This window comes from Pongo pygmaeus, chromosome 10, assembly GCF_028885625.2.
Source record: "Pongo pygmaeus isolate AG05252 chromosome 10, NHGRI_mPonPyg2-v2.0_pri, whole genome shotgun sequence".
Lineage (NCBI taxonomy): Eukaryota > Metazoa > Chordata > Mammalia > Primates > Hominidae > Pongo > Pongo pygmaeus.
The window spans coordinates 36,669,404-36,957,761 of record NC_072383.2 but is presented as its reverse complement, the minus strand read 5'-3'; the positions used below and the strand labels follow the sequence as shown (position 1 = coordinate 36,957,761).

General features: G+C 37.1%; 2 protein-coding genes and 2 pseudogenes across 15 annotated transcripts; all 4 read left to right on the top strand.

The window, feature by feature from the left end:
* The first annotated feature begins 18,948 nt into the window (after nt 1-18,948).
* Nucleotides 18,949-19,656, top strand: LOC129009561 (U1 small nuclear ribonucleoprotein C-like; annotated as a pseudogene).
* A 2,884-nt stretch (nt 19,657-22,540) lies between these two features.
* Nucleotides 22,541-23,366, top strand: LOC129010688 (large ribosomal subunit protein eL8-like; annotated as a pseudogene).
* Nucleotides 23,367-46,929: 23,563 nt separating this feature from the next.
* KIF21A (kinesin family member 21A) lies at nt 46,930-202,003 on the top strand. 14 transcript variants are annotated; one of them, XM_054442705.2, is made up of 38 exons: nt 46,930-47,395; nt 119,619-119,841; nt 119,969-120,151; nt 121,854-122,003; nt 122,723-122,857; nt 123,370-123,537; nt 126,666-126,781; nt 131,488-131,683; nt 132,389-132,578; nt 132,928-132,991; nt 137,830-138,033; nt 143,323-143,361; nt 147,701-147,791; nt 148,203-148,320; nt 148,731-148,919; nt 149,460-149,659; nt 158,670-158,777; nt 162,582-162,650; nt 162,753-162,967; nt 163,116-163,269; nt 163,452-163,646; nt 164,074-164,175; nt 164,949-165,114; nt 165,598-165,618; nt 169,610-169,670; nt 170,041-170,095; nt 173,045-173,259; nt 175,904-176,011; nt 177,728-177,856; nt 179,959-179,997; nt 180,685-180,699; nt 184,380-184,516; nt 186,193-186,373; nt 188,246-188,410; nt 191,038-191,155; nt 192,841-193,011; nt 194,295-194,494; nt 200,720-202,003. In XM_054442705.2, the coding sequence occupies exons 1-38, from the start codon at nt 47,352-47,354 to the stop codon at nt 200,811-200,813; spliced, it is 5,028 nt and encodes a 1,675-aa protein (XP_054298680.1). In that variant the 5' UTR covers nt 46,930-47,351; the 3' UTR covers nt 200,814-202,003. The 14 variants fall into 14 exon arrangements, with proteins under 14 accessions (XP_054298680.1, XP_054298682.1, XP_054298681.1 ...); XM_054442708.1 differs by lacking the exon at nt 46,930-47,395 and adding an exon at nt 74,844-74,869; XM_054442707.2 differs by lacking the exon at nt 165,598-165,618.
* Nucleotides 202,004-284,168: 82,165 nt separating this feature from the next.
* On the top strand, nt 284,169-286,594 carry LOC129009558 (mediator of RNA polymerase II transcription subunit 28). Its single transcript, XM_054442704.2, has one exon. It carries the CDS (start codon nt 284,189-284,191, stop codon nt 284,723-284,725), a length of 537 nt encoding a protein of 178 aa, XP_054298679.1. The 5' UTR covers nt 284,169-284,188; the 3' UTR covers nt 284,726-286,594.
* The last annotated feature ends 1,764 nt before the right edge of the window (nt 286,595-288,358 follow it).

Here is a 288,358-nt window from a genome sequence, read left to right as displayed (position 1 = left end):
CCTTAAACCATTGAAAATAATATTCCTGCATTCCCCCACTTCTCAGTAGGTGGTCCTGAGACTTAAAACACTGCCACAAGTAAATTGTCTCCTTCTCACTGAATTCTACTCATTAGAAATGGCTCCTTTCCAGAATTAATGCACAAAACAATTGCCATTTTCTAGCATTGCGGAGTTGAATGATCTACTGCTTGGTACTTGGGCAAAAGTGAGTGAATAAAACCATGAGAGAATTTGTTTGACATACTACTGAGAACACTAATCAAACTCTGGAACAAAGAAATTTTACAAACTTAGGAGCAAAGGCATAAAACATGTTTGACTACCTAAAAATGTTAAATTCCATATTGTATATATAAGGTGCATCTGCAACGATAGGTTATACTGTATATTATGTAAGGAGAAATTTTTAAATCAATTCATAAAAACACTAAATATGCCAGGAACAGTGGCTCATGCCTGTAATCCCAATGCTTTGAGAGGCCAAGGCAGAAGGATCACTTGAAGCCAGAAGTTCAAGACCAGCCTGGGCAGCATAGTGAGACCACATCTCTACAAAAGAAAAATTTAAAAATTAGCCAGGCATGGTGGCAGTAACCTGGTAGTCCTAGCTACTTGAGAGGCTGAGGCAGGAGGATCACTTGAGCCCAGGGGTTCGAGGTTGCAGTGAGGAAAAGAGCAAAAATGTTTTATATTTACATTTATATTTATAAATGTCTTACAAACTGAGCTTTAATCCCACCTAAATATCTGGAAAGCATTTTCACTCTGAGCTGGCCAATTCCCTCTGCAAAGTCTGAACAGACCCATCTCAGGCCTGATTGACTGAGCAAAGTGATTTCCAAAGCAGGAAACAATCTGACTGAGACATATCAACATCTGACACGGAAATTTCCTTTTCTGAATGCATGTATTTGTATTAAACTGGGGAACATTTCTGTACCTGGTTTGTTAGCTAGAAAACTGCTCTTTGGTGGTGTTTTCACAGTTGGATAGCATTAAACGAGTGCAAGTATGAGCTGTACACAGCACTATTTCAACTTGTTCTTTTTTCTCATCTCAGTATTTTTGAATAATCAAAAAATGTTTATGTATAATCAAAATTGAATTTCATCCCAAGGAATAAATAACCACAGAAATTCTTACAGGCTTGTCATTAAACATATACCCAAACAGTGAAATGAAATTGATTATATATTAGAATAGGTAGTTCAGAAACTCCAAACCACTAAGCATGAATGGTGTTATTTTTAGATTAAATTCTCCTTTTTATTCCTAGACTGAAGATAAACATAGTATAGTGTTTGAAGGATTTTGTAAGATAAGTAAGCTGAAGATTAAGATAAGTAATAATAGCAGAACAGCACCATCTCTTCCTTTTTAAAAATACATATTTAACAACTGAGCTTATACCAGAAGCAAAAATATTTTGAATTATTGAAGAGCTCAAATTCAAAGTGCCAAGATAATGATATGTAAACCCTCATAGGTATGATATCTTCATAAGCAACCTAAATCATAGGATTAAATTTTGCCTTAATCCAAAATTTACCTTAACCGTTTATTTTACACATACACACACACACTCACTCATATAACAGTATAGAATAATGCATATGATGTATATATTAAACTTGGTAGATGAGAATTTTTCTTTATTTAAATATTTCTCTCACTCTGATTAATAACTTTCAAATATTAAAACATTACATTGGCCAGGTGTGGTGGCTCACACCTATAATCCCAGCACTTTGGGAGGCCTAGTTTGGAAGATTGCTTGAGCTCAGGAGTTCAACACCAGCCTAAGCAACAAAGTGAGACCTCATCTCTACAAAAACTAAGAAAATTAGATGGGCATGGTGGTGCATACCTGTGGTCCCAGCTACATGGGAGACTGAAGCAGGAGGATCACTTGAGCCTAGGAGGTAGCTGCAGTCGACTGTGATCATGCCACTGCATTCCAGCCTGGGTGACAGAATGAGGCCCTGTCTCAAAAAAAAAAAAAAAAAAGAACTTTAAAACATTATATTTGTAATTTCAGTGAATGATTTATAAGGGATAATTCGTTCTGGACTTTTGCACAAAACTGTATCACTAAAGTAAAAGACAAAATCATTTATTAATAAAAGGATATATTTTATCTCCCTCTCAGCCTCCATGAGGAAACAAAAACAATAAGTCACCGTGTACTGAAGAATATGGAGATATTTTTATTCATATGAGAAAAAGCAAACTGTGAGCCAGATAACTTTTGCTAATGATGTGGGAAAATAGGCAAAATTAGGTCATCTAATGAAGTTAAATTCAGTTGGATAATTATTACCTCGTTTATTTCTGAGCAGGCAACCCACTCCGTAAATATGAAATGGTTAAGCAACATGGACGCAGTGCTGTTTCTGTAGGAAAGCTAGGAGTGAGGGCAGTTGTTGGTTGACTTGCCCTTCTTAAGCAGCATGCCAGGCTTCCCTTTTCTACAGTTAAAGTCAATGGAGAATTGTCTGAGTGTGCGGACGCATCATATCTCAGTACAGGAAGGTGTTCTTGTCTCTGGTCAAATTCTCACTAAGGTATTGTTGAAACCCCAAAGAAGAGGAACTCAATCAATGGAAGTCTTCTTTCAGTGTCACAAAGAGCTGGTAATCTAGCTTGTTGGCTTGCACATCCACATTTGCCAATTATTTGCTCTGTGATAAAACGCTTAGCCCTCATTTCAGCAGTCTAAAATAAGGAAGCTCTGCTGCAAGGATGGTAGTAGGTTTAACTCATCTTAAGGAGCTCTGAAATCCCTGTCTACATGGTTAAAGAAATAATACATTAAGGATTCTGGTCTTCTAGAAAGCGAAAAATAGGCTGGAAAAGTCTTACTGTAATGAACACATGCCACAAATGTGATTAACTAAGGGTTACTTGCAAAAATTAAAAAGGAAGGTAAATTAGCTTAGAAAGTAATCCTGACAAAATATAACCACCTAATGGTCAGCATTGTTTTGGTCATTTGAAATGTGAAAAACTGTCAGTACCTGAAGAATTGGAAGGAGGGAGTAACATGTTGTTTGAAGGGAAATAATGTAAGTAATGCCACTTATTCAGAACTTACTATATTTTAGGCATTTTCTGGGACCAGTGTATACATATTATTTTATGTAATCGTTAACAACACCCTTGAAAGGTAGGTGCTACTTTCTGAACCAATGAGCACTACGAGTTTCCCTAACTTGCCCAAGTTGATGAGCTATTAAGGGGCAGAGTCAGCATTTAAACCCAGGTGTACTGTGACTCTGAACCTATAGTTATCACTCTAGGTTACAGGGGGATGAGCTAGACTGAGTTTCAGTACTATTCCAACAGGAGGACTTGCCTGATAGTGGCTATGCACAAAGAAGATAATTAATTCCCTGGAAGCTTTATCCAGTGAGATTTTGCTTGTCTCTTAGGATAAATTAATAAGAAGCTGTTCATAAGTGGAGAGCCCTAGAAAATTCCAAAAGACAGAGAGTCATTTCGGGGAAAATACTGGACTTTATATGAACAATCCTAAGAAATAAGATGGAACTGATTTGACGGCTAATGTTGCACAAACTGCTTATGAGGAACAAAATTATATTTACCACAGTCACTGGAAGAAGAAGGTTGTTAGTTTACTGTACAATAAAAAAGTTACCAGTGATGATTTAAAAACATATAGGTATTTCTTAGTGTCCATATGTTTCATGCTATGTCCTACTTTACAGTAGGGGTCTTAAGCTATAGTCCCAAAATGAGTAACTGACATTTCATTGAGTGAAATTAATTCCACTTTGTTGTAGTATTTTTAAAAACTTAAGTGCAATAAATTTTTACCAAATGACAATTTTCCTAGAAGAAATTCTGAAAACTTTTTTTACATATTTTTTTAAAATGGATAAATATTATAATATCAAAAAAGAAATATGAAACTGAAGAACTTTCTGGCATGAGAGCAATTGTTTGGAAAGCACATCCTTTATTATATTACAGATGGAGGAGGAAAGTGTTCTTAAATAAAAGTCATTTTTTGATGTTAAATAATTAACAATCAGTGTCAGGCAGCAGAAAGAGCAGGATACCTGGTTTTTAGTTCCAGTTCTTTCACCAACTACATCTTGGATTAGCTGCAAAAACAAAGGGGTTGAACTTAATGATCTCAAGTGTCTTGTGCAGCTCAAAATTCAATATGTCTATATTGCCTAAGAGCAAGATGAATAGCTCACAAAATATTTTCTCAAGCAAGGGTAGAATCATTATGGCTTTGAGTCATTGAAATGTTCCCTGGACAAGCTACTCTGGAGGTACCATATGAGAACATCTTTCGTTGGCTCAGTGTGTAGAGATGATGTAACGTTTTAAAAGGCCCCACCTTGTTTGGTGAAATCACTGTATCAGTGGAGTACTGGCCGGACAGCTCTGAGAAGAGTTGCCAAAGTGGGCTGCAATGTGAGGTTTTAAAGTTCTATTATCATGCTGCATGAGGAATTTGGAAAAATCAACATTCCAATATATTTAGAATGAAAAATATTACTGTCTACCCCCATTTACGGCACTTACTATGGCAGGGTCTGTTCTGTGTAAAACATGCAATCGAGCAGATAAAGTTATATAAGCTTATGAAGGAACTTCATCAAGGAAGAGAGAAGTCCCAACAATCTCACTACCCTTATCATCTGGATTTACACAATGGGTTTCTTTAGGGAAACCATCTTGAAGCTTCTTCCAAGTAATGTGGAAAGGTTGGCACTTAGCCATGGTTAAAGAATCACCAAGTTTTTCTATGTGGGTGGGGGAAATTGCTTTGCTACACAGAAAACAGGAATATTCTCTCAATGTAATAATAGGGTAAACAGAAGTAAATAAGCTTCTCACTTCTCTGGCACTCCCTCTGTTTCTTCCCGATCATCTCTTTTTCTTACTTGTATTCTTTTGAAAACCAAGAGGTATATGAAAGAGCAACAGATCAAAGAGACACATAAGTGTCCTTGCTTAGCTTTTGCTCAAACTTTGATTTTTTCTCTTTGAAGTCATAAGCCAGTTTTTTCCCTTTTAAGGATTTGGGCAGTTAATTTTTAGTTTAGAAATCTAGATCAGGTAATCATCATTTATGGTTCACAGACCAAATATATTGTGTATTTCCTAACTTCACCACCCCCAATAAATCAGAAAAAAAATGAGGCATATTTATCCTTGCAATATCTATCTGTAGATCATAAACACAGTTCATATACAAAGTACTATGCTAGGTACTGGGGGTACAAAGCCTAGAAAAATGATTATGGATCTTATAGTTAAATCAAAATCAATGAATAATGGATGTGGATATAAGGCTGATTTTTCTTCAACAACCCAATCAAAACATAAACATTCAAATATACATTATTCTCTTTCACATGATCACTGTATATCATCAGGCTCAATTACTTAATCTATTGAGGTCACTGCTACAAATAATTTTCAAAAAGCTGTTTTGATAATAGCCTTCAAAATTGGCATTACATTTTAAAATGTTTACGATTCATCAAAACTTCATCCTTTGAATGTAAGTCTAATTTTGGGGGTAAAGCTGAAGCCATTCAGCCAAGTCTTATAAATAAGCACTGCTTGTAATAAGGATTGTAGTAAGTCAAACTGAGCTATGTCTCTAAAGTAATAAGACTAATTCTGATATGAGACTTGTGGAAAGTAGAGGAGTGATGATAGGGGAGGCATGTTGCAACGATAATTTGCTTGGTTAACTATCCTGAAAGGCTGATCAACTAGATTGCTAACTGAGGGTACAGGTGATTTGAGTAATTTGCTCATTGTGAACTCAGTAGAACAAATAGTAGAATCCATAGTACAGCTTTTATGTGAGGATGTACTCACTGAGATGGAGCAATCACAGCTTGTCTAGGCTGAACTAACCAAAATGGCAGGTTTTTAAAAAAAATTTTATTATTATTATACTTTAAGTTTTAGGGTACACGTGCACAACGTGCAGGTTTGTTACATACGTACACATGTGCCATGTTGGTGTGCTGCACCCATTAACTTGTCATTTAGCATTAGGTATATCTCCTAATGGTATCCCTCCCCACTCCCCCCACCACACAACAGTCCCCAGAGTGTGATGTTCCCCTTCCTGTGTCCATGTGTTCTCATTGTTCAATTCCCACCTATGAGTGAGAACATGCGGTGTTTGGTTTTTTGTCCTTGTGATAGTTTGCTGAGAATGATGGTTTCCAGCTTCATCCACGTCCCTACAAAGGACATGAACTCATCATTTTTTATGGCTGCATAGTATTCCATGGTGGATATGTGCCACATTTTCTTTATCCAGTCTATCATTGTTGGACATTTGGGTTGGTTCCAAGTCTTTGCTATTGTGAATAGTGCCGCTATAAACATACGTGTGCATATGTCATTATAGCAGCATGATTTATAATCCTTTGGGTATATACCCAGTAATGGGATTGCTGGGTCAAATGGTATTTCTAGTTCTAGATCCCTGAGGAATCACCACACTGTCTTCCACAATGGTTGAACTAGTTTACAGTCACACCAACAGTGTGAAAGTGTTCCTATTTCTCCACATCCTCTCCAGCATCTGTTGTTTCCTGACTTTTTAATGATCGCCATTCTAACTGGTGTGAGATGGTATCTCATTGTGGTTTTGATTTGCATTTCTCTGATGGCCAGTGATGATAAGCATTTTTTAATGTGTTTTTTGGCTGCATAAATGTCTTATTTTGAGAAGTGTCTGTTCATATCCTTCTCCCACTTTTTGATGGGGTTGTTTGTTTTTTTCTTGTAAATTTGTTTGAGTTCATTGTAGATTCTGGATATTAGCCCTTTGTCAGATGAGTAGGTTGCAAAAATTTTCTCCCATTCTGTAGGTTGCCTGTTCACTCTGATGGTAGTTTTTTTTTTTTGCTGTGCAGAAGCTCTCTAGTTTAATTAGATCCCATTTGTCAATGTTGGCTTTTGTTGCAATTGCTTTTGGTGTTTTAGACATGAAGTCCTTGCCCATGCCTATGTCCTGAATGGTATTGCCTAGGTTTTCTTCTAGGGTTTTTGTGGTTTTAGGTCTAACATGTAAGTCTTTAATCCATCTTGAATTAATTTTTGTATAAGGTGTAAGGAAGGGATCCAGTTTCAGCTTTCTACTTATGGCTAGCCAGTTTTCCCAGCACCATTTATTAAATAGGGAATCTTTTCTCCATTGCTTGTTTTTGTCAGGTTTGTCAAAGATAAGATAGTTGTAGATATGCAGCATTATTTCTGAGGGCTCTGTTCTGTTCCATTGGTCTATATCTCTGTTTTGGTACTAGTACCATGCTGTTTTGGTTACGGTAGCCTTGTAGTATAGTTTGAAGTCAGGTAGCATGATGCCTCCAGCTTTGTTCTTTTGGCTTAGGATTGACTTGGCAATGTGGGCTCTTTTTTGGTTCCATATGAACTTTAAAGTAGTTTTCTCCAATTCTGTGAAGAAAGTCATTGGTAGCTTGATGGGGATGGCATTGAATCTATAAATTACCTTGGGCAGTATGGCCATTTTCACGATATTGATTCTTCCTACCCATGAGCATGGAATGTTCTTCCATTTGTTTGTATCCTCTTTTATTTCATTGAACAGTGGTTTGTAGTTCTCCTTGAAGAGGTCCTTCACAACCCTTGTAAGTTGGATTCCTAAGTATTTTATTGTCTTTGAAGCAATTGTGAATGGGAGTTCACTCACGATTTGGCTCTCTGTTTGTCTGTTATTGGTGTATAAGGATGCTTGTGATTTTTGCACATTGATTTTGTATCCTGAGACTTTGCTGAATTTGCTTATCAGCTTAAGGAGATTTTGGGCTGAGACAATGGGGTTTTCTAGATGTACAATCAAGTCATCTGCAAACCAGGACAATTTGACTTCCTCTTTTCCTAATTGAATTCCCTTTATTTCCTTCTCTTGCCCGATTGCCCTGGCCAGAACTTCCAACACTATGTTGTATAGGAGTGGTGAGAGAGGGCATCCCTGTCTTGTGCCAGTTTTCAAAGGGAATGCTTCCAGTTTTTGCCCATTCAGTATGATATTGGCTGTGGGTTTGTCATAGATAGCTCTTATTATTTTGAGATACATCCCATCAATACCTAATTTATTGAGAGTTTTTAGCATGAAGAGTTGTTGAATTTTGTCAAAGGCCTTTTCTGCATCTATTGAGATAATCATGTGGTTTTGTCTTTGGTTGTGTTTATATGCTGGATTACATTTATTGAACCAGAAAATGGCAGGTTTTATAGTGAAATAAAGATGAAAGACTAAAAGATGGATTATGTTAATGAAGGGGAAGGTTCTGTGTATCGTTAAACGAATATTATACAATTTCAGTTTTACTGAAAGGGTTGACAACAAAAGCATTTTGCTAAAATCAAAATAAGCAATGTATTCTAATTATATTAAATGATAAAGAGAAATAGAGGTTGGCACTATTCTCTTTCACCTCTGTTGCAAAATTAGTATTCATAAAGTAATTAAAAGCAACTGTTCGTAAACATCATTCAACTTTTCCTCACTATCGTCCCTTTTGAAAACTGGCATTTCTGGGCAATGTATTATTTACAGAGTCCTTTTATAAGAAGGATTTTATTAAATTGTGTAATAGATACATTTACACTCATCAATCCAAATTAAATACTTGAGATACTTTTGGGATGATACAACTTAAGTTGGCATGGCATTTTTTCAGTTTTCAAATAACTTTCATAGTAATTTGAAATAGAGACAGGAAGGTGTATTATTCAGGGTTCTCCAGAGAGACAGAAACAATAGGGGAGATATATATATATCTATATATATAGGAATATATATATAATATGGAATATATATATATACATATATATAGAGAGAGAGAGAGATTGAGAGAGAGAGAGAGAGAGAATATTGGCTCATGCAATTGTTGGGGCTGGCAAGTCTGAAGTTTGTAGGGTAGGCTTGCAGGCTGGAAACCCAGGCAGAATTTCTGTGTCTTAAGGCAGAATTCCTTCTTCTCAGGGAAATCTTGGTTTATGCTCTTAAGGCCTTCAATGGATTGGATGAAGCCCGCACATATTATCAATGGTAATCTTTTTTACTTAAAGCCCACTGAAGAAAAATCTTAATCATGTCTATAAAATACCCTCACAGGTTTTTTGCCTCCATTTTTCAAATGAGGAAACAGAGGCTCAGTAAAATTAAGAAATTCGATTAAGTGACCCATCTAGGAATCGACAGAAGCCAGGTTGGAGTTCATATTCTGCCTCCCAGATTAGGATTTCACCAATTCCATTCTATCACCCCTCTTAAATGTTTGCAGTGGGGCCTATGGCTCTTAGTTTTAAATTGGTTAATTATTTCCTTAATTACAATGAATTTTTAAAAAATGTTTTATGATTATTTAGCTAGCATAAATTTTTGTTCTTGATCAAAAAGGTTATCTTCTTCGTTTGTGTCATTTATTCTTTCATTTAGTCATTTCACCTAAGCTATATGAATCCAAATGGTTCAATAGAGCCTATTGCTCTACTTGTCACATAGAGAATTACTTTGGTGCAATGGTATCCTCCAAGTATACTATCAGGCAAGATAGCCCAGAGGTCATAGAACAGAAATGTTCACAGGCACAATAAAGATGCTCAAATTACAGTTTATTAAATCATACAGTGTGACGAAACCCGGGAAAAGAGATGGAGTGGGTTAACACACTTAGAACAGGTTATAAGCGGGGGTACCACACTACCTGAATCCCTTATGCAGAGTTCATATGTCCTGCCTCTCTCTTTGCTGCATCAAGTTTCCCAACTTTTGACGTGACTATGAGAATCATAGTTCAGACTTGAGTAAGCAGCCCGCCAGTGGGAGATGTCCAGGGCCAATACACACTTGCTCTATTAGAAAATGCAGGGGCAAGTACACCAGACCTATTAGCCTGCTGAGCCACTCTGGTTTTTATTTGTATTTCTTGGGTTAAGAGCATGTGGGGCCGGGCGCGGTGGCTCACGCCTGTAATCCTAGCACTTTGGGAGGCCGAGGCAGGTGGATCACGAGGTCAGGAGATCGAGACCATCCTGGCCAACATGGTGAAACCCCGTCTCTACTAAAAATACAAAAATTAGCCAGGTGTGGTGGCACGCACCTGTAACCCAGCTACTCGGGAGGCTGAGGCAGAAGAATCACTTGAACCAGGGAGGCAGAGATTGCAGTGAGCCGAGATTGTGCCACTGCACTCCAGCCTGGGTGACAGACCAAGACTCCATTGCAAAATAAAAAAAAAAGAGCATGTGGGACAAGAATAGGATCATATGTTCTCATGGCCCAGCTCTATCATGATTATGAATTGGTCTTTACATGTCTTTCTATCTTTAAGTAACATTTTCCCACCATATTTTTATTAACTATCTTTGGCAGTTCTTAGGGATTATTAATTTACTCTTAATATTTTCATGTTCTGATTTTTCCTGTCTTTACATGCTACTTGTTTACTCGTTATCTATCCTTAACACATTCTGTGAGCATCACCTCTAAATCATAAGCTCATAGTTTAATTACTGTGTATACTCTGCTTTTTATGAGTTTCACCCATACCACTTGTTCTCTTGTCTTTTATAGCATAATTAAATATTCTCAAATAATAATTTACACATTACAGTATTGGAAGAAATAGTAACAACTTTTATAAAGCTGAAGATCAGTAGAGAGTCTTAAGAATAAATCATAAATTACAATGTCACTATCAAATTTTACTGATAGCATCAAATCAAATTAGATTTTTATAATAAGGAGGGCATGCACCACTAGACTAGCAGAGGACATGAAGGCCTGCCTTTGAGATTTACTTCTAGAGAATCCAAATGATAAATATAGCTTCTCATGGATTAATCCAATTTCTCAGATCCTTAGTTTTTAAAGTGAAGTATTATGACTGTAAATACAGAGACCTTTCTATCATATGACTTGAAACCAAACACAAATATAAATGTGAATTAGATATGGTCTTTGAGTTTGAGTAGCTCCAAGTAGAGAGGGAAGGGGACCCATAAATAAGTAATTACTATCAGAATGAACAATGTCACAAAATCATGGAAGAGGAAATGCCACTCCTAGCCGAATAGCATAAACTTCCTAAGTGGAGTCATTGAAGTTGGATTTGATAAATAGAAGTTTGCAAGGTGGTTAGCTGAGAAGGAGAAAAAGGCAGTACAAACTATGCAAGACAGATATGAAGGAATAAAAGAACATAGCATGGAAAAGGCATTGGGCAAGTTTGGAATGGCTGCAGTGTAGGTTTTCTTAAAATTAGAAGAAGAATATATATGGAAAGGAAACGTGTGTCCGTGACATAGAGGGCCCCACAGGACTTTGTTAAGGGGTTTGTACTTTATCTTAAGATAGTGATGAATTATAAAAGAAGTTTAGGCTTGGGTATGACATAATCAGATTTGTCTCCCCAGATATCATCCAATTTGGGTCAGACAGTTCAGATTCTAATATTGGTTTTGACCTCAAGGCTTTGGGTAACTATTGTTTCCTGTCAGCCTCTCCTGTTCTGTCTAACAAGCACCCATGATTCATCAATAACTTTTTTTTTTTTGAGATGAAGTCTCGCCCTGTCGCCCAGGCTGGAGTGCAATGGCATGATCTCGGCTCAGTGCAATCTCTACCTCCCAGTTTCAAGAGATTCTTCTGCCTCCGCCTCCTGAGTAGCTGGGATTACAGGCACGCACCACCACACCCAGCTAATTCTTGCATTTTTAGTAGAGACAGGGTTTTACCATGTTTGTCAGGATGGTCTCGATCTCCTGACCTCAGAATCTGCCCACCTCGGCCTCCCAAAGTGCTGGGATTACAGGCATGAGCCACTGCCCCCAGCCTAATAACATTTTTTTATAGTTCCCAGCCAGCATTCCTCTTCCTCCTTCAATCACACATAAAGCATCACACTTTGTACTTTTTGGTTATACTCCAGGTTGAAGTTTTCCCTTGTATCTATGTGCACAAATGTCAACTATCCCTTTACATAGACTGAGTCCTATTCTTTCCATGAAGTCCTCTTGAATTGAAAAATATTTTGTAGAGCATCGGCTTAGAAATCATAGTTCCACTTCCTCATTCAGTTCTACACTGATTCCCTATAACAATTTGGAAAATGTCTTTCATTATTTAGTTTTTAGTTATATCTTAGGCACAGTTCCCTTATAGTTTTACTTGTAAGTCTTATTGCCTGGAAGATATTTTTTATAACTACATGCATTTAGTGTATCACTTAATTTTAACAGCAAAACTCAAAGAAATAATATCACTAACTTCTTATGCAGCTGAGAATAGCAAACCACGGATTTTTATAAGAGTAATTGTAGGAATTAAGACATACACTCAAGGGTACAGAAAAAAATGGCTGACTTTAGTTATTGTTGTCAAAATTGTTACGGAATATGGCTTAAAATAGAAAACAAGAAAGAAAGCAGACTTCTGGTAACAGATTAAATTAATTGACCTCCAAATTGTAGGCACTTCTGTTCATTTCTGAAAAGGCTGTTTAATCTCCTGCCTGAACACATTGAAACTCTCCTTTTGTTATGAATGACACGTATTCAGCTGTCATTCAGGGATGGAAAACACCCCTTTTGATTGGTACCTGGAAACTTTAGAGCTTCTGGACTGAACAAAAGAGTTTTTTTCAAGTACAAAGGTTCAAATGTCTGTTGTTATCTCTCAACTTTTCAGGAAGCAACTGCTACTCTACCAGTGACTTATTTTTAATGCTTGAAACCTGCTAATGAAATGTTAAGAATTATATAAAATTTGTTATGATTAAAACTTCATTCTGCATTAGCTTTATTCACTAGTGAGATGCGCCAAAGCAAATTTGATTTTAAGTTTTGAGTTAAAAAAATATTCAGACAACCTCAAATGGAAAAGAGTAAAACTGGAATATGAATTTGAAAGAGTTTTTTTTTCAGTAATACTCAGTGCCTTATGTACATGACACTATTCTAGGCAATATACACAATTAAATTTTCAAAGAATCATGTGCAGTGGTTTTATAATTAAATCAATGAAAAGAACAGCCAACAATTCTAGACTCAACAATTTGAAGTATAAGGGAAAAATGCTTAGAGAAAATAAAGAAAAAAGAGTGGTAAATTCAAGTACATAAACATCATTTTTTTTTTTTCCTTGAGATGGAGTCTTGCACTGTCACCCAGGCTGGAGTGCAGTGGTGTGACCTGTGTTTACTGTAACCTCCACCTCCCGTGTTCAAGCGATTCTCCTGCCTCAGCCTCCCAAAGTGCTGGGATTACAGGCCTGAGCCACCGCGCCTGGCCGTACATAAACATCTTAACTTCTATACAACATAAAGTCCATGAGGAAATTCAAAAACAACAAAATAAGAAAAACATTTACTGACAAAAACTCTGAGTGTATTTTACCATAACATTATATTTTTTAAATTAACATCATTTTTTGAAACTTTTACTCATACCTAAGGCTGTAGCTCATTTTTAAAAATTTCCCTACAACATCCTAGTGTACCGTAATTTATTTATTTGAGTCTCAATTAATATTTAAGATGTTTCCAGATTGATGTTATATAAGACTTACTCATATCTTTTGATCATTTTTCTATGTATAATTTTCTGGCTTTTTCTAGGTAATTTGTAAGAATATGTTTTCTGCATTCTAATCTATTGTCAGTTTTATGTATACAAATAACTTTCTCCAAGGTTTTGCTTATCTTCACTCTTGATATTGTGGGGTTTTTTTTAATTTAACTCAGCAAAACTTTAAACATTTTATTTTGAGATAAAGGTAGATAAACTGATGGTGTGTTTTGATGAACAGAAGTTCATAATTGTAATGTAGCTTAATTTATCAGCCTTTTCCTTTCTGATTACTACTTTTTAGTCTTATTTTAAAAATCTTCTCTATTTGATGTCATGAATACTATCTCTTATCACCTAAAATGTTCATAATTTTGCCTTTTATATTTAGATATTTAATCCACCTGGATTTGTTATTATTTTTTAGTATGATGTGAAATAGGGGTCCAATTTCATGGGTTTTTTTAACGTTTTCTTCTCATTCACAGTTTTTCTAGAGCCATTTATGGGAAAGTTCCTCTGTTCTTCACTTAGCTCCTGGACCATCTCTGTCACAGATAAATGTCTATAAACTGTGAGTCTTTCTTTGAGGCCATATATTTCTTTCTCCTTAGTAAAGATTTTTATCTGTTTTATCATACATGTTGCCAGCATGTAGAAAGGCAATTGACTATTTAACAATTATTTCTAGCTGATAACCTTGTTAATATTAATACTTCGTCTAAAGATTACCTTATGTTTTCAGTATCAACAATCAGCTCCAAGTAATGAGAGTTTTATTTTTTTCTTTCCAATCTTGCTAGGTTTTCTTTCTTTTTATGTCCTGATTACAGTGGCTAGGACCTTCAGAATAATGTTGAAAAGAAATGCCATTCATGGGCATCCTTTCTTATTTCTAACTTTAAAGGGAATGCTTCCAATGTATCACTGTTGAGTATGATACTTGCTGTATTTTGTGTTTGTCTGTGTGAAGATACCTTTAACAAAATTAAGGGAAGTTTCTTTCTATTTCATGGAAAGCATTTCTCAAGAATGTTTGCTAATTGTAATAAAATGCTTTTTCTGCATCTATCATGATAATAGTAAGTTTTCCTACAGATATTTGAATCAAACAAAGCTATTCTTGTCTAAACCAACTTTAACTTGATATATTACCCTTAATTATACATCATAGGGCTCAGTTTGCTATCTCATTTAGGAATTATTCTTTAGTCAGAAGGGAGATTCAGCCTATCAATTCTCTCTCTCTTTTTTTTTTTGGTATTCACATCTGAATTTGCTATCAAGCTCATACCAATTTTATTAAAGAAGTTGGGGAGTGTTCCTCCTTTTTATACTATCTGAAAATATGTATTTGTAAATCAAAATTGTATGTTCCTTAAATGATCGGTAGAACTTATAAAACTGTTTGGGCCTGAAGTTTTCTTTATGGGACTATTTCAATCTAGTGATTTGATTTTTTTTATTGCTACATTGCCATACAGATATTCTATTTCTTGCCATGTAATTTTATAGAGTTCTATTTTAGATTGGTAACTTGTATTTTTCTAAAGATTAATCTGTCTTACCTATATTTCAATATTTCAAATTTCACACCATAAAGTTGTTTACAATATTTTAGAAATATCTGCTATATTTTTTGTTAATTTATTAATTCCCAATTTTTTAAGTTGTGTCCTGTATCTTCTCTATTAGAAGTTATCAATAATATTAATCAAGCCAGGCGCGGTGGCTCACGCCTGTAATCCCAGCACTTTGGGAGGCTGAGGTGGGTGGATCACCTGAGGTCAGGAGTTTGAGACCAGCGTGGCCAACATGGTGAAACTACATCTCTACTAAAAACACAAAAAATTAGCCGGGCATGGTGTTGCACGCCTGTAGTCCCAGGTACTCAGGAGGCTGAGGCAAGAGAATTGCTAGAACCCAGGAGGCAGAGGTTTCAGGGAGCCAAGATCGCACCCCTATACTCCAGCCTGGGTGACAGAGTGAGACTCTATTTCTAAAAAAAAAAAAAAAAATGTTAATCATTCCAATTTTGTCTTTGTTAAAATTCTCCATTTTCTCTTCTATTTTCATCTATGTCTTGTCTTACATTGATCATATTTTTTCTGTTACTTCTTTGAGTTTATTGTGTTGTTCTTTTTCTAATTTGTTAGATGCATATGTCATTAATTTTCAACTTTCCTTCACTATAATAAACATTAAAATTTAAAATAAATTTACTTGTATTAATTCTGATATTATATCAGAATTATACTATAATATAAATATAGTATTTATATTACTTATATTATTATTCTAAGTATAATGTTTTCAAATTTCTATTAGAAGTGTTTTAAAATTTCTCAATATTTGAAAATATTTTAATTATATTTTTAATATTATTTTCTACTTAATTGCATTATAATTAGAGAATGTGGTACAAGAATTTAATTCTATCCTGGCTTTTGAAATTCCAACAATTAGACATTTGATTTTTTTTACTGTAATTATGTTTACTTTTTTCTTTGCTCACCATTCCTCTCACAACACAGAAATTTCTGAGATCACTTTCCTCCCCTGTTTCTTTAGTGAGTTTCTTTTGTAATATCATCACCAAAATATGATATTGAAAGTAGAGGAAAGAAAGCCAAGCTCACCTACAAATGAGTGACACTTAGACTAGCAGCTGCTCCAAAGAGCAATAATGGAAACAAGATACTGGAATGACATCTACAAAATGCTAAGAAGAAATAACTGTTGTATTAATCCATTTTCATACTGCTATGAAGAAATACCTGAGACTGGGTAATTTACAAAAAAAAGATTTAATGAACTCGCAGTTCCACATAGCTGGGGAGGCCTCACAATCATGGCGGAAGGTGAAGGAGGAGCAAAGACATGTCTTACATGGCGGGAGGCAAGAGAGTGTGTGCAGGGAACTGCCCTTTATAAATCCATCAGATCTCATGAGACTTATTCACTATCATAAGAACAGTATGGAAAAACCTGCCTCCATAATTCAATTACCTCCCATGACATGTGGGGATTATGGGAACCACAACTCAACATGAGATTTGGGTGGGGACACAGCCAAACCATATCAACTGTCAAATGTTGAATTTTATATTTCAGTGAAACTGTCTTTCAAGGGAAAGGGAAAAGAAAAAAGAAGAACATATTTCCAAAAAATAAACACCGGAGAAAATTACTACCAACAGAGGCAATATTTGAAAAGACAATGGATGATAATTTCCATGAATTATTGCAAGACATACAATGCTTAGATTCAGGAAGCCAAAAGATCATAAGGAAGATAAATAAAAATCAATCCACAACTTTCTCATTCTCCCTAATCATTCTGGACCCTTGAATGAAACATACACAAGGTCTTCTCACTCTATCCTTCACATCTCTTAAGATCTCTTTAACTATATTTCATGTCTTTGTCTTTTTTGTGCTATATTGTATGTTATTCTTCTAGATCTATTTTCTAGGTCCATCCCTCTTTCCTCAGCTAGGTATAATTTACTATTTAATCCATACACTGGGTTTTTAATATTAATTATTATATCTACATTTCTAAACCTCTATTTGTTTCCTTTCGAAATCTGATTGGCCACTTTCAATTGTCTTTTTTTCTGTCCTCCTATTTTCATTTTCATTCCACCAAGGTGTTGAGAATGGGAAAAACTGGGAGTGTGGCTGTGATTTCCAATAAGAAACTGTCTGTTCTGCCCCGGTAAACCTATTCTATTCCACTGGTAAACCTCTTGCATCATGAAGATATTGAAAGGCACTTTCCATAACAAAATGGAAATCTCTCCACTAATGGCATAGATTTCTGTGATAGCAAAATAAAATTGTCAAGCCTTTCTCTATCATATATGTGCCATACAGATGTCAATATTTGCTTTGTTTTCTGCACATAAGTAATTTCATTCAATACTCTCCACATCAGTAGTTTCACTTACTGCTCTTTGCGATGATATTGATATTAAGTGACATCTCCCTTTTACTATTTATAAAGTGAATTTCCTAAATTTCAGTGTTTTTTGTTTGTTTGTAGTAGCTGGCTACATGGGTTTCTCAACAAAGATGTGATTTACAGATATTTTGCTTCTAAAAATCTAACTTTCTGGACAAGGCAAAACTATAGACAGTTTAAAAAGATGAGTGGTTAACAGGGGTTCAGGGAAAAGTAGGGAAGGATAACGAGATGGAGTACAATGGATTTTTAAGGCAGTAGAACTGTACCATATGACACTGTGAACCCCGAATATCTGAGACAAGTCTTAGTTAATTTAGAAAGTTTATTTTGCCAAGGTTGAGGACGTGCACCTTTGACACCAGCCTCAGGAGGTCCTGAGGACATGTACCCAAGGTGGTCAGAGCACAGTCTGGTTTTATACATTTTAGGGAGACATGAGACGTAAATCAACATATGTAAGATGAACTTGTCTGAGAAAGGCAAGACAACTTGAAGCAAAGGCGGGACAACTCAAAGCCAGGAGGGGACTTCCAGGTCATAGGTAGATAAGAAACAAAAGGTTACATTCTTTTGAGTTTCTGATTAGCCTCTCCAAAGGAGGCAATCAGATATGCATTTATCTCAATGAGCAGAGGGGTGACTTTGAATAGAATGGGAAGCACGTTGGCTCTAAGCAGTTCCCAGCTTGACTTTTCCCTTTAGCTTAGTGATTTTTGGACCCCAAGATTTGTTTTCCTTTCACACACTGTAATGTGGATACATGCAACTGGACATTGTCAAAGCTCATACAAGGTACAGGCATACCTCAGAGATATTGTGGGTTAGGTTCCAGAGCACTACAATAAGGTGAATATTGTAATAAAGTAAGTCACACAAATAGTTTGGTTTTCCAATGCATATAAGTGTTATATTTGGGCTGGGCATGGTGGCTCATACTTGTAATCCCAGAACTTTGGGAGGCCGAGGCGGGCGGACCACTTGAAGCCAGGAGTTTGAGACCAGCCTGGCCAACATGGTGAAACCCTGTCTCTACTAAAAAATACAAAAAATTAGCCAGGTGTGGTGGCATGTGCCTGTAATCCCAGCTACTCGGGAGGCTGAGGCAGGAGAATCACTTGAACCCTGGAGGTGGAGGTTGCAGTGAGCCGAGGTCACGCCATTGCACTCCAGCCTAGGCAACAAGAGTGAGACTCCGTCATAAAAAAAAAAAAAAAAAAAAAAAAAAAAAAAAAAAAAGCTATATTTGGCTGGGTGCAGTGGCTCAAGCCTATAATCTCAGCACTTTGGGAGGCTGAGGTGGGTGTATTACTTGAGCTCAGGAGTTTGAGACCACCCTGGGCAACATGGCAAAAACCCATCTCTAATGGAGTGGCCAATGGCTTGCAGAGCAACATGCCCAAGTTTTATTGTGACTACTGTGATACATACCTCACCCATGACTCTTCATCTGTGAGAAAGACACACTGCAGTGGAAGGAAACACAAAGAGAATGTGAAAGACTATTATCAGAAATGGATGGAAGAGCAGGCTCAGAGCCTGACTGACAAAACAACGGCTGCATTTCAACAAGGAAAGATACCTCCTACTCCATTCTCTGCTCCTCCTCCTGCAGGGGCAATGATACCACCTCCTGCCAGCCTTCCGGGTCCTCCTCGCCCTGGTATGATGCCAGCACCCCATATGGGGGCCCTCCCATGATGCCAATGATGGGCCCTCCTCCTCTGGGATGATGCCAGTGGGACCTGCTCCTGGAATGAGGCACCCATGGGAAGCCACATGCCAATGATGCCTGGGCCCCCAATGATGAGACCTCCTGCCCATCCCATGATGGTGCCCACTCGGCCTGGAATGACTTGACCAGACAGATAAGGATAGAGGGGAGGCCTCATTGTATCAGTTTTATATTACCTATTCTGCTTCACCAGGAGATCATGCTGCTGTGATACTGAGTTTTCTAAACAGCATAAGGAAGACTTGCTCCCCTGTCCTATCAAAGATAATAGTTTTGGAGGGGAGAAGTGGGACAAAAAAGATGCAGTTTTCATTTGTATTGGGAAATGTGAAAATAAAATTATCAACTCTTTCAGTTAAAAAAAAAAACCCATCTCTAAAAAATAAAAATAAAAATTACCAGGGCATGGTGACATATGCCTGCAGTCCCACCTATAGAGGGATGGCTGCAAGGGGCGCTGAAGTGGAAAAACTGCTTGAGCCTGGGAGTTTGAGGCTGCAGTGAGCCATGATCACACCACTCCAACTTGGGTGACAGTAAATCAATGAATAAATAAATAAATAAATAAATTTTATGTTTATCTGGGTGTGGTGGCATGTGTCTGTACTCCCACTCCTACTTGAGAGGCTGAGGCGGGAGGATCACTTGAGTCTAGGGGTTTGAGGTCAACAAAATGAGTTGGTCTCTAAAAAAAATTATTTTTACACTATACTATTGTCGATTAAATGTGTAATAGCATTATGTCTAAAAAATGTACATACCTTACTTTTAAAATATTTTATTGCTGGGCATAGTGATACATACCTGTAATCTCAGTTGCTCCAGAAAATTGCTTGAAGTCAAGGAATTCAAGGATGCAATGTGCTATGATTGCACCTGTGAATAGCCACTGCACCAGCCTGGGCAACATAGTAAGACTTCATCTGTAAAGCAAAAACAATAACAAACAAATAAAGAAATAAAACTCTATTGCTAAAAAATGTCAACAATCCTCTGACCCTTCAGTATGTTATGATCCTTCTGCTGGTGGAGGGTCTTGCCTTCATGTTGAGGGCTGCCAACTGATCACACTGCTGGCTGCTGAAGTTTAGGGTGGCTGTAGCAATTTCTTAAAATAAGACAAAAATGAAGTTTGCCACAATGACTTTTCCTTTCATGAAAGATTTATCTGTACTTTGTAATGCCATTCAATAGTTTTTTATCCACAGTAGAACTTCTTTCAAAATTGAAGTCAATTATCTCAACCCTGCTGCTGCTTTATCAACTAAGTTTATGTAGTATTATAAATCCTTCGTTGTCTTTTCAACAGTACTCACAGCTTCTTCACTGTCTTTACTTATCCATAAGAAGCAACTCTTCATCCATTAAATTTTTATCATGAGATTGCAGCAATTCAGTCACATCTTCAGGCTCCACTTCAAATTTTAGTTCTTTTGCTATTTCCACCTTATCTGCAGTAACCTCCCCCACTGAAAACTTAAACCCCTGAAAATCAACCAAAGTCCTGTCGATGTTAATATTTTGACCTCCTCCCATGAGTCATGAATATCCTTAATGGCATCTAGAATGGTGAATCCTTTCCAGAAGATTTTCAATTTATTTTCCCTAGATTCATCTGAGGAATTACTATCTATGGCAGCTATAGCCTTACAAAATGTATTTCTTAAATAATAAGACTTAAAAGTCAAAATTACTCCTTGATCCAGGGCTTCAGAATGAATCTTGTGTTAACGGGCATAAAAACATTAATCTCCTTGTATATCTTCACCAGTGCTTTTGGGTGATCAGGTGCATTATCAATGAGCAGTAATATTGTGTAAAGAACCTTTCTTCTGACTAGTAGGTCTCAACAGTGGGCTAAAATATTCAGTAAACCGTGCTATAAACCAATGTGCTGTCATCCAGGCTTTCTTGTCCCATTTGCAGAACACAGGCAGAGTCAATTTAGTATAATTTTTAAGGGCCCTAGGATTTTTGAAATGGTAGATGAATGTTGACTCCAACTTAAAGCCACCAGCTGCATTAGTCCCTAACAAGAGAGTCAGCCTGTCCTTTGAAGTCTCGAAGCTAGGGATTGACTTCTCCTCTCTGGCTATGAAAGTCCTAGATGACATCTTCTTCCAATAGAGAGCTGTTTCGTCTACATTGAAAATCTGTTGGCCGGGCGCGGTGGCTCATGCCTGTAATCCCAGCACTTTGGGAGGCTGAGGTGGGTGGATCACGAGGTCAAGAGATCGAGACAATCCTGGCCAACATGGTGAAACCCCATCTCTACTAAATATACAAAAAATTAGCCGGGCGTGGTAGTGGGTGCCTGTAGTCCCAGCTACTCGGGAGGCTGAGGCAGGAGAATGGCATGAACCCAGGAGGCAGAGGTTGCAGTGAGCCAAGATTGCACCACTGCACTCCAGCTTGGGCGACAGAGCGAGACTCCGTCTCAAAAGAAAAAAAAAGAAAGAGAGAAAATCATCCATTGTTTAGTGTAGCCACCTTTATCAATTATCTTAGCTAAATCTGGATAACCTGCTGTGGCTTCTACATCAACACTTGCTGCTTTGCCTTGCACTTTTACATTATAGAGATGGTATCGTTCCTTAAACCTCATGAACCAACCTCTGCCAGCCTCCAGCTTTTCCTCTGCAGCTTCCTCACCTCTCTCAGCCTTCATAGAATTAAAAAGGAATTTGTGTCTTGCTCTGGATTAGGCTTTGGCTTAAGATAGTGTTACGGCTGGTTTGATTTTTTAGCCAGACCATTAAAACTTTCTCTATATAAGCAATAAGGCTTATATGAAGCAATAAGACTGTTTCACTTTCTATTTGTGTGTTCACTGGAGTAGTGCTTTCAATTTCCTTCAGGAACTTTTTCTTTGCATTAATAACTTGGCTAACCATTTGGTGCAGGAGGCTTAACATTTGGCCTGTCTTCGCTTCTAACATGCCTTCCTCACTAAACTTAAGCATTTTTAGCTCTTGATTTAAAATGAGAGATATGTGACTCATTCTTTCACTTGAATGCTTAGAAGCCATTTTAGGGTTATCAACTGGGCTAATTTCAATATTGTTGTGTCTCAGGGAATAGCGAGGTCTGAAGAGAGGGACAGACATGGTGGAATGACCAGTCAGTGGAACTGTCAGAACACACATTTACCGATTGAATCTGCAGTCTTATATTGATGTGGTTTGTGGCAGCCCCCAAACAACAATAATAACATCAAAGATCACTGATCACAGATTGCTGTAACACACATAATAATAATGACTCCTTCCAGTGCTCAAGATGCCGGAATGAAAGATGGCCAAGGGGAGGAAGGTGGCTCCAGACCCTGCTGTTGGGAAGAAGCAGGAGGCCGAGAAAGGTGTGAATCTTTGGACAGGACATCCAGCCTAAAAGGCATTGGACAGGACATCCAGCCTAAAAGGGACCTCACCCCCTTTGTCAAATGGCCCGGCTGTATCAGTTTGCGGTGGCAAAGTGCTATCCTCTATAACCCACTAAAAGTGCCTCCTGTGATTAACCAGTTCACCCAGTCCTTGGACTGCCAAACAGCTACACAACAGCTTAAGCTAGCCCATGGGTACAGACCAGAGGCAAAGCAAGAGAAAAAACAGAGGCTGTTGGCCCAGGCTAAGAAGAAAGCTGCGGCAAAGGGGACGTCCCCACTAAGAGACCACCTGTCCTTTGAGCAGGAGTTAAGACCATCACTACCTTGGTGGAGAACAAGAAGGTTCAGCTGGTGGTGACTGCCAACGACTTGGATCCCATTGAGCTGGTTGTCTTCTGGGGGTCCCTGACTGCATTATCAAGTGGAAGGCAAGACTTGGATGTTTAGTCCATGGGAAGACCTGCACCACTGTCGCCTTCACACATATTAACTCGGAAGACAAAGGAGCTTTGGCTCAGCTGGTGGAAGCTATCAGGACCAATTACAATGACAAATATGATGAGAGTCACCATCGCGGGGAAGGCAATGTGCTGGGTCCCAAATCTGTGGTTCACATTGCCATGCTAGAAAAGGCAAAGGCTAAAGAACTTGCCACCAAACTGGATTAAATGTATGCTGTTGAGTTTTCTGTATGTGAAAATAATTAAAATAATACAAACTCTCAAAAAAAATAATGAAAAAGCTTTAAAATATTGGAAGAATTACCAAAACCTGACACAGAGACATGAAGTGAGCACATGCTATTGGAAAAATGGTTCCAATAGACTTGCTTGACACAGGGTGGCCAGAAACCCTCAATTTGTAAAAAATGCAGTATCTGTGAAGCACAATAAAGCAAAGTACAAAAAATGATGTATGCCTGTACAATACAAAGAATTAACACTAATGTAAATTATGGACTTAAGTTAAAAATAATGTATTAATATTGCTTTATCAGTTGTAACAAATGTACCACTAATGAAAGGTATTAATAATAGGAGGAACTAGAACGTTGAGGGGGTATATGGGAACTTGGTCCTTTCCAATTTTTCTGTAAACCTAAAATTGCTCAAAAAATAAAGTCAATTAGTTTTTTTTAAAAGGCAACTTTGAATTTAAGTTGCTCTGAAGTTCTGCTTGCTGCTTTACCTCTAGATAGAAAATACTTCAATTTAATAGTAGAAAGCATCCATGTTGCCTTTTCTGTGAAAATCTGATTTTTTTTTAAATCAGAGAGGTTATCATTCTTTTTTGAAAGTGTGATGAATTTTATAACATTATGCACTGGTATGTAGATATAAATTGATAGCTGAAACAGTGCAACTTACTTTTCCTATATTCATTATCAAAAATCCTATTCTTTTTAAATTTTGGCTACTGGTGTGGTTACCACACTCTCGGATTAATTTGTCCCAGCATATAAAGACTCCCATGCTAAAAGCAAGTATTTTGGAAAACGTCATTTCTTCTTTTTCTCTTTTAAGGCCTGTGTGAAACATATTTCTTTTAGAAAATGTTTTCTCACACTACACTTTACTAAATTACTGCCTGATGTTCTGAACTGTGCTCACTCTTCTCTCTGACTTCTCTTTGCAGCCAATAATAGCAGAAGCTCTTAACTTTATGGCAGACACTGTATGTGTTAACCATTTTATTTACACTAATTTGATTTTGAGGATAATCCCTCCTGGTAGGTAGTGTAATTTCTAGTTTATGAAACTGAAGAAGCCAGGATTATGAATTAGGTCTTATTGGACACCAAAAGCCTTCTGCTTTCAAGGACTTTGCTGTATGTGTTTTGTTCGCACTGAACCCCCACAGCATCTCTACTATTTTGTAAGTGTTAAGCTCTTGCCTGTGTGCATGTTGTGTAACCACAAGGAAATGGTAAACTCGGAAGGGAAAGCACTATGAGTCCTATTTCTTTGTCATCTGCCACTCCCAGTGCCTGCTGAATTCTTAGTCTAGTATTTCATCCTGAAAATGCTGATGACCAACTCCAAAACTGATTTTTTAATTTTTTTAAATTACAGGCTCATCAAATTAAGAAAGACTGGCTGGGCGCAGTGGCTTACGCCTGTAATCCCAGCACTTTGGGAGGCCAAGGTGGGCAGATCATTTGAGGTCAGGAGTTCAAGAGCAGCCTGGCTAACATGGTGAAATCCCATTTCTACTAAAAATGCAACAAAACAAAACAAAACAAATTAGCTGGGCGTGGCAGCGCATGCCTGTAATCCTAGCTACTCTGGAGGCTAAGGCAGGAGAATTACTTGAACCAGGGAGGCAGAGGTTGCAGTGAGCTGAGATCACACCACTGCACTCCAGCCTCCATAACAGAGCAAGACTTTGTCTCAAAAAAAAAAAAAAAATTCAGAAAGACTACTAGCTTTCCACTGAAATATTTTTATTCAGTAAATTCAAAAACTCAAGCACCAGTGCTTTCTTAAAGTACAAAAATTCAGTAAGATGAGAGAATGTCTTAAAGTGTTTTTGATTTGCAAAGTGTTTCTAATATATAATCTCTTAATTTTCACAATGCAACCATATAGAATTTTCATTTTAAAATGAAAATTATTATGCAAATATCTAAGTAACAAACCTGTACTTGTACTCACTAAATCTGTAAAAATAAATACTATAAAAATTCTGAAACTCAGAGAAGTGAAGTGACTTGTTTGCACTTGGCAGTAATTAGGTGGATTCATACTCCAACCTAAGTCCTCTGATTCCAGAGAGCAGAACTGTCAATTCTTAAGAATTGACAGTTCATGTGTCTGAGTGTGTATTTACTTAAAAGTTTTTATTACAGCCAAATTATCATCCAGAAAGGTTGCTACCAGTTGATACACAATGTAATGAAATGGTTAGAGCATTGACTCTCGAGCCACTTATTAGCTGTGAGACCTCAATATAAGTTACTAAACCATATTGTGCCTCAGTTCAACTGTAAAATGTGGATGACAATATAGCACCTAATCATAGGGTTACTGTGAGGATTAAATGAGTTAATATATTTAAAATGTGGATGACAATATAGCACCTAATCATAGGGTTACTGTGAGGATTAAATGAGTTAATATACGGAAAACACTGAGAAGTGTCAAGCGTTGCCAACATTTGTGATTCTATCAGAAAGCCGTTATTAGTAACAATCTAAAGAGTCAAAAATGCCATTGACTTTTTGCCTTATTTTGCATTTTCCTAATTACTACTAAGGTGAGCACCATTTTGTGTTGTTGTTTGGTATGATCTCTTCTGTGAATGGTCAGCCCATATCTTTTGCTCATTCTGTAAACTTTTTTTGGTCTCTTCATTTTGATTTGTAGGAGCTTTATAACATATTCTGGGACTGGGTGCGGTAGTTTACATCTGTAATCCCAGTACTCTGGGAGGCCAAGGTGAGAGGATCGCTTGAGCCCAGGAATTCAAGACAAGCCTGAGCAATATAGGGAGACCCCTTCTCTACAGAAAATTTAAATATTGGCTGGATGCGTGGTCCTAGTTACTCAGGAGGCTGAGGTTGGAGGATCCCTTGAGCCGGTGAGGTGGAGACTGCAGTGAGCCATGATTGCACCACTGCACTCTAGACTGGACTACAGAGTGAGAGTCTGTCTCAAAAACAAAACAAAACAAAACATATTTTGGATGTGAATCCTTTGTAATACATATATAGCAATCTTTTGCTTTGTCACTTATTTTTAACTTTGTTCAAGTTGTCTTTTTTTGTAGCAGTTTAAAACTTTTATGTACTCAACTTGTCAAGCTTTTCTTTTATAAAACTTTTGATTTGTATCATATATTTTGTATTTACTTCTAACACTTGCATAGTTTTGGTTTTTATATGTGGGTATTTTATACCCTAAAAATTAATTTTTGTGTATGGAGGGAGGGATCTCCCTCTTTCCCTCCCAAATGAGTAGGCATCATCACATGAATAATTTGGAGTTTGATAATCTGTTCAAGCTTTAGCACTTGCAGTCCTCACCCCTCAAATCTGCTCTCTGGTTTCCCCTCTGACCTGTTTCTAAAAGATAGGGATATTTTAATATCCTGATGATATTTTCTATCATCAGAGAGGGAGAGTGAGAGAGAGAGAGAGAGCTGGTCTTTCTTCCTTTTTTTTATAAGGGCACTAATCTCATTATGAGGGCCACATACTCATGACCTCATCTAACGCTAATTATCTCCCAAGGGCCCCATCTTGAAATATTATCATATTGGGGGTTAGGGCATTAACATGTGAATCTGGGGGGGGGGCACAAATATTCAGTCCCTAAATTCCATCCTTGGTCCCCCAAAATACATGTCTTTCTTCCATGCAAAATACATTCATTCCATCCCAGTAGCCTCAAAAGATTTAACTAATTCCAGCATCAACTCTAAAGTCTAAAGTTCAAAGTCTCATCTAAATATCATCTAAATAAAATATGGGTGAAACTGGATGTATGATATATAGTGAGGCAAAATTCATCTCCAGCTGTGAACCTGTAAAATCAAAAAAGTTACATGCTTTCAAAATACCATGGTAGAACAGGCATAAGATAAACATTTCCATTCAAAAAGGGTCATTTCAGAAGAAAGAAAGGAGTGACAGGTCCCAAGCAAATCCAAGTCCTGGTAAGGCCAATTTCATTAGACCTTAAGGCTTGAGGATAATCCTCTTTTGCTTGATGTTCTGCTCTCTGGATACACTGTGGTGGCTGCATTGCTCCTTGGTTCCAGGTCAGGGTCCCACCCCAACAGCTTCAGGCAGAGGCTGTTTGGCTGGTTAAAACTAAGGTGGTGGCCTTGATCACCTTCTTAATCACCTTCAGGGTCATTGTTGCCTCTTAATGAACAGTGCATGTTCTCAGCCAAATGGCACTATCATCCCATCCTATCAAATCCAAGAGATCTAAAAGCCTTCCTTTATTTCATCCCATCTCAATCCCCTTCAGCTCAAACTTGCAGTGTTTCTCGTTGTATAATTCCATAAACTCTTTAACAAGTGACAGTCTAGCAACACCTCTGGTGTGCTTTTCAGAATATGCTCTCTTATTTTTGCAATATGGTCAGCTGAGAACTTCCTAAATCTTCAAGTTTTGGGTTTTTTTGTGTGTAACAATTCCTTCTTTAATTCCTCTCTCTCCATTCACGTTTTACTATAAGCAATCCGGAAGAACTAAGCCACTCGTTCAACACTTTGCTTATATATCTCCTTAGCTAAATACCTAGTTTCATTGCAAGCAAGTTCTACCTTCCACAAAACACTAGTACACAATTTAGTCAAGTGTTTGTCACTTTATAACAAGGATTGCCTCTCCTCTAGTTCTGATAACAGGTTATTCACTTCCATCTTAGACCTCAAAAGAATCACTAATGCCCATATTTCTAATATGTGCCTCAAAACCCTTCCAGCCTCTACCCAGTACGCAGTTCCAAAGCCACTTGCATAAATATGTTTAGATATTTGTTACAGTGGTACCCCACTTTTTGGTACCTAAATCTGTTTTAGTCTGCTTGGGCTGCCATAGCAAATACCTTAGATTGGGTGTTTTAAACAATGGAAATTTGTTTCTCATTATTATGGAGGCTGGAAAATGCAAGATCAAAGTGCTGGCCTATTCATTTCCTGGTGAGGGCTTGCTTTCTGCCTTGCAAATGGCCACCATCTCACTATGTCCTTACATACCTTTTTGTGCATGTGCAGGGAGACAGAGACAGAGAGAGGGAGAGCAAGCTCTCTAGTGTCGCTTTTTACAAAGGCAATAATCCCATCATGAGGGCCTCAACCTCATGACCTCATCTAACCCTAATTATCTCCCAAGGACCCTGTCCCTTCATACTATCACACTGGGTGTTAGGACTTCAACATATTAATTGGGGAGGTGGGGGAGACACAAACATTTAGTCCGTAACAGTTACTATTACAGGGCATCAGGTCACATGTTGCTCGTGCCTTTCCAACTCAGACAGCCTTAGGACTGGTCTGAGTTTCAAAGGAGAGAACAAAGGTCTTCTTGACCCTTCAAAGCAACATTGTGCAGTCTGGAGAATTTGTCATCATCTTCCCCCTTGAAGTTAAGCCTATGAGAAAGCAAAAGCTTTCTCATAGTGTACCTGGTGTAGGCAGTAGCACTTTGTGGATTTGGGAATACCAGTAAGTAGCACTTTGTGGATTTGGGAATACCAGTAACTTGGCTCTACTTTCCAGCAAGAACGGCACATAGTGTAGTACCCATTGTGGCTGGGAGAGTAAGGAACATTGTAACCATTCTTCTTCATGGTTACCAAGTGGATTTCCCTCTCAAAGTCCATCTCCTTCAGTGTCTGATGCATGCCACATTCTAGAGATAGCACCAGAGACCTCATGTACAGGGCCTGGGCACTGCCATCCGGGCCTTGGCCTCTATCTCAGGCTTAGAGTCCCAGGTGGGAGGTGGGAGGCCCCAGCCTGTCAAGACATGACATTTTTAAAGCACTCCACCCACCCACCAGTAAAAACAAAACAAAATAATTAGGTGTTTAGATTAACTAGGAAATTAAAATAATTAGAGAATATCATTATTGATGCATGATGTTGCCAAATAAAAACATCAAATATGCATTAATGAGGAGTATAAGAAGCTGTGACAAGCAATAAAAAATAATAATGCATCATGGTTCACATGTTTGCATACTCTTCTATGTAAATCCATAGAATTTTATTTATAAATTTAGAATTTTATTTATATTATATTTATTTATATTTAGATTTTTCTGAGTCTAATATGTCACTCCAGAATATGATAGATATTTGGTATGGTGAAACTTGCCTTTTTTTTTGTATGTTACTCTGAACTGCTTCACAGGTTTAAAATAAGCAGGAACAAAATAAAACCTATGGGCACGTCTACATACCCTGGATGTGCAGTAAAACGTGCTGCCACTTAATTGATAAAACTGTGTTCCAAGAGTAGCTAGTGTTTCCTTAACTAATATTCATGTTAGTTAATGTTTGGGCTTGAAGATGTTGCCATTTATTCATCCTTTTGTTCAGTAAACAGTTATCGAGCATCCTCTTTGTGCTGCTGCTTTATGGTAAGCACTGGACATGAAGTAGAAAACAGGATGTGGAATCCATACTTTGCTAGAGGTTATAGTCAAGTGAGTGGACTTTACTGCCAAGTAGGACAGAAAAAAATAATACATTGAGGAGACATGAATTTAATAAAGAACAAGAATTATGAAAGTGATCCAAGTAGGGGTAAGTTTAAACAGGAGGCTCAAACTGTTACGAGGATAGGGAAACTGTGAAAATAGCATGGAAATTTCAGGTATGGAGATGGCAAATACAGTGTCTTAGAAACATAGGTAGCAAACTATACTTAAACTATACTTTTTTTTTTTTTTAGAGATGGGGTTTCACCATGTTAGTCAGGCTGGTCTCAAACTTCTGACCTTGTGATCCGCCCGCCTCGGCCTCCCAAAGTGCTGGGATTACAGGCGTGAGCCACTGCGCCCAGCCTTGCAAACTATACTTTCGTTTCAATTTTGAAACTACACTATTCTATGGATTCCTTATCAAGTTAGTAGGAGTAGTAAGGAATGGATATTTGTGGAAGTGTTTTAGGGAAATGCGTGTGTATATAGCAATGACACCATTATAGTAGGTAATCAAGCAGACATGAGCAAGGCAGGAGAGAGCACCACCCGCCCCACCAGGAATGTCAGGCGACCATCAGGTGATGGTCAGGTGGTGGTTAAACTGCCTCTAAAATAATAATTGGTTGCAGCCAGCAACAGGGAAAGGCAGTCTCCCAACAGACAGAAACAACTGAAACTGGTAATCCACAGCTTCCCGATAAGATCTCAGGAGGTGGGTGAGTGACCTCATGCATACACACTAAGAGGCAAAATGGCAGAGTTTAACTAGCATATGACCTTATAGGAACACTCAACTGGTAAGGGAAAAACGCCTCAATGAGCATGTGCACAACGTCAGTAAGCACACTGTGCATGTGGCCCCTCCCAAGAGTTGGCAGCCCACTGCACATGTGGACAGCCACTCCAAAAAAAGAATCAGGGAGAACAGATGAGGGAAGAACCCGAAAGAATACCAATGTATAAAACCCCAAGTCAATGGTCAGACTATTCACATGAATCTCTCAAGTCACTGGTTTGGCCCTCTTCCAAGTGTACTTTATTTTTATTCCTGCTCTGAAACTTTTTTTTTTTTTTGTATTTTAGTAGAAACAGGGTTTCACCATGTTGCCCAGGCTGATCTTGAACTCCTGAGCTCGGGCAATTCACCCACCCTGGCCTCCCAAAGTGCTAGGATTACAGGCGTGAGCCACTGCACCTGGCCCTGCTCTGAAACTTTTTAATAAACTTTCACTCCTGCTCTAAAACTTGCCTTGGTTTCTCACTCTGCCTTATACCCCTCGGTTGAATTCTTTCTTCCAAGGAGACAAGAATTGAGGTCGCTGCAGACTCGTGTGGATTTTTCACTACTAACAACACTACTAGTATTTTGTTTTTTTTGAGACAGAGTCTCGCTCTGTCACCCAGGCTGGAGTGCAACAACACTGCTAGTATTTCGATTTTATACAGTCACTAAATCGTTTTTTTTAAAACCAAATACTCAGATAAATATTTCCAAAATCTTGATGATAGAAAAAGAATTCACAGATAACTTGATAGTTCTTCTGGTATACAGATGCTAATGTGTGGGATGAATTAAGGATAGGACAGGCTGGAGTCAGGCATTTCCTGGGAAGGTAATGCATTAGTTTTGGCAACAGCTTAAGGTTTGAGTTAATAGTTCTTTTTATGTCCTACAAAAATAAAATTTCTATCTTTATATTTTAATATTGAATAACCAAAATATGTAAGTACTATTTAAAAACTTACCATAGTTTTATGTTCTTTCTAAAATTCTAACATATTTTATCATAGTACAATACTTTTCATGAATAGTTTTCTGAGTTTACAATATTACTAGTATGACCTTTGGACCATATTAGTAATATTCTGAGGAAAGACTAGCATTGTCTTTCTTCACTCTCCTTTTCCCTCCTTCTTTGCTTTCTTATTCTTTTCTAATGCCTTATAACCAATAAAACAAATTAATATCCATGAGCCCATACTAATATAAATAAATCATGGAAGAAATAAATAAATGAGGGAGAAAGGGTAGCTATTTCTTCGAATAAGAGTATACCAATTAATAAATATAGAAGGTATGATGGAAATAGAAAATCACTATTAGGTGAACATCCCAGTAATAATTGTTATAGACAAGAAATAATTGACAAATATTACAATTAGTGGATGAAAGTATGATGAGAAAAAAGATTATCATACTGTCAACATATCTTCCCTGAGATGTTTCAATGAGCCCAGATCAAAAAAATAATTTTCCAGTGGAGAAACCTGGCAGACATCTCAGGTATGAGATCAAAGTTAGTATCATTGGTGATGTGATAAGACATATGAGCATCATGTGCCTCTTAATAGGATGCACTTTGAAGGATACAACATCACTTCTCTGATATTCTTGCAAAAAAATGCATAACCTCAAACAAATCTTGAGAAAACATCAGAAAAGCTCAAACTAACAGACCTTCCACAAAATAAATGGTCAGTACTCTTAAAAGTGCCAAGGTCTTGAAAGACAAAGAAACAGCCACAGATAGAAAATTAAGAGGACATGACAGCTAAATGCAAAGGGGGATCCCAGATTGGGTCCCCTGGAACAGAACAAGGACATTTTGTAAACAAATGCTAATATTCTGGTTTGATAATTGTGGTATACTTACATAAACTGTTATATAAGGGATCCTGGGCATATGGAAACTGTGTGTTCTATTTTACAACTTTTTGAAAGTCTTTTTTTTTTTTTTAATAAGTTAAGACTGGGTGCAGTCACTCATGTCTGTAATCCCAGCACTTAGGGAAGATGAGGTAGGAGGATTGTTTGAGGCCAGGAGTTTGAGACCAGCCTGGGCATCATAGGGAGACCCAGGACCCCCGCCCCTCCCGTCCCTCCCTCCCTCCTTCCCTTCCTCCCTTCTCCCTTCCTTCATCTTGCTCTGTCACCCAAGCTAGAGTGCAGTGGCCCAATCTCTGCTCATTGCAGCCTTAACTCCCAGGATCAAGCCATCTTCTCACCTCAGCCTCCAGAGTAGCTGGGACTACAGGCATGTACCACCACATGCAACCATTTTTTTGTTTGTTTGTTTGTTTGGAGAGAAAGGGTTTTGCCATGTTGCCCAGGCTGATCTCGAACTCCTGAGCTTAAGCAATCCACCTGTCTTAACCTCCCAAAGTACTGGGACTACAAGTATAAGCCACTGCACCTAGCCAATACAAAAAATTTATAAAAAATTAACTGGACATGGTGGGGTGCACATGTAGTCCCAACTACATAGGAGGCTGGGGAGGGAAAATTGCTTGAGCCCAAGTATTTGAGGCTGCTATGAGCTGTAACTGTGCCACTGCATTCCACATTCCACCCTAGGTGACAGAGTGAGACTCTGTCTTTAAAACAAACAAAAAAATAATAAACTAATGTACACACCTACACTTGTGTGTGTATGTGTGTGTGTATACACAGTCATGTGTCACTTAATGATGGAGATACATTCTAAAAAATGCATCTTCAGGTGACTTTGTCATTGTACAAACATTACACCATGTACTTACATAAACCTAGACCATACAGCCTACTACACATCTAGGTTGTGTAGTGTAGCCTATTACTCTTAGGCTACAAACTTTTTTAAAAAAATTTTTTAATTTTATTATTATTATACTTTAAGTTTTAGGGTACATGTGCACAATGTGCGGGTTAGTTACATATGTATACATGTGCCATGCTGGTGTGCTGCACCCATTAACTCGTCATTTAGCATTAGGTATATCTTCTAAAGCTATCCCTCCCCACTCCCCCCACCCCACAACAGTCCCCAGAGTGTGATGTTCCCTTTCCTGTGTCCATGTGTTCTCATTGTTCAATTCCCACCTATGAGTGAGAACATGTGGTGTTTGGTTTTTTGTTCTTGCGATAGTTTACTAAGAATGATGATTTCCAATTTCATCCATGTCCCTACAAAGGACATAAACTCATCATTTTTTATGGCTGCATGGTATTCCATGGTGTATATGTGCCACATTTTCTTAATCCAGTCTATCATTATTGGACATTTGGGTTGGTTCCAAGTCTTTGCTATTGTGAATAGTGCCGCAATAAACATACGTGTGCATGTGTCTTTATAGCAGCATGATTTATAGTCCTTTGGGTATATAAGCTACAAACTTGTATAGCATGTTACTATACTGAATGCTGCAGGCAATTGTAACAAAATGGTAAGCATTTGTATATCTAAACACATCTAAACGTAGAAAATATACAGTAAAAATATGGTATAAAAGATAAAAAATGGTACACTTGTGTAGGGCACTTACCATGAATGGAGCTTGCAGGACTATAAGTGAGTTGCTCTGGGTGAGTCAGTGGGTGGTGAGGGAATGTGAAGGCCTAGGACATTACTGCAGAATACTGTAGACTTTATAAACATTGTATTCTTAGGCCACCATAAATAAAATTTTTTCTTCAATAAATTAACATTAGCTTGTTGTAACTTTTAACCTTATAAATGTTTTAATTTTTTAGAACTTTTTGACTCTTTTGTAATAGCATTTAGCTTAAACAACAAACACATTGTACAGCCATACAAAAATATTTTTCTTTCTTTATGTTTTTATTTGAGCAGCTTTCTGTTCTTAAATATTTATTTCTTACTTTTAAGCTTTTTGTTTAAATAGAAATATGAATGACTGGTAACCCCCATACAGACTGAATTTGAGCTATGGGAGAAAATGTAAAAAGGAAAAGAAAGAAAACTTTGGACAAGACCTGGGAGTTTCAAAATTTAGAAACTGGGAAGGGAAGACCTACAAAGAAGTCCAAGATATAGTTATCTAAATTGGTGGTCTAAAACTAGAGAGTATCTTGGGAAAATCAAGCACAGTCAACTCTTTTTGTTCCGTTTTTGTTTTTTTGAGACAGAGTCTTGCTCTGTCACACAGGCTGGAGTGCAATGGCACAATCTTGGCTCACTGCAACCTTCACCTCCCGGGTTCAAACGATTCTTCTGCCTCAGCCTCGGGTGTACCTGGGATTAGAGGCGCACACCACCACATCTGGCTAATTTTTGTATTTTTAGTAGAGATTGGGTTTCACCATGTTGACCAGGCTGGTCTTGAACTCCTGGCCTCAAGTGATCTGCCCGCCTTGGCCTCCCAAAGTGCTGGGATTACAGGTGTGAGCCACTGCGCCAGGCTACAGTCAACTTTTAATAGCTATTTGTACTTCAAAGACAATGTTGCCAGAAGAGGGATTTTTAGGTCATCCATAAAGATTTGATACTGAGTATCAAATGATATGCATTGTATTTGGAATTGTAAGTACAATGTATCAGGCATGGTATCTACTTTAAAAGTTTACAATCTAGCACAGAAGCCATGTTTAAACAAATAAATTTAAAATAAATTAATACTTTAATTATGCCCATATACAATGTGAGTATCCAAAATGTGTCCTTGGTCTAGCATAACAAGAGAGGAGTCTAAGAATACTTTCAAGATTGTGTAGAATTTGCCCAAAGAAACAGGGGGTAGAATGGAGACAAGCCGATGAAAGTAGTTTTAAATATGGGATCGTTTATGCGCTAAAACACTTAAATTGATTTAGTAATTTACAAATGGAAGTGGAATTTAGACTGATACCTTTTGTACATTCATTAGTGAGCTTCCTGAAATTGTGAACTGTCTCCTTGCCTTCCTACTACCAATTCTTAGTTCCCTGGACACCTGGCTTTTCTTTTTCTTCTTTTTTTTTGAGACAAGAGCCTCGCTCTGTCACCCAGGCTGGAGTGCAGTAGTGCAATCTTGGCTCACCGCAACCTCTGCCTCCTGGGTTCAAGCTATTCTCCTGCCTCAGCCTCCCAAGTAGCTGGGACTACAGGCACGCACCACTATGCCCAGCTAATTTTTTTTTGCATTTTTAGTAGAGGCGGGGTTTCACCATGTTGGCCAGGCTGGTCTCGATCTACTGACCTCGTGATCTGCCCGCCTTGGCCTCCCAAAGTGTTGGAATTTCAGGCATGAGCCACCACGCCCGGCCAGACATCTGGCTTTTCTTTCCCCTGTCCTATTTAAACTACTCTCTCACAGTTATAATTAGCTTTGCTGATGTGATAGATCCATTGATTCCTTCCCTGTCTTCATTCCTTTGGGTTCGTCTAGTGCCTTGATGCTCTTGTTCTGCCTTTATTTTTGTCATGTTACTTCCAACCCAAGTGTTCTTTCTACCATGTAGTTTCTGTTTCCTATCAGATGAGCTTTCCTTTCTTCCCACTCAACTTGCCTGTTTCTGCTAATAATATCGTTATTCTCTCAATTGCCTAGATTTAGGAATATTTTTTAAAACCACTCATAAATTCATAATCTCCGATTGGCAGGACTTCAAGAGGCCCTTTAGTTCACATTTCCCCCTCATTCTTCCTAGTTGATGCTTTCATCTTTTTGATGATATCTTCAGGGAGTGTTTTTCTAGCCTATGACTGAGCATTTTCAATGGCAGGAAGTTTAATACCTTAACCTCCTATTATTCTTCTCCTGTGTTGCTAATTCCTGTTCATTTTTCCTTTTAGAATGTCTTTCATTTATAAGTTCTACTTCTCCATTTTTACCATATTCACTATTAAGATGCCTAGTTCAGGCCGAGCGTGGTGGCTCATTTCTGTAATCCCAGGACTTTAGGAGATGGAGGAGGGCAGATCACTTGAGGTCAGGAGTTTGAGACCAGCCTGGCCAACGTGGCGAAACCCCATCTCTATTAAAAATACAAAAATTACCTGGGTATGGTGGCGCACACCTGTAATCCCAGCTACTTGGGAGGCTGAGGCAGGAGAATTGCTTGAACCCGGGAGGTGAAAGTTGCAGTGAGCTGAGACTGTGCCACTGCACTTCAGTCTGGGAGACAGAGTGAGACTCCATCTCAAAAAAAAAAAAAGGAAAGAAAAAGAAAAAGCCTAGTTCAGGCCTTACCATATCATAACTAAAAAAGTATGACAGTATGATCTGGTGACCTGACTGAGTGTCCCCAGTCCATCTCATAGACTTGGACCAGATTCATAATATTTTTAAAAATCTTATTTTACTTTACACAGTTAAAAAATCCTGCCTTTATCTTATCACTCTTCCACTCACAAAGTTTAAAGCATTTCCTGTATTTTCTATTAAATTCCTGTACTATCCTGTACTATGAACACTGTACCTACACCCCTGACTTCTCGTTGACATCAGAAAAAACACCTTTTTGTTGTTGTGGTGGTGGTGGTGGTGCATGCATAAGCAAGTGTGTTCAGGTGCTGCCATGATCTTGTTAATTTATTGTCCATCAACATCTTACTGTGTCCGTATCTTTTTTTAATCCCTATTGTTAACATCAGATTTAGAAACAAGTCCTTTAAAGAGTCATTTGGGCCAAAAAGGGAGTTTAACAACAATTTTTCTATCAGAAATGGTTTTTCACTTTGCACTACTGCAAAAATTAGAGGAGTAGCTTAGCATTATAAAATCAATACAAATGTCATCAGTTTCTCCTGTCTGGGAAGTCTTCCTTGGTAGAGCCTACTGTGAAATAACTGGTCTCTGAACCAATCAAGGAGATTAAAGCAGAGTTTTACTTTGATTTAGGTAAAGCATCTTAGAAAGGTAACATGCATATTTTTGCTTAAAAAGCATCAATTCTACCAAATGAGCATCTGCATAGGGAATACTTAGGTATCTAGATGTTAGGGCTTTGTTACTCTACTGTAGCTTTAAAAAAAATTTTTTTTTTGAGGGGAGGTAAATCTAAGCACATGTTCAGTGAAGAAGTTAGTGAAATATATATTATCCCCAACTTAAAAAGACAACTTCATATTTTTAATTGATAGAGGTTTATGGAAAGAGAATATGGATGAAAAATTCAGGGCTTTATTAATCTTTTGGCTCAGGGTGTCCAGAACCATGAGAATTTGAAAAGTCTCCATGTGGTGGTAACAAGAAAAGAAAATGGTTAGAAAAAAAAAAAAAAGGCAGGAACTCCAATCAACAGATGGGGGAAAAGAATGGTGGCATTGATGAATAAATAAAAGATGAGGGGGTGTTAAATGGTGAAATGTTCTCTCTTAAAAATGGCTAATAAAATTATCTTTCAGTGATTCAGTTCTATAATACTCTAAAATAAAATTTAAAAAAACACACACACACAAAGAATGAGGTTCTAATGAATGACTATCCCAAACTGCCTATCAAGTTTGGTCCTGCACAGTTAGGAAAAAACATACTCCTCTTACAAATTTGGCTCCAGATTTTGGCTCAGAACCAGCATGACTTAATAGCTGTAATTTGCATTTGAATGCAATTAACTGGGCCAGTACTTTGAGGGTAATCAAGCTGTCTGCAATACGCATATGCTGCAAACTCAACAAATGTCCAAAGCACTGGAGGGGAGGCTTTATTCTTTGAATTTCCCTTATGCAGGGAACTCAGGTCCAGGTCCTTAAATTCAGTTAGATTTCAAACTCTGATCTTAAATGTGAACGATGAAATCTAAATTTTATCTAATTGTTTATTCTTAACGAATAAAAGTTGAGCTTCTTGTCTTTTTTTTCTTAGAATTTCACTGCTTTTCAGAAGTGATTTATATCATTTAAAAAATTTCAACTAGTATAAAAAGATACAAAGAAGGAAAATAAATTTCCTCAAACCCTTACTTCCCACCCAGAAATAACTCACACCCTATTCAAAATAAATAAAAATAAAAAGAGAAAATATGCATATAGTTAAAAGTTTGATTTTTCAGTAATGTTATGAGTCATTAAAATGAGTTTATAAACTGTTAAACTGCTTTTATTATAAGATAAATTACTACTATTAGAATTTAAGATCATCTCATTATTTCAGCACATATTCTTCACATGCAAACACTTGTTGTAGCGCAGGCTGAGATTTTTTTCTAAGTCCCAAAAATAAAATGATAGTGAAACTAACAGTGAAGGACTAAGAGCTCAGAAAAGGGAGTCAAGATACCTGAATTTTAATTTATCTCTACCATTAACTTACAGTGGTGGTGGTGGTGGTGGTGGTGGTGGTGTGTGTGTTGGGAAGTAGGTGGAACTGTTGTGGTGGTGAATTCTCCTCTTCACAAAATTAATAAACTTCCTAACCTGCAAAATTAATAGGATGGAGTAGAATTGTAAAATATCTTTTATCTCCAAAATTACAGGAGCATTGCTTACATTTGCTGGTTTACAGAAACTCAAGTGGTGCTCTACTTTTCTTCCTGAGTGTTTGAAAGCCAATTTTAATAGACATTATGGTCTGGAAATAGTCTATCTGAGAACTATAACCAGTAGGCTATACTAGTTATCTACACTGAAAACTTGCTTTGTGTGGAAACCAAAGCATAGCATGCCCTTCTGCTGGTAATCACCAATTTATTTATTCAACAAGTAAGTATTGGCTGCCCTTCTGGGTTTTCCACAAATACTGCCTTTTAGGAATTTGCAGTCTAGTTACTAGAGTCAGAAAGTGATTGTCACCACAACAAAAACATAAGCAAGATGCACTGGAGTTTTGGCAGAAGGAAAAGAAACATTCGGTCCAGGAGAGGAGTAAACTCAGGAAAAGGCTGAAGAAAGAGGTGGTTTTGAATTGGGCTTGAAATGTAGATAACATTTTATCAGAGATTATTGGGAAGGCTTCTAGTTCCTCTTATGTAAAATGGAAATAAAAATCCTACCAATGCTGGGTGCAGAGGCTTCCATCTGTAATCCTAGCACTTCGGGAGGTGAAGGCAGGCAGAACGTTTGAGCCCAGGAGTTTGAGACCAGCCTGGGCAACATGGCAAGACCCGGATCTAAAAACCTTAAAAAATTAGCTGGGCATGGTGGTGCACACCTGTGATTCCAGCTACTAGGAGGCTGAGGCGGGAGGCTCACCAAACCTGGGATGTTGAGGCTGCAGTGAGCTGTGATCATGCCACTGGACTCTAGCCTGGGCAATAAAGCCAGAACCTGTCATAAATAAATAAATAAATAAATAAATAAATAAATGTACCCACCTTCTAGGCTGTTGAGAGAATTAAGTGAAATAACACTTGTTGGGCACATAACTCCATGCACTGGCATGATGAAAGAGCCCTATGCATGTAAATACTTTTCATTATTATTGCGGAAAATGTACACACACACACACACACACACACACTCATAAATAATCACTGCAGGAAAACTGATATTTCTGATTGTGGCATTAAGGGTTAGCTTTCTAAAGATTTTTCCAAAAATATTTCTGAAGGGATGGTTGTCTAGGCATGCTTTTCCAAAGCCAGCTGTTTGCATACAAAATTATAATCAGATCTTTTTCTTTTCATCTTTTTGCTAGCAGCCAAAAGGAAGAGTCAAATAACTTTTAATGACTGATTAGAATGTGGAAACTAGAAAACATAGGGTAGATGGCCTAGAGGGAGAAAACCAGTGAGATAGTTACACTAATGCATGCTGTAACTTCTTTTCGGCTGCCTCTTTTTGGCTGCCTTACAGTAGGTGCTGTAATGAATCTTTCTTCCAAATGTACCTTAGACAGGTGCAGCTGCAGCATCAGTACCTGCTTTAAAAAACAATGTATTTATACAAATATTTATTTATTTATTTATTTATTTTAAGATGGAGTTTTGCTCTTGTTGCCCAGGCTGGAGTGCAATGGCACGATCTCAGCTCACTGCAACCCCTGCCTCCCAGGTTCAAGCAGTTCTCCTGCCTCAGCCTCCGAAGTAGCTGGGATTATAGGCATGCGCCACCATCCCCGGCTATTTTTTTGTATTTTTAGTAGAGATGGGGTTTCTCCATGTTGGTCAGGCTGGTCTCGAACTCCCGACCTCAGGTGATCCACCTGCCTTGGCCTCCCAAACTGCAGGAATTACAGGCATGAGCCACCATGCTGGGAAAAATAATTATTATAAAATTAGTTTTGATGTGCACTTACTGGGAGCTGGTGCTGTGATTTACATACGATAAGCAAAGCTCTTTAAACCCCTAAACAACTCAATCAGCTTGGAAGTACATTACTTACTTATAAAAAACTGAGACTAGAAAGGGCTCATATTTGTCCAAAGACATATAGTCATTCAGCTAATATTTAATGACCCCTAATATGTGTCAGACATTAAATTACATGTCAGACTGTTGAGGGAACTACAGAAATATCTGTGAATAAAGCAGAAATGTTCTCTGCTATCTTGGATCTCATATTCAAATGCAGGGAGGCAGACAATAAACAAAAAATAAGACAATATCAGCTAGTGATAAGGGCTATGAAGAAATAAAATACTGATATGATAGTTCGTAACTGAGTGTACAGGGTCAGAGATCAGTACAGTTACACAGAGCCTTCTGTTCAGAAGGGCCACACTCTTGGTTTAATAATGTTCTGCTGTCATTGTCTTGAAATTCTTAATTTTATCTTCTGACTTGTGTTTTATAAGTGTGGTTTGATAAGGCACTGTGACATATGAATAAGCAGAAGACAGATGTGTGACATATGAATAAGCAGAAGACATATGTGCAACATGCATGTCCTCTGTACCTTGCATGCCATTCTTATGTAGCATTTATGATCTCTCATGAGCATGGAATTCTGGTTGAATCACCACCCTGGAGAATTCAGTGAGATTCAAAGCCAGTGTGAGATAAATGTTCTATGTCTTCCATGGAGGAAGCAGGGATGCTGATATGTTTAGAAGCCATGCTTCTCTCAAACCAGAACTTGCTTCTGATGAAAGAAAAACTTCAGCCGAATTAAATTTAAAGGAGTTTAATTGGGCATTGAACAACTTGCGAATTGAGCAGCCCTCAGAATCACAGCAGATTAACAGAGACTCCAGGGGTGCCTCATGTTCAGAACAAATTTATAGACAAAAAAGGTAAAGTGATGTACAGGAATCAGAAGTGAGGTACAGAAACAGTGAAATGGGTTACTACTCGGTGTTTGCCTTATTTGAATGCAGTTTGCACATTCTGCTGTCTATGAGTGGTTGAAGTATGGCTGCTGGGATTGGCCAACACTCAGCTATTGTTACAGGTACATGCTACTAAGTTAGGTTTTCAATTTTGTCTATTAAGCTAGGTTACAGTTCATCCACAAGGACTCAAATATAGAAGTACAGAGTCCTTCTCAGACCATAGTTTACTTTAACACTTCCAATGCAAAAAGAAGGCAATGACATTCTGAAAGATGACCAAAGAACCCAGTCTTATTCTTTTCTTCTTTCATTACTTCCTGTAGCAGCCAGCCATTAACTCCAAAGTGATGATGTAATGTATTAGTCCCTTATCATGCTGCTATGAAGAAATACCAAAGACTGGGAAGATTACAAAGGAAAGAGGTTTGACTCACAGGTTTGCATGGTTGGTGAGGCCTCAGGAAACTTAAAATCATGGTGGAAGGCACCTCATCACAGGGTAGCAAGAGAGAGAATGAGTGCCAAGTGAAGGGATAAGCCCCTTACAAAACCATCAGATCTCATGAGAACTCACTCACTATCAGAACAGCATGGTGGAAACTGCCCCTGCAATTCAACTATCTCCACCTAGTCCTGTCCTTGATGCATGGGGATTATTATAAACAAGGTGAGATTTGCGTGGGCACACAGAGTCAAACCACGTCAGTAAAAGGAAAGGGAAAGACGGGACAGAGTAGTTTCCTTTCTTTTCAGTTCTTCCTTATTAATCTGTAAGCCAGAGGTAGGAAATGTTATTAGCATATGTGTGTATGAAATAAAAACAGTTGAGTTAGTTTTGTGCAATGTTTCTACCGTTAAGAATAAAATGCATGTATGAACTATGAAATAAGTTGTATAATTTTTATAATCCCATGTAAGAGTTAAATGCTCTTCTATTGATACTTAAAATCAGCGTTGCACACTATAAAGATGAATGGAGAAAGTCATGGAAATAATCTTAAACTTTAACTTTTCTTTCTGGAGAATGACATTAAATAGCAAATAAAAAACACTGTGACACGAGACAGCTTAAAGGAAGGGGAAAAACTTGCTATTTTCATACCTTTCATATCATTTTTATCCTCCTTTTCTTACAAGATCCCTCACATCTTCATTTTGTACCGGGTGGTGCAAATCAGGTAGCTGGTCTTTGTGAGGGTGCTATTTTAGACCTGGGTGATCAGGAGAGGCCTCTTTGAGAAAACAGCATTTAAACTGATAACGTAGAAATTAAAAAAAAAAAAAAAAGCCAACGATGGGAAGGTCTGGGGAAAGAACATTCCAGGGAGACGGTATAGCTAGTGCAAAGACCCGAAGGCAGGAAAGAACTTTATGAGTTCCAGAAATAGAAAGAAGACCAATCTCACCAAAAAGTAGTTGTTAGGGTATAGAGCGGCAAAAGGTGAGGTCAGAGTTGGGGGCAGGGACAGCATGTGAAGGTCTTAAAGTCTAGAATAATTTATTCTATTTGTGTTAGTAGCCATTGGAAGATTTCAGGCAGAGAAATGACATAAATGACTTATGTTTAAAAGGACATTATTCTGGCCAGGCACAGTGGCTCACACCTGTAATCACAGCACTTTGAGAGGCCAAGGCAGGAGCATCACCTGAGGTCAGGAGTTCGAGACCAGCCTGGCCAACATGGCGAAACCCTGTCTCTATTAAAAATACAAAAATTAGCCAGGCATGGTGGTGGGTGCCTGTAATCTCAGCTACTCGGGAGGCTGACACAGGAGAATCATTTGAACCCAGGAGGCAGAGGTTGCAGTGAGCCAAGATTGCCCCACTGTACTTCAGCCTGGGCAACAGTGAGACTGTCTCAAAAAAAAAAAAAAAAATTATTCCTGCAATATGAAGGCAAGAGTGGACTCAGGGAGACCATCCTGTGCAGTTTATATCTGAAGAATTCCTTACCCGTCCAGGTAAAATTCATCATATTTCTCTCGTAATTTCTGTTATTCCATTTATGTATTTTCAAATATATCTTCCTGTGCTAGACAGTAAACTCCTTGTAAGCACTGACATTGTCTTATTCTTCTCTAAATCACTGTTGTCCCTCACTTTGTTTGCATATAATCACTTAAAATATTTATTGAGTCAATGATTGGAATAGGACTTAAACCACTCTTGCAGTAAAAGCTCTGCCCTTGGAACTTTCTTGAAATTAAGATTATTTAGAGGAGTCATGGCCAGGCGCGGTCGCTCACACCTGTAATCCCAGCACTTTGGGAGGCCGAGGTGGGTGGATCGCGAGGTCAAGAGATCGAGACCATCCTGGCCAACATGGTGAAACCCCGTCTCTACTAAAAATACAAAAAATTAGCCAGGCGTGGTAGCGGGCACCTGTAGTCCCAGCTACTCGGGAGGCTGAGGCAGGAGAATGGCATGAACCCAGGAGGCAGAGGTTGCAGTGAGCCAAGATTGCACCACTGCACTCCAGCTTGGGCGACAGAGCGAGACTCCAGAGCGAGACTCAGTCTCAGAAAAAAAAAAAAGAGGAGTCATAAGGAAAGGTGTTATAGCAGCTATAAATGAATTGGAACTAAATACAAAATAGTATGTTAATTTTAAAACTTTAGAGATTTGGGGAAAAATTACTGACTAGGTCATTAATGAGAATTTGAATTAATACACTACCTCTTCCTGAAACTGTGTGCAATATGAACCCAAAGCCACAGCTGTTATTGGTGCTAATATTTTGTCCAGAAGTTCCAGCCTGGTGTCTTGGGACTAAAGTTGGCCTGAGACATATTTTGACTGGTTTGCAGCATATGTAAATATTGTGCTGAATTAGTTGTTGGTGTTTAAAACTAAGGAGTTTTTGCATAAAGATCTGTTTTTCTCTTTTTCTTGAGAAGCAACATACATACAAGAAACAAAAATCTTGGCAGCATTGGATTTGCATTTCATCAAGGCAATATTCAGCCAGAGCTGAGGATGGCCACCGCCTTTGGAAGGGGCCTGTGTCTCTATTTTATCATAGTCCTCACCTTTATCATAGTATTCATCTTGCTCTGCTCTTTTGAGCTACCTGCCTGGCTCCTGTAGGCATTTGTGCTTGTGACTCCCCTTACTGAGACATATATGTATACTATTGTTATTTAAAATGACAACTTTTTTTTGGCCAGGTGAGGTAGCTCATGCCTGTAATCCCAGCACTTTGGGAGGCTGAGTTGGGCAGATCACTTGAGGTCAGGAGTTTGAGACTAGCCCGGTAAACACGATGAAATCCCATCTCTACTAAAAATACAAAAATTACCTGGATGTGTTGGCACATGCCTGAAATCCCAGCTACTCTGGAGGCTGAGGCACGAGAATCCCTTGAACCCCGGAGGAGGATGTCGATGTCGCAGTGAGCTGAGATCACACCATTGCATTCCAGCCTGGACGACAGAGCGAGACGCTGTCTCAAAAAATAAAATAGGCTGGGTGCGGTGGCTCATGCCTGTAATCCCAGCACTTTGGGAGACCGAGGCGGGTGGATCACAAGGTCAGGAGTTCGAGACCAGCCTGGCCAATATGGTGAAACCCTGTCTCTACTAAAAATACAAAAATTAGCTGGGCATGGTGGCGCATGCCTGTAGTCCCAGCTACTCAGGAGGCTGAGGCAGAAGAGTCGCTTCAACCTGGGAGGCAGAGGTTGCAGAGAGCCGAGATCACACCACTGCACTCCAGCCTGGCGACAGAGCAAGACTTTGTCTCAAAATAAAATAAAATAAAAAAGAACTTTTTTTAAAAAAGAGGGTCTTGAATTATACAAATTTCTCTTTAGTTTTCTTGCTAAATGTGCTGGGCCATTCTTGCTTTCCTTGCAGCTTTCATCAACAAAAGAAGCAAGGTGGCCAGCCCAGATCCACCCAGATATGGGCTTGCCAGGGCAGGGTGAAATGCAGCTCTGATTTGTTGATGGATAAATTTTGAGGCTAGGAAAGGCCCTCCAAAGAGTAGCCAGAGGAGAGCTTTCCCACCAATTTGATCTATAGAAGGATACTCAGCATCTCTGCCCTCTTTACCTCCCAGTTACATGTCTGTTAAGATTTAGGGGTAGTGAGATTAAGGGACAGAATAAATTTAAAACTATAATTATATACCCCATCGGCCTTCCCATGGGTTTAAATCATCAAACACTTCTTGTTTTTCCCAAAGTGTTGCAGCCTTCTCTGAGCCACACTGCTGTATCACTGCTGAACAAGATGATTAGGTATGTGATTGTAGATTGCACGCATTTGAGGTAGTGCCTTTATTTGGATAGTGCCATTTAATTTGTGATACTATTTTGTATGAAGCCACATGTTTGTTTATAGAGATGTATGGAGCAGTCCACAAAAGATACTCTGTGGCAAAGCTAATAAAGGCTGTTTCCACAGAGCTATCTGAAGGCATGTGGAAGCACAATAGTGACAAACAGAAACCACAATGGGTCAATGTTGAGACAATCCTGGGATTGGGAGGTGCTTTTTAAAGGCCAGAAGGGAAAGAAAATCAGTTTGGAAGGATTTACTACACAGCAGGTCTTGGTGGCTATATTCAGTTCTGGGAACACTTGGCAGTACCAGGGTGCAGTTCATTTACCAGTGTACAAATGATTGAACAGAAACGCATTCAGGAGTCTCGAGTAAATCATTTCCATATCTCACCCGAGCTGGTAAACGGGCGATGAACTGTAGAACAGCCCAGCTGTCCAGAGACAGTGGACAAACCCGGGAGTCCGTTTAACATGAATGACCGACTCCGGGGAGGGAGGAGAGAGGGCGTTCAGCTGGGGGCTAGGGAAGGGGGTCAAAGTCCAAGCTGCAGAGAGGACAATAAAGCTATGCGTGGGACACAAAGCCGAACCGCAGCAGCAGCTGGCTGGCTCCCGGCGCGCCGCTGAATCAAGCTTCGATTTGAGAAGGGACCTGGCAGCAGCGCGTGCACTGGCTGCTTCCTTCTCCCAGAAGAGCCTGGAAGGGCGCACAGGCTGGTCGCCCTCGGGCGAGGGCAGCCGGCGGCAGGCATCCCTCCCCCTCGCCTCCCTGCCCAGCAGCGCCAGGCAGTGTCCCGACGAGGGCAGGGCGGGGCGCAGGCTGGGGGAGGGCGAAGTGGGGCCGAGCCGCGCGGCCGCGGCTGACGCAGTGCGGGGCGAGGAGCCCGGAGCGCCCTGGCGGGCGTGGAGTCCCCAGCCCGGCCGCTGGGAGGCCGCGTCCCCACCAGAGGGGGCAGGGCGCACTCACCCGGCCGCCCTGAGGCCGCCGGCGGCCTGTTGGCTTCTCCACAGGCGCGCTCGCCGTTCAAGCGCGCTTCGTCCCCGCCCCAGATCCTGGGGGGTGAGCGGGGGAGAAGGGGCGGGCGCCCGTGAGCCGTGAATCACCTCCTCCTCTTGCTGCCTCAGCGCCGCCGCCACCTTTCCATTCAGTCGCCCAACATGGCTGGAGCGCGGCGGAGGTGAGCCGGCCGCCTGCAGACGCCCCAGCCTACTGCGCCCGAGTCCCGCGGCCCCAGCGGCGCCTCAGCTCTGCGGTGCCGAGGCCCAACGGCCCGGTCGCTGCCCGCCGCCAGCATGTTGGGCGCCCCGGACGAGAGCTCCGTGCGGGTGGCTGTCAGGTGAGGACGGTCTGCCGGCGGCGGGTGGCGGGCGGCGGGCTGAGGGCGCGGCAAGGACCTGGCTGTGGCCCGGAGCACCGGCTACCGGAGTGGAGCGAACTGAGGGGCGTCCCGGCCGGGGTCTGCGGCTGAGGAAACTGAGGCAGTGAGTCCCCGCCGGCCTGGCACGCGCGGCCGGGTGCTGGCAGGGCGACTGCGCCGCCCTCACGCCGTCTGTGTTTGCAGGTGGCTGGCGGCTGCGCGGCGCCGGGTCCCTGGGGGGCGTCTTGACTTCCCTGGGGGAAAAGCTCTCGTCACTCCCCTCCGTCCCCTCGCCGGATCTGTCGCCTCAGTTCTGGCAGCCTTGGGCTATCGCCTGTCCGGGAGGAGCTGCCTGTGCGCGGGGCTGTGGTGTTCTTTTTTATTAGTTCTAGAATGTCTGTCATACATGTCCATGCAGCTCCGGCCTTCCCAGGCGGGAGACAAAGCATCTGACTGTCAGCGCCGGCGACCGCAGGGCCCGCCGCGCGCCCACTCGGGTTCTGATGTCTGTGCAAATGGGACATCTTTTTCAGCATCACGGGGAGCTAGACATGCCCCCGCGTGTGGGTAGAGGAGACAGATCTGGCCTCTTGGGTGTTGGAATGGGAGAGGTCCACTGGGGAGAGGTCTACAGAAGGAAGAAAACTCTTTAGCCAGAGGAAGGGTGAAATGGGTGACTGTGTGAAACATACTGACGTTAGGCAGGGTGGATACAATGTAATCGTAACGTTACACAGGCCAGGGTGTGAGTCTGGAAATACTAGGTACATCAAAATTATATTTCGGCCAATGACAGGCACGAGTATTCGATGTAATTTCGGCTGTTTTGATACTTATCAAGAAGGAAAGCTCTGATAGTTGCTCATGGAAAATTGCAACATCATCACACTGTGTGAAAAATTAATGAAGCATTCATCCTAGAGTAAGTGCGTGGCTTTCACAGCTCTGAGAGTCTACTGTTAATTCACTTCTCTTTATTTATGCTTTAAGGATTATAAAAATAATCTACACTCCAAGAAATTAGAAACTATGAACAATCTCCCAGTCTTGTAGTCTTCCCAGAAAATTATTCTAAAAATTCTCCCCTCTAAGCATTTCTATAGTTACTATTTTAGTGACACATCTTGGGTCAGGCATAGTAATGGCTGTTTTGTATACTTTGTATCTTTAATTAACTTAAATAATAAAATGAGTTTTTAAGTTTTTTTTTTTTGTTTCTTTGTTTTTACCACCCAGGGAGGTGACAGTTTTATGACTGGTTAGAATCACCTGTTATAAGGCTTTTGAAGTTTTAATTAGGCCTTCTTCGTTATTCTGGGGCTACTTATCCAATTGTTAGATTAATCTGTTTCTCCTATTCACTGCTACTACCTCTCTTTTGGCCCTTTAATACCAGTTAATGACTGCACCAGGGCGGAGAAAGGGGAAGGAAAAAGACAGAAAACCCAATAAGAGGCAATTTTGTTAGGAGATCTGATCAAGGAAAGTGAAGAAGGTGCATAAAATATTACTGAAAACAGAAAATTTGTCTGTTTTTAGACATTTGAGATTTTTATATGTGAATTCTCTAGACTATCACAAGGCAGTTTGTTGACCATTCTGTTAAATCCTATGCTTCTTTGCCTGTAGAGCCATGGATGACCCTAAAGTGATGTTGACTGATAAATAACTTGTATTTTGTTTTGGTGTGTTAGGACTTTTTAGGTGAATGAATGTGGGTTTGAATTTTGGGGAAAGGCTTTATAAAAACTTCAACATAACTTAGTAAGCCACATTGTAAAGATTCAATTTGTTGAATTCAGGATTCCTTCCTTCCTTCCTTCTTTCCTTCCTTCCTTCCTTTCTCTTTCTCTCTTCTTTCCTTTCTTCTTTCTTTTTTTGAGATAGGGTTTTGCTGTGTCACCCAGGCTAGAGTGTCGTGGTGCCATCATAGCTCATTGCAGCCTCAACCTCTTGGGCTCAAGCAATCCTCTAATCTCAGCCTGCTGAGTAGGTGAGATCACAGCCGTGTGCCACCCTGCTTGGCTAATTTTTATACATTTTTGTAGATATGGGGCCTCCCTATGTTTCCCAGGGTGGTCTTGAACTCCTGGGCTCAAACCGTCCTTCCCAAATTGCTGGGATTACAGGCATTAGCCACTGCGCCTGGATAAATCGGGGATTTCTTTCATTAAATACATTGTTCTCTGAACAGAGCTACCTTGTAAACTTACTTTATATAGGATAAAACTAGCTTATACTCGTATAGCACTTTAGTATTTATAAAGTGTTTGGACTTATATTGTTCATTTATAACCATTATTTATTGAAGATATATCCCCATCTCTGTTATCCTGATTTCTGGGCTAAAAGTAGTGATAATTGTTTGACTTATACTGTGTGCCAGGATTAGTGCTGTGTTAAGATGTTTTATCTCATGTAAAGTCTTATTTATTCCTCATAACAATCTGTGACTTAGGTCCTGTTATTATTATGGCCATTTACAGATGAGGCACAGAAAGATTAAGTAAACCATCCAAAGTTAGATTGGTAACAAATGAGAGAGCCAGGGTTCCAACCCAGATAGCTTGACTCAGTAGCCCAAGTTCTTAACCATTAACCCTGCAGAAGTGAGAGGCAAGAACATGGCTTTGCAAAGTTTCACTTAGCTTTGGGTCAGTTGCCTGTTCTTAATTTTGTATTAGTTCATTTACAAATGAATGGCTTTCACAGGTTATTCATATTTTGATATTGCTAGAAAAGATAGAGCTAAGACAGGACCTGAACTTACTAAAATATTTCCTCAAATTGTTTAATCTTTCCAGTTTCCTGTTACCCTACCCTTCAGTTTGAGAAGGGTTCCTCAGCAGAATAAATAAATCAATACAAAATTGTGTGTCTATATTCAAAATCAACAAAAGCATTTGACCTGCTTTTTTCCTTTAATGAATAATATAATTGTGGAAATGCATCCTAGAGGTGCTTATGTTTTATTAGAGGCTTATCAGTATGTTAAAGCTGATGACTCTATTGTAGATTTCTCAAGATAAGTGAATGGGTCATTTAAGGCTTTGGGAGAAAGATGTTAAACAGAAAGATTCTCATTTAGGGAGAACAATTTTTATTCAATTTCCAAAAATACCTTTTTACAGTATATTTGAGATGTTCTGTGGGGTTTCTTTCATTGAGATAGATATGGATTTGGATAACAGCCCTTGGTATCCAACCCCATGTGGCTGTTAAGCGCTTGAATTATGATTAATGCTACTGAGAAACTAAATTTTTAATTTAATTTAAATGAGTTAAAATTTAAATTTAAAAACTGGTCTTTCATCCAGTTATCATAAACTTTTAAGTATGTTTCGAACAACTTGGATCTACTTTTTCAGCTGTAAAGTTTTGAAATCGAAATAGTGATACAGGTATTTCTGATGAAAATTTAGTGTACGTATTGAGTAGAACTGTAAGTGTAATAGATATACATTGGCTTTCAAAGACTTACTCTGAAGAAACAAATGTAAATATTTCAATTCTTATATTGACTGTATGTTGAAATGATAATACTTTGCTTACATTGAGTTAAATAAAATATAATTAAAATTAATTTTCACATTATATGTGTCCATTGGATAACTTAAAAATGTGAGGAATACATTTAGAATAAAACTTTTCACAGACACCCCATCATGGACTAATCACATCCTTAGATTAAGAAAATACTAAAATATTGGGTATCTGGTTTTAGAGTGGACATGCATGTACGCACACAAGTATATATATACATGTAAGATGTAAGATGTGATTCAACAGCAACACTTTTTTTCCTCTGAGTGTGTGGGTGTAGGAAGGTATGGATTTTGACTCAATAATCAGGTAGCTGATTTCCTAGGAAATGTGGTAAGTTGAATGGATGGCTTAGATAGATGTCGCCAACAAAAATGAACAATAAAGTACAATGTAGAATCTATTCTATCTAAGTATACTGAATTGAACCAAACAGTTAACTCAAAATGATGAAGTCAAACATTTCACATTCTAAATCTAATACATTATGAGAGGATGTGTCCCTTTCTCTTCCCTATCTCTGCTGACACGATAACTTTGAAATGTTTTTCCTTTCCAAGAACTTTAGCTTGCAAAATATGTCAAGAGTTTGGTGAAAATGGGAGATACAGAAAGGACCTTTGTGTTTTTATGTTATTCTCTGTATATAGAAACTAAAATTTCCTTGCCTGGCTTTATCAGAGAACTGTACCTATCCTTGACAGTGAGTTTGGATTAGTGTGTAATGTGGTCTAATTTGTGTTTTGGTTTGCTAAGTTTTCACCTTACCAAAGCACTTTAAGGAGTGGCATTGCTCAGCAGGCTTAGGGGCTATTTGGACATTCAGAAGCTCAGTTTTAGGTCTGTTACTGGCACTTATTTGCAATGTGAGCTCACTATACTTTTCTTTTTCCCAATGCTGGTTTGTCAACCTAAAGATATTAAAAGTTGTAAGAACTTTTCATGTGCAGTCTGTTAAATATGATTTTAGTTGTCGTTAGTCAAACTGCAGGCACTAATGATGCCTCTATATTAACTGGAAGGAACTGTTTTAATATTTCAAACTTGACTTTCCTAATAATATAATTTCTTTAGGTGTCCTTATTACTGAAGAAGAAACATGTAGGCTGTAATGGTCTCTTTGTCCCATTCTGGTTATAATACAAATGAACAATATTTTATTGGCTCTACATTAAAATCCTATGAGATAGCCTGGGCAGCTATTATTATCTCTGTTTTACAGAGGAGAAAAATGTGTCTCAAGGTTTATTCACCACTAAGTAACAGAATTGGAACTCAAACTCAGGTTTCTGATATGTATTGCTGTGCTCTGAAACATATTTCCAAATATTTTAAAAATTTTTACTTAATATTTTCAATGTAATAAGGATCTTTTAAGTTGAAACTCTAGATATACATGTGAGGTAAATTATTTGAAACAGTTTAATGTTAAAAAAATATGGGAGCAAATGAGTAAGACCTCTGAGAAACATTTATTTTATGGAAATAGATGGTTATTTGGTGTTTGGTTATTTATTCCTTTCATCCTTAATACAACAAATCTTTAAGTGCCTATTACATGCCAGACGCTTTCCTACCACAACACACATGACATATGTTGTCCTTGCTTTCATGGAGCTTAGATCTAGCAGTACAATGCTTTTTAAACACAAGAAATGTGTGGGAATGAACACACAACAGAATCAATAGCGCATACCAGAAATGAAAGATAATTGTTAGATTTGAGTTTTTGTTTCTCTCTTATTTTTCTCAATGACATTTTTTAGTTCATACATTTCTCATAGACAATGATACAAAATGCCCATGCATTAGGAGGATATTCCTTATATCATGCCCGACTTATATGTCTTTGTATTTGGATGAGGAGTAATGGAAATGAAAGAGAGTAGACTGAAAAGCCAGCAGATAATGCAAGTAGAAAGTCAATGAAATAATTTCATTTACAAAATGTGGGTTGATAGTCATTCTTCAGATATAGTTTATTAAGTAGTGGACCTGTTTGTTATTTGAGACTCAATGGAACTTCAGGTTTCATGTCTAATTATTACTACCCCTTGAGCTCTTGCCGTCTTACCTGCTAATTGGTTAATATTTTGATGCCTAATTACGGGGTAGTGAATAATGCACTAGAAATTCCAGTTTAGTGAAACCATGAAAGCAGAAATGATCGTAGCAGTTAATACTATAATATGCCCAATCTTCCAATTCTCATCAATTTCTCCTCAAATAAATTGACTTGGAATATGCATTATTTTAAGTGTTTTTCCCCAAGACATGTTATAGCTGAAAGATGAGTCTTGGAGTTATAAATAGTTGCTTTCTGTCAAAATCACATGTGGCCTGACATAATCTGAATTTCAGATTAGGAAGAAAAACATATCAATAAAAATGCATGGCAGATGATAGTATTTGTTTACTGTATATCATTAGAACAATTTTATTCAAAATAAAACAAAGTTGTTTGTTGTTATTTTCACTGCTTCTCTTTGGAAAGGGGATTTGTGGATTCAACTTGGTTTCCCAATGGATTAACTATTTAATCTTCTCAGAGTGTTAAAATAGTTTTCCTGTGGCTCAGGCATTATTTGAAGCAAATGACAGCCAAGCCAAAGGGACAGTTTTCATGATACCATACAATTATTATGAGATCTTTCTGAAGGTTTCAGAATAATTTTTGAGGTTACCTTGTTCTTTTTTTTTTTTTTTTTTGCAATTATTAAAAATGTTTAAAGCTGGCATTGTGGTGTGTGTCTGTAGTCCCTGCCACTTGGGAGGCTGAGGTGGGAAGATTGCTTGGGGCTAGAAATTCAAGGCTGCAGTGTGCTGTGATCACTCCTGTCAATAGCCACAGCACTCCAGCCTGGGTAACAGTGAAACCCTGTCTAAAAATACATATCTATATATATAAAAAATATAGTAAACCCTTATAATTATTGACGAGATAGGTTTTAAAGTTGAAAGGGATCTTGAAGGGATTAATTGGTTGATGCCCCTTCTTTGAGATAATTGAGGTGTTAGAGGCCCAGAAAAGTTAAAAGGAATTGATTGAGGTCACATGACTAGTAGCTCAAGTCTTCTTGATTAGTGCTGTGGATTTTCTAGGACTTCGTGTTTTGCTAACATACATCCAAGAAATAATTTTTATATTAAAATAACCTACAATTTTAATCCCTTAAGCATTCCTTATATAATTTTAGTTTGACATTTAGATAAGGTCGCTCAGTGTCAACCCATTATTTTGACTTTAGAAGCACCTCAGTAGTAGGAACTTGATCAGTGATTCTAACAAAGACCTCTCAGAAGTAAAGGGAGAGGAACCACAGGGGTGGAAACCCAGGTCTAAATTTTGAGGTTTCTGGTATATTAAAATATAAAGAAATGCCAGAACTGAGTTATAAAAAAATGTAAACTGTTTTTAACATTTGCAAGTAGCACATTAATGCTTTCACAACAACCACAGAAATAAAATTCATATGTAGTCTAATTTGAAATAATTTTAAACATGTAAATAGAAATTCTTTTGTGAATTCCAGGCCTGAGACATGTGGCTTCCCTGCTTCCTCCCACTTTGGTTCTTAATACTTTACTCCAACAGACTAAAGGATTATGGCACATTGCAGTAATAACAACCTCACTAAAGGGAAGGTGGCTGGAGTGTGGGGTGGGGGTGGGGTGGGGTGAGGCGTATTTTTTGGCATCTGGAATGGAAGATGGAGGCAGAAATCTGAGGGGTTTAAAAAGACCTCCTTTTGAGTGTTACTTCACTAATTAGGTGGTTCTTAACCAGACCCATTTCAGAAGGAAATACAGAGTACATTTTGATTGTAATGGAGGCCTGTCACCCCAAAAGCATCCTAAACCCCACATCTACACAAAGCTTTTCTAGACTGGTGTCATGCAGAAAAATTTCTGCCATTTGGGGTCTTAGACCTGCCATATATGATTCTTCTTTCTCTCCCTCTGAAATTCCAATAGGAAATGGCTTGAAATGTTCAAAAACTCAAAGAATATTTAAGCACGATTACAATAGAACGTTTGAAGGACATTGGATTATTGACTTGAGACAAGTAGATATCTGAGTTCCCAGACTGTAATAAAGGTCATTCAGGATTTAACCCCAGGGTCAATCTACTTGGGTACATCCATCTGCTTCTTCAGTAAGAGGAAAGAACCAAGAAAAATGTTCAAACTTAGTTGTGGAATGGTGGGGATCATGGACTCACCCAGAGGCTAAAAACATCAAGGACAGCTCAAGGTTTATTCCCCAGTTTTTGGGGTATCTTAGTGTGTAGTAAGATGTTACCTTTTGAGACTGGATTTGAATTACTCTCAACTTTGGAGAGTTGTGTCTGTCACGTAGGCCTGATAATATCATAGATCTCTCAATATGATGAAGGAATTACATTTTTTTCAGAATAGATATCCGCATTATTTGATACAACTACTAAGTCAGCTAGGAGTTGTTCTAAATAAGTCTTTATCTTTCAGCAAATGGGAGCAAGAGACCTTGGAGAGTCATGCTGTAGTTTATTATGATGTGGCATATTGATCACATGGTACTAATGAGGCACAGGGCATCTCTAGCCTCAATTGTATTCCTTCTTATTTACTTTTTTGGATCAAAATTCATTCATATAATATATAATTAATGAGTGTTCATTGTGTACTGGAATCACATAAGCTGGAGACATTAAAGTAATTGAAGGCAATGTGCTGTAATAGAATGAGCATTGCATGGTTAGAAAACTGTTTTGGTTTAGACTCTTAACCCCTGATAAATTTGGTTTTCCCTCAGTAATTCTCCCCTGGATTTGAGAAAGGATCATGAGTCAACCGTGTGAAAGCACTTGAAAAATGGTTTTTATACAAACATAGGTAGTAATATTATTAGATAAAGTTGGTATAACCAACTGTTATGGTTTGAATGTGTCCCTCCGAAAGATCATGTGTCGGAAACTAATCCCCTATGCAGCGATGTTGGGAAGTGGAGCCTAAGAAGGACTGATTAGTTTATGAGGGCTCTGCCTTCATTAATGGATTAATGTCATTATTGAGGGAGTAGTTTCATTTTTTTGAGAGGGGCTTTGTTATAAAAGAGTCTAGTCCCCTCTTGTTCTCTTGTGCATTCTCTCTTTCCTTCTGCCTTCCGCCTTAGGATGAGGCAGCAAGAAAGACCATGCCAGATGCAGGCCTCTTGACCTTGGAGTTGCCAGCCTCCAGAACTGTAAGAAATACATCTCTGTTCATTATAAATAACCCAGTCTGTGGTATTTTGTTATAGCACCACAAAATGGACTAGGTCACCAACAACGATGGGCATGTTGATTATATTCCAAACTCTAGCAATTGGATTAGTTATTCTCTGATGTACAGCCTATAACTTGAATTTGTAAAGTGCTTTAAAGATGTCTGTATCTGGTATCTGTTCTTTTGCTTTTTGAGTATCTCTTACTTACACCACTATAAGTGATATAACAGTATATATAAATACTTCCAAGATCCTTATTCTATCTAGTCTCCCCGTTTTCTTTCACTTTCAATATATAAATTACATGCCATACTGTTCTACTCTATCAAATTCATCCTTTTATAGTTTATTAGAATTCACTACTTTTATTCTTTCTTTTTCCACAAAGCCTTTTAATTAGTATAGTTCTTAGTGTTTGTAAAGTTACTAGCATATACTTAGTGAGATTAACAGTAGTTTTGAGTTATATTTTTTACTAGTTGCTTAACCTAATGTAAGAGAATGGTAACTAAAGTGGATAGTAAAAATGGTTGCACCAGATTTTTGGAAATATTGCTAATACTTCCCTTTTACTTCCTTTCATCAACCTTGGCAAGAAGTTATTACACTAGGCTGTGGATTAAAGAGCACTGTAAGGGGTAAACTGAGTAAAAGGAACAGAAGTAATAATATAAAAATTTTAATTATACATTAACTTTTTTGATAAATATTTTTTTTTCTGGGACCTGGAGCTAATGGGGCAATGTTCTTGCAATACTCATTAATAGAACTTATATAAAGACTTGCCTGAAGGCATTTTAGAACAAGACTGATATTTAGAACCAGAAAGTATATCTTGTAAGCCTGTCTGAAAGTATATCTTGTAAGCCTGTCTAATGATCTCAAAATCAGTTTATAATTCCATAAGAAAGTTTTTTTTATTCAGTTTTTTCCTATTCTTGAAATAGGTTAATCACATTAGAAAAATTATCAGGAAAAGATAAGAAAAACAATCAATCATAATTCCCTAATACAATTACTACTAGCATTTTGCTATATTTCTTTTTAGTCTGTTTTAATATGTGTACCTACAGTTTTTTGAAATTGTTGTAATAATCAGTATGTTGATACCCTTTAGTAGCTTGATATTTACCCCTCTAACACATAGCATAAGAATTTGTCCATCTTGGTCCTGGTGTGGTGGCTCACGCCTGTAATCCCAGCACTTTGGGAGGCTGAGGTGGGCGGATCACTTGAGGTCAGAAGTCTGAGATGAGCCCGGCCAGCATGGTGAAACCCTATCTCTACTGAAAATACAAAAATCAGCTGAGCATAGCAGCAGGCACCTGTAATCCCAGCTACTTGGGAGGCTGGGGGAAGAGAATCACTTGAACCCGGAAGGCCAAGGTTGCAGTGAGCTGAGATGATACCACTGCACTCCAGCCTGTGTGATAGAGCGAAGACTGTTTAAAAAAAAAAACAAAAACAAAGCATTTGTCCATCTTCGTATTAAGGAAGGGCATTTTGAGTAACATGCTAAATAAATATACACCATCTGCTTTATTTCAATAACTCAGTACAATGTGCATTAAATTCAGTATATCAAACAGTGATTTAATTGACATGACTTTATTGTTTAATAAGGGCATTAATTTCATTTTTATAGGAACTATGCTGTCTCCTTTGATTCTTTATAATGTTTCATTTCTACTGATGAACACTGACTTTACCAAAGAGTATTTATTGGAATTGATGAGAGCGAATAGTGCTGCTCACCCAGAATATATGGGTAAGCATTATGGTACTGAGGATGCTTTCCAGAAAAAGATATATTGGTATTTAATTTTAACTTTTCACCTATATCTATGTAAAGACACAATGTATTAGGATGAAGTAGATATTTTCCCAGCACATTATTCCAAGCCAATGATGGTAAATCAAACACAAGACCATAACTAGTTCATATTTCTTGAAAATAAGTGAGTTTCTAAGGTGTTTATTTTGCTTGCTTTCACCTCAGTTCAACACAAAACACTTCTCTCTGAGTAGCCTGTTGGTCTGTTAGTCTTCACCTGTCCTGTCCTAAAGTGGAGGTTGTCAACTGCTAATTAAACATGAGATTGCAGATTTCATTCCTGGTTATTTGACCTGCCATTTGAAGTTCCTTAATTCCAGTGTGACATCTGTGACATTTTCAAGTGTCAATTTAGGCAATACAATATGAGGCTTTTGAATTTTAGTTTGCTAGCTTGCCCTTAGATTGACAACAGATTCCATCTGTCCTTGATAATATTCTTATCTATTTTGTTACATGAGCGGAATTGGATCTTCTGTTGCCTCTGTAGCAGATTTGGTTTTGGTTTCTTTAGTTGGCTTTGGCTCTACATTTTTTATTAACTTTATATAACCTAATCATAATTTTTCACAAGTGTGTGTTCTATGACATCAGGCTTCCTTTGAATTCCTGTCTTGCTTAACTTTTTTCAGATGAAGTTCTTCATGCCCCAAGTGGATAAACTCAGCCTTTCCTGAGTTTCTGGGTCAGTCCTCAATAAAGCCACGAGTAAATCACAGCAGTAGTTTTGTTCCACCAACCCATTAGTGTGAAATTTTTTGGCTGCTACTCCAGACTTATTATTAATTATTACTGTGTTTTTAGGATCATAGCCTTCCCTTTAACCTCCTATTTTACTTGTCCAAACTTGGCTTTTGTCTTGGTTTCCTGATTTAGATCTCTTTCCCCGTATCTTGAATTCAAACCCACTTGACAAAGTGAAATTATTGAAAGCCCCCTCTCTGTGGAGAGGGAAACTTGTCCCCTTTTGTCCCAACTGGGGTCTCCTTCAACTCATGTGGGCTGCACAGAACTGGCAGCTGCCGCCAGAGTTATTCCACTTGTATACATAGGCTGGCACTGATCTGTTCTAGGTCATCTCTGGACATTACTTCACTTCCATGCCATCCAGTTTAGTTGTCCAGCTTTCTACTTTACCCCATTCAACCTGGAGGCCCTAGAATGTTTTGAGACTAAAATCACATGGGATCTAGAAGCTGTGATTTCCGTGTGTGTCTTAGTCCATTTTCTGTTGCTATAACAGAATACCAACAGGGATGACTTATACAGAAAATAAATTTATTTAGCTCCTGGTTCTGGGTGCTGACATCTGATGAGGGCTTTCTTGCAGCATAGTACCATGGTGAAGGACATCACATGGCAAGAGGGAGGGTGCATGTCTGCTCAAGTCTTCTTCTTCTTACAAAGCCACTAGTTTCATCATGGGGGCCCTCCTCTATCACCGTATTTAATCCTTATTATCTCCCAAAGGCCCTACCCTCAAACAACATAATGAATTTGGGGATTAAGTTTCTAATACATGAAATTTGGGGACACATTCAAATCATAGCAGTATGGGATTGACATGAAACACACACACACACCAAAACATAAAATCCACTAAGGAGTTGAATTAATCTGCCCAATATGGTATAAAATATATTAATGTTCAAAAAAAAATAAATTGATATGTTTCTTTCTTTTTTTTTTTTTGAGACGAAGTCTTGCTCTTGTTCCCCAGGCTGGAGTGCAATGGTGCCATCTTGGCTCACTGCAACCTCTGACTCCCAGGTCCAAGTGATTCTCCTGCCTCAGCCTCCCGAGTAGCTGGGATTACAGGCGCCTGCCACCAAGCCCGGCTAATTTTTATATTTTTAGTAGAGACAGGGTTTCACTATGTTGGCCAGGCTGGTTTCGAACTCTTGACCTCAGGTGATCCGCCCACCTTGGCCTCCCAAAGTGTTGGCATGACAGGCATGAGCCACCGCGCCCGGCCCTTAATTTTATTTTCTTTTGCAGCATGACTTATGGAAAAAAGCATGGACTTCATTTATTTACATTTTTATTTTTTTAAGGGTTTTTTTTTTTTTTTCCAGGGTCTTAGGGTTTTGCTATGTTGACCAGGCTGGTCTGAAACTCCTGAGCTCAAGTGATCCTCCTCCCTCAGTTTCCCAAAGTGCTGGGATTGTAAGCATGAGCCACCGTGCCCAGCCAAGCATGGACTTTAGAATCACAAATATTTGCGTTCAGAATTTCGGATGGCCACTTAACTTTTATGAGCCTTAGTTTTCTCATGTATAAAATAGGGTTAATCTCTTAATCCCTATCTCACAGGGTTGTTAAGATTGTTAGAATGTTCTTTAGAAATGTTTGTGAGATGTTAGATTCTTTTTTCTTTTTTAGTTTTATTCATCCTCTTCTTTTTTCTCCTCCTTCTATCTCCTGTTTTCCTCTTCCCCTCTCCATCTACCTGAAACTCTATTTTTCCTCTTCTAGGTAATATCTAATAACTAACCATAATTTCTTTCAAAATCACCTGAAGATAGGGTTAATTTCTTTGGTGAGTTCCTGTTTATAAAACCCCACTTTCATCTTGGTTGGTTTCTTTATCCGTGAAGTGGAAGTAATAAGAGTACTAACATAATAGGATCGTTATGAGAATTATTTGACATAAAGCACTCAGAATAATGTCTGGCACATAGTAATCCTGAAATGTTAGTTGGGATTAACTTGCAAAAATCTATTTCTTTAACAGAGATTCTTTCTAGTCTTCACTTGGGCCCCCTTTTTACAATTTATTATGTCTGTCTTTAATGATGAAGAAAAGGGATGATAATAGTGCATTTATATTTGATAATATGTGGCCATGATAATACCAGTCAAAGCTATCAGCATTGTATTTATATGATAGAATGGATATCTTGATTTATCTTTAATGAATATGTTGAGTTGTGAAAGTTAAGTCTGAGTTGATTAAATCCTCTAGAGCAGTTTGAATAAAATGTTTTCTTAATCTTTGTTCTCTGTTGGTATGTATGTTAATGGAAATTCATTCCTTTTCTGTTTATCTTTGACATGGGGGATACTTATTTATTTCCAGTTGGTTAGCAGGCAAGGTGAGCCCTTTGGCATGTTAATCCTTAAACCTCTTAAATATATTGCTTAGTATATCATTAATCTGAGCACACCTCTAGTTACACCAACAAGGTTTTTACTAAGACCGCATAATTGATCACACACGCATACTTTATATTTAAACTATAAGTGAACATCTCATTTCCATGTGTCATGTCTAATTGAAGTCTTTTTTTTTTTTTTTTTTTTTTTGAGACGGAGTCTCTCTCTGTCGCCAGGCTGGAGTGCAGTGACAACATCCTGGCTTACTGCAACCTCTGACTCCCTGGTTCAAGTGATTCTCCTGCCTCAGCCTCCCGAGTAGCTAGGATTACAGGCATACGCCACCACGTCCAGCTAATTTTTGTATTTTTAGTAGAGCCAGTGTTTCACCATGTTGGCTAGGATGGTTTTGATCTCCTGACCTCGTGATCCGCCCACCTCGGCCTCCCAAAGTGCTGGGATTACAGGTGTGAGCCACGGTAATTTGAAGTCGTTTTTAAAGATTGACTGAAGTGACAGTTCCTTTGCTAACTTAGCAAAGACATTTGATTAATTTTACTTTTCCTCTTTGTAGTTACGAGACAAGTCATATTGCATATTATAAAAATTTTAATTACCGTGGTTAAATAAGAAAAAAATCAATTAACAATTATTTGTGACCCTGTTTTTTCTAAGGACCTTACTCAATAATTGGGTCTTGATTGTTGACACAATAATAGCCACTGAAACCTTTGATTAGATAACTAGTTTTGTTTGGGTTGAAAAACAAGTTTCTAAGAGATAAGGTATCAACAAATGAGATCTGAAACTTAAATGATCCTGAAAACAACCTTCACTTTTTAAGACAAACCTTTTTTAGAAAACAAACTTGATTGAATTGTTAAAACAAACACCTTTTGAGTCCTTCACAAAAGTTGGTTTACTGTGAAATGAAATACTGTGATGACAGATGGACCTAGAATATTTGTGGTAGACAGTTAAGTGGACTATTGAGGATGACTAAGAAAGCCCTATTTGCTGTCTTTGACAAGGAAGAATCATCCACATATAAGCTATTAGGATAATGAACACAATAGTAGGACTAGGCTAAGAATGAATATTCTTCAAAATCATCCCTACCCATACTGCACAACAGAGGCTTATATATTTAAATTGTTTTCTGTACCTTGTGATGAGAACCATGTTCTCTGTTTACCTTTAGAAAGAAAAAGATATGGCTGGGCGCAGGTGGCTCATGCTTGTAATCTCAGCACTTTGGGAGGCCAAGGCAGCTGGATCATCTGAGGTCAGGAGCTTGAGATCAGCCTGGCCAACATGGTGAAACCCCATCTCTATTAACAATACAAAAATTAGCTGGGTGTGGTGGCAGGCACCTGTAATCTCAGCTGCTCGGGAGGCTGAGACAGGAGAATTGCTGGAACCCAGGAAGTAGAGGTTGCAGTGAACCCAGGCTGTGCCACTGCACTCCAGACTGGGCAACAGAGAGAGACTGTCTCAAACAAACAAAAAAGATGCAATAGCAGTCATCTTTGTGGTTTGTGGTTTTCTTTTCTTTTGGACTATCAAATATATTTATTTGCACATTGCATAATTTTCTTTTTACTACTGAATATTTTAAAATGAACTTTGATGATGAAAAGTAATGCTGTTGGACTTTGAGTTCAAATCCCTTCTGTTTCACTGACTCCCTTTGAGGTAGTAGTGGTGTAAAAGTAACCCTGTGAAAAATAACGTTACCCCTCTCTATGAGTCAGGTCCTTTTGTGTGTAAAGTAGATAATACTACTGTTGAGTATATTACAGGCATTTTGGAAAGTACAGCTAGTAAAAATGTAAAAAGAAAGCTATTTGCTCCAAGTTCATTGTAGGCACAGCAGAAGTTACTAAAGTATTCCGATATCTAAAGAAACAAAATTTTTAAGGATAATAAGTAACTTCCATCCCTGACCATTCCAATTTATTTCAGCTCAGATCCATTCCATGTGTTTTAATTTAGTTCAGTTCAGTTTATTAGTTACTGAGCCCCACTAGATCAAGTGCACTCAACATAGTTTGATGCGGAAATGCAAGATGATTCAGTTAGGGGTTTTGCCCTCAGTCCAGTTGGGAGGGCCTTGCATGTCTACACAAGACCTGATGGCTCTCCCATGAAACATGCCAAAAATGAAATATGAACACATTATGTGCAAGCTATTAGTTTGCCCCTCCAGCCACTATAATCACATTAGCTACTTTCTCAGACAGTAAAATGATTTCTTAATTTTCTTTTTTTTTTTTTTTTTTTTTAAACAGAGTCTCACTCTGTCACCCAGGCTGGAATGCAGTGGTGTGATCTCACCTCACTGTAATCTGTGCCTCCTGGGTTCAGGCAATCCTTGTGCCTCAGCCTCCCAAGTAGCTGGGATTACCAGCATCCACCACCATGCCCAGCTAATTTTTTTTTTGTATTTTTAGTAGGGATGGGGTTTCACCATGTTGGCCAGGCTGGTCTCAAACTCCTGGCTTCAAGTGATCTGCCCACCTCAGCCTCACAAAGTGCTGGGATTACAGGTGTGAGCCACCGTGCCCGGCCTTAATTTCCAAAATAGTAATGTAAATGCTTCTTAATAATAATATAAGTCCCATGACATCTGGTCTTTACAATCTCCTTATCTTTGACATAGCCTCCTTGGTTTATTTGCTTTCTCTTCTCTAATGCTTTTTTAATTTCCATGCTCATTCCATTTTTAAAAATACCTCTCCATGAATTTATTCCTATTTTCATCACATATGTTAAATGCAAATATTTATTGACGACTGTTCATCCACACGTACAAGGACATGAGTACACGCATACATGCGTGTACATGTGTGTATACTCACACATATTCGCAACATCCTTTTCTCACACAGTTAGTTAATAACATCCATTTAGAGTGGACAGCTTGGATTTTAGTGAGGTAGAAAGCTTTTATGGAAATTTCTTAAAATATTCCAATTGTAAAAATATTTTGAATACAATTTAAGACTCCTTTGTTAACTGCTTATTTTTTTTCATATGTTTCCATTTCATCAATCTCAGTGTCTTGTGGGTACCAGCCAGTTTTGTCTTGGTAGACCGATTACCTGTTTTATCATTCAAAGACCCAAAGACCCAAGGCAGGGTAAACATTTATTATTGGTGGAGTTTTGCTGTTGAATCTTGCATAGACTTCTAGATGTCCTTGACAGCTCCATTTTTTTTTTTTATTTTTTGTTTTTTTTAGTTTCTAATCTTACTTCTGTTAGATGTATCTTTCAGAGTAGCTAGCTCTTGTTACAAGGAAGTGGCAGAAACATGATTTCCTGAGGAAAATGGGCTCTGACATTAGGAGACTTGCTTGAACCTGACTCCTTTCCTAGTTTTTAACCTTGGGTGGATTCTTTAATCTGCCTAAGCCTCTGTTCCCTCATCTGTAAAAGGATATTGATAATATAAGCCTCAAAAAATTATTCTCTTTTAAGGACGCCTTTCCTAATTCTATCATATTCTCAACACCCTCCATATATATAATTTATATTATATGACAGTAAGTTTATTCATAGATTGCTTTGTAAACAGTTGTCTTTTGTATCTTGGGCTTATGTTGGTTTTTTATTCCTCCTCCAATTCATTGTGAATTACTCGAAAGCAAGGATAGGCTCTTTTATTTCTTGTTTATCCTCTGTCTGGATGCTTAATACATCAGCAGGCACATCAGCTCTGGTCTTTAACACCAGAGGTGAAAAATATAATTTGCTTCGGATTTTTCTTACGGAGACTTTATTCAGTCTGTCAAAAACTATTTGACTACCACTGGTGTGCCTGGAAGGGAGTTCTGGGTATTGTGGGTACAGATGTGAGCAAGACAAGAGCTTTAATTCTCAAGGAGCTAAGCATTGGGTGAGGATAGAGACAATAAATATTTTTTTAAAATCCAGATATTGATATATACTATGGAGAGGATAAAACAATATGCATGATAGTAGTTGTCCTTGGTTGGGAGGAGTCATTTGAGTTGAGACCTGAATATTGGAAAATGAGCCATGAGAAGACCTGAGAGAACGGCATTCCCAGCAAAAGCAAGTGAAAAAGGGCTGAGAAATAAACTGGCCTGTTAGTGGACAGGTGAGAAGGACAGTATAGCCAGATATAGAAAATAGAACCGAGGGTGAAGATAGGTAAGATCGGAGAGGTAGGTAGAGAGGTAAGATCATTAAGGGCCTTATAGTTCAGGGTGGAAATTTTAGACTTCACTTTTAGTGAGAAATCTTTAGAGAGCTTCAAGTAGAGATGTGACATGATCTAATGTGCATTTCAGAAAGATAACTCTTGTCACTCGGTACAAGGTGGACTGTATTATAAGAGGTGAAAATGTAGGAGATGAGTGAGAAAGCAGTTATTATGTTCCAGGAGTGACATAAAGGTGGCTTGGGCTAAAAAAATAACAGTACAAATGATGAAAAGTAGATTTGGGGAGATAGAGCTGTTAGGACTTGCTGGCAAAGGGTGTGATGAAAAGAAAAGGATCAAGTAGATTCTTAGGCTTGGGGCTTTGAGGTGAAATTGATTTTTTGGGGGGTGAGATTAATAGTTTTATATTGTCTATTGAATGTTATGCATATTGGACATTCTAATAAAGATGTCAAGTTAGTTATTTAATATATGAATTTGGATCACAGGGAAGATGTCTGGTCTGAAGATAAACTTTTGAGAGTCAACAGCATTTAGATGTTTGAAGCCATGGCTTTGGATGCATTCATCCATGAAGAGGGAAAATTTAGAGAAGACTTATGGGGAAAGAGCTCTGGAACACTAACATTTAGAGGCCAAGAAGAGAAGATCTAGTCAAGGATACTGGAGAAGAGTGGTTAGTAGTGGTGAGGTAAGAGAAAGCAGTGAGAGTATGTCATCCTAAAAGTTGACTTTAAATGTTGCTGAGAAGTCAAGTAAGATGTGAGCAAAAGTTGGCCATTGCCTTTGGTTGGAGTTAAGTTATTGATGACTCAAATATGAGCTACTTTAGTGGAGTGCTTGATTACAGTAGGTTAATGAGACAATGCTAGGCAAGGAAGCAGAAACAGTAGTATCAAATAATGCATGTAAGTTGTTGGATATGAGAGTGGGAAGATGAAGTAGTTCTCTTCTGACTGCTTTTTTTTTTTTTTTTTTTGAGACAGAGTCTTGCTGTGTCCCCCAGGCTGGAGTGCAGTGGCGCAATCTCGGCTCACTGCAACCTCCGCCCCCCAGGTTCAAGTGATTCTCCTGCCTCAGCCTCCTGAGTAGCCGGGACTACAGGCATGCACCACCACGCCCAGCTAATTTTTGTATTTTTTTTAGTAGAGATGGGGTTTCACTGTGTTGGCCAGGGTGGTCTCGATCTCTTGACATCGTGATCTACCTGCCTTGCCTTCCCAAAGTGCTGGGATTACAGGCATGAGCCACCATGCCCGGCCTAATTTTGTATTTTTAGTAGAGACGGGGTTTCTCCATGTTGGTCAGGCTGGTCTCAAACTTCTGACCTCAGGTGATCCACTCGCCTCGGCCTCCCAAAGTGCTGAGACTACAGCGTGAGCCACCGCGCCCAGCCTGCATTTTTTTTTTAACAAAAATGAGAATGATTTTAAGGAGGGTAAGAAGCTGTGGAATTGTGTTGTTGAATGTAGCACCTATGGGGATTTGAAGTTGCCAAGAATGCTGATAGGACTATCCGTGGCAAGGAGAAGACTGTGGATCTTGAGATCAGTGGATGAGGCAGTGTGTCCAGGTACAGCAATAAAGGGTTTTGAAGGGTAGTAAGGTCTACCCTTACATGTGCTTCAAAGAATATGGGATCTTTGGAGGAAAAAAGAGAAGAGAGATATTGGAAACTACATTAGGGAGCAAGAAAAAAACTCATCTCTGGGCACTGACTTATATGTGGTGTAGAAGAAAAAATAGCCTTACTTGAGAGCCCTTCAGTAGAAGCCATGTCCTCGGCGGATGAGCAGGTGAAATTTTAGGTTGAGGGTATAGATGAGTGTTCTAATAAAAAATAGTTCATTTTAATACATTTGTCAAGCACTTACTATTTGCCAGAAGCAAAACTGTCCCCAACTCTAAACACATATTAACTCATGTGATCCTCACAATAATCCTATAATATTGGTACTATTATTAGTCTCACTTTATGAATGAGGAAATTGAGAAGTTAAGAAACTTGCCCTTGGTCACAGAGTTGGAAGTGGCAGTGCTAGATTTGATTCCCTCTAGTGTTCCAGGCAATAACCACACTATACTGCTGATGGCAGATGATGATTTTCAACACACAGTGGAAGTATTTAGGAAGGAAATGAAAGATAGACGATGGGGCCAAATTAGAGGATATTTAGAGCAGTGTTGAATGAACATTTTTATATTGAAGGATGATCTTGGAAGCTTGCACTTCTGGTGGAGACTTTGGTGAACAGCAGTTTGATGAACTTTTGGCATATTTCAGACCAAAGAACAACTTGAAGGCCTTAGATGGCTAGTTTTGCTAGGGGTGGAGATGTTTTGGTAACTGGGAAAAAGTGGCTAATTAAAGTTTTGAGGTGTCCCATGATACCACGGAGAGGAGGTGGGAGGGTAATTGATGATTTATATTTTCATAGCAGTGGCCTACCGTTTTATTGTCTTGTCTTATTGACAGTCTTGGGTGAATAATATATTGACTAGTTATCTTTCTGGCCCTGAAATTCAAGGATTGTAGTCTTATCATCTGATATTATTAGCACAGCTGCTTTTGGCAGCAAAATTTAGAACAATACTAGTCACACTGAAAAGAAGATGAAAAGACTTTGTAGGAAAAATTTTTCTATTTTTTTCACAAGACTACTTGCAAGGGTTAATTATTTTTCTCTGATTGTAGAAGTACTGTTTGCAGCTGGGCATGGTGGCTCATGCATGTAATTGTAGCACTTTGAGAGGCCACAGTAGGTGGATCACTTGAGCTCAGAAGTTTGAGATCAGCCTGGGCAACATAGTGAAACCTTCTCTATAAAAAAAATACAAAAATTAGCTGGATGTGGTGGTACGTACCTGTAATCCCAGCTACTTGGGAGGCTGAGGTGGGAGAATCGCTTGAGCTAGGGGAGGCTGAGGCTGCAGTGAGCTATGATGGCGCCATGCACGCAGGCCTGGGTGATAAAGTGAGAGTTTGCCCCCCACCCCCCCAAAAAGGTACTATTTGTCCATTTTGGAAAATTTATAACAATTTCACCACTCAGATAAATTTTAAAAATGTTATTTTATTTCTGCCATATATATGTTTATTATTTATATATAAATTATATATATAATTATATAATATATAAAATTATATATATATTTATTTATATATATAAATAAATATATATGTGTATATATATAAATTATATATATATATTTATTTATTTATTTTGAGATGGAGTCTTGCCCTGTCACCCAGGTTGGAGTGCAGTGGCACACCCTGGCTTACTGCAACCTCCACCTCCTGGGTTTAAGCAATTCTCCTGCCTCAGCTTCCTGAGTAGCTGGGACTACAGGCATGCACCATCACACCCAGCTAATTTGTGTATTTTTAGTAGAGAAAGGGTTTTTACCATGTTGGCCAGGCTGGTCTTGAACTCCTGCCCTCAGGTTATCCACCTGCCTTGGCCAACCAAAGTGCTGGGATTACAGGCTTGAGCCCCTGCGCTTGGCCATCTGCCTATCATATTTTTAATATAATCTTATATTACAGTCATGTTTTGCTTAAACAGGGTATGTTCTTAACAACACAGAGAAATGTGTCGTTAGGCAATTTTGTGGTTGTGTGAACATAATAGAGTATACTTATACAAACCTTGATGGTATAGCCTATTACACACTTAGGGTATATGATAGAGCGTATTGCTCCTAAGCTACAAACCTGTGTAGCATGTTATGCTACTGAACATTGTACAGTAGGCAATTGTAACACAATGGTAAGCATTTGTGTATCTAAACAGATCTGAACATAGAAAATGTATGGTAAAAACACAGTATTATAATCTTAAGGGACCATTGTTGTATATGTGGTCAGTCATTGACTAAAATGTCACTATGTGACACGTGTCTTTAACCCTAAATTGAATCCTATTGTATGTACAGTTTTCCTTCATTTTTCACTTCATTTTTTTGTTGTTGTTAAATGAAGAGCGTTTCCCTAGATCATAAAGTTGTTCTTTCAAACCTGATTCCTGAAGACTGTATAACTGGTTTGTTGGGTGGGTTGAATTTGGTGGGTCACAGCTAGGAAATTTGGGTTTATGCTTCATTCAGGATTTGTCTGATTTTTTTTTTTCTTTTCAGCCTCATGGGTAGATCTCATTACTTTCAACTTACTTTTAGCTGTAAGAATGGTGTCATTTTCAGGAATTAGAGTACTGCCTAATCTAAACCAAAAACATCCAATTTGCTGTTCTTTTCTTTCCATCTAGCTCCATCCTGACTGAAGACTCAATGGCCTACAGTGGGAAAGGGGGACTCGCCTTACTGCCTCAACTTGCTCTTTCATTCCTCCTTCCATACTCACTTTGCTGTTTCTGGGTCTTCAAAACAGGGAGTGGAGACACATTTGAGGAAGAAGAGCAGATTTTTTTTTTTTAAACTTAGTGTTCTTTGTAGTTCTTTGCTTGATGTTCTTTATAGTTCTCTTTTGCTTTCATTAGCTGGCCATTACACCCTTAGGTTCTTTGTAAAGCCTCCTGAGGGCAGCTTCCTTGCTACATCTGTGATGAGAGTTCTACTCTCTGTCTGACCTCTTGGGAATCCCCTGGCTCCTGTTACCTCTTTACTCTCCTCATATACCCATAGCCTCTTACAGCAAATGTACCTTTGCCCCTGTAGTCAACTTTCCTTAGCAAAATTCCAGTGAAATGGCATATTCTCGGGCCATTCTCATTTTGTCCAGTTGGGCAATGAGAAGTATCATATATCTATGACTCGTCAAACAGCAAAAGTGCAGCTTGCTTGTTGAGTTACTGCCCTCTCATTTTTTTTTTTTTTTTTTACTTTCTGTCTTCAGACTTTTCCAGGTGAGAAGCAGTTGCCATTTCTCTGTGTTTATATATACATCTGGTCTCCAGAGGACACATCAGATTTTCCCAGAACTCTCACCTCTCCTCTCCGGGTGGACACTCTGAGATGGGCCTGTCTTCTATGAGACGGACATACTGAGATGGGATGTGCTTGAGTTCTGCGGAATGGAGATGCCAGAATTCTCTTCTTTTAGGTCTTCAATTTCTGAAAGTAAAATCTTGGGCCACCCCCTCATTTGTCTTGACACAGGAGAGGTATTCTACTTCCTTATACTTTGGAGAGGAAGAGAGAAAACAATGTTCTCTATAACTTGGAATTTCTTCAAAATATCCCCACCATGAATCTTTAGCCTTATCTTATATAGCCTGAAGATGAATGATAAAGGGCTTATGGTTGAAGGGCCAGTTTGGCTACCTTTTGGTAAGTCATGTGAGACTGTGTCTAGCAACTTTCCTTGAGACTTTCATTTAAATTATGAGGCAGTAAGAAAAATCCTTTCCCTATCTTGATGTAAATGCGAGTATTTTATATATACTGATAGTTCAAGTGATTTCATAGTAAACATTACTGGTCAATATGGTTCCTTCACATAGGAGCTTCAATCAACCCTCAAGGGAGTAGCAAAAAGGAACTGTTTACACTATAGGAATGGAAATTATAGGACCCAGGGCTGAGCCTTGCATCTTACAGTAACTAGATAAGTTAACTTTAGGCAAATCACTTGCTTTCTCTTGGCATCATCTTTAAAATGAGAGAGTTAGACTAAAGGATCTCCTCCAAGATTCCTTGTGGCTCTAAAGTTTATGAATCTGTTTCCAAGGCATTTCTACTGTTAGAAATACACCTAGGAATTTGTCAACAGAGTACTCCTGTAAGTGGAGCTTTCAGAATAGAGCCACTACTAAACCATACCCTTCCATGTCATACCATTTCATGCCATTCATTCATTTCTTCAGCATTTATTCATTCACTTAACAAATACTGTATTTACTTGTATGAATCCAGCCATTGAACCAAATTCACATGCAAGTTAGATACTGTGCCTTTTCCGCTTAAGAGAAAACCAAACCAAACAAAACAAAACCACTGTTTGAGAAATTGTAATTGAACAAATAGCAAATATTAATAAAATAACAAATGTAGATTCTAAGTACAGCTCCTGGCACATAGTAGTTGCTTAGCAAATGTTAATTCCTCCCTGAAACAAAGGGCAATTAAGCCAATGGAACATGTTCTGGGGGCTGCACTAATTGTATCACATAAATGCTACATTTTTGGTAATTTGTGGGTGTTCTTATAACACAATGGTGTAACATCATCATTTGTCATAGTCATTTAGCAACTTTCTCTTATTGTAAAACCAGACCTTCCTTTAACTTATTAATGGTGAATTCTCACTGATGCTACTGTAGAAGCTTGAGTGCTCACCATTCACAGAGGAACATTCTGAATTAAATGGCTTCCGTTCTTGATTTCTGTTGCGTCTATACTTTTCTAGTATTTCCCAAACACTCTGATGTTTATGTGCCCAGGTAAAGTATCATAATCAGATATTAGGAACAACAGATAATGAACTCAGAAAATTCTAGGAAGTCGTATATTGTTTTCATGTATCAGTTACCCAAGTAACAAGAGAGGTGTTTGCATTTTTGGAGGGGATTGAACAATGTTTGCTATGTTTTCATCACTTAACATATTACTTCATGTATGTGGGTCATTCCTACCGAATTACTAACTGGGCAGGTCTCAAAAGTGTTACTAATCACCTCAGTCCAGATATAGATTAGACCTTACAAAATCAATGTTTTCTGGATGTTTTTCTGTCTATAGCTACTCTTTCCTCTTTTTTTTTTTTTGAGTCAGGGTCTTGTTTTGTCGCCCAGGCTGGAATGCAGTGGTGCAATCTCCTCACCTGTTAGGCTCAAGGGATCCTCCTGCCTTAGCACCATGAGTAGCTGAGACTAGAGGCACACACCACCATGCTTGGCTAATTTTTGTATTTTTTGTAGAGATGGGGTTGCACCATGTTGCCTGGGCTGATCTCCAACTCCTGAGCCCAAGAGATCCATCTGCCTTAGCCTTCCAAAGTGCTGGGATTTCAGGCATGAGCCACTGCACCCAGCCAATTCTTTGCTTATTTAAATGACAGAATTAGACATTGCCCAGAAGTTGGACCAAATTGGATTCCCACTAGTAAAATTTAAGTGGTAGAGCTTCTTGTCATACTGTCATACTGTCTTTTATATTAATAATATATATATTTTCCATTCCCTTTGTCGCGCCCTAGTTCAGGTTTTAAATTATTCAATACCTGACTGAATATAATAGTGTCATAATGATGTAGACCAGTAAAGTATGAGCATTCCTTGGAGCAAATCTTTCCAGGGTGATCTGACCACAGATTAAGTGTTATTGGTATTGCTTTGTTGGTTGTATAGCCTTTCTAGAACTCAATAGGTAAGAAGATGAAGGAAGCCATATCTTTTCCTTGTATGCTACATTTGCTAAGTGATACAAAGAAGCCTCACATGACTGTTCCCTTACTGGTTAAAAAGTAGCCGGCTATATATTTTCATTTCTTGTGTGTTTCATAACATGATATAAATAGTGGAAAATTTGGTAAAATCTAAAAGCTATAATTGTCAGTATCATTGATATTGGAAAATATAATCATGACTGAACAAAATTGTATCTACTTGAGAATTTTCTGTTCTCCTCACGTGATTCTGGCATTTTTAGATGTTGTATTCATACTTAATGTTTTTCAAAGTTCTTCCCCACCCCCAATTTAGTACTGCCATATTTTTCTATCATTCTCTCCCGTAACACTGTGTCTTCTGATACATTTTTAAAATTTCTTTTTTTTATGTACCCCTTGTTGTAGCCAAATCCTGTTTCCTTCTCATTAATGTCTTATATACTGCACTTTTCTTCTGGCCCCACTCCTAGCCATTCACACACATGGCCTTCATGCTAGTTCTGGTGTTTACTATTTAATGATTGAGTTAATGCTATAGTCTGTTAATGAATGATAGTAATAGCTAGCATTTGTATGGCTCCTTGCAGATTAGAGAGTGAATCCTCAAGGTTTTTTTTTTTTAATTTATATGTATGTGTATACATATATATATATATATATATATATATATATATATATATTTAAGACGGATCTCACTCTGTCACCCAGGCTGGAGTGCAGTGGTGCTATCTTGGCTCACTGCAACCTCCACCTCCCGGGTTCAAGCGATTCTCCTGCCTCGGCCTCCTGAGTACCTGGGATTACAGTCACCTGCTACTACACCTGGCTAATTTTTGTATTTTTAGTGGAGACGGGGTTTCGCCGTGTTGGCCAAGCTGGTCTTGAACTCCTGACCTCAGGTGATGCGCCCTTCTTGGCCTCCCAAAGTGTTGGGATTACAGGCATGAACCACCACGCCTGGCTGTCAAGTTTTTTTACTTGAGCATTTTAATCAGCTTATTGTTATTCCTGTTTTAAAGATGACAAACCAGAGACTTTGAGAGTATCAGAGAATATTAATTAAAAGAGCAGTGACTAGGGCCGGGTCTTGCCTTTTTGATTTTTTTCATCTCTAGTACTTGGTATAGGTATAAACTTTTTTTTTCTTTCTGAATGAATTAAAACTTTATTATTGGCTCTTCAATAGCTTGATTCCAGGAACTGAATTTTGGCCATGACTTATATCACTATTCCAGTAATTTGTACCCTGGCTTGTTGCTCCCTGCACCTTAGTTACCAGCTTTGTTTACTGGTTACTTCATCATTAAGCTTTCCTTGAACTAATATCAACAACCAAATAACACTTGTACTTGAAAGAAGTGGTCAAAGGATGTGATGCCTGTATTTAGAGGAAGAGCTGTCTAAGCAGAGGGAATCCAAATACAATAGCCCTGGAGTGGGAAATTCCCCAGCATGTTTCAGAAATAGAAAGCAGGCCAACATTGTTGGAATAGAGAGTAGGTGGGGAGAGGGAAAGGTGGGAGGAGTTAAAGTCAAGTCAAAGAGGTAACAAAATGTGAAGCTGAGATGTGAAGCTTGAAATATCTCCTGCAGATTGGGAGGGACACTAATAAAGTGTCTTTTCTAATGACCTGCCAGGTTACAGAAGTGGAAGATGAGGTCATGGAAAGCTTCTCAGATATAAGGGAGCTAAAATCGTTTATGTTTTAAAGAAGCATTCTCAGCCGGGTGCGGTGGCTCATGCCTGTAATCCCAGCACTTTGGGAGGCCGAGGCGGGCGGATCACGAGTTCAGGAGATCGAGACCATCCTGGCTAATGCGGTGAAACCCCGTCTCTATTAAAAATACAAAAAAATTAGCCGGGCATGGTGGCGGGCGTCTGTACTCCCAGCTACTCCGGAGGCTGAGGTAGGAGAATGGCGTGAACCCGGGAGGCGGAGCTTGCAGTGAGCCAAGATCGCGCCACTGCACTCCAGCCTGGGCGACAGAGCAAGACTCCATCTCAAAAAGAAAAAAAAAAAAAGAAAAAGAAAAAAAAAAAGAAGCATTCTCTACCAGACTTTAAAAAAAATTTCCGTCCTGATTTTGAATTTAACTATAGGAACAAAACAAAACAAAAAAAACTGACTTAAGGAAAGGCCAGGAACTCAATTCTGTTGAACAGCCTTCCTAAGAAAGATTTGCAATGTTTCTCAGGTACGTTTAGACTGACTTCATTAGGCTTGTCCACAGTGACCTTTAACAGTTACTTGCCGTGTTTTGATGGTGTTTTCCCAGTCCTAGGCTGATTTTGCTTTGCTTTTTTTTTCTCTCTGATAAACCCATTCCACTAAAAAAAAACCCCAAAAAACAAAACACTTGTAATCACAGAATGTTTAGCACAGAACCTTGTATATAGTAAGTAATCTTCATCATTTTATTAATATCTAGATCTCCAGTATTCAGAACAGTGACTAATTCGTGAGGCCTTCAATAAACATTTGTTGATTGACTCTCTAAATTTTTGTTATAAATCAAAGTAAATCTTTGTGATTGGGTCTCTTATACCTGCTGACATTATTTTCCTGAGGCCGACTGCATATCTGCTTAGACTTCACTGCCTGCTGCTTAACCTTATTTTCCTAATGTTCTCTGCCTACTGCTAGACCTACCTGTTTTTACCAGCCTGCATGCATGGATTTCTTCCCAGAGTTATGGTGCTTCTGGGACTCCCTAATTGTCAACAGCTAGTGTGTCTGTTTGATCTTTAGATCTTACGTTTAACTGGATGAGATGCTTACCAAGACTGTGTAGAATTCTTTAAGAGCCATTTAGAGCTTTAAATTCTTTCTTAAAGATGATTTTCAGACTATGTTTGTAGTACATGGTTGTCAGCCAAGTATCAGCTAGATCTTTTGATAATAAAGTATTAGAGACAGTAATGTAATAGCCATTAATGGTTTCATAGTGAGCATTTTTGGTTTGCTTTCTGCACAGCTGCCCTTTTGTCATTGAATAAATTGTGAGAGAGGAGAGAGTAAAAAGGACAATTGGGTAAAACATAATCTTTATATGACCATTCCTGATAACAGCAAGAATAATTATGCCTAATTCCTTGAGTGAAACATGTTAAGTATATAGAATGATTTTGAATATTTCTGCTAATATATAAAGGAAAAGAAAGAATCAAGTGAGATTTCCAAGCTTTTAAACTAGAGTACATCTGAACCCTTTGTGAAACCGAAACATATGTTTATGCCCATTTTGTGGGTGTTGGTGCAAAACTTTCACTAGCTGCAACAACTAAATTTTTTAAAATGGTATTTTGTTGATCTTATCTGTCAGGACTGTAGGCCTCAAATATTACATTTTTTGTGGGAAAACAACTTTATGAGATAACTATTTACACTTAAAATAGCTTTAATTCCATATGTTAAATTTGATGGTCATCTTATTATGGCAAAAAAAGAGGAGGCTACCTGAATACATTTTTATTTTATTTTTATTTTTAGAGATAAGTTCTTGTTCTGTCACCCTGGCTGGAGTACAGTGGCACAATCATAGTGTACTGCAGCCTCCAACTGCTGGGTTCAAGCGATCTTCCTCAGCTGGGTTACAGACATTAGTCACTGTGCCTGGCCCTGAGTACATTTTTGTATTCTATGATGTGTGTATCATTTTTTAGTTCCTATTTCACAGTTTTGAAGTAATTTGAATTAGTGATTCGTTGTAGAACTTCAAAGTTATTATCTGTCAGAATTAATTTTGTTCTTTTAGAATAAAGAAGTGAGATATGACAGTAGGCATCTATCTGACACACTTTCTTGTTGTCCCCAAGGAACCTCTTTTAAGTATTTCACCTGGTCAAGGAACGCAAAGGAGTAGGTGTTGATGTTTTGTTTAAGTGGAATAGCATTCAATAGGTAGGGGCAGGAGGGAAGAATTGACCAATTGTTTCCAAAATGGATGTAAGAACCTAGGCATGCAATATAAGCTACTAATTTATCTGTTTAAACTGGAAACAAAGATTTTTAGATACTACAGGGTCAAGATAACAAAATTTTAGTTATTCTTAATGGCACCTTCTCCAGTGCTGTATTCTTTTTTTATAAAGAAGAAGTTCAGTTAGGTAATTAAAATTAAGTGGATGTTTGACCTGAAAAAATAGAGGAGGCATTCCTAAAAGATTTGCTGTGTTAATGGTTTCAAAACAAAAAAGAAATACACTAAAACAGGTGCTTTCAAATTCAAATTTCAAAATCACTGGGGTAGGTCCTCCAGAATGATTGAAGGCTGAATTCATATTTGTTTGTTTTAAATGAGATTGTTAAAAATTTCATAAATGCATGAGAGATTTTTGGTACTCTGGAAAACTGTATAACATTTATTAAAATCTAGAAGTAGTTTCAGTGCAGCATTTTGAAGCAAAATTAAGTATCATATCTTTGAGGGCTTGACGTGGGACTCAGGTAGTTCAAAAGTAGGTATTTGTAAAGAGTTATTGCTCTAATTATGGAGATGCATTAATTGTAATAGATATATTGCTAATTAATTTTTTTTCTATTTTTTTGAGACAGGATCTGGCTCTGTCACCCAGGCTGGAGTGCAGTGGTGCAACCTCAGCTCACTGCAACCTCCATTTTCTAGGTTCAAGCAATCCTCCCACCTCAGTCTTCTGAGGAGCTGAGACTACAGACACATGCCCGGGTAATTTTTGTATTTTTGTAGAGACAGGGTTTCACCATGTTGCCCAGGCTGGTCTTGAACTCCTGAGCTCAAGCGATCTGCCCACCTTAGCCTTCTGAAGTGCTGGGATGAAAGGCATGAGCCACCAAACCTGGGCGCTAATTACTTTTCAACAAGTCCTTTCATCCACTTGATGGTAGAGTAGGCATAAACAACCATTCAGTTTGTTATTCATCATGGGTCATTATTCTTAGTGACTAGTCAAACATTTAAATATCTTTTGCATCATAATGTCTAGACAACAGGCAGGAGAAACATCATGTTGCCATGTGCTTGGATTTTACAAGTGTCTATTAAAATACCATTAATCATTGTACTTATTGAGAATATACATTTTTTTTACCTTAAATTTATTATGTGTTCTTTGGATGTTAAAAATATAGCAGCATGCAGGGAACTGGGGCTCACGCCCCCGTGTAATCTCAGCACTTTGGGAGGCTGAGGCGGGTGGATCACCTGAGGTCAGGAGTTCGAGACCAGCATGGCCAATGTGGTAAAAACCCTGTCTCTACAAAAAAAAAATTACAAAAATTAGCTGGGTGCAGTGGCATGCACCTGTAGTCCCAGCTACTCAGCAGGCTGAGGCAGGAGAATCTCTTGAACCCAGGAGGTGGAGGTTGCAGTGAGCTGAGATCGTGGCAGTGCACTCCAGCCTGGGTGACAGAAGGAGACTGTTTAAAAAAAAAAATTAGCAGCAGGCCAGGTACAGTGGCTCATACCTATAATCCCAGCACTTTGAGAAGCTGAAGAGGGAGGATTGCTTGAGGCCAGGAGTTCAAGATCAGCCTGGGCAACATAGCAAAACCCCATCTCTAAAAATAAAAATAAAATACATAAAAATTAGCTGGGCATGGTGGTGCATGCCTGTAGTCCCAGCTTCTTGGGAGGCTGAGGCAGGAGGGCCACTTGAGCCCAGGAGATTGATGCTGCAGTGAGCCATGATCACGCCACTGCACTCTAGCTGGGGTAACAGAGGAAGACCCTGTCTTTAAAAGAATAAAAAATAAATGTATACGTGTTATATTTTTAAAACAATTTGAATGGTATTTATTAAATTGCTTACAATGTGCAATATATTGTGGTGGATTAAAGAGAAGCACTATAAGGCATAACATTTCAAACTTAAATATGTATTCCGGTCACCTATGGATCTTGTTAAAATGCAGATTTTAATTTATTAGGTCTGTGGTGGGGTCTCAGACCACCGTTTCTAACAAACTCCTTGGCTGATGCTCCTGTTTCTGGTCTGTGTATCAAGGCTATAAGGTATAGATTATATCATTAAACAGTTGGCATTCTTATTAAAGAATTAGTGTTTACCCACATAAAATATTTAAATAAGACTTTAGGATAAGAGGTGGTTGAGAGCTAAAAGAGGCATGGACAATATCTAGTTTAAAAGTTGAGGGGAAGCTGAGATCATTATGGACAAAAAGCAATTAGGGCCTGCTTTATGGCAAAGGCAAGGTTTAAGTTAGGCCTTGAAGAGAGGCAGGAATTGGTGGAAGGGCAAAAGGAAAAACTTTACAGAGAAGGCGAGCAGTGGTAAACACCAAGATGAATCTGAATGAGGGTGGTGACATTTTAGGACAGGGAGAATTCTCTCTCTTTCCCTCCCTCCCTCCATTCCTCCAGGGTATGAGAACATTGCAGGGGAGAATTTTGCAGGGGAGGAGGAAGAGAGAGAGAGAGCTGTCTTATTTTCCAGTATATAGAGGTTTTTTGTTGTTGTTTTTTAAAATTTATTATTATTATTATTTAGATGTTTCTATTTTTATTTCTAGTTTAATTCCTCTGTGGGCAGCAAAAAAACTTGGTATAATTTCAGTTCTCTGAATTTGTAAGACTTGCTTTATGGCTCAGCATATGGTCTGTTTCAGTAAATGTTACTTGTGTGCTTGAAAAGAATGTGTGTTCTACAGTGGTTGTGTGTAGTGTCTTATAAAAGTCAAATAGGTCAAGATAGTTAATAGTATTGCTTAAATCTTTCATATCTCTTCTAATTTGTTTTTTGGTCTGCTTTATTAGTTACTAAGAGTAGTGAGTTAACATTATGCAACTATGATAATGGACTTACCAGTTTCTTTTGTTTTGTCAAATTTTGCTTTTTAGATTTGATATTATTAGGTGGAGATAAACTCAGTTTCATTATATTTTCTTCTTTTATTGATCCTTGTATTAGTTTCCTACTGTTGTTGTAACAAGTTACCACAAACTTAGTGACTTAACACAAATTTATCTTATAGTTCTAGAGGTCAGAAGTTCAAAATTGGTTTTACTGGGCCAAAACTAAGGTTCTCCAAGGGCTCTATGGGAGAATTCCTTTCCTTTCCTTTTCTAGCTTCTAGTGCTGCAATTCTTGCATTCCTGGGCTCATGGCCCTTCTTGCATCTTGAAAGTCAGCAGAGGATGAGCGCGGTAGCTCACGCCTGTAATCCCAGCACTTTGGGAGGATAAGGCGGGCAGATCACCTGAGGTCAGGAGTTCAAGACCAGCCTGGCCAACATGGTGAAACCCTGTCTGTATAAAAATACAAAAATTAGCCGGGCATGATGGTAGCCTGTAATCCCAGCTGCTTGGGAGGCTGACGTGGGACAGTCACTTGAACCTGGGAGGCGAAGGTTGCAGTGAGCCAGGACCGCGCCATTGCACTCCAGCCTAGGCAACAGAGCGAGACTCTGTCTAAAAAAAAAAAAAGCCAGCTTCTTCAATTTTTCTCTATTTCCAGATTCACATTGCCTTGTCTTTTATAAGGACTCTTGTGATTAGATCAGGCCTACAGAGATAATGCACGATAATCTCTCCATCTCAAGATCCCTAATGTAGTCATATCTGCAAAGTCGCCTTTGTCATATAAATTAACATATTCACAGGCTCCAAGTATCAAGGCATGGCCATTTTGGGGCTGGGATGAGATGATAGACATTATTATCACAATTCTGTTATCATTATGAAATATTCCTCTCTATCTTTGGTAATATTTAATACTACTTCTTCTTCTTCTTTTTTTTTTTTTTTTCTGAGACATGGTCTCACTTCATCACTCAAGCTGGAGTTCAGTGGTGCAGTCATGGCTCACTGCAGCCTCAGCCTCCCAGGCTCAAACAGTCCTCTCACTTCAGCCTCTTGAGTAGCTATTTTTTTCTGTTTTTTATTTTTATTTATTTATTTATTTATTTATTATTATTTTTGTGTGTAGAAACGAGGTCTCACCATATTGCCTAGGCTGGTCTTGAACTCCTGGGCTCAAGCGATCCTCCCAACTCAGCCTCCTAAGGTGCTGGGATTACAGATGTGAACCACCAAACCTGGATCTTTCTTATTTGCTTAAGGTTCATTGATTCTTACATCTGTAAGCTTGTCTTTCGTTAGTTTTGGAAAATTATTGGCCATTGTACTTTCAAATACCGCTTTTGGGCTGTATTTTGGGCTGTGATTCATACCTGTAATCCTAACACTTTGAGAGGCCAAGGCAGGAGGATTGCTTGAGACCAGGAGTTAGAGACCAGCCTGGGCAACATAGGGAGACCCTTAAGACAACAACAACAACAACAACAAAAAATAAAAATAAAAAAGATTAGCTGGGTGTGGTGGCACACACCTGTAGTCCCAGCTACTCAATAAGTTGAGGTGGGAGGATCACTTGAGCCCAGAAGGTTGAGGCTGCAGTGAGCCATGATCATGCCACTGTACTCCAGCCTGAGTGACAGAGTGGGACCCTGTCTCCAAAAAAAAAAAAAAAAAAAAAAACCAACAAAAGCCCCCACAACTATTGCTTCTGCCACATTCTCTTGTTCTGGGACTCTAATTATACATGTGTTATATGTTGAGAGCATGCCACTTCTTCCTTATGCTCTGTTCTTCTTCTTTCTCTCTGTGCTTCATATTGGATATTTTCTATTGATCTGTTTTTGAGCTAACCAAACACATCTTCTTTGTCCAAGCTGCTATTAAACCTATTCAATGAGTTCCTGATTTCAGATACTTTATTTTTTATTTTGAGAATATGCATTTAACTATTTTTATAGGTTCAAATTTTCTCTTGAAATTCTGTATCTCTTTATCAGGGGTTCCTCAATCCCTGGACCACAGACTGGTAACAGTCTGTGGCCTGCTAGGAACTGTTACCAGTCTGTGGCCTGCTAGGAACCAGGTGCACAGCAGGAAGTGAGCAGCGGTTGAGCCAGCATTGCCCCCTGAGTTCTGCCTCCTGTCAGAACAGTGGTGGCATTAAATTATCATAGGAGTATGAACCTTATTGCAAACTGCACATGTGAGGGATCTAGGTTGTGTGCTCCTTGAGAATCTAATGCCTGATGATCTGAGGTGGAACAGTTTTATCCCAAAACCATCATCCCCCTCCACCCAACCCCCCGACCATCCCTGGAAAAATTGTCTTCCACAAAACCAGTCCTTGGTGCCAAAAGTTCGGGGACTGCTGTTTTAATAAACTTTTTATATTTTTTTCTTCTCCATTCTTTAATGTATTTGTAAGTTTTTTTTAAAATCCTCACTAGCTAACTACAGCATCTTGATCATCTGGAGATTTTTTTTCCATTATCTGTTTTTTTCTCTTGATTATTTGTCATGTTTTCCTTTCTCTATTCATATGCCTTGATGCTACTGATTTTATGCTAAATATAATATGTAAAAGGCCAATTGAGAGAGATTTTTGTTTGTTTTTTGGAATGGGCATGGGTTAAGAGAGATTGAGAGTCATTGTGAATAGGAACATGAGGATAGCACCTTGTTGCTTGTGAAGAAATTGAGTAGGGGAATATTTGTTAAAATGATAATGGGATTTTCTCTAGGACTTTCTGAGAGATTGAGCAAACTATATGATCTTGAGCAAGTTACTTAACCCCTAGAAGCCTTGGTTTTATCTTCTGTAAAATGAGATAATTATAGTATTTATCTCACAGAGTTACTGAAAGGAATAAATGAATATTTCTGGTAGCATAGTAAGGGTTTGATATATTACTTATTGAGGATTGAGAGTAGACTATTGGATTTGGTTATATGATAAGTTGTTAATGTCTTTGACAGTGGGTTTTCAGGGATGGGTAGAGACAAAGGCCTGAGTAAAGGAGGTACAGGAGAGAATGAGGAATTCAAAACAGCAAGAATAAGCCATTGTTTTGAGATTGTCAAAAAGGATATTAGAGAAATCTGGTAGCCAGAGAGAGACATGAAGTTCAAGGATAAGTTTGAAACATTGTAATAATTGTAATTACAATAAACTTCACAGTAATTTTATATAGTAGTACTATTTTGACCCCCACTGTAAAAATGAGAAATCTCTAGCATAAAGAGAGGAATGCAATTCTAAAATGTTTGTGTGCTGAGAATGATCTACTGGGATGGGAAGAATCGACAATGCAGGAGCTGGAAGGAATAATTCTAGGAGCAAAATATCAAATAAGTGGGAAATTATGGAATGCAGTTCACAAGTGGGGAGAGAGTGACCTTTAACAGGAGCAGGGAGTGTGCATTCATTTTAACAATATTGAAAGCAAAGTATATGAGTAGATTTTGGAGTGGGAAGATGAAGTTTTATTCTGGTAGTTTGTATTTGCTCACTGAAGTAAGAAACAAGGGAATGAGCTGAGCATGAGTTTGGAGGTATTGTAGAAGAAGCAGTAAATTAGTTATTTTGGAGAGTGGGTTGATTTGAGATGATGAATGAGTCTTTCGATAGTGCTGAGGGCCCATTCAAGTTTGTGGTCATACACGTAAAGTGGAGATTGTGGAGGCAGGAGAGAAAAGGGAGGCAGGAAGCTTGACATCTTTGAGAAAGAACAAAAGATGAATTAACATGGTGAAGCCAAGAAAGGAAGAAAACAGTCCTTCCCTTGAAAAGGTTAAAGTATACCTGCCAAGTTAGACGATACACAGGGAAAAGGATACATAAGTAAGCAAATGATAAATGCCAAATCACCTAGAACACAGGCTTTGTTCCTTCACAGGAGGGAGTGAACATTTTGGGTGACATGGATGGCTTTAGTGGGAGGTAAGCATTAATTGGACATTAAAGTATGTGCAGATGCCAAAAGAATAGAGAATCATTTACCAACTCCCTGGTTCCAATACTGTGCTTTCTTTTATTTAGAGCCTTTGAATTTCCTATCTGTTGATTCTACTTCTTGTGGCATTGGGCAGATAGAGACACTGATGCGTCCGTTTCTGTCTGAAGATAATACAATGTTATGGTTACCCACAAAGGAGGTATAATCACACTGTAATGACCTTGAAATGTTTTCACTTTTAAATAATGTATCAAATATATTGCTTGAAAATTTGTTAAAACTTGAAAGTATTATTTTGTGTTTGTTTGGCTTTTTTTTGGAGGAAGTGGGGTGCTGTTAGAGAATAGAATAATATTTTTTGGTTTGTTTGTTTTCAGACTCTGTTCTGTTACTTCAAATTTTAGTTGAAATTTACAGATGTGTTTTGAATGTTCTAAGCTTTCTTTGACTTGAACATGAAGGGTGGGAAGGAAGGAAATCTGCAAAGACGTGCTTTATATATAAGCTAAAGGGGAAATTTTCTTCTACACAAAATAAAATGTTAGTCACACATATAATGATGGGTTTGTAACTGTCTTGCTACTATTTTGTCCACTACTGAGTGACTTTATTATTTTTCTTATTGCATTTTTTTTTCTTACGGCCTAGTTAAGAATGACCAACTTCGTGTTTTTAGTCATTTCAGTGAACAGGCAGTCTTCTGTTTCAAACAGAGAAATGTCTGTTAGTAAGAAACTTGCAACAATAATGTAGGGCTTTTTTTAGTGGTTTGTTTTGGAACTTTATATACACTTTTTAAAAGCAGCTGCAAGGAAAAGTGTGTGTAGGTTTTTGTTTCTTAAATGTTAATGTAAGGGATATTTAAAGAACTATATGAAGCTTTTTAACAGTGCTTTATTTGACTTTTACTAGTTAAATATTTCCTGCACTGTAGTTTTACTGTAAGATGGCAACAATTTTACATAAACAAAATTTTTCTTACAAATACTTTTTTTAATGTTGCAATTATTTTGGCAAAGATACATTTTTGAAAAATAAATTGCATTTATTTTTCTAGTTAATCTCTTACTTTAAAAATAGCATTTAATATTAAATTTAAAAAATAAATTCTCTCTTTTTTTTTTTTTTTTTTTTCTGATGGAGTTTTGCTCTTGTCATCCAGGCTGGAGTGTAATGGCGCAGTCTTGGCTCACTGCTACCTCTGCATCCTGGGTCCAAGAGATTCTCCTGCCTCAGCCACCCAAGTAGCTGGGATTACAGGCGCCCGCCACCACGCCCAGCTAATTTTTGTATTTTTAGTAGAGACCTGGTTTCACCATGTTGGCCAGGCTGCTCTCGAACTCCTGACCTCAGGTGATCCATCTGCCTTAGCCTCCCAAAGTGCTAGGATTATATGCATGAGCCAGTGCCTGGCCTTCAAATATATTTTTACCACATGAATAGCTTTAAATTCTCCATTATACACTTTAATGGCTATTCTACTATATATTTTTTTAGTTTGAAAAAAAAAAGCCTTAGGAAAATTTACTTTCCATAGACAGAATTTGTTTAACATTGTGCATTTGAAATTTGTATTAGTTCAGCAAGGAATGTATACTATTTGAAATATTATTGATACTGCTGAAATAGTATGAAGGTATCACTAATTTTATATTTAATTTGCCAAGACAAAGAACTCTTAAAATTCCATTATTTTCTTGATATAGTATTTATATAAAATTCTGTTTTGGAACATGTTAGAAGTCTCATTTACTATTAAGTTGTAGAAAGCATATTTGCATTGATTATGATTACGTGTTTTTACATTGCTACCTATATAATGAAACAGGATGGTAGTATTACATTGCAAGTAGATGGCATTTATGCTAAATAGCGTTATCTCAAGGGAAAAGAGGATTTTTATATTTAATGTCCCCAAATTCTTACTGTATATTTCTCAACTGCTTGTGGATGTGTTTTTTACTTATGAAAAAGAGTAACAACTCAGATTATCTTAAGCACTACTTACAGTAGTGAAATGAATACCCCAAATATGTTACTGTTTCTTATTAAAAAATATTTTGAGAGGAGCTGGAAAATGCAGTAATTATTCCACATTATTTTTATTTCTAATCAAGTTACCATTATTTTCTCATCTTATTTGTTAATAAGGTCAGTTGGAAAAGGTAGTCTTTCACCATATGTCAGTGGCGCCTACATTTTAGTGTGTCTAAGAATCTCCTGGACCTAGGCATGGCAACGCATGCCTCTTACCTCAGCTACTTGGGAGGCTGAGTCAGGACCATTGCTTGAGTCTGGGAGTCAGTAGTGCACTTGGAGGTAGTAGAGTAGCATGATTTTGTCTGTGGATAGCCACTGCACTCTAGCCTGGGCAACATAGTGAGACCCTGTCTATAAAATTAATGAATAAAAATAAAAAAGAATCTCCTGGGTGCTTGATAAATATGTGGATTCCTAAACCCACTAGAAATTCAGAATTACCAGTCTATATGATTAGCAAGCTCGCAGGTGATTAAGATGCATTTGGTCCTTTGAGAAACTTTTGACAGGTAGCAGTTCTTTAACATTAATTCAGTTCTCATTCATATTAACTCAACATTAATTTCAACATTAACTTAATTTTCATTAAGTCTTCAACATAGTCTTAAAGAAGTAAGACTTTGCTACTAAGCTGAGATTGTTTCACTTAAAAACTTACATGAAAGTATTCTAGCTACTTTAATAGCTTTGAAAGTTAAAATAATGAGTTCTCATGTTTTAGATTATAATAACACGTTTGTGTAGAGTTCTACAGTTTAATAGTCACTATTACATCTATTGCCATTTTATCTTCATAAAAAGCCTGTAAGGTAGGTAAAACAGGTATTATTACTTTCATTTCATGTACTGGGAAACAGGCTAATGAAAGTTAAGTAACCTGCCCTAGGTCATGTAGCTAATAAACAGCTGAGATTCACTAGAACATAAGTCTTGACTCCTAGACCCGTGCTCTTTCCATATCAAACCATATTATCTAAAATTGAAGCATTGAAAAAATGTGTGTGCATGTTTAAATATGTATGTGTATATGTATCACACTCACATGTATATACAAATGTATCATCAGAAATGATTAAACTTTTTGTAATTAAAAACTTAGTATGCTGATTAGATTTTGACATTTTTAGACAGTAAACATGCTTTGTCTTACAAACTGTAGACTGTGAGTTCCATAAGGGCATGTACCGTGTATTGTATATCTTGGTATTCTCATTGCCTAGCCTAGTGTCTTGCATAGAGCCCCCAGGTGTTCAACGGTTTGATGAATGAACAAATGGGTAAATGAATGACTGTTAGGTTTTTTTTGTCAAGGGGTGTTTAAAGGTTTTTGATGTGTATTTTTGTCTCAAAGTGGGAAAGGTTCATTACTGAGCTCTTGACTTTTAAAAAGTGGGGATGACACACATTCTTGAATTATGAGGACATGTAGTGCCAGTTCTCACAAGCAGATGCCAAACACTGCTTCATGAACCAGCACAACAATCATATGATGGTAGTAATTTCTTCTCTTGCAATGTGTTATGACATATTTTACAGTTTTTAGTTATATACAGGTACTTTTTTTTTCAGTAAATATAATGCAAGGGTGTCCAGTCTTTTGGCTTCCCTGGGTCACATTGGAAGAAGAAGAATTGTCTTGGGCCACACGTAAAATACACTAACACTAATGATAGTTGATGAGCTAAAAAAAAAATTGCCAAAAAAACTAATAATGTTTTCAGAAAGTTTATGAATTTGTGTTGGGCCACATACAAAGTCATCCTGGGCTGCATGCGGCCTACATGTTGGACAAGTTTGATATAATGTATGTTACTGGGTAAAATTAAATTCTGAGTAGAGGAGAAAGGGGCTCCTCTTATTTTATTATTTTAAAATTATTTATTTATTTGTATAGGTATGTATAATACAGGTGTCTTGCTATGTTGCCTGCCTAGGCTGGTCTCATACTCCTGTCCTCAAGCAATCCTCCCACTTCGGCCTCCTGAGTAGTTGGAATTATAGGCATAAGCCACCAAGGCTAGTGTACTATTTATTGTAGAAATACTTTAGAACCCTTTAGAGGACATCTTAAAAAATGTTTCTAAACCTAACAAACTTTTAAACTACCATTACGGCTTTCTCCTTGCCTTTCTTTCTAGAAATACATTGATCCAACTCCTGTTCTACCCAAGTTGTGGTGGTGGCTCAGAAAGATTTTCATTATTCTGTTATCTGTTTAGAAGATATCCTTTCATGTAACACAAAATAAATTTGTTGGTGTCTCTTCCTAATTGTATAAAATTTCCTAAGAGGCACAGTCACCCTTTTTATCTTAGAGCCAGATTATCCCTTTTTCAATTACCCAGAATGTCCAAATATACAGTTTTGATAGGCCATAGTTTTGTTTGATTTTGTTTTTGTTTTATCAATATATTTAATTTTCCTGTCTGGTAGGAGTAGGAAGAATGCATGAATGCAGTCTAATTTAGTCTATTTCTCTGCATACTTGCAACTTGTAACTAGTTTGGTAAGGAATTATATTGAATCAGTGGTTCAAATGAAGTTTTGGATAAGCTGTGGTTTTCATGTATTTCTACAGTTCTTCTTTTTTAAAAAATATTACATATAGTTGTTAAGTGCATTCATTACCAATCCTGAAATCCCATTTCTAAAAGGCAAATGTCTAGCAAAATACTTTTTCTTGAAAAGATTGGAGAAGAATTTAAGTGGAGGCAACATTAAACACTCCTCATGAAGACATGCCTTTGATAGATGTTCTGGGTACTGGTTTTGATTCAGTTTTTGGTGCTTAGCCAAGCATTCCTCCCATGTACTTTCAAGTTCTTTCTGGCCACACTGTGATTTTGCCTCAGTAAGTATCTGTAGAATCATGGGAACTTGGCCTTTACTGTTGTTGATAACATTTTATTGTGAACACCCTTTAATCTTTGGCATACTAAAATTTCATCTAAAGCATTTTTCAGCCTAGAAATGTTTTTTGTTTTTCCCCCAAATATTGTCTTTTTAAAAGACAAGACAATTGGGTAAAGAATTTACTTTGAGAATTTTGTTTCCTTACTGCTCCATTTTCCCATTCATTATTTTTGTTGCTTTTGACCCGGAAACAAGTTCTTTTTCCTGTATCCTTCTCTAATTGTTTAGCTCTTTTGAAAACTGAAGCTTTCTACTGTTACTATTCCTTATGAATGTCTATTTTTCCCTGCTTACTATATACTGTCTGGCCTTTACCCCATTTCCTTTTGGTTCCTAGAGCACTTATGATTCTCTTTTGTGGTACTTATTTTATCTTGCATTTTTAAAGGAACATGTCTGTATTCTCTGAAATGCAGACTCTGTGAGGGTAAACTCTTAGCTTATTTACATTTGTGTCTTACAATTGTCAAGCATGGGGTTTTTCAATGAGTGGATGCTCAATCAATATTTATTCTCTTGGATTAAATTAATCTTCTAGTTTGGCTTCCATGAGTATAATTATATAAAAATCACTTGTCTCTAGGATCCTTTGTGAAACCTGAGCAGAAGATAGTTTTCTCCTTTGGTATAATTGGTCATTTTCTGCTTTAGGTTTTTTTTGTCCTGATTTCTGATGCATTATCAGAACTACACATCTTGGCAGTACATGTCTCTTTTTTGTGTTGGTTAGAAATAAGATAGTCACGTTCTAGAACTTCAGCCTAAATCAGCCTTTCTCTATTTCTGGACCTAGTGATAGTTCTTGACTCTATCAGCACATTGCTGGAATTAGCAAGAAAGAGCAGCAGTTAAAGACCCTTCGCTTTCTTTTTATGGCTGCATAGTATTCTATGGTGTATGTGTACCACATTTTCTTTATCCAGTCTGTCATTAAGCTGGAAGCCGTTATCCTCAGCAAAGTAATGCAGGAACAGAAAACCAAACACCTTATGTTTTCACTCATAAGTGAGAGTTGAATGACGAGAACAAATGGATACATGGAGGGGAACAACACACACTGGGGCCTGTCGGGGGTTGGGGTGAGGGGAGGGAGAGCATCAGGAAGAATAGCTAATGGATGCTGGGCTTAATACCTAGGTGATGGGTTGATCTGTGCAGCAAACCACCATGGCACATGTTTACCTTGTAATAATCCAGCACATCCTGCACATGTACCCCAGAATGTAAAATAGAAGTTGAAGGAAAAAAAGAGACTCTCCCCTTCTGGTATTTAAAAGATCTTGGACTCTCAGCTCTCCTTCTCATCACCTAAAGTAGAGGCTGAGCATTAATAACTTTCAACCATAAGTAAAGAAAATTGTAAACAGTGGAAAATAGCTTTAAAGCCTTGGGACTAGGGATTTTCACTAAACCAGGAAGAATTTTTTGTGTAGCATTCTCTCGGGTTTGTTTCCGTATTAGTGTTTTCACTTATTAGCAAAGAGCTTTGCGTCAATGTTATACACATGAGGTACATGTGGTAAATGGAATAAATATATAAATGATAAATGATGGCAATTTATCCCCCTTCTTTCCCTTTAATCTCAGTAAGATGTAAAATAAATTAATTGGGGTGGAGTCACATAAAAATATATTTTAATTCCTTCAACTTCTGGTAAATAAATGCTTTCTGCCTCTGGTTGTCAGAAGTGTGAAATCCATCTTTTCAGCAGGGCCAATTATCAGCAGAGAGGATCAGAATTGAGGTGAGTGAGAGGCCCAATCACATGGAAGATGCCTAGGGGCCTATCAGAGAGGCACAGGGGCAAGTATGCCTGGCCTCAGCTGTAGCTTGCCAATTAGCCTGCTGAGCAGCTGTGGGTTTTATTTGTTACTTGGGGAGAGAAGATGTAGGATAACCAAATTAAGACCTCGTGCATACAGAGTGCCTCATATGTCTCATGTTTATATAATGTATTATGAATGTTAAATGCATCAGATACCTCATTATATTTACAACTTCATGAATATTAGGTGCTTTTTGCATATTTAGTGCCTCATCTATGTAGATTTCTCTTGGTCCTTCCATTCTGTCTCTATTTAGGGGTAGATACTAGACTTATTAACTACAAATGTCCCAAGGTATCCCTGAGGAATTGGTTCCAGCCCCACCTCATTGCCCCCTGTGGGTACCAAAATCTGTGGATGCTCAAATCCCTTACATAAAATGGCATAATATTTGCATATATACTCACACATCCTCACATATACTTTAAATCATCTCTAGGTTACTTATAATACAAAATATAATATAAATGCTATGTAAATAATTGTTATACTATATTTTATTTTGATGGAATCTTGCTGTGATCTTGGCTCACTGTAGCCTCAACATCCTTGATTCAAGTGATGCTGCAGCCTCAGCCTCCAGAGTAGCTGGGACTACAGGTGCATGCCACCATGTCCACTTTGTATTTTTTTGTAGAGATGGGGTTTCTCTATGTTGCCTAGGCTGGTCTTGAACTCTTGTGCTTAAGTGATTCTCCTGCCTAAGCCTCCCAAAGTGTGGGGAGTACAGGCATGAGTCACTGCTCTCAGACATTATACTGTATTTTTAAAATTTGTATTTTTATTGTTTTTGTTATTGTGTCATTTTTAATTATTTTGAGTATTTTTGATCCTTGATTGGTTGAATCCGCAGATGTGGAACCTGGGGATATAGAGGGCTGACTGAATTTTCCTTTGTACTCAATGCATCTTACGAATTCTGCCTGTCTCACAAGCTACTTATTTACTGATTACTTTTCTATGGTAAAGTGTTACCTAGGTCTTGTAAACTATATACTTATTCATCTTCTATAGCAGAATTACATATTTTCAAAACCAAATTCACATTATAGGGCCTTTGAAGTTGTGGTTCCCTCTCTTTCTGTAACCCTCTTACTCCAAGGATTACTTCTGTAATCCTCTCACTTGGGCTCTTCACCTACCTTCTATTGATCTCCTTTTTGATTTCCCAGCCTAAAACAATTCTCCCCCCTCACCCTCCTGAGTAGCTGGGACTACAGGCGCATGCCACTATGCCTGTTTAATTTTTAAAATTTTTAGTAGAGAAGAGATCTTGCCGTGTTGCCCAGGCTGGTCTCAAACTCCTGAGCTCAAGCGATCCTCTTGCCTCAGCCTCCCAAAATGCTGGGATTACAGGCATGAACCACCATGTCCGGCCTATTTTTTGTGTGTTTATATCTTTGGCATGAGTTCATGTAAAATAACTTCTTCATGAAGTATCATTCAGTGCGAAAGATGGCCACTTGAAACCAAGATTCAATGACGTTTCTCCCTATGATGGTTTTTAAAATGTAGAGTGTAAATTTCCTAGAACACTCAAGTACATATTTAGCATAGTGTATACAACATTGTTGTACCATAGATAATAAGAGTGTGTCAATTACTTTGAATTTGCAGACAGAATTACAGTTAGAACAATCATTTTTGATGTCAATTTTACTTGTGGTTATAGAAGAGGCCCTGGGGATACAATTTAAAAGTCTGGCTAAGAATATTGTGTCAGATTTGTGTGGCTGGCTGTGGTTGAGGCAAAACTTTGTAAGTCATACTCAAAATCTGAGGAACACAATCTACCATTGTGTTAAGTCTGTAAGCTCTGAATTCAGCTATTTACATGTTTCTGGATAGTGCCTGTCATTAGATTATTTTTGCCACCACTTGAGTTGCTATGACCATGTGTGAAGAGCTAGACTCTTTGTAGGCCAGTGGATCCAAACGTTAGTGTTATTATTTGGGGGAATTGGTGAAGATGTAGATCCTAGGACCCTGCTACTCCAACAGTCTGGCTTCCTTCAGTGAGGCTCAGGAACCTGGATTTCCCTCATTCAGCAAATGCTTGAGTACCTACAGTATGTGCCAGGAACTGTTCTGGGTCATAGGAATATGTCAGTACCACTGTCTTGGAGCCTTGGGAGTCGCTGCTGAGAAAAGGGCAATCACATATTAAATAAGTTAATTACATAATATATTAGAGGGTGATAAGTACTGTGGAAAAAAATAGAGTTGGTTAAGGCGAATCAGCACTATGGGGGGTGGTTTGGATGGGAGCTAAGAATGAACGTGGAAGTGGGAGTGTAGTTTTACCTAGCTCTCAATATTATTCTGATATGTGTTTCACTATATTTTGAAAAACACTGCTGTAGACATTATAATTTAAAATGATAATTTAGTATGATTTCCCATCAATTGTGGTTCTTCAAATAAAAAAAGTATTGAACACAAACATTATGCTATGCATTATGAAGAACCAAAGCAAGTATTTTAGCAGTTTTACTGGGGTATAATTTATAGACCATAAAATTCACCCAATGCAAGTATATAGTTCAGTAATTTAGTACATTGATGCAGTTGTGTGACCATCATCACGATCCAGTTTTAAAACACTTCTCAAGAAGTTCTGTTGTATTTACTAATAAATAGTCGGTCTCAGGCAACTACGGATCCTGTTTTCTATCTATGTAATTTTGCTTTTTCTAGAAATTTTTTAAATAAATAAAATCATACACTATTTATTTAGTCTTTTGAGTTTGGTGTGTTTCACTTAGCATTATGTTTTTGAGGTTTATTCACGTTGTTGCATGTGTCAGTAGTTTATTCCTTTTTATTGCAGAGCAGTGTTGGATTGTATGGTTATACCGCACTTTATTCATTCACCAATTGATAAATATTTGCATTGTGCCTAGTTTTTGGTTATTTTTGAATAATGCTGCAAATATTTACATATTTCTATGTCTACCCAAAGACATTACATATGTCTTCCCCAGTTTTGGGAACTTGGGCAAATTACTTTGTTTCTCCTGGCTTGACTTTTCTTCTCTATAAAATGAGGGAGTTACAGTAAGTATTCTTTCAGACCCCCTCAATTTCTATTATATAATAATTTAGTGCACAAGTATATATACGTGTGTACCCATATAATTATTTCTTAACCATTTTAATTCATTATCTGAGGAAAACATTATGCTTCCTGCTTAGAGATGTAAAAATATAACGTTTTGTTTAGTAAGATCAATTGTTGAATTGTTCATTCATTTACTTTCACATTTATTAAGTTTTGGCTGTTGCTTTGTACTGAAGATAAAAGATGAAAACCCTTGGGGACCTTAGGGATCTCATGGTGTAACTGAATCCAGATTTGACTGCTCACTGCTTAAAAACCAAACACAAGAGGTGAGGGTTGGGAAGAAAAGCAGGTTTTAATTAGAGAGCCAGCAAACCAAAAAGCATTTTAAAGTACAATCTTACATTTTAAAATTTACCATAGGATTTTTAAAGGGCAACTTGGTATGGGATATATGTGGGTGTGGTACAGGGCCGGGGGTCTCTGTGTCTTGTTCTGATGGCTATCTTAGGTAATCACTGGTCTGGAGGTCAGGTTGGCCTTATGTTGACTTTGTCCCGATGATGGTGGACTAATTGTTCGTGACTACCCCTAAGCGGGAGGATTCCACAGGGGCCCTGTGCCTGGTTTATTTCAAGATTAGCCTCTGGAATTTTTTAAGAGCATAATTAGATAAGCATGTATTGCTGGAGTGGGGTGTTTAGAGACAGAAGGAATGAAAAGGAGAGGCGGGGGGAAGGAAGAAAAAGAAAGTGGGTGATTTTTCGTCTTCTTCTTCTTCTTTTTTTTTTTTTTTTTTTTTGAGACGGAGTCTCGCTCTCATCACCCAGGCTGGAGTGCAATGGTGCCATCTTGGGTCACTGCAACCTCCACCTCCCGGTTTCAAGCAATTATCCTGCCTCAGCCTCCCGAGTAGCTGGGACTACAGGCGCCCGCAACCACGCCTGGCTAATTTTTATATTTTTAGTAGAGATGGGGTTTCCCCATGTTGGTTAGGCTGGTCTCCAACTCCTGACCTCAGGAGACCCGCCCGCCTTGGCCTCCCAAAGTGCGGGGATTACAGGCGTCAGCCACTGCCCCCAGCTGAAAGTGGGTGATTTTTATAACTGAGGACATAGGTTATGGTCGTATAACACAGAAAATACACAGCTAGATAGATAAATGAAAATGCTATGGAAATATGGCGGTACGAAAACATGGCAGAAGAAGCCTTAACCTTAGGAGATGAGAATTGGCCTCCTAACGGAAGTAATGTGGTGAAGAAGGGGGTGGGTGGGATGAGCGGGGTGGGGATGGGCATTTCAGGCAGAGGATAGAACAGTTCTAGAGCAATGGAAGGAGAAAGAGCTTGAAGTATTTGAGGGCAGAAATGAGTCAGCCTAGCTCTAAAGGTAATGGGGAGCCACTAAGAGAATTAAATAGGAAAATTAGAATTTTTACTAAATTTGATGTATTTAAAAGGTTGCTCTACAGGTTTACGGAAAACACTTTAAAATATATGTATGGTAGTGGACAGGGAAATGGGCTGAGCGGAGGTAGTGAGAACAGTGAGAAGATTATTGCTATTATCTAGGTGAGACATGGCTTTGAACTGAGCTAATAGTTGGGATTGGGAAGATGGTTTGAGAGATTTTACACGGACTCAACGAGATCTTCATAATGGATTAGGTGTGAGATAGGTAAGAGAGAAGAAGGCTAGGAAGACTGGCATTTCTCGTTAATGGAGCTAGGGATTGGTGTGGGAAGAGCAGAGATGTGTTGTTGTCTTTTGATATATATGGGGGTTTCAGGAACTCCCCCACCCCCCATCCCTTCTTTAGAAAAGAGATTGGGATGGAGATGAAGATTTCAGAGCTGTAACTATATATAAGGTCGCTGTGAGAATCAAATGCAATGACACCTGAAATTGCCATGCCAATATTACATAATCATCTGACAAAAAGTGGTAGATCTGGGTTTTCTGACTCCAGTGCGGGAGCTCTTCTACTCAGTGAAATATATTCTTGTGACGTTATCATGGAGGGGATTTAAGCAGTCACTGGGGTTGTATTCCAAGATCTTTAAGATCTTTTCAAGTCTTGAGATTGTAACTAATTAGTTCCAATCTTGAGATTGTAACTAATTAGTTCCAATCTTGAGATTGGAACTAATGTAAACTATGTAAATCAGTGCCTGGTACATAGCATGTGCTATGTCAGTGTTTGTGATTATTCTGTAAATCTACAGCAAAATTAACAAAAATGCAAGCCAATGTTTTATTTATGTCTAATTATTTATAAAGAAGTTTGCCGAAAGCAGTAAGACGGATTGCTTGGATAGAGCCACATGCAGTTTCTTTAAAGATTTGGTTAATGAAAATGAAGTTTAAATTAGGTGAAGTTCAACAGGTTTTCTGCTTCAAAACGGTAAATAGACAAAGACTGCAGCATTTGATGTGAAGATGACCTATGTATTGCATGCTCTGCAAAGCTTTAAGAAGAATTGGCTTAGAAAAAGCGCTGCCTGGCTGCTGCAGAGCTTTGATTAGCATCTGAATGGAGGAATGAAAAAGAGATGAAACCAAGCATTCAAAATGAGGAGGACTAATGGATTTCCTGCAGATTGGTTTAGTAGTATAGATACTTGAGTTCCGGAATATGCCTGACCTGGTCTGGCTGACTACAACACTGAATCCAAGCTGCAATGCTTGTATTGCTATGCTGAGCTCAGCGTTCCAAGTTAAAAGCCCACCTACTTCTATTTATATTTCCTTGTTCTTCATCAATAAAATTGGATGGTTTATTGTGAGGGTTAAATGACATTACATGAAATTACATGAAAACCCAATTGTGATTTTCATGTTATTTCATGTCATGTTATTACCCTCAGTGCCAGGCACATTGTGAACGTCCAACCTGTGTTAGTTCCCTTTCTCCTCACTCCACTGCAAGCACAGAAATAGTTAAAAATTTATTCCTTTTCTCTTAATACTTTTGGGAAAGCATTAAAAAATTGCCTCAGTTGGTTTAATACTGCCTATCTTAGGCTGGGTTTCCTACACAACAGTGCCTAGAAACTTGTGCTCTACCAAGTGGGGAAATAACAGTGTAACAGGAGTGAGGGAAAAACGAAGCAAGGCAGAGAAGACGGAATGGCAAATACAAGGTGACATATAATGGAGTTGCGAACACAGCCAAGTCACCAGGGGTGTCTCTGGACAACCCATATGGAAACACTCATTAGGGATTAGTCCATTGGAGGGAGGAAACGGAGATAATTTATCTGTGCCTTTTTCTTATCTCTTGCCTTCCATTGGTTAGCATTTGCCTGCTGCCCTGCTGGGTTCTGCTACTCATTCCAGAAGCTACTGCGAAGCCAGATACTACAACCCCATGGAACAGCCTTCATTTGTGTCTAGAAATGGTGGGAAGTGCAAGGGCTTTTGTGAGTCTAGTCAGACCAGGTCTGGTGCTATACTGCTGCAGGTCTTGCACAGTGCCAGGAGCTCAGCCCTCCCTCCAGGCGAGGCTGAGACAGCTGACAAGGTTAGGAGGTGGTGCAGGTGGGGCTGAAGATCTGCAGAAGACCAAAAACTGGGTTCCCTACACAGCAGTTTCCTTAGAATGCTATTTATTTCAGAAACATTTTCTTTTAAAATGTGGATCCTTGTTTTATGTAAACATCTAGTATGGCTCATTGATAGTATATATTTTCCCACAATCTGAATTTTATTTTATTGTCTTTATTTTATTTTATTTATTTATTATCTTTTTATTTTATTTTATTATCTTTTTATTTTATTGTCTTTTTCTTTTAAAAAGACAATAAAAATTTGTAATTGTCTTTTTCTTTTAAAATTTCTTTTAAAATGTTGATCCTTGTTTTATGTAAACATCTAGTATGGCTCATTAATAGTACATATTTTCCCACAATCTGAGTTTTATTTTATTGTCTTACCAGTGACAGCCAGTGTAACACATGGTGCTGAATTCTCTCAGCCCTTGGACATATGAGTGCACAGTGCTGCAAATGCTCTCAGCCAACAAGAGCACCAACTACCTCCTTGTCCTGAACTGAAGAAGTTTTTCTAACTTGCATGCACTTCACTTTGGCCTTTCCATTTATTTTACTGCCATTTATTTCACTTTCTGGCAAACATAAGTGGTTGACAAAAGGTATGCAAGAGCTGGGTTTGCCACAAAGAAACAAAGGAATGACCACTGGATTATAAAAGAAAATGTTCTTGTGAAAGCTCCTTCAAGGAAACGCTGAGCAAACAGAGTAATCTCCCTTATGTGCAGCAAAAAGCACCACACACATCACTGCAGCCTGATAGGACTGGCTGGTGGTTATACAAACAGGTGTTGGGAGAATGATGGTTGAGGCATGCTGTGGCTGCAGGCGGTGTGAAGAGCCAGACATATATTTATGTCACAATCTTCTTGTCACTCTTTCTTTCATTCTTCATGTCACACTCTTCTTGTCACTCTTTCATGAAAAGCCAGGCAGCACTTTTTCTAAGCTCTATTAATTAGCTCTAACTAATGTTGCTCTCTCTTCGCTGGAAATATCCTTTTAATACCCAGGTCCTGCTGATTTTTCCTTCCGCATTTACTGTGTCTTATCCCCTGACTTGTGCTTTTGTGATTATTTCCATCTTTATCAATCGCTTCTTTTAAAAAATTGCAGTTTAAGGCTGGGCGCGGTGGTTCACTCCTGTAATCCCAGCATGTTGGGAGGCCGAGGTGGGTGGATCATGAGATCAGGAGTTCAAGACCAGCTTGGCCAAGATGGTGAAACCCCATCTCTACTAAAAATACAAAAAATTAGCCGGGCATAATGGCGGGTGCCTGTAATCCCAGCTACTCAGGAGGCTGGGGCAGAAAATTGCTTGAACCCAGGAGGCAGAGGTTGCAGTGAGCCGAGATTGTGCCACTGCACTCCAGCCTGGGTGACAGAGCAAGACTCCATCTCAACAACAACAACAACAACAACAACAACAACGACAACAAAAATTGCAGTCTTTAGCATTTGACTTAGCTTTTACTTCATACACTATTGTAGATTTAATATATGTGATTACATATACATAGGTGTGATAGAGTTGTTTCTCCAAGTAGATTGTAACTCTTTGGAACCAAATTCTTTTTTATATTTTTATTTTTTATATTTGAGACAGGGTCTTCCTATGTTGCCCAGGTTGGTCTCAAACTCCTGGGCTGAGGCAATTCTTCCATCTTGGCCTCTCAAAGTTCTGGGATTACAGACGTGAGCCACCATGCCCAGCTATGAACCAAATGTCTTAAACCTCCTCTGTATACACCACTAAATTTAGTTCAGGATGCATAGGGAGCACACTATAAAACCCATTTAGATAGATAGTATCGCTTGTGAACTGAACTCTAGCTATCTGAACTCAGGAAGTGAAAAAAAAATTTTTTTTATTGAATCCTTCAGTATCCAAACTTGCTATTTGCTACCTAAAACTTAAGAACCAAATAGATTTGGAATTTCTTGCTATTAGAGCTTGTTATTGAAACTCTATCTAAGCTCAGGAACCAAATAGATTTGCACAGCATAGGATACTTGTCCTTCCAGATTTATGTTGTGTTTCAGTGATGGAATCAGCATGTGTTACACTGAGACTCTAGCTATGGCTCCTTCTATCCTGACTTCAGTATAATAATTACACTCAATTATTTTAATCATAATTACTCAAGTATAATAATCATACTGTTACCACTATTGTGAGGGCTGTGGCTAGGCAGGAAGTGTGACCTAGAGAATACTCACAGGGTTTGGAATAAGACATGCATTGGCTTGAATTCTGGCTCTCTCTGGCACTTACTTGTCTATGTTTTACTTTTGTCACATGTAAACTTGTAAAATTAATACCTACTTCTTAGGATTATTGTACAGAATAAAAATAATGCATATAAAATGACTGGCATGTATGGTAGGCACTTGTTGAATGACATATATTGTTGTTTTTTTCCAACAGTGCTATTAATCATCTCTTTCAATTCTGACAAATATATATATATATTTTTCCTTCTTTAAAGCAATCAGTCAAGTAGTTTTTGTTGAATATCTTTTGTAGGTTATACATTACAGTGTATATATGACTTTATATATAATACTTTTTTAAATATAGTTTGGTATAACATAAATGAAGTTTATCCCACAATGTTGTGGTGGAGCAAGGTTTAGATCTTAGGTTTTCATTGTTTTTAATTTTTTTTTCTTTTTGAATAAAGTTTAGTCTCCTAAATAAAGAGTACCTTCAAGGAAACAAAATCTAACATCCAGTAATCCTGTTTGTCTCTACTTTTCCTCGTAAACCTGAATCATTCATCTCTTATTAGCATAAATTGAGTGCTATTGTCTTTTTAAACCAGAATTTTCTCCTTCCGTTAAAAATTCTTATTTAAATCATTCACTTCTATGAAAATATAATAGGAATGATCTGAATACTCATACTTTGTAAAGGTTTTACAGTGTGTGGATTGCACAAGTGAGAAAAAACCTAGGTGTTTTTTTGTTGTTGTTGTTGCCATTTTGAATAGTTTCCATAGTCTTACTTCTCTCATTTTCCTAAGAACCTGCCAGATGGGAAGCATAGTGCTATATATAGGAGGTTAGGTGTATAGGAGAAGAGATACAAAGATGAATCAGGATGCAAGTAGTGTCCCTAAAACACAATTTGGTTGAAAGTGTGTGTGGGAGACAGACAAATGTACAGAATGAAGGGAAGGTGTATAGTGTGTGGGGTAGTATGGGGAGAAGAGGAAGATGTGAACATCTCACATCCCACATTGCTTGACATCCCAGCAGATCTGGAGCAGAGGGATAGGCTGTTGGGTTGACACCATTTAAAAATCTTCAAAATATGTAGTCATTAATGGAACCTGAATTAAATTATTGAAACTACTGTGAATTAACATTTTAAAAGATATCCATCTTCATAACAATAGATACCTCAGAAAAAAAATGCCCTGCACTCCAAAAGAGTAATGGATAGGGATATATTGTACTGCTCCTAGAAGAAGGTGGTCATTCTCTCAGTTGGTCCCAAAATCTTGGCATGCCTTGGAGCTTAATGGAAAAGATATCTGATTACGCTAAATGTGTCTTATCTTCCAAAGTTCTTTTATGGTTTAAATTGCTCACAAATTTGATTTGGGTTTTGGGTATTATGGACTGGTGGCAGTGGCAAGCAGACTCCATTGAAAATAGATGCATGGGAGCCTATATTTTAATTGCCAATTAGGGCATCTAGCAACTTCACCATGGTGCACATTATTAGTTTATACCACATGTTGTTCCTTTGAACAAATTTGTATTATGGATGATTCCATATTGCCCTTTATTGATTTCAGACTCTTAAATGAACAAAGCAGGTGTTCGTATATTAGAGGTACATAAAAGCATATGTGAACTGTGAAACATCAAGGATATATACAATATTATTTTATTAACTATTTTTCTTTGTTCTTAGGCTTTCAGGAGACATCATGTATGTATATATATATGTGTGTGTGTGTGTGTGTGTGTGTGTGTGTGTGTGTGTATTTACTGAATAAATATTAAGTAACCAAATACCTGTATTGAGTAAATATTACTCTGTATGACAGGTATTTACATTTAAAGTTTTTTTTTAAATAGTGGAAAATTAACTGATGAAAAGTTTCAGTTCTAACAAACTCTAAAACACATATGTACTAATACAAAATTTACATATTAAGAAGTGCTACATTAAAATTGGACAATTCCCAGATTTTAGAATTCAAGGCATTTTTACCTGTGTTTACAAATTTCTATTAGAGAATGGATTTCTTTCAGTGAGGTTTCAGTATGTTTAGAGCTTTCCTATTTTTTAAAATAAGGGGTAATTTAGCACTGTATCTGGTAGTAAATGGTTTTACAAAACACTGATTTTTGCGTAGTGAGTCACAATCTAAACCAGAAGTTTAGTTGGAATAGGATTTTAAAGCCATTCTAGAGATATATCTTTACAACAAATTTAAAAGTTTCTTGTCATAGTTTTATAAGCATAAGTGAGATTATAGACTTAGCTGCTCTGAGATCCAGAACAACAGATGTGTAAATAAGAGAAATTATTATTGCAGTCCAGGGCTAGTAAGGAATCTGCAGTGTTGGGGACTAAGGCTCCTTCTATCTTGTGGCTTTGTTGTCCCTAGGATATTGATATAATGTGTATGGATGGAGACTGCCATGTTTACAGCCTAGCAGGAAGAGGAACAGAGAGAATGTCTTTGTCCATTTCTGTTGCTATAAACAAATACCTGAAGATGAGTAACGTATGAAGAAAAGAGATTTATTTGGTCATGGTTCTGCACGCTGTAAGAAGCATTGCTTCTGGTGAGGGCTTCAGACTGCTTCCACTTATGATGGAAGGTGAAGGGGAGCAGCATTATGCAGAGATTATAGAGTGAGAGAGGAAGCAAGAAGGGAGGAGATTCCAAGCTCTTTTTAACAATCAGCTCTTATAGGAACAAATAGAGAACTCACTCACACTGCCTCCGGTCCCCGCCACGGAGGGTATTAATCTATTCATGAGGGATCCACCTCCATGACCCAAACATCTCCTATTAAGCCTCACCTCCAACACTGGGGATCAAACTTCAACCAGAAGTTTGTGGGGGACAAACATGCAAATTCCAATAGAGGACATGCTGTTTTCTTCAAAAGAACTGACCTGGAAGTAGCACACATCACTTTTCTTGCAGCCTTTTAGTCAGAACTCACTCATGTCACACATGTTACAACCTATAGCAAAAGAGAGTACCATATACCTAGCTAAGACCCCTATTACTGTGGAGGAAAAAGAATATGCATTTGGGGAGACATCTAGCAGTTACTCCATGTGCACTCTCTTTTCCATCCATGGAGCATCTCTACTCCCTCACCACGTTTCATCCATCTCATAATTTGTTGTATTTAGGAGATGGGAAGTCAGCTCTCTCCCCAAGTTCTGATGTGGATTCTTGTGGTTGGAACATCCAATCTGAAAGCTAATTTGTTTGCCATCTACTAATGGCCCACATACGGATCCAATATACAATGGATACTGTATCCATTGTATAAGTAGGGGTGGGGTAACACATCCAAAAGAGCGGCAGAGGAGAAGCAAGATAGACACTCCATTTGGAAAGGGGAAGATAGGAAACCTAGCAGTTACTTGTCCTTAGCAACTGTCAAATCCTGTATGTGGGAATCATGATGATTTTTATCCTGGCAGTAGAAAAAGGTCTTTGTTAGCCTCCTGGCAAGCTTGCCCCACTGTCTTTGGGGAGGAGAAAATCACTTGTTCTCCATGGTTCTGGTTATGTCCTTTGGGAGGTTCTTTATTGTCTGTTGTTCTCCATGGCCAAATTTAAAGTGGACATTGGAAAGTGTACTGTTTTCTTGGGGTTGGATAGCTTTCAAAGCTGGCCTCCTGCTGATACATGTAAGGGGGCCTGAGAGGTTGTCTTTGAGTTGAACAGTCATAGGCTTTTACAGTCCAAGCTTGTGTGTGTGTGTGTGTAACTACTGCACGCTTTCAAAAACTCATTGAGTTTTCTGCCTATTTGTGCAGATTAACTCCAAATGCAAGTAACCATGGCCAAAGATAGTTTTTTTTCTTCCAAGCTAAAAATTCTGGATTTAAATTGTTGGACTTTGTGTTGTGCAAATTCTCCAGTGTCTTAATCAATGACAGTTACCTCCATGCTTAGGTGAGAAGGTAATACCTTTACCATTTTGATTTCTGGGCAGGCTTCCATTGTCTGGCTAGAAACTGTTAGGGTCCCAGGATTATATCAGTTTAGGCTGTGTCTTCTGAACCTCTTGCTTTAACTGTGTTAGTAAGGAATATAGAAGAACCTGGCTTTTAAACCCTATAATGCCTCACAGTGAAGTCAACCTAGATTTCAAGCTGTATGTGGTGTGGACTTTCCTCAGTAGAGCTGAATTCACTTCTACATCTGCCTAAGACTGCTTTATTTAGGCTGAGGTTATTTCTCTTGAAGGACTTTGTTGAGAACAGCAAGAAGTAGCCAATCCATACTAAGTGTTTTGGTGTGGCTTAGAAAGGGTCAGTAGCTTTTCATCTTACTGTTTGTTTTGTCAGCACCTGCCGTTCAACTTCCAAGTCAATGTCACATATTACAGGTTCTGTTAGGTGGCAACTACTTCTGGCTGTCAAATTTTGTTAGGACATGAGTTGAGCTATTCTAACAAAGACCCAACTTTACAAGGGCTTAATAGAAAAGTTTACATTTCTTCCACATTACAACCAGACTATAAGCAGCCCAGAACTGGTAAGTACCATTGTGTTGGTGTCCCGGGATCTTTCTATCTTATTGATTCACCATCCCTCAGGTATTACCCCCATTCACATGATCCGGAATAGTGCACCCTGACCGCTCTGCATTCCAGCCAGTGAGAAAAGAAGAAAAAAAGAGGAGGCCCATCCTTTCCGTTTAAGGACTCTACTGTTGACATTGACCGGAAGTTGGACACATGACCACATCTAGCTGCAAGGAAGCTTAGAATGTGCAGGGTGTCCAGGCAAAGATTTTGTTAATAAGGAAAAAAGAGAGAATGGATTTTGGAGTACCATTAGCAATTTATTCCACAAAACATAGGATACACATTGGAGCTTAAAGGACAAGAACAAAAACAAAACCCAGAACAAATAAACAGAAAGCCTTTGTCACCACCCTGAAAATTAATTATTGGATGGGATAATTGTAAAGTACAGTAACCTAGGCATCAATACCTGACTGCACATATATGTATATATGTATTTAAACTGCCTTTATAATAATTTAGTCTGCAGTTTGCCTTTCAGAGACTACAGTGAAATGCTTATGTGCATTACATTTGATACAATGTGTTTAAAAATTTATGTCTTCACCTGTGAGTTTTTCCCTCATTAATACTTAATGAGGTATAAAGTACAGAGTAGACTCAAAATAGCATAGTCTCAAGCCTTTCTAGCACAGCTTCCCTAACTACAGTGAGAGAAATGTGTAATGTACTCTCAAACTGGAAATTTCTTTAAGTCTTCAAGTCTTATCTAAAAAATTTGTATAAATGTTGTATTCTTCATTTGTATACACATTCTATAAATATATTTGTTTTTAAAATAAGGATATTTAAATTACTTATTAATTTTACCACATATAAACTTGACACTCCAGGAAGATATACAGTATTTTTTTGTCGTTCTTTCACACTGATGCATACCTCTTTGGGTATGGATGAAATGGTTGAGAAATTTGGGTAATTGGGCTTATAAAACTTATGTGATGTATTTTGTTCATATCCATTAACATCGAGTGATGAATTAAAAGATATCTGATATTGGTCCTGGTGGCAGGCATTTTAAGGGCTACCTCCTTCCCTATTTTCTCTGCCCTTCCTTCTTTCTCAGTGGTTGCTTCCTCAGTCCACTGCCTTCACATAACTGATTCTTCATTCTACCAGTCTCCAATCAAATGTCACAGTTCTTGAGAAAGAAACTGTCTTGACTATGGCAGACGGACCCCAAGGTGACACCCAATGATCCCTGCCTCCTGGTTACTTCCTTTGCTTGAGTTAAATAGTACCTGTGAATTGCTTCTAATTCATAGAAAACAGCAAAGGTGATGGGATATCACTCCTATGATTACATTATATGAGACCAGATTTTAGCAGACTGGAGAAAGAGATTCTCCTGGTAGTTTTCAAATAGTAAGCTGACACACTATGAGAGGGTCACATGGCTAGGCCCTGAGAGTGGCATTTAGGAGCTGAGAGTTAGCATTTTGCCAGCAAGAAAAAAGGGCCTTAGTCCAGAACTGCAAGGAACTGAATTCTTCCAACAACTTAAATGAGCTTGGGTGAGGACCCTGAATTCCAACTGAGAATGCCACCCAGCTCTTGCATTGATTTTAGCCTGGTAAGACTTTGAGTGGAAGCCCTAGCTGTGCCATGCCTGGATTTCTGACTTACAGACACTGTGAGATAGTAAAATGTGTATTATCTAAGGTTCCAAGTTTATAGTAAGTTGTTTCGCAGCAATAGAAAAAATGTAGAGATTAAGAGTTCTTTGCTGCTTAAGGGGGAAAAAAGCCCTATATTCCTATATTCTATGTCCTGCCTCCCTTCATCATGGATGTGGCTGCCAACATTTGGAGCAGCCTTGTCCAAGGATGGGGGAGTAGGAGACATGATCCAGAATCAGGGATATAATCCAGAATCGGGTCTACAAGATTCAGCTTCCGTTGAGCTTTCTTGTCTGAGCTCATGCTGTGAACCACTGATTTAAAAATTGTAGTTGTGTGAAGATATTTGACTTTGCAAAGTCTAGAAACCACCTAAGTTATTAGAAATGGCATATTAATAAAATTCTATTCTCTCTGTACAGATAATGTTAAGATAGCTCTTTTAAAACAATAGACTTAATAATCATTATTAAGATTTACCTTAAGTGAAAAAACACCATGAGTTTAAAAGAAAAAAAGCAAAGCACATTTCTTTGGTTGATTTATTTTACATTTTATTTCCTTTTCCTCAAAAATCCCACCTATTCAAGAGTCCTCTGAAATACCATGTTACCTCTTCTTGTCATGACTATACTTTTCTTCCCTGTTCTTACTTGGGCTGATGTCTTCCATCTATTTTACCTTAAGGCTTTGAAACTCAGAATTCAGCATCAGCATCATCACCTGTAATGTATTAGAAATGTAGAATCTCGGCTCCTAGACCACTCAGACCCTTAATATCAAAATCTATGTTTTTAAAACTGTCTATTTACAGTAATTCATGTACACATTAAAGTTTAAAAAGTACTGCTCTAAGCCTCTTCATGGTGTTTTAATAATATACATTTTTAATTACAGTTATTTATTTTTTATTTTTTTGAGATGTCTCATTCTGTCACCCAGGCTGGAGTGCAGTGGCACCATTCTAGCTCACTGCAGCCTTGAACTGAGCTCAAGCGATCCTCTCGCTTCAGCCTCCGCGGTAGCTGGGACTATAGGTGTGACCCACCAAGGCTGGCTCATACAGCTATTTTTGTATTTGCCTCCTTTTTTATTATTAGATTATAAATTCCCAGTTGTCAGGAGCTTAAGGTTTATTCTTTATTTCTCCTGCAGTGGCTAGCCTGGTTAACTTACATATAGGGGTACAATAAATTATTTGTTAAATTGAATTGACTCTAGAAGGATTTCTTCCTATTTTCTGGAAACAATTTTTATAGTCTCAAATATCTGTCATTTAGGATATCATTTTGTTGATATAGCAGGAGCCTTTATAATCTACTTACAGACATTAGGCCTTTGCCGGAAGGGGAAAGCTAGTGGCTTAGACAACTCATTAAGGTTCAAAAATCTCTAATGACATTTTTATTCAATTCCTAATACTCAAATTGTTCTTTCAGAATGTACAAATGTAGTTCCTAACTCTATTAGTATTCATGCTAATGGATCACATTTATCTATTTCCTTTGACCTTCAATTCAAGAAGAGGATTAAGTGCATTTTGCACATTTGTCAAAGATACTTTGTCCTCTAATGTTTCTCTAGTACATTCATGCATTAAAATGTCTAGAAGAGCAAGCCAAATTTCCTAAATACCTGCTCTTGCCCACTTGCTAAGGATCTTTTCACTTCCCTCTGATTTTGTCCTAAAAGTAATAGACCAAATTAAACTGGCCAGAATTGTATGAGAAATGCTGTTTGTATTCTCCATTTCTGATACTTCATGCAGTAATGTAACGCTCCATGGATGACATTCAGCTAGCTTTCTAAAAGGCAAACAATCTGTAAAAAAAATGTTGAAGCAAATGTATGCAAGTTTATTAGAAAGGTAATTTCATTGACAGGTAAGTTCACTCCACATGCTGTTTTGTGTGCATTTAGGAAAATATGCCTTGTTAATTGTTTATTTGGGAGGGGGGTTTGTTAATTGTTCATTTGGATTTTAAATACAAAAAATCTATTTGTATCCTGAGTCTTATGGAGATTCTTCAGTTTGCCTTAGTAAGCATGACAGTAAGATACCAGAGTTGTTTCATATAGCAAATTCAAATACACTATAAAGATAATTTAAAAAATCTAAGTCTGCTGAAACTATTGGAAATGCCCCATTGGAGTAGATTATTTTTTTCTAAATTAAATTCATGTTGACCTGAGAAATTAAGACACATATGCAACCTTGCCCTTTCAAACATGACTCATGTTTTTATTTTATTGGCAACCAGATTACCTGTAATTGTTCTTAGAATCATCACAATATAAAATTTTCATAATTTTAGAGTTGATGCTTAAGAGAACCTTAGGATCATCTTATTTCATCTTATCATGTGCAGGAATTTTTTCTATGGCAATGGTTTTCAGTCATCTTTTTTGAACACCAAATTATCTTTTCTTAATATAAAATCTTACAAATATATAAGAGCTGAATCTTCTGTGTTTTAAGAGAATGATGAAAGACAGATTGATTCTCTATCTCCCACCTCCTGACCCCACAACTTGAGGTAACTTTTGGCAGAGAAACTGAAAATCAAAGAAAGGTAATTTTTTACAAAGTTGGTTGACAAGGCCAGACATCTATTAATTGAAACAATCTCCAAATACATAATTTTAAAAGATGGTTGCTGCACTGGGTGGAATTCAGTTTCTTGTGCTCATATGACTGAGGTCCCCATTTTCTTGCTTGCTATTGTCTGGGGATTGTACTCAGCTCTTAAACATAGTCTTCTCTGTAAGTAGTTCACAACATCACTTGCCTAATTACATCAGGCCCACCCAGGATGATTTCTCTTTGATTAACTCTAACTGGTTAGTAACTAAATTGGAAGTGGTATCTCCTCATAATTACAGGTTCCACCACACTTATGGGGCAGGAATTGTATGAGGGTGTGGATCATTGGGGATCATCTTCAAATTCTGCCTACCACATTTTCCTTACAAAAATAAAATGTTCCTTATAGTCTAATGTCTTGGCTTTGAGCTGTCACTTGTAGTTATTGGGAGATGACAGAATTATGGCTTATTTTAATGTTTGTGGTAGGAGTTTTTTTTCCTTGATGGTAAAAATTGGTATCAATAACATGTTTGTTACTTTAGGACCAGATTCTTAATCTGCACAATATCATCCGTATTTTTAAAATGTTATTTTGATTTCTAGGAAGCAAGATGAAATAACAAGTATTTTTTTCCTTCCCAGAGTGATTGTAAACAAAAATAATATACATCGGGTCAAGGATGTATTACTATCATTATAGAGTCAGAATGCTAGCTTTCCCCATAATGAAATAGTTTTGTTTGTTTGTTTGTTTGTTTGTTTGTTTTTGAGACAGAGTCTCACTCAATCACCCAGGCTGGAGTACAGTGGCTCGATCTCGCTCACTGCAAGCTCTGCCTCCTGGGTTCACGCCATTCTCCTGCCTCAGCCTCCCGAGTAGCTGAGACTACAGGCACCTGCCACCACGCCCAGCTAATTTTTTTGTATTTTTTTAGTAGAGACGGGGTTTCACCGTGTTAGCCAGGATGGTTGCGATCTCCTGACCTCGTGAACCACCCTCCTTAGCCTCCCAAAGTGCTGGGATTACAGGCGTGAGCCACCACGCCCGGCCATGAAATAGTTTTAATAAAACATATACTATTATGAAGAGTATAATGAGACCCTTCCCTTTCCCCAAAGAACATATGTAAATTTAGAAAGAACTTCACAGGAGAGTTTTGAAAATTCTGTATATAATTGGTATAGGAATGTAATAAGAAAAAAACAGAAGGTGCTAGAAACTAATCTGAGAATGAGAGTTGAAATATCATCTAGTTATTACTTTTATTCTGAGATTACATTTTCCCTTTTACTCCTCCTTTCTTGAATTTTCTCCTGCCCTTCCTTCAACCAACCTTCCTTCCTTCCTTCTTTCTTCTTTCTTCTTTCTTTTCTTTTTTATAAAAGATGGAATCTCAGTATGTTGCCCAAGCTAGCTTCAAACTTCTGGGATCAAGAGGTCCTCTCCTCTCCAGCCTCCTGAGTAGCTGGGGCTACAGGCTTGAGCCACCACACTCAGTTTCCTTTCAGTTTTAAAAATGAAACTGAAGTGTTAAACCTTTTTTATTATAAGAATTTATAAAAGTCATTCGATTGACAACAAAGATGATACTTTATAAACTTTGTATTATCATTTATTACATATTTAACAACGAAAATCTATTGAAAACTCCCGCTGTATCCAGGAAAGAGACTGGGTCAATGACTTGTTTGTGAAAGGCTGGAGAATTGTAGGGACCTATATTCTAGGTCGATATTGACTTCAGGAATAGGAGTGAAAGGAATGATGACACAGTGGTAGTGCTTTAAAAAAGTGTTGTTAGGCCGGGGGCAGTGGCTCACGCCTGTAATCCGAGTATTTTGGGAGGCCTAGGCAGGTGGATTGCCTGAGCAGAGGAGTTCAAGACCAGCCTGGGCAACACAGTGAAACCCTGTCTCTACTAAAATACAAAAAATTAGCCGGGCATGGCGGTGTGCTCCTGTAATCCCAGCTACTCAGGAGGCTGAGGCAGGAGAATTGCCTGAACCTGGGAGGCGGAGGTTGCAGTGAGCAGAGATAGCGCCACTGCACTCCAGCCTGGGCAACAGAGGGAGACTCCGTCTCTTAAAAAACAAAACAAAACAAAACAAAGTGTTGTTACCATTTCCTGAGACTAACCCTGATTTGATCAGGATCTCGATAGGAAACATGATATATCGAAACAACGTAATTTAGGAGAGTTTGGGGGAGAACAGGCAGCCTCAAGGCAGGCAACAAGAGATGAGGCAGTGCTCTGGTGTTAGTAACAGAAGGTGGACTACTATACCACTGGCTATGGTATAAGAAGTGGCTGCCTAATAGGAGCTGTGGCCTTTGGGAGAGGGGCAGAGCCCACCAATGGGACCTGGCAGGGAAGGAATCAGGACAGTAAACTTTCTGACCTTATTCCTCTCCTCCCCTTAATGTCCTGCTGATACCTCCCATTGCTGAGCTTTGTTGGAAGCCTGAGGGCAAGGGAGCCCATTTTTGACGCCCATGAACATCAGTCTCCCAGGGTACAGGGTAAGTTGAAGATGGGTGAAGGATCAATCAGAAGGAAGAAACTAAGAAATATTTGGCAGAGATCTCTAGTATGCCTTTTGTGAGACTTTTGGTAGCATCTTTCATCATGCGGAGACCAGAGTGAGTGTTCATTTTAAAGGATAATGTGTTAGCTGGTATGCCTAATTAGGTGGTGTCATAACATTCACAAAACTTCCCTAAAGTCTAACAAGGTTTTTTTTTTTTGAGACGGAGTCTTGCTTTGTTGCTCAGGCTGGAGTGCAGTGGCATGATCTCGGCTCACTGCAACCTCTGCCTCCTAGGTTCAAGCAATTCTCAAGCGATTGTCCTGAGTAGCTGGGACTACAGGCGCCCACCACTATGCCCGGCTAATTTTTGTATTTTTAGTAGAGATGGGGTTTCACCATATTGGCCAGGCTGGTCTCGAACTCCTGGCCTTGTGATCCGCCTGCCTCAGCCTCCCAAAGCGCTGGGATTACAGGCATGAGTCACCACACCCGGCCAATTCTAACAACTTTTATGCTAGTGCTTCTGCCCCTGAGGACTGTGTCATAACCAGGGAACAAATGCACCTCAAGAAGTTTTGACTTGTTTTCTCCGAACTGACTTTTTCTCCCTTCTCAGTCTCGAAAATTTTAATCACCCTCCAAAACCCAGGTCAGATATAGTTTCCTGTATGCAGTTTTTCCTGTTTCTCCCCCATTACCCTCTGGCTACTCTTTATTCTGTTTATCCTTTGTATACAATATTTCATTGACCATATGTTTAATTTACTTATTGTTCCCCTACCTCTGACTATGGTTACACTCCTCAAGTTTTTGTTTTTATTTAAAACATTTTTTGCCTTACACACTGTTTGACATTTAGTAGGTGCTCCACAGGGCACTGTTGACCAAATGAAATTTTCTGTGGGCCTTGGGTTATCAATAGGCCACCACATACAGCCACCAGCATCAACAGAAATTTTATGAGCACTTTGGAAAATAGGCAGATGGTTCCTGTTGTCATTTAAAGTACTCCCTCCCCTCACTCCCTCAGTTTTGTGGGAGTAGAGGCTTTCTATTTCCGGGAGAAAGGCTAAAAAAGCTCCGGAGTTTCCAGAAGAATTAATTACAGTGAGGCATAGGATTGGACTTTTATAAAAACCCAGAATTTGACTATTTTTTTATTTTGTCAGCCCATGTGCATTATTTCAATGTAGTTCTTTGAACATCTGCTATTCAACAGAGAGAGTGGCACAATGTTACCCCTCTGTGAATGATACTGGTTTCCTCAATTGAGAGAACTTTTATCAGTGTTCTGTGTCCTTAGGTGAACTGTGGGATAAAAAGTAGGAGACGCTAGAGTGGAAGTCAGAGGAAGATGGCCCAATAGCTCATCATCCTATTTTTCCTGCTTTCTTTTTCTGGTTAGCCACTACAGAACTGTACTTGAGGGAAATAAATTTTTATTTTTCCAAGGGGTGTTGTAAACCAGAGACTGAGTAGTGTAGTCTAGAATTGCAGCCAGAAGCATTAGCTATGTATGCTGTATATTAGGGATTTTAATTGAAAATATATAGTTTATGAATATCTGTTTATTAAGAATAAACTTCATAAAGTTTATGAGTCCAGTGGACCACACAGAGATGAGACAGTAGAATACAGAGCTAATTGTATAGATTAGGATAAGATTTCTGGATTGCTTTTAACAGCTGTTCATCATTAATGGATTAAAAACAGGTTCTTTTCTTCATCTTTGTCATTCATAAAAGTGTGTACTCCCTAGTCCCTGGAACATGTTACTGCGCTTTATTGTCTTTAGGCTTTTCACTCAATTAATAATCTCTTTAATGGAGTTACTGAGGTGTGTTTCTTTCTTGAATGTCTTGAAGAAATACCTTTCTTCTCATCACCCATCATTGTAATTAAAGATCCATTTTAGGGAGAGGAATTTCTTTTTATGGACTTGAGTTACTTATTATTTATGCGGTGCCCGATCTCTTAGGAAACAATTCAGCAAGTCCACAAATGGCCTAACAAGTTCTTATGGTGTGTCAGAAACTCTTTTCTAGAACAGAAGGTGGAGAGTTAAAGTAGGGCAGATGCTTCCTTAATGTGGTATCTACTAACTGGAATGAACTAGAGGAGGATTTAAAAAGGGACCAGAAACCCCAGTGGCTCAGTTGTGATGACAAAATGATAGCTGTCCTAATTTTGGGGAAATGGAAGGAAGGAATTTAGTAAGAAATAATTAACATCAAGAAATGAAATTGAACACCAGTAAGTAGCTTCCAACATAATGATCATCCAAAACACCAACAAATGAGATAAAGAAAGGCAAAAGACCTGTACAGAGAATAGATTTATTGGTGTTCTCTAGGAAGAACAAAGGTATTACCAAGGTGCCAAGTGGGCTAGTTACAGATAGGTTTAAGTAAAAGAACTACACAAAGTGGAAATCAGGTCAGATTATTGAATAAATTGGAGAACTACCACAATCTTGTGGGGATGAGATCAGAATAACTCAAGCAAAAGAGGAGAGACAGTTTACAAAGACATTTAGGTAATGGAAAAATTTGTCACATGTATGAAACCATTGATTAAGGACAATAGTACTTTCTAACAGGACAACAAATCAGCAATGGCCAGTGGCAAAAAGGAAGACTTGTTATATGTTATTCCTCTTCTATTTGTAGGAAGAAATAACTTGACCAATAAATGAGCAAAAGAAAGGCTTATCCCTTGTGATGTTTTTAATAAAATGGGGAACAGAGGAATAGGAGTGGGAGTATAAGAGAGAGTCTGAAAAGTACCAAAAAACCACATGCATTTAAAAATTTAAGTTTGATCGTTTGCATCATTGGATTGAGTGATGTTGGTGCTAGTCTTATAATTTTGAAAAAAAAGTATGGGTTCCTGCACACATAAGTTATAGAAAGTTGTAAACTATAATAGCATAGACTTATTTATTTTTCTTAGGTCAGCATTCCTTCAGTAGCTCATTTGTCAACATTCTAGTCACTAGCATTTAATTCAGTTTAATTCAGTATAAGGACAAATTGTACCATAACAATTTACTCCCCAGCTTTGAACAGACTTGTTACTCAGGACCTTAGTTCTATTCCTTTCTGAATGAAATTTCCTTACTGGTTACATGTCTATAAAAAATGATAATAATATTAAATTATAAGAATTCTTATTTTGGCTCCTATTGTATCCTATACTGATAAAAGTAGAAGGATGATTGGGACTTGATTATTTGTTACTGTGAAAAGGCTAATTTTGGGATTATGACTTTTTATGAATGGAGGTGTAAAGATATCCAGCTTTATTGTCTTTGCATAATATATGTATGTATATCTGTAAGTATATGCATACATGTATGCAGGAATGTTAATTGTTGTATTACACTTCTATTGATGATGCAGGGGTTCTATATTTAATTTTCTTTGGGACTCAAGGTATCCAAAGGGCAATTTAAAAAATACAGCAACAGTTTGGGGAGTCAAAGAGTAAATTATGCATTCTTTAACACATTGGAAGGCCCAAGCTGAGATGTTAGGGTGCCTCATGAGGGAAACGACTTAGAGAATTTTCAGGTGGTGTTGTAACAACACTTTATAGCTAGGTAGGCTCTCATTGTCACATATTATCTCCTTTCTGCAAGATGCTATCATGTGGATATGGCAATAATATTATAATATTTAATAGATATTTTATAGATAAGGAAATCAAGGCTGAGAGAGTGACTTGCCAAAGGTCACTAGTATGTATTAAGGCCTGTGAAGGGACTGAGTTTTCACTCTATTTACAAGCTAACAAGCTAACCCATTACTGTATCATGAATAGTGACAGAAGACACAAAACTCCCGATTGGAGACTAAGGACTTTTATTGCTTATGGTACAATAAGTAATGTGAGCTTCATGTTGATTTGACCTGGTGCTCTGTTCCCTTTCAATCCATTGCAGGCAGTGCTGATACCCCTATTATATGGGTGCTGTGCAAGCAGGTGGGCATTGAGAAACATTGAGCTTATGGATTAACCACTTTTATAGTAAGCAGAAGCAAGCCAGGTCTGTCATGAAGACATTACCTTATCCTTAAAGTTTGCTTGTTCCCAACACAACCCTGAGAAATGATCCATGAAAAGAGCAGCCTGGGTCTTGCTTCTTGGCATACCCAGCAAGAATGTGCAGGAACTCTAAGGTTGTGGTGAATTGCCTCTTAATAGCAGTATGTGACAGAACTAATGTATAAACTCAGTTTTGCTAAGTTTCATGACTAAAACTCTAGTTGAAAAGGTAGCAAGTATAAGCCTTTCCCCTAAAATACTTTATTTTAAAATTTTTGTTTTATTTAGGACATCTCAAAACATGTCCTCTTGGCTTATTTAAATATATTCAATCACTAAAACCAGTTTTGGTTATTACAAAGGCAAAGAGCAGAAGGCAGGGCCCACTTTTAAGACATTTCCTGAATTTAGTCTCAGAATCTCCCCTAATCTTCACTAGTTCCTTCCACAGCAATGAGCCCATGATAATGTTTTCATAAATGAAGTAGTCCCTTGCCCTATGTCCACAGCAGCATTTGTTATACAATAGGAATCATGAAGAAATAAGGAACAAACAATAAGAAGTACTGGTGCATAGTGTATGGCAGGGGAAAAAAATTAGTTTATTTCAACCTTTTAAAAGCCAGCATAGGGAAACTTTGTTTTTCCTTGAAGGATTAATTAAAATAGAATTTAAACTTGGAATTAGTAAAGCCAGGCTCCTTATAGATTAGAAAACAGACATGTAGCATGGGTAAATGCTTGTTCAAGAACGAGTTTCCAGTGACAGAGTAAAGTGATGTTATATTATTGTAATTATCATATATCTTGCATTAAAATACTCTTTTTTTTACCTAGTGTAGTTTATAGGGGCAAGTCAGTAAACATTTCTGGATTACTTTGCTTTAGGAATGAATAAGATATATTCTCTGTCTTCAAAGAATCATTTGCTAATGGAGAAATAATAATTCAATTTTTGTCCATAATTGTTTATCTTTAAGAAGCAGTTTTAAATACATCTAGTTGTAGAATAATACATTTTTAAAAATCTACTTGGCTTTGTTATTTATTAGTGTTAGTCAGTTTGATTAACATTAGTTAATCCAAACGTTAAGACTGATGATTTCTTAGTGTTGGGATTAGATGCATGTGTTTAATGATCTTATTTTTTACATAAAAATACTGAGAAAGAAGATATTTCAAAATATCCAAAGTTGTAAATGTTATATTTCTAATTTTCTCTTTTACAGAAGGATAGGTATATTTTATCTATATAGAACCTCAAGTAATAGTTTTGGAAATTGAGGTTTGTAGCTAGGTTTCAAATTCATCAATTATAAGGCAGGTGAATTGGCTTGGGTTGGGTGTTCCTATGAGAATTATTGACTTGAGTATTAATTTAGGGATTTGGAGATTTTAAAATACTAGTTTTTTCAAGAGGAATTAAAATGGTGAACCTATCCCTAGTCTTTGAAGTATAGTCAGCTTCCAATTAATCTGCATGTGTGGGACACCATCCCCTCCTAGGTGTGACTTTCTCAGACCTGCTGGAAAATTGCCATTGCTTGGATCCAGTGGAAAAGTTTTCACCCATCTTGTTGGCTTTTAAAACCACTCTCTCTCCTCCACCCATGCAAATGGATGAAATTGGGTGTCATCCATGTTTCAAACAGAATCCTCCTTGCCATTAGCAAGAATAATAACCAGATGAGTAGAGGTTAAGAGAATAAGTTAAAGACATTCTGAGTGACATTAGCATTCTAAAATTGGCTATCATATCTGCAATTCAAATGGCACCTAGTTTTTCTTTGTTATGTTGAAATGAAATTTAAAGTATCTTAACAGCCAAATAAGTTAGCCTATGGTTATAATCATTTACCTAAAATTAATGGCACACTGATATTAAGTAGTAGCCCAGTACTCATTTTCATTAGAGTGTTGCATTTATTATTTTTATCTTTTTTATTAGATGGGATTTGTTAAGTTTCACAGAGTACTATAGCAGCCATAAAGCTGGTAGAAAAAGCAGAGACTTGGAGTTAATGAGGTAGCTTTCAGGAGAGAGAACAGCCTGAGCGCAGACAGGACTTTATGTTGAAATGCAGAGTTTGTGTGAGCTCCCAAAACAAGTGATACTGAAAGAAAAATGTTCAGGCAGGTAAAGGAGTTGGGAATTGAAAGGGTGGAGAAGAGTGTCTAGGAAAAGGGAATAATGTAAGTTGGAGGCATAGAAACAAGAGAGAGCATAGCTGGTAGTGAAACTGCCTAAAATAAACCATCACCACGGCTACTAGTGAAAATCCTTTAATGCAAAGATGTAGCATGGCAAAACAGAGGGATTTAGAGATGCACTGAAGGGTTTTATGCAGGGTAGTGAGCTGACCAACATCCTGTTTTACAAATTACTCATATTACAGTGTGTGGAACAGGTTGGTGAGGGCAAGAGTTGACACAGGAAGACTGGTTAGAAGACTTTTGCAGTATTCTAAGTAAGAGATAATGATGGCCTTCATTAGGGTGGTGTTGATGGGGGAGGAAATAACTTGGTGGGCTAAAGTATTTCAGAGAGAATAGCTCTTAGATTAGATAGGTGGAATAGGGAAGAGGGAGGAATTGACATGGAATTGAGGTTGTTTCTGACTCTCCTATTTCTGGCATGGCAACAAACAAGATGGTGATTTTTCCTAAAGAGGATTGGGGTTTTTGCTGTGGTAAAAGGTAATGTGGTAGGAGAAGAGGAGTTTGGAAACAAAAAATTATTAATTTAGAGAAACACCACTCATCTAGGTTATGTGGAACCAGAAAGCGAAAGCTGCTACTACCACGGGCTGTTTTTATAGTCTATGTGCATAGCTACAAGAAATTACAAGAAATTCTTTGTTTGTTATAATATCATTTAATATGTATTACAGTATACAATATGATTTCCATCTTTCCCTTTTCTATAATACGGTATCTACAGTTAAGTAGTATTAGATCTAAAAGGAATCTTGGAAATTATAGTTTTCCGCCACAGTTGAGGAAGCTGGTGCTCTGAGAGAAGACCACATAATACTTATGGAGTGACAAGTAGTAAAACTCAGGTCTGCTACTGGCCATTCCATTGCTCTTGCCTCATTACCTGGACAGCTCCACATTGATTAGTACATTCCATTACAGCAAACAAACAAAGCTGAAGACTTTATTAAAGAAAAATACCAGTATCATAGAGGAGAAAAAATAGTTGCGTATTCTTAACTTGACATATTATTTACATGACATATTTTTGAGGCATACAAAATTCTACTTTAGAAAACCACGTTTGCAGAAATTCAATCCTTTCTCTCTATTGTCATTCCTGTTCTTCCTGTTGACCTTTTATTTTAATGAACTGGAAAGAGTTAGACTTGGGGGATCTAGACTTGGGCTTGGCTTTATCTCTAATAAATAGATGAACTTGTTTTACCTCTATTTTACCTCTATTGACCTAAGGTTTTTTTTTTTTAATTTCAGAAAATAAGGCTATGAGACCAGATTCCTTTAAAATCTGTTCCTTGACCTGTCTTGATCATTTTATATTTTTCTCTTTTTTTTTTTTTGAGACGGATTCTCACTCTGTCGCCCAGGCTGGAGTGCAGTGGTGCTGTGTTGGCTCACTGCAACCTTCACCTCCTGGGTTCAAGTGATTCTCCTGCCTCTGCCTCTCGAGTAGCTGGGATTACAGGCTGCACCACCATGTTGGGCTAATTTTTGTATTTTTAGCAGAGACCAGGTTTCACCATGTTGGCCAAGCTGGACTGAAACTCCTGACCTCAAGCTATCGGCTTCCCAAAGTCCTGGAATTACAGGCGTGTCACTGTGCCTGGCCTCATTTTATATTTTTCATCTGTGGTTGTCTTGCCTTTCTTCCTTAAACTGCTTCTCTTTCTCCATGGCAAGTAGGGAATCTCTTTAAAAACTTTGGTACAGTAAGTGAGTGGTGTATATTCCAGAATAGTCTGTCCTGTTTATAGAGCCTATAGAATAGGACTAGATTTTGGGTTGTTCTGTTATGAACATATCTTCTTATTTACTTTTCTTCTTTGAAAATAGGTTTTGGAATTTGAGAGAGAAGACAGATAGGATGGTGCTGGATTCAAGTGGATGTGTGAGGATGTGGGGTGGGTGTAGTGCAGTGGTCTTCTAATGGAGGAAAGGCAACTCATAATAATTCACTAAGTTTTGGAGAGAAGATATTAGAACTTTCACTTATATTTATTTTTAATTTATTTCTTTTTAAAATTCTGCTTTTCTATACACAGTCGACTCTCCATATTCAGGGGTTCCACAACCATAGATTCAACTGACTGTGGATTGAAAATATTCAGAAAAAATAATGGATTGTTACATCTGTACTGGATATGTACAGACTTTCTTTTCTTATTATTCTCTAAATAATGCAGTATAACAACTATTTACATAGCATTAACATTGTATTAGGTATTATAAGTGATCTGGAGATGATTTAAAGTATACAGGAGAATAAGTATGTAAGTTATATGCAAATACTACATAATTTTATGTCAGGGACTTGAACATCTGTGGATTTTGGTATCCATGGGGAGTTGTGAAACCAATCTTTCATGGATACTGAGAGATGACAGTATTTCAATATATGACAAATCAATATAGTAGAACATGAATATTATTTATAAGTGAATATATATATACATATATATTGTGGGAATATGCTTAACATGTTACGCTGATAGAACATAATGGTCAAATAGGTTCAGAAACCACTGGTGAAGAATTAGCAAAAAAGACGAGTCAAGGGCATCAAGACATTAAGATAAATAAATGTCCTTGCTTTTTTATTTTTCCATACTATCATCACTGGAAATAAAGAGAAAAAAATCTAAAACAATAATAATAGCAAATAGCATTTTGGTAGCAGAATTTATTGGACTGAGTGTCTGCCTCTTACAGAGTAGAGGAAAAGTATCCACTTGGGTAAGTATCTAATTTTAAGATGGATTTTACTTTGTTCATGATTTTGGGGGATTGTTAAGTAACTCATTGGGATTAAGAAAGTCATCTCATATGCTGAAATTGATTCATTATAATTCAATTTATTTAAACTTTTCAACTGAATAAGCATTAGGTAATTACATTAGAGTTTTAAAAAAGATTTGGCCAAGAGTTTTTGAGTCCTATTTTTTGAGAGTTTTTTTTTGCCATTTATTTTATTTTTTTCTTTTCTGATTATTTCTCACAGAATAAGACCACAGCTTGCCAAAGAGAAGATTGAAGGATGCCATATTTGTACATCTGTCACACCAGGAGAGCCTCAGGTCTTCCTAGGGAAAGATAAGGCTTTTACTTTTGACTATGTATTTGACATTGACTCTCAGCAAGAGCAGATCTACATTCAATGTATAGAAAAACTAATTGAAGGTTGCTTTGAAGGATACAATGCTACAGTTTTTGCTTATGGACAAGTAAGTGCCATATTATTTTCATAGGAGTTGAAACTTTTCAGAAATGTTAATTCAGTTGCGCTTTCATTTTTGTTTCTTAAGGTTATGTTAAGGTTGAACACTAATCTTTCTCTGTTCTTTTGTTTAGACTGGAGCTGGTAAAACATACACAATGGGAACAGGATTTGATGTTAACATTATTGAGGAAGAACAGGGTATTATTTCTCGAGCTGTTAAACACCTTTTTAAGAGTATTGAAGAAAAAAAACACATAGCAATTAAAAATGGGCTTCCTCCTCCAGATTTTAAAGTGAATGCCCAATTCTTAGAGGTAATAATCCAACTTTGGCATTAATTTCTTTTAAATTTTGTTCTTATAGACCGTGTTTATGATTTTATACCATTGGCTTCAAGTACAGTGCTTTGAAGATAGTACTCAATAAATGTTGTTTGAGTAAATTAACATTAGATAATAGAAATAAGTTTTCCTTACTTGTAGGAAGTGATATTTGAGTTTAAGATTATAAACACTTGACCGATGTCCATAGAATAAAAGAACAATTAATGTTGTTTATTTAAGAACCCCCCTTTTTTTTTTTTTGGAGATAGAGTCTCATTCTGTCACCCAAGTTGGAGTGTAATGGCACCATTTCGGCTCACTGCAGCCTCTGCCTCCTGGGTTCAAGTGATTCTTGTGCCTCAGCCTCCTGAGTACCTGGGACTATAGGCATACATCACCACACCTGGCAAATTTTTTGTAATTTTAGTAGAGATGGGGTTTCGCCATGTTGCCCAGGCTGGTCTCGAACCCCTGGCCTCAAGCTATTCACTCGCCTCTGCCTCCCAAAGTGCTGGGGTTACAGGTATGAGCCCATCCAGGAACTTATTTTTATCAACAGATAAAGGTTAATTTCTGTTGTAATTTAGACAGGCTTACAAAGTGGTGGGAACTTAATGACTAAGTCCAAAAGTAGGGGAAGTATGTGAGAAATAATAGGTCTGAGGTTGTAGCACTTATCTGGCTGAAGAAATTGTTATCCTTGAATAGGTAGACAGATGTTTTGATATAATGTCCAAAGGTTGTGGTGGATTTGGATTAATTTAGGCTGTGTAGCATAGTAGAAGGAAAGTAACACTAAGAGGACATCTAGGATTTGAGCAATATTGCACTTTGGTGGACAGTGGCATAATTCTAGGTTCTTGGTGCAAAGAGAATTTAGTCTAAATTACCTGATCCATGAGCTAATCATTTTCATCATTGATGAAACATTTTCCTCAGCCTTATGTAGCACAACATAGAAAAATTAATATCAGTTTTGTTTTTACTGCTGGTTTTAATGGATATTCTTATTTAGTAAAAACCAAAGAGAATGTAACTATGTATTCCTAAGGAAAGTAAATGATGGTAGAAAAAGAAAAGAAACAGTGTTATTCCATCTTCCCTTTCACCCTCCAAAATGTTGTTAGGCATTGTAACTTTAAAACATATTGATAGAAAAATAGGTGTGTGTATTCTCTTCTATGGAGGTATCTGGATTTTTTCAGCCACTATTGATGCAGGAACACTAGTATTGTTGCTGACCTTGCAAACATGCTAAGTGTTAATTTTTCAACATGTTAAGAAAGGTTTCAGGGCAACAGGAAATATGTTTTTAGCTCAAGTAGTAAAAATTATTTAAATATTCTGAAGCTTAAGATTTGTCTACATTTGGCACATGTTTCTAGGGTTTGCTTGTATTTATTTGTAAATATTTGATTATCTCTTGCAAAGGATTAGTAGATCATTTTAGCTAGTCCTCAACACATTGGTCATGATTAAGTCACTTACTGTTTTTACTTTTGTAAATAAATCTGGCATTTACTTATAATTGTTATAATAATAGCCTCATTCATTTTTATGTGTTATTTTGAAAAAATATGTCATTTTGAAATACTTTAAAAATCTGTATGAAGGAATCATTATGTAATGTGTTGTTATGACAACTACCCAGACAATTTCTGCTAAAATTAGATTTCTAATATTTTTTTGATAGCTCTATAACGAAGAGGTCCTTGACTTATTTGATACCACTCGTGATATTGATGCAAAAAGTAAAAAATCAAATATAAGAATTCATGAAGATTCAACTGGAGGAATTTATACTGTGGGAGTTACAACACGTACTGTGAATACAGAATCAGAGGTAATATTTATATTGTAGTTAAAACAGAGCATGGTTGGCTTTATTTAAATAGTGAGCTTTGCTGATAGTCTGCTTAAGATCAAGATATGAAATTTATATCCTGAAGCATGACATGGAATTAAGATCTTGTCTTCTTTCCTCACATTTTAAGAATCAGAATATTAGTATAAAAATATCAGGATTATTATAAAGTCAGCATATTTGTCATAGCATCAAAAGAATCTAAGGCAATTTATGAATAGTTTTCATTCACAGCTAGAGAAAGAGGGTTAGACGATTGATGGTGAAGAATGATACCACAATCCTTTTGTACTTTTTGCTTTAACCTATATAGAGCTGTATCACGGCTCCTAGAAGGAGATTGTTGAGAAAAATTACAAAAAATAATTTTAATGGAATATAGAGAAGAGTCTGAATAATTCAAGTTATTGCTCAGTTTGTACCAAAGTGTTCTACTATAACAGTTTTGGAATGGAAGTTGCAAATGTCAGCAAATGGCAAACAATGGAATCTCAGTGTTTTCTTCTATTTAAAAAATAATACACTATTATACTGAGAAGTCCATCTCAAAATGTGCCTGTTACTAAACTAATAATGTGAAATTCCACATCTTTTATATCCCTTAACATGGTGGGTTTTAGCCATTACCTCAGACTTTGGATTGTATAGTATCTTGTTTATTGTTCAAGTAAAGTCCTTTGTTTCTTCCCCTTTTTCAGATGATGCAGTGTTTGAAGTTGGGTGCTTTATCCCGGACAACTGCCAGTACCCAGATGAATGTTCAGAGCTCTCGTTCACATGCCATTTTTACCATTCATGTGTGTCAAACCAGAGTGTGTCCCCAAATAGATGCTGTGAGTTATTAATTCTAATTTCTTAAACTTTCAATTTTTGTCTCCCTAAAACCACATGAATTCTGTGAGAATATATTTGAGCCAAATTCAGTTCATTTAGTCATTCCTTTTTCTAATTTCCTCTTCTGATCCTAGTTAAGTTGAAGCTGGTCAGCCGTGTAAGATTTTGAAATAAAAAATTGTATAAATGGCTGAAAAACCAAAAAGCATGCTGTGGCCATATGTTGTTGGATGTCATCCCCTGAGACCCTTTGCTTTTGAGGATTATATGCTGTAGGTTTCCCTTCATTAGCATAAGCAAAGCCTCAGTTGATAATAGTTGAGTTCTGACCATCAAGGCTTTTTCTGACTTTAAATTTCTAATTGCCAGCAGACATTTTTGAATTTATTTGGTTTTATGCCTGTTTCTTTGGTTGTGCCTATATGTGTACATGGGATAAGTGCAAGGTAGGTTAGGAGGATATTTAATGTTACATTAATAAAATATTTTCAATTATTTTTCCTAATTTCAGGACAATGCAACTGATAATAAAATTATTTCTGAATCAGCACAGATGAATGAATTTGAAACCCTGACTGCAAAGTTCCATTTTGTTGATCTCGCAGGATCAGAAAGACTGAAGCGTACTGGAGCTACAGGCGAGAGGGCAAAAGAAGGCATTTCTATCAACTGTGGACTTGTAAGATTAAGTCTTTGTACTGAGAATATATCAGAGCTTTTCTATTGTCCTTTTGTCTTTTGTAATTTATAATATCCATATGGAAATCCTTCAGACACTGAACTGAGAAATGAAAATTATAGAACAGTTATTAGTAATGCACTGAATCTCCAATCTCCTCACGTTGTAGGCTTTTTTCTGTTTTTATATATTACAGATTTTCTTCATGTGTATAAATTTAGTTGTACTAAAATTTATATGTGCAGAAAATTATAGATACACAAACTATTTGAAAAATTCTTTCCACATTTAACAATATACTGTCAAAATCAACTTATTTATTTATTTTTATCTTTTATTTTTTTAAAACAGAGTCTTACTCTGTCACCCACTCTGGAGTACAGTGGTGCGATCATGGCTCACTGCAGCCTTGACCTCATGGGCTCAATTGATCTTCCCACTTCACAGAAGCTGGGACCACAGGCGAATGCCACCACACCCAGATAATTTTTGTATTTTTTGTAGAGATGGGGTTTTGCAACATGGCCCAGGCTAGTCTCAAACTTCTGGGCTCATGCGATTCACTCACCTCAGCCTCCCAAAGTGCTGGGATTACAGGCGTGAGCCACTGCACTTGGCCCAAAATTTAATATTAAGTTATTTAATGGGTGAAGACCTTCAAAGTAGCCTTTTGATAACATTTTGTGACAGTCATTTTATTGACTTTGGAAATTGTAATTTTTTTTGTAATGATTGTTTCAAAATGATAATTTTTCTAGATTATATTAAGAATTAACTTCAATACCATGCCACCTAGTGGCATTTTGATTGGAAAACTCCTTGTGATTTAGTTAGCATAAAGCTTCATTACATGGAAGGAAATATTTTAGAGCAAAGTTTTGTGTATTAAATTTGTTCTTATTATCTTCATTACAAAACTGGGTATTTGTACCTGCACAAATGTAATGACTTCCCTAAATTTCTGTGACACCAATAGCATCAGAGTTGTAACCACCCAAGGGATTCTTTTTGCCTGCTGCCCAGATAGAGCTGATTTATCAAGACAGGGGAATTGCAATAGAGAAAAAGTTTAATGCACACAGAGCCAGCTAAATGGAAGACTGGAATTTTATTACTCAAATTAGTCTCTCCAAAAATTCAGAGACTGCGGTTTTTAAAGTATAATTTGGTGAATGAGGGGGCTAAGGGAGTGGGGAGTGGAGGTGAAATCATGTGGGGTCTAAGTGGATTCTTCTTGCTGTCTTCTGTTCCTGGGTGGGATTACAGAACTGCTTGAGCCAGATTACCAGTCTGCATGGTGCCAGCTGTTGCATCGGAATGCAGGGTCTGAAAAAATATCCAAACACCAATCTTAGGTTTTACAATAATGATCTTATCCATAGGAGCAACTGGGGAGGTTAGGAATCTCGTGGCCTCTGGCTGCATGACTCTTAAATCATAATTTCTAATAATCTTGTGGCTAATTTGTTAGTTTTACGAAGGCATGCTGGTCCCCAGGGAAGAAGAAGGTTTGTTTCAGGAAAAGGTTGTTATCATCTTTTCAAAATTCTTTAAACTATAAATTCCTCCTTTAGTTAGCTCAGCATAGGAATGAACAGGGCAGTTTAGAGATTAAAGGCAAGATGGAGTGGATTAGGTCAGATCTCCCTCACTGTCATGCTTTTCTCACTGATATGAATTTTGCAAAGGCAGTTTCAGAGTGTGTGGTGTCTGCTTTCCTCCCATTAATCACCCCCCAATATTTGCTCCTGTATGGTTATGACCCTTCTATGGGGAAATTATCAACCAAGGCTGATTAGAGAGAGCCAGAGCTTCCAACTCCAATACTCATCTTGATGGTCCAACATGTGGGTGAATGTTGTATAAAACGGCATGCCTGGATTCTGGACTTCTTGTATTGTTTTGAGTTTCTTAAGAGATATAGTCATGGTGGTATTTACATTTATGTTGTCAGGAAAAGACAAAAGCCATTGCTTTGTTTTCCTCTTTAGGCTCTTGAAGCATGTTGAGACATATCTAGTAGAGTTTCAGTATTACCATTGTTTATGACAGCTGCTCTGGAAAGGGGGAATGATGAAAAAGTGTGATCCTGTTGCCACTCCCTGCATGATCTATTTTTCCTAACAAAGTCATGGTTATAGGTGTTTGCATTACTGATGGCTAGTGTGAACAACATTTTGGATAATGTTTATCTTGTAGGTGATAATTCAGTGACAGTAGGAAAAACAGCAGGGTGGCAGGAGTGACTACAGAGTTCTGTAATTTGACTAGTTTTTAAATAATTGGATGCTGACACATATATTATTGTATTTATTTATTTATTTTGAGGCGTGGTCTCACTCTGTTGCCCAGGCTGGAATGCAATGGTGTAATCCCGGCTCACTGCAACCTCCACCTCCCAGGTTCAAGCTATTCTCCTGCCTCAACCTCCCAAGTAGCTGGGACTACAGGCACACACCACCACGCTTAGCTGATTTTTGTATTTTCAGTAGAGATGGGGTTTCCCCATGTTGGTCAGGTTGGTCTCAAACTCCTGACCTCAGGTGATACCCCTGCCTTGGCCTCCCAAAGTGCTGGGATTATAGGAGTGAGCCACCACACCCAGCCCATCTTATTGTATGTCTAAGGAGAGATATACTTGCATAGGAATACCTTGTTCAGAGAAATAATACTGATTTTTTTGTTGTAATTAAAGAAGGTTTTCTTTTCCCGTGGGAACTGTATTGCAAAACGAAAATTTGCATCAAACCGTTAAACTAACTAAACATTTTATTTTTTCATTGAGTTGAGAAGAAGAATGTGTAACATGAATGGACAATTTTCTGGGGCCATAACCTGATGCTCTGATAATTCTAAGGATAACTGAAGTTGTCAATCTTATTTCTGTTTCAAAGAATTAGTACTATTAGTACTATAGTGCTAATACATACATATGGTATTATATATAGTACTAATATATATGTACTAAATTTTCAGTGGCGTTGGTTACAAATGTAAAACAAAACCAAACACAAATATTCTTAATTATATTATGTCTCTATATTATTCTCTGTAAACTTTCTTTATTTAAAATTGTTATAATTAGTAAATTTGTATCATTTTGCTGTCTTTCTTTCTCTTTCTTTTAGTTGGCACTTGGCAATGTAATAAGTGCCTTGGGAGACAAGAGCAAGAGGGCCACACATGTCCCCTATAGAGATTCCAAGCTAACAAGACTACTACAGGATTCCCTCGGGGGTAATAGGTATGCATAGATGATTATCCTCTACTCAGACTTTTGATTATTCATTATTAAGTAAGCTTGTAAGATGATTTATAAGAACTACTTTTATTATAAAGCAAACTAATAGGATGAGGAACTAATCCTTATACTGTTAAGGATCTCAAATGTGTGAATAATTTTGTATGTTATTTCACATAATCCTTCTAGCATCCCTTGAGGTGTAGGTGTTATTATTCTATTTTCTAGATAAGGGAAATGAATCTAGAGAGGTTAAGTATTTTATTCAAGGCCACTTAGCTTGCATATGAAGTCAATAGTATGTGGACTTTCTCTCTTATCGTAGCTTCTGTTTTAAGTACTTAACACAGAGTAGATACCTAATAAAATTTTGTTGAAAAAGTAAATACTGTTTCCTAAGTAATTACAAAGTAATTTAAATATTATTGGTACTTTTTTTTTTTACAAAGTCTTCTAAAAATTCAAATTTTTTTTATATGTGGAAGAATCTTCTTAATGTCCACTGAATGAAATACAGAGTGTTGGCTGGTTATTAACTTTGCCAATATCACTGACATTCTTGCTTTCTCATACTTTGCATCATTCTGATATGTTTTTTCAGCTTTTTTTTTATGGTAATGTATTCCCCTCTGTAAACATGTTGGCTTTACAAATGGAAACATTTTTGGCATTTAAATTCAATCATAGCACAATTCAACAAGTTACCAACAACCACAGTGAATCTATTTTACAGTGTTTGCAATAATGTAACATCATATTTACTGAAAAGATTATTAGATGCTATACAACAAATCTAGTATTTAAACTAACAAGCTTTCTTTTTGAACAACTGTGTTCATTCTTGCACTGCCATAAATACCTGAGACTGGGTAATTTATACAGAAAAGAGGTTTAATTGTCTTACAGTTCTGTAGGCTCTACAGGAAGCATGATTCTGGCAGCTGCTTGGCTTCTAGGGAGGCCACAGGAAACTTACAGTCATGACAGAAGGCAAAGGGGGAGTGAGCACTTTATAGGGCTGGAGCAGGAGGAAGGAGAGGGAGGTGCCAAACACTTTTAAACAACCAGATCCCCTGAGAACTCTATCATGAGAACAGTCCCAAGAGGGAAATTTGCCCCCAACATCTAATCACCTCCCACCAAGGCCCCACCTCCGACATTGGGGATTACAGTTTGACATGAGATTTGTGTGAGGGCACAGATCCAAACCGTATCAACAACTATTATCCAAATAATTTTGGATAATATTAAATCCTTTTAAGTTTATAATCCATTTGGTTTAGAAATAAAGTTCTGTTTTGGCCGGGCGTGGTGGCTCACATCTGTAATGCCAGCACTTTGGGAGGCCAAGGCGGGCAGATCATGAGGTCAGGAGATCAAGACCATCCTGGCTAACATGGTGAAACCCTGTCTCCACTAAAAATACAAAAAACTTAGCCAGGCGTGGTGGCGGGTGCCTGTAGTCCCAGCTACTCGGGAGGCTGAGGCAGGAGAATGGCGTGAACCCGGGAGGCGGAGCTTGCAGTGAGCGGAGATCGTGCCACTGCACTCCAGCCTGGGAGACAGAGCGAGACTCTGTCTGAAAAAAAAAAGAAAGTTCTGTTTTGTAGAATACAACATTGTCATTTTTATGTTTCTTCCTTTTATGTACTATTAGCATTTGTCTTAACTCATGTCTCTTCCAGCACATCCTATGTATGGATGCAGTTTTCCTTCCACTATCATGTATTTCTTGTGTTCTATATTTTCAGTTTGATCTTCAGTATCAAGAGGGGTCTATAACAGAATAAAAATTTTCATTTTTTCAGCCAAGTATAAATTTTTTCAGATTTTCTAAATTGTAGCTTTTTCCTGTATTTATTTCTTAACTATAAAACAAAACAGAGATGATATATGTCCTCCCCTTACAAGTTTAACTCTTGAAAACTTCAATACTTTTGAAAGTTTGCTTACCTTATAAGTGGTCTAAGATATTTTCACTGTGGATCTTGAATTTCTGTTGAGTTTTAGGCTACAGCTAAATAGTCTCATGTTCCTCACCCATTTCCTTAATGGGTGGTAACCCCTCAAAGGAGATGACCCCTTCTAATTCCTTTCTTCGTGTGCCTCAATTTTTGCTTAAAATTTTAGGATTGCATTCCTAGTGCAAAAGCACTGTACTTTGTGTAAGCCTTGGAGAGCAAAATATCTTCATTTTTTGAAGTTTATACAAATTAAACTTAAAAGAAAAATTAGACCAAGGATATTTTTGAAAATAAGCTCCATATGTTTATGTGCATAATTTAGCATCTTTTAAAAAAATCGAGCCGACTTTTTTACATTTACAGTGTTTAATAAATATCGTAACCAGTTTATGGCAAAAATTCTGGAAAATACAGGAAAGTATAAAGCATGAATAAAAATCAGTTATATTTATAGCTGGGCACAGTGGCTCAAACCTGTAATCCCAGTACTTTGAGGCCTAGGTGGGCGGATCACCTGAGGTCACAAGTTCAAGACCAGCCTGGCCAACATGGCAAAACCCCGTTTCTACTAACAGAAACACAAAAATTAGCTGGGCATGGTGGCGGGCACCTGTAATCACAGCTACTTGGGAGGCTGAGGCAGGAGAATCGCTTGAACCCAGGAGGCGAAGGTTGCAGTGAGCTGAGATTGTGCCACTGCACTCCAGTCTGGGTGACAGAGTGAGACTCCATCTCAAAAAAAAAAAAAAAATCATATTTCTAATACCTAGAAGTAACTACTGCTAACATCGTGATACATTTTCTTTAAGATGTGTAGTATAACTTAATTTGTAAGAAATATAATATACAATATAATAAAATATTTAATGATACAGTTCTCTTTAAAACAGAATTGTGGTTTTTGTATGAACTTTTAAAATAAATAGCTTTAATATTTTCTTTGAGTTTTTCATAAATAGAATCATTCTTGAAATTTATATATTTTGGGTTTTGTTTAATATATGATGTTTTCCCTATACAGTTGATCCTTGCCAGTTACTCTTATTCCTGACTTTCACTATTCTTCTTAAGCCCTTGATCCCACCACTTCTCAAAATATTTGTTAAAGGCGAGTCCTTCCCTTCTTTCCAATTTGTGGTGGGTTAATATTGTGCATGACCATACAGAGCTTGCCCCATTTGTGACTCACAATGGGAGTTTGAAAACACTTGAACTGATCTATATTCAGTGAGAGGAGGTCATTGATTACAGGAAGTTCAAGTGTTGTGGAAGTTTCTAAAGTGCTTACTTGCAATTTCTGCATTACTTTAAACATTTTTTGTAAATAAGTAAGAAATGGATGTATGTACCTGTGCTTACTCAAGGTGTTATGGGTCAAAGAAGGCTAATATAAATTTATTTTCCCCAATTTTACGTAAGTAAAAATAATCTGCAGACTGGCGCTAGACTGGGGACCACACTTCAAGTTGCTCTATTCTCTAATCAGCATCCATAATCCTCACACTTACTGAATTACCTTATTTTCTTTATCAAAAGAGAAAACTAAAATGGCATGAATTATTTTAACTTTCTGACCCCCAGTAAATATTATGTACACATGACACACATCACAATTGTTAATGACCTAATATTGGTTCAAATGTTGTGTTATATATTTAGAAGTACGCTGATAAATACAACTTGATAATCCCTGTCCTTTAGGAATCTAAAGTCTAAGAGTTTTGGGGTCTATAAAATTTCAATATAATAATAATATTATGAATGCAAAAGAGATACCCAAAAGGTGTGAGGAGGCAGAAAGGGTACAGACAAACTGAGGATTTGGTTCTTGGATTAGGTGATACCTTAGTTGATTGTTGAATAATAGTAACAGTAAGGGTAAGCAAGAGTTGTAGGAAAAAGGTGTGGAATGGGACAAGGGGTACCTACGAGTACTGTGTTGAGATTATCGTAGAAAGAAAAGATTGGAAGCAGGAGACTAGGAGGCTAAGATTATGATTGATAGGCATTGATTTTTCTACCGGGATAAGTAGACTGCTCCTTAATTGCAGTTCCTGCACATTTTTTAGTTAGTTTGTGAGTGTCTATTAGAATCTCCATGTCTGCTTTGTTTACAAACATAATAATTGGGGCATACTTAGCATTTCACTATCCTAATCTTTGGTGGCTAAATCAATTTATCATGACCGTAAAGTAATGTTTCCCACTTTTCCTATATAATCTGGCCAGAAACTGTAATTCTGATCATTCAATCACAAATGACAGTTTATATGATGAAACACAAGAATATACTAAGTACTCTTCTTGTTTCAATGTGATTGGATTTTGTGTACAATTCTTTGCTGGCATCAAAAGTCAGGATACAGGTGATTAAGAATAAATTTTTAAAATACTGAAAGAAGAAATAATGAAGTGGTTTTTGATTTTCAATGTAATGTATTGTAGTCAGTTTAATTTTAGAATTGCTGTGTGCACTGCTTCAAATCTTTTTAGCAAAGAGGTAAGAAATAAATGTATGTGCTTATGCTTTCTTAAGGTCAAAGGTGAATAATATCAATTTATTTCCCCAAAGTAAACAAAAGCTTTTTCTTAAGATAGTCTTAAAGTACAGGGGCTTTTAAATTTGCTCAATATTTTGGTATCTTGAAGAGAAGATACTATTCAAATGTCAGGAGTTTAAAAATGATTATTTTAGCATTTTAGGTGCTTTTATGTGTAAGCCTAACTATTATTTGTAACTTTCAGCCAAACAATCATGATAGCGTGTGTCAGCCCTTCAGACAGAGACTTTATGGAAACGTTAAACACCCTGAAATATGCCAATCGAGCTAGAAATATCAAGAATAAGGTGATGGTCAATCAGGACAGAGCTAGTCAGCAAATCAATGCACTTCGTAGTGAAATCACACGACTTCAGATGGAGCTCATGGAGTACAAAACAGTAAGCTTATGAGTTTGACTTTGCATTTTGTGATACATCTAAGGCTGGCACTTTCTGAACACAATAATGCCTTACACATACGTGTTTCTGGAATCTCTTGGTTGTCATAATAGTGTCCTCCTTTCTTCTGGAGGTAGGAGTCTCTAGTTTTCCTTGTGGACAGTCTTTAGCTATGTTCAGTCTAACCTAACAACTGTTTGTTCAAAAGCTTTCCTACCCAATTTTTTTTTTTTTGAGATGGAGTCTCCGTCTACCACCCAGGCTGGAGTGCAGTGGCGTGATCTCGGCTCACTGCAATTTCCACCTCCCAGGTTAAATGATTCTCCTGCCTCAGCCTCTGGAGTAACTGAGATTATAGTCACCCGCCACCACACCTGGCTAATTTTTGTATTTTTATTAGAGATGGAGTTTCACCATGTTGGCCAGGCTGGTCTTGAACTCCTGACCTCAGGTGATCTGCCCACCTTGGCATCCCAAAGTGCTGGGATTACAGGTATGAGCCACTGCACCTGGCTAATCAATTTCTTTAGTAACAAATGCATTGTGGAGTGTTCTTCTAGAGGTGAAAGGATTTCTTTTGCCTTGGAGTAGGTAAGATAAAAACACTCTTGGTTAGAGAATTGTATAGTTATAGAGTATCCTTAAGCAAAACTCTTGTGTTTTTAAGGCTCCTCAACCAACAAGGACATTATTTTCCTTTACTAGGGTAAAAGAATAATTGACGAAGAGGGTGTGGAAAGCATCAATGACATGTTTCATGAGAATGCTATGCTACAGACTGAAAATAATAACCTGCGTGTAAGAATTAAAGCCATGCAAGAGACGGTTGATGCATTGAGGTCCAGAATTACACAGCTTGTTAGTGATCAGGCCAACCATGTTCTTGCCAGAGCAGGTATGTGGGTAGGGCGGGATAAGTGAGGGATTAACTTCTGGAGGGGAGGGAACATTCTTTGTGTTCACTAATTACCTAGCATAGTTGAAATAGAAATGCCAGTCTCTGTGTATACAGTCTGTGGTTTTAAGTTAAATACCTAATTTCAAAAAATAAATTCTTATATAAACAAAATATTCCCTTTGTAATCATATTATCTTATGGTCTGCTCATGTAATAAAGGGTAGAAAATTTGCTGTAAGAATTGTGTTTTAAAAAATTATTGTTTTGTTTCCTGACTTTTTTTTTCTCCTGTTTTGTTGAAGTCTTAATTTAAAGGAAAATTTTTATTTCATATTTTGTCTTTCAGGTGAAGGAAATGAGGAGATTAGTAATATGATTCATAGTTATATAAAAGAAATAGAAGATCTCAGGTATAGTTCATGTTCTGTAACATATAATGCACACGTTTGTTTTGGATTTTGCAATGTTATAATATTTCTATTTGTTGGACTTATTGTTCAGCAGTTGTCCATGGTGATATTTCAGCCTTTTGGTTAGGTTAACTTTAGGAGACTGTTTACTCACATTTCCCTTGATGTCATATTCCAAGCTCTTTTCCTCCCTTCTCTTCCCATATTATTCTCCTACTCTTACTGCTATATCCCAATATTGGGTACTTACCTAACTTGACATGTAAAACAGGCAAAATTTATGTTGCTGAAGTTATCTTTGATGCCTTTCCTTCGTATGCCTCTTCCCCCATCACTTGGGAATAGATCAATATCTACACATCATCTCCAATTTTTTGAATCTCCTGTTCTCTTTTATATCTTCAGCTATTCTTACATGTAAATCATGGCATACCTACTAATTTGCCTGCCCCTCTGTGGTACATCCATTCACATTTCATAAAACATGCCACACATACTTGCATATGCCAATACCATGACTGGGGCTGGGGGCAAGCATGACATGAAGAGTTCACACTCTAGGTTGGGCAGCATACATAAATCATCACATGTAGTAAACAGAATGACAAAATTTAGTTAAATGATGCCCATGCCTGGTGTAGGAATGTGGAGGGGACTAGACTTGGGGAATAGGGTTGGGAAAGAAGGGTAAGTCAATAATATTTTCAGGTTCCATGGTTTCCCATGATTACTGAGCTATTTTTTTCTTGAAGGAAAACTCCAGTCAGCTCCATGGGGGAGCATCTAAGTAGTTCAAATCTCACTTCTGCTTACCATTTGCAGAACATAAGCAAACGGGAGGCGATCATCTTTCACAGTTACCCTGACTTGTATTTGTGTTCTCTTTCTCTTTCTCTGGCTATTCTAGAGGTTCTCAAACTGTGGCAAGTACTGTCTCCACTGTTTCTGGCTCCACAAAGCACACTGGATCTCTTAAATGTTTCAAAAAGCAAAAACAAATAAAAACACATCCCGATGTGGCAATATAGTTATTCAAGTATGATTTTATTCTGTGTATGTGTGTGTGTACATATATATTATATATGTTATGCATATAACATATGTGTATATAATTTTTCATGCTTCACGTTTTTGGTAGAGACCTTTGAGGCACTGCATCCTGGTTCTGCTCAGCAACCAACCTGGACTTGCAGTTTCTACCCTGTGTTGACAGTACTGTTCCCTGCCTACTGCTAAAAATTTGTTCTTTGACCAGTCTTTCCTGATTTTGTTGACCCCATCTTTACCACTCCTTGAGACACAACTGATAGCTCTGTTTTTTAATTCTTGAAGTTTCTCTTTCTGCTCTTAGGCTGCTTCTCTTTTCTCTTTTATTTCTTTGGCACTTGCCAATTGTTAAGGCCAATTGCCTATACGAGTTCTTATGCTCTCTTTGCTTTCCTCCACTCTGTATTCTAAGTTTGTACCTCAGCTTTATGTCACTATTAGGCAAATTGCTTGACTAGTGTCCTTATTTCCTAGAAAACTACCAGAATCACTTCCACTCCTTCTGGTGGCTAAAAGCAGCATCTAATGTCTTCCTTCTTCAAAGTCTTGAGTTAAGACTATTCCTTCCTTAAGCCATTTAGAGAACAGAGATGACTCATGGGCCCTGAGTTCAGTCGCTGATCAAATCTTTCCTGGTGTAGGTTAATACCTTGTTCCAGATTCTCAACTTGTCTCTGATGGCTCTTTAATTAGGTGTGTCCCACCCCTGGGGAGTAGCCTTCTAGAATGCCAGGATTATAATTTACATATGGGATAAGGATAAATGAACCTTGAATTCAAATTGGATTACCTGGATTGAAATTTAAGCTTCTTTTTATTAATAAGGTGTATGACCTTGGGCAAGTTACCCAACATCTCTGAGTTTTAGTCTATTCATCTGTAAGAATGAGATAATACCTGCTAATCTCAGAGAGTTATTATGGGGCTCAAATAAAATAATAGTATATATATGCTCTTAAATATAAAGGTATCATAAAGGTATAAAGTGTTACGAATATTTAGGTCCAAATTCTCACGTTCTGTTTTTACCTGCTAAACCCTACTTTGACCTATATTTCTGTCAAAATTAGATCTTAGGAAGACATTTTTTCACAGCTCTTTCAACTTAATGCAAATTTATGTTTGTTTATTGCCATTTGGGAATATTTCTATTTCATCTTATCATTTTATTGTAAATGAATAGTAGTTACCTTTTAATAAATTTACGTGTCACATTACTTGTGAGATAATAATAATCACTAATTAATTAATCCTTGTGTTTTTTGGGGCATGAAAAATTTTGCAGAACATTTTGAAAATATAGGAAAATGTAAGAGAAAATTAAAATCATGTGTATTCCCATTATTCTAAGAACTAATGTTAACATTTTGATCTATCTCTTCAATATTTTTCCAATGAATAACGCAAATGACATCAGAGTGTATATTTTGCTTTGCTATCTATTCTTTGAAAAGCAGTAATATATTATGAACATTTTTCAATGTTAAAAAGTTTCTACAATGATTTTTGCATGGCTTCATATAGTACTGTCTTGTTGTAATTCACTTATTTAACTCTATGCTGTTAATGATTATATTATTTCCAACTTTATGATAAGAATACTTATTATTTTTTAAATACCATCTTAGTCGGGGGACTTTTAAATTCATTTTATCATTGATTCTCAAAACAATCCTAGGGAAGTATATATTTTTATCTCAATTTTACAAAGGGAAGAGTGGGGGCTTTTAGAGACTTGATGGTCCAAGATCCAATGAATGACAGCTGGCATGCAAGCCCTCAGTGTGCTCCTTCCCAAAGAAGTTTGTACACTTCCCCTCATACCTCACTCTTTAGTCTCTTATTAAATGAAATGCAGGAAGTACCAAGTGGGTGGGTGAGTGAACGGGAAGAGAGAGAGAGAGAAAGAGATGGGGAAAGAGAGATGTTCTCCCCGTAGGCCATACAAAAAGTAGATTCTGTTAATGTGGAGTTTGTGGAGGTAATCCCTAAAAGGCCTTTATCAGCACTAGGATCAAAGAATCATTGGATATGCCCCTACCAAATGCAGACTTTTAACATTATGTAAAAAACATAAATTTTAAAATAAAATACCTACATTATTTATTACTTAATAATAAAGGAGACAATTAAAATATAGATCATTATGGTTAGCTGATTTATTATATTTTCATTCATTCTTAGCATTCATTATTAGGTACCTAGGCTTTGTGCTACAAATTAAAAATATTGAAAAGTATAATATATTGTTTGTACTTTTCTATTGTTTGATAATCATGAATTTTAACTTTGAGTTTTTTATGAATTTTCTCTAAAACAATTTTGAAGTCATTTAATTAACCTAGAAGTTTGTACACAGCTATTTAACCATCTAAAAACACTGTAATTGTTCTGCTCACATATGGTATCACATATATAATAAAACAGTTTCATTAAAGAATGTGTAGGACCAGGTGGGGTGGCTCGTTCCTGTAATCCCAACACTTTGGGAGGCTGAGGTGGGAGGATCACTCGAGGCTGGGAGCTTGAGATGAGCCTGGGCAACATAGTGAGACCCCGTCTGTCTCAACTATTTCAAGAGTAGAATGAATAATTTTGGTAGGCAATGGAAAAGCACTGAGCTGACTGTGTCTTCCAGAGCTTAGTGTTGCAAATAATCTAGCATCTTTCTCTGTAATATTTGAACATATGGCAAAGGTGCTTAGTAATATAGTGTTGAGAGAGAGATAGGTTGTGTTATCTTCTTATTTTTCGGTCTCAATCACTGTTGTGCCAAACTAACCTTGAAAATCTATTATATGTAAGTAGATAATTGTATTTTTGATGGTTTAAATCAAATAGAAATAAGGGAATTGGCCTAGAGGACTCTCTGAATCCTTTTAGTCTCAATAGTCTAGGCTCTTTTAGGATTTCATTGTTTGATGTCTTCATGTGTTAGGATCAGTGTGTGCGTTATTCTCCTGTCATTATTAGGACTGCTTGAACAAACAAAAGAATTTTTTCAGTTATCAAACTCAAGTTTCCTTGGAGATACTGTCTTTTCCCACGCTGTATTCAGGAGCCAGATGTCCATCAGCCAGTTTGGGGCAAATTTGACAAATTATTCCTTGCACAGTTTTGGAAATGCTACTATTGTGTGATGAATGAGGAACTGAAACTAAGGGGAGCGTGCTGCTTGTGTATTTTTTAAGTTTAAATAATAGGTTTACAAGCAAGGACAACTGATGTCCACTGGCCAGAATTCAAGTAATCTAATTACCACTGGCATCTGAATATGTAGAATTCTTTTGAGTATTAAGATTATGATTACAAATGTATAATTATTCAATCAGGAAATATGAAAAAATTGTTAAATGTTAATGTGTGTGAGCATTCTTTTATGATTATTTTTATTATTTTGTGAGAATTTTATTTAGTTTAAAAATCCTTATCTTGTAGCCATGTTGAAATGCATTTTGGAAAACTTTTTAGCATGCAGACTAACTCATTTAAAATGTTCCTGCCTTATTGCTAGAGCAGTTAGATTCATAGAGACAGAAAGTAGAATGATGGATGCCAGAGCTGAGGTAGAGGGGCTGAGGGGAAGTTAATATTTCATGGGTATAGAGTCTCAGTATGGGAAGATAAAAAATTTCTGGGGATGGATGGTGGCGACGGTTGCAGAACAATATAGATTTGCTTAGTGCTACAGAGCTGTACACTTAAGAAATGGTAGTGTGGTACACTTTATGTTATGTATTTTTATCCACAGAGAAAAATGCTCCCTATTTAAATATATTTTTAATTGCTAGGGCAAAGTTATTAGAAAGTGAAGCAGTGAATGAGAACCTTCGAAAAAACTTGACAAGAGCCACAGCAAGAGCGCCATATTTCAGCGGATCATCAACTTTTTCTCCTACCATACTGTCCTCAGACAAAGAAACCATTGAAATTATAGACCTAGCAAAAAAAGATTTAGAGAAGTTGAAAAGAAAAGAAAAGAGGAAGAAGAAAAGGTGGGATTATAAAATCACTGCTAAATGAATCTTTATTTCCTTTTCAGGGTATTTTAATTTGCAATTATAAAGAGCATACATAGTCTCATGAGTACCTTAGTATATGAAATAAATCACTATGTTAGCTGAAACTACAACTATCTAGTTTTTAATGGTTTATCTCTACTTATGTGTAAGAAAATAGATTTAATTGTAATAACATGGTAATGAACTTTATTTAGAACATGACAATATAAAATTACTATTGTAAATTATTTTATTATTTCTTCAAATAGCTGCTTTTGCATTCCATTCATTTTGCTTTTCAGCAAAGCTTGCTGTACCGTTACAATTCAGTGTTTTCATATTTTCCCCATTTCCTAATGCAATTAAATAGTCTCATGGATATTTTCATCCCTGTCTAGATTAGTTTAACTAAAGGCTAAACTAATCCATCAGAATGTCATGTAATGTCATTTGGTCTCTTAAATATTTTCTGCAGGGCTTCTAATTTGATTATGTGAAAATTATTTATGCTATTTCAGGCTTTTTGAATCTTCCAACAAGGAGTTACTCAGCTTTTCACCACTGTTCTGGGCTTTTTCTTCCTTGCATCCTGATAGTATGTCCCTCTGAAATCAACTAGGTGCAAAGGAGAGGAAGAAAATGAAAATTTAACCACTTGTAATGTGTAAGTGGTTAAATACTCATAAATTCTTTACATGTTTACACACTGATTCTATGGTGCAGTCAGATTACTTACAAAGACTATATTTTGAGCATGCCAGTCAAATTAAATTTAAACATTTTTGGCTAGATATTCAAAAGGAAGCAAAATCATCTTATTTGCCACCTGGTTTGTTACAGGAGGAATGCTTTGTAGAATTGATGTAGACGTTTAGCCTACCTGCCGCTTTGCTCAGTTTATTTAAAAATGTATTTAGGTAGCCGGGCATTTCTTCCTGGAGCAGCCAGTTGATCAAAGTCATTGGAAGTTTAAATTCTTCAAATTAACTCTGCTTTGTGTTCCTGAGTTTAAAAAGAATAATTAAAGCAAGGAATTATACATTATGGTTAGTAGGCATTGCAATTGAAATTGCATTCTTGAGATATTAATGTCTTAGATGTTTTCATGGATCATTGATTATGGCAGCATTAAGAAATGTATAATGATTAGCTCTCCCCTTATGGAGGGCAATTGAAACTGAAGTAATGATCATAGGATTATCGAAACTAGTGTTACCGAACTTACTGCTTGAATTAGCATGAGACTTTTGCACATGACTTATCACTTACTTGTAAAATCCGCTTCTGTAGTTGGTCAAAATGTCAAATGGTATGACTTGTTTTTAAAGGTCTAGGTCATTTGTATTCATAAATAATAAGTAAGTATAAGCAAAGTTTATTTTTTAAGGTCCCAACTGATACTGCTTTTTCCTTTTGAGGTAAATTTAGAGATATTTCCTTAATCACCTGCTGAATATGACTAATGAAAAATAAATAAGGATCCCAATAGAAATCTAGGCTGTTTTTAACATTTTAATAGCGGTTGTGACTCATTCAGTGATTATGTAGTTGTAATAATTATTACAATAAAAATAATAGATGTTAATACTAATAAGAACTCACCAAACAACTGGATTTAAACATAAAAGCCTAAGTGAAGAAAATAATTTATTTCCTAACAAAAAGACACATAATTAGAGATAAAATATTTGTGAGTAAGCCAGATAAGAAATGAAAGATAGCTTAGAATGAGAAAAACAAATTAATACTTTCTAAAAATTAATACACCTATAGAGTGCTATATACAAACATTTTTTAGAGCATTTTCACACATGCTGTAGTGTACCTTTGTACACTGACACCTATATAATTTTGTAAAACTGACACCTACATAATTTGTGAATCTAAAAAATTTTTCTTGTGTACTATACCATATAACTGTAAACATTTTTAGAGCCAATTTATAAATTTTTATTGCTACATATAAAAATTTATAAAATTTAATAGAATATATCTTACCACACTATAATCAAATGTTTTTTTGAATTAAAAAATGAAAACCAATCCTGTTTTACTTAGTTTGATAAAGCATTTTGTTCATCACACTTGGATCCCAATAACTTTTAACTGTATGTAATGCCAATTTCTGTTTTTAAAATGTAGATAAGCCCTCATTTAGCTAAAGGATTCCCTACAAGTTGGAAAAAAACCAGCATACAATAAACCTAGAGTTCCAGAAATGTTTAGAAAGACAGCAGCTTTACTAAAGTGCTCAGTTTTCCACAGGAGCTCCTTGGAAGTGATAGCTCCTGTTTGGGTGCATTGATTCTGGTTGAGTTGCATTCCATGCTTCATGTTTATCTATTTTATTTGTCAGAGAGGGCATTGCAAAATGTGGGTCTACCTCAACCTTACACGTACAGGAGGTTCAATTAAAAATTAATTGAAACTTTGGACTGATTTTTCTCTAGCAAGTATTGTAAATATATGATGTCCAAATTTCCCAGCTCACTCACATAAAATGATTTCTGCCCATTTTATAGTATGGTAAGAATAATTCAGAAGGAAGCAAGAAAAGGCAAGACAGGGGAAAGAACCTTCTTTCCCTCTCATGGGTGTAGGCCGATCTTTGGGGGAAAAATGGGAATTTCTGCTTTAGCCATTCGTTCTTACTGACCTCCCTGTGTCCCCATGCTACCTTGATCCATGCCTCCCTTATGCGGTCCAGTTCTCACGTAATTCTGCCCTACCCTGAAGTACTCCCAATTTCAAAATTATCTATTTTTTTCTCTGATCTCCTTAAATTCAAACTCAGGAACAAAGCCATTTGACTAAAGGAATTCATACCAGTGGAAATGTCTGATAACCAACAAGCTTCCTTTGTAGGGGTGTTTGGAATTTTTAAAGAGGATACATTAATGCATACAACAAAATATGTTAGGCAGAATAATCTAATGAAAAAAAGAGTAGGAAAGGTTTTTTTTGTTTGTTTGTTTGTTTTTTTTTTTTTATCTTGTTGTGGCTGTGAGTTTCTAAAACCTGTCTGGGGCTTGCTTGACCTTTGGATTCAGCTCTTCTAAGCTGTCCTGGCTTCTATAGCTGCCTGCTTTCCTTGTCACTGAATTCACAAATTCTTTGGAAGCTGTGTGTCTTTTAATTTATTGTTTTGTGTTATATATTTTTGGTTGCAGTGGCTATAGGGCCTGTGACAATGTAAGTGTTGATAGGAAGAGTGGTAACTGGATCATTTTAATGCCAGAAGCTGCATTTGTGTTTAAGAAGGATGCCACAAATGCTGTTTGAAAGTTTCACCTTCTTCTGCGTCAGTCTTTATCAGAACTATAACTAATAGCTAATATGTGAGGTTTTAAGGTTTGCTCTTCTACCTTTTTGTGCTTATTTTCTGTTGAGCTGTAGAATAATCCAGAGGTGTAGATAGTAAGAAAATAACAATTAAACTATGTTGCATATCTTTCAGTTACACAAATGTTAGAATGGTTGGCAAGAATTGTCATTCTCTTTAACTGTAGAAGAAGCATTGTAGGGGAACTAAGTGAAGTAAAAACTAAAGTTTTCCTTTAAGTTATGGAGAGGTGTTAGATTATTAGTTTATTTCTCTGTCCCTTCATTGTCTTTTTGAACTATTGATTGTAATGGTTTTTAAAAAGGCAATTTAGGAGGCATCTAAAGTTTATGTACTTGCTAGCTCATGTCAGCTATATATTTTAATATAGCTTTCTTGTATAAGCTAACAAAAGTCTCTATATTGAAAATAGAAAATCTGGGTTCTTCATGAGGGAACCACATTCTCTGAGCCATTGTAGCTCGTTATCATTAGTATAGGCGTAGAGTAGACATAAAAGTTTTTTGCATTTTTTGTGTATGTGGACAAGGAAAATTTACCATTCACACATTAAATCCCATATTTTTGGATATCTAGCTTAAAATGACTTGCAACATAAAAAACTTCACTCATTGATCAGACTGCACTGATTTGTATTTAGTGGTGTTGGGTTGAAACTCTAGAAACACACAGATTTCTTAGGCAGTGGCTTTACTTTGCTTTTTCTAATCACTATACTGGACCATTTGATTACTGGTATATATTACTTTGTAGACTTTTTCTCAGAAAGATTGCTAGTCTCGTCTTATAATGGCGGCATATGAGTTGATGTGAAAACAAACACAGACCAATAAATAAGAATCACATGGGAGCACTTATGTTATGAAATTAAAATGAAAAGAACTGGCTTGATAAAATAACTCATACCTCTGATTCAATCTCTTCATTTTAAAATATTGATGATTTTGAAAAATATTCTGGGCAGAAGTGTTCTATATCAAAGTTGCCATATGCTTAATCAGAGCCTAGCACATCTGTCTTTTTGTCTACATGACAAATACTGGTATACAGTACATTCCATTGAGTAAAGATCCCCAAGTTTTAATATTGAATATTCTTTATCTTTAAAACCCTTTACACATGATATTTCTTATATGTTTCTGGTTAAAAAACAATCTTACTAATGGAAAGTACTACTTTTCTCCCCACCCTTTTTTTTTTTTTTGCCACTGTTGCTTTATAGATATGCCGTTTCAGTAGTTAGTTTATAATAATTAGTAAACTCTTTAATCCCAGTGTGAAATTTTATTTTCAATTAATAAAATTATAGTTTTTCACAGATATCATAACAACCATATTCATTTGCCTGCAATACCATTTCATGTATAACTTTGAAATCAGATTTTTTTTTTAGATTTAGTGATATTCATATGTAGTATATTAAAACAGAAAGTATGTTTTTAAAAGTAGTATCCTAGAATGTAGTATTAGTGGTATTTTCATATTATGGTATAAAGGCATTACTTGGTGAAATTCTTTTAATGATGCCATTAAAAGGTCTTCTGTAAAGGCTTGAAAGAAAGAGATTATTGAAAGTGGTCTTTTTTGGGGGAAGCTGAGTAAATTGACCCACTTCAGACTAAAAAAAAAGGCATCCAAGCATGCCTAATCCTTATCAACTTTTATAAATTGAGACTGTACATTTTGCTACTGCATAATTTCAACTGATAGTCTATATACTCTTCTTAGATATATTGCTGCTTGATTTTCTACTTACTTTTTATTCATACAAATGTATTGCCTTTTTACTGTGTATTGTCCTTTGATGATATCTTTTAAAATTTATTTTAAAGTCTTCAAGCTCATGTGTCATTTTTACCTTCTTATCACTTTCGCTTTTTACTGTCTGGTTTGTCCTTCATTGGCTTGGCCTTCCAATACTGTGCCTCGTGATTTTGAAGGCTACAGAAACTTGAGGAAAGCAATCGAGAAGAAAGAAGGTTGGAATATTTCCCAGGTTTTTTATTAAAATGTCGTTTAAATACTTAGTTGCCATTCACAAGGAAATGTGTTATAGTATTATAGATTGTTTCAGACTAGATAAGCTGGGGTGCTCCTAAAAGTAATGCTGATTTTATAAAACTAACAAGAACACTGTAATAAATTTTTAAGAAAATACTTTTTAAGAATAAAATCTTCACTAGATACTTGAATTAAAATTCAGGCAGTTTCATGTGATTACAGAATAAACTATGATAATTATGATGATGACTTACCTTTTGTAGGATAAAAATAACCCTAAAACCCCTGCCATTTGATTTATTAAAAAAAGAAAATCAACAGTAATTCTTTGTCTTACAGAAACTTGTGAGCAGAGCAGAAATTGACATTTTGTTGTAGCACATGCTGAGTCATGGGTGGGCCTCTGTCTCTCTCTTCTTTATTTGGTATAGTCTTTACTGGAAAAAAAACCATTAAAATGACAACAAACAAAAGGAAACTGTGGCCTTATTACAAATAAGATTTATAAGACATTCTTAAGGTTGAAATAGAAAAAAAGTTTTTGCTTTTAAAATGTATTTGAAGTGGACATCAAAAACAGGATAGTTGCTTTTTTTTCATTTGAAATGAGCAAAATTTAGAATAATATTCTTGATTGCATTTTACTGATTCAGAATTATGATTATTGAACCAAAGATCAAGTGGTATTTTCCTTCTTATCAGAAGTTTTCTTCATAGATTTTCCTAAAGTCTCTAGATTACATAGTCAAAATGATTAAGCAAATATACTAGTTTCAAGGTAATATTTAACTATTTCGGAAGCCCTACTTTAGACATTCATCTTTTACTTAAGAACTTGAGAACTTATACTATGCAATTAGTTAAATGAATATCTTACTTTAAATATCTTAAAGCTTAAAATGTTTTTCTTTAAATTACCTTATAATTTATATTTTATAATTATATTTAGTATGTTATATAGTATTCTAAAGTTTTTATACTTATATGCCATAAGCCCATAGGTTCTTTAAAGTATTCTGTACTTAGGCTATAATTTTAATTTTTTATTGGTCATACTATAACTCACCTAAGCAATACATATTTAGGACAACATGTTTATTATTGGAATTAAATTAAGGCATTAAAATTGTGAAATTTCTTCTATTCTGAAAGGTCAAAATAAGATGCATCATTAAAGTTGTGTGTGGAAGCATTTAATCACCATAAAATATTCAAGTCCTTTAAATGTACTCAGTGAAAGGAGTTTACTCCCATCTTTACATGATCCCTGAAGGATAGCAAAAGCAGAGTGGTTTGGTGGTTACAGAACAACTTCTCAAACATAGTCGTGTGTACAGATCTCCTAGGGATTTTGATAAAATGCAGATTCTGATTCAGTAGGGCTGAGGTGGAGCCTGAGATTCTGCATAAGTAATAAGCTTCCAGGTGATGCAGATGCTTCCAGTCTGTGAGCTGAACTTTGAGATGTTCTGGGAGTCAGGATAACTGGTTTTAGTCCTCTTGAGGGGATTCACTTCTCCAGGCCATAGTTCCCTTTTTGTTTGTCAAATGAAGGGGTTATTGCTAATGTTCCTTCCAGCTCCCAAGCTTCTGATTCTATATAAAGTACAAATTTAAATATCTTCCATTGCTACTTAGATACTTATTTTAGGTATCAATTTGCCTCAGTTTACTGAGGAAAACTTCAATATTTGAGGTATAAAAATTATAACTATCAACTTGTATTTTAAAATTTAAGGCTTTAAATTAGTAATGTAAAGTTATGACTGCTGATTTTTCCACATCAGAAGTGGCATGAATGACTTATATGAGTTAATGTAGAAGTGAAAGAACATTTGTTTAACTGGATATCAGTGAGTTGGAGCGGGGAGTAGAACGATATGTTGGGTCAAATGTTTGGAATAAGGTGGCTGTATGGCTGTAAACTTAAGTTTAATGTGATTTGGTTGGAACTTGAAGTAATACAAGAACAGAGAATAATGAAAACTGTATTCTGTAGCAGTCACAGGTGAGAAAGGGAGACTGCCCAGGAGAGGGAACAGGAAAACCTGCTGGGAGATGTCTCCCTAACAAATTGTCCTTTCCTAGCCCTACACCTTAGACCTAAACCTCAAGTATTAGCACTGTTTGAGTACATGCTGCTGGCCTTTTAATTGATGATTGGATGAAAGGGGAATTTCTTTCTAGATTTTCAGCTTGAACTGCATGATGGTGGAAAATCAGCAGTCCTAGTATATTATAAGCAACCTAGGAGAGGCATTCAGTATATCACATAAAATTATTTCTTGTTTATCATAAAAGTTCTTTCTAGGTGGTTCCTACTTTTCTTCAAGCACATTTTTCTCCATCCAAATGATTTAACAACACTCATGGAACCCTGTTCCAATTTACTTCATTCGTTTCCAGTTAAGACTGTTGTATTGGTACTCCTACTTGTACTTTCTTCTCTCTCCATATATATGCTGTCTCTCATGCATCTTTATGCATCTTTGAAACTGTACCATTCTGCTCCAATCGAGCTAGTGCATGAGACACATAGGCATGTTCAAACAGAGGTGCTCATGCATAGTCACAGGGATTGGTTTATTTAACAAACACTTACTTCACATTCGTTATGTGCCAGGACCTGGGTACTAGGGATGTAATGTGGAGGCAAACAGACACAATCCCTTCCCTTAGGAAGCTGACTGCCTAGTGAGAAATACAGACACTAAATAAATAATAACATAAACATAAATGACAAACTCTGAAAAGCCCTTACAAGGGAAAAGTATTTATATTCATAGTGCTCAGTACAAAAATATCTCTAAGAATAGAAACCTAGAGTTAATCATTAAAGTTATAGTTATAATAGGGCCTAAATGAGATTAAGTTTTTAGCCTAGAAGCTAAAAACCAATCCATGTATTAGGGAAATTATTTAATATAGAAGAATATATGAAAACATGATAGCTGTTATTAAGCTATTCTGATAAAGTTGTAAAGTTTTTTTTCTAGAGGAATTTTACTTGGAGAATATTGCATTATTTGAGTATTCTATTTATTTATTTTTTAAATTTATTGTAATTAATTAATTAATTAATTTTTGAGACAGAGTCTCGCTCTATTGCCCGGGCTAGAGTGCAGTGGCGCCATCTTGCCTTACTGCAACCTCTACCTCCTGGGTTCAAGCGATTCTCCTGCCCCAGCCTCCTTAGTAGCTGGGATTACAAATGTGCATCACTATGCCAGGCTGTTTTGTATTTTCAGTAGAGACGGTGTTTCACTATGTTGGCCAGGCTGGACTCGAATGCCTGACCTCATGATCTGCCTGCCTCAGCCTCTCAAAGTGCTTTTTAATGATTTTAAAATGCTGCTATAGCACAAAAGGAAATAGTTCATATACAGATTCATTTAAAGTTCACTTAATGTTATTTAGCTTAATTAAATATGTGAGTCTAGTGATCAGTAGTGTAATTTCTGTGCATAGTTGATTGCTAAACCTACAAAGGATTAGAGTTATTTGGGTATACAAAACTTCTCTCTTTTCCTCAGGGCCACCAGGGCTGAATTAATTTAGCTATAATCATTCCCTGGTATGTGTTATGGCTGTAGGTACTAGGTAACTTAAGAGGAGAGCTTCCAATTATAAGGTGAATCTTGTGGCAGACCCTGAAATTTTCTATTCAATCAAAGGGAAGCCTGAACATTAGACAGTTTTTGGTATGCAAAAACACTTTGTGTGAGACCATAATGAGAAGTAGTCTTGTGCTGTACGGGCTGCCTAAGAAAAAAGAGCCTGTGCCACTACCTGAAGGAGACCTGAACATACTGATGGATATAGCTAGTGTAGAGAAGCTTACTGTGGGCAGATTTAAACTGGAACTTTAAATTTACTCTTAAATGTATTAGGACATCAGTGAAAATGTAGTTTTTTATATCTTTGTATTTACATTAGAGAAGTTTTTTTGTATTCAGATGAGAAAACAAAAATGTTTGATTTCTTTTGAATTTAAGTTGCCTTACATTCTAGTTAACTGGCTGCTACTGTGACTAGTTCTTAGGGGTGTCGAGGTCTCGTGCTTTCAGGCATAATCTATTCCTCAGTGTTTTCTGAAAATAAGCTTTTCTCCAGTGATATAAATCATTACACTATTGATTGATTGGCAATTTCCATTTTTCTCTGAAGCATCAGATAGAATAGCTTTGCTCAGTTAAGTGACCAACATTTAAAGTTTGTTTTCACAAATCATTGATGGCTTTTAAAAATCTGAGGGAAAAAAAGTGAATAATTTTCCTTTCTATTTTAACACCATGCCCTTATGTTCCTTTTTTTTAGTGTGGCTGGTAAAGAGGATAATACAGACACTGACCAAGAGAAGAAAGAAGAAAAGGGTGTTTCGGAAAGAGAAAACAATGAATTAGAAGTGGTAAGTATGAAAGAATGAACTTGTCAGTTTTAGTCACCAGGTTTGGTTGTTCTTGGTTGATGATAACTTACTAACTTACTTGTAGAAAAGTGAACTGCTTATGATGCATTCTGTTTAATCTATTTCTTTGAAGATGTTTCTTCAGAAATGCGAGCTATAAAATATTGGCAACTCTCAATCTTATGTTTTGTGAAAGCATTGTGTTGGGGAGTCAGGGGTAGAATACTATGAGAGATGAAATACTTTTTGATTTAAGACAAAATTACTATGTAATAACCTTAACATTTTTATACTGATGAAAAGTGAATTTTTTTATGTTTCTGTACTTTGTACTCCAGCAGCCTCTCTCAATGAAGAAGTCAGTTTGTTTTTCCAATATTGTGCTATTAATTTTCACAAATCACATTTTAGGAAGAAAGTCAAGAAGTGAGTGATCATGAGGAAGAAGAAGAGGAGGAGGAGGAGGAGGAAGATGACATTGAGGGGGGTGAAAGTTCTGATGAATCAGATTCTGAATCAGATGAAAAAGGTACTTGCCCTTTGGTATAAGGGCAAAAATTCATTTTGGGAAGTTGTTTAAACCATGACAGAAAACTCTTAACATTCTCCATTTCATACTTGATGAAAGCAACTTTCGTGACCACTGACCTACATTTGCCTTCCAAGGCTTATGTGCTAAACAAATGAGTTACTTCTCTTACTGGATTTAGTCATTGTGTGATTTCCATTCTTACCTAATACAAATAGCATTGTCCTTGACCAAAATGAACACTCTTTATCTCATTCACCTTTTGGTTTTTGGTTTTTCCAGGAAATTTTTCTAATAACTACTAAGTGAATAAAAATACCTAGTTGATGGTTTTATGGTCTTGCTTGAAAGCTAGAATTCTGATATTTTGGCCTAGTACCAGGATTTTTATTTTCTTCTTTTATAAATAGCCAATTATCAAGCAGACTTGGCAAACATTACTTGTGAAATTGCAATTAAGCAAAAGCTGATTGATGAACTAGAAAACAGCCAGAAAAGACTGCAGACTCTGAAAAAGCAGTATGAAGAGAAGCTAATGATGCTGCAACATAAAATTCGGGATACTCAGCTTGAAAGAGACCAGGTGCTTCAAAACTTAGGTAAGAATTATATTTAATTCAAATGAAAGTTCAAGCTAAATCTTCAAAATGGGTTTTTATCTTTTCCTTTAGAAGAAAAAAAATAGAAGCCATATTAAACCCTTTTTTGTTATTTATTTGTTTTGTTTTTGCAAGTCACAGTTTGTGCCTTTTATTTAAAAGTTATATGTAGCTTGTAAATACTTTTTGGCCACATTATATGTTAATTTGTCTCATAATGTTAAATATTGTTATTTGTTTTGTTTTTTCATACCGATATCTGCCTAGGCTATTTACTTACTTTATACAAATTTATGGTTGTTTTAATGTTTTGATTTATATTGGGGACATTTTAACATAACATATTAATAAATAAGCTTCAATAATCATTAAACAGGTTAAGAGTAGATAATAAAAGAGAGAATGATTGAAAGACACCCTCGTCTTCTGAGATGTGGGTGTTTGGGAAGTAGCTCTTCTCTTAGGATATGGACTGTAAATCTGTGAAATAAAAATCTGTGTCTCACAAAAAACATATAAAAATGTACTCTGGTCATTTAGGCTCGGTAGAATCTTACTCAGAAGAAAAAGCAAAAAAAGTTAGGTCTGAATATGAAAAGAAACTCCAAGCCATGAACAAAGAACTGCAGAGACTTCAAGCAGCTCAAAAAGAACATGCAAGGTTGCTTAAAAATCAGTCTCAGTATGAAAAGCAATTGAAGAAATTGCAGCAGGATGTGATGGAAATGAAAAAAACAAAGGTATTGATTATTTTTTCCATTAACGTTTGATGTTCAGTATGATTTTGTCATTTGGGACAAAAAATAAACAACTATTGTGGTTCTTTCCATATTCGATAAAGGTAACCCAATCTTACAAATGATGTACTTTCCTTTGGCAATTAGAAGTTGTTTCTGATAGTCATTCCTCATCAAAACCTTTCTTCAGAGTAGCTGAAAATCATGTGCTCATCAGGGCTTCTTAGACATTGATAGGTATTTCTTCTCTTAAAACTCTTATGCAAGCTTAACAAAAGTATAAAATATTTCAAATATGCAAGAAAGCATAGATAAAAACACTGTATCCACAGTCTAGTTTAAACTATTAAGCATTACAGATATACAGTAAGCCTTCTGTTTATCTCTTCCTGATCATATTCCCCATTCTCCAATAGCTAATAACTGTCTTAAATTTAGTGTTTATCATTCCTATACTTAGAAAAGCACTAATTTTCTTCACCTGTCCAAAGAGAGTGTGCAAATCCTGATGTGTTATCTGTTTTTGTTGTGGGATTAATTATTCTTTACATCTTTCACGAAAGTCAATGTAGTTTTCTTAAAATAGCAATAAAATAGCAAATATGGAAGCGATTTAGAAAGTATAATCATGCATCGCTTAATGATGGTACATTCTGAGAAATGCATTTTTAGGTGATTTCATTATTGTGCAAACATCATGGAGTGTACTTATACAAACCACGATGGTATAGCCTACTACACACCTAGGCTATGTGGTAAAGCCTGTTGCTCCTAGGCTACAAACCTGTACAGCATGTTACTATGCTGAATACTCTAGGCAATTTTAACACAATGCTAAATATTTGTGTATCTAAACATATCGAAACATAGAAAAGGTATTGTAAAAAATACAGTATAAAAGATAAAAAATGGTACGCTTTTTTTTTTTTTTTTGAGAGGGAGTCTCGCTCTGTTGCCCACCTCCCAGGTCCAAGCAGTTCTCCTTTCTCAGCCTCCCCATTAGCTGGGACTACAGGTGCACACCACCATGCCCAGCTAATTTTTGTATTTTTAGTAGAGACAGGGTTTCACCATATTGGTCAGGCTGGTCTCAAACTCCTGACCTCAGCTGATCCACTTACCTCGACCTCCCAAAGTGCTGGGATTAAAGGCATGAGCCACTGTGCCCAGCCAAAAACTGTACACTTTTACAGGCATTCCTGATTTTACTGTGATTTGCTTTATTGCCCTTTGCAGATATTGCACTTTTTACAAATTGAATGTTTGTGGCAACCCTGCCTTGAGGATGTCTGTTGGCACTATTTTTCCAACAGCATTTGCTCACTTCATGTCTCTGTCAGCATGTTTGTTTGTTTATTTATTTATTTATTATTATTATACTTTAGGTTTTAGGGTACACGTATGCAATGTGCAGGTTAGTTACATATGTATACATGTGCCATGCTGGTGCACTGCACCCACTAACTCGTCATCTAGCATTAGGTATATCCCCCAATGCTATCCCTACCCCCTCCCCGCACCCCACAACAGTCCCCAGAGTGTGAAGTTCCCCTTCATGTGTCCATGTGTTCTCATTGTTCAATTCCCACCTATGAGTGAGAATATGCGGTGTTTGGTTTTTTGTTCTTGCGATAGTTTACTGAGAATGATGATTTCCAATTTCATCCATGTCCCTACAAAGGACATGAACTCATCATTTTTTATGGCTGCATAGTATTCCATGGTGTATATGTGCGACATTTTCTTAATCCAGTCTATCATTGTTGGACATTTGGGTTGGTTCCAAGTCTTTGCTATTGTGAATAATGCCGCAATAAACATACGTGTGCATGTGTCTTTATAGCAGCATGATTTATAATCCTTTGGGTATATACCCAGTAATGGGATGGCTGGGTCAAATGGTATTCTAGATCCCTGAGGAATCGCCACACTGACTTCCACAATGGTTGAACTAGTTTACAGTCCCACCAACAGTGTAAAAGTGTTCCTATTTCTCCACATCCTCTCCAGCACCTGTTTGTTTCCTGACTTTTTAATGATTGCCATTCTAACTGGTGTGAGATGGTATCTCATTGTGGTTTTTGATTTGCATTTCTCTGATGGCCAGTGATGGTGAGCATTTTTTCATGTGTTTTTTGGCTGCATAAATGTCTTCTTTTGAGAAGTGTCTGTTCATATCCTTCACCCACTTTTTGATGGGGTTGTTTGTTTTTTTCTTGTAAATTTGTTGGAGTTCATTGTAGATTCTGGATTATTGTAGATTAGCCCTTTGTCAGATGAGTAGGTTGTGAACATTTTCTCCCATTTTGTAGGTTGCCTGTTCACTCTGATGGTAGTTTCCTTTGCTGTGCAGAAGCTCTTGAGTTTAATTAGATCCCATTTGTCAATTTTGGCTTTTGTTGCCATTGCTTTTGGTGTTTTAGACATGAAGTCCTTGCCCATGCCTATGTCCTGAATGATAATTCCTAGGTTTTCTTCTAGGGTTTTTATGGTTTTAGGTCTAACATTTAAGTCTTTAATCCATCTTGAATTGATTTTTGTATAAGGTGTAAGGAAGGGATCCAGTTTCAGCTTTCTACATATGGCTAGCCAGTTTTCCCAGCACCATTTATTAAATAGGGAATCCTTTCTGCATTGCTTGTTTTTCTCAGGTTTGTCAAAGATCAGATAGTTGTAGATATGCGGCGTTATTTCTGAGGGCCCTTCTCTGTTCCATTGATCTATATCTCTGTTTTGGTACCAGTACCATGCTGTTTTAGTTACTGTAGCCTTGTAGTATAGTTTGAAGTGAGGTAGTGTGATGCCTCCAGCTTTGTTCTTTTGGCTTAGGATTGACTTGGCGATGCGGGCTCTTTTTTGGTTCCATATGAACTTTAAAGTAGTTTTTTCCAATTCTGTGAAGAAAGTCATTGGTAGCTTGATGGGGATGGCATTGAATCTATAAATTACCTTGGGCAGTATGGCCATTTTCACGATATTGATTCTTCCTATCCATGAGCATGGAATGCTCTTCCATTTGTTTGTGTCCTCTTTTATTTCATTGAGCAGTGGTTTGTAGTTCTCCTTGAAGAGGTCCTTCACGTCCCTTGTAAGTTGGATTCCTAGGTATTTTATTCTCTTTGAAGCAATTGTGAATGGGAGTTCACTCATGATTTGGCTCTCTGTTTGCCTGTTGTTGGTGTGTAAGAATGCTTGTGATTTTTGTACATTGATTTTGTATCCTGAGACTTTGCTGAAGTTGCTTATCAGCTTAAGGAGATTTTGGGCTGAGACAATGGGGTTTTCTAGATATACAATCATGTCATCTGCGAACAGGGACAATTTGACTTCCTCTTTTCCTAATTCAATACCCATTATTTCCTTCTCCTGCCTAATTGCCCTGGCCAGAACTTCCAACACTATGTTGAATAGGAGTGGTGAGAGAGGGCATCCCTGTCTTGTGCCAGTTTTCAAAGGGAATGCTTCCAGTTTTTGCCCATTCAGTATGATATTGGCTGTGGGTTTGTCATAGATAGCTCTTATTATTTTGAGATACGTCCCATCAATACCTAATTTATTGAGAGTTTTTAGCATGAAGCATTGTTGAATTTTATCAACGGCCTTTTGTGCATCTATAGAGATAATCATGTGGTTTTTGTCTTTGATTCTGTTTATATGCTGGATTACATTTATTGATTTGTGTATATTGAACCAGCCTTGCATCCCAGGGATGAAGCCCACTTGATCATGGTGGATAAGCTTTTTGATGTGCTGCTGGATTCGGTTTGCCAGTATTTTATTGAGGATTTTTGCATCAATGTTCATCAAGGATATTGGTCTAAAATTCTCTTTTTTGGTTGTGTCTCTGCCAGGCTTTGGTATCAGGATGATGCTGGCCTCATAAAATGAGTTAGGGAGGATTCCCTCTTTTTCTATTGATTGGAATAGTTTCAGAAGGAATGATACCAGTTCTTCCTTGTACCTCTGGTAGAATTCGGCTGTGAATCCCTCTGGTCCTGGACTCTTTTTGGTTGGTAAGCTGTTGATTATTGCCACAATTTCAGCTCCTGTTATTGGTTTATTCAGAGATTCAACTTCTTCGTGTTTTAGTCTTGGGAGGGTGTATGTGTCGAGGAATTTATCCATTTCTTCTAGATTTTCTAGTTTATTTGCGTAGAGGTGTTTGTAGTATTCTCTGATGGTAGTTTGTATTTCTGTGGGATTGGTGGTGATATCCCCTTTATCATTTTTTATTGCATCTATTTGATTCTTCTCTCTTTTTTTCTTCATTAGTCTTGCTAGCGGTCTATCAATTTTGTTGATCCTTTCAAAAATCCAGCTCCTGGGTTCATTAATTTTTTGAAGGGTTTTTTGTGTCTCTATTTCCTTCAGTTCTGCTCTGATTTTAATTATTTCTTGCCTTCTGCTAGCTTTTGAATGTGTTTGCTCTTGCTTTTCTAGTTCTTTTAATTGTGATGTTAGGGTGTCAATTTTGGATCTTTCCTGCTTTCTCTTGTGGGCATTTAGTGCTATAAATTTCCCTCTACACACTGCTTTGAATGCATCCCAGAGATTCTAGTATGTTGTGTCTTGGTTCTTGTTGGTTTCAAAGAACATCTTTATTTCTGCCTTCGTTTCGTTATGTACCCAGTAGTCATTCAGGAGCAGGTTGTTCAGTTTCCATGTAGTTGAGCGGTTTTGAGTGAGATTCTTAATCCTGAGTTCTAGTTTGATTGCACTGTGATCTGAGACATAGTTTGTTATAATTTCTGTTCTTTTACATATGCTGAGGAGAGCTTTACTTACAAGTATGTGGTCAATTTTGGAATAGGTGTGGTGTGGTGCTGAAAAAAATGTATATTCTGTTGATTTGGGGTGGAGAGTTCTGTAGATGTCTATTAGGTCTGCTTGGTGCAGAGCTGAGTTCAATTCCTGTGTACCCATGTTGACTTTCTGTCTCGTTGATCTGTCTAATGTTGACAGTGGGGTGTTAAAGTCTCCCATTATTAATGTGTGGGAGTCTAAGTCTCTTTGTAGGTCACTCAGGACTTGCTTTATGAATCTGGGTGCTCCTGTATTGGGTGCATATATATTTAGGATAGTTAGCTCTTCTTGTTGAATTGACCCCTTTACCATTATGTAATGGCCTTCTTTGTCTCTTTTGATCTTTGTTGGTTTAAAGTCTGTTTTATCAGAGACTAGGATTGCAACCCCTGCTTTTTTTTTGCTTTCCATTTGCTTGGTAGATCTTCCTCCATCCTTTTATTTTGAGCCTATGTGTGTCTCTGAACGTGAGATGGGTTTCCTGAATACAGCACACTGATGGGTCTTGAGTCTTTATCCAATTTGCCAGTCTGTGTCTTTTAATTGGAGCATTTAGTCCATTTACATTTAAAGTTAATATTGTTATGTGTGAATTTGATCCTGTCATTATGATGTTAGCTGGTTATTTTGCTCGTTAGTTGATGCAGTCTCTTCCCAGTCTCGATGGTCTTTACATTTTGGCATGATTTTGCAGTGGCTGGTACCGGTTGTTCCTTTCCATGTTTAGCGCTTCCTTCAGGAGCTCTTTTAGGGCGGGCCTGGTGGTGGCAAAATCTCTCAGCATTTGCTTGTCTGTAAAGTATTTTATTTCTCCTTCACTTATGAAGATTAATTTGGCTGGATATGAAATTCTGGGTTGAAAATTCTTTTCTTTAAGAATGTTGAATATTGGCCCCTACTCTCTTCTGGCTTGTAGAGTTTCTGCCGAGAGATCCGCTGTTAGTCCGATGGGCTTCCCTTTGAGGGTAACCCGACCTTTCTCTCTGGCTGCCCTTAACATTTTTTCCTTCATTTCAACTTTGGTGAATCTGACAATTATGTGTCTTGGAGTTGCTCTTCTCGAGGAGTATATTTGGGGCGTTCTCTGTATTTCCTGAATGTGAATGTTGGCCTGCCTTGCTAGATTGGGGAAGTTCTCCTGGATAATATCCTGCAGAGTGTTTTCCAACTTGGTTCCATTCTCCCCGTCACTTTCAGGTACACAAATCAGACGTAGATTTGGTCTTTTCACATAGTCCCATATTTCTTGGAGGCTTTGCTCGTTTCTTTTTATTCTTTTTTCTCTAAACTTCCCTTCTCGCTTCATTTCATTCATTTCATCTTCCATCGCTGATACCCTTTCTTCCAGTTGATCGCATCGGCTCCTGAGGCTTCTGCATTCTTCATGTAGTTCTCGAGCCTTGGTTTTCAGCTCCATCAGCTCCTTTAAGCACTTCTCTGTATTGGTTATTCTAGTTATACATTCTTCTAAATTTTTTTCAAAGTTTTCAACTTCTTTGCCTTTGGTTTGAATATCCTCCCGTAGCTCGGAGTAATTTGATCGTCTGAAGCCTTCTTCTCTCAGCTCTTCAAAGTCATTTTCCGTCCAGCTTTGTTCCGTTGCTGGTGAGGAACTGCATTCCTTTGGAGGAGGAGAGGCGCTCTGCTTTTTAGAGTTTCCAGTTTTTCTGCTCTGTTTTTTCGCCATCTTTGTGGTTTTATCTACTTTTGGTCTGTGATGATGGTGATGTACAGATGGGTTTTTGGTGTGGATGTCCTTTCTGTTTGTTAGTTTTCCTTCTAACAGACAGGACCCTCAGCTGCAGGTCTGTTGGAGTACCGGGGCCCTGTGAGGTGTCAGTCTGCCCCTACTGGGGGGTGCCTCCCGGGTAGGCTGCTCGGGGATCAGCTGTCAGGGACCCACTTGAGGAGGCAGTCTGCCTGTTCTCAGATCTCCAGCTGCATGCTGGGACAACCACTGCTCTCTTCAAAGCTGTCAGACAGGGACATTTAAGTCTGCAGAGGTTACTGCTGTCTTTTTGTTTGTCTGTGCCCTGCCCCCAGAGGTGGAGCCTACAGAGGCAGGCAGGCCTCCTTGAGCTGTGGTGGGCTCTATGGAGTTCGAGCTTCCCGGCTGCTTTGTTTACCTAAGCAAGCCTGGGCAATGGCGGGCGCCCCTTCCCCAGCCTCGCTGCCGCCTTGCAGTTTGATCTCAGACTGCTGTGCTAGCAATCAGCGAGACTCCGTGGGCGTAGGACCCTCTGAGCCAGGTGCGGGATATAATCTCCTGGTGCGCCATTTTTTAAGCCCGTCGGAAAAGCGCAGTATTCGGGTGGGAGTGACCTGATTTTCCACGTGCCGTCTGTCACCCCTTTCTTTGACTAGGAAAGGGAACTCTCTGACCCCTTGCGCTTCCCGAGTGAGGCAATGCCTCGCCCTTCTTCGGCTCACACAGGGTGCGCGCACCCACTGACCTGCGCCCACTGTCTGGCACTCCCTAGTGAGATGAACTCGGTACCTCAGATGGAAATGCAGAAATCACCTGTCTTCTGCGTCGCTCACGCTGGGAGCTGTAGACTGGAGCTGTTCCTATTCGGCCGTCTTGGCTCCTCCCCAGCATGTTTCTTTTAACAATTAAGTTTTTTGATTAAGGCATGCACATTATTTTTTTAGACATGATGCTATTGCACATCTAATAGACTGCTGTATAGTATAAACATAACTTCATATGCATCGGGAAACCAAATAAATTTGTGTGACTTGCTTTAATGTGATATTCACCTTTTTGCGGTGCTCTGGAACCAAACCTGCAAGGTCTCCAAGGTATGGCTGTAAGGTATGCACTTACCATGAAGGGAGTTTGCAGGACTGTAAGTTGCTCTGTGTGAGTCAGTGAGTGAAAGGTGAATGAACGTGAAGTCCTAGGACATAGCTATACACTGCTGTGGACTTTATCAATACTGTATACACTTAAGCTACACTAAATTGATTTTAAAAACACTCCTCAGTGATAAATTAACCTTGGCTTACTGTAATTTTTTTACTTTATAAATATTTTAAGTTAAAAAACTTTTTGACTCTTTTGAAATGTCACAGTTTAAAACACAAATGCACTGCATAGCCATACAAAAATATTTTTTCTTTATATCGTCATTCTGTAAGCTTTTATCTATTTTAAATTTTTATATTTTTTACTTCTTAAACTTTTTTGTTAAAACTAAAACACAAACACGCACAATAGCCTAGGCCTATGCAGAGTAAGGATCGTCAATATCACCGTCTTCACCTCCCCATCTTGTCTCACTGGAAGGCCTTCCGGAGCATTAACACACATGGAGCAGTCATCTCCTATGATAACAATGCCTTTTTCTTAAATATCTTCTCAAGGGCTTGCCTGAGGCTGCTTTATGGTTAACTATTTTTTCATAAGTCCAAAATATCTATAAAAAGTATAGTGTAGTAAATACATAAACCAATAGCATAGTCATTTATTATCCTTATCAGGTATTATGGACTATACATAATTGTGTGGACTATACTTAATATGACTAGCAGCACAGTAGGGTTGTTTATAGCAGCACTACTGCAAATGGGTGTAGTGCTTTGTAATGTGATGTTATGACATTATTACATCACTAGGCAGTAGGAATTTTTTAGCGCCACTATAATCTTATGAAACCACTGTCTTAAATGTGGTTCATTGTTGAGTTAAATGTTGTTATGAGACACATAACTGTCATTTGATTATTATGTTGTGTAGTTGCTGATAACAACAGTAGCTAAAATTATTAAGTTGTTGAGAATTCAAGTGCCAGGTACTGTTAAAACGCTGTGTGGGTGTTAACTGGTTGAATTCTCACAAAAATCCAGTGCTGTGGAAATATTATTTCCATTTTATAGATGAGCAAACCAAAGCCTAGAGAGGTAAAGTAATTAGATCAAGGTCACACAGCTACTGATAGTAAGCTAAGTATCAAGATTTCAAGTTGCAGAACAACTGAATATTGAATACAAAAAGCATAGAATACGAAGCAATTTAATAAAAATGTATTAGAAATAGAAATATATGAATCCCACAGAAATAAGAATTGCCCATTTTAAATGTGCAGCAAAACTGCATGTTTCCATGTTAAGTATTTGGAATTCTAAGAACTTACTTCCATATATGTGGTTGATTTAATGAATGTTGTGACAGAGTAATTTCAATAGATGTATGTACCTAATTGATTAGGTTCGCCTAATGAAACAAATGAAAGAAGAACAAGAGAAAGCCAGACTGACTGAGTCTAGAAGAAACAGAGAGATTGCTCAGTTGAAAAAGGATCAACGTAAAAGAGATGTAAGTGGATTTTAACTCTCAGTTATATAAGAAAATTGTACATTGAAAAAGATTGTTTAATAAATGGAGCAAAAATTTCTGATAACTGTAACTACTAATTGCAGGTTAAGGACAATAGATAAGCATACATTTTATAAAGTGTCATTTATTACAGTATGTTGATTATGGTAATTCAGTATAAGAGTTCATAAAAAACACTATAATATTATATATTTTATTTGAGGCTTATTTTCCAGATGATGACATAGAAGTAAATGGCAAGAATGACTGGTTATCTCTAGGATGACCAAGGAACTAGTTGCAGTATTATATAAGATAGCAAGTTTAGGATGGTTCTGAAGAATGTTTTATCACTAGAGGTACTTATAAATAATCCTAGAGTAACAACCAGCCTTTATTAGAAGAGGCTTTTCTAAGGACTATCAAAATTTTTGTATCCTTTGACTAAAGATTCTACTTCCATGAATTTAGATGAAGAAAATAATCTAAAATAAGTAAAAATACTATGCATCAAAATCTTCACTGTAGGATTCTTTGTAATTGTGAAAAAAGTAAAAACAACCAAGATCCCTGGCAGTAGGAGGAATGGTTAAAGAAATTATGGTTCATTCCATTTATATTTTGAAACTGTATACTTATCTGAAAAATGACCATGCATTAAGTGTAAATCATGGTCATTTTACAAATAAATGTATGCTTGATTTCAATGCGGGAAAATTCAAAGGATACATCTCAACGTGCTAATTGTAGTTGTGTTAGGGTTATAAGTTATGGTTGATTTTTTTTCTTCTTTCCCAAATTTTGGCAATATGATTATTTCTTTTAGGTGAAAAATTATAGTTATGATTTTTTTTTCTTAAAAGGAGAAGCCGGGTACAGTGGCTCATGCTTATAATCCCAGCCAGCACTTTGAGAGACTGAGGCGGGAGGATTGCTTGAGCCCAGGAGTTCTAGACTAGCCTGAACAACAACACAGCAAGACTCCCTCTTTGAAAAAGAAGAGGCCATCACTTTTTCCCTTATTATTGGTTAGGTTGCAGCCATTATTCCTTTTTACTTGCTCAACTTTTCCTAAATCCTCCCTGGAAAAATATGAGCATAAAGCATATTTTAGAAAATGGAAATCTATTTTGGGTTGTAAAGAGGAAAGGGGATGGAGAAAAGGGGGTAGTGAGGTAGAAAAGTGGATAGTGGATATTTTGTCCAGATGACTCTCCTGTTTTGGTTATGTTTATTTCTTTTGTTCTCCTACAATGTCAGTGTATTTTAATAATCAGTGTATTTGTCACAGTTAATTCCTGGGCATTTAAAATTGTGTTTTTATCAATTTGTTCCTACTGAAATCAAGTAGAAGCACATTCTAACATATTGCCTATTCTTTTTTTTTGTTATTGTTTTAAAAGTTGAGTTATATAATTCACATATCCTAAAATTTACCTTTTAAAGTGTACAATTCATGTTTTTAGTATATTCACAAAAGTGTGCAATGATCACCACTATCTAATTACAGAAAATTTTCATTACTCCAGGAAGATACACTATACCCATTGGTAGTCACTCACCATTGCCCCGGCCCCTGGCAGCCACTAATCTACATTTTGTCCCTGTGGACATTGCAGATAAATGGAATCATACCAGATGTGGCCTTTTGTGTCTTGCTTTTTTTTTTTTTTGAGACAGAGTCTTACTTTATCGCCCAGGCTGGAGTGCAATGCGTGATCTTGGCTCACTCTAACCTCCGCCTCCCAGGTTCAAGCCATTCTCCTGCCTCAGCCTCCTGAGCAGCTGGGACTACAGGCATGCACCACCACACCTGGCTAATTTTTGTATTTTTAGTAGAGATGGGTTTTCACCATGTTGGCCAGGCTGGTGTCAAACTCCTGACCTCAAGTGATCCACCCCGCCTCGGCCTCCCAAAGGGCTGAGATTACAGGTGTGAGCCACTGCACCCAGCTGTGTCTGGCTTCTTTTATTTAACACGATGTTTTCAAGGTTCAGCCATGTTATAACATGTATCAGCACTTCATTCTTTTTTTATGGTTATATAGATAGAATATGTTTTGTTTGTCTGTTCATCAGTTGATAGACGTTTGGGTTCTTTCCATTTTTTGGCTGTTTATTTTATATTTAATGAAAACCTTTGGACAACGGGAATAATTTCTTTACAGTGTATGCTACCTATTTCTTTATTACTAATTCATATAAGATATAGAGAGATCAATACTGAACTCCTGGGAGGAACTTTTTGAATCTTTTCTATAACATATGATGCCTATATTCTATTATAAAGACACAATGCTGGCTAATCACATATAAAGCTAACATTCATACTCCCTCTCCCTTTTATTTGTTGCCTTGTGTACATATTGACCTCCTTTTAAAATTGTTCCTTGTCATATTCATCTTTGAACCCTTAGAAAGTTCAGGGTGATATTTACATACCATATAAAAATACGAATGAGCTTGAGATTTGGTTTTTAATAGTAAGAAATTTAATGTAACAAGTTTCAAACTATATGATAATTTTAATTTTTGATAATTCATTAATTAAAAAAACATATTAATTTTGCTTTTATATCAGTCATTGTGGTAGGCAATTAAGATATGGCTGTGATAAGATAAAGTCATTTTCTCGAGGAATTCCCATCTGATGAGACAGAAATATACATAAACATAAAATGAATGATCTATTTGAATTTGAATGCAAAACACAAGTGATTATTTGTTAAATAACAGAATTTAAGTACTAGAAAGGAAGTTTGTAGTGAACTGTCATTCCTAAACTTTGTCCAAGATCACAGAATTGAATAAATGATAGAACTGGAATTAAGACCTAAGTTCTTTCTTTCTTTTTTTCTTTTGTTTTCTTTCTTTCTTTCTTTTTTTTTTTGGGTTAGAGTCTCACTCTGTCCTCCAGGCTGGTGTGCAGTGGCACAGTCTTGGCTCACTGCAGCCTCTGCCTCCGGGGTTCAAGTGATTCTCCCACCTCAGCCTCCCGAGTAGCTGAGATTGGAGGCACTTGCCACCATGCCTGGCTAATTTTGTATTTTTAGTAGAGACAGGGTTTTGCCATGTTGGCCAGGCTGGTCTCGAACTCCTAACCTGAGGTGATTCTCCCACCTCGGCCTCCCAAAGTCCTTGGATTACAGGCATGAGCCGCCGCTCCTGGCCTCTGAGTTCTTTTTAAGTCCAAAATTTTTTCTTAAATTATATGCCTGTAGAATGGCTCGAAGTAATCCTAATTAGTCATCTTTATTTTGAGAGTACCTAGAAACAAATTAATAGTCAATGCAGACATGTTTTATTGTCCATTTACTTTATCCACCATAAGATCCATAGTTATTATAAGTACTAATCAAATTAATATATATTCCTATGTCTACAACAGTTGATAATTATTGTATATATTATAAGATGACTCTATTGAAAATATTCTAAGCTTTGTTCCTTCCTGTTTGTGCTTCATACAGCAACTAAAACAAAATATCTAACAAAATTAAATAAGATAACATTTGTAAAGCATTTAGAAAAGTACTTGCACATAGTAAGCACCAAATGTATCAAATTAAAGTATGTAACAGAGATAACCTTTCATTTTTTCAAAAAGGGATGGGGTATATCTGTATTTATTTGTGTTTGTTGGAATAAAATAGCTGTACCTGTAATAATATATACAAGGTTGTTGACTCAGATTCTGCTAAGAACTCATAGTTCCCAGGGGTACGGGGAAATATATTCATATAGGAATAGGAAATATTGTATCTTTCACTTTACTATTTCCACTTATTTAATATTATTTTATAGCATCAACTTAGACTTCTGGAAGCCCAAAAAAGAAACCAAGAAGTGGTTCTACGTCGCAAAACTGAAGAGGTACAGTAAGCAAGCTGACCATTTGGAAGAAACATTCTGACTGAGATAAATGATGTATTTCTATAGACTAAGAGAATGAGTCAACCTTTGCTGCAATTTCAGGTTACAGCTCTTCGTCGGCAAGTAAGACCCATGTCAGATAAAGTGGCTGGGAAAGTTACTCGGAAGCTCAGTTCATCTGATGCCGCTGCTCAGGACACGGGTTCCAGTGCAGCTGCTGTTGAAACAGATGCATCAAGGACAGGAACCCAGCAGAAAATGAGAATTCCTGTGGCGAGAGTCCAGGCCTTACCAACGCTGGCAACAAATGGAACCAGGTCTACATAATTCTGTTCCTGCTGATGTAATCTTCTTGGCCGTTAATACTGAATGTTGTACTTAAATGAAAAAATGGCTCATTATTTGGCAGTGCACAATCAAATAAGTGCATAAGTAATTGAGCTTGTCTGTTTTATATGATTATAGGAAAAAATATCAGAGGAAAGGATTGACTGGCCGAGTGTTTATTTCCAAGACAGCTCGCATGAAGTGGCAGCTCCTTGAGCGCAGGGTCACAGACATTATCATGCAGAAGATGACCATTTCCAACATGGAGGCGGATATGAATAGACTTCTCAAGGTGTGGAAAATAGAGAGTAGATATGCTCCCCCTTAGCTGACTGTTAATTTTACTCTTCCAATTTTGTTCCCTGGGTAAATTTAACACTTACCAAGTTTTTTTTTTGGGGGGGGGGGGTTTGATGGTACTGTATATAAATAAATGAACATAATTTCTTAAAATCCAACCTGCTTTCTCAATAGCAACGGGAGGAACTCACAAAAAGACGAGAGAAACTTTCAAAAAGAAGGGAGAAGATAGTCAAGGAGAATGGAGAGGGAGATAAAAATGTGGCTAATATCAGTGAAGAGATGGAGTCACTGACTGCTAATATAGATTACATCAATGACAGTATTTCTGATTGTCAAGCCAACATAATGCAGATGGAAGAAGCAAAGGTTTGTAATTTTTAAAAAAGCGTAATGGTTTAGTGAAAAGTACTTTTGTGTTGTTTATAGTTCAAAGCACTTTCAGTTTTTACATGAAGGTATTTTCTATTTCTTGGTCTAATCTAATGCTTAGGTTTTACATGTATGCCACTTCCTGCTTGCTTTTCAGATTTCTCTGCTGATTGTGTGATAACATTTGTTGTTTATATAACACATGGGTCATCTTTACATCCCACCTTGAATTCTTAACTGCTTAAATGTGTCTTATCTTTTCAACTAAACCCTATGTTTCTTGGGGTAACGATCATATATTGCACTTATCTGAGCATCTCATTAGCTAACCCAATACCAGGAAATAAATATATGAAACAATAGGCTGTTGCCTTCTGTTTTCAGCTCAAAGTAATGGTCATCATATTATGCTGATTTTATACAGGAAGAAGGTGAGACATTGGATGTTACTGCAGTCATTAATGCCTGCACCCTTACAGAAGCCCGATACCTGCTAGATCACTTCCTGTCAATGGGCATCAATAAGGTAAGATACAACCACACTGTTACTGAAAACCTAAGTTTTGACTAATTCATTGTAGTTTTATTTTTCTTTCTGTAGTAACCCTTTGCTTTGTAATAAGGAAGAAGATTATTCATAATTGGAAAGTATTTCTTTTACCTTTCTTTAGAGTCAGGAAGAGTGAGAAATATTTAGATCAATTTCATTAGCATGTCATCCATTATGTTTGTTTATTAGATCAGATAAACAACTTAAAGAAGAAATAATTCCCCTTTTGCTTTAACAAAAGAAAAATTAGAAAAAATTTCTCAGCATGCAAACAAATTTGGTATCATAACTAATTTAACATTGATTCTTTACAGATCAAAAGCAAATCAGAAAAAAAAAATTTAATCATTCGCTTATTTTGAATGTAAATACTCTAATTTATCACCTGTAAGAAAACCCTGCCCAAATGTTGAAGGTGATAATGGTTTCTGACTCACTTTTTTTTTTCCATGTTGGGACTGTTAGACTCTTTCTGTTCTTACGCCATCTCACTTAATTTTCACAATGTGCTAAGAGGTAATTATTATTGATCTCATTTTGCATATGAGGAAACTGAGAATCCAGAAGATAACATCTTGGACAGGTGAACTTGTACATGATCACTAAGCCAGTTACTGGAGGAGCTGGGATGACTCAAGGTCTATCTGATGTCAAAGCCCATATATCATATTCATTTGCTGTTTGCTACAGATCTTTGTGTGGTAGATCCTGTTTCGTATGACCTAAGATAATTTTTTGTTGTGTTTCAGGGTCTTCAGGCTGCCCAGAAAGAGGCTCAAATTAAAGTACTGGAAGGTCGACTCAAGCAAACAGAAATAACCAGTGCTACCCAAAACCAGCTCTTATTCCATATGTTGAAAGAGAAGGCAGAATTAAATCCTGAGCTAGATGCTTTACTAGGCCATGCTTTACAAGGTAATTTGCTCTCGATTTTAGTTAAATGAATTTGCATGGTAGCTTTGCTTTTTGAACATGGTATAGTATATCCCTTTCCCCTATGGCTTGACTGAATAGATGCTATATTTACTCATGCTTTTAATAATTATTCTTTCTTTAATTTGCATGTGTACATTTTGGCGAGGTAATTATTGTCATTCCAAGAAATGGTTACCAACTTAAAATGGCGTACTTAACCTTATTAAGCAATTAGTTTTTATGGGCAAAGAAGACCAATCAAGTTTTCGTATTGGTTATCTAAATTACTTAAAATATTAACCAAGTTTCATTACTTTACTCTGCGTATCTCACTGCCTTAAAAATAAATTTATAAGTGTTTGCTATGGCATCTATTCTACATGTAAATGGTACATAATCTTGTTTTATGTGGGAGTTTTTAACATTGGATCTGTTTTGATTGGAGTATTGCTTTTTGTTTCCTTTTTGCTGTTATTTACACAGATCTAGATAGCGTACCATTAGGTAAGTATGTTTAGCTTTCTGTGTATCCTACAGCTGCATGAATTACTAATTGTTCATGTACACTAATTGTGGTACATCTTATTTTAAAGATTTTTATTGGTGGTCAAGTGGTTTTTGCATGATCTTTTTTGAAATGTATCCATGCCCACAAACACACCAAGTCTTTTATCTTTATTAAACATTCCTGATTTTAAAATCCTTAGATGTTTAAAGAAGTATGCTTTTGTTAGTTGTCTCTTTTATTATCTGAGTTCCGGTTGTGCCTCCAGTTTCATAAACCCCCTATGTTCTTTCTCTTTCTTATAGAAAAACATAATATATATGTTCCGTTAAAATTTTTAAATGTATCTATTAACATGCATCTATGGTTTTAACCTCGTAAATAACTTTCTTCTGTAGAAATCTTTGGTATATATATACATGTACACATGTGTACATGTATATATATTCTTATCTGTTTTGTTTTTGTAAATTTAAGCACATACTTTTAAATATTGTAAACTGAACAAAACTATCCAAAGGATTTTACCTGAACAGGTTGAAACAATATTGGTCAGGCTATTCAAGTACCTGGCATTGTAACTAGCACTTTTCCATTCCACGTGTTATCAAGCATGTTTCTTTGCCTCCTCCTTCCTCTGTCCCTCTCACTCTTCCTCTCCCTCCCTCTCTTGCTTCTCCTCCCCAGTCCATCCTCCTCTTCTTTCCCTCCTCCTCTTCTTTTTTTTTATTGTACTTTAATTTATTGTGCCTCCTCCTCTTCTTTCTCTTCCTCCTTCTTTCTCTCCTCCTCCTCCTCTTCTTTATCTTTCTCCTCCTTCTTCATCTTTCTCCTCCTTCTTGTTCTCCTCCTCCTTCTCTTTGTTCTTCTTAGTGGCTCAATTCATAGAAATATATGCTGTCTTTTAACTCAAAAGATAAATTATTTGATGTCTTTAAGTGCAGAAGAATATTAAATTGCTAATTTGATGAGCAGAGTCACTGTTTTCCAACTTTCAAACAAATTTCAATTTTCTATAGCTTGAAGGGTCAGAAGCAGAGAGTAGGAACTCATTCAGCTAATGTATCCTATGACTCATGGCAGAAATTTGCTCTAGGGACTGGGGCTCTCTCTAGACGAAAGGAGCTAAATAAAAAGCATGAGATGAGAAAACAATGAAATTTAAACCACAGAAGCTAGAAAGTTATAGGTACATTGCTTTAAAAATCATTTAGTTGTTCTCCAGTTTTATCACAATCATTGGGCTGGATGCTGGGATTCAAAGATGAGTGAGATGCTGATCTTGTCCTTATGGACTTGATGCCCTACTGAGGAGGAGAGACTATGATCAGATTATGATATATTGCAGTGAAGGCAATGATTGAGATCTCCAGAGTTATGGGAGCACAGAGTGGGACCACCTAACAAGAATGGAGGAGTTAATGAAGGCTTTCTGAAGGAGATGACATTTAAGCTAAAACACAAGTGAAGAAAAAGAGTTAGCCAGGAAAAAAGACAAGGTTGAATTGGGGCCAGAGAGTCGCAGGTAGCAAAAGCTAAGGCATTGGAATTTAGCCGCACTTTTGTGTGCCTGAGGCCTACAAACAGGTTGATGCTCCAGAGCAGCAAGTTCATGACATGGAATGATGGAACTGAAGGGTAGAGGATGAGCCAGGGCCAGCGCCCCATGCTCACAGGGTTGTACTTTTGTAGCCTTTAAAGAACATCCTTATTTTTCTATATCTGTGTTGGGATCCCCAAGGTCACCACTATCATCAGAGATTTGCTAGAAGACTCACAGGGCTTAGCATATGGTTGTATTCATGACTAAGATTTATGATATCAATGTTCATAAGGGGAAAAGACACAGATGGACTCTGGAGGAATCTGTGTCCAGGCATTTGTATCTCTCTCCCTCCGATAAGAGATCACACAGAGTGCTTTCTTTCTCCAGAACAAAAAACGCAGCAATATTTGTGCAATGTTTATATCCAAGAAAGTCCAGTAGATGCTCAGTGCCCAAGGGTTTTACTGGGGAGGGTGACATATGTACCTTCTGTCAGTCTAGACTTCCAGAAGGAAAGCAAGTGTTCAGCATAAGCCATATTATTTGCACGAAGTTTCTAGTGTACAGTGAGCCACTTTTATTGGCTAACAGTTGACTGGGGACGCTCTGAGAGCTGTTTTCAGCTGTCAGCCAAAGTCCAATTTTCCAACTAGGCCTTTCTAAGGACAGCGGTCTCAGGGACTGCAATGTTAAATTTTTAAATATATAATTTAAATTTTTAAATATATAATTAGTATACAGAAACTATATATATATAAAACTTTTTAGAAGAATAACTTTAAAGGAAGACTTTTAAAAATCCAACTGTTTGGTTAACTTCCAGTGAAGTGAGACTGTGAAACTTTACAATGATATAGATTAACTTTAGGGTATTTGGGAGTTTTGTTTTGTCTTTGGCTTTAAAGCTACTGTGATAAGAAAAGAAGCTAACCTTGGGCTAGAGTTGTGTTCTTAGAGTTGAGAGTACAACAGTGAGTTGTTGGTGTGTCCTGCTGCCCAGATAACCATAATGCTTCAGACCAAACTTGGTCCTGAAGAGGGCCTGAGTTGGTGACCATCTGAGTGGGATCCTCTGGACTCTGGCCAGACTGGTTCTGTCAAGACACCATTATCTCTAACTAAGGCATACAGACATAAGCAGGAGTTAAGAGCTTTTTACGAAGCACTTGCATGATGTTTAACATTTAATTTCATCACACTGTGCAAGAAAAATACTAGCAAATCTTAGCCTGCTGTTAAAACACATGGAAAACGAGGCTAGGTTTGTCATTTCTTTGTAACATAATTTTCTATGTTACTGACTAATTCAGTACCTTAGAACTCAGTTATCTTTTCTGTGAAGCAAGTCCTTGAGCCTTCCTCTAATGAGATACATATTGCCTTCAAAATCACCATTTTTTTCACTTCAGAAAGTAAACCCCTTGGAGTGAGTCCTAGATATGATTCTATTTTAGGTAATAGTACCAAGTATTACTGAACAATGAGAAAGGAAGAGAACATTTGTGGAGAGAAATGAATCAATTGACTAATGGTGCCATAGTCTACCTGTATTATATAAAATTAAAAATTAAAAGGGGATGAACCCTATATATTTTTCTTTAATGTATATGTTGCTCATAATTTTGTCTTTAGATTTATTGAATGATTTTTATAATAAAATGTGTACATTAAAAAAACCTACACCTATGTTAGGGGCTCGCTGGCATTTTAAGTTGTTTACTTTCTGTGGCTGTTTTATTTACTGACTTCCTAACAGTTTTATATGTTTAATTCTTCTCCCTTTTCACTAGTCTGCTACAGTTGTTCTGAAATAGCAGTGGTTTATTTGTATTAGTTTACAGAGCTGTTGCATGCAAGCCTATTGTTTTTGTCTTCTGTGTTCATGTGAATGAGCTGCATGCTTATGTGTGACTTCTGAACACCCTCATACACACCTTCTCTCTTTCTATATGAAGGCAAAAATACAAAAATTAAAAAAGGAAAAATATTTAAGTACATTGGCAAAACTGATAAAGTATAACAACTATATTTACACTTTATGTAGTATTCTTGGTTGACTCAGTACATTAAAGGAGGCTCATGTAGCATTTACTTTATATTTTTAAACAGTGGATTCTTGTATGTTTGGATGGTAAAGGATACGTACATGACTCTGCAGTATTCATATGTACCCATCTCATTCAGAAGGATGTTATTCTTCTACAGTTTACCATTCAAAGTCATGGTTTTCCTATTTGAACATGTTTTACTCATTCTAGAACACACAATCAAAGGAGAGTTTTTAGAAATACTTTTCTACAATTCTGTCTATTTAGATTCAGCTACTAAAACCATTGTGCCCATATTGAGATGTTGAGCTGTTGTTTATTACAGCCTATGGATTGCAGTCACCATTCAAACTGTGACATGGGGATAATGCTTACATTTTAAACATTTTTTTGTAGAAAATGTAGAGGATAGTACCGATGAGGATGCACCTTTAAACAGCCCAGGATCAGAAGGAAGGTAAGAAGGCCTTTAGAAACAATAGAGTTGACTTATTTACATATTTTAAATACTTTTATCTTGTATCAAACAATTACCATAAAACAGAAATAATTTTCAATTTAATGGCCTAGTGAATAGCACTTAGAAACAGTAAATAGAAACCAAGTTAAGTTACGCTTAACCATCATAAATTTTAAAATGAAAATATTGAAATATTGAAGGAACATAAATGAATTATTTTTAAATTAATTCATTTTGACTTTAAATATTGTCTTTCTGTATTTCCCATAGGCATATAAATTTTTTGTAGTCATTGATATAGAGGAGCTATAGTTTTCTATAATAATTTTCTGTTTAATCTTATGCTTAATTATTTATTTGCATATAGCACGCTGTCTTCAGATCTCATGAAGCTTTGTGGTGAAGTGAAACCTAAGAACAAGGTAAGGAGAACTAAAAGTATCAGGTAAATGTGTTTTACACCGTTATTTGTTATCACTATTTAACACATAAGTTCAGATTTGACACTTAATAGATTAGCAAGAGGGCATGGTTTTACTAAAGCTCTTCTTTATTTAGTTTTTTTAATCATATTTCCCTTTAAGTGGTAACTGAAAAAATTTATATTAAAAAATTTCTCTGGCCAGATGCGGTGGCTCATGCCTGTAATTCCAGCACTTTGGGAGGCCAAGGCGGGTGATCACGAGGTCAGGAGATGGAGACCATCCTGACTAACACCGTGAAAACCCATCTCTACTAAAAATACAAAAAAAGAAAAATTAGCTGGGCGTGGTGGTAGGCGCCTGTAGTCCCAGCTACTCGGGAGGCTGAGGCAGGAGAATCTCTTGAACCCGGATGGTGAAGCTTGCAGTGAACCGAGATCGTGCAACTGCACTCCAGCCTGGGCGACGGAGCGAGACTCCGTCTCAAAAAACAAAAAAATTCTCCTTGGTGGAAATTGGGCTTTACTGTATTCTTATATTTTTCCCACTAGATAACACAATTATGGAGGGTGATTCTTAAGCTGCGATTAACTAAATTGTAGACTCTGTAGTGGCATACAATCTCAGTCATTTAGATTGGCAGGAGATTTTTTAAATTTTAGCATTCTAGTGTATTCTTAAGTGTTTCTTATTTGTTTAACTGTGCCTTGAGGTGGTTTTAATAATAATCTAATCTGTAATTATTATGTGTTAAAAATTTATGAAGCTATGATGCATATTTGTAGGGTTTTAAAAAATGATATAAATTATACATGCAGTTAAATGTGTGAGATAGCTGTGGTACATATCAGATTGAATGTGGTAGCATTTGATAGTTTGATGACTAACAATCATACGATGTTTGAAAACAGAATTCTTGCAGTGCTTATTAAATATTGTTGAATGAATGGATTGAATCAGGACCTGAAATAATAATACTGTGCAATGGATAGTATATATTTAAGGCCCACAGTAGTTAATCAGGTAATGCAAATGACTAATTTAGCTGGTATACAATGAACGGTTCATCATTATGATTACCTGGAGAGTACATGCCCTATCTAAAAGGAAATAGCCACCATCAAGTTTTGCTCATTTTTGCTGTGTGGGAATATGGGCCTAAGGCTACCAGATCCTTTGTTTTTTCAAGAGAATTCTTAAATACGTATTTTTACATAGATTTCACAGATTATTAAAACGCTGGTCAAGCCAATCAAAAAACATCTCCAGGCTCTTACACATAGTCTTTGAGCTATTGGCTTGGCAACATGTGGTTTGTGTTTTATTATTCTAAGTGTCTAAACAGAAGTTACCAAAACTCAAATAAAACATCTGCTATGGTTCGGATCTAGTCCTAAGCAAAGAAGAGAATCTTTTAAGATAAATTTTATCTTTCAGGCCCTGAGAAAGCCTATTTAGTTATGCCACTGTGGGACATTAGAGAGAGATGTGAAGTGGTGGCCTAAAGGTCATCTCCTGAAAGAACCACCTGGGTTAAGAATTCCCAAGAAAAATTTCATCTCTGCTCTAGGTTCTTGGCTGTGGAGAGAATTAAGAGTATAAAAAATGGCTACAGGGCTTTCTCTTTTAAAACATTTTCTGAAGTGCTACCTGCTACTCCGTTTGAACTGCTATGATGCCTGAAAAGGATCTTGTATCATTTTTTTTTTTTTTTTTGAGACAGAGTCTTGCTCTGTCGCCCAGGCTGGATTGCAGTGGCGTGATCTCGGCTCACTGCAACCTCCACCTTCCGGGTTCATGCCATTCTCCTGCCTCAGCCTCCTGAGTAGCTGGGACTACAGGCGCCCGCCACCACGCCCAGCTAATTTTTTGTATTTTGGTAGAGATGGGGTTTCACCATGTTAGCCAGGATGGTCTCAATCTCCTGACCTCGTGATCTACCTGCCTCAGCCTCCCAAAGTGCTGGGATTACAGGTGTGAGCCACCGCACCCTGCTGGATCTCATATCATTTCTTTTTCATTTATTGAAAAAAATGAAGTTGATTATATATTTTAAATTTGTGTGTACCAGCACTGTGTTAAGAGCTGGGGCTATACAGCTGAAAAAACAGGTTTGGTCCTTTCTGGAGGCTTATAATCTGGTAAACCACTTGATTATCTGTTAGTACTTTAGTGACATTAACAACTAACTGAGCAATAACCGGATAGTCACTTGGTTGTCAAGAGTAAGGAAAAGAATGCTTATAGTGAGTTTAGATTCTAGGAAAATAACCTTTACTTGCCTCAGCAGGCTGCCCAAAGCTGATACTAGCTGGTGTTGTCCAGTGGGCAAATTAAACATATATTTAAGGCACCATGGGAAGAGGCTTACAATAATTGAAAAAAAATTGTATTAGAAAAAGAAATTAAGCATGGGAAAAACCAGGATTTAGTTGAGCTTCCCTGCAATTATCTTTTGGTTTAATGTCCTTCTTCTTCTTCTTCTTCTTCTTTTTTTTTTTTTTTTTTTAAATTATATGTTGAGGGAGCTGGCCGCAAGTGGCAGAAGAGCACAGTAATGTTGGAGGCAGACAGCCTGGCCTTGAATCTGGCTTTGCCACTTACTAGGTGTATGACCTTGGCCAAATTACTTAGCTTTTTTGCCTCAGTTTCCTCAATTGGGAATTGAGATAATGATATTACCTATCTCCTGCTAATATAATAATGTATTTGGAACAGTGCCTGGCATATAAGTACAATACAAATGTTGGCTATTATTTTGGCATCTAAAGGTTTTATCTAGCTATAGCTCTGGCTTGTCACTATCTCACATGCTATGTTTGGCACACCTTCTAGGAAAAGACATGCTAAATGTTTTACCTATTTCAAACTCATATAAATCTCTGCTCTCTAATCAGCTTCTATGCAAGAGTTTGCTCCTGATTGCTTTTCCTTCCATTCTTTGACTAGGCCCGAAGGAGAACCACCACTCAGATGGAATTGCTGTATGCAGATAGCAGTGAACTAGCTTCAGACACTAGTACAGGAGATGCCTCCTTGCCTGGCCCTCTCACACCTGTTGCAGAAGGGCAAGAGATTGGAATGAATACAGAGACAAGTGGTACTTCTGCTAGGGAAAAAGAGCTCTCTCCCCCACCTGGCTTACCTTCTAAGATAGGCAGCATGTAAGTTTGGCCCAGCTACACTAACTTCTTTTCTTTTGGCTTTTTAAAAAAAGTATGCATGTTGCTGATTTCTTATTTCTGTTATTTAAAATTTATATAAATTTGATCTCTGGTTTTCAAAATAATTTGTTAGGTGTTGTCTCCCCTAAGGTATTGGAGTTGAAATAATTTAAGATGAGATGTCCTTTGTTGAATTGGTTTGTCTTGTCTCCAAGTTTAAGATCATTCTTAAGGTTTATAATTTTTATAAAGGCTGACTTATGAATTACAGAAAATACTTACATAGAAATACCTAAATTAAAGTTATACCTATAAAACCATTATACAACTATTATGTATAAACAGAAAGTTTACACTCTTAAATTTGCTCTAAATTACCTATATCCTAGTTTTAAGAGTCCTGTCAGGATAGTAAATGTTTGCTGACTTTTAAAGAAAAAAGAAAATACCAATTACAAGTTTAATACATTTTGAGCTTTCCTAATTTTTTTACCTTGAAGCATATTGCATATTCTGGGATGAGTGTATGCCCCAAAAATGTTTTTATTGGTATTATTAAAGATTTGAAGGAGGAAATATTCTCTTTCCTATGATAATCTGAACAAAAAACCTTCTATTCAAAATAAATCTTGCATAGACTATTTTTAATTATTATCTTGACAAAGAAGATTTTCCCACATAGTCCTGTGTATGTATGCATATGTGTATGTGTGTGTGTACATATGTGTACCATGTGTGCATGTGTGTGTTTTGATAGTTATATTAATATTAGATTAGTCATTCACTGGTAAAGATTTTTAACATTATTTTTCAAACTAATCTTCACATGTGATCTAGCAGATCATTTATGGAATGAATACATCTCTGCACCGAGGAATGTTGCCCCCACAAAAGTGGCACACACTATATGATCTGTAAATAATACAAAATAACAAACTTTCCAACCTTAATGGCCATTTTTCATAATATTCTTCATTTTATGAGGATATTTCCATTGTTTTCCATTCAGTAATCCCATCTTCTACCTTTTGTTCCAGAATTAATTTTAATGATGACAGAACTTTCTTGCATGTGCTTGAGGTGGCCTATGTAATTAACTGTTGGATCTGCTGTTAGAGATTGCTAACCAGCATAGTTTATGGCTTCATTGCTTTTGTGATAAGATGAGAATAGAAGAAATGCTTTTGGTGAAGGTAGTGATATAGAACTGAGGTCAGATTTTAGGAACTAGCATGTGTTAGGTATTTAGTCTGTCAGATGAGTGAGACTTTTGGAACTTCAAGACTAAATCTGTGGCCTGGAATCCAGATTCAGGTAATCTCTTCTATTTGTCTTTTTACATTTTAAAAATGTATCCTTTATGACAGGTTGTAAAAAATATCTTTTGGGCTCTGCCTCTAAATAACTTACTTTAAAGTTTTCATAAATTCACATGCTTATACTCATATATTTGTAATTCTTTATACATTGTGAGAGTTTGGTCACTCACTTGGTGCAGTAACTCTTATAAGCCATTACTGCATAACTTTTACTCAAGTGATCCTTATAATTTAAATGATACAGAATTGCTAAAATGTGATTTCCTGATTAGAAAAATCAAGCACACAAAATTTAATTACATTTAGTTTTCGCTTTTAAATAGGAATCATGCAAACCCATTCTGGAAGTCTTGCTGTCTAATTCCTTAGTGTTTTTTTTTTCCCCAGATTTTTTTTTTTTTTTTGGCAGAGTCTTTCTCTGTTGCCCAGGCTGGAGTGCAGTGATGTGATCTTGGCTCACTGCAGTCTCTGCCTCCTGGCTTCAAGCTATTCTCCTGCCTCAGCCTCCCCAGTAGCTGGGATTACAGGTGCCTGCCACCACACTCAGCTAATTTTGGTATTTTTAATAGAGACAGAGTTTCACCATGTTGTGCAGGCTGGTTTTGAACTCATGACCTCAAGTAATCCACCCACCTCAGCCTCCCAAAGTGTTGGGATTACAGGTGTGAGCCACCATGCCTGGCCCAGACTTTTTTTTTTTTTCAGTTAAAATTCATTACCACCATATACAAAAATTATTTTCTTAAATTTTTAATTACAAGCAGACATTTGGCATTTAAAATATTTAAGGCAAGAATACTTTTATTACTAAAATATACATAGATACAAATTAAATACTAGCTAAGTAAAATAATTTTGTATTTTTGTGTGTGTATGATTACCTATAGAACTATTTTGTGATTGTGTCTCAATATTAATTCATTAAATCTCATTGTTTCTCATATTCTGATATTCTAATATTTTTGTTCTTACAAAACTATAAAGATAATTTTTCTTCATCTGAAATAATTACCAATGAAATTAAAACACATCTAAAATATTTGTTATAGCTATTTGGCAGTATATCATTGATATTTATATTCAAAGATAGTAAGTTGTTACATATTTAATAAGATCACCAATTTAAAAATTATAGTTGCTGAGCTTCCGTCAACTAAAAATAACTCATGTAATATTTTCCTATGTTAGTTTTATTTTTTGTTCTCAAGTAATAATCTTTCTCAGGTTCCAGTTATTAACCTATTACAAATTTTGGATTGACTATCTACCAAAGTTGTATGTGCAAATTTAGAATTAGGTAATTAAAGAATCTTCTTTTACTTTAGTTCCAGGCAGTCATCTCTATCAGAAAAAAAAATTCCAGAGCCTTCTCCTGTAACAAGGAGAAAGGCATATGAGAAAGCAGAAAAATCAAAGGCCAAGGAACAAAAGCAGTAAGTGACTAATATTTTTTATCTGCTAGACTGTATTAAATGCCTGCTGCACTTAGATGCTAAAGACAATCATGAAATTATTTTCCAGATTTAGGCTGGCGCTGTGGTTATGACTATTTGACTAATCAAGACAGTCAGGTCAGCTTTTGCCTTGGCTCGGTGGTCTAATATTCTTGGTCATACACATACCTGTAAAAATATTTGAGCACTTGTCCCTGATCATGTCCACTTACTTACTTGCCAGTTATTTGTGTATATCATTTTAAGAGTTAATATATACTTGAGGTAAGCTTTATTAAGTCTGTATTTCAGATAGTCTTCTATTAATAGGAAAATTTAGAATTAATTTTGACCATCATTGTCATGTCAGCTAAAACTGATCTTGACCGTACCTCTTTAGAGTGGCTGACAGAAAAACTAATATTAATCATAGGGTGTGTTATTGTGCCATTTTCTTGTTGCTCTCTCTTGTTTACATTGTTGGTATTATCCTCAATGTTTCTTCTGTGTGTTTTATGAGGGTTAGTTTACTTAGCAGTACATAATATAATCTGATTGTCCACTTAACTGGGCATTTACAAATTGCAACGTGACAGCATGCAGAAGTTGATTGGATTAGAACCACTGTTACCCTGCCACCCCTCCCTCAGTTTACCTGTTCTGCGTGTGACAAGCAGATCTCAGACATGTCCTTGAAAGCATTTATGCAAATTTACATTTAAATATTAGTGAAGTGAATTACTTTAATTTCTTTGACATAAAAATAAATGTGAATATATTTAAAAAGAAGTGTTCATTTATTTTCCGTGCCTAAATGGACAATTCTATACCATCCCCTACCCTGTGCCAAGATGCACGTTCTCTTTTTTGACCACGGGTTTAGCTGACTTGAATGTCATAGAAATTATCCTTTTTTTTTTTTTTTTTTTGAGACGGAGTCTTGCTCTGTCGCCCAGGCTGGAGTGCAGTGGCGCTATCTCGGCTCACTGCAAACTCCGCCTCCCGGGGTCACGCCATTCTCCTGCCTCAGCCTCCCAAGTAGCTGGGACTACCGGCGCCCGCCACCACCCTTGGCTAATTTTTTCGTATTTTTAGTAGAGACGGGGTTTCACCATGTTAGCCAGGATGCTCTCGATCTCCTGACGTCATGATCCACCCGCCTCGGCCTCCCAAAGTGCTGTGATTACAGGCGTGAGCCACCGTGCCCAGCCGAAATTATCCTTCTTATCACCCTTGCTTCCTGTACTTAAAGATGTAGTTGGCCTGTTTCTACTGAATTAAATCTCTCGAGAATAATTGGGAAATGGGGATGGAGCACATAAATGATTTAAAAATAGATGAATGAGTCAACTGAATAAGCAAACTTCTCGTAAGCTCTCTGGGTCTCTTTCCTCATCTGTAAAGTGAGCAACTTTCTCTTGATTCTAAAATTGTATAATTTTAAATGTGGCTTGCTTTATTTTTATACTGACTTCTGATTTCAGCAGACAGAATCTTCTCTTTAGTGCCATCTTGTGGCCAATGTAACAAAATCCAGTGAAAGGAAATTTTAAAAATTGTTCAGAATGCATTTTATCTTACAAAAAAGGAAGAAAGGAAAGAAGGAGTTCTCTAATAAAAAGCTTTTTTTTTTTTTAAAGAGCATGTTTCTTACAACTTTTCTAACAAATCATAACCAATTAAAGCCACCTACTTAATGTTCTTTTTTTCTTGTAGCTCAGATTCTGGAACTTCAGAGGCTAGTCTTTCACCTCCTTCTTCCCCACCAAGCCGGCCCCGTAATGAACTGAATGTTTTTAATCGTCTTACTGTTTCTCAGGGAAACACATCAGTTCAGCAGGATAAGTAAGTCATTATGGAAAAGAGCCCCAATTATTTATATAATATTCTGAACCTGTCAATACAGTCTGTAGAAAACATGTAGTCATCTCTGTGTAGGAGATGGAGCCTGACTTGTGAACTCTTGCCATATTTTATGCATCTTTCCAATGGGAAAGGAACCATGCAGCCAAAATTAGAGAAAATTATTTTCCTGCTGAACATTATTCCCTGTTGTAGATTTGTATTGCTATGCCTTCAGCACTTGTCTTGCCTTTTCTTTTACAAGTAAATTAGAACTGAGAAATCTTTGAGACCACTTGATGTTTAAATTTTTGGAGATTCTTCAGCTTCTGTGAGCCCACAAAAGCCTCTAATTTAGATAGCCTGAGTTGGAAAGAGGCAAATTACTTTACTTCTGGGGGATATAACAGTTTACAAAGACCATTGTTACATGTGCAACACGTTATTGTCATCTGATTGTTCTAGAAAAGTTCACCACAAAATTTCAATAATTGTGTTCTTGGAATAAAAAATCACCTTTACGGATGGAGAGAGTAGGACTGGGAGTGGGTTGCAGGGGTGGAGAAGTTGGAGGGATGTGGAAAATGTAAATGTCATCAAATTTGAAATGACAAAGTATCCACACATTGAGCCAGAATCTCTCTTGCAAGAATGCCATACTAACAATACTGCCATAAGGTATTTATTAACTCTGACTTGTCTGCTTGGACTTGGAATGATAATGATTGTTTTCTGCTATTGCCATCCTGTATATATCAATAATCTCTAAAATTTATAGGATGCCATTTAAGATCTGTCTGTCTGGCATGTTTAGATCATTTTAAATGGCTCTATAAACTTAGAGAATCATACCATAATTTTTAAAGAATTATAAATACACTTAATTTATGGATAATTCTTTTATTTATGGATCCTTCATTAGATTTTAATGTGGTTTAATTAGTAGAAGATATGTTCTTTAAATTGATATAGGTAAGTAAATATTTTCATGTGCAATTAAACAGAATACTCTTTAACATTGTCAAACTATTTCTGTCATTGACTGAGAAAAGTTGAACATTAGGAATACTTCTGGGAAGTCAAGTTTCACTAGGTATATGAAGAGTTGCTAAATTTGTGTCTACCTTGCCTTCACAGTCAGAACATTTTCTGTCAATCTTTTGATAATCTTGACAACCTAATCACAGTTCTATATTTTTACTGAAATACTTTATGAGCTACCAATAATTTGAATCTGTTGTCATCTCTATAAACTAAAATGTAGAATAACTGACTGCTCTACACTTTCAAAAACTTGCCTACCCCTTTACATTACTTTCTCTGGGGCTCCTTTTTGAAGCTACCATATGCCACTAGCAAGACGCAGATCCCACACATTGTTTCTGGTTACATTCTATGCCAACACTCACCATATCCTCATTCTCCGCAAGCCTGTTGTACAATCTAAATAGATTTTCATAATAACCAGACTCACTGCAGTCTTGGAGGCCTCAAGGTAGGGCTAACAGGAATCACTTGTCTATTTTAAAAGCCCACTAAAGTACCCCAGCTGTTACTAAGATGCTCCCTAGTCAAAAGAACTCAGTGTTTTTGAGGTAAGTTTAAAGCCAAAAGTTATTAAATTTTGAGTGACTTGCTTTCTATGTGAAAACACAATCTATTTGTGTAACTTCAACATTAGAGTCTATATCTAAAGTAATAATTATCAAGGTGAATAAAATTGATCAACAGTTATTGAAATGGGAAAATTTTTCCAGGACTAGTCAAATGAAATGGAGCAAACCTTGAGGTGCTATATCTCATGTACTTGATACTGTTCTTCTCCAAGGCCTAAATTTTAGAAGTGAGGATAGATTTTGTATATCAGTATTAGAAAATTTTAGCCCCCAAAGTCTTGCTAGAAGACATAAATATCAAACTTTTTACGTGACTTAGCTATACTTTAAACATGCTAATATCCAGTGCAAGTAGAAAAGCAGGGCACTATGAAGGAAATGTTTGCTATATATCTGTTATTCATGCTGTTGATTTTGAGTCCAAAGTCAGTGTCCTTACCTGTTGACATCTGTATTCTTTCTCTCATAATTCTAACTCTTTCACTATAGGTCTGATGAAAGTGACTCCTCTCTCTCGGAGGTACACAGGTACTTTCTTTCCTGCCTTTCCTACATGCTGGAATTTCATTGATGTTCTAAAGTGCCTTCCTAGAAATTCTAAGCAAGTCTCATTTTTGTTGCATGCATCACTTGTTGTAAATCATATAAATGCACTAATATTTCTAAACATGATAATTTTAATACATTTTTGTGGTCATGCCTTTTAGATAAAGTAGTGGTTTTTTTTTGTATAATAGTTTAAAAATTGTGATACCTGTTTTCTGTCTGTAATCTGAATCTTTTCTTTAAAAGAAACCAAGTTTTATGAATATTGATGTCGAGAAGATTTCTTATTCTCAACAATTAGGTATTTCTAAAGCCTCAAAGTATGTGAGGTAGATAAGGTATTTTTTTCTTGTTGGTTTAGCAATTTTAAGTAAAAAGATTATATGATTAAAAATAAAAATATGCTAGAGAAAAAAGGATACTATTATACCAAAAATTAAAAAGAATAAGAAATAAACACTAAAGAAGCATTTTTTAAAATGAATATTTTTAAGAATAGGTGCAGCTTTAAAAATAACTGTTATTTTTTTTCATTTTATGGATTTTTCTGGGGGTCCTTAACTTCTCTTTCTCTTTCTCTCTGTGTCATTCCCTTTCACCATTATCATTTTATGTCCTCCCTCTTTGCACTTGTTTTCCTTGTTTTATGGCCATTTTGCTGATCATCAGCAGATCCTCCAGAAGGTAGGCAGGGGAAGGGAGAGGAAATTAATTTCATTTCCAGTATCAAAAGGCCTTACAGGTTTGCATGGAACAAAAATAAGTGTTTATTTTTTTTTCCTCCTTCAGATCAAGTCTGTTGTACAAATTTGCCATATTTAACCTTAAACTCGTTTAAAGTTGATTTTATATTTCAAAATGTGAATAGATTAATTCAAATAGAGAAATACCATGGCTGTATGTTTCTAATATCTGTAAGTTTCTATTATCTTTGGTAGTTTATATAAAATATTAATCCTAATATTCTGAATATTTAAGAACATTTTAAAGTATCTAATAAAACACTATGTTTAATATTGAGATTTTTTTTTCTCAAAAGACTGAATAACCAATGACATAAAAATACATAAGAATGACAAAAAGGCATCCTGATCTCCTGGAAATAACTGTGCCATACATAAGTCACTGGGGCAAATATTTACGGAGTATTTTATGATACTATAACCTTTGACATGACAGAATTGTGTTGAATATTACATCATCAGGGAAACATTTAATAGATTCTTAGGATAAAGTTTGTAATCTGAAGGAAAGAAACCTTTGGAGACACAGTATTACATCTGAGGGTACTGTTTAGCTTTTTTCTTAAGAAGATTTGTTATTAAATGCACATTGAAAATAACTCTTAGGCTGTTAACATGAATTGTTTTCTTACAATCAGCTTTTTGACCTATATATACATATATATTTTCTGTTTGAGAATTAACAGTAGCAACCTACTATTCTTTAGAATCATACCTTTTCAATATTTGAAGCAATATGTGTAAATTCGATGGCTTCAGTTCATATCTATGAACCTTAAGGCATCAAAATTTCCAAATGGCAGATTCAGACTTTTGAGTGGGTTTTGCTCCAATTTCAATTTTAATCTGGTTAAATCGTTAGATTACAAATTACTGAGCATTAGTTTCAGTAATCTCAAATTGACACACGTATGCAAATCATGGCATCAGATTTCATAATTATATATCCAGAGATAATAATTCCTTATATCATTTATAGGGATAAGAAACTCCTGTTGCTTTTGTGATCATTATAACCAGACCCTAAAAATAAATGTTTTTTTCTCCCCAACTCTAAATTTACCTCCTTTAAATTTCCATTCATTAGTCTTCATCGGCCCTTTTTTCCCTTACCAGAATTAATTTTAAATATCTTTTTGTTTATATATGACAGCTCTTCAAATATTCAGCCCTTTTAAATTATGCTGTTGTATCCTCTCTCCGGTAAATGTTCTTTTATCAGCTCAATAGTTTCATCATCTGTTCCTTATGTAATATAGTCTACAGATCCTTCATTCTGCTTCTACTGTTTTGTAAAAGCTCCAATTTTTCAATGTTCTTCTTAAAATGGGACATCTAAAACTACACCTCATTCCATATATGGCCTACATAGAATGCAGTAAGTCTTTCGCTGTCTTTCTCCTGAAATATTTATTTCTATTAAACAAATCATTGATAGTGAGTAGGCATATAAAATAAATGAATTTTGTTTCAGTGATTTTTTTCAGGCAATATAATGTCCAGTTCTTTAATATATCCATTTAATAAGCATGCCACTTCTCCCTAGGGCTAGGTAAAGATTGACTAGATACTAAAGATCTTCCAGATCAGCAGTGACCTTGACTCGTTAGGTGTGACTCTTCAACTACCTGTGGAAATAATTTACTCTAACAGTTCCATACTTATTCACATTGTCCACAAGGATATCATTTAAAAGCCTTATTGTATGGGCTTTATTAGAGTCAACATATATTGTGAATATGACATTCCCTTAAATTGGTATCTATTAACCCTACAAAAAACTTTCCCCATGAGATGATGAGCCCATGTTATCTTTTGTTGGTGAACATTTATTTTTAAGTGGATAATGATTTGCTTAATGTATTCCTCTTTGAGACTCAACAGGAAGTTGAGTTTCTGAATTCCACATTTTTCCTGCTTTTTGGAAGATCAGGTCTACATGTTTTGTCCCTTTTTTTGATCTTTGTGATTTCTTAGAGTACTGACAAGGATTTTGCCTACACAATGGCATATACTTTCAAAACCCTATGATATAATGATTTAAAAACAGAAATACTTGAATTTATTGAATAAATCTCCATTGTCAGCTCTAACTTATCTTGGGCTCACGTTTCTTAATCATTTCTGCCCTCTTGCATCTCGAAGATTATTCTCTTTCATTAAGAAGATGGAAACAAAACAGTTTTCCTTTATCCCTATATTTGTCCTAATATGCCATTTGTCTTACATAATGGACATAATTCAACATAATTTGAAGCATATAATGCTTTGAGCGAAGGTACATTTGACTGTTTGTCATGTCTTAATTCATTATCATCTTTAGCCTCCCCAACACCATTATTTTAATTCAGACTCTATATTAAACTCTTCTGGGAGAGGGACAATGTTTTGATAATCTTTATATTTCCATAGTACATAGCCCAGTGCCATAAAGCAGAAACTACAAAAATATCAAATTTATGAGAAAGCTCCCTAAAGAGCTTCACTGTTTTTAATTTTTTTATTTTAAATTTTTGCAGGTACATAGTAGATATATATTTATGGATACATGAGATGTTTGGATACAGGCATGCAATGCACAATAATCATTTCATGGAGAGTGGGGTAGCCATCCCCTCAAGCAATTATCCTTTGTGTTACAAACAATCCAATTATACTCTTTTAGTAGTTTTAAAATGTACAATTATTATCAACTATAGTCACCCTGTTGGGCTATCAAATAGTAGGTCTTACTTTATTCTTTCTATTATTTTTGTACCCATTAAACATCCCCACCTCTCCCAACCCCCACTACCCTACCCAGCCTCTGGTAACCGTCCTTCTACTCTCTATGTCCATGAATTCAATTGTTTGATTTTTAGATCCCATAAATAAGTGAGAATATCCAATGTTTCTCTTTCTGTGCCTTTCTTATTTTACTTAACATAATGATCTCCAGTTCTATCTATGTTGTTGCAAATGATAGGGTCTCTTTCTTTTTTTATGGCTAAATAGTACTCCATTGTGTGTATGTACATTTTCTTTATCCATTCACTGTTATTTTAAATTCTCCTTCTTTTAAAATTTTCTTTGAGATTGTCAGTTCTTTAAGTTTTTGATCTTTTTAAGCAATTATCCCTTGTCCCTTTAGAATTTCTGTTCATTCAATTATTCCTATCTCCAATTTTTGTTTGAAATCTTCTTTCTTAGTATTTTAGGTGGCATATATGTTACACTTTCTCCAGCATGTTGCTTTACACCCCAGCTTGACATAGAATTATGTCTTCCTGTTATTTGTCATTTCTGCTTCTTCCTTATTTGTCAGAATTCAGTACACTCAAATAATTCCCATTGTGGCTTCATTAAACCTTGGAGAGATGAAATTATTAATAAGAAAATCTAGATGTATTATAGTCTTTGCTCTTTGCAGAATGCAGCTGTTAGCAGATGGCTGATTAGTTGATATACTCCATCACTATTATTATTTCACACTTTGTCCTTTTGCTTAAAAGAGAGCAGTCTGGATTTTATTACTTATAAAGACTTCTTAAAGTTAGGGAAACAAAAAACAAAACTAGTCTCATGATATAGTCTCATGATATTGAAGTGAGTCTTGGTTTGTTTGTTTTTTCCCCACCTTAGGGGCATAATCAACCCATTTCCTGCTTCAAAAGGAATCAGAGCTTTTCCACTTCAGTGTATTCACATAGCTGAAGGGCATACAAAAGCTGTGCTCTGTGTGGATTCTACTGATGATCTCCTCTTCACTGGATCAAAAGGTGCTAGTAGTTATCTAATGCAGATATTTAATAGCTTTTTTTTTTTTTAAAAAAAATTACATTTTTAACATGCTCTAGAAAACTGTCAAACTATTTAAGACCGGAAAGAATCGGATAATCTGATTAAACCCCTGAATCTAAAATATATAAAATTATTGCACAGTTGAGCAGCAAGTAAAACCTCTGTTGATGTTTTGTGAATACAATGGTGGCAGAATACATCTCTCTACAGTATTTGGGCATGTACTGCATGTAGGGTCCTGAATTTTGAAACGCAGGTTATATAAAAATCTATAAAAGGCTATTTAAATATACAATATGGGAAAGAGAATAAGATGCATAGCAACCACTATTTCTGCAACACTTACTACATATCGGGGCTATGCTAGGCAGTATACTAATATATCTCACCTAATTCTCACAACAATCTCAATGAGATACGTGTTGCATCCTCATTTTGTAAACAAAGAAACTCAGGATTCAAGTGAATAAATACTTTTCTCAGGTAAATTTAGCTAGTAAGCAGAAGAACCAGGATTAGAAACCTAGGTATACCCTTCTCCAATCCTGCACTCTTAACCCCTTTGGTACAATTGCAAGTAACTGGAAACCAGCTATAAATGCTTTGAAGAGTTATAGACTAAGAGTTTTGGGATTCTGGAAAAGGGAGGAATTATGCCCAGCTGTGAGGAACAAGGAAGGCTTTGACAAGGAGTCATTTAGGATGTACCTTATAGGATGGTTTGGATATTTACAGGTAGGAATGAATAATCAAGATTACAGAATAACATAAGCAGAGACATGAAGATAAAAGTAGGGCATGTTTGGAAACTAATTCTACTTGAGTTGAAAAATGGAATATGTATAAGAGAAGTGCTGGTCATTGAGGCTAGAAAGGTGAAAAGCAAGCATGTACAGGAATTCAGGGAGCTAGTGAAAGTTTTTAGCATTTAGGGATAGTCCAAGATTCACTTTAATCAGCAAATATTTATTGTTCATTGTCTATGAGGGAAGTATAAGATCCCGGCTAGAACTTATGAATTGAGAATAAAAGTAAAGAAATTCCCCAATTAAAAAAACATATGTTCTTTGAAAATACTGTATTTTTCTAATGATTCAAATTAAATGTTTCTCTCCAGTATAATTAGATATTTAACATATCAGAAAAAGAAAAAGAATAGTTCTGTGATTATGTTTTTGGGTCAAAAATAAAAATATAATTTATCAATCATTGACCCTTGGGGGGAAAAATGTGTGTATATTTACTAGTGTAGAGAATGTTGTGAGGAGGTAGGAATATGATCAGAGAAGAATGTTTTGAAGAGGCTGATCTGAGACTGCCATTCTAAATTCAGCGGCAATTTGAAGCAAGACTCTTTTGACCATTTCAGAATTTTTCATAAATATTTTTTCAATACCACATGATACGTACACCAGACAATACCACATGATACATACACCAGACATCCCAGACTTTTATCTGATCCTTTACATATACCTTGTCTTTGAGCCTGTTGCAGAGGGTCAAGGATGAAGTTAGGATCTTTGTTGTGTGTTAATTACTATTTTCATTTCCTTCCCATAGAAGATAAATTATTTAAATAATTTTTATTGTTAAGAGAACCTAAAGTAGTTCATATTAACAGTGTTTTCTTTTTTTTATATGTTTGTTTTAGATCGTACTTGTAAAGTATGGAATCTGGTGACTGGGCAGGAAATAATGTCACTGGGGGGTCATCCCAACAATGTCGTGTCTGTAAAATACTGTAATTATACCAGTTTGGTCTTCACTGTATCAACATCTTATATTAAGGTGTGGGATATCAGAGATTCAGCAAAGTGCATTCGAACACTAACGTAAGTAACTTGAAGACATATAGCATAAAGGAGGAATAGCTCTTCTTTTTTTGTTTTTTTACAAAATATAAGAAAAGAGAGGACTATAAATGCATTTTAATTTTTGTATACCTGTCCACTTCCCAGAGGATATTAAAGTGTTCACAAAGAAAAGCACAGATAAAATAAGAGGGGGGAAAATTTGACAAATGAAATATAAGAACCTGGTATTAAACAGAAAGGGATAAGCCGTATTTGATCGGTGACTAAGTATACGTTTCATATTTTATCCCTCCCAAATATAAGGTATTACATTTTCATACTATTTCTTACTTGATAGAGTTCAATGTTTTATATTACTTGCTTCAAATAACTACCATTCCTTGGGAAATGGCTGAAATCACCATGGTAGGCAGTGAAGAAGTACTTATAACTTTTAATTAACAGAGATTGAAAAGCTGAGAGTGTTTTTTAAGGACTGAGACTGCTTTGGTGTGAGTACAAATTTCATAACTGCAGGTTATGTTGGATAATTTGAGGATGAATTTGTTTTTTCTGTGCTCGTTATTGTATTTGTCTTTGAAAGTGTAGAACAAGTGATTCTTTTTGCTGTGATATTGATAATTATTTTAATAATCAAAATTGATGTAAACTCGGTAATCATTTAAATGAGAGAAGGGAGCATAAGAAAGGTTCATTTTTACTGATTTGTAGAGACAGTAGAGACTATTTTTAAGTGCCGTTTTGTAATTTGAGAACTACTTTATTATTCTTTGTACTGAATACAAGTCTTGAAACTCTTGTAGAAAAATAATACTATTATATCATATATTAAGATATAATATATCTTATGTTAGAATTTACCAATTCAATTGAATCACTGAAGTTAAATTTGAAAAGATTGATTATGGCTTAATATTTTTGAAGTTAGCTAAGAAAATGTTTCAAAATTAAAAAAAAATTTCACCTAGAATTTATCTGAAGAAATAGGCATACGTTATGTTTAAGGCCTTAGATACTCCATCTATGATTGGGTTAAAGTAAATGAAAACTGCAAATAATTCAAAAGGTCTCCATTGTCTTTAATCCAGAAAGGCAATTCTTATACACAAAAGAGTGCTGGTAAAGCCTGGCCCTTGGGTGGAGTAGGGTGGTGCTTCTGGAAGCTGTAGGAAAATAAATTACTTTTGTGGCAATGTATCATTTGTTGATTTTTTTTTTTTTTTTTTTTTTTTTGAGACGGAGTCTTGCTCTGTCTTCCAGGGCGGAGTACAGTGGTGCAATCTCGGCTCACTGCCACCCCCACCTCCCAGGTTCAAGTGATTCTCCTGCCTCAGCCTCCTGAGTAGCTGGGATTACAGGCACGCACCACCACCCCCAGCTAATTTTTGTATTTTTAGTAGTATTTTAGTATTTTTAGTAGAGACGGGACTTCACCATGTTGGCCAGGCTGTACTCAAACTCCTGACCTCAGGTGGTCCACCCACCTTGGCCTCCAAAGTGCTGGGATTACAGGCATGAGCCACTACACCCAGCCATTTGTTGATTTTTTTATGTTTAACATTAAAAAAAATCTAATCTTCTCTGCAAGATATTTTAGCCGTTTCTAACTTAGGGCCTGGAATTACTAGTATACCAAGTAAGAGTTTTAAACCATGTAATCTTATTTTATTCATCCATAATCTTATTTTATTTATTCATCTCTTCACTTACCAAATAATTATTTATATGCACCAACTCTGTGTTAGGTGCTGTGCTAGGTAGTATACATATAGTGACAAAAGGACACTGTTCTTGTTGTTGCCTACAGCCAGTTTCCTGGGAATTCAAGGAATTCTAAGCCAAACCCAAGTCCAGAAATGTGACTTTTTTGCTTTGTTTGTATCTCTTAAGGTCTTCAGGTCAAGTTACTCTTGGAGATGCTTGTTCTGCAAGTACCAGTCGAACAGTAGCTATTCCTTCTGGAGAGAACCAGATCAATCAAATTGCCCTAAACCCAACTGGCACCTTCCTCTATGCTGCTTCTGGAAATGCTGTCAGGATGTGGGATCTTAAAAGGTAGATATTTTTAAGAAAACATACCTCTTGCCTATGGCAAATACAACTTCAGACATTAATAACATTAGTGCATGTGAAATCCAATTTTTATGACCCTAGAAGTTAATGTAAAATCATAGGCTTTTTTATTCAGCATAGTACCTCTAAATGTGTCTTGTGTCCTTATTAATAAACTGATAATTTTCTCTTTTTTTTAATCTCCGTTGCTGGGGAAAATAAGTATATGGGGGAAAAATAAAATTGAAAGAGTACAATTTCTTAATATTTGCCTAGAAGTCATGTTGTTTACTAGGAAGAGGCCAAGATTCTCATCCTAGTTTCACCAGCACTCTTGATAGAGTTATTTCTTGCAACATCATTTAAACATCTTATATCTTAAGTTTTTTCATTTATAAAATTAATTTAACAACTTTGGGCATAAAGTCCTCACAGTATTTTTGTGAATATAAAATAAAATATATGTAAACTATGAAGTATTAAGAAGATAAAATAGTTAAAAAGAAAAAAATGATAAATTAAAATTTAAGGCATTACATCTTTCATTCAATTTTTATTTCCTATGAAGTGTGAACTCTTTTCCTTTAGTTGAGTGTTTATGTTAGCTTGTTTTCTAGTTCTTAAAATTTTGGCGGCAAGGAAACATTCACTTATTAGTTAACAAATATTTATTCAACCCAAATATGTCAGGCATTGCACCAACAGTGTGGTGAGTACTAGGAATAAAGACAGAGCAAGACAAATGTTGCTGGTCTTGAACTCCTGGGCTCAAATGCCCTTGCCACCTAAGCCTCCCAAAGTGCTCAGATTATAGGCAGGAGCCACTGTGCCCAACCTAGATCTACCTTCTTAGAGCTCATCTTATAATGGAGAATAAAGGCCATTAAACAGGCTATTACAGGATTCTTAGTAACATTTCCAATTCAGGTAATATGGGGTACCTCTCATCCAGAAGGGATTTGCCAGTGGTAAATCAAATGGATGTTTTTTTGAAAAACATTGAGAAAAACTAGTGTTATAATTTATAACATTTAAAGCATGTTAAAGTATGACTGGCAAAGTATAATAAGCATAATTTATAGATAAATAGATAAGAGAAAAATCAGGGTCCTAACTACTGTATTATAAATAAAATGTAGACAATTAAAAACAGTACTTTTTTAAGAAAATGAGAAAAGAGGTGAGGACTTGGTTTATTCTTGAAGATATTTAATCTGACTCATAGTAAGAGCACCATAGAAGAAATAGTCAAAATCATGACACAAGGCAGAAAAGATACCAGCTTTTGAAAATCTTTTGCACTTTTTCATTTGCTGATAAGTTTGACTCTTGGAAACCTGGTTGATTTCAGCAAGATACTACTAATTAAGTGTAGATCTTAACAAAGGAACTAAGAGAATAGTTTTCAAGAAACTGTAATATCTTAGAAGCTAGACACATGTCTTTATTCCAGCAGCTTGATTTGAGGTAGGACTGTGAAACGATGGTTCATTGTTACTCTCTGACAACTGACATCACACAGTTTTCTACCAGCCGCATAGCTGGTCATTTTCATGTCTTTATAATAATTGATGAAATGGACCACTTATTGTCTGATGTACACATCCACACAGATATGTGTGTACATAGATATATGTATGTATATATGTGCATATATTGTATATATGATGTACTTGCACTTATGTGCATTTGTGAAAATGTGTGTGTAATAAAATAATTTTACTTTCTCAGTATTGTTACTGATTTTGTAATTACATCAGTGATATCGTCATTTTATTTGAAATTCAGATTGGACCTAATCAGTCCTATGCCTATCACATATTCAGACATTTAGCAGATTAATGTTTAGGTGAATTTAGGTTGGAGTTAAAATTAATCATTTTTTGCACTTCTGCTGCTTTTTTGCTTACCTAAATGACATTAGTCAGCTTTGGAATAACTTATTTATGACTCTCCCGTTTGCATCATAGATTATATTAGTTTTGACTAACTTGAACAGAGTTTCGTAGATGTGGAGCTAAAATGAAAAAAGCTGGTGATGCACACCTGTAAGTCCCAGCTACTGGGGAAGTTGAGGTGGGAAGATTGCTTAAGGCCAGGAGATTGAGACTGCAGTGTGCCATGATCATGCCTGTGAATAGCCACCGCACTTCAGCCTGGCAACATAATGGAACCCCATCTCTGTTTTTTTTTTTTTTTTCCTTGAGTTGGATTCTCACTCTGTTGCCCAGGCCGGAGTGCGGTGGCTCGATCTCGGCCCGCTGCAGCCTCCCACTCCCAGGTTCAAGCGATTCTCCTGCCTCAGCCTCCTGAGTAGCTGGGAGTACAGGACCCACCACCACATCCGGCTAATTTTTGTATTTTTAGTAGAGACGGGGTTTCACCATGTTGGCCATGCTGGTCTCAAACTCCTGGCCTCAGGTGATACGTCCACCTCGGCCTCCCAAAGTGCTGGGATTACAGGCATTAGCCACCGCACCTGGCCCAAGATCCCATCTCTAAACATATAAAAAGAAAAAAAAAAGTTAGTGAATTATTTTATGAAAGAACGTAGATTGTTTATGTTTTGGCTTAGTCCCATCATACTAAGAAATAATTTTAAACAAAACTATTTTTCTTTATTTTTAAAGGTTTCAGTCTACAGGAAAGTTAACAGGACACCTAGGCCCTGTTATGTGCCTTACTGTGGATCGGATTTCCAATGGACAAGATCTAATCATCACTGGCTCCAAGGATCATTACATCAAAGTATGTATAAGAGACTTTCTGAATTATATTTGTCTATTAAGTGATAATTTTGAAGTATTCAGATTTATCTAGGACCTCTTTCTCTTATTTTCTTTTTTCCTTTCTAGTCTTTGCTTTTTCTTTTTAATCTTTTCCTCATTCATAGTTAGTGGTTTTGTTGTCTTATTATTCAATCATGCAGTCTCACTTTTCATAGAAGAAAGGTTGGAAACCATTTTAAAGCTCTTTTAACTCAGTCTTCCAACTCATACATGAGTCTTATTGTCATGATCTTTTATCCTGAAAATATTATGATCTTCAGAATTTTATGAAATTAACAGGTAAGGTTAGGAAAGATGCGTAGTTTGATTCTAAAAATGTTAAATTTAAATGTTAAATGAAATACTAATAAAGGACATTCACATGGCCAGAAGGCCATTAGAAATTCAAGTCTAGAGTTTAAAATAAGTTGTGACTAGAGATGTAGGTTTGGGGAGCCATTCAAAGAGAACCAGATGTTCAAAGAGTTAAGAGTTGATGATGTGGCCAAGGTGGAGAGAAGTTGACTGGGAACTCAGCCTTGGGGAATATCTGTGAGAATCAACAGGAAGAAGGTAAGAAAGAGAGGTAGGAAGAATGTAAATACTCACTCTAGAAACTTTGATTAAGAAATGAGAGATGGGTTAATGACTTGAAATTAGAATGGTTAAGAAAAGAGGATTTTATATCCTAGAGACATGAATGTATTTATGTACTTAGGAATTGGACTTAGTGGAGAGGGAATGAGTGAGGAGAAAACTGAAGTGGTGGCAATTGATGAAGGTGGTAGGAGGAGTTAGATCATAGATGTGAACATTGAAAATAGGTAAGTATACTTTAGCCTCTGATAAAGAAGGGAAGGGTAAGAAGAAGTTTGAAGATAAAAAGAAACTTTTAGAATGGAGGAGAGTGTCTAAAAGGTGTATTTTTTATGACACTAGCCTTTTCAGGAAAGCACAAGGTTATGGGCTAAGAGAGATGAGTGCAACTGAGGAAAGTGAAAAGGTTTTGAACAGCAGCTTTGGGGAATTGGAGATGACCTCTGGGACTGCAGAGTTACCTAATAGTCATTAAATAATAACCATATTGTTTATTTGAATTTCAACTGGATTGATATGTAATATTTTTATTATTGAACATATCATTTGTGTACTTATACATGAAAAAAATCTGGTTTCCTTTCTTAAAAGCCTACAGACACAAAGCGTGTAACATGCAAGCAAAAGTAGTGTGAAAAAAAGGGCACAGGTTTATCTTCAGTTGTCAATCATGCCAGGTTAATTTAATTAACTTAGTAAAACATACATATCAACAAATAACAAAACAAAACAATAATTAAGAGCTGGTGCCATGATGCATGCCTGTAATCCCAGCTACTCGGGAGGTTGAGGTAAGAGGATCGCTTGAGCCTGCAGTTAAGGCAGCTGTGCAGTATGATTGCACCTGTGAATAAGCACTGCACTGCAGCCTGGGAAACATAGTGAGACCTCATCTCAAAATAATAAATAAAATAAATAAAAAGAAAACATTTAACAAACCAGAAACAATAGGTAACAAAACAAGTCATGTCTGATTAACATACATGTGTATGTGTTTCTAGGACTGTACAAATATTGGTGTTTATTTGCAAGTTAAATAGGATAACTGCTTTGTTTCTACCTTTTTAGATGTTTGATGTTACAGAAGGAGCTCTTGGGACTGTGAGTCCCACCCACAATTTTGAACCCCCTCATTATGATGGCATAGAAGCACTAACCATTCAAGGGGATAACCTATTTAGTGGGTCTAGAGATAATGGAATCAAGAAATGGGACTTAACTCAAAAAGACCTTCTTCAGGTAATGCAGAACCTTTTCATGGTATAGAGTGGGCATTTCAACACAATCCTGTAGCATGTAGAAGAACTTGAAGAGCTTCTATGTAGATTTTTATCATTTACAGATAATATTAATCAGGCCTTTTTCTTAAAGAATGTTTCATCCTCCCCAGAGTTCTTCACTGGGAGAAGGGAAACAGTCAACATTGAATAATACCCACTAGATAAGAGAAGAAGAGATGCTGATAAGAGTTGAAAGATCTAGGGTTGCTCCATGCATGTGTTTATTAAATAAAATCAGCCTGGAGTAGTGCAGTTGCAGTTTCTCATTTTGTTTTGCTTTTGTTTTATGTACACCTATTCCAAAGAGTTCCAAGTTTAGCTAAAGTCAAGAGTAATATAAATAATTCCTTATCTATAAGAGCATTTTCATGCAGCTAAGAGTGGTGGTTCTCTCATTTCCTACAAAATGATAGTTGGGTTGAAGTGATGTATCAGTAAATTCAAATATTGCTGCCTTTTCCTAATTCCCTGGAAAAGAAATTAGTTAACAGATGAAATTCTTTTCAATTTCAAGTTTTTCCTTATATATATGTGTGGGTATTTATATGTCGTAGTTGCTTCCACTTTCCTGCTTATAATCAGCAGATGAAAACCAAACAAACAAGAAACATAAATATTAATAGAAAAAACTTGGCAATAGATGCATATACAGTGTTGCATTCAAAAGCTTTTTAAAAATAAACATACGTTCATGATTATAATTTTATATTGTGCATACGCTTATGCATGAAGTATAGTCATATAGTCTGATCTTGTAATTACTGTTTACTCATCATGAAATATATAGATTATCTCTGGTCTTCTGCAGAAATCTTCAGGCCTCTATATTCTCTTGAAAGTTTAAACTGGTGGTATTATGAGCCAGTCCTTATAGTCCACATACCAGGCTGCAGTTTTCAAACTTGCTTTATTTAATACATTTTGGAGAAAGGTAAGATATTTACTGCCCATGAAGAGGATGTGATGCTCGAAAGTTCTATATACTTTCAGGGTCTTTTACCTTCTGTAGATTATAGCCCTTAAATGCTGATAACAATGATGAAAATTAGTGAGGCAAGTTGGGAAGCAAATTATCCATTTATTTCTTTAAATCACTAAGAGTGATTGCATAGAAAATAAACTTTCTCCAGGCAATTCCAAATATTAAGTTTTGGCAATAAAATGTTTTTCAGTTTATTTTCATGTGAAAATGTCAGTTTGGAAGCCCTCCTTAAGCTGCTGATTTCACTTTTTTTCTTTTAGCAAGTTCCAAATGCACATAAGGATTGGGTCTGTGCCCTGGGAGTGGTGCCAGACCACCCAGTTTTGCTCAGTGGCTGCAGAGGGGGCATTTTGAAAGTCTGGAACATGGATACTTTTATGCCAGTTGGAGAGATGAAGGGTCATGATAGTCCTATCAATGCCATATGTGTTAATTCCACCCACATTTTTACTGCAGCTGAGTAAGTTTTCTTATATGATTTTTCTCTATATTGGTTGCTTCTGTTCAGATTTAATTAATATGTTGTAAATATCTAGAAACATTAAATATACAAAATCCTTCTTATAATCGTTCTAATGTCTGTTTTAAGATGTCTTTTTTATATTTTCTGATGTACATGTGGGCACTGAATTTAGGCACCCCAGGTTACATGACAATACTGTTACTCCTGTATAGCACTCTGCTTATTTTAGGAAGTGTGCTGTCACATGTTTCCTTGATGATTTTGACTTTTAGAAAATAATGACTAATTTCTAATGATTTTTATTTTCAGAAAGGCAATAAATTTGCCATTCTTCATATTTGGAACAAATTATTTAAAAACTCTCTGTGCTTCCTCCTCCCTTTAAAGTATAAGTACATAGTAATAACATCTGCTTCCTCCCACTTGTGGATGGCTGGATTGATTGACTCATTTGTTCATTCACAGTGAATCTTCTAAGTGCTGGGAATTGTTCCAGGCTCCTGGGAATAGAGCAGTGAGCAAAACAGATTCCAAACCCAGTCTATATTCTTATGAGAAGAAATGGAAAACACATTAAGTAGAATGTATTAGATGGTGACAAGTGCAATGGTGAAAAAGAAAAGAGAGAAAGGGGATGGGATTTTCCTAGGGCAGGGTTACAAAATAGGGTGGTCAGTGAAGGCCTCATGGAGAAAGTGACATTTAAGATACATGAAGGAGGTAGAAAGATGTTGTGACCGTAAAATGACAGTTTTTATATATAAATGACATTATATATAGTACATATATATATGTACTTTGAAAAGGAAAGTGTACGTATTATATAATGTGAAGTGTAGGTCTCATTCAAATAAAATGTAATTTCTTATGAATATCTATCTAAAACACCGCCCAATTTTGTTTGTGTATCATTTATATCTATTTAATTTGAGCACTGCCTTTATTCAGTGTATCTCAAATGCATGAACACCCTGATTTTATTTTGAAGCCTTTACTTTATTTCTGTGTCATTTATTTTTATTTGTGCGGTTTCCATTGAATTTCTCCTTTCATTTAGATTTACTTTCATCTTTAAGTTGCATCAGAGCCGATTTATTTTGTTTTTCTAAGGTGCTTACCTTTGATGCTTCATTGATGCTATTTCCAAGATGCATTACTTTCTGAAAAGTCACCACTTTTGCTTACTTCCTTGGAAACTTGTGTCCTTGAAAATCTACTGGATATATCCCACATTGGCTGTGGGACACCCAATACAAGACTTACTATTATGTATCAGTGAGGCCTGGGGATTGACATGTAATGTAATTGTACTTACTTACCTTCCAGTATATGGTCTCAGTTTTGAAGAGCTAAACTTTTTTTTTTTTTTTTTTTTTACTTTTATTTTAGGTTCAGTGGTACATGTGCTGGTTTTTTATATGGGTAAACTTGTGTCACCAGTGTTTGTTGTTCAGATTATTTCATCACCCATGTACTAAGCCCAGTACCCAATAGTTACTTTTTTCTGCTCTTCTCCTTCCTCCCACCCTCCACCCTCCACCCTCAAATAGGCCCCAGTGTCTGTTGTTCCCTTTTTTGTGTCTATGAGTTCTCATCATTTAGCTCCCATTTATAAGTGAGAACATGTGATATTTGGTTCTCTGTTTCTGCATTTGTTTGCTAAAGATAATAGTCTCAGCTCCATCCATGTTCCCACAAAATACATGATCTCATTTATTTTTATGGCTGCATAGTATTCCATGATGTATATGTACCACATTTTCTTTATCCAATCTGTCATTGATGGGCATTTAGGTTGATTCCATGTCTTTGCTATTGTGAATAGTGCTGTTATGAACATTTGTGTGCATTTGTCTTTATGGTAGAATGATTTATATTCCTCTGCTATACACCCAGTAATGAGATTGCTGAGTCAAATGGTAGTTCTGTTTTTAGCTCTTTGAGGAATTGCCACACTGCTTTCCACAATGGTTGAACTGATTTACACTCCCACTAAACAGTGTATAAGTGTTCCCTTTTTCCACAACCTTGTTGACATCTGTTATTTTTGACTTTTTAATAGTAGCCATTTTGACTGGTGTGAGATGGTATTTCATTGTGGTTTTGATTTGCATTTCTCTAATAATGTTGAGCTTTTTTTCATATTCTAGTTAGCAGCATGTATGTCTTCCTTAGAAAAGTGTCTGTTCATGACCTTTTTCCACTTTTAAATGGGTTGTTTGTTTTTTTCCTTATAAATTTAAGTTCCTAAGATGCTGGATATTAGACCTTTGTCAGATTCATAGTTTGCAAATATTTTCTCCCATTCTGTAGGTTGTCTGTTTACTCTATTGATAGTTTCTTTCCGCTGTGCAGATGAAGAGCTAAACTTTTTCTCAGCTTACTCAGTGTATATCACATGCAAATATATCTACAACATATTTTCAAAATCACAGGAAAATAACCAAGAAAATCAGAAGGAATTTTAAAAAATTAGTTCTACTTATTTATTTAATAAATATTTATATAGTGCTTACTATGTGCGAGGCATTGTTCTAAGTGCTTTGCAGACATTAACTCATTTAGTCCTTAGAATAACTCTAGAAGTTAAGTATTATTATTATAATCTCTATTTTACAAGTAGGAAAACTGAGGCACTTTATAACTTACATAGATAATTTCCTCATACCTGTCATTTCTGGATCTGATATCATTGATTTTTCTCACAATTACTGGTCTCATTTTCTTCTGCTGCTTTTCATGTCAAGTAATATTTTATTAAATGTTAGACATTGTAATATTTTGAGTATCTCAATTTTGTTGTACTTTTTATTCATTTAAAGAATATCAGGCTTTGTTTATCAGGCAATTGGATTACTTGTGGTTCAGTTTTATGTTTTTAACACTTGTTTTTAACCTTTGTTAGGTAGGTCTAGAGTAGCCATTACTCTAGGGTTAGTTGGCTCTCCTACGAAAGTTTAACTCTTCCTGCAGTTCTACTGAATGTCCCAGGTGTTCAGTGGTATCTCTCTACTATACCGGTCAGAAATTGAACATCTCATAGCCCTGTATGAACTCTGGGAGGTTTTCAATACATAGCTCCCTGGTAGCTGTTTGCTGTCTGACCTTATAGTTGCACTCTACTCATGTACAACTTAACATTCAGTCAAAGACTTTAGGGGACCCTATGTAGATTTGTAGAGTTCTTTTCTCTGCATAGATCTCTCCTCTTCTCTACTTTCTGGATTTTGTTTTCTGTCTCTTCAACTAAGCACTCCTGTGATTCTCTGCTTGGGTTCCCTCTCCCTTTGCTGTGGTGTGGAAAATGCTTCCAGGCAGATAGCTGGGGCTATCACACAGTTCATCTTCTTTGTTTCCCTTTTCTCCAGGATCACAGCCTCACACTGCCTGTTGCCTAGTGTCTGAAAACAGCTGCTCCATAAATTTTGTCAAGTTTTCTCTTTGTTTACAATAGGGGGGTTAACCTGGTGTGAGTTACTCTGTCATGGCTAGTACTGGAAATTTAATCATCTCAAACTTAACACATCCAAAATTGAGCTCCTGATCTTTTCAAGAAACCTGCTCATTCTACAACCTTCTCCATCACAGTTGATGGCTTCCTTGACATTTCTGTGCTCGGGACAGAACCTTTCATTCCTCCTCTTCTTTTGTACTCCATATCTAATCCATCATCAAGTCCTGTTAGTTCTACCTTTAAATTATATCTAGAATCTAACCACTTCTTACCACATCGTCTACTTCTTCACCAGACTTAATCACTGTCAACTCTTGGATTACTATAATAGACTTCTAAACAAAGTCCTTTGCTTATATGTAGTCTACACTCAACACAAAATCTAGAATAATCCTTTAAAAGTATAAGTTAGATGATATTCCTTCTCTATTCAAAACCCTACAGTGGTCCTCCATTTCACTTAGAGTTGAGTCCATACTTGATCTTGCCCTCTGAACATCTGTTATCGCCCTTGCCTTATCATCTGGTACCCTCTGGCTTGTCCTTTTCTTGCAACCCCAGTAACCTCTTTGCTGGTCCTTGAACATTCCAAAGCCACTCCTGCCTGAGGGCATTTGCCCTAGCTGCTCTTTTGGCCTGGAATGTTTTTCTCTCAAATGTCCTTATCCTGCAAGTCTTTCTTCCTCAGTAAGAGTATCCTGGCCATTTTATTTAAAATTCTAATCTGTCCTATCACCTAGCACTCTGGGTCCCCTTGGTTGTGCTCTCCTTTCTTTTCACCCCTGTGGCACTAGTCACCTTCTAATATACTCTATAGTTTAATCATTTATGATGGTTTATTGTCTGTCTCCTTTTGCTAGAATATATGATCTACAAAGGCAAAAGATTTGAGCTTTTAAATTTTATTTTTGTTTTTTTAAAACAGCATATCCTGGCCAGGCATGGTGGCTCACGCTTGTAATCCCAGCACTTTGGGAGGCCGAGGCAGGCGGGTCACGAGGTCAGGAGATCAGGACCATCCTGGCTAACACGGTGAAACCCTGTCCCTACTAAAAATACAAAAAAATTAGCCAGCCATGGTGGCAGGCGCCTGTAGTCCCAGCTACTCAGGAGGCTGAGGCAGGAGAATGGCGTGAACCCAGGAGGCGGAGCTTGCAGTGAGCCGAGATCAAGCCACTGCACTCCAGCCTGGGCCACAGAGTGAGACTCTGTTAAAAAAAAAAAAAAAAAAAAAAAAAAAAAAAAAAAGCGTATCCCAAGCACTTAGAATGCTTTTTTTTTTTTTTTTTTTTTTAACAAACAAAAAAAGCATATCCCAGGGTGGGCGCAGTGGCTCACTCCTGTTATCCCAGCACTTTGGGAGGCCGAGGCAGGTGGATCACGAGTTCAAGAGATCGAGACTGGCCAACATGGTGAAACCCCATCTCTACTAAAAACTCAATAAAAATTAGCTAGGCATAGTGGCATGCACCTGTTTTCCCAGCTGCTCGGGAGGCTGAGGCAGGAGAATCTCTTGAACCTGGGAGGCAGAGGTTGCACAGAGGAGCCGAGACCGTGCCACTGCATTCCAGCCTGGCAACAGAGCGAGACTCTGTCAAAAAAAAAAAAAAAAAAAGCATATCCCAAGCATGCTTGGCATGTAGCAGGTTCTCAGTAAACATTTGTTGAGTAAATAGTTGAATGAATAAATGCAATGCTTGAATGGGTGGATAAATGAAAATATTCCATTGCTGTTATCAATGTATGTGTGCTGTGTGGGATGGTGAGAAGATAACTGATTAAAATCTAGAAAGCCTGGGTTCTAGAAAGCCTTTGCTGTGTTACACTGGCACTCCACTAAACCTTTTTTCCCTTGGAATGGAATACATAATCTCTGAAGTGCATTTTAACTATTAAATTCCATGGAAACTCTTATTTATGAAATTGGAAAAAGAAACATTTCTTTAACCATGAGAGATATGTTAAGAAATGTGATTATCTAATGACTGGTCCCCAGTATTCACCTGCGAGGGCAACAGAAATATGTTTTCTCAGAAATACTGTTTCTTTCCTTTTTATAAACAATTTCAATTTCAATGAACAATAACTGTGTATATTTACAGGGCATCAGAATCGCTTTTAATCTTCTACATTCTGTGCTAGGTGGAGTATTAGTTCACTTCTCAATAGCCTCTTGCTTTTTCTGTAGGCTTATTTGCTGAGTTTACCCAGAGATAATTCTTCATGACTTTGCCAGATTCGCTAACTCCCTAGAAACCCTGCCCCAGCTTTCTCCCCTCCTAGAAGCCTCACTGTGACCTGCAGGCTGTTTTGCCTGAAGACTTCTGACACTATGTCAAATCACATACTGTTTTTTGGAATAATGAGTGCAGACCCAGTGTTAAAGAGATAGGGCTCTGGAGCCAGACTGCCTGGATTCACATCTCAGCTGTGTCACTTACATGTGATTTGGGCCTCAATTAGCTCTTCAATAAAAAGAGGATTATAGCAGTAACTATTGCTAATGGTAGTTAAAGGGAATTAAATGTGTGTTAACATATGTAAAGGGCACATGGTAACAATGCCTGGCTCACGGTAAGCCCTTGATAATATAAGCTGTTATCATTATTAAGGTATGTGTTTGCTATATAAATGAGACAATGCATATTTGTACTTGGATTTCTTGAAGACCTATGTAGAAAATATTTCCATGATAAATAATTATAAGAGCTATTTCTTTATCTTTCTGCCCTTGTTCATATATCCATGTTTTGTTTATTTTTTTGTAGTGATCGAACTGTGAGAATTTGGAAGGCTCGCAATTTGCAAGATGGTCAGATCTCTGACACAGGAGATCTGGGGGAAGATATTGCCAGTAATTAAACATGAATGAAGATAAGTTGTAAACTGAATGCTGTGATAATACTCTGTATTCTTTATGGAAAATGTTGTCCTGCACTTATTAGGCAAAACATATGAATCAGATTAACTGGAAAATATATCTGAATTCAACTGCTGACTATAAATGGTATTCTAATAAAATTGTGTACTATCCTGTGTGCTTAGTTTTAAGATCAACCAATAGATATATATCCTACAATTGATATATTGCTTTATTCGCACTTTTATTGTGGCTGAATTTTTGTGGCTATCTATAAAACACACTTTCAAATTATTTGAATTACCCAGACATCTGCTTTTGTGACAGTCAGAAAACACACCTGGAATACGATGCAGCCCACCGTTAACTCATTCATATAGTTTATTCAAGTGATTTATGTATTTAAACATATTGAAAATGTTAGTCAAATTGTGGTTTGCTTGTCAGGTATTTATATCAGTCTGTAGTGGGTTCCCAAATTTCAAAGCTCTTTTAATGTAATGGACAAAAATAAGATATGAGAATATTATTGATGAATTTTCATAAGGTGGAATTGATCTTAATCTACTAACAGAGAAGGGTAGACAGTTTGTGTTAAATTTTGGCATTTACTTGTATTGACCAAAGTTTTGCAGCTCTACTATATTCTGTGCTCAGGACTAAAATGCTGTTAATTTTTTTTTTTCCAGTGCTGTGCATATATTCTGTGATGGGAAACATTGTTGATGTCCTAACAGAAATATATTTTGATCTGTTTTCCTATGGAGTTGTTTCTATTATGACCATTTAATTTTGTTTTTATTTAATAGTAGTATTTCCTTCCCTTTTATCTAATTTTTTATATGCTGCTAAATATATTTTAAATATACTATGTTTGCGAACCTTGGTAGCTATGATGAGAGCTATTATCATCTGTGGTGGGAAAAGCTATGTAAATAGGTAGATTGTATAGAGAGACTATCTTGTGTGGTACCTGTATGAATTTTTAAAAGTTGTTGACTGGATTTTGCAAAAGGATGTATAATATTTCTGTCTGCTCAGAATATTAATTTGTAAATTCTGCAAGTTTAATTTTTATGTAGATGGTATAACATTTGAAAATATTGTCTTATGTGATTTTTTTCCCCTGAAAATATTTGCTTGTAAATGAAAACTTAGCTAGGGCTTAAATAAACATGTTGCTACAAAATTATTTTTACTGTGTTGTTCTTTTTCCAAATTGCAAGAGAATGGCCAGTGTTTGTAAAACTTTGTTTTATCTTTGTGTGATGGAAGAAAAGGCATGTTTTTGGTTATCTGGCAATCCATATGCATTCCTTTCTTTGCTTACTAGACGTGAAATATCTTTGAGAATTTTAAACAGTAACCTCATCTTGATGAACCATGGAAACTCACTATTTAAAGCAATTAAGTTCAACTGTGTAATTTAGGAATTTGAGCATGGATGATGAAACAAAACAAAAAAAATTCCTGTAAACATTAAGATAGTGGTGACCTTGTTTTCTAGAGAAGAGAAGGTGTGGCTGGTGACTGGCAGGTGTCACAGCAGATGAGTTGGGAGGGTTGGGAGGGTTATTCTGGGATCCTAGCAATGTTGTAATTTTTGACCTGGGTCCTAAACTTAAGCATTCACCTTCTACGTACATGTTGAACTGTATGTATATTTCTCTATCCTCTTTTATGTATGTGCATATGTTCTAAGTTTCATAGCAAAATAATTTTTGAAAAAAGTTTTAAGGAAGAGATTTTCCTATAAGGACAAAACTCAACTCCTTTGTAATTTTGCCTCCTTCCCTGAAAGAAGGTACCATGCCAAGATCTGAAAGAGACTTCAAGACTATTTTAATTTCAAGTCTCTTGCAGTGTTTCTTTTTTGCAGGATTATAGCTCAATAATTCATTAGTTTGATAATTGATTTATTCAATAAATGTTTAGTGAGCATACACATTGCCAAGTATTGGGGGTGAAAAAATAACAAAACTGAGATGACAGTTGCCCTCTGAGTAGAGTGAGATAATAAAACCAGCATTTACATAATAGCTTGGTAAGTGTTCAGATAAAGTCCAGGGTGCTTTAGCACCTATTAGAGGTATCCAAACTTAACTGCAAATCCAATGAGAGGTCCTGAGCACTGTGTTTGGTTGTGCAAAATACAAAGCTCAGTGTCTAATTTTACCTTTTAAAATGCTGGAGGCTCAGCTAGTGTGGATCTGATTTAAGAAATTCAAAAGCATATGTAAAGAGGCAGCCTTCTTTAAAAAATTTACATTTTGAAACATGTTAACCCCTAAAGATCCCATTCAGAAATGTTAAAATAACTCTTAAAGCAGTTGAGATAGTGCCTGTAAGATTTAAAATGGATTACTCCACACTATGTATTAAATATATGTTCTGTTCCCCCATACACACAGAATAGCCTTTTCTTTTTTTAGAAGATATGTTTCTGGTTTTAAATCCAAATCTCTAAAAGTTAGCTAAGAAATAATTACAAGATTTTGCATATTAATTCAGCTCTACCTTACAGCTTCACATTTATTATTTAACTCTCAGGTGATGTGGAGTCTTTCATAAAAATTTAAATTAAAATCATCAACAAGCAACAGCTTGTTTCATGCTGCTATTTGCTACTTTTCCCAAGTGTTTCCCATACCTTAACTCAAAATGATTTCAAATTCTGTTTTCAACCTCATAATAGATTATTTTTCTGCTTTGTTATTGGGGATTTTATTTGCCAACTACTGTGCAGATGCTAATGGCTTGGATTTTGTATTTACAAATTATAAATATAAAATGTACAGATTGCTGTGTGTGAGCTTCAGTATACAAAAATAAGAGTTGTCTATCCTTTCAGTTTTTAATCATAGCAAGATGCTTAACCACTTTTAAAATATGTTGCCACTAATCTCTCCTTTTATTTTTTAATATCTTGATGAAGATAATAATTATAATAGCCAACATTCATTGAGCATTTACTTTCCCCTTTTGTTTGACTGGACATCCCCTAAAGTAGGGGAATTTAAAATGCCATCTCCCAAGTTCGGAGATGTTTAATTGTGAATAAATAGTATGCATCCTAGAATTGATTAAATATAGTACTACATATTGCGAGGATTTCTGCCAAACAGATAAAAATAGTGACAAATGTTGTCTATATCATATATGGTAGAGAATATGATTCCAAACCACTTCTAATATGCTTTAGTGTATGTTAGATTTAGGAAAAGCAAAGACCACATTTCCCAGACTTGCTTCCAACTGTGTCCCACATTTAACCTGCCTTCCACCAAACATATAAATCCAGGCAAGAGGTAGAGTGAGGAGGAACCAGTGTTTCTGCAGCGCAATTTTACAGGCTTTTTTTTTTTTTCCCCCAGTGGCAACAGTGACAGTGTCCCAGCTGGTTACTAGCTGTGGGTGCTTTGAGATCAGGCATAAGCGGGTCTTTTTGTTGGCACCCAGCTGAGCTGCTGGTCTTGGAGTCAACAGGGGAGAGGGGCAGTGGCTCCCTAGTTCCCCATCATCCTGACTGTGGTGGGAGCACTAATTTGATAGACTAATTCTGGGAGATAACCTACCACTTGCTCCTCTAGTCCTAAATATTTTGTAAGCACCCACTTTGCTAAATTCCTTCCTGCTTAAACCAACTGCAGTGTTTTCTGTATTTGCAATTGAATTTTAAAAGATATACTATCCCTTTTTATTTGTAACCTGTGTTTTAAGATACATCTTCCATTTATTTTTTCCAGACTCTAAGTTAGTTCTCAAAAATGACCATCCTCTTTTCTCATTAATCTATGTAGTTGTTTTCACTTTGAAATCAATACTTTTCAGTTGTCTGGAGTCTTCTTATGTTGTAATAGAATCTTGTTAAGTACTATGATTCTTTATGAAAGTCATTGTCTTCGCTCTTCTCTGGCAGGTCTGTGTTCCGGAGCCCCCAGGAATTATTCTGCTTTGTCCTTCATCCTCCAGTCACTCAGTTCTTAGGTGTGCTGTGCTGTCTTCCCCCCAACCCCCCACTTATAGTTCTGTTTACCCTGAGTGGTCGGGGCTGGCTGGTGCTGGGAGCATAGTACTCTACTCTGATCGGTCTGCAATTTACAACAAATTGTCAGTCCTCTATTGATGCCCCAGGAGATCCCTTCTGCTCTTTCTTGTCTCCCAATCTGTAGTTGTCAGCCTTCTCCAGTATGTGCAGCTGCCTCAGAGTTCTGCTGGGCCCGCAAGACTTCGCACACCCTCTCAGGACAGCAGGCATTCGGAGATGCCGCTGTTCCTTAAAGGCATCCATAGTGCTGCTGTCTCTGTCTACCCTATTAGACAGGCTCCTCAGGGTTTTGGCCCTGTCCAGTGTTTTATTCAGGAGAGTTGAGTGCAGAGATCATAGATACATTTTCATGCTTCCTCACTCATGGCAACGATTTAACGCCATCACTGAAAAATATGCAACAAATAAAAACTGAGTGATAGGAAACCTAATTTTGGTTAGGACTGCATTCACCTGCATGTACCAGGAACCTGATTAGGATGTGTGTTATCCTCTGACTGGACTATTAGGCAGTTTTTATAATTGGGAGTCTCCACCAGAGGTAGGCAACTAGGGGTGTCTTCAACAAGCCTCCTCAGGAAAGACAGGAAGTGGCTGAGAAAGTTAGTAATTTTCAGCTGCTTTGGCTGTTAACTGAAGGATCCTAAAACAAGGTTGGTGCAAAAGTAATTGTAGTTTTGGACAATGAATTTTAAGTCATGATAACTAAACTCAAACACATTAATTACAAAAAAATAGGAACAATTACAATAGACACATGAGAAGTTCGTTTATTCCTGTAGCATAAAAATCTGTGCTTCAGGATTCTTCAAACTCTTGGAAAGAATTTTCTACATTCTGCTGGTTGTGGAAGGGTTTTCCCTGCAAAAACTTATCGAGATGCTTGAAGAGCGGTAGTTGGTTGGTGAGAGGTCAGGTGAATATGGCAGATGAGGCAAAACTTCATAGCCCAATTTGTTCAACTTTTGAAGCATTGGTTGTGTGATATATGGATGGGCATTGTCTTGGAGAAGAATTGGGCCTTTTCTGTTGACCAATGCCAGCTGCAAGCACTACAGTTTTCGGTGTGTCTCATTGATTTGCTGAGCATATTTACCAGATGGAATGGTTTCACCAGGATTCAGAAAGCTGTAGTGGATCAGACTGGCAGCAGACCACCAAACAGTGACCATGACTTTTTTTGGTGCAAGTTTGGCTTTGGAAAGTGCTTTGGAGCTTCTTCTCAGTCCAATACTGAGCTAGTCATCACTAGTTGTCATATAAAATCCACTTTTCGACGCACATCACAATCTGATTGAGAAATGGTTCATTGTTGTTGTGTAGAATAAGAAGACAGCACTTCAAAACAATGATTTTTTAATTTTTGCTAAGCTCACAAGGCACCCACTTTTTGAGCTTTTTCACCTTTCCAGCGTGCTTCAAATGCCGAACGACCGTAGAATGGTCAATGTTGAGTTCTTCGGCAACTTCTACTGTAGTTATTAGGAGAATGGGCTTCCATGATTGCTCTCAACTGGTCATTGTCAACTTCTGATAGCTGGCCACTACATTCCTCATCTTCAAGGCTCTCATCTCCTTTGCAAAACTTCTTGAACCAGCACTGCACTGTATGTTTGTTAGCAGTTCCTGGGCCAAATGCATTGTTGATGTTGTGAGTTGTCTCTGCTGCTTTACAATCCATTTTGAAATCAAATAAGAAAATCAACTGAATTTACTTTTCGTCTGACATCATTTCCATAGTCTAAAATAAACATAAGGTAAATAGCAAGTAATAAGTCATTAGCAAAAAAAATAAAGTGAGAAATACCCGTTAAAATGATGTGTAACATAACCATATTTATTTAAGAATGTATTCCAATATCAAATGGCACATTCCAACAATACAAAAACCACAATTACTTTTGCACTCACCAAATACTTCACTTCTTATCTGAAGAGAGCCATATCCCAGGCTATTCCTACCTCCTTTTCCCTAGACCTTCCTTTCCTATCTTCTTTTTTCTTTCTTTTACTTTTTGGAAACATTTGTGTTGATTGTTGTCAGGGAATCCCCCACAGACAAAAAACATTCCGTGAGAATTATCCTGCCACATGGATGGAGGAGATTTTAATTGTTTGAGACAGCTCAGCACCAACCAAGGAATCAGGACTCTGTAGTATATGTGGCAAAGATGTCTAATTTCTCCTACCAATCCTCCTTTTCCTTTTAAGTAATAGAAGCCTGGGGATTCTAGCCGAGCACTTGCTGCCCAGCCAGAGATTACATTTCCCACCTGACCTTGTAGTTGACCATGACAGTGTGCTATCGTTCTGTCCATGAGATTTATGTGGAAGTAATTACGCAATCTCTGGTCCTACTTTTTAAACAAAAAAAGAGAAGTGCTTGCCCTTTACTTTCTCTTTCCCCTTTGCACTAACTGGGATATGGAAGTGGTGATGATGAACCAACCATCACAATGCAGATGAGGACAATATCTGGCTGATGTTAGAACAACATGATAGAAGGAACCCAAGACCCTGTGTGGCCTGGTGAAACAGAAATTCCTCCCTGTCCTGGAGGAATCAAACTTGGAAGATCAGCGAAGTTTTTTTTCTGTAAAGGGCCAAATAATAATTCAGGCTTTGTAGGTCACATATTGTCCCTGTCATACATCCTTGTTTTTACAACCATTTCAATATGTAAAAACCATTCTCACCCTGAGGACTGTACAGAAACAGGGTGGCACCAAATTTGGCTCACAGGTTATAATTTTGTTGACTTCTGCTCTGGATAATGTTACATGGGAGAGAGATAACATCTATCTTTTCTGAGCCACTGAATTGTAAGATCCTTTGTTACAGCAGTCTAACAAATATGGCATATAGCCATGTAGTTAATGATTTATAACAAAATATATTCTAGGAAAGATTTTCCGTGGAGAGGGAGTGCATCTCTCCTGCACTGCACAACCCAGACATATAAAGCATCCCTCGTCTTCAGAGCTGTCATGTACTGCACAACTCAACAAGGTACCACTCACCTTTCAGACATTGTACATTTATACTTGTTACAAGTTTAAGGCAGATGGCAGTAAATCATCTTGTGCTAAAAGATATAAAAAATACAATGACAGATTTTCAGCCTATGGAAGTAAACAGTGTATTCAGAAAGGCGATTTTTCTGAACAGTAGTGCCCACGGCTGGTAGAAGCCAGCTCTGATAGTGAACTCTTTGATCTCCATTGCCTAAGGTTAAAACAGTCCCCATTAAGTAAGGTTAGTTTAAAAATAATGTATTTCTTCCCTTAAACACATAAGTTGCTTAGGAAACTCCAGCTTCAGGTAATTTTTTAATTAGAAATTCCAAATTTTAAATACCGCAATATTTTATATCACAGATGCCTCTTTAAAAATAAATTTACACGATGAGACCCTGTCTCTAAAAAATAAAAATAAATAAAAATAAAAATGAGCTATTTTAAAAGCTAGTTATTTAAATAGAAGAATGTGGACAAGATATACCAACAGTTTCTCTAGGACTGATCACCCATTATTCCATGAATAATAGAAATTTCTGATAAGAATGTTGCTTAATAGAGATTTTCCTATGTTATATCTGCAGTTCTAGTGGGTGGCAAAGGCAGCTATCCGGGTAGGGCACTGTAAAGGCATGGCCTTAGTCATTTACACTAGGACAATAAGAGACCCTCCGCAAGTGTGTAACTGGATGATGTGTAATGGCTGCCCTTGATGCCTTCTCCACTCACACTTCATTGCAAAAAATTGAATGAGGCAGGGTGCGGTGCCTCATGCCTGTAATCCCAGCACTTTGGGAGGCCGAGGTGGGCGGATCACGAGGTCAGGAGATCGACACCACAGTGAAACCCCGTCTCTACTAAAAATACAAAAAATTAGCCAGGCGTGGTGGTGAGCGCCTGTAGTCCCAGCTATCCGGGAGGCTGAGGCAGGAGAATGGCATGAACCCGGGAGGCAGAGCTTGCAGTGAGCTGAGTTTGTGCCACTGCACTCCAGCCTGGGCAACAGAGCTAGACTCCGTCTCAAAAAAAAAAAAAAAAAAATTGAATGAAATCCAAGTATAAACACATAAAGGACACAAGTCTGGATCTAGTAGCTATTTGCCAACTTTTTGGATTTCTTAGCACCCTTGAACAACTTTCTGTGTTAGGGGTATGTTCACCTTATGAATTCCACATCTCACTCCAGATGTCTGTTGCTCATTTCCCCACCTTCCCATGTGGCCAGGTTGGCAGGTGACTTAGACTCAGCCCATTAAAACCACAGGCAACAGACTTTGAATTGGAAGCTAGTGACACAAATATTGGCACCTCACTGAATCCCTTTGATAGGGGTGGTAAGAGCTAAGGCCCATTTCTTCATGGAAGCAGTGGCAGTTCCAGTGTCAGGATCCATGCTGCAAACCACGGAGTCTGTGCCTAGTGGAGGAAGACGCAACCAGTTATGAGGTATGATTTTGGGCATTGTTCCTGGCTCTCTACCCCCCAAAGCGTTCTCTGGCCATTCAGGAATTGTACACGTTAACTAACAACCTCCAGTAAATTCCTTTTCTGATTGAACTAGTGGAGTTGGTTACTGTTATTTTCAGCTAAGTCAAAGGATGAGAATCTGCTGGAAACTGAGTTACCACTTCCTAGAAGTGACACAGATATCAGCAACGTAAACAAATGACTATAATAGATCATTTTCCTATTTCTGACACATTCACTTTAAACATCTCCCCAGAATAAAGCAGACTCCTCTATTTCACATTTCTATTAAAGGACCACAGAAAAATCTCTAGAAGGGGTCTGAGATTCCAGGTCCTTACATAATATTCTTTTATCTCATGGATTATTAATATGACTATTTTCCTTAGGCAATGCATGTCAAAGTTATTGTGTTCCTCTTAGATGACCAGCTGCTTGAACTGAAAATAATTGCATCTGCAATCCTTTGCTTAAACTGCCTTTACTTAGTATTGTTGCTTTTTTCCTCTATTTGATATTCAGTTGTCTATAAACAGGTCAGGAAAAACTTGTCCTTTTGTATTCCAAATAAGGCAAAGGTTGTAATTGGATTTCTCTGAGCCCATCATTTCTGCCTTAAGGAAAGTATTATATAGGATGGGAGCACTCCCTCCGTTTACTGGAGTGTGGTCTGTTACAGGGGCTGGCTGCAGGGTGGGGATGAGAAATGGCCAACCGCCCCCATCACCAAGTGATCAATAACATCTTGAATAATTAAAGATTCCCACCTTCAGGCAGAAGGCTGAAAAAAGAGTAGGTAATATCCAGTAATTGTTATGCATTGCATTTGATATGGAATAACCAACATGTAAGAACTGTCCAGCTGGTCTCTTTCTCTTGGTGTCCTGAAAAGTTTCTTATTACAATAAAAAATTAAAGTACAATTTAACCTGAAGAGGAGTAGTCTCAAATTGGGAAGACCCTCAAACACAAACACACACTCTGTTTTTCTCAAACTGCAGTTTAACAGTTCATTCTTCCCTACATAGTCCATGTGATTCAGAGAAACCCCATAACTAGTCCTGATTAGTCTAAGCCAGTGGCTCTCATTTTAGAATGCACCAGTCAGAGTCACCTAGCGGGGTTCTTACATCACAGATCACCTGGTCCTACCTTCAGAGTTTCTGGTTCACAAGAATTTGCATTTCAAGCAAGTTCCCAGATGACAGTGGTGCAACTAGGGCAGCATTTCAGAACACTTTGAGAACCACTGATCTAAGTTGATTCTATTCCCTTTTGTAGTGGTTCAGGAACTGGTTAAGGAACAGAAGTTTTGACCAATTAAAATCCAGCATCTCCCTGGCAATGGTTATTCATCTAGGTATAGACTCCTGACCTAGCTCTTAGCCTGTATGAGAGGAAGTGTTACTATACCATGACTAGGAGAAACCCACTGCACACTCCCACTGGGCCGATTTAGCAAGTGTATGGTTCCAACTGCTACTGGAAGTCATCTTTGACCACAAAGGAATCCATCTTTGGAATGATTGCTGTGGTAGGGATGTCAGAGCAAGCTAACCCCAAGTCTGCCCAAACTTGGGACTCCTCATTATGTGAGATGATAAATACTCTTCTTGGTAAGCATGTCTGGGCTGGGGTTTCTTTCCCAGCCCTCAAAAGCCCTCTATGGACTCAGTGTTACCCAGGAGAGATGTGCCTATATGTGCAGTTCAATAAGAAACAGTTTGAAGAAATTTGAGGGGTGGGTCAAAGAGTAGTTTTCTTGCAAGTACTTTGGTTGAAAATCCTAGACTTGCTTTCATCTACCTTTATCTTAGGTAAACAGAAAACTAAAAGTTATTTTCTTTCTTTCTGTCTGAGGGGTGATGTTTAAATTTCTGTTTAGAGAGGCAGTAGTAAGGAATAAAAATATCCAGGAGAGAGAGAGAGAGACAGAGAATTCCAGACAGAAGAATGAGTAATCAATCAGGGGCTAGATAATAATAAATCTGTCTGCTGAGTTAGGGAATCTGAACTTCGATTCTCCATGGTGAAGCCAAGAAAGGCTTCTAAAGATGGCTGCGACAAGTTACTCTGGTGGTAATGGATTGAAGGAGACAGATATTGTACACAGGAATACTCATAGGAGGCTGTGAGAATAATCTAGGTGGGACGTTCTAGGGGTATGAAGTAGGGCAGCAACCCCAAAAATGAAGAGGAAACCTGTGGATGTGAGACAGAAAGGACTCTTTAAAGGACTGTTGAGATGTGGGAGTAAAGAAGAAGAATCTTGTGGATTTGTGCCTGGTTAATTGGATTCATGTAGTGCCAGGATAGGAAGGAGGAAGAAGAAAAAGTCTAGAATCTCATTTTTCTCAAGCTTCCTTCATCTCTACTGTTACTACATACCATCATCTCTGACCTGGGCTTCTGCCATAAACCACCCTTTGATTTTCTCTCATCTTCTCTAATCCACCTTCCAAACTGTTCCCCAGAGTGACATTTTCCAAGTAAAATTGTATTCCAATCACCTGCTTAGAACAATCCAGAGGATTTTCATGGTTCTCCCAACAAAGACAAATGGCTTTGGGGGATCTCTATGCCCAAGCCCCTCATGCACTTTTGTTCAGATTCACAGAATCTTTGCATATGATATGTCTTCCATTTGTTCAGTTAACTGTAACCTGTTAGATCTTATTTCAAGTATGACTCTTAGGAAATCATGATCCTCCAATAAAAAGTAAATTCCTTTACAACAAAAAAATTTACAACTGATATAAATTGTGTGATCCCTTTGCTTCACACAATTTATATCAGTTTGTAATTCGTTATCGTGTTTATCTGTGTGCCTTTCTCACTTGACTTCCAACATCTTGAGGAAAAAGTCTGTCTGATTTTGTTCACCCTGTATCCCTTGCATCTAACACAGTGCCTGCCATGTAACAGGAGTTCAATAAATATTTGTAGGATGAATTTATTTTAGGGGCAAGATTATGAGGGTTTTTTTTTTTTGTATGTTAGGGACTGACATGCTTGCAGGGAACCCAAAGAAGTAACTAGTAGCCAGTTTTATATGAAGGCAGCTTCAAAATGTCAAAAATGAAGAAAAAGGTTGACAATAGTTAGTTGAATATTTGAAATAGGGTTTCATAACTTTGCTTGAAAATAAGCAGTTATTAATATTAGCTTAATCTGCCAACAAGAGTTTTTTTAAAATGAAGCAAAGAAAATGTCAAGATTAATTGAATACTTTACAAAGAAGCATACTAATAAGCTGGCAGAGATTTTATACTTCTGAAATTTAATAGGAAAGTTTAAACATGGTAATCCTGTCACTGAAATGTTTAAAAAATATGATCTGAAGAGAGATGTCGTGTTTCAAAAAAAGTGCACAAATGATTGCAAAATCTGATGAACTGAACAGTAAGGAAGAAAAAAATTAACCTAATCCTCTATACTGGAAGTTATTAGTGAATAATGTGAAGAATTTCAAATGAATTAATTTCTTTATTCCATTAAGTTATGATATGGTTTGAGAAGAGTAAATCAGATAACAAGAATGTCAAAAATCAAGAGACTGCTTACCACAAGAGGATAAAAGCATCAAGAAATGGACACTTTCCTGTTAACTCATTTAAGTTTTATTTTTTTTAGAAAAGTCCCCCAAACAGGGGAATGATGACAATATAGCAAGAAAGTAGTGTTGATTCAGACATATACTTTATAATCCATTTCCCACAATTAATTAGAAATGTTAACAATATAGAAGGACCTAAGGGAAAAGCTGCAAACCCCACAGCAGTTGGTATAATCCTTTCCTTAAATACTTGGTAGAATTCACCAGTGAACCTATTTTGACCCTGTGTTTTCCGCTTTGGAAGGTTGTTAATTATTGATTCCATTTATTTCATATATATAGGCCTATTCAGATGGTCAGTGTCTTCTTGTGTGAGTTTTGGCATATTGTGCCTTTCAAGGAATTGATCTATTTTTTTCTAGGTTATAAAGTTTGTGGGCATAGGACTGTTCATCGTATTCTTTTATTATCCTTTTAATGTCCATGGAATCTGCAGTGATATTCCTCTTTCATTTCTTATATTAGTAATTTTGTCTTTTCTTTTTTTCCCTTAGTTAGCCTGGCTACAGGCCTACTGTTTCAATAATCTTTTCAAAGAACCAGCTTTTGGTTTTGTGATTTTTTTCCCTATTGATTTCCTGTTTTCAATGTCATTGATTTCTGCTAATATTTTATTCTTTTCTTCTGTTTATTCTGGATTTAATTGCTCTTCTTTTTCTAGTTTTTAAGGTTGGTGCTTATATTATTGACTTTAGATCTTTCTTCTTTTCTAATATATGGATTCAATGCTACAAATTTCCCTCTAACCAGTACTTTTGCTGCATCTTACAAATTTTGATAAGTTGTATTTTTATTTTCATTTAATTAAAAATATTTTAGAACTTCCTTGGAGATTTCTTCTTTGCTCCATATGTTATTAGAAGTGGGTTGTTTAATCTCTAAGTGTTTTGTGATTTTCCAGCTGTCTTTCTGTTATTGATTTCTAGTTTAATTCCACTGTGGTTGGAGAGAAGATACTGTATGTTTTGATTCTTTGAAGTTTGTTAAGTTGTTATGCCCCATGATGTGGTCCATCAAAGTAAATATTCCATGTAAGCTTGAGAAGCATGTGCAACCTGCCCCTGTTTAATAGAGTAGTTTATACATGTAAATTATATCTATTTGATCGATTGTGTTGTTGAGTTCAACAACGCCCTTACTGATTATCTGCTGCTGGATGTGTCCATTTCTGATAGAAGGGTGTTTAAGTCTCCAGCAATAATAATGTATTAATCTGTTTCTTTCTGAAGTGCTATCAGTTTTGCCTTACATATTTTGACACTTTGCTGCTAGGTGCAGTTACATTAAGGATTGCTATGTCTTCTTGGAGTATTAACCTCTTTATCATTAAAGATGTAATGCCTATCTTTATCCTTGATAATTTTCCTTGCTCTGAAGACTTCACTGAAATTAGTGTAGTTACTTACACTTTCTTTTGATGAGTAATAACAAGGTATCTCTTTGTCCATTGTTTTACTTTTATTATATGTTTTACATTTAAAGTAGTTTTTTATAGCAACATGTAAGTAGGTCTTTTGATCCCATTTTAACCATTGATGTTTAATGTGATTATTGATATAGTTGCATTAATATCTACCATATTTGTTACAATTTTCTATTCATTGCCCTTGTTGCTTGTTCTTTCTTTTTTTCTTTTGCCTTTTTCTGTCGTTTTTGGTTTTAATTGAGTATTTTATATGATTTCATTTTTTCTCCTTTATTAGCATATTAATTTTTTTTTTTTTTTTACTTTTTTCAGTGGTTGCCTTAGAGTTTGTAAATATACATTTACAGAGAAGCCAAGTCTGGTTTCAAATGAAATTATACCACAACACCTATAGCGCAAGCACCTTATAATAACAAGGTATTCCTAATTTCTCCCTCCTGTCTTTGTATCATTTCAGTCATTCATTTTACTATACAGAATCTATCATTAGCAATACTTTTTCTTTTTTTTTGAGGCAAGGTCTTGCTCTGTTGCCCAGGCTGGAGTGCAGTGGCACAATCTTGGCTAACTGCAACCTTACAGGCTCAAGTGATTCTTATGCCTCAGCCTTCTGAGTAGCTGGGATTACAGGTGTGAACCACTGTGCCAGGCTAATTTTTTGTAGAGATTGAATTTCGTCATTTTGGCCAGGCTGGTCTTGAACTCCTGGCCTCAAGTGATCCATCCACCTTTGACTCTCAAAGTGCTAGGATTATAGGTGTGAGCCACCATGCCCAGCCTCATCAATACGTCTTTGTTACTATTATTTTGAACAAACTATCATCTGTTAAATGAATTAACCATAAAAAAAAAAGGGATTTTTTTTTTTTGAGACGGAGTCTCACTCTGTCGCCCAGGCTGGAGTTCACTGGCACGATCTTGGCTCACTGCAATCTCCACCTTCCAGGTTCAAGTGATTTTCCTGCCTCAGCTTCCTGAGTAGCTGGGACTACAGGTGCATACCACCATACCCAGCTAATTTTTGTATTTTTAGTAGAGACAGGGTTTCACTACATTGGCCAGGATGGTCCTGATATCTTGACCTTGTGATCTGCTCACCTTGGCCTCCCAAAGTTCTGGGATTACAGGCATGAGCCACCAGGCTCGGACAAAAATAAGAGTTTTTATTTTATATTCACTTATTCCTTCTTTAATGGTCTTCCTTTATGTAAATCCAAGTTTCTAACCTAGTTTATTTTCCTTTTCTCTGAAGAACTTTTAACATTGCTCTCAAGGCAAGTCTACTGGCAAAAAAAAAAAAAAAAAAAAAAAAAAATCCTTCAATTTTTGTTGGAGAAAGTATTTCTCTTTCACTTTTGAAGGACCCTCTTGGAGGATATAGAATATAAGCTTGGTAGCTTTTCTATCAATACTTTAAATATTTCTCTTCACTGTTATTACTCGCATGGTTTCTGAGAAGTTAAGTATAATTCTAATTTTTGTCTTTCTATAAGTAAGCTGTTCTTTTCCTTTGAATTCTTCAAGATTTTTTTTTTCACCTATGATTTTCTTCAGTTTGAGTATGATATGTCTAGGTATAGTGTTGTTTTGGGATTTATCTGACTTGGTGTACTCTGAGCTTTATGGATCTGTGGTTGGGTGTCTGATATTAATTTAGAGAAGATTCTCAGATATTATTGTTTCAAATATTTCTCTCTCTCCTCTCATTCTGATATTCCCATTACATGGATGTTACACCATTTGTAGTTGTTCCATTGTACTTGGATATTTTGTGGGCCTAATTCCAGTCTTTTTTCTCTTTGCATTTCAGTTTTAGAAGTTTCTATTGACATGTCCTCAAACTTAAAGATTCTTTGTCTAATAAGCCTATTAAAAACGTTCTTCATTTCTATGATCATGTTTTCGATCTCTGGTATTTCTTTTTCATTCCTTTTTAGAATTTACATACCTCTGTTCACATTACCCATCTGTTCTTGCATGTAATCTACTTTTTCCATTAGTGCTCTTAGCATATTAATCATAGTTGTCTTAAATTCCCTGTCTGATAATTCCAGCATGCCTGCCATGTCTCACTCTCTTTCTGATGCTTACTTAATTTCTTTAAATTGTGTTTTTTGTCTTTTAGTATGCCCTGCAATTTTAGGACATGTTGTAGTGGGTAAAAGGATCTGCAATAAATACAGCTTTGCTAATGTGGTAGTAAGATGTTTGGGGAAGGGAAGTGTTCTATAGTCCTATGATTAGGTCTCAGTCTTTAGGGAGCCTACTGCCTGGCTCAGGCATGACAGGATGGCCAGAGGAAGCTGGAAGTGGGTATTTCTCTTCCTCCACATGAAATGCACCAGTGGGTTGGAGTTAGGTATTTCCCTTTCTTAAGGTCAGTTGAGTCTGATAAAACCTCAACAGGTTAGGCTCTGGTATCTCTTGAGGGCAAGCCTTGTTAAGAAGAATAGAATGCTCTGGAGTGTTTCAAAATGGCTGCTTTTCTTCTGCCACTGTTGGAAGTCTGAGATCTTTCTCTGATGTTACTGCGAGAGCCTGGTAGAGCTCTTGGAGGTAAAATTCACAAAAGTATGAGGCCCTGAGACTGGGTCCTCTTGGAGTTCTTAGCTCTCTGACTCGTCCACACCTAGCCTCCAGATATTCACCAATTACGGCTTTGGTTTTTCTGCCTTACCACTGGTTCCCAAGGAGGTTTCTGCCTGTGAGTTTCTGCTTTAGTAAGTTGTAATTCTCTGTATTCTCCTGTTGTTTCTCCAGTTTTGGAGGCATCAGTTTGTCCTGCGACCTCATTTCTCTGGCAGATCTAAGAAGAGCTGTTCATTTTCTCCTGACATGCTGTATTGAAAGCCAGAAGCCCCTATTTCTCTATATATAGTAGAACATTTGATATTATATAATAGTATAGAAAATATCAAACAGCATCTTTCTGATTAAGAGTAATTTTTTGAGGCAGGGGTGAAGCATGTGCTTTATGTATGTGTATCTGTATCTGGGTAGAATTGATATGTAAAATGTATATCTCACAGTGGGTCATGGTCAAAACATTATTTAACCCTAAGAGAGGATACAGTGATTTGAGCCAAGGACAGGTGATCAGACCAACTGGGAGAAGAAACCTCAACAGAGAAATTGCTGATGATGTATCTGGGGAAATGAGGAACCACAGCTCTCTGGCTTAGGGCCTTAGAAAACCAGGCGCAAGTCATCTCCATACCCATGGGGTGCTGAACTGATACCACCTTTTCTTCCTGGATTTCCTACTATAAGTCAGACCAATAAGGATATGAGCACAAAATGATGCAATATCTGTACCATTCTGCATAAATGAGAATACTCTCACTAAATCACAGTTTAAAAACAGGTTGTTACTTTACAATCTCATCTTACACAACAGGAACCTATTTGGAATCTAAAGCAATAAAATCTTGATTTATGAAATCATCAAAATGTCAACATGCGAGGAATTATCAGTTATATAATTTGATTAATATTGCTTAAACAATGTACTTGACATTCATTTGTAAAATTCAATACTTTTGAGAGTTGGCCAGCACTAAAAGGAAAACATATATTCCTATCAATTTTTTCTTCTTATTGAAACCAAAATAGACCCATTAGACCCATAGGGACATCTACCAGTTATGCCTATTTTGTAGTCTTTTTGTTTTTGAAGGAAATAAAGAATGCCAGTATTTTGCTATTTAACAAAGATTATGACATAAGATTACTAGAGTGATAAAATGGCACCTCTGTATGTAAGCTACACTCATATTAATTTGGGGTTTTATAGTCTCATATATATATATAGGGTTTTTTGCATAAAATCTTCCAGAAAAGACCTTATTAATATTAACATCTGAGAATACCTATTTTGTCCTGCTGCTAAAACTGATGTAGTCATTGCATTATTGTATCTGTGGGGAAATATAGCAAGAGATACCTTTAGGTTTTGAATTTTGAAAACCTATTATTTTTTTCCTTTATCAGAGCTGGCTGTTTTAATGTAGACATCTTATTTCTTTTCCTCTTGTAGCTCTGATACTTAGATAATTACCTTAACTGTATATGTAAATATGTCTCAAGAAAATCTGATGCTAATGAGGAAACTGAGGCATGAGAAAGCTAAACAGGCTAATTATGGAAGTCAGATAGATCTCTGAATGGCCAGCTCTCCTAAGCTGTTACTTGCTAGGTGGGGTCAGGTAGGGAGGGAGGTGAAGAGAGAGAGATTTGGTTTAACTCATTCACCTGATAGAGATTTCTTCTAAGCCAATACTGTCTAATAGTAATATGATATGAGTCACATAAAAAATTAAAAATTTTTGAGTAGCTACATGGAAAAAGGTAAAACAAAATAGGTAAAATCAATTTTAATACATTTTACTTAACGCAATGTTTCCAAAATATTATTTCAGCATGTAATCAACATAGAAATTATCCATGAGATTTTTTGCATTCTTTTTTGTACTAAGCCTTCTAAATCTAGCATGTATTTATACTGACAGCATATCTCATCTCAATTCAGATGTTAGCTTTTCATTAGATATATTTTTATCTGATTTTAGAGTTCATAAAATTTAAAGTGGAAAAATTCATATGCACAAGTTGATCCAAACATACTTAAAAGTTTTCCATTGATGGAACTGAGTATCAGTTTTACAGCTTAAATTTAGTTTAATTAAAATTAAAAAAAATCTGAAACTAAATTCCTCAGTTGCACTAACCACATTTCAAGTGCTCAGCAGCCACACATGGCTAGAGGCTACTTTCTTGGACAGCACAGTTGTAAGCAGTGGTAATCTTAAATTATCTCCTCCAATTATCTCCTCAATTATAAAGTCAGAATTGAGAATATTCTCTAGAAACTAACCGAAAAAGATGAGAGATAAAACATTACTTTTTTGAAATGAGGAAAGCACTGGAATTAGGGGAATTTAGGTCTGACCTGAGCCCTAAGGGCAATTAGTCAATGGATCTGTGGAGGCCTAGAGTCCCAGCTCCATAGCTGGGACTACCTCACTGGGTAGTTATGCAGATTGACAGAGGATGTGGTCAAGATGGAACAGCTTTTTAAATATTATTTATTTTTTTTAATTAAAAGGATTGCAATTAATTCAAAGTCAGGCAGTTGGGCATCTTTCTTTCCTTCCTTCCCTATTTTCACTTTTCTTTCTTTGTAAACTGAAATTTAGGTCTACTTTTACCAAAGAAGAAAGAAATTATTTGACTTACTGCTTAGGTTATTTTAGGAAGAGAGAGACCAGAGAACTATTCCAAATGTGGATGAAGGACAGTATCGGCATTTCCTGCCTGGCAATCTATTTAGTTTTCATTTTCCTCCTTCGTATTTCTTTATGCAGAGAGAGGACTATGAAACTTTGATTGATACACTTTTCATTTATTGTCGTATACTACACTGCTAAAGACTATCTAAAGGATGAAAACTGAATCTACTTATTTAATAATGATTATACATGCATGCAGTTGCACGTTAATATAGATGCATTATGTTTCCATGGGTTTAAAAACCTGGAAGGGCAATGTTTATTTATTATTATTGTTTTGTATTAAATTGAGTGCTCAAAAACATTTATTTTGTTTTCTTAACTATTTTGTATTAGAGAAGTATAGGCTTACATATCAAGTTGATGTACTCATGCAAGTAAAATCATGATTCAAGTAAAGTAAATGCTGATGATTTATTAAGTAATATAATTAAATATACATTATAGTATGGGCGAATCAAGCTCTTACAGAATCCAGGGGAAAGGGGCAGTGGCTACTCCAGGACCTAGCTCCTTCAATGTGAGCTGATTTCTCCCAGCTGTGCATGGGGATATTGTGACCTGTCAGATGAAACTACTCATTTCACCTTCTGCCTGAGGAAGGGCTCTTGGGTGCTGAGTTTTTAATCATGTCTGCTCAATCATATGAGTTTACACTGTTTTTTTTCTCCATCAGTTTGGCAATGGAGCAATGTAAACTGAGTCAAATATGCTCTTGTGTATGTGTTGGGCATTTTTATTCATTCCTTCACTCATTCATTCAACAGTAATTTGTTCTAGATACAAAAATCATTCAGGCATAATTCTGTCACCCTTATGGCCATTCTAATTATCAGAGGGAGGTGGACTAGCAAATACTGTCAAGTGTTATAAGTACTATGGTAAGTTCTACATGGGAAGAAGAAAGAGGTTAGGAAAGTGCTTTAAAAAGAGGGAAATTGCGAGTCTGGAAACATAAATGTCCTGCAGAAATGGGTAGAAATGGGTAGAGATGGGGAAAAAGCAGTCTAAGCAGGGCTTTAGGCAAAGGTTAAGAGGCTTGAAATGGTATGGTATATTTGGGGGAACTGTAAGTTTTTGGTCATGGTCGAAGCATAGACTTAAAAAACGTTTTTTGATTGATATATTAGTTGTAGGTATTGAAACATAGCTTTTGTATGTCATGCTAAGGAATATGAATTTGATCTTATGTTTAATGAAGAGCCATTGAAAGGTTTTATTTAGGGAAATAACAGGATCTATTTGGTGTCTAAAAATATGACTCTGAAGGTGGTGTTGAGGATGGATGGGAAGACAATCTCTTGTGTGCCATAATATATTATGCCCATTGCAATAGATCATGGATGATGCTGGTGTATAAATGAAAGTGGTGGCAATTGGGAGAGAGAAAAGAATTAATTTGTATAAAGTCAGTTATGAAAGAAATATTGTTCTAAGAAGATTAGGGTTTACTTAGAGACTTCACTCATTCATGAAAACAATTTTGTTCCCCATTCTCTGAAATAACAATTCAGCAATTAGGAATCTGTATCAAACAATAATATAACACAACAGCTGTAAGAAAAAAATGACAAACTTTTCAGATGATTTTGATGAGCATCCAGGATTAGCATCCATGGTTTTAGAAAATAAACTCTTGGAGTTCCAAAGAGTAAACAGGAGTCATTGGGGAGGCTTTTTTTTTTTTTTTTTATGACAGCAGCTCCTACACTGTTTTCTCTGTCTTACACTGGCAGGGGAAAATAAAAGGCCCTGAGGCTCACTCACCTCATTCATTCAATTTTTTCAACAGAAAAAAAACCTAGGCTTTTTTTCCCTAAATTTGGGGAAATCCTCCTCTACCTACAAAAAAAACTGGGGAAGAATTAAGAGGTGATTTGCAAATTTGCCAAGTATACACAGAAGCCAGGTTTTTCAGTAGCTGCATGAACTAGAGCTCTCCTAAATTTAGACAACGTTACGCTACATGAAGACAACCTTTTGATTTGTCTTGAAGTGGTCACTGGTGTTTTGGTAATGCACATCCACTGAGGAGATTTCGTATTCCAGTGTCACTGGGAGACCATCTGATGATGCGTTGTAGATGCCTGAAGCAACTTGAGCTACGAATTGAGAAATTAAGGAGGGGAAAAGAGAGTAGGATAATAACATGGTCACTGGGACGTCATGACCTTTCAATGTGCAGATTACTAACAAGTTAGTTTTTTCTGTAATACACTGAGGGACATTCTGAAGATTTTGATCTTTCTGGGAACATTCCCAGAACAGTTTTTAGTATTTCCACCAGGGGGCAGTGATGTCCTCTACAACGTTGGTGACTGCGGCTAGACAAATTTATCATTCTTTTTTTTTTTTTGGACTTGGAGTGGGTTTGAGTGGGAAGCATTGATTAATTCTAACTGCCTATGGATATTAGGGTGGATTTGGAGTCAAATTCAAGCGGAAGACAGAATCGTTAAATAGCATCTGAAGAAGTGCAGAGCCTTAAACCAGAGTGACTACTTAATTAAATCAGTTGCTACAGTTGGTTAAATTGAAGAGCTATCTTCAGACTCTGAAAACTCATAATTCTTGAAGCTCCTGACCAGCAGCCTTAGGGGGTTCAAGGAATTTGATTTGCCAAGAATTATGTGCCCCATGAAACCACAGGAGCAAATTCGAACAGATGACAAGGGATAGAGTATTGCTTCTGAAGAGCTGAGACCCTTAATGAGTTCAGGCTGTGCCTTCTTGTCGCTAATTCCACCTTAGCTTGTCAGAAGAGATTTGGCTGCTGGAAGAATATAACTGTGTTTCCACTGGGTAAGTTTAATACGCATGGCTCTTAGCAGGACTGGAGGAGCAGGGCTTTATGGTAGAAAAAGGAATGGACCCAGGGTTAGAAGGTATTTGAATCCTGGTGCCCACCTTTTAATTACAGTAGAACCATGGCTTACTGTAATAAGTGTTGATTAGGACCCTTCAATCTGGAGGGTCTGGCAGAACTTTGAGGAATCTTGACTAAATCACTTGGCCCCTCTGGTCTTAAAAGTTCATATCTGTAAAATGAGTCGGTTGATCGAGGCGAGCTTTTGGATCCATCACAACTATGACATTCTAAATTCTAAAAAAATACAGATTCATTACCACTTAGCTGCCATCTAGACAGTGCCAAGTAACTGTGGACAAAAAAAAAGTTTTTCAGCATGACCAACTTTACCTGGTGGCACAGAATTTGAATGTATTTATAAAAGAAGGAGGTTTATTAGTGTATACAGTGGGCAAAAAATTGGGAGAAAGGGATCATATAAGGTTTCATCTAGGAAGGCATTAGCATATCATTTCTACCCCATTATTTTACAAATGAGGAAGAGGCAATAGGCCAAAATTCTTCAAGATTCATTCATCCAGACATTTTTCCGGGTGAATGTGCAGAAGCAAACAAAGCAAAGTTTCTGCTCTCTTGAGCTAATGTTGCAGCCAAAAGACAACTAACTGTGTAGCATTACAGATGATCATATATTGAAGAGAGAAGGTAGGATAAGGGGAAAAGGAAGTGCCAGGGTTCCCTTTCATCTGGGTACTTCAGAGAAGGCCTCTCAATAAGAGAACATTTGAACAGAGACCTAGAGAAGAGGCAGAACTAGGCAAATATCTGGGGAAGATTGTTTTAGGTGGAGAGAGCTGCAATTTCAAGGACTTGGAGACAACCCAGGAATAATGGGCAGGGTCAGGATTTCTCATTCACTTATTAATTTATTCATTCATTCAATAGATACTTATTCAGTACCTATGCTGTGTGACATGCTATTTTGGCTACAGGATTGAAATCTTGTTTAATTCCAAAACCTTTGTTTTCAACCATGGCAAATGATGCTTCCCTGGTACACTGACCTTTTCCCGAATACTCACTTGTTGCTAAGCACTGTGGTAAGCACCTTATGGGCATCTTATTGAAATTAGTTTTCAAAACCATTCCATAAAATTGTTATATAAAAAATAATACAAAAAAGATTCTAAGGAAGGCAGAAAAATGAAACTTAATGTTATTTATTTCAGATCTTATTGAATTAGATGGGAAGATGTACTGCTTTGTCTCATGAATAACTACCATAAGATAGCTACCTGAATGACCCCATTGATATTATTCAGCTAATTCATGTGAACATTTATTGAGCTTTTACTTTGTACCTGGTGTGGTGTTAGAAAGATGAATAAAATATAAACTCACAGGAGGAATTACAATAGAGTTGATAAATCCTTTATGTGTTAGGGCTAATTCTAAGGGAATAAGCAAGGTGCTGAAGTTGGGGGAGGAACAAAGATCTTAGTCTTGCTGGGGAAGTCAGGAAAGGCTCTATAAACCAAGGAAGGCTTAGACAGGAAATCGAAGGCATGACATACACTCTAGCACTGCATGGAGCAGATGTTTTAAAGGGTATATTGGGGGAAGAGTTACAAGCAGAAAATTAATAGAGCAATGCAATCCCCTACTTTCTCATTGTTCTACAGCTTAAGCCAATTTTAGGCTGGATACACAATTGTCAATGTTTTAGTTGAAAGGGGCCCTACATATTTATAGGATCAGAGAAATGAAGGATATATCTGTGACTATATAACAATGAGTGGGGAAATGACATTGTTAGAAAGGGGGAAACTCCAAAGCCTAGCTGTTGGTGTCATCCCATTTGTTCCATTTGTTTTGAGCTAACTCTGACTTGCTATAGAGACTTCTTATAATTTTATGTTGTCTTTGCATCCATTTTGAATATGAATTTAACTTTATCATATCAGAAGCAGGGATCTGTCACCCTTGACACCATTTCCAGTTTACACCAAACACACATGGCTCCAGAAGGGTGGCCAGAGATAAGAAATTCGAGGTATCTCTCCCGCCTAGCAGATGGGGCTCCCAACTTTCCTGCCGTTTAAATGGCCCATTTAGGTATTTGCCCATTAACTCACAGTGACTCACAATCTATTCCCTTATATTTCCTTTATATATGCTGCCTCTCTCTCTCTCTCTCTCTCACTCACTCACTCTCTTTGCCTGACTTCATTTCTGCCTCACATGAACTGGAGAAAGAGAACTGCCCTCCAGACTCACTACGTTCTCTTCACCCAGGATCTGTAAGCGAAATCGTTGAACTTGTCTCCTATTGGGGTGGTGTATTAAATTTGCACCTTCCATCTGAAGAATGAGGGACTGCCCCAGCTAGTTTTTCTCTGGGATGAGGGATGGGGTGTGGATGGGGGAGACGCAGGGTTGGGTTCAGCCTGAGCCATGGTCAGGCAGGGGTCAGACAAGACCCAAAAGGGTGTCTGCTATTATAACTAAGTTTCCCATGGGAAGGAACTCCCTGGTCATGGGTTGGACAACTAGGCATTAGGCCATCCACCAGGTAAAAAAGTATCCCTGTGGAAGGCACACTGTAAATACCCATATCTAGCTACCCATCATTTCCTGTTAGGGCAGGATTGCTAGATGCTCTGCTACTAGAACCCCCGTTTGGCTGAGGGTTGTCAAGACACCTGCTGAGCCAGCTGTCTGCTAGTCTTCCCAAAAGGGAGGAATTGAGCCTGTAGGCCCATCAAGATCTGTCTCTCCTTGGATGCATGAGAGGGAGTTTAAAGGGGCTCGAGGGCATTCCTGATAGAGGGAATACCATGTGTGACCGGAGGAAAACTGGAGATAGTGGTGTGATTGGGAAAGTGCGAATATTTTGACCTGACTAAAGTATACTGTGTGAGGCCAGAGGGGAATGGGTATTGGAAAGTGAGAGTCTGTGTAGAAGGGCAGGATTCCAAAAAGGCTGCCTGGCAGAAGCACGTGCAGAAGGCTTGATATGCCATGTTTTGGTGTTTGCAGCTTTCCCTCCAGGCAAGTGGATCCAGTCATATAGCCCAAATGAAACGCGAGCTGGGTGGCATGTCATAAAATGCAGCTGCAGACATTCCCAGTCCACAGGAACTAGGTGGTGGAAGTAGGTGGTATTCAGCTCCATCTTGTTGCTATGTGGAAATTTGTGTCCAGTGTCACCAGAACTTTGGATTTTTTAGGTGGAGCTAGAAATATGGGTTTATGCACAAAATATTCCAAATTTTAATGTTGGAAACAAATTCAAATTTACTTAACAAATGTATGGGCCAAAGTAAACATAGACTGCCTTGGTTTCCAATCCCCATGGGAGATGAAAGGGACCATATAAGATCTTAAAAGGGTGACTGATGGGGTCAGTTTTGCTTTTTAGAAGGATTATTTTGGAAACAATTTGCTGAATAGATTGGAGGAGATAGGATAGAGTCAAGAAGAGTAATTTGAAGCTTTTGAAATAAAAATTGAGAAGCTGAAAGGCAACAAGGATAAAGCTGAGGGGCACTTAGGAGAAGAATGGACAAGATTTGGTACCACTGGGATATAGATACTGAAGACAAAGGGGTTTCGAGTGACATTTATTTTTCTGATTTGGAAGACTAGGTGAATGATCTTTTCAGTCACTGAAACAGGAAATGAGGAGGCAATGCTGGCTTCCAAACAAATACTGGGAGTTCTTTTTCCATACATTGAGTTTGAGTATCTGTGGGAAATTCAAATTAAAACCTCAGAGCCAGTTTGGTGAATTCGATAGCTCAGAGAAGAAGTCAGATTAGGATTATGTACTGGGGAGTCATCTGCAAATGGCTCCTATACATTCTTTCAACAAACACAAATATTTTTCTTTGGTATGCCAGGCCTTGCGCTTGTTCCTGGGAATACAAATTGTTCTCCAAGCTCATGAAACTTGCAGGCAGATAGTACACAAGAAATAGCTAAGCACTATAGCTAGCACACAAATATAATAAATACAAATTGTGATAACTGCTAGACAGGCATAACTTGGAGATATCATGGGGTTGGTTCCAGACCATTGCAATAAAGCGAATATCACAATAAAGTGAGTCACACAAAGTTTTTGAGTTTTCCCAGTGCATATAAAACTTATGTTTACACTCGCCTATTAATATTATAGTGTAATAGACTAGTTAACACTGGTTTAGTAGGTGTGCAATAGCATTATGCACACTTACAACACTAGTTTATTAAGTGTGCAATAGCATTATGAACTTATTAGCATTACTATTAATAGTATAGTGTAATAGACTACACTAGTCTATTAAGCGTGTAATAGTATTATATCTAAAAAAAGTAAACTGTTAATTTAAAATACTTCATTGCTAAAAATGCTAGCAATCATCTGAGCCTTCAGTGAATTGTAATCTTTTTGGTTGTGGAAGGTCTTGCATCAATGTTGATGGCTGTTGACTGATCAGGGTGGTGATTGCTGAAGGTGGGGGTGACTGTGGCAACTTCTTAAAATAAGACAATAACGAAGTTTTCCTCATCAATTGATTTTTCCTTTAATAAAAGATTTCTCTGTAGCATGTGATGCTGTTTCCTAACATTTTGCCTACAGTAGAACTTCTTTCAAAATCTGAGTCAGTCCTCTCAAAGCCTGCCACTGCTTTATCAACTAAGTTTATGTAATCTAAATCTTTTGTTGTGATTTAAGTGATGTTCAGTGTCTTCACAAGGAGTAGACTCCATGTCAAGAAACCACTTTCTTTGCTCATCCATAAGAAGCAACTCCTCATCTGTTAAAGTTTGATCATGAAATTTCAGCAGTTCAGTCACATCTCCAGGCTCCACTTCTAATTCTAGTTCTCTTGCTATTTCACCACATCTGCAGTTCTTTTCTTTACTGAAGCCTTGAAACCCTCAAAATCATCCATAAGGGTTGGAATGAACTTTTTCCAAGTTTGTGTTCATGTTGCTATTTTGACCTCTTCCCAGGAATCAAGAATATACTTAATGGCATCTAAAGTGGCAAATCTTTTCCAGAAGATTTTCAACTTACTTTTCCAAGATCTATCAGAGGAATCACTACTGATGGCAGCTATAGCCTAATAAAATGTATTTCTAAAATAATAAGACTTGAAAGTAAAAAATGATTCCTTGTCCAGGGGGCCAGTGAAAGAGCAGCTGTTTGAAGGAAAACTCAATTTCAAGGACATAATGTCTAAAAATCTCAAACGAACAAAAATGTCAAGAAAGAGAGGGCTGAAATATGGTTGTTGGATTTGGCCAGCAAGAGGCAGCATAGAAGAGAGAGGGTGGAGGTTGTTAGGGTACAATGATGAACTGAATCTTGAAGAGAAGTGGAGTAGAGATGAAACGTGCAGGTCTTGCTTGTGAATCAAGCTGGGGAATTAGGGCAATAGCTAGAGAGTTGCTGAATAGAACAAGAGAACACTAGAGACTTGCAAAGGCCTTAGTATTTCCTACATGTTACTAAGATGTGATCTTTCAGCTTTAATTGTGTGGAACTTTATAATTGCTCACATTCTCCAAATTTGTGCCTGTAGCAAGCTGCAGTGCTTTCAGTGCACATGTTGGTCCATCCGTTGTCATATATTCCAGAAATATGTTTGCATATCCCAGGAATTTTGAGGTTTGATTATGTTCGATTTAGTATTTTAGTCTTTGATTGTCCTTCACTTGTGTCAGCATATAAGTAACATCTTCTCAATAATGCGTTAGTCCTTTAAACTCTTTCTTATGCTCGTTGGATGTTTTCCTTGCTCAAGATGTTTTTTGTTTGTTTTTTGTTTTTTGAGACGGAGTCTCGCTCTGTCGCCAGGGCTGGAGTGCAATGGGGCAATCTCGGCTCAACTGCAACCTCTGCCTTCTGGGTTCAGGTGATTCTCCTGCCTCAGCCTTCAAAGTGGCTGGGATTACAGGCGCCTGCCACCATGCCTGGCTAATTTTTGTATTTATAGTAGAGATGGGATTTCACTATGCTTGCCAGGCTGGTCTCAAACTCCTGACCTCAAGTGATCCACCTGCCTCGGCCTCCCAAAGTGCTGGGATTACAGGCGTGAGCCACCGCGCCTGGCCTGGTCAAGACTTTTAAGTGAATTTTTTCTTTGTTCAATTGAAGGACTTCACTTGGGTTGATTAAAAACCTAACTCAAAAAAAAATCCATTGCTTACTGATAACTACTCTTTTCAATCTCTTGTGCCAGAGAATACTTTTCTTTTGGCCTATGTTGGTCATTAAAAGTCACTTTCTAAACCCTGAAATATCAAGGTGCATAACAAAAAGACCAGACTGCTTTTGTGATCTATGATATTTTCATTGCAGAGTTTAATTGACTTTTATCTTTTTTGTTTGTTCTTTTACTTTTTTAATGTCTAAAACCCCATCTGTGTGTGCTGTGCTATACTGCTTGATAATATGGCTCTAGATAATAGAAATCCATTACATCCCTCAAAGGAAATAAAAAACCTACTTTCCAAGGAGTAGAGGGGAACACAAGTAGAAATTCAATCTCTGACTAAGAATCAGCATGTGTTTTTTTTTTTTCCCAAAGAAAGAAAGAAGAAAATAAATAAAAGGTAGAAAACTAGACCTCAGAATTGTAGTATCGTGCTGCTGCATAAAATAAAGCCCATATGGTAGAAGAAAGGCTGTCAATAATCCTACGGAGCAGAAGGATTTTGTTCTTACGAGTAAAAAAAGAACTTGCATCCTTGTTCCTAAAATACCTTGAAATTGAAGCAAGCAAGGTTTATTTTCACAGCCATCATTTTCTATTTTAGACTGATATTTCTAACAATCACTAGAAATCAGCAGGAAACTCTTAAAGAAATTATCATTAAAATGCAAAAGCTCTGTGTCATCCACCCCATAGGAAACAATGATTTTTTTTCTTTCTTTTTTTATTATTATTATACTTTGAGTTTTAGGGTACATGTGCACAACATGCAGGTTTGTTACATATGTATACATGTGCCATGTTGGTGTGCTGCACCCATCAACTCATCATTTAGCATTAGGTGTATCTCTTAATGCTATCCCTCTCCCCTCCCCCCACCCCACAACAGTCCCCGGTGTGTGATGTTCCCCTTCCTGTGTCCATGTGTTCTCATTGTTCAATTCCCACCTATGAGTGAGAATATGCGGTGTTTGGTTTTTTGTCCTTGTGATAATTTGCTGAGAATGATGGTTTCCAGCTTCATCCATGTCCCTACAAAGGACATGAACTCATCCTTTTTTATGGCTGCATAGTATTCCATGGTGGATATGTGCCACATTTTCTTAATCCAGTCTATCATTGTTGGACATTTGGGTTGGTTCCAAGTCTTTGCTATTGTGAATAGTGCCGCAATAAACATACGTGTGCATGTGTCTTTATAGCAGCATGATTTATAATCATTTGGGTGTATACCCAGTAATGAGATGGCTGGGTCAAATGGTATTTCTAGTTCTAGATCCCTGAGGAATAGCCACATTGACTTCCACAAGGGTTGAACTAGTTTACAGTCCAACCAACAGTGTAAAAGTGTTCCTATTTCTCCACATCCTCTCCAGCACCTGTTGTTTCCTGACTTTTTAATGATCGCCATTCTAACTGGTGTGAGATGATATCTCATTGTGGTTTTGATTTGCATTTCTGTGATAGCCAGTGACGATGAACATTTTTTCATGTGTTTTTTGGCTGCATAAATGTCTTCTTTTGAGAAGTGTCTGTTCATATCCTTTGTCCACTTTTTGATGGGGTTGTTTGTTTTTTCTTGTAAATTTGTTTGAGTTCATTGTAGATTCTGGATATTAGCCCTTTGTCAGATGAGTAGGTTGCAAAAATTTTCTCCCATTGTGTAGGTTGCCTGTTCACTCTGATGGTAGTTTCTTTTGCTGTGCAGAAGCTCTTTAGTTTAATTAGATCCCATTTGTCAATTTTGGCTTCTGTTGCCATTGCTTTTGGTGTTTTAGACATGAAGCCCTTGCCCATGCCTATGTCCTGAATGGTATTGCCTAGGTTTTCTTCTAGGGTTTTTATGGTTTTAGGTCTAACATTTAAGTCTTTAATCCATCTTGAATTAATTTTTGTATAAGGTGTAAGGAAGGGATCCAGTTTCAGCTTTCTACATATGGCTAGCCAGTTTTCCCAGCACCATTTATTAAATAGGGAATCCTTTCTCCATTGCTTGTTTTTGTCAGGTTTGTCAAAGATCAGATAGTTGTAGATATGTGGAATTATTTCTGAGGGCTCTGTTCTGTTCCATTGGTCTATATCTCTGTTTTGGTACCAGTACCATGATGTTTTGGTTACTGTAGCCTTGTAGTATAGTTTGAAGTCAGGTAGCGTGATGCCTCCAGCTTTGTTCTTTTGGCTTAGGATTGACGTGGTGACGTGGGCTTCTTTTTTGGTTCCATATGAACTTTAAAGTACTTTTTTCCAATTCTGTGAAGAAAGTCATTGGTAGCTTGATGGGGATGGCATTGAATCTATAAATTACCTTGGGCAGTATGGCCATTTTCACGATATTGATTCTTCCTACCCATGAGCATGGAACGTTCTTCCATTTGTTTTTATCCTCTTTTATTTCATTGAGCAGTGGTTTGTACTTCTCCTTGAAGAGGTCCTTCACATCCCTTGTAAGTAGGATTCCTAGGTATTTTGTTGTCTTTGAAGCAATTGTGAATGGGAGTTCACTCATGATTTGGCTCTCTGTTTGTCTGTTATTGGTGTATAAGAATGCTTGTGATTTTTGCACATTGATTTTGTATCCTGAGACTTTACTGAAGTTGCTTATCAGCTTAAGGAGACTTTGGGCTGAGACAATGGGGTTTTCTAGATATACAATCATGTCATCTGCAAACAGGGACAATTTGACATCCTCTTTTCCTACTTGAATACCCTTTATTCCCTTCTCCTGCCTGATTGCCCTGGCCAGAACTTCCAACACTATGTTGAATAGGAGTGGTGAGAGAGGGCATCCCTGTCTTGTGCCAGTTTTCAAAGGGAATGCTTCCAGTTTTTGTCCATTCAGTATGATATTGGCTGTGGGTTTGTCATAGATAGCTCTTATTATCTTGAGATACGTCCCATCAATACCTAATTTTTTGAGAGTTTTTAGCATGAAGGACTGTTGAATTTTGTCAAAGACCTTTTCTGTATCTATTGAGATAATCATGTGGTTTTTGTCTTTGGTTGTATTTATATGCTGGATTACGTTTATTGATTTTTGTATGTTGAACCAGCCTTGCATCCCAGGGATGAAGCCCACTTGATCATGGTGGATAAGCTTTTTGATGTGTTGCTGGATTTGGTTTGCCAGTATTTTATTGAGGATTTTTTCATCAATGTTCATCAAGGATATTGGTCTAAAATTCTCTTTTTTTTTGTTGTGTCTCTGCCCGGCTTTGGTATCAGGATGATGCTGGCCTCATAAAATGAGTTAGGGAGGATTCCTTCTTTTTCTATTGATTGGAATAGTTTCAGAAGGAATGGTAGCAGTTCCTCCTTGTACCTCTGGTAGAATTCAGCTATGAATCCATCTGGTCTCAGACTTTTTTTGGTTGGCAAACTATTAATTATTGCCTCAATTTCAGAGCCTGTCATTGGTCTATTCAGAGATTCAACTTCTTCCTTGTTTAGTCTTGGGAGATTGTATGTGTCGAGGAATTTATCCATTTCTTCTAGATTTTCTAGTTTATTTGCATAGAGGTGTTTGTAGTATTCTCTGATGGTAGTTTGTATTTCTGTGGGATCAGTGGTGATATCCCCTTTGTCATTTTTTATTGTGTCTATTTGATTCTTCTCTCTTTTCTTCTTTATTAGTCTTGCTAGTGGTCTATCAATTTTGTTGATCTTTTCAAAAAACCAGCTCCTGGATTCATTGATTTTTTGAAGGGTTTTTTGTGTCTCTATTTCCTTCAGTTCTGCTCTGATCTTAGTTATTTCCTGCCTTCTGCTAGCTTTTGAATGTGTTTGCTCTTGCTTCTCTAGTTCTTTTAATTGTGGTGTTAGGGTGTCAATTTTAGAACTGTCCTGCTTTCTCTTGTGGGCATTTAGTGCTATAAATTTCCCTCTACACACTGCTTTGAATGTGTCCCAGAGATTCTGGTATGTTGTGTCTTTGTTCTCTTTGGTTTCAAAGAACATCTTTATTTCTGCCTTCATTTCGTTATGTACCCAGTAGTCATTCAGGAGCAGGTTGTTCAGTTTCCGTGTAGTTGAGCCGTTTTGAGTGAGTTTCTTAATCCTGAGTTCTAATTTGATTGCACTGTGGTCTTAGAGACAGTTTGTTGTGATTTCTGTTCTTTTACATTTGCTGAGGAGTGCTTTACTTCCAAGTATGTGGTCAATTTTGGAATAAGTGTGGTGTGGTGCTGATAATAATGTATATTCTGTTGATTTGGGGTGGAGGGTTCTGTAGATGTCTATTAGGTCCGCTTGTTGCATAGCTGAGTTCAATTCCTGGATATCCTTTTTAACTTTCTGTCTTGTTGATCTGTCTAATGTTGACAGTGGGGTGTTAAAGTCTCCCATTATTATTGTGTCAGAGTCTAAGTCTCTTTGTAGGTCACTCAGGACTTGCTTTATGAATCTGGGTGCTCCTGTGTTGGGTGCGTATATATTTAGGATAGTTAGTTCTTCTTGTTGAATTGATCCCTTTACCATTATGTAATGGCCTTCTTTGTCTCTTTTGATCTTTGTTGGTTTAAAGTCTGTTTTATCAGAGACTAGGATTGCAACCCTTGCCTTTTTTTGTTTTCCATTTGCTTGGTAGATCTTCCTCTATCCCTGTATTTTGAGCCTATGTGTGTCTCTGCACATGAGATGGGTTTCCTGAATACAGCACACTGATGGGTCTTGACTCTTTATCCAATTTTCCAGTCTGTGCCTTTTAATTGGAGCATTTAGCCCATTTACATTTAAGATTACTATTGTTATGTGTGAATTTGATCCTGTCATTATGATGTTAGCTGGTTATTTTGCTCGTTAGTTGATGCAGTTTCTTCGTAACCTTGATGGTCTTTACAATTTGGCATGTTTTTGCAGTGGCTGGTACCAGTTGTTCCTTTCCATGTTTAGCGCTTCCTTCAGGAGCTCTTTTAGGGCAGGCCTGGTGGTGACAAAATCTCTCAGCATTTGCTTGTCTGTAAAGTATTTTATTTCTCCTTCACTTATGAAGCTTAGTTTGGCTGGATATGAAATTGTGGGTTGAAAATTCTTTTGTTTAAGAACGTTGAATATTGGCCCCCACTCTCTTCTGGCTTGTAGAGTTTCTGCCGAGAGACCCACTGTTAGTCTGATGGGCTTCCCTTTGAGGGTAACTCGACCTTTCTCTCTGGCTGCCCTTAACATTTTTTCCTTCATTTCAACTTTGGTGAATCTGACAATTATGTGTCTTGGAGTTGCTCTTCTCGAGGAGTATCTTTGTGGCATTCTCTGTATTTCCTGAATTTGAATGTTGGCCTGCCTTGCTAGACTGGGGAAGTTCTCATGGATAATATCCTGCAGAGTGTTTTCCAACTTGGTTCCATTCTCCCCACCACTTTAAGGTACACCAAGTAGATGTAGATTTGGTCTTTTCACATAGTCCCATATTTCTTGAAGGCTTTGTTCCTTTCTTTTTATTCTTTTGTCTGTAAACTTCTCTTCAGCTTCATTTCATTCATTTCATCTTCCATCACTGATACCCTTTCTTCCAGTTGATTGCATCGGTTACTGAGGCTTTGCATTCATCATGTAGTTCTCATGCCATGGTTTTCAGCTCCATCAGGTCCTTTAAGGACTTCTCTGCATTGGTTATTCTATTTATCCATTCATCTAATTTTTTTTCAGTGTTTTTAACTTCTTTGCCATTGGTTCAAGCTTCCTCCTTTAGCTCAGAGTAGTTCGATTTTCTGAAGCCTTCCTCCCTCAACTCATCAGAGTCATTCTCCATTCAGCTTTGTTCCATTGCTGGTGAGGAGTTGCATTCCTTTGGAGGAGGAGAGGTGCTCTGATTTTTAGAGTTTCCGGTTTTTCTGTTCTGTTTTTTTCCCCATCTTTGTGGTTTTATCTGCCTTTGGTCTTTGATGTTGGTGACGTACAGATGGGTTTTTGGTGTGGATGTCCTTTCTGTTTGTTAGTTTTCCTTCTAACAGTCAGGACCCTCAGCTGCAGGTCTGTTGGAGTTTGCTGGAGGTCCACTCCAGACCCTGTTTGGCTGGGTATCAGTAGTGGTGGCTGCAGAACAGCGGATATTGGTGAACCGCAAATGCTGCTGCCTGATCATTCCTCTGGAAGTTTTGTCTCAGAGGAGTACCCGGCCGTGTGAGGTGTCAGTCTGCCCCTACTGGGGTTGCCTCCCAGTTAGGCCACTCGGGGGTCAGGGACCCCCTTGAGGAGGCAGTCTGCCCATTCTCAGATCTCAAGCTGCATGCTGGGAGAACCACTACTCTCTTCAAAGCTGTCAGACAGGGACATTTAAGTCTGCAGAGGTTATTGCTGTCTTTTGTTTGTCTGTGCCCTGCCCCCAGGGGTGAAGCCTACAAAGGCCGGCAGGCCTCCCTGAGCTGTGGTGGGGTCCATCCAGTTTGAGCTTCCCGGCTGCTTTGTTTACCTACTCAAGCCTGAGAAATGGTGGGCGCCCCTCCCCCAGCCTCGCTGCCTCATTGCAGTTTGATCTCAGACTGCTGTGCTAGCAATGAGAGAGGCTCTGTGGGCGTAGGACCCTCTGAGCCAGGTGTGGGATATAATCTCCTGGTGTGCCATTTGTTAAGCCCGTTGGAAAAGTGCAGTATTACAGTGGGAGTGACCCGATTTTCCAGGTGCCATCTATCACCCCTTTCTTTGACTAGGAAAGGGAGTTCCCTGACCCCTTGTGTTTCCTGGGTGAGGAAATGCCTCACCCTGCTTCGGCTCACACACAGGGCACTGCACCCACTGTCCTGCACCCACTGTCTGGCACTCCCCAGTGAGATGAACCCGGTACCTCAGTTGGAAATGCAGAAATCACCCATCTTCTGCGTTGCTCATGCTGGGAGCTGTAGACTGGAGCTGTTGCTCTTCAGCCATCTTGGCTCCACCAGGAAACAATGATTTTTTTAAAAAGTGCATTTACTCTTGGTTTGCTCTTTCATTTCTTCAATTCATTTTCATTTTCTTTTCTCCTCTTGACTGATTTTAAATTTTCAAAAATGTTGATTTCTTATTTAGTTCTTTATATAATGAAAGGCAATAAACTCTTGTCTATTCATGCCTATTCTCCAAACATACACCTTAGAGGAAAACTCTTCTTATAACGTCTACTTTCATCTTGTGACATTTACCTCAGTGAACCAGAAAATATGATGGTCTCTCTATTTTTATGTTCATCAGTAGATAATTATCAACTTAGGTAAAAGTGTAAAATAGATAACATCTACTGGGTTTCTATTAAGAAAGAGGAGGCTTTGGCTTCACTAATCTCATATTTCCTTGCCTCTGTTCTCCCACCCATGTCTGATAGCCGTACTAATTTTAGTTCCTCAATTCCTTAACTTTGTAGTTTGCAAAAGTAACCTTAATTCTTTTTTTTTTTCTTTTTACTTGCAACAGGGTGACTGGACTTGACTGTCCACTATGTGAAATAAAAATATCAGTATTCCTCTTCATTTATCTCTCCAACAAGTAGAGGGGAACACAAGTAGAAATTCAATCTCTGAGTAAGAATCAGCATGTCTTTTTCTTCCAAAGAAAGAGGAAAATAAATAAAAGGTAGAAAACTAGATTTCAGAATTGTAGTTTTGTCCAATTATTACAAAATTTGTAGATCTCCTCTCTTTATGATCTACTTATTTCAATCAGGGTTTTGGTTTTATGTTATCAAGTTTATTAAAACTTGCAGTCTGTTCAGAAACCACACCCAATTCTTTCATATTTTGTCCATGCATTAATTCTAATGCTGGAAAAAGATACATAAAATAATATTATCACAATTTAAATAAAATTCGATTGTGACTAGGGAATGCTAAGATTTCATTTCTTCTCTTCTATTGCAAAGATATTGTATTAACCAGGTTCTCCAGAGGAACAGAACCAACAAGATGTGTGTGTATATATATACACACACACACATATCTATCTCTCTCTGTGTGTGTGGATAGGTATGTGTATATATATACATACATACACATCTTGTGTATGTGTACATATACACACAATATACATATAAATGTGCATATATGTACACACTCATATAATATACATATAAATGTATGTGTGCATATGTTATATATATCTATATATGTGTATTAACTATAAGGAATCGGCTCATATGATTATTGAAGCTGACAAGTTCCAAGATCTGTGGTCAACAAGCTGGAGACCCAGAAGAACAGGTAGTTTAATTTCTGGTCTTAAGGTCTGGCAAGCTCAAGACCCAAGAAGAGCCAATGTTTCAATTCAAGTCTCAGGGCTGGTAAAGACCAATGTCCCAGTTCAGACAGCCAGGTGAGAGGAGTTTCCTCTTATTCATGGGAGGGCCAGACTCCTTGCTCTGATTCAGGCCTTCAACTGATTGAATGCCCACTCCTATGAGGAAGAGAAAACTGCTGTACTCAGTCTTCCTGTTCAAATGTTAATCTCATCCAAAAACACCCTCACAAATATACCCAGAGTGTTTGATCAAATATGTGGGCATTCCATGGCCCAGTCAAGTTGACACATAAAATTAACCATTACAGATATGATCCTAATTATTTAAAATAATGCTGCACTTTAATTTGCTTCACATTTGGACTGTGACTTTTTAGTAGTATCTTTTAAATATTATTTTATTTTTATTTTATCCTGGTGTTTCTAATTGATATGGTTTAGCTCTGTGTCCTCACCCAAATCTCATCTTGTAGCTTCCATCATTCCCACATGTTATGGGAAGAACCTGGTGGGAGATGATTGAATTATGGGGGAGGGTCTTTCCCATGCTGTTCTCATGATAGTGAATAAATCTCATGAGATCTGACGGTATTATAAGGGGGAGTTTTCCTGCACAAGCTCTCTTTGCCTGCCGCCATGCTCGTAAGATGTGACTTGCTCCTCCTTGCCTTTTGCCATGATTCTGAGGCCTTCCCAACCATGTGGAACTGTGAATCCAATTAAACCTCTTTCTTTTTTAAATTGTCCAGTCTCAGGTATGTCTTTATCAGTAGTGTGAAAACAGACTAATACACTAATGTTTGTTTTTTTCCTTGCATTTACCTTTGTTATATGTTTAATTTTTTCCAGGCTCTCAGTCATATTTTATAGCATCCTCTTTTTTTTTTTTTTTTTTTCCTGGAGTCCTCTCTCTCAGAGTCCTCTCACTTCCTCTTCAGAATAGAATGATAGTTCTCTAGGTCTCTTGTCATCTTGGTCTTTCCTTCCTTAGTCTTCCCATTTAATTCCAGTTTCCTTGCATAATATATCTTTTCATTTTCTGCAGTATTTTCTTGTTTGGCTAGAGTAAATTCTCAAATACCTTTTACAAAAATATGGATAGGAAGTAAGCTTTCTGAGTCAATTCTAACAATGGCAATCAAATGCCATGCCACTTGATTAGTGAATTGACTTGCTATAGAATTTAGCTGAACATTTTTTTCTCAGAATTTTGAAAATATTCCGTTACTTTCTTTTTATCATATTTTATTGCTGACAGGAAATATAATGCCTACCTAGTTCTTGTCACTTTGGAATAATTTGTATTTTCTTTTTGAAATATTCACTTTATCCTTGATGCTCTAAAATGTCTTTAAAATGTATCTATAGTCTTCCATTTCTATTCAGAATCTATTTTAATGTGAAAAAGGTGGTATTCTTCAGCTGTGGAGTATTTCTGTCTATTCTTTCTCTGAAAAAAGTATCCCCTCTTCACTTTGCTATATTCTCCCTTTTTAAAATTGTGATAAATAGGGGCTTATCCAGTGCCACCTGGGGACCTGCCCTGCAAGCATGGGAAGGGAGGCTAGGCACAAATCCCAGATGGCAGATCAGGAGGGCTGGGGCCCTCCAGACCCCTTTGGGTTGGGGCCCTGGAAAAAAGAGGAGAGAAGTCTCAATTTTGAGTAGGTGGCCTGTTTTCCACTTAGGAGAAAAGCATGACTGTGTGGAGCCACACCCGCTTATGCTTGCCCCTTCTGAGCTCTGCCTTCAGGGTCCCTGAGACTTGCTGCAGGTACCATGGTCTCTGCTGGGCAGGTTTCTCCTCTGGGGCTTCCCTTAGTCAGTGTTTGGAACTTCTTGCCAAATCCTATATCTGTTTCCTCATATTACCTGTCACTTTCTCATTTTGCTACTTCTTGGAAAATTTTTTGCGCTTAATTTTCCAGTCTTTCTTTTGAATGTTCTATTTTGGCAAAATGGCAATGGTATTTTTCACTGCTAAGAGCTCTTTCTTGTTTTCTCATTGTCCATTTTTTTATAGAAGCATTTTCTTATTTTAGTTATGGAATGACATTTTTGCTCTTTTTCTCCACAATTTTTGGAAGATTTTCTTCTATTCCCTGAATTATCTCTGCTTTATTCAACATCAGTTTTTCTGTTTGTTTTTGTCTTTATTTTTATATGTTGCACATTTTCCTGATTCTCTTGTTGGTTCTATGTAGTAGGATCCTAGAAAAGAACGAAAGACCAAGAAGCTGGTGTGGTTTCCTCTACTGTGTAAATGGAGGGTTTCTGACATGGGTGGGAACGATATATGGAGAGTGAGAAACACATCACCATATAGATTTCACTTTAAGAACAGTAGGTGGGGGAAGAGGGTTTTTAGAATAAAGAGCTCCAAAAATACCAGAATGAAGAGGGCTTTATTATGGGGAATGGGAATCTTTGCTTTCCCCAGAGAGTTCTTTTAATTATTTAAGAAAAGGCTTTCCACACTGCTTGAGTACAAATTATTTAATAAAAGGCTTCCCACACTGCTTGAGTACAAATACCTGTTGTACTTCTGTGAGAAAAGAGAAGGGGATGGAGAAGACTTCTGTTTGTTCAGCTGCTCCAAATGCAGATCACAAAAGCAGTGTGTTAAGTTGCCCTTCTTATCCTTGCCTTCCCTCAAACCTACTAACTCTAAGCCCAGATCCCCTCCAGGTTTCAATGCATAGATTTGTTATTATTCCTGAAGAAACTCTGGGAAAGAGTTTTCACTCCCATAAAGATGCTTATATCTGTTTTCTTTTTTTTCTCAGAAAAGTTGAAATCTGCCTCCTGTTTATTGTTATGGCTTTATTTTATTTATTTTTTTCACTCTGATAATTTTATCTAAGTGGTAGTGTTGAGGAGTAAGGGCCTGTGAACCATAAGTTCACATTTTTGAGCCACAGATTTCTTCACTAGAGCAAGATGGCAGAATAGGAGTTTTCTAACATCTCTCCCCTGTAAAGAATCAATTTTTATCAACTACCCATGGGTGAGAGTAACTTTGTGGGAATCTGAGAGTTCAGCAGAGAAGTTGCTACACATTGTTAGAGCAAAAAGCCCAAGATGCCCAAAGTGGGTAAGAAAAACAGTTTCACTTTACCTGCATCACCCACCCAAGTTGGCGCAGGTTAGTGCCAAGAGAGACCTCCTCAGCCCATGATTTCTCCCCCAAGAGAAAGTGAGAGTGTAATGGGTGAGAACCTAGCTTCTCCAGCCATGCTGGATACTGTCCAAGAGATGTACTTTTTCCTGCCTTTCCTAGAACTCTTAGGTGATCAGCCCAGCTGAATGATGGGGAGATGGAGGCAGTGAAGGGAATCCTCTCTGTGGACTGCATCAGGAGGCTTGCCCATGAGCTTCTCAGGATACCTCATCTGTGGACCTCCTCCCCCTAGCTGACCCATGGGCACCCCAAACACTCTGTGTGCTTCATCCCCCCATAGGACAGCTCTCTGAGCAAGCCGTTATGGATGACAAGTACAAGTGTCTCATGCCGGCAGCTGGCTGAGCTCTGCAGAATTGGGAGAAGGCACAGAATCTTGAGTATTTTAGGGAACTGCTCCCAGAGAAGACAAACAGGAGGTTCTCAGCACCTGGCCTGGCTTTGCAGAATTGAGAGAATACAATATTAAGAATTCCCTGTAAGAGTAAAGAAGAGGTGTGGCATGAGTGCTTTTATTGTAATAGGTATGAATATTTAAGAAAACAATAGCTGAAAACTCCCCAGAAAACTCCCCAGATCTGGAGAGAGATATGAACATCCAGATTCATTAAACTCAAAGATCTTCACACAGGTTCAACTCAAAGGAAGCTACAGGGAGACATATTATAATCACACTGACAAAATCAAACATAAAAATATAATTTTGAAAGCAGCAAGAGAAAAGAGGTTTGTCACCTACAAGGGAAACTTCCTGAGGCTATCAACAGATTTCTCAGCAGAAACCTTGCAAAAAATGGGGGAAAAGGATACTATATTCGAAGTTCTGAAATTAAAAAAAACCTCTTAACCAAGAATATTTTGCTTGGCAAAGCTGACCTGCAGATATGAAAGTAAGATAAAGACTTTCCAAGACAAAGTTGAGGGAGTTCATCACCACTAGATCTGCCTTCCAACAAATGCCAAAGGGAGTTCTTCAATACAAAACCAAAGGACACTAATTAGTAAAATGAAAACATATAAAAGTCTAAAACTCACCAATAAAGGTAATTACCCCCATCAAATTCAGAATATTCTTGTTTTGAGACAGGATCTTACTCTGTCACCCAGACTGGAGTGAAGTGGCACTATCATAGCTCCCTGAAGCCTTGACTTCCTAGACTCAAGAGATCCTCCCATCCCAGCCCCAGAAGTAGCTAGGCCTATAGGGGTGCCACCACGCCTGGCTTAATTTTGTTATTATTATTATTATTATTAGTGTAGAGACAGGGTCTTACCATTGCACAGACTTGTCTCAAACTCCTGGGCTCAAGTGATGCTCCACCCTTGGCTTCCCAAAGTTCTGGGATTCCAAGTATGAACCACCATTCACACCTCAGAATATTCTAATACTATAAGGTGGTGTGTAGATAACTTAAAGTTCTAGTAAAAAGATTGGAAGACAAAAGTATTAAAAATAACTATAGTGACAGTAATTTGTTAGTGTAGACACATTATAAAAAGATGTAAATTGTGACTTCAGAAACAAATTGTGAAGAGGAAATAAGATGTAGAGTTTTTATATGCAATCAGTGTTATCAGCTTAAATAGACTGTTATGACTATAAGATGTTTCATATAAGTATTATGGTAACCACAAATCAGAAACCTATAGTAGATATATAAAAAAGAGAAAAATTCAAAGCAAAACATCACATAAAATTATTAAATCACAAAGGAATATAGCAAGAGAGGAAAAAAAGAATGATTTACAAAATAACCAGAAAACAATTAACAAAATGGCAGTAGAATGTTTTTAACCCATCAATTGTAACTTTAAATTTAATGGGTATAATCAAAAGACATATGGTGTCTAAAAGGATTTTTATAATATCCAAATATTTGTTGGCTACGAGAGATTCTCTTCAGTTTTAAGGATGCACAGACTGAAAGTAAAGGGATGGAAAAACGTATTCTCTGCAAATGGAAACCAAAAGAGAGCAGAGTATATTTGTGTATACTTAAGACAAATAGACTTTAATTCAAAAACCATAGCAAGAGACAAGGGAGGTCATATAATGATAAAAGGATCAATTTACCAAGAAGATATAACAATTGTAAATATATATGCACCCAAATCAGAGCACCTAAATACATATGGCAAATTCTATAGATCTTAAGGAAGAAATACACAGCAATAAAACAATAATAGGGGACTTAATTACCACTTTCAACAATGGATAAATTATCCAGACAGAAAATCAATAAACAAACATCATATTTAAACTACACTGAAAACAAAATAAGGTCAAATACATATACAGAACATTTCACCCAATAGCAGCAGAATGCACAGTCTTCTCAAACACACATGGAGCATTCTCCAGGATAGATCATATGCTAGGCCACAAAACAAATCTTAACAAATTTAAGAAGATTGAAGTAATGTTTTCTGATCACAGTGATGTGAAACTAGAATCAGTAAGAGGAAGAAAATTGGAAAATTCACAAATATGTGGAAATTAAACAACATATTGTCTAACAACAAATGTCAAAGAAGAAATCAAAAGGCCAACAAAAAAATCTTAAAACAAATAAAAATAAAAACACAAAATACCAAAACTATGGGATGTAGCAAAAACAGTTTTAAGAGGGAATACCTACATGAAGTAAAAAAAAAGATGTCAAAAAACAACCTAATTTTACACAACAAGGAACTAAAAAGGAAGATCAAAGTAATCTTAAGGTTAATAGAAAGAAGAAAATAAGGATCAGAGCAGAAATGAATAAATAAAACTAGGAAAACTATAGAAAAGGTCAATATCAGTTAGTTTTTTGAAAAGGGTAAAAGAGTTTTTTAAAAATTATGAACAAAAGTGATAAATTTTTAGCTAAAGTAAGAAAAAAGGGAGAAACAAAATTATAAATGAAGAGGAGACATTACAATCTATGTCATAGAAATAAAAAAGGTTCGTAAGAGATTACTGTGAACAATTATACCCAACAAATTGAATAACAAGGAAAAAATTGACAAATTCTTAGAAATATACAACCTATCAAGACTGAATAATTAAGTGATAGAAAATCTGAACAGACCAATAATGAGCAAGGAGATTGAATAAGTAATCAAAAATCTCTCAAAAAAAAAATAAATAAAAAAATCTCAGGACCTGATGGCTTCACTGGTGAATTCTACCAAACATTTAAAGAATAAATAATATAAATCTCTTTCAACCTCTTCCAAAATATTGAAGATGAGGGAACATATCCAAACCCATTTAACAAGGGCAGCGTTACTCTAATACCAAAGCCAGAGAACGACACTACAAAAAATAACACTACAGGCTAATATCCCTGATGAACATAGAAGCAAAAATTCTCAACAGAATACTAGTAAATTTAATTAAACAGTACCTTTAAAAGATCACACACTATGATCAAATGCAATTTATCTGAGGAATATTAGATGGGTTCAACATAGGCAAACCAATAAATGTGATATATCACATTAGCAGAATGAAGGATAAAATTATATAATCTAAATAGATGCAGAAAATGCACGTGCTAGAATTTAACATCCTTTCACGATAAAGACTCTCAACAAACTGGGTATATAGGAAGAATTTACATCAACATAATAAAAGCCATTTATGAGATGCCTACAGCTAACATCATAATCAACGATGGAAAGCTGAAATCTTTTTCTAGGAAATGTGTAGCAAGAGAAGAATGCTGACTCTTGTGGGAGAGGAATGCTGACTTTTAGTCAAGCTGTTACTGGAAGTCCTAGCCAGAGCAATTAGGCAAGAAAAAGGAAAAAAATGCATACGAATTAGAAAAGAAGACATAAAATTGTCTCTGTAGATGACAGGATAGCAAACCCTAGAGATTTCATAAAACAGTCATAGAACTGATTAATTAATTTAGTAATGTCACAAAATACAAAATCAACATATAAGTAGCATTTCTTTTTATTAACAATGAACCATCTAAAAAAAGAAATTAAAAACTAAAACTAATCCCATTTATAATAGCATCAAAAAGAATAAAATACTTAAGAATAAATTTACCCAAGGAGGAGAAAGATCTCTCCACTGAACACTACAAAACATTGATGAAAGGAATTAAAGAAGACATGAATAAGTAAAATTGGAAGAATTAATGTGATCAAAATATTCATATTACCCAAAGTGATCTACAGATTCAAAGCAATGTTTATTAAAATTCTTATGGCATTTGTTTTTACAGAAATAGAAAAACAATTTTAAAATTTGTATGGAACTACAAAAGATGCTGAATAGCTACAGAAATCTTCAGCAAGAAGAACAAAACTTCAAAATACGTTCTGATTTCAAATTAAACCACAAAGCTACAGTAATCAAAATAGCATGGTACCAGACTAAAAACAGATACATAGACCAATAAACAGAACAGATAGTCCAGAAATAAGCCAAAGATTATACAGTCAACAAATTTTTGACAAGGCCACCAAGAAGACACAATGGGAAAGGATAATCTCTTCAATAAATGTTGTTGAGAAAATGGAATATTCATATAAAAAAAGGAAACAACTCTTACACCATACACAAAATAAACTAGAAATTGATTAAAGACTTATATGTAAAGCAGAAACCATGGATCCCCTAGGAGAAATCACAGGGGAATCCTTCATGACTTGATTCTGTCAATGATTTTTTTTGTACAGAACACCGAAAGCATAGATAACAAAAGCAAAAATAAACGATGTGACCCCATCAAACTAAAAACCATATGTTCAGCAAAGGAAACAGTCAATAAAATGAAAACACAACCTACAGATTGGAAGAAAATATTTGATATATTTTCTTCCAACCATATATCTGATAAGGAGTTAATATCTAAAATATATAAGGGACTCTTACAACTCAATAGCAAAAAAATAAATAATCAAATTTAAAAAGTGAGAAAAGAACCTGAATAGACACTTTCCCAAGGAAGAGAAATAAATAGGCAACATGTACATGAAAAAGTGTTCAACATCACTAATTAGGAAAATGCAAATCAGAAACACAATAATACATTATTTCATACTTGTTAGGATGGCTATTACAAAAGAGTCTAAATATATCAATATGTCCTTTGTACACTGTTGGTTGGCTATCTATCTATCTATCTATCTATCATCTATTTATTTATAATCTATCACTTTTTCTAAAGAAAAGATAACTTTTGTACACTGTTGGTTAGAATGTAAATTGATACAGCCATTTTGGAAAACAGTGGGACAGTTCCTGAAAAAATTAAAAATAGAACTATTATATGATCCAGCAATTCCTCTTCTGGGTATATTAATATATCAAAAGAAGATATAGGTGATTTCACTCCCAAGATACTGACTTCACTATCTCGAAGAGATATCTGTATTCTTATGTTAATTGCTGCACTATTCTAGTCACAATAGCCAAGAAATGGGAACAATCTAAGTGTCTGTTGATGGATAAATGGATTTTAAAAAATGTAACACATACATATAATAGAATATTATTCAGGCTTAAAAAAGAGAAAGTCTTGCCATCTGCAACATATATATGGACCTGGATGACGTTACACTAGTGAAATAAGCCAGACACAGTAAGACATATGTTCCACTATCTCACTATATGTTGAATCTAAAATTTGAACTCCTAGAAACATAGAGTAGAATGGCGATTGCCAGGGGCTTGAGGGGTGAAAAAAATGGAAAGCTGTAGGTCAAAGTGTACAAACTTTCAGTTTTAACATGAATAAGTTCTGGAGACCTAATATGAAGCATGGTGACTATAGTTAATAACAACATATTGTATACTTGAGACCAGTTAATGAGTAGATCTGAAGTATTCTTACCACAAAAAAAGAAAAAGTAACTGTCTTAGTCCATTGTGTGCTGCTGCAATACAACAGCTGGGACTGAATAATTTATAAAGAAGAGAAATTTATTTCCTCACAGTTCTGGAGGTTGGGAAGTCCAATATCAAGGTACTGGCATCTGGTGATGGCCATCTTGCTGTGACATCCCAGGGCAGAAGGCAGAAGTGCAAGGGGGGCAATCTTAATAGTTTATAAAGAACTCACTCCCATGATAATGAACCCACTTCAGAGATAATGACATTAATCCATACATGATGATAGAGCCTTCTTGGCTTAATCACCTTTTAAAGGTCCCACCTCCTAATAATGTTACAAAACTAATTAAGTTTGCAACACCTGCTCTTTGGAAAACACATTCAAACCAGAGCAGTAATTATGTGCAGTGATTGTGGTAATCATTTCACAATGTATATATATATATATAAAAACATCATGTACTATATCTTAAATATGCATGATTTTTATTTGTCAATTATACCTCAATAAAGCTGGAAAATAGTATCATAAATGCCTTTTCTATTTTTAAGTATGTTTTTCAATTGCTCCTTTTGTTATATAATAATTTTTATAGTTCTATAAAGCTACATTAATACATAACAAAATAAAAAAATGATATGTTTACTCTTCCAGCTTATTTGGGTATTCATTTGTCATAGGTACTGGCAGAAAAATTCCTGAAGCTGTTGTCTGAAGCCACTTAATGAATGGAAAGAATCCTGAGCAGACTCACATGTCGACATTGTATTAATCTATTTCAGGCTTTGCTGTTTCATAGGTTGGCCCACTGGGTTTTTAACTTTTCCTGTTAATTTTCTATGTTTTCCAAAAACAGCAAGAAACATAAGGCCAAAGATAGATTTTTTTAAATTTTTACTTTCAGGGATAATATGAATGAGACCCATCTTCCTGCTAGTAGAGTTCTCAAATATGTAATTTTCATTAAATTATTGATATGGCTTGGCTGTATGTCCCCACCCAAATCTCATCTTGTAGCTCCCATAACTCCCACTTGTTAAGGCAGGGACCCGATGGAAGATGATTAAATCGTGGGAGTGGGTTTTTCCCACGCTGTTTTCATTATAGCAAATGGGTATCACAAGATCTGATCGTTTTTAAAATGGGAGTTTCTCTGCACAGGCTCTCTCTTTGCCCGCTGCCATCCATGTAAGATGTGACTTGCTCCTCCTTGCCTTCCACCATGATTGTGAGGTCTCTCCAGCCACATGGGACTGTAGGTCTAATAAACCTCTTTCTTTTGTAAATTGCCCAGTGTCAGGTATGTCTTTATCAGCAGTGTGAAAATGAACTAATACCATATATTGGTACCAGCAGAGTGGGGTATTGCTGAAAAGATACCTGAGAATGTGCAAGCAACTTTGGAACCGGGTAACAGGCAGAGGTTGAAAAAGTTTGGAGGGCTCAGAAAAAGACAGGAAAATGTGGGAATATTTGGAACTTCCTAGAGACTTGTTGAATGGCTTTGCCCAAAATGGTGATAGTGATATGGACAATAAACTCCAGGCTGAGGTGGCCTTAGATGGAAATGAGGAACTTGTTGGGAACTGGAGCAAAGGTGACTCTTGTTATGTTTTAGCAAAGAGACTGCTGGCATTTTGCCCCTGCCCTAGAGATTTGTGGAACTATGAACTTGAGAGAGATGATTTAGTGTATCTGGCAGAAGAAATTTCTAAGCAGCAAAGCATTCAAGATGTGACTTGGGTGCTGCTAAAGGCATTCAGTTTTATAAGGGAAGCATAGCATAAAAGTTCAGAAAATTTGCAGCCTGACAATGCAATAGAAAAGAAAATCCCATTTTCTGAGGAGAAATTCAAGCTGGTTACAGAGATTTGTCTAAGTAATGAGGATCCAAATGGTAATCACCAAGACAATGGGGAAAATGTCTCTAGTGCGTGTCAGAGGTCTTCATGGCAGCCTCTCCCATCACAGGCCCAGAAGCTTAGGAGAAAAAGTAGTTTTGTGGGCTAGGCTCTGGGTCCTTGTGCTGAGTGCAGTCTAGGGACTTGGTGCCCTGCATCCCAGCAGCTCCAGCTGTGGCTGAAAGGGGCCAAGGTAAAGCTTGGGCCATGGCTTCATAGGGTGCAAACCCCAAGCCTTGGCAGCTTCTATGTTGTGTTGAGCCTGAGAGTGCACAGAAGTCAAGAATGGGGTTCGGGAAGTTTCATCTAGATTTCAGAAGATGTATGGAAATGCCTGGATGCACAGGCAGAAGTTTGCTACAGGGGCAGGGCACTCATGGAGAACCTGTACCAGGGCAGTGTGGAAAGGAAATGTGTGCTCAGAGCCCCCACAGGGTTCCTACTGGGGCACTGCCTACTGGAGCTGTGAGAAGAGGGCCACCATCCTCCAGATCCCAGAATGGTAGATTCACGGACAGCTTGCACTGTGCACCTGGAAAAGCTGCAGACACTCAACACCAGCCCATGAAAGCAGCCAGGAGGGAGGCTGTACCCTGCAAAGCCACAGGGGCGGAGCTGCCCAAGACCACAGAAACCTACCTCTTGCATCAGTGTGACCTGGAGGTGAGACCTGGAGTCCAAAGAGATCATTTGGAGCTTTAAGATTTGACTTCCCTGCTGGATTTCAGACTTGCGTGGGCCCTGTAAACCTTTCATTTTTGCCAATTTCTCCCATTTGGAATGGCTGTATTTACCCAATGCCTGTACCCCCATTGTATTTAGGAAGTAACTAACTTGTTTTTGATTTTACAGGCTCATAGGTGAAAGGGACTTGCTTTGTCTTGGATAAGACTTTGAACTGTGAACTTTTCAGTTAATCCTGAAATTTGTTGAGATTTGGGGGACTACTGGGAAGGCATGATTGGTTTTGAAATGTGAGGACATGAGATTTGGGAGAGTTCAGGGGCTGAATGGTATGGTTTGGCTCTGTGTCCCCACCCAAATCTCATCTTGTAGCTCCCATAATTCCCACTTGTTGTGGGAGGGACTGGGTGGGAGTTAATTGAATCCTGTGGGCAGATTCCCCCATACTGTTCTTATGGTAGTGAGTAAGTCTCATGATAATGGTTTTATAAGGAGTTTCTGCTTTCACTTCTGTTTCATTCTGTCTTGCTGCCACCATGTAAGAAGTGCCTTTCACCTTCCACCATGATTGTGAGGCCTCCTCAGCCATGTGGAACTGTGAGTTCATTCAATCTATTTTTCTTCCCAGTCTTGGGTATCTCTTTATCAGCAGTGTGAAAACAGACTAACAGAGTCATATATATATATATGATGCAGCAGATGGGAGAGACTCTACTTCCAGGATGTTCTGTGGTTCCTATTAATAAACCACTGGCTAGGAGAGGTTTTAACTGCTTAACACTCAGCTTCTGGTATACCTGATGCACCAATTTGGCTATATGATTCTTGTAGCTTTCTCTTTATATGCTATTACCCAAGAATCATGGAAGAACCTATAAGGTAATTTCTTTGAGTCCATCCTCCTGTTTCTAGACAAGATAATATTTTCTGAATAGATAATGATATTCTTGTGTGTAAAAAAGAATTTCCATAATTGTTTGTTAGAGTATTTCACAATTTAGGAACAACCTCCTTAGTGTTATATTTCTGTTCAAATTAATGGAAAAATAATTATCATTTTCTTGATATTGCCAATCATTTGAGGAAGTAATCTACAATGCTCTTTCAGTTAATTCATTTTTTTCTTTTTGTAGATTAAGTTACTGATTATTAAAAATTATTTGCAAAATCTCTTTTTGCAAGAGTCAATAAAGAAAATCATAAGGGAAAATATGGACATTTATGATTATATAAAACAAATATTTTCCAGGCAACAAATTCCACAAATTCAAAAGATAAAATGGAAAAAATAACCAAGTCTTACAATTTCCAATATACAAAAAAAAAAAATAAAGAAATACAAAGAAGGACATACCTAACATGAGTTACTTTATGGGGCTGGTAATTGAGGGTGGGGTCAGCCTGACGACTAAATATGAGGCAAAATTTCCCTATAGAACTTTGGACGGCTTTTTTATCATGGCAAATATGTATCAGTTTTGTAATAAAAATATTTTAACTCCAACACATGTTAAACTGAAAGTTTTAAGTGTGATATCAAGATATGCTACATATCTGAGTCCAAATGATTTGAGAGATAGGTGATGATGCAATAAGAATAAACACAATAAAAATTTCTATTTATCGCTATTTTTTCTTTGAACTTAGTGAACAAACAGAAATTAAAATACTGTGTAAACACAGTCAGGAATTTTATGTTCTTATATAGCTAAAGTAACATGCATATATCATATTTCAAGTAGATGTGTTTAAAACTTAACAGTTTGGAAAGTGAATCAAATGTTTGGGATGTCAGAGTTTAAGAGATTTGAAAATAATTCTTTTGGAAAGAACTTCACTGAGTGGAGTAGAGAATGTCCAACCTGAAAGTCAAGCCTAATGAGGGAGGCTTCACTGGGAACACTAAAGGGTTTAATGTGTGATACCTCCTCTGCAATCCTCTGTTCATCAGGGCTCCTCGGATGTTGCCTGATTCGTGCCTGGGGCAAGAGAGCAGGCCCCTTTAGAAACTGAGCAAAGGAGAGTTGCCGCTCTCTCAGGGTGCTTGGGTAAAGGATGAGCAATGAAACCCCTGTAGAGAGAGTCCCCATGGGGTGGACCACTGCAAACCTGGGGACTGACAGGTGAGAAGGAAGAACAGAGTACATCAACAACTTTACAGGAATCCCAGTCAGATAAATTATCCCAGAGAACAAGCAACAGCACTTAAACAGGATGCCCAGCAAACACAAAACCTTCCTACATTTAAAGTGAGAACTTTCTTCTACACTTTCTCTGTTCCTGGGCAGTAGCCATGACTAAGACCATGAGTTAGAAAACATGGCCAGCAAGATGAGGAAAGAGAAACTAGAAAAGAGATATTAACTCTAAATCAAGTTGAGGGTTTTGATCATCATCTAGAACTAGAAAATTGTATAAAGATATTATGAACTAAATTTTTGTCTCCCTTCCTACCCCAAAATTCGTATGTTGAACCTCAAACTCCCGCTATGATGGTGTTTGGAGGTGGCACTTTTGGGAGGTAATTAAGGTTAGATTAGGTCACGTGAGTGGAGCCACGACACGGGTATTCCCTGGCTCTCTAATTGCCATGTGCGTATACAGGGAGAAGTCAGTAGTTTGTAACTAAGAAGAGGGTCCTTACTCACCATGCTGGCATCCTGATTTCTGATTTCCAGCCTCCAGAGCTGTGAGAAATAAATTTCTGTTGTTTAAGCCACCTGATTAAAGGTAGTTTGTTATAGCAGCTCAAGCTAGGACAAAATATTTTGAGACTATGTTGGCGATTTGAACTTTTTATTATTTACCAGTGGCTGGAAAGTACAGAGAACCATTTGATCTTCCAGTTTCAGTGTACATACTTTGCTTAGGTCTCCAACCTCAGTGACAGGGCTTCAGCAGGTGTTGCAGGCTGCTAGACCATCCCATTTTCCTGGCCAACTTTGCTGTTTTTCCATATCCTTTTGAAAAGAGACATGGTTCGACAGATTCCATGATGTAATAAAGATTAATAACAGTCCACAAAGCCTGATATTTCTCAAACTCTTAAACTATTTATAGGAAGGAATGAAGGGATGCTATCACAGCTAATTAAGAATAAACACAATAAAAATTTCTATTTATCATTATTTTTTCTCTGAACTTCGTGAACAAACAGAAATTAAATACTGTGTAAATGCAGTCAGAAATGTTATGTTCTTATATAACTACAGTAACAAACATGTATGTGTTTTATTTTCCTTCAATGAATATTATCACAATAACTGGATTTGTGAAGGGAACTTGAAACAAATGTTTTCATGATGTTTAATTCACTTTAAAAGCTGCAGTTACATTGATAATACATGTAGTAGTATGAAAATAAAGTTTACAGAAAGTTCACCTATAATACAGACTTCATATTTTGATATCCATGGAATTTTTCTTTTGTTCACTATCATAATCATAATATGAGTTATGCTGGCACTTCTAAAACTTTGATGTCACATGAGAATTTTGTTAAAACATAGATTCTGATTTATTATGTCTTGGACCAGAGACTTTGCAGTTCTAACAAGCTCTGAAGTGATGCTAACACTGCTGGTTCATGGACTACATGTTGAATATCAAGGAATTGCAAGACTTCAGTAATGCATTGATCTAAGTTTTGGTTCAGAAATGTGAATGTCATAGATACATAACAATATTACTTGATATGAAACTGTATATAAATTGATCATTTAATTGGGTCTTCTGTCTAAAACAACTGAGATGAAGCTAAGATATATGTTTCTTTCATTTAGTTACATTATTGCTTGAAATCTTGCTGACAGAGAGCAATACGTGTTAATTAGTGGACTACAGTGGTGATGAACTAAGGTCTGTTCCTGGGAAATAAACGTTTGATTTTTTTTCCCTCATACCCAACTAGACAATGAGTATGAGTTCTAATGCTCAGATTTTTCAGTAAATCATACTTCAGCCGAAATCTTCTCTCTCCTTTCAGTATATCTCCTCCAAATCTAGGAAAACTGGCTTTCCAGAACTCCAGAAAATATAGCTCCAGCTCACTACTGGAGGCCTGTTAAGTTTAGTGCCTGTTATCCATATCCATCCTAGCAAGATGAAATTCCTCTACTTTCTTGTGTCCTGATAGAATTTATTCAAAAAGTGTTGTTAAAATATTGCCAATAAACATAACAAAGAATTCATTAAATTAATTCAATTGGGTGCATTTGTGACAGATAAGTTTGTCTGCCCAATCCCTATTTTCCTACTAGTACTACTCTTCCTGTGCCAGGTCCTTCAAATTGCCGGGTCTCCACTGTTAGTAATGAGAACCTCATCTGGGCCTGTTTCCATGGGCACCAACAGTTAGGAGCCTAATTTATACCAACCACTGTCTGGAAATATTTCTTCTTGTACTCAGACCATGCAATATTAGGGGTTCTGATTCAATGAGAGAGAGAACATTTGTAGGAAGCAGGAAAGATATCTACATTTATCCATAAGTGTATGATGTCTCTGGAAACACTCAGACCATATCCCATGTCTTCTATCCATCTTAAAATAACTTTCCCACAGCTCAAAAAACAAAATAAGCATCACATATCCATTCCTTTTTAAGCATGTAGACTATGCTTTTCTGATTAGGGTTTGTATTTGTTAAGTGTAAAACTATCTTCCAAAGACATTAAAATATAAGAACGTCTTTCTATTTATCCACATAGTTACACCATTTCCAGAGCCCTTCATTTATTTGTGTAGATCTGAATTTCCATCTGCTATTATTTTCCTTCTGCTTAAAGAACTGTTTTTTAAACATGTCTTGTAGTGCAGGTCTGCTGGCAAGGAATTTGCTTGTTTTCTGTTGTCTGGAAAAGACTTCATTTCACCTTCATTTTTGAAAAATATTTTTACTGAGTAAAAAATTCTAGATTGAATTTTTTCCCTTTCATTTTGTTAAAGATGATATCTCCAATGTATTCTGGGTTGCATGTTTTTTAACCGGAAGTGTGCTATTATTTTTATCTTTGTTCCTCTTATAATGTATCTTTTTCTCCTCTAGTAGTAATTGAGGTTTTCTCTTTGAAACAGCTTTTCAGCAATGAATTGTGATATGACTTGATGTGGTTTTCTTTAGATATATTTTGCTTTGGATACTTTGGCTTTTTGGATCTGTGGGCTTATAATTGTCATCAAATTTGGAAAAATTCCATCATTCTTTCTTCAAATATTTGTCTGTCCCTGTACCCCCGGTGGGACTCCTACTACACATATGTTAAATTGCTGGTGTTGTCCCATAGGTCATTGAGCCTCTGTTTAATTTTTTCAGTCTTTTTTCTGTATTTTATTCTGGATAGTTCCTGGATATGGTTTCAAGTTCACTGATTTTTTTCATTCACTGATTTTTTTCACTTGCAGTTCCTAATATGCTATTAATTCCATCCAGGGTATTTTTCATTTTAGGGCTTTGGGCTCTGTCATTTCTCTGCTCATCATGCTGATGTTTTCCTTTACTATTTTGAAGTGATGGAACATAGTAATAATAGCTCATTTAATATCCCTTTTGGCTAGTTTCATAATTGCTATAATTTCTGGATATATTTCTATTGATTGATTTTCCCTATGTTTGTGGGTCATATTTTTCTGTCTGATAAAATGTTTTTATTGAATGTTCATCATTGTGAATTTTAAGGTATTGATTGCTGTATTTCTTTAAATAGAGTATTGTTTGTTTTTTTTTTTCTGGCATGAGTTTCAGTAAGAATCAGCTAGATCTTCTCAAGACTTGCTTTTATGCCTTGGTAGGGTAGGTCCAGAGAAGCCTTCTTCCTAGAATTGAAGGAGTATACTGAAAGGAGAGAGAAGAGCTCAGCATGGCCCTAGTAGCCTCATTGCTAAAGCTGTATCATTTTGAGGACTACACCCAGTGTCTCATGTTATTACAGATGTGTTCAATCTGTCTGGTCCTGTATGGTCTCCAAGAAATATTCTCCATCTTCCTTTTTGGTGGTTCTTTCTCTGGCTTTAGCTAGTTTCTTCGTAGGCATACACAATTCAGGAAGAAAACCCTCTGCAGACTTTCAGATCTCTTTTTCTGTAGCTCCCTTCTCTTTGGCACATTGTCCACAAATTCTAGCTGCCCTGAGCCCTCTGGATTCTGACCTCTCCACTCAACAGTATTGCCTGGCTTTGTTTGGGTTCTCTCTCTATGCTCTGGGCCTGTAAACTGACTCTAGACAATACATTGATGCAACTGTGGGCTTATTTTGTTTATTTCCCTTCTCTCAGTTTGTTTTACTGTCTTGTATTGCCTATTTCACATGTTTGAAAACAGTTGTTTCATATATTCTGTCTGTTTTCTGGCCGTTCAAGGTGGAAGCATATATCTGGTCCATGTCCTTTCACTCTGGCCAGAAGCAGATTTTATTTACTCTTCTTAAAGTGACTGTGGACAATAGAGATTCTGATATGTTTACAACTGATTCAGTTGTAGCTCCAACTTTTATTAAAAGCCACATATACTCAGTCAGAAATTGCTGCTACTTTTTATCTAAACTTCCAAAAATCCTTTGATGCTTTGATACAATTGATGGATAGAACAATTGTCTCTAAGTGAGCTAAGTGTTACCCTGAACCACAATCATTCAAAGCTGCCTATAGGGACTGTTGTATGTCAGACGATCACAATGTTCTATTTTCTTCTATTAGTTCAAAGAACAGACTAGGGATACCAGTAGATTTCCCTTTCAGAAATGTACTGAGTACCATCCTCACCTAGGAGCCACTTATGACACTTGCACAGTTAAAGACTGAGTTGTTATCATGCTGGCCAGTAGGTCTCAGGGCTTCTTTCCAGTCAATGGCCAAAAAGGCTGCCCAGAAGGTTCTACCCTATAGGACTCAGAAAGGAGAGAAAGGAATAAAGGAATTGTTTCCAGACTTTTTATAAACAATCTTCTCTTTGCTACTTTTTAAAATTTTTAAGTTTTAATTATAATGGATTTGTAATAGTTGTACATTTTTATGGGACACATGTAATATTCCAATACAAGCATACAGTCTGTAATGAACCAATTAGGGTAATTGGGGCATCCATCACCTCAGGCATGTATCACTTCCTTGTGTTAAAAACATTTCAATTGCACTCTTTTAGTTATTTTAAAATATACAATAAATTATTGTTAACTATAGATGCCCTAACATTTTTAGTTCACCCTCAGTGTGGTATTCATGTCATTTTGTTTTACTTTCTATTTTTATTTTTTATCTCCTGGGTACTTTGCCCTCCTGTGGTGAACCAAAGGAGAAAAAAGCTGTTTTTTTTCTTTGCTGTATCTTTTTTTTGTATTTTAATCAGTTGGTCAAAACTTGCCAGCTGAAGAGGAAGTTAGAACGAACTTATGTTTTTCTTGGTCAGTTGTAAGGTCCCCTGCTTGATATTGAGAGATTACTTACTATTTTGTACAGTGAGGTGTTTCATTGCAAACCAGTCTTAAACACAAATCCTATGAGATAAAAACCTTTTCTGAATTATGGCTAAAACTCAGCTAGTTAAAATAAATTTCTTGATTTTTCTGCAGTAGTACAATTTCATTAAAAATAACACTTGCCACATATAACTTTGTAAAATAGTAATTTCATGATTATTAAAAACATAATTGATTTTATGTAAATCATGTTAATTGTAATTTATTTACATGTAAAATTGTTTTTGAAAAATAATACAAAAATTGGAAAACTTTAAGTATATCTGTTTTGTCACTATTAACACCAGGAAGCATACCTTGAAATAAGTAAGCATTTTAAATGATTAAGTAACAAAAATGAATCAAATATCAATCATATGTCTATATATTACCTGGGGAAAATATTCATTCTTTTAATTATTTGCTGTCTATCTCTATCTTCAAATAAATTTAAAGTTTCATATACATTACTATAGTATACTTCTAATTTACCTTTCCCATTCTTTGTGTTATTGTTGGCAAACATTTTATTTTACCTATGCTATAAACACATAGTGCATTGCTATTTGTTTTAAAAAGTTGGTTATATCTTACAGCATTAAAAATATGAAACAGCAAATTTTATATTTATCTCATTTAAGACCTTTTAGCACTGTATATTTCTTTGTGTAGATCCAATAATTTTTTTCTGATTTTGTACCCTTTCTTCCCTAAAAAGTTTTTTAAATAGTTTTTGAAATGCAGATATGCTGGTAATAAATATGTACAGTTTTTATTTGAAAAAGTCATTTCTCATTGATTTTTGAAGGTTATTTTTCATGAACATAGGATTCTGGGCGGGTACTTTATTCTTTCTGTACTTTGAGTATTGTCATGTGTAACTGAATGATGAGGATATGTTCTGAGAATGCATCACTAGTTGATTTTATACTCGTGTGAACATCATAGAGTGTACTTACACAAACCTAGATGAAATAGCCTGCTACACACTGAGGCTGTGTGGTAGAGCCTATTGCTCCTAGGCTACAAACCTATACAGCATTTTACTCTACCTAATATTGTAGGTAGTTGAACACAATGGTGTTTGTATATCTAAGAATACGTACACATAGAAAAGCTACAGTAAATATATGACATAAAAAATAAAAAATTGTACACTTCCGAAGGGCACTTAACATGAATGGAGCTTATAGGACTGGAAGCTGTTCTGGGTGAGTCAGTGAGTGAGTGGCAAGTGGATGTGAAGGCCTAGGACATTACTGTACTCTACTGTAGACTTTACATATAAACACTATACACATAGGCTATACTAAACTTATAAAAAATATTTTTCTTCAATACTAAATTAATCATAATTTACTATAAATTTTTTACTTTATAAACTTTTAGTTTTTCAAAACATCTTGACTCTTGTAATAACACTTAGCTTAAAACGTATGTGTAAGTGGGGTATGGTGGCTCACATCTGTAATCCTAACACCTTTGGGAGGCCGAGGCGGGCAGATCACCTGAGGTCAGGAGTTTGAGACCAGTCTGGCCAAAATGGTGAAATGCTGTCTCTAATAAAAATACAAAAATTAGCTGGGCCTGGTGGTGGGCGCCTGTAATCCCAGCTACTAGGGAGGCTGAGGCACGAGAATCACTTGAACCTGAGGGGCAGAGGTTGCAGTGAGCCGAGATTGCGCCATTACACACCAGCCTGGCTAACAGAGGAAGACTCTATCTCAAAAGAAAAACCAAAAAAACGAAAAAATGGAACTAAAAAATTCCTATCACCTAGTGAAGTCATAACCATCATAACATTGTAGCATGATGCATTACTCATGTGTTTATGGTTATGCTGGTATGAACAAGAGGCATGTGCCACCACACCCGGCTAATTTTTATATGCCACACATTAGGTGTGTGCCAGCACACCTGGCTAATTTTTGTATTTTTAGTAGAGACGGGGTTTCACCATATTGGCCAGGCTGGTCTCGAACTCCTGACCTCAGGTAATCCTCCCGCCTCGGCTTCCCAAAGTGCTAGGATTACAAGTGTGAGCCACTGCACCTGGCCTTTAGCTTTATTTTATAATCTTATGGGACCACCAACATTTATGCAATCTATCATTGACCAAAATACCATAATGTGACATATGATTGTCCTATCATGGCCTTCTGACTTTCGCTGTTTTCTCTAAGAGGTCTGCTATAATTCTTATCTTTGTTTTTCTGTATATAGTGTATCTATCTTTATTTTTTCTGGGTGCTTTCAAGATTTTCTCTTCATTTCTGCTTTTGGCAATTTAAATATAATATGTCTGATTTTTTCTTGTATTTTCAGTGAAATAATTTTAAAAAATTTATCATGATGTTTAGTATATGATTCTGAATTGTGTTCTCTTTCACAAGAGAAACAGCACTGTCCTTAGTAATAGTAGATAGAGGCATATGCTTGGGACCTGGAGTGAGGGGAGAGAGTGGGTAGTGTGTTAGAGAGGAAAGGTATAGACAATGGAATATACCAGGTTTCTACTGGGCAAAGCTCAGAGACAGCATCAATTTCACATAGAAAAGCAAAGATAGAAGGAAGAAATAAAGATTATATATTTTTTCTTTTTTTCTGAGGGCTTAGAATTCTCTAGGTTGAGCCAAACTCTCAAGGACATTTTTTTCAATTTAAAAGTAGGAAAATAAAAAAAGAATACAATTGAATTAACTTGTGTTATATGACATGACTTGTTTCTTTAATTAGACTTTGACCTTGGTATAAATTTTCTTGGACTTTATTCAGAGAACATTTAAAAATATTTTAAATGCAAATTAGAATCTTCATGTAAAAGGATTTAGAGAGACTGAACATAGCAGAATGTAGGATTCAATGTGAAATAAATAAAGGGTACCTAAATTGAATTATAGTCATACTTATTAGTTAGAGTTCTCCAGATAAAAATAACAAATTGGATAAATACATATGCAGAGAAAAATTTGTTGTGAGGAGTTGGCTCATACAATTATGAAGGCTGGCAAATCCAAAGTCTTCTGGGTGATCTGGCAGGTTAGACACCCAGGGAGGCGTGCCAATGGTACAGTTCAAGTCTGAAGGTCATCTGCTTGCAGAATTACTTTTTTGCTTGGAAGAGGTTAGTCTTTTTATTCTATCAGGCCTTCAGTTGACTGGATACGGCCCATTCACATTATGGAAGCCAACATGCTTTCCTCAAAGCCACAAACACCCTTACAGAAACGTTTAGGAAAATATTTGACCAAATATCCAGGCACTGTGGCCCAATCAAATTAACACATAAAATTAACCATCAAAAGTCCACCCCTTGTCAACATGGCACCTCTGTGCATCTCCTTAAACCATTTCTAATCTCCAATTAAAGACAGTAACAAGGTCATACTTCTGGCCTAACATGATACAACTATACTGTATACAATCAAAAACACATCAACCATTTCTCCAAAAAAGGATGCAACGTACTTGGGTGACACCTACTCTTCTAGAATCCAATAACTGAAATATTTGATGTTTACATAGTTAATTATACTTAAATACTATGATATAAAGTCAATACATCTTAGGTCACATGAAAAGGGGATCAGAGAAGTCAGAAAACAAGATTTGCTATACATGCACACAAACATATTCATAACAAAAGAAGAAAGACATACTTACGGCAGTTGCAGTACTGATTGCTGTAGCTGGTCATATGACTGTAGCTGGTATTTATGACTACCTTGTTCCACTACTCATTCCATATTCTTTTTGCTCTCAGCAAGCACCTCACTACATATGTTTTTGTTTGTTTGTTTGTTTAACCTGGTGGGGTGACTCAAATCTTCATTCCTGAAGGGTCTGGGCTATTAGTGGTCTTGCTTAGATTGGGTTGTTGTGGTTTTCCATTGACATTATTACAGGATTAATTACAGGACATGGTAATAATAAGAGACACTCTAAGAGGTCTTCTCTCTTCCAGACATACTCTTCCTCATTTCCATTGTGAAGTAGCAGTCCAAGTCTTCCTTTGTAGTCAGGATTAATCACCTGATCCAGCACAATAACTCCTTTCTTTGTCTGTTGATTTGGAGGTATGAGGGGCCCAAAGAGGCTAGGTGTCAGTTTTGGCCTCCAGTTTGATGGAAACATTGTTGTGTCTCCTAGTAGAAGCACTCCTCCTTTTCACACTAAGACTTCTTGGCCAGCAAAGCATAGGGTTGTGGGAATAGGAAACAAAATTTTTGCTAGTGGGGCACTAGGGGTAATAGTGAGCAGTCTTACTCCCATTTCCACCCATTGATTATTGGCCCTGTGAATCTTGGCTATGGGAAAAACAGCACCATATATTGGGTGCTGATTAAGAGCATACACAATCTCCTGGAGAATTTGCACCAGTCCTACAAGGTATTGCCATCTAACTGGTGCTGTCACTGAGTCTTCAAAAGGTAATTCCAAAATTCTATCCAGACAGCTCCTTCGGGATAATGGAGAACATGGTAAGATATATTTCACTGGCTGTAAAATGAGTTCCTTGACCAGAAGAAATGCTGTGTGTAATACCATGATGCTGGATAAGGCATTCTGTAAGTCCAAGGATGGTAGTTTTGGCAGAAACATTGCACACAGGGAAGGAAAATTAATATCCAGAGTAAGTGTCTAATCCAGTAACAACAAAATACTATCCTTTCCATGATAGAAGTGATCCAACATAATCAACCTGTCACTAGGTAGCTGACTGATCACCCTGGCTAATGGTGTCATATCAGACTCCATGTTTGTCTGTGCTGCTGGCTGATAGGGCACTCAGCATCAGCTGCAGCCAGATCTGCCTTGATGAATGGAAATCCATGTTTTTAAGCCCATGCATAACCATCATCCCTGCTACCATGGCCACTTGGTTCATGAGCTCACTGGATAACAGGTGTGGCTGGGGAAACAGGCAGATACACATAACTGATCATCCTATCCACTTGATTATTAAAATCCTCCCCTGAAAAGGTCATCCTTTAATGAACATTCACATAAGGCATAAATATATTCATGTTCTCTGCTGTCTTTCTTGGACTATATTGTAACCAATTTTCCAATCTTGTAACTTCCAACTCCCTAACCACCCAGCTAAACCTTTGGCCACAGCCCACTAATTGGTATACAATTGCATGCCTGGCCATTTTTGCTTTCAAGCCAAGTGAAGAGTCAGGTGCACTGCTTGAAGTTCTGCCCACCAGTAGGATTTCCCTTCACTATTGTCCTTCAGGGATGACCAAGAAAGGGAGTATGATGCTGCAGCTGTCTACTTTTGGGTGGTGTTTGCATATTGTGCAAAACCAACTGTAAATCAGGCCCATGTCTTTTCTTCCTCCATAAATCAGGCTTGTGTCTTTTCTTCCTCTGTCAACAGATCATAGGGAACTCCACATGAGGCAATAGGTGCAGGCTGGGAGAAAGAAGGTATAGCAGGAGTGGAAAGCATGGGCATCTGGGATGCTTCTTCTTGGAACTGACTTGTGCTATCAGGGCATGCTTGGGGTCAATCTCATATATACTACTTCCATTTGATGATAAAGTGCTAATGTACACACTCAATTTTATGGCTTTGAGTGTCACAAAACACCTAGTTACTAATAGGAAGCCCAGGTCTCATGGTAACTTGGTGGCCCATGGTTAAGTGTTCGATCTTCATTAAGGGCCAGTGGCAGGTCAAAAGCTGTTTTCCAAAAGGAAAGTAGCCATCTACAGAGGATGGCAGGTGATTCTCCTAAAGGGGCCTACCAAAGGCTTTACACACATTCCCATTTGCCACTGACATTTCAGACACCATTGTATCTGCTGAATCATATGGCTCAAGTGGCAGAGAAGCTTGCACAGCAGCCTGGACCTGTAGCGAAGCTTTCTTTTGTTCTGGTACCCACTCAAAACAAGCAGCTTTTAAGGTTACTTGGTAAGCAAACTGGAATAGCACACTCAAATGAGAAATATGTTCCCTCCAAAATCCAAAGAGGCCCACCCACATTATGGAGAACAATCTACTTTGCTCCAGGTCCAACAAGTTAAACGTTAACCTCATCAAAAAACATGCTTACAGAAACATCCAGAATAAGACTTGACTAAATATCTGGGCACTGTGGCCCAGCCAAGAGTACTAATAAATTTAACCATCACATATAGTTTGATGTAATCTCACTTATCCCTGATGAATGTAGTTACCAAAATCTTCAACAAAATACTAACAAACCAGATACAACTGCCCATTAAAAGAATTATACACCATGACCAGGTAGGATTTATCCCTAGAAGGCAAACGTGTTTCAACATACACAAATCAATTAACACATAGGAGGATAAACCATATGAATAGAAAGAGGGGGTAAAATCACATGTTCAACTCAATAGACAGCAACAACAACAAAAAGCATTTGACAAAATTCAAAGCTCTTTCATGAGAAAAATTCTCAAAAAATTAGGTTTGGAAGGAACTTACCTCAACATGATGATGGCCATTTATGAGGAGCCCACAGCTAACATATTCAATGGTGAAAAGCTGAATTCTTTCTACGAATTAGAACAAGAGAAGGATACTGTCAACGCTCCTATTCAAATTAGTACTGGAAGTCCTACCTAGAGTAATTAGGAAAGGAAAAGAAATAAACGGCATACAAATCAAATAGGAAGAAGTAAAATTGTCTCTGCTTGCAGATGACATGATCTTATATATAGAAAAACCTATATTGCTAAAAAAGAAACTATTAGAACTAATAAGCAAATATAGTAAATTCTCATGATAAAAAATCAACATATAAAAATCAGTAGCATTTCTAAACACTAACAATAATCTATCCCAAAAGGAAATTAAGAAAATAATTCAATTTACAGGAACATAAAAAAATGCTTAGGAATAAACTCAACCAAGAAGGTGAAAACTTGAACACTGAAAACTACAAAATATTGATGAAAGAAATTCAAAAGGCACAAATAAATGGAATGGCATCTCATGTTTATTGATTGGAAGAATTAATATTGTTAAAACATCCATATTTCCCTGTTTTTTTTTTACAGAAATAGAAAAAACAATCTTGAAATTCATTTGGAACCACAAAAGACCTTGAGTAGCCAAAAGCATTTTGAGCAAGAAGAACAAAACTGGAGGTATTACATTCCCTGATTTCAAAATATATTACAAATTGACAGTAATCAAAACAGGATGATACTGGCATAAAAACATACATAGACCAATGAAATCGAATAGAAATCCCAGACAGAAACCCATGCATATATGGTCAACTGATGAACAAGGGTGGTAAGAATTTACAACGGGGAAAAGATAGCCTCTTCAATAAATGCTGTTAAGAAAATTGGATATTCACACGCAAAGGAATGAAATCGGACCCTTATATAATATATAAAAATCACCTCAAAATAGATTAAGGACAGTGACTTTTTAAAGGCTTTATTCTATCAGCTGAGAATAGTAATAACTCAAGAATAATTTAAATTTATACAATTATTTTGAATAATTTTATTGAATTTGAGTAATTATTATTTTGAATAATATTATTTAAAATAAGTTTAAATTATTGTTTTCTTCATTAAAATGTCCACACTATTGTGCTCTTGATTTGGTCCTTTGATGTATCACATCTAGAGAATATAATAAGAAAAACAGACCACTAAAATATGCATTTATTCTTTAGCTACATTAAATCAGAAGAACATTTTAAATTAGCTCTGTGCATGTAGATGGTTGGGGTTGTGGCAAGGTTTCTCTTCAAAATTCATTAAGATGGGTATGTTAATATCTTCACCTACATTTGAGGCACTTATATGGATATTTTACCCCATATTCCTAAGTAAGATAACATCCAAAAGGTGTCAATAATAACATTATATAAAAATAGCTAAAGTAAGATTATTCACTCCATAGTGATTTTTATGATGTATCATTCATTTAATAATTCATTTTTATTTATCTGTAACTCATTTATTGTCTCCCTACTTTGTTATTGACTAAGGGCTAAGGAAAATCTGTTTTGTTTTTTGTTTTTTGTTTTTTTGTTTTTTGAGATGGAGTCTCGCTCTTGTTGCCCAGGCTGGAGTGCAGTGGTGTGATGTTGGCTCACTGCAACCTCCGCCTCTCAGGTTCAAGTGATTCTCCTGCCTCAGCCTCCCCAGTAGCTGGGATTACAGATGGCTGCCACTATGCCCGGCTAATTTTTGTATTTTTTGTAGAGACGGGGTTTCACTATGTGGGCCAGGCTGGCCTCAAACCCCTGACCTCAGGTGATCCATCCCCCTCGGCCTCCCAAAGTGCTGGGATTATAGGAATGAGCCACCATGCCCGGCCAGAAAAATCAGTTTTTTTAAGAGAATGGACATAATTTCCTACACTTTAGTTCATCGTAGGTTTGCCAGACAAAATATAAGATGCTCCGTTAAATTTGAATTTCGGATAAATAAAAAGTTTTTAGTATAATTATTTCCCAAATATTGCCTGTGACATACTTATTCTAAAAATGTATTTGTTGTTTATCTAAAGTTCACATTTAACTGGATATTCTGTATTTTTATTTGCTAAATCTGACAATCCTAGTTGGTCCAATTATTTAGGTTATCAGCAGCTTTTAGGGAAGGACAGCATTTGAGAGGCAGGATAGCACAGTGATTTAGAGTTTGGATCAAATTAGATCTGGAATCTATTACCGTCTTAGAATATTTCAATAATGTGACATTGAGGGAAATTAGTATTCTTCATAAAGCTGCCGTAATGGCAAATAATGGCAAAATAAGATAATTTATAAAGGTATTTATCACAATGACTGCATTCAATAATTCATAGTTTTGTTATGATTGTTTTAGGTTCATGATTTGAATCTACTAAAACATATACCCAGATTTTATATAAAATCACTTTATATAAAAAAATAAAATCTAAGTAGTCCTTCACTGCATCCTCATTTCTCTTTTTGTTTCACTCACCCTGAGGTCTGTCTCTTGGCCATCTAATTATTTCGATTCTCATCCCCATATAGCTTACATCCAAAACTGTATTTTAAGCACTCAACTAATAATTTTAATCCAAGATTTTTAATCTCTTTATTTTTTTAAATTTTTTTAATTTAATTTTTTTTGTTTTATTATTATACTTTAGGTTTTATGGTACATGTGTGCAATGTGCAGGTTAGTTACATATGTATACATGTGCCATGCTGGTGTGCCGCACCCACTAACTCATCATCTAGCATTAGGTATATCTCCCAGTGCTATCCCTCCCCCTTCCCCCCACCCCACAACAGTCCCCAGTGTGTGATGATCCCCTTCCTGTGTCCATGTGTTCTCATTGTTCAATTCCCACCTATGAGTGAGAATATGCGGTGTTTGGTTTTTTGTTCTTGCGATAGTTTACTGAGAATGATGATTTCCAATTTCATCCATGTCCCTACAAAGGACATGAACTCATCATTTTTTATGGCTGCATAGTATTCCATGGTGGATATGTGCCACATTTTCTTAATCCAGTCTATCATTGTTGGACATTTGGGTTGGTTCCAAGTCTTTGCTATTGTGAATAATGCCGCAGTAAACATACGTGTGCATGTGTCTTTATAGCAGCATGATTTATAGTCCTTTGGGTATATACCCAGTAATGGGATGGCTGGGTCAAATGGAATTTCTAGTTCTAGATCCCTGAGGAATCACCACACTGATTTCCACAATGGTTGAACTAGTTTACAGTCCCACCAACAGTGTAAAAGTGTTCCTATTTCTCCACATCCTCTCCAGCACCTGTTGTTTCCTGACTTTTTCATGATTGCCATTCTAACTGGTGTGAGATGGTATCTCATTGTGGTTTTTATTTGCATTTCTCTGATGGCCAGTGATGGTGAGCATTTTTTCATGTGTTTTTTGGCTGCATAAATGTCTTCTTTTGAGAAGTGTCTGTTCATGTCCTTCGCCCACTTTTTGATGGGGTTGTTTGTTTGTTTCTTGTAAATTTGTTGGAGTTCATTGTAGATTCTGGATATTAGCCCTTTGTCAGATGAGTAGGTTGTGAAAATTTTCTCCCATTTTGTAGGTTGCCTGTTCACTCTGATGGTAGTTTCCTTTGCTGTGCAGAAGCTCTTTAGTTTAATTAGATCCCATTTGTCAATTTTGGCTTCTGTTGCCATTGCTTTTGGTGTTTTAGACATGAAGTCCTTGCCCATGCCTATGTCCTGAATGGTAATGCCTAGGTTTTCTTCTAGGGTTTTTATGGTTTTAGGTCTAACATTTAAGTCTTTAATCCATCTTGAATTGATTTTTGTATAAGATGTAAGGAAGGGATCCAGTTTCAGCTTTCTACATATGGCTAGCCAGTTTTCCCAGCACCATTTATTAAATAGGGAATCCTTTCCCCATTTCTTGTTTTTCTCTGGTTTGTCAAAGATCAGATAGTTGTAGATATGTGGCGTTATTTCTGACAGCTCTGTTCTGTTCCATTGATCTATATCTCTGTTTTGGTACCAGTACTATGCTGTTTTGGTTACTGTAGCCTTGTAGTATAGTTTGAAGTCAGGTAGTGTGATGCCTCCAGCTTTGTTCTTTTGGCTTAGGATTGACTTGGTGATGCGGGCTCTTTTTTGGTTCCATATGAACTTTAAAGTAGTTTTTTCCAATTCTGTGAAGAAAGTCATTGGTAGCTTGATGGGGATGGCATTGAATCTATAAATTACCTTGGGCAGTATGGCCATTTTCACGATATTGATTCTTCCTACCCATGAGCATGGAATGTTCTTCCATTTGTTTGTATCCTCTTTTATTTCCTTGAGCAGTGGTTTGTAGTTCTCCTTGAAGAGGTCCTTCACAACCCTTGTAAGTTGGATTCCTAGGTATTTTATTCTCTTTGAAGCAATTGTGAATGGGAGTTCACTCATGATTTGGCTCTCTGTTTGTCTGTTATTGGTGTATAAGAATGCTTGTGATTTTTGCACATTGATTTTGTATCCTGAGACTTTGCTGAAGTTGCTTATCAGCTTAAGGAGATTTTGGGCTGAGACAATGGGGTTTTCTAGATATACAATCATGTCATCTGCAAACAGGGACAATTTGACTTCCTCTTTTCCTAATTGAATCCCTTTATTTCCTTCTCCTGCCTAATTGCCCTGGCCAGAACTTCCAACACCATGTTGAATAGAAGTGGTGAGAGAGGGCATCCCTGTCTTGTGCCAGTTTTCAAAGGGAATGCTTCTAGTTTTTGCCCATTCAGTATGATATTGGCTGTGGGTTTGTCATAGATAGCTCTTATTATTTTGACATACGTCCCATCAATACCTAATTTATTGAGAGTTTTTAGCATGAAGAGTTGTTGAATTTTGTCAAAGGCCTTTTCTGCATCTATTGAGATAATCATGTGGTTTTTGTCTTTGGTTCTGTTTATATGCTGGATTACATTTATTGATTTGTGTATATTGAACCAGCCTTGCATCCCAGGGATGAAGCACACTTGATCATGGTGGATAAGCTTTTTGATGTTCTGCTGGATTCAGTTTGCCAGTATTTTATTGAGGATTTTTGCATCAATGTTCATCAAGGATATTGGTCTAAAATTCTCTTTTTTTTGTTGTGTCTCTGCCTGACTTTGGTATCAGGATGATGCTGGCCTCATAAAATGAGTTAGGGAGGATTCCCTCTTTTTCTATTGATTGGAATAGTTTCAGAAGGAATGGTACCAGTTCCTCTTTGTACTTCTGGTAGAATTCGGCTGTGAACCCATCTGGTCCTGGACTTTTTTTGGTTGGTAAGCTATTGATTATTGCCACAATTTCAGCTCCTGTTATTGGTCTATTCAGAGATTTAACTTCTTCCTGGTTTAGTCTTGGGAGGGTGTATGTGTTGAGGAATTTATCCATTTCTTCTAGATTTTCTAGTTTATTTGCGTAGAGGTGTTTGTAGTATTCTCTGATGGTAGTTTGTATTTCTGTGGGATCAGTGGTGATATCCCCTTTATCATTTTTTATTGCGTCTATTTGATTCTTCCCTCTTTTTTTCTTTATTAATCTTGCTAGTGGTCTATCGATTTTGTTGATCCTTTCAAAAAACCAGCTCCTGGATTCATTAATTTTTTGAAGGGTTTTTTGTGTCTCTATTTCCTTCAGTTCTGCTCTGATTTTGGTTATTTCTTGCCTTCTGCTAGCTTTTGAATGTGTTTGCTCTTGCATTTCTAGTTCTTTTAATTGTGATGTTAGAGTGTCAATTTTGGATCTTTCCTGCTTTCTCTTATGGGCATTTAGGGCTATAAATTTCCCTCTACACACTGCTTTGAATGCATCCCAGAGATTCTGGTATGTGGTGTGTTGGTTCTCATTGGTTTCAAAGAACATCTTTATTTCTGCCTTCATTTCGTTATGTACCCAGTAGTCATTCAGGAGCAGGTTGTTCAGTTTCCATGTAGTTGAGCGGTTTTGAGTGAGATTCTTAATCCTGAGTTCTAGCTTGATTGCACTGTGATCTGAGACATAGTTTGTTATAATTTCTGATCTTTTACATTTGCTGAGGAGAGCTTTACTTCCAAGTATGTGGTCAATTTTGGAATAGGTGTGGTGTGGTGCTGAAAAAAATGTATATTCTGTTGATTTGGGGTGGAGAGTTCTGTAGATGTCTATTAGATCCGCTTGATGCAGAGCTGAGTTCAATTCCTGGGTATCCTTGTTGACTTTCTGTCTCGTTGATCTGTCTAATGTTGACAGTGGGGTGTTAAAGTCTCCCATTATTAATGTGTGGGAGTCTAAGTCTCTTTGTAGGTCACTCAGGACTTGCTTTATGAATCTGGGTGCTCCTGTATTGGGTGCATATATATTTAGGATAGTTAGCTCTTCTTGTTGAATTGATCCCTTTACCATTATGTAATGGCCTTCTTTGTCTCTTTTGATCTTTGTTGGTTTAAAGTCTGTTTTATCAGAGACTAGGATTGCAACCCCTGTCTTTTTCATTTTCCATTTGCTTGGTAGATCTTCCTCCATCCTTTTATTTTGAGCCTATATGTGTCTCTGCACGTGAGATGGGTTTCCTGAATACAGCACACTGATGGGTCTTGAGTCTTTATCCAATTTGCCAGTCTGTGTCTTTGAATTGGAGCATTTAGTCCATTTACATTTAAAGTTAATATTGTTATGTGTGAATTTGATCCTGTCATTATGATGTCAGCTGGTTATTTTGCTTGTTAGTTGATGCAGTCTCTTCCCAGTCTTGATGGTCTTTACATTTTGGCATGATTTTGCAGTGGCTGTTACCGGTTGTGCCTTTCCATGTTTAGCGCTTCCTTCAGGAGCTCTTTTAGGGCAGGTCTGGTGGTGACAAAATCTCTCAACATTTGCTTGTCTGTAAAGTATTTCATTTCTCCTTCACTTATGAAGCTTAGTTTGGCTGGATATGAAATTCTGGGTTGAAAATTCTTTTGTTTAAGAATGTTGAATATTGGCCCCCACTCTCTTCTGGCTTGTAGAGTTTCTGCCGAAAGATCTGCTGTTAGTCTGATGGGCTTCCCTTTGAGGGTAACCCGACCTTTCTCTCTGGCTGCCCTTAACATTTTTTCCTTCATTTCCACTTTGGTGAATCTGACAATTATGTGTCTTGGAGTTGCTCTTCTCGAGGAGTATCTTTGTGGTGTTCACTGTATTTCCTGAATCTGAATGTTGGCCTGCCTTGCTAGATTGGGGAAGTCCTCCTGGATAATATCCTGCAGAGTGTTTTCCAACTTGGTTCCATTCTCCCCGTCACTTTCAGGTACACCAATCAGACGTAGATTTGGTGTTTTCACATAGTCCCACATTTCTTGGAGGCTTTCCTCGTTTCTTTTTATTCTTTTTTCTCTAAACTTCCCTTCTCACTTCATTTCATTCATTTCATCTTCCAGGGCTGATACCCTTTCTTCCATTTGATCGCATCGGCTCCTGAGGCTTCTGCATTCTTCACGTAGTTCTCGAGCCTTGGTTTTCAGCTCCATCAGCTCCTTTAAGCACTTCTCTGTATTGGTTATTCTAGTTATACATTCTTCTAAATTTTTTTCAAAGTTTTCAACTCCTTTGCCTTTGGTTTGAATATCCTCCCGTAGCTCAGAGTAATTTGATCGTCTCTCAGCTCATCAAAGTCATTCTCCGTCCAGCTTTGCTCCATTGAATGGACGGTGAGGAACTGCGTTCCTTTGGAGGAGGAGAGGCACTCTGCTTTTTAGGGTTTCCAGGTTTTCTGCTCTGTTTTTTCCCCATCTTTGTGGTTTTATCTACTTTTGTTCTTTGATGATGGTGATGTACAGATGGGTTTTTGGTGTGGCTGTCCTTTCTGTTAGTTTTGCTTCTAACAGACAGGACCCTCAGCTGCAGGTCTGTTGGATTACCCGGCCGGCCGTGTGAGGTGTCAGTCTGCCCCTGCTGGGGGGTGCCTCCCAATTAGGCTGCTCGGGGGTCAGGGGTCAGGGACCCACTTGAGGAGGCAGTCTGCCCGTTCTGAGATCTCCAGCTGCGTGCTGGGAGAACCACTGCTCTCCTCAAAGCTGTCAGACAGGGACATTTAAGTCTGCAGAGGTTACTGCTGTCTATTTGTTTGTCTGTGCCCTGCCCCCAGAGGTGGAGCCTACAGAGTCAGGCAGGCCTCCTTGAGCTGTGGTGGGCTCCACCCAGATCAAGCTTCCTGGCTGCTTTGTTTACCTAAGCGAGCCTGGGCAATGGCGGGCGCCCCTCCCCCAGCTTCGCTGCCGCCTTGCAGTTTGATCTCAGACTGCTGTGCTAGCAATCAGCGAGACTCCGTGGGCGTAGGACCCTCTGAGCCAGTTGCGGGCTATAATCTCCTGGTACACCGTTTCCTAAGCCCCTCGGAAAAGCACAGTATTCGGGTGGGAGTGGCCCGATTTTCCAGGTGCCATCTGTCACCCCTGGAAAGGGAACTCCCTGACCCCTTGCACTTCCCGAGTGAGGCAATGCCTCGCCCCTGCTTCGGCTGGCGCATGGTGCGCTCACCCACTGACCTGCGCCCACTGTCTGGCACTCCCTAGTGAGATGAACACGGTACCTCAGATGGAAATGCAGAAATCACCCGTCTTCTGCGTCGCTCACGCTGGGAGCTGTAGACCGGAGCTGTTCCTATTCAGCCATTTTGGCTCCTCCCCAGATTTTTAATCTCTTTATTGGTTATCTTCCAGAGTTTTTAAATAAAGATTTTAGACATACCATAACTAATTTTATTAGCCGTAATTCCCCCCAAGAACCTACTTCCTATAGCCTGTCACTCCCATTTTACATCTTATACTCTAGTGAAACTAATCAATCTTAGGTACCTGTCCTCTCCTTCCACAATTGCTTGATTTTTATAATCCCCTTTAATTCCAACTTTTTCATTACCTCATTATTTCATTTCCCTAGCTGCTCAGCTGAAATCTGCCTTCTCCACAAAAGAACTCCTATATACTTGGCATTCATTTTCATTATAAAACAGCATTTTGTATTATATTTATGGACATGTTTTTATCTCTACTGCAGTAGTATATAAGCTCACTGTGGGGCAGAATCAATGTTTATTTGGTTCTTTTATGCCCAAAGAAGCTAACAGAGTGTTCTGTATGTTGTAGGTATTCACTGGATGTGTATTAACGAACATGAGGCTCTTGCCAGATGCATATTTAAGGAATGCTAAGTGACAACAGACATGCAGTTGAGATGCAAGATGTGGGAATTCCAGTTTGAGGTCAAAACCCAATGATTTTAAGAAAGTGTAAATAAAAAATGTTATCTGTTGCCTTTTCTTTCCTCTCACCCTCTTGGGTTGAGATAGGGAAGCTGGCAACCTTTTCAATCAAGTCTATCAATTATTTTGAGATATCTGAATGGGATAGAAAATTCAGAACTTTATTTCTCTTTGGGCTGCATAGAAGCTGAGCAGCTCGTGTAGAGAGGCCTGCGAAGAAGGCCTGGGTTACATGGCACCTAGGACATAGAAGGAGCCCCAAATTGTTTTTTGAGATCAATTTTCACCTCCTTAGTTCTTTCAGGTTCCATGGGACCAATTATTTCTGTGAGTGAGGTAGTGCAGCATCAAAGAACTCCTACCTGCTTTCCAAGTGATGCCGCTTACTTCTGTAACAGCTACCGTCTTACTTTGCTGGTTATTACAAACAACTGGAACAACAGACTTAGGCTCTATTTATCATACTCTGTGACTCCCATAGGGACATACTTGCATCAGCTTTATAAATTTTGTCTTCCTTTCTCTACTGTTGAACTTATAAAATTATTTTTTTCTGAAGAAAAGAAAAATATTCTTCCCAACAGAGATTATCAGATGATTTAGAATTTACTTGATATTTATGTCCTTTGGTCTCCATCGCAGCCAATACTCTGATGCAGAGCCCATAGTTACAAAAAATCTTTGTTTATAGCAGGAAGTTTTCCTAATTGAAAAACTATATTTTCTTTCCAGAACAGTTCAATATTTCAATAGAATAGTGTGTTTAAAATAGAGCTCTAAAATTATTCCACCACAATGCAGCTATATATTATAAGTAGTATTGATTACATATTTCTCCACATAGGTCCAAAGTTCAAGATGATTCCCTTTATAGAACAATCTAGAATTAGGGAGTGAGAAAATAATTACTCCTGCCTACCTTTTGATAATTTGATGTAAGAATTGGGTTTATACGACACTGGAGACAGCAGTCTCTGCATTGCCCAGCTGCACATGACTGAGTCTTAAAATTATATACAATTGGGGCTAGCTGGTTCTCTTTTTGAGGCCATCTCATCCAGCCATATTACTTTATAGATATACACACCAAGCCTCAGAAATACTAGGAGACCTTGCTCAATCAATGTATTGTTGAAACAAGACTGAGATTTAAGCCTCCTAACTTCCGATACTGAAAGAACTTCTTCCACTATGGCCTAAGCTGCTGTGTGACTCTATAGAGAATGTCCTAGCTGAGCATGTGTGTTATTTTAGCCACAAGCTGCTGCCCAATTTCCTTTGATTAGACGGAACTTGAGTCATGTTTGTATTGGGGTCCAGTGTTCACATGCTGTCTTGTCATATAGAAGTGACATTTTCATTAATTCTTCCAAATTATAGAACTTTGGAGGCATTCTCCCATGTATGTGTGAGTACTCACTCACCAAAATGATAGAGGGAAAAATTGAGCTTCTCTTACATGGCATAAAGGTTTGTCCTTGTGGAAGTTACCTTATTAATTAATATTTGTTGTATCTTATGTTTTCAAGTATGTAGAAAAATATTAGAGTCCATAACATGTGTTGAGTGCCTGCTGTGAAGCATAAGGTGGAAAGGTGATAATACCTATAAAATTAAGAAGGTTTTAGGTAGAGGATGTGTAAAGTGCATTGGTATCTCAGAGGAATGAAAAACGTATTAATTGTGAAAAGAAAGTCAAGAAAGCTTCCAGGGAGGTGGCGGTATTCAAACTGGGAGGCCCTGAAGTTTAACAAAAATTTCAAACTGGGAAGTGATAGAGCTCATTTAAGTTTGAGGAAATACTACGTGTAAGCACAATTTTGCATATTTTCAGAGGAAAGGAGAGTGGCATAGCAAGAATATAGTTTTATCACACACACCCCCACCCCCCCACACACACGAGATAATTTCATATAACAGCTCACACAAGAGAGCAGAACTGTTGTTCTTGAGCTATCTTGTACTGGCTCACAGGTTAAAAGGTGGCTGTTTAATTTTTAGGAATTTTGTGGGCCAGTTATGAAACACAGCCATTGTTAAAAAATATATGTGTCAACAGTTAAATAAATTATAATAAAACAAAGGTAGTATATACTCAAAATATATCAATTCCTAATTATTTTATTACATCTTTTGTTACCTATAATTTTGAAATTAGTTATATTTGTTGTATCTGTATGATGAAAATACTATGTGAAGGTGTGCTACTGTGCATCTCTTCCCAACTTCATTTTCAGTGATGCCATGTTGGTAGCTTAAAGTCAGCCATGGTCAGAATATTTACACTATGGAAACTGACAAAACTACAAATCAGGGCTTGACTCGTTGTTTTATTGATTGCCTAGACTTAAGAATGTGATGACAAAAAGTGTTACTAATAAGGATTAAACTCAAAAATATATTGTGTCTGTATTTATTATTTTGTGAAAAGCACAAAAACTGGAAAAACATTATTTCAGTTATTAAAAACTATAATTCAATTAGGCCAAGAAGTTGATGATGCCATTAATGAAATGAGTGAAGTTCTAACATCTGTTTTTGTTGTTTCACTTTCTTCTCACTCTTTAACAAAAATAAAAAATATCCATCCATCAATGTATTTGTCAGAAATATACTCATTCACTGACAATTTGAGTGACTTCTTTGCTGAAATAAGTACTAATCAACTACTTATTTGTAATATGATTTTTTTTTCAAATCATGGTTGAATTACAAATATAGACTAGCTAAAGAATCAAGATTTTGGCAAAAAATAAAAATATTATTTAAAAAACAAATGGTTATATAAATTTGTTAAAAATTGTACAACTTATTATTTGCAAATTGTGTGCTACATATTTTATCCGAATTTGAAATAAACTATGCAATTATACTTGTGTATGTTTTTTTTTTAGAGCTGGTTAAACATTTACCAGCAGCAAAAAAAGTGAATTAGAAGAGTTATGTGTATTTTTCTTCATTTAAATTACATCCTTTCAGACTTCATATGGCTCAATCAAATATATCAAGCACTGGTAGAAATTTCTCTCTTTTCTCCCAAGACACAGTTTTAAGTCATTCATTATTCATTCAGCAAATCTTCATTAATCACTCACCGGTCATTTTATTTTTTTTTACATAGGCATACAATATTTGAACTGGCTTATTAAAGATTGAGAAATTTTTCATTTATTTTATGACATAAAATATGAATTCAGGTTATTAGATCAAAATTTTTTGCTAGTATTTAGAAATGAATTTTTCTTCATGAAGTGTGAATGGCTTATTGGTAAAGACTCATCAGTAAAGAAATGGAGCCTCAAAACTGAAAGCAATAAACTGTTTCATCATTTTGTAGTTACATTGTGCAAATTTTAGGGGAAACTATGTGGCAGCATTTACCGACTTGGTAAAAAAATATAACTTCTAAAACATTGTCTTATCTTTCAAGAAATTACTGGTAGAACTGATTAGGCAGGTAAGATCATTGAACACTAATTATTATTATTATTACTATTATTTTTGAGATGGAGTCTCACTTGTCTCCCAGGCTGGAGTGCAGGGGCACGATCTCAGCTCACTGCAACCTCTGCCTCCTGGGTTCAAGCGATTCTCCTACCTCAGCCTCCCCAGTAGCTGGGATTACAGGAGCGTGCCACCACACCTGGCTAATTTTTGTATTTTTAGTAGAGATGGGGTTTCACCATGTTGGCCATGCTGGTCTCGAACTCCTGACCTCAGGTGATCCGCCCGCCTTGGCCTCCCAAAGTGCTGGGATTACAGGCATGAGCCACTGTACCTGGTGTGGACACTAATTTTTAAGTAAAATAGTTTATTAAAGAACAATTTAAATATACATAAAACAAGTGTTATGGTTTGAATGGGTCACCTCCAAAATTCAAGCGTTGCCAATATGACAGTATTAAGAGGTGGGGCTTTTAAAAGGTGATTAGGCCATGAGGGCTTTTCCCTTAGGAATAGAACTGGTGCCCTTATAAAATGGTTTCATGTAAGGAATTCATTCCTCTTGCTCTTCTGCCTTCTCTCATATGAAAACTCAGCATTTCTGCTCTCTGAAGAATGCAGCAATAAGGCACCATCATTGAAGCAGAGAGCAGCCCTCACTAGACACCAAATGCTGGTGCTTTGACCTTGGACTTTCAGCCTCCAGAACTGTGAAAAATAAATTTCTGTTCTTTATCAATTACCCAGTCTGTGGTATACTGTTACAGCAGCACAAACAAAGACAGTCAGGCAGTATAATATGGTGATTCCACCACTTTCCATCAATTCAGCTTCAGTAATTCTAAAGCTCATGGCCAATATTATCTTCTCTATATCCCATCCTCTACATTAGAACAGAAACACAGAAAACTTTTACAGGCTCATTTGCAGCATCCTCCCAGAGCATAACGAAGTATTGTTCAAAGTTGGCGATGTTTGATAAAAATAAAGGAGATTAAAAATTCTTTCTACATCTTCAAATTTTAAAATGGGTGAGTGCAAAATTACATAGTGTAGCAATTGTTTGAGATGTATCTCTGGATTTCAGAACCTAGCCTAGCACTTGAGAGAAATCCAGTGTAAAATCCTTCTGACTAAATTTTTAGGAGCTCCATCCTTATTTAAGGGTCAAAATAGTGCCTATTTTCACCCTAGTAAATATTTTCTCATCATTTTCGAGGCAAAAGCACAATATTGACATTTAGCTGAATTATTAATGGAATATGACCATCACTTTTTCTCTGCGTTATAATTTATGTGATTAGTGGCTAGTGGCTAAATGACCTGTTTTAATTAACTATCAAGAAGTTCAGGCTTTGAAACTCTCAGAGAGAAAAATCACAGAAACCTTTTTCACAATCAGAGGGAAAAAATTAAAGAAGTCTTACTATCTATTTATATTTTTTAAGTTGTTTAAAAATCTGAGAAGGAAAATATTAATAAAAGCCATGTAAAATCAGAGTTTTAAAAACATTTTTGATTAGATTTTGAAGGAAAATTTTAATGCAGGAAGCAAGTAAAATGATATATGCTAATAATTTTTGTAATGAGCCTTACCTGCTTGAAGAAACTTTCTCTGACCCCACAGCCTTGGGGCTTGTCTGGAATATAGGCCTTTCCTTCATATTTCCAAGACACACCTCTGTTTGCTTCTGTGATCTTTGAGAGTGAAGGCACCTTTTCTTATTCATCTAGATGCGCCCAGAAAATGTTAAAGAAGAGAAAGATGAATGAATAGTGTTAAAGGATTTACTTCTTTTTTTTAAAAAAAAAAGATTATCAGTCATTCTTACCACATAGATTGACTTACATTCCATTCTTGGTCTTTCTATATACAATGTCCCCTCAGCAGCAAATACCTCGTTTGAATGGATGAAATTCTCTAGCACATACACTAAACCATGGCTTCTCCCTAGTGAGATGGCTGGGCTTTGGAAAACAATAGAGATGATGGTGAAACCAACAGCTCAGTACTTACAGCCAGCAGGCACACATCCTCATCCTACCGCTTTGGATTTTCCTTATCTCTTAAGTGGTCCTGCAGATCAGTGATTCTCAAAGGGTGGTCCCTGGACTAGTAGTATTAGCATCACCTGAGGACTTGTTGAAAATGCACATTTTTAGCTCACAGCCAACTGAATTAGAAACCTTGGGGATGGGGCTCAGGAATTTGTGTTTTAATAAACCAGGTAATTCTAATGTACACTAAAGTTGAGAAACACAACTTAGATCATTGTAGCAGTCTAAAATGAGTACTATGCCCAAATCAGTTTGAGTAATGCTACAATGCTACAAATTTTTATATCCCATGGGAAAAATCACAGGGTTCCTTAGCAAATTAAAAGCCAATCATTCTGTGGCAGGAAGCCTGATTAACTGACCATTTCTGTTTAACACTATTTGATCACAGAAACCATGAGGAAGTTGACATTTTTTACCCATTCAGATCCTGGAGTGAGGCATGGCCATGTGACTAGGTTTATCCAGTTAAATGTAGGTGGAAGTGATATGTGCCATTCACAGACCTGGTTCCCCAATATCTTTCATAAAAGATCCTTCCAGCTTTTCTCCCCTGGCCAATGCCCTGGGGAATTTTAGAAACCACATATTGAAGATTGTATGGTCTCTGTCAGCCTGAGTCCCTGAATGACTGTAGAGACACCACCCAATTGCCTCGTGGGAAACTGCCCTGAATTGTTTGAGTGCGAAATAAACTTTTATTGTCTTTGAGCTGTAAACTGAAAAATTTCCAACCATAACAGTACTTGTCTGGGAAATACAAAGCTGACCGCTGTGTTTCATTGCCACTAGTTCTAACTGGTGGCAAGCTGGAGCTGATAAAAGATCACAAGCTTTTAGACAGAAAGAGGAAAGACCCTTACTAGACCTAACTGAAGACTTTTCTGATTCGTCAACAATGGATCTTGTTACAATCAACCATGTATAAACATATGGACCTATTCCCTCCTATATAGAGTGCTGGCTTTCACACTTAATTACCATAGCTATCATGAATGCCTACTTTTTTAGGACTCAAAACTGTGAGTTTTCTCTCTGAATGAACAAACTATTCAACAAATTCCTTCACAGGCATGTGATTGCTTGCCTGGTTAGTTAACAGACTCAGCCTTGTTTAGCTATGTTTACTTTAAGTCAGCTTTATAAAAAGAGAGATCTCATTGGTTTATGGTGAGGATTAAAAGAGTACCACATGCTAAAAATCAAACACAGTAACTAGCTTTAGTAGGTCCTCAAAATATTAGTTCTTTATTCATTCTGTTTTAAAAATTTTTTTTTTTGAGATTAGAGTGGTCTTTTCAAAGGAAAACCTTAGTCAATGTAGGTGTTCACTTTAGAGCTTATGTGTAAAACAGAATTTATTTTTGAAAGTCACATTATCAGTATCTTGATCACTTGACATTCAGATTGTTTATTGGATTCTTGTTTCTCTTTCTAGACATCTTGTACAAATGATGAATTCTGTACCATCTTGTCTTATACGTGGATTTGATGAACATGAACATTCATCATTTAAACAAGTCATGGATTTTATTAGATGTAGGATTGTCTAGAGATCAATCACCAATGGCTATATATTTAGTAGAGGGCTTTATGGTAAAACTCTCCTTTGCAAATTTTTCTGTCACAAGAGAAAATGTGGCATACATTGTGACCCATCCAATAGCATTATTCCCTTTTTCCTTGTGAACGGAACGTCCCTTTGTTTGAGTGACAGTGTGGCCATGCCTCTTTGCCAATGACAGTTTGAGGGGAAAGCAAGGATTACTTTTGATCAGTAAACTAATTGCTGTAAGAAAGATTTTCCTCCCCTCAAAAAGGCATAAACTGTGCAAGAGCCTTTTTGCCTTTACCTTGTCCTTCCTGCCTGGGATCCTGTGATTTCAGGACTTTTTTTGTACCTTCAGTAGCAATTTTGGCATCACAAGGTAACAGCCAACAAGAATAAAGCCAATAGAACAGAAAGATGGAGAGAGTCAATGTTTCCTTAAGCCACAGAAGCACCTCTAGGACTAACAACCTTCAGGTTTCTTATGAAGTAAACAATAAAGGTGCTTGTAATTCCAGCCGTCTTTGGTGAATTTTCTCTTTATTGACAGCAAAAGTGACACAAATTAATAGCTGATATTGCATGAATGAAAAACATGTGTTTATAAGAGGTTTTAGGAATTTAATGCTAGGGGGCATTTTGTTTAAATGTATTTCTATTTAATCAGCCATGGTAAAAATGTTGGAAAGTCTGCTAATGTTTTCTGCTGGTCTGCCCTTTACTTAGGCCACACACTTAATGCTATTCACGTTCTACCAAAAGCTGGTATTCAAATAGACACTTTCTATTTTTGGAAATGCTATTGGATCTTATTTGAAAGGATATTTAAATGATAATAAACTCTCAAATAATATATAGGTGTTGCAGGTGTTTGATAAGTCTTCTATTTTATATGTGTACAAGACAGATTTTCATATGCATGTGTTTGCTTGAGCAGCAATACTGAATGATATAATTGTTTTACAAAAATGTAAAATAAGCAAATTTGTATGTTAATTTTGCCTTTTCCTTAACTATAATTTTTATTAATTAGAACATAGAAATTTAAAATTATTTAAAAGTTCCCTTTTCATTATGAAAAGGACACTTTTTCAGTAAAACGTAAATGAAAGTAGCAATAAATTTAAAATGTTATGGCCGATGCACTAGCTCATGCCTGTAATCCCAGCAGTTTGGGAGGCTGAGGTGAGCAGATCACCTGAGGTCATGAGTTTGAGACCAGCCTGGCCAACCATAGCCAACATGGTGAAACCTCACCCCTACTAAAAATACTAAAATTAGCTTGGCATGGTGGTGGGCACCTATAATCCCAGCTACTCCGGAGGCTGAAGCAGGAGAATCACTTGAACCGGAAGGCAGAGGTTGCAGTGAGCTGAGATGGTGCCACTGCACTCCAGCCTAGGTGACAGAATGAGACTCCGTCTCAAAAAAAAAAAAAGAATGTTGTGAGTTTCTTGCCTTTAAAAATAAAGAGAAATATCAGCAAGGCTAACCAAAAAAGAGAGAAAATATACAAATTATAATATCAGAAGTGAAAGAAGTCAGTTACTACTGACCTCATTGACATTAAAAGGATGATAATGAAATATTATCAACTCTATGGCCACAAATTTCATAACTTAGAGGAAATGGACCGATTTCTTAAATAGTGCAAGATTAGTGAAAATAGAAGTCACTCCTGTGAAGCGCATAGGAATGAAACAGTTTGTCCCTCTTTTAATATTCCATGCCTAACCAGCAAATGTTGCCATGGTCACCTGCTTGTGTTAACATAGGATTTCAATTTATGAAATGAATATTACAGGCCTCAAGTAATTTATATGCTTTGTAGCTTTCCTTACCTGTGCTTGACAATGTTTCCATGCTTTGAATGTGACATTATGTAAGCACATAGATGTATATAATTTTGTTGCCTATTTACAAGCAACCCAGTGAAATCTCTGGGGAAAAACCCTGCACAGTTACTGAATCATCAAATGTTGGCAGATTCTTGAACACAAGATATCGCTATTGGTATTTAGTGTGTTGACAAATGGCTTAGTTAATATGTGAATAACAGAGAAAAAATTCAGTGATCTAGTGTTCCTGACTATTTGTATTATACTTAGAGTTTATTTTTTCCCCTCGCCACAGTACATCCATGTTTTCCTGTAACTTTTTGGACTTTTGAAAGAGTTCTTGTCTTTTATCTGTTTGGTGCCACCACGCCTGAAAATATTGTTCAGCAATATATAGATGTAAATATACTTTTGTAATTTGTGTTTAAATTATCCTCATGCTGCTAAAATAGCTCTTTATCTTAAATGGTAGAATAAAAAGGAACAATTAGCAAATTCAAGAATTGTGCTCCCTCTAGTCCTCAAGTCTCAAGTTAATTGCAAAATTTATTTTATAAAAGTTATCATCATAAATCCAAAGGGTTGGTAGATGGAAATTATGACAAAGTTCACCAAAAATGCAGCTTTTCCTGAGGAATGAGTTTTTAAATTTTCTTTCCAGTCTATTTTAAATAAGCTGGGTAAGTGCTGGCCGTAGATCAAGAAAAGTAATTTCCATTTCCTTGACTTCTCTTGAACTATCCCCACACTCATTCAGTGTGCTTCGTAGATATGGCCTATAGTAAGCTTTGTGTATGTTGGGCAGTGAGTCACTTACTCTTTTTAACCACAGGAACCAGGTTTTCTTCTACATTAATGAGAGGTAGAATGGAGAAGAAAGGGGAGAGGATTATTTTCAAGATTCATGAAGAAGTTAACAGCAATACTCTACTGGATGAACAACAGGTATAAGAGTTGATCAAGAAGAATTTGGAGGAAGAAAATGGGTTTCATTTTGAATATGTTTTGTTACAGCAGTGATTCCCAAAGTGTGGACCTTGAACTAGCAGCACCAGCATCACGTAGAAACTTTTTAGAAACAGATTCTCAGGTCCCGTACTAGACCTACTGAATCATAAACTTTGGGGACGAGCCCAGTCCCATCCACAAAACAATCCGAGTTTTAACGAGTGCTCCAGGTGACTCTGAGGCACCTTTCTAAAGTTGAGAACCTCTGTGTTAAAATAATCTGTGTCCCAAACTGGTGTAGATTTTTGGTAGTGAATTGGAAATAAAGGTTTAGAGCTCTCAAGTCAGTCTTAGGTGGGAGACTTTGAAGAGACTAACACATAGGTGCTAGCAGAAGCCATAGAGTTAGGTGAGATTGTCTAGGGAGAGTCCTGAGGATGAGAAGAGCAGAGTTCCAAGAATAGCACTCTTGGGACAACAGTTACAGGAGGATGCAGGTGAAGTGTTCAGCCTGCACTAGGGCTCGACAGTCAGGCCTGCATACCCTTCCTTTGTGCTGTCCTAGTACTAAGGCAGCCTCACCCCTAGACCTAGAATCTAGGAGCCCACAAATAAAATAGTAGCAAAATAAACATATTTGTATGGCAAGTTTTTCCATCCTAGAAAATTAGGTATGAGAAGCACGTCATGATTTGTGAGGTGAGGTGGGGGGAAGGAAAACTGTTTTAAATTTTTATTTCCTTGGTTTTACCCATATGCTGAACTATTTTTTAAATTATTTTGAATATGCTTTCCAAGCCTAGTTTGATTGGTTTGTTTTGTTCCTATGGTAACATTTCAAAGCCTCCAGAAGCTGTACTGCTCTTCATTACTTTTCTAAAACTTTCAAGCCAACAAATACATTCAGTGAAAAACAACTGTGAAGAAATTTTAGTAGTTATCTCTTAATCATTCTTCACTCATTTCTTGAGTTTATTATATACTGAGACCATTTTTTAATCATATTATATAGAAAAATACTTACTTAAAAATAAATGTATGTTTTTATAAATATGTATACTATATATGTATTCTGGATTACAGGATTATTTCAAGTAAGGTCACTGGCAAATAGTACGCTATTTATGTCAATTCTTCTTAAACTTTTTTTTGGAGCAGGAGCTGTTTTTGTTACTTTATTTTATTTTATTTTAGAGACAGAGTCTTGCTCTGTCGCCAAGCTGGAGTGCAGGAGCAATCATGGCTCACTGCAGTCTTGACTTCCCTGGGCTCAGGTAACCCTCCCACCCCAAACACCTGAGCAGCTGGGACTACAGGAGCAGGCCATCACGCTTGGCTAATTAAAAAAAAATTTTTTTTGTAGAGATGGGATTTTGCCTTATTGTCCAGGCTGGTCTCCAACTCCTGGATTCAAGTGACTCACCCACCTGGCCTCCCAAAGTGCTGGGATTACAGGTATGAGCAACCGGGCCTGGCCCAAACTTTAATTTTTAATTTCATAGAAATCACCTGGAGATCTTTTTTTTTGGAGACAGGGTCTCTGTCTGTCACCCAGGCTAGAGTGCAGTGGTGCGATCTTGGCTCACTGCAACCTCCGCCGTCTGGGTTCAAGCAATTCTCCTGCGTCAGCCTCCCGAGTAGCTGGGATTACAGGCACGTGCCACAACACCCAGCTAATTTTTGTATTTTTTAGTAGAGATGGGGTTTCACCGTGTTGGCCAGGCTGGTCTTGAACACTTGACCTCAGGTGATCCACCCACCTCAGGCATTAATTCAATGGAACATTTTGAAGTCATTTAAAAAAGAAGGCAGAAATAGAAAAGTTTGCAAGATGTGCTGTTTAGATAAAAAAGATAAAATGAAGAACAGTACATATTATGATTCTGCATGTTTCCAAGGAAATTTATATATGCAAAGAAAATTCCTGAAATAATGCATAAGAAACTTAATTAGAGATTGTATTTGAGGCGGGTCAGTGAGGGCCTGTGGTAGGAGGTACACTTTCTTTTATGATATCTTAACATTTGTTTTTGTTTTAATCAAGAAATATCTAAAATATACAGAGTATAAAGAACATTATAAACAAAACAAACCTCCCAAATATGTTTTTTTAAAAAATTGCTACAGATCTTTTTTTCTTAATATATCATCATGTTAATAAAACAATTGAAGGTCTCTTTTTGTGTATTTTTTTCCAGCCCTTTTGATCCCAAATCCCAGAGCTACCAGCATCCTAAGTTTATTAGTTCATTCTCATGCTGCTAATAAGGACATGCCCGAGTCTGGGTAATTTATAAAGAAAAAGAAGTTTAATGGATTCACAGTTCCATATGGTCAGGGAGGCCTCACAAGCATGGTGAAAGGTGAAGGAGGAGCAAAGGAATGTCTTACATGGTGGCAGGCAAGAGAGTGTGTGCAGGGGAACTGCCCTTTATAAAACCATCAGATCTTGTGAGACTTACTCACTATTATGAGAATAGCATCGGAAAAACCCACCCCCATGTTTCAATTACCTCCCACCAGGTTCCTCCACAACATGTGAGGATTGTGGGAGATACATTCAAGATGAGATTTGGGTGGAAATACAGCCAAATCATATCACTAAGGTTGGTATAAATTTTTCCCACTCATATTTTAATAGATTAATTACAAAGGAAAACTTAAAATAGGTTGGTTTTAAGATTTTATATAGAGATCTCTCTTGCGCCACTCCAGACATGGCGGCTCCGCTAGGGGGTATGTTTTCTGGGCAGCCCCCCGGGCCCCCTCAGGCCCCGCCGGGCCTTCCGGGCCAAGCTTCGCTTCTTCAGGCAGCTCCAGGCGCTCCTAGACCTTCCAGCAGCACTTTGGTGGACGAGTTGGAGTCATCTTTCGAGGCTTGCTTTGCGTCTCTGGTGAGTCAGGACTATGTCAATGGCACCGATCAGGAAGAAATTCGAACTGGTGTTGATCAGTGTATCCAGAAGTTTCTGGATATTGCAAGACAGACAGAATGTTTTTTCTTACAAAAAAGATTGCAGTTATCTGTCCAGAAACCAGAGCAAGTTATCAAAGAGGATGTGTCGGAACTAAGGAATGAATTACAGCGGAAAGATGCGCTAGTCCAGAAGCACTTGACAAAGCTGAGGCATTGGCAGCAGGTGCTGGAGGACATCAACGTGCAGCACAAAAAGCCCGCCGACATCCCTCAGGGCTCCTTGGCCTACCTGGAGCAGGCATCTGCCAACATCCCTGCACCTCTGAAGCCAACGTGAGCAAAGGGCAGAGGCAGTTGGCCTGTGAGTGGGCTGGTGCATGAGGTTGGCCACACATCCCTTCCTGTGGACTTGACATTTTGGAAGAACTCTTTTCCAGATAATGAGTTCATTTTAGTTTTATGCTCCCATTGAAAAATTTTCCACTATTTTTATAAGCTGTTAATTTCTTGAGTACTTTATAACATGTCTGTAGCTTGGATAAACCAAGTAAGTATTTTTTTTTTTTTGTCTTTAGCAAAGTTTAGTCTGTGAATGTGATGACACAGATTCTTTTTTATGGTAGCTTTGCTTGTTTTTAAATTTTTGCATGACTTTTCATCTTTTTATGTGTGTTTCCTGTAGTTTGATCCGAAGGAAAAGAGTATAGTAGCCTGAGAATCAGGAGATGGGAGTTTTAGTCGTAGGCCTTATGATAATTACCCCTCAGTGGTGTGCAGAAAAGTATGTAAATTTGCTCTGTTTTAAGACTTTGAACTACCTCAAGAAGAGGAATCTAATACAATATTTGTAATGTTTCCAGAGCTCTCAGAATGAGGATTTTTTTGTAAATAGGTTGGAAGAGGACGGAACTGTCCTGGGTTAGTGTAGTAATCTTACAGTAGGATCCTTAGGTTGATGCTGACTTCTATTTGGGGTATGTTTGTATTTTATGTGGTGTTTGTTTGCTTTTTTTTTTTTTTTTTGACAGAAAAGGATATAGTGGGAGCAGTGATACGCTAACATTCATTACATTATGCAGTAATGAATCTGTTTAATGGGGCAGACACTGTTTTCAGTAGCATGACAGTGGGGGCATAGGAGAGCTATGAGGGGCTAAATCTTGCTCTGATTGTCTCTTTCTGTTTTGAGTTTTGTTTGTGTGTATCATTTTTGTTTTACATTTTGGGAGGGGAAACATTTTCCCTTAAGTAAGGTTGTTGCCAGTGGATTTGACTCCAAGGGACTAGAGTGTCGTGGTGGGGGTGAGGAGGGGCTGCAGGGTGATCATTGGCTACTGAGCCTCCACAAAGAGTATGTGGCGCCCTGCCTTTGGGAGGATATTTTGCTCTCGTTAGTTTTGTAGGCAGCCTCAGATTCCCTGTTGAGTTGCTGTTAAGAAATGGAGATTTCTGGCTCTCATTGGGTAAGGTTTTCTGAGTTTTATGGTCTCTTATTAGATCACATCCGTTTACCCAGAACAAATGCTTCACTGTCTTCTGATTGGCAGTACTCCTGTGGTTCTGTGCCTTGACTCATTTTGTTTTCTTCAGCCTTGAAGGCCCCTTGCCACATGGACTGACATCCACTCATGTGCCTGGTCCCTGAAGCCTCCCAGCACCTATTCAGTTGCATCCCCAGGGCACAGTACTTTGATCTCTTCTGCTGCCCTTGCTAGGTTCTCCCTGGTGGGTTAGTGCTTTGTATCTGTCTCTCTGTCCCTCACTAATTGTACACCCATGAGAATTAGACATTCTTCTTCTTAAATATATAAGGACCATATAGTCTGTTTCTTTTTGTTGTGTGTGTATATGGTATCTGGCACATGGATCTCTGATTACCAGCCTGACATCAACAAATCCCCTCAGTTACGATGTATAGGTTAAACAAAGCCTTTAAAAGGTCATATGGTATGACCTCAAGGTTGCTAACCTGGTCATCTCATGGTAATTAGAAACTCTGATTGGCAGCTTTGTATTTCTTGATTAAAAACCTAAGTAAACTGATTAGGTTTTAGGCATTCTTTCAAAGAGGTTCTTGAGAAGATTGAGAACTATCCTATTTGGTGCTTAGTGAAAAGATTTTGAATTACTGTACGTACCAGGTATTGCCATTTCTTTATTAAATTCAGAAGTTTTTTTGCCAAATAAAAAAAAAAAAAAAAAAAAAGATTTTATATAAATGGGGTCATGTATTCATTTTTTGAATTATTTACCACATGAGTTATTGCTTTTTTGATAAAAAAAGAATGAGGCAAAATCAAAATTAATAAATAGATGTATCAAAACCTTGTGATATAGCTATATTGTAGAAAATGTGCTAGATCAGAAATCAGGAGAGATGTCTGTAAGATAAATCACAACTAAGCGGCTTGCGACATTGGATGAGTCATTTCACCTCTTGGGGCCACAGCTTCCTCACATGTCATCTGGTTGCTCCTAGGTCTCTCTAGCTTCTAACAGCCCAGTTATGAAATATTTTAATGCATACTTTCTTTGTCCTTACTTTATAATTGACTAAGACCGCAAATTCTCACTCAGATTCCAGGAAGCCAGCATTGTCTTTTTTTTTTTTTTTTCTTTTTTTTTTTGCCCATTGGTCATTGTTTTGGCTTTAAAGACAGTAGATTTTGGCTGAGGGCTGACCTCAAGTCCTCCCGACAAAGGTACTGGGGGATGATGTCTTCTGGTCTACCCTCTCCATTCAATACTCATGGATGTTTTTTTCAGGTTGAGCTGTGACAGATTTCAGTAGTGGCAGTGAGTGCTTTGGTTATCACTGGTTTTATTGTCATCACTGTCACTATTGTAAGTGTTTTCTTGGCTTAAACATGTTGAGAGTGTGAGATGCTGGGGATGCATCAACCACTCAGGGAGCCTCATGCAGGCCTTGGCTGGTGATATGGTTTGGCTGTGTCCCCACCCAAATTTCATCTTGAATTGTAGCTCCCGTAACTCCCATGTGTCACAAGAGGGACCCGGTGGGAGGTAATTGAATCATGGGGGCAGGTCATTCCTGTGCTGTTCTTGTGATAGTGAGTAAGTCTCATGAGATCTGATGGTTTTATAAAGGGGAGTTCCCCTGCACAAGCTCCATTGCCTGCCACCATGTAAGACATGACTTTGCTCCTCATTCGCCTTCAGCTATGCTTGTGAGGCCTCCCCAGCCATGTGGAACTGTGAATCAATTAAACCTCTTCCCTTTATAAATTACTCAGTCTCAGGTATGTCTTTATTAGCAGCATGAGAACAGCTGGACAGCTGGAAAGGTGAGAAGACACATTAGACGGTCAGCTCAGCTTTCCCCCTTGTTACCAGGATTCATTTCAAAGGAGGGAAAACAGAACCATGCAGTGCCATGACTACGAAATTCAGAAAGGAGTTAAATGAATGCTTTGGAGGGTAGTTTGAGATCTTTGAAAAGGACTGGTGGAATTTATTACTCTATAAAATTCAGATATTATAGTAAATGTTGTCTAGAGTATCAGCTAAGAAAGAAAGTGTATTTTATGATGTCTTTGCTGGAAGGTGCCATACAAGTTTAGTCTTCTATTCAAAATAAAAATGTGTGACTCACATGATGTACAATATGTTTTTGAGGGTGAAAAATTTAGTAGTAGCATCCATTTTTCAAGGATATAATGTATCTCTATAAAAATTGGTTAACCTCTTTGAGTATAAATATCATCTTAATGATGCCAGTTACTTCTCCTCCCTGTTTTGACCTGAAGGAAATAGAAACAGTTTTATTAGTAATTTATTGCTGTGAAACAAGTTACCCTCAAACTCAGCTTTAGAAAACAACATTTAAGACCCTGTGCTATTTCTGAGAACGAGGAATCTGGGAGAGGCTTACCTGGGTATTCAGACTCAGCATTTCTCATAAGGTTACAGTCCAGATATTGGCCAGGACTGCAGTTTTTGAGGCTTGACT

Coding starts and splice junctions, on each gene's coding strand:
- LOC129009558 (XM_054442704.2), top strand. CDS start 284,189: ATGGCGGCTCCGCTAGGGGGTATGTTTTCTGGGCAGCCCCCCGGGCCC.
- KIF21A (XM_054442705.2), top strand. CDS start 47,352: ATGTTGGGCGCCCCGGACGAGAGCTCCGTGCGGGTGGCTGTCAG. Junction 122,004..122,722: donor CTGTGAATACAGAATCAGAG/GTAATATTTATA, acceptor CCCCTTTTTCAG/ATGATGCAGTGTTTGAAGTT. Junction 176,012..177,727: donor AAGGCCAAGGAACAAAAGCA/GTAAGTGACTAA, acceptor TTTTTCTTGTAG/CTCAGATTCTGGAACTTCAG.